The sequence below is a fragment of the Anomalospiza imberbis genome, chromosome 3 (assembly GCF_031753505.1).
Source record: "Anomalospiza imberbis isolate Cuckoo-Finch-1a 21T00152 chromosome 3, ASM3175350v1, whole genome shotgun sequence".
Taxonomy (NCBI): Eukaryota; Metazoa; Chordata; class Aves; order Passeriformes; family Viduidae; genus Anomalospiza; species Anomalospiza imberbis.
The window spans coordinates 49,698,470-49,972,145 of record NC_089683.1 but is presented as its reverse complement, the minus strand read 5'-3'; the positions used below and the strand labels follow the sequence as shown (position 1 = coordinate 49,972,145).

At 39.4% G+C, this 273,676-nt stretch overlaps 3 protein-coding genes and 3 long non-coding RNA genes across 11 annotated transcripts in view; 3 read left to right on the top strand and 3 right to left on the bottom strand.

The window, feature by feature from the left end:
* The first annotated feature begins 23,891 nt into the window (after nucleotides 1-23,891).
* Nucleotides 23,892-32,111, top strand: LOC137469904 (uncharacterized). The gene is made up of 4 exons (XR_010996775.1): nucleotides 23,892-24,051; nucleotides 27,500-27,578; nucleotides 29,336-29,399; nucleotides 32,020-32,111. It is a non-coding gene; the product is annotated as an uncharacterized lncRNA (long non-coding RNA).
* Nucleotides 32,112-35,753: 3,642 nt separating this feature from the next.
* Nucleotides 35,754-169,179, top strand: CEP85L (centrosomal protein 85 like). Of its 5 annotated transcripts, none has more exons than XM_068184350.1 (13): nucleotides 35,754-35,857; nucleotides 81,448-81,609; nucleotides 106,039-106,805; nucleotides 142,830-142,951; nucleotides 152,363-152,480; nucleotides 154,530-154,706; nucleotides 156,367-156,519; nucleotides 156,802-156,956; nucleotides 158,506-158,623; nucleotides 158,946-158,996; nucleotides 162,670-162,777; nucleotides 163,155-163,368; nucleotides 164,466-169,179. In XM_068184350.1, the coding sequence occupies exons 1-13, from the start codon at nucleotides 35,845-35,847 to the stop codon at nucleotides 164,627-164,629; spliced, it is 2,322 nt and encodes a 773-aa protein (XP_068040451.1). In that variant the 5' UTR covers nucleotides 35,754-35,844; the 3' UTR covers nucleotides 164,630-169,179. The 5 variants fall into 5 exon arrangements, with proteins under 5 accessions (XP_068040451.1, XP_068040453.1, XP_068040450.1 ...); XM_068184352.1 differs by lacking the exon at nucleotides 35,754-35,857 and adding an exon at nucleotides 39,973-40,097; XM_068184349.1 differs by lacking the exon at nucleotides 35,754-35,857 and adding an exon at nucleotides 50,996-51,041.
* Nucleotides 119,680-122,816, bottom strand: PLN (phospholamban). Its single transcript, XM_068184330.1, has 2 exons — nucleotides 122,687-122,816; nucleotides 119,680-120,149 (listed from the first exon to the last, which is right to left on the bottom strand). The coding sequence occupies exon 2, from the start codon at nucleotides 120,026-120,028 to the stop codon at nucleotides 119,870-119,872; it is 159 nt and encodes a 52-aa protein (XP_068040431.1). The 5' UTR covers nucleotides 120,029-120,149; nucleotides 122,687-122,816; the 3' UTR covers nucleotides 119,680-119,869.
* On the bottom strand, nucleotides 141,794-142,387 carry LOC137469903 (uncharacterized). The gene is made up of 2 exons (XR_010996774.1): nucleotides 142,121-142,387; nucleotides 141,794-141,889 (listed from the first exon to the last, which is right to left on the bottom strand). It is a non-coding gene; the product is annotated as an uncharacterized lncRNA (long non-coding RNA).
* A 12,893-nt stretch (nucleotides 169,180-182,072) lies between the features above and the next one.
* On the top strand, nucleotides 182,073-187,971 carry LOC137470725 (uncharacterized). The gene is made up of 2 exons (XR_010997221.1): nucleotides 182,073-182,932; nucleotides 187,541-187,971. It is a non-coding gene; the product is annotated as an uncharacterized lncRNA (long non-coding RNA).
* A 25,210-nt stretch (nucleotides 187,972-213,181) lies between these two features.
* Nucleotides 213,182-273,676, bottom strand: part of SLC35F1 (solute carrier family 35 member F1) — a 224,625-nt gene continuing 164,130 nt past the window's right edge. The window contains exons 3-8 of one of the 2 annotated variants that reach the window (XM_068184329.1): nucleotides 258,429-258,556; nucleotides 245,685-245,844; nucleotides 240,264-240,420; nucleotides 235,956-236,008; nucleotides 231,267-231,421; nucleotides 213,182-213,549 (exon numbers count right to left, since the gene is read on the bottom strand). In XM_068184329.1, the coding sequence (XP_068040430.1) occupies nucleotides 213,325-213,549; nucleotides 231,267-231,421; nucleotides 235,956-236,008; nucleotides 240,264-240,420; nucleotides 245,685-245,844; nucleotides 258,429-258,556 (878 nt within the window). In that variant the 3' untranslated portion in view covers nucleotides 213,182-213,324. Of the gene's footprint in view, nucleotides 213,550-220,944; nucleotides 221,305-231,266; nucleotides 231,422-235,955; nucleotides 236,009-240,263; nucleotides 240,421-245,684; nucleotides 245,845-258,428; nucleotides 258,557-273,676 lie in introns of those variants that run through there. The other variant, XM_068184328.1, reaches the window with a different exon arrangement.

Sequence of the window (273,676 nt, the reverse complement as noted above, 5' to 3'; positions counted from 1 at the left end):
CGAGTACATCAGAGTGGTACAGTGAAATTATGAGAACACTAAGGATGGTGTTGGATTACTATTCAGAGTTCAGGAAAATGACAGAAACTTTGCTGTCCAGACTGATTGTGTGGTAGTTCCTCCACTGGAAACATGTCGTTGACCAAAGCAGGTGGAATTTATCCACCTCCCTCCCAAAGCACAGCGCCACCCTATCATGTTCCTTCTCACACCTGTGCCTGTGTGAAGTTGATGTGCACCCATGACCTACTGCCCATGAAAATCAGACATACCCTCTGGGGTGATGTGTCTGCACTGAAAGAAGGGTCAAGAATTCTGGACCCATGAATATTTGTGATGGTCTTCCTACTTGCATTTTTTCCATCAGCTGCTTGCATGGTGGTCTCTTTTACGGACAGAAGTCCTCTTTCCTAGATTTTTGGTTTGGTGGATGTTACTGGCTGTCCAGTGCAAAGCCAGAGCATAGCTACTGTCTTGACTAGCCAAGCTTCCAACCCTCAAAATAATATGTTTGAGCACATTAGGATAAGTTTGATAATGCCCTGGAGACTTTACAGACTTCCTGGAAAGAGCATGGTTGGGTTGCTATCTGGCACTTAGATATGTATTAGGCAGCTAAATCCAAACACAGACTGTAGAATTTAGGTAGAGTGAATTTGTCTTTTTTGGTAGTGTCTTACTGGTGATTATTTTTTGTAGGATAATATGCTAGATAGTATATCAGTAAAAAATAAACTTTTCTGACTCCCCTGATTAGAAGTAGTCAGTGTACTACTTTATGAAATGGAACACTGATTCTTTACTGAGCAGAGGTTTTTGAGATTTCCCATTTAGAAGCAAAGAAAAGGAGGCACAGGGACATCAGGGGCATTCCACTGAGTCTGCAGAAAGGACCATCTTTTCTATACTATTGGAGGAAAAGTACTGATGTTTTCCCAACTGTCTGCAAACAGGTTCTACTCACCTAAGTGTGAGGGGTAAGTAACCAAAGAATAAATTTGGGAAAGTAGATACTGCTGAGATTGTTCTTTACCAGACCAGTTGAAATACTACTGTTGTGGTACTGCTTCTGATTCATAGCATGAATTCAGAGCATCCAAGATAAATGAGGAGCTCACAGTAATAAGAAAATGATACCTGCTGTTGATTCACTCTCTCCCTCACTGTTGTCATTGCTACAGAACCCATTTATCAGTGCTTTGGCAGGGAACATTGCTAACTTCTTTCCTTTACCTTTATAAACCAACTTCCCCCATAAGTAATCACAAGTTTTAATGGTTTTGAGTGCTACAATAGCCCAATGATTGGAGAATTTAAAACACTATGGCAGTGACAGTCTGGTGGGCTAACCTACAGGTGAATTTTCTTTTTGAGTACTTTGTGCAGTCGAGGGGCAGATGAGTCACTTCCTGTCAGCCTGTCTTCCTGGCCACCCACTGAGCCATTATCTGTTTTATCACTTGCCTTTCTGAGTCTATGGTCTATCAAATCAATTATTATTGAATACACTAGTATTTTACTAAGCTGTGTTCATGGAAGGTGAATATACATGCCTGGTCATGCAATGTCTGAGCAGTTCCCCTGGGAGGTATTGCCCATCCTATTTAAGGGACTTCTGGGGCAGAGACCTTGTTTTTAAGCCTGTAAAACAACCTAGAATAGGAATCACTTGCCATGTAAACATCTTGCAAAAACAGCCTTCAGTTCTTTGAGGCAGTGTGAAAATTCTAAACATGCCACAAAAAATGTGGCAGAAATTGAACTGAAAAGGGAGTGTGTGCCATGTGGCTGAGCTCCTCTGCTAACGTGTTCTTGTGCTGACCTCCAGTCCGTCTTATTCCCCTTCTTGTGCTGCTTTTCATTCTAAATAGCTGGCAAGCAGAAGAAAACCTTACATGGCTGAGTTTCCTTGTTATTTTTAAGTGGTCTGAATGTTGTGATTCTTGTTGGATGCATAGGTTAATGAGTTAAATATCATAATGTGATGTGCACCAGGATTACAAAACGAAGTGAGCTAAAGCCAAAGACAAGGCAAAGTCAAACCGAACTGAAACTTCTGATTAGTGGATTCCATGTGAAGAGATGTCCCAAGTGAGGATATATAATATCCCATTCTAGAGAGAATGTATTTATTGATGGGAAGATGAGGTAGATAGAGTATTAAGTGCTCTGTATTTCATGTGACTGAGGCAATAGCTTCATTAATAATGAATAATAATTACGTCATCTCCCTTAGGTATCTGGTGTGCCTTTGCTTATCAATACTTTTCTTCCTGTCAGACAGAAGAATATTAATAGTTCCAAGCAATAACATTGTCCTTTACTTAATAAGGAGCACAGCTATTTTAGAAAAGAGTAAAAATGTGGGTTTTGTCAAGTTTGACTTTTCTTAGCCAATATGTGTAATTACAATTGTGCACATAATATTTCTGTATGTATCATTGCATAACTACATCACAATAATATATACATAACAAAGGCATATTGTTTAAAAATGCAGATGTTATTGTACAAATAAGATGATTGTTGCAGTGCCATTTACAAAGAGATGTCCCTTGGAGCAGTGACTTTTCAATCAGTAACATTTCCTAACTTGAGCTCTATAGTCATGAGACAGTTACAAAATGTCAAGTCAAGGAAAGAAATATATGTCATCACAGTCCCCAGCAGAAAAGCTCATACAAGCAATACCTGCATGACCATGATCACTCACAAGGTGTCGGCACCGTCTGAATAGGAGGTACCAAGTTCCAAATCATCCTGTTACTGCTGACAACATTATTCTAGCTCTGTTCTCCCTGGCAACTGAAAGCAGGGGTGAAGAAGAGTGGGAGCTGCAAGTTCCCTAATGTAGTCATCTTCTGTGTTCAGCAGCATCCTTATGTTGCTTATCTTCATTGCCAAATCCTAGGTGAGTGTACCACATTTTTCCAGAAATGTTACTTGTCTTTCTCTGGAAGGGTTTTCTTTCTCCATTCAAGGCACCTACTCACCACAACCCACTGTTCATCTGTCAGAACAAAACATCACAAGGAAGAAAAGGAACACTTCTGTAGCTTCGACCTGAGAGAGGCAGTCAGCAACTTGAGCAGCTGCACCTGCAGCTCTTCTTCCAGTCCATCTCAATGGTCTGGAAACACAGCTCTACTTGAAGGAATCATGCTGCTTCACCAGCTTCACTCCCACTCAACACTACCAGGACAGCAGCTTTACTCCACTCACACTTTCATGGTGATGTGGAGGTGTAAAAATGTCTTTGAATGCAGAGGTCTCTGTGCTTTACAGCCATGAGCCATTTTTAAGAGGTTCTTTTGGATCACAGATTGACGTCAGAAACTTTTGTAGTCAGAGTTAGAATAAATTTCCCCTAAACTTTCCCCTGAATTTCCCTATGGCAAATTAACTTTTTTGGTAAAAATACTTTTTACAGTGTCTGGCTTATAGTTTCTGAATATTTATGTCTAATGTCTCTGCTATACTCTATAGCTAGTGATTAACAGCATCACTGAAAGATCTTTTCCTAGTTTAGATAAATAACAAAGACCCAAGCCAAAATTATTTTAAATACACCATAAAATGTTGGGAAGATTAAAAACTTTAAAGTCACCTGTGGGTTATTCCAGTTTTTGCCAGGATAAGAAGGAATATTTCCAGTGACCTTAGTGGGATAATTTTCCAATGAGCTTCACAAGATTCAGCTCAGCAGCACATACTTATGGGTCCATTATCCAGGTGTCAGTATTCAGAACTAAGTACCTTTCTAATCTTTTGAAAGAATCCTTTTCTTCAAGAAAACTAGAATTGAAAATATTCTATGTTCTCTCAATGAACATAGAGAAAATAGAAAGGGTTTTTTTCTTTATTAGCAATTAAAGAAATGTAAATTAAATTGTTAAAAAGTTGAAAGTTAAAGTTCCATCTCTAATCACCTCTCAGTGGTGTCACTGAAATGATTATATAATCTAATATAATCATTAGATTTGGAATTACCTTAGTCTGTTAAGTCCTATCTTGATTTAATCAGCCGTTCCTGTAATTGCATTATTGCTCTCCCATTAGTATTTTATCAGCCTTATTGAGAGCTGCATACTCCACTGGTAACATTTTTTTTGTAGGATACAGTTGCTGTGCAGAGCTCAGGTTGGTTGGAATTTATGGCAGTTTTACTGTGAAACCAGTGTGTTTTAGCTACAAGAAAACAGGAAGAAAAGTTGTGCAATCTATTTTCAGACACCATTCAGAAAATACTTGGATAGAATGAAATTTTACCTTTTAAAGTTAAGGACCCTGAGCTCTCTTTAAAGGTAATGAAGACAATGAAACCTGAGCAATACCTTGGACAAGCACTGTTCATGATGTCTTGGACAAGCACTGTTCATGATGTCTGTGTTCTCTCTGTTGTTTGGCTGATTTTTAAACAGGTGCACGTGAAATACCTATGTGATTGTATTGTGTGGCACAATGAGCCATCTTAGAACAGCAGACTCTCAGCTGAAACACTTTAGTGCCATTTACATACTTGACAGTAAAAAAAAAAAGTTTTGCATAAAAATAAGGGAAATTCTCGACCATGTAGCAGTTAAATAAGGTGTATAAAGGATGAGTTTGCGCTGTTCTGTGCAGCATTTTCATGAGTGCTGGCTTCCTGGTTTACCTCGTTTGTACCTAGTAAGGCAGACTCTAACATGTATAAAAGCAGTCACTTAACATGAATGCACACATATTAGGAATCTGTGGAAAAATGGTGATAGGGATATATGCTCCCACTAAATACTTGCATGCATTAGACTATGCATTTGCAAGTTCTGAAACGAGACATAAAAAAAGATACCTTTTCTCTCTTTGTTAGAAGAATGTCAGATTTTTCTCCAATATAACATCAGCTACCACAGACACGTGCTCCAACTTTTTTATTTTAATAAAACAATACCTGAAGTTAATTATTTAAATGATAACGAACAATCAGAGAGAAGGGAAAGAGATTACCTGAAGGTTGTCATAGAACCAGCAGAGGGAGCTCCAAAATTTCAATTATTTTTTTGTTGCGGGAAACGTCCTTGGAGCTGACTGTTGTGAAAAATACTCGTCGGTCACTGAACATGGTGGTTGTCTGCACTGCTTCTTCCCTGGTCCCAGGAACCACAACAGCAAAATAGTATCATGTTTCCTTGGGTAGGAATACTCTCCTGACGAGCTAAAAATGTAATTTAAAAGATCTCTGAATACCACTGTTTGTCAGAAGAAATAATCGCAGTATAATTGTAAGAATCTCAATTTATCAAAGGATATGCTAAACTCTTAATATATTGCATGTCAGCACTGCCCTTGTTACCTGAAACCATTGCACTTAACAGTAAGCCATGATGAAGACACAAACTTTGACCTTAAATACTCTTTTCCGAACTAAGACATGTGATATTTAAATAGAGTGCCCTGGCCTGGGTCACACTGAGTTTTCTTATTTTTAGAATTAGTTCCAATATTATGAGTGCACTGAAGGTACAGGGAGCATGGAGTCTGCTATGGAGTGCTTTTTTCATGCGCTGCATCAAGAGTGGCCAGCAGGTGGAGGGAGGTGATTCTCCCTTCTCTCTTCCACTCTGGCAAGACCCCACCTGCAGTGCTGCATCCAGCTCTGGGGGCCCAAGCTTATGAAGGTTCTGGACCTGTTTGGAGCAGGTCCAGAGGAGGCCACAAAGATGATCAGAGGACTGAAGCAGCTGTCAGGTTGAGAGAATTCAGGTTGTTCAGCCTAGAGAAGAGAGGGCTCTGGGCAGACCTTAGAGCACCTTCCAAGTACCTAAAGGGGACTGCAAGAGAGCTGGAGAGGGACTTGATACAAGGACAGTAGTGACAGGACAAAGGAGAATGCCTTCAAACTGAAAGAGGATAGGTTTAGATCAGGTATTAGGAAGAACTTCTTCACTGTGAGGGTGGTAAGCACAGATTGTCCAGAGAAGTTGTGGGTGCCCCTTCCAGGGAAGTGCCCAGGTCTCAGCTGGATGAAGCTTTAAGGAACTTGAACTAGTGAAAGAATTCCTGCCCATGGCAGGGGTTTGGAACTAGATGACATATAAGGTATCTCCCAATCCAAACCATTCTATGGTTCTACAATTGGGCCAAAAAATCTAATATACCTCAGCAGTTCTCCCTGGCATGGACTCACACAGACCTGGACATTTGGGCATTACACCTTCCTCAACTCCAAACAAGAAACTGTCCTGAACAAGGAGGAATGTTACTGGAAATTATTTTACTGTCAAAATCTCAGACTGAAAACCCATGTAGTTGCAGAATGAGCTGGTCAGGTGTTCTCCAGATCTCTTTGCTAATGCAGTTAGCAAATGGACTGCTTCTATCCTTAATTATTTCTTTCAGAAAAAGGAACTGGAGAGACAACAAATACACACTCAGCACAATGTATTATCACTGGCAGCTGCACAATTTAAAGCTCCTTGTCAGCAGTGTCCAAGACAAGGATGGCTTTGATACCTCTCATCCTTTTCTCAATAACATGCTTATGCATTACCATGAGCATTAAGCTGATTAGCATGAGCTTAATTGGTAGCAATCCAGGTTTGAGCTGAATGCTCTTGAAAACTCTTTCTCCTTGAATACTATAGTGGGAGACTTTTCTTCTCTCTGGGGAAAAAAAATATTCTTTTTTACTGATAGCATCCCACAAAAGTTTCTGAGTTATACTCAAAGAGCTTTGACCAGTACTATAATCCAAGACCTTTAGAGGGATATTGTCAACTTCTCTGTACCATATGTCTTTGCCAACTTCCTTCTTCCAAGTTAAGAAAATAGTAACATGCTTTCTGTACCTGTTTACGTTTGTATTTCTTTGCTCCTGGTTTCTGGTGAAGTAGCTACCACTCCCCAGCTTTTTTCCGGTGGGGAGTGAATGTTTTGGCAAGGAGACTGTTACTGAACCCTAATGCTTCCCTGCCTTTCAAGTGCTTGTTTGGTGGGTGATTAAAACTCCACAGAATTCAGCCAGTTTGCTCCCTACCACACTTATCTATCACACCCAGAAGTGATGACAGTTGGCTCATCAGCAAGGCTGGGCTGGGACCTCTGGGATCTGGGGACAGAATTATCAAGGCTTTTGCCTTGCACCAATATGAGGTGTAAATTGAAACTCCAGCATCTGGCTTGTATCTGTAATACAATCCTGGTTGCTTTTAACTCCAGTTTAAAAGTTTTCAACAGTTTCTTAATCAGTGGGCCTTCACTGCTTTGCTGGCAGTTCCTCCTAGCAGGCACCTCTACCCTGCTGGCTGAGACTGGCTCTCAGCTGTGCCTGCTGCTTTGGGCACTTTGTGGTCCAAGCTCCAAGGAGGAGCTTGCCTGTATCTGACACTTCAGCACAGGTTCCAGACATTCAGGGGAGGTTCAGGTTGGACATCAGGAAGAATTTCTTCACATAAAGGATGGTTAAGCACTGAAATGGGCTGCCCAGGGAAGTGGCAGTGACTACCACTGGAAGTGTTCAAGAAATGACTATGTGACAGTGCCATGGTCTAGTTGATGTGGTGGTATTCAGTCAAACGTTGGACTTGATGATCTTGGAGGTCCTTTCCAGCCTTTGTGGCTCTGTGATTCTGTGTCACATCCAGGTGCAAGCCTGAGGACACTGCAGATCTACCCACCAGCAGATCCCTGAGGAAAGCTTGTGCAGGTGCTTCCATCACAGAGTTCAGCCATCAGTGACTATAGAGAGGCTGTGGCAGTGTCAGCACTGAAGTTAAAGAAGCATAAGCCTGTCTTGGGAGAGAACAGTGCACCACTGGAGTCACTCCAGAGATTCCTTTCCTCTAATGGGGGAGAAAACACACTCACCACAGGTGCCTACATATACAGAGGTATTCCAGTACAGATAAACCTTTAGGTACTGTATCCCATTGTGCCGTGCACTTGCCAGCTGTGTGCCTTGTACAAAGACACACAAGTTGCAGATTTTAAACAGTTCATTATTCATTCACTGAACAATTCCTATTCTGAGTAAATGAACTCTGTTTATACTCAGTGTTCAGGACTCAAGATAGCATGGTTTCTTTTGAGAGTGTGAGTTAGTGTGCTTTATTTTAAAGATTTTCTTCATATATCCAAGTTAAAATTATGTTCCCAACAGGCTTTATTAGAAGTTCACGAGTGATGGATATGTTAACTTCAGATCACTAACTAATTTTAAGAGATTAATTATAGCAAGCACCTTATCTAATTTATTAAGAAATTTCAGGGATTTAATCTAAACATCACACACATGTTAAAAAATCCAGATATAATCTTTATTTTTAGTCTTAACCTGCTGAATTCATATCAGGGAATCTAAACTACATAAAAACAGTTTCTTCATGAACTCACAGTGTCCCTAGGTTGATATTGCTGATAGACTCTCGATCTAATTTAGTTTTACTTCTTCATCCAAACTGGTACTGTTGGAGCCTCTTAACTGTTCTATTTGAGATGTCTAAACCAGACAAACAATACAAGTAATATCTGGTTCCTATTACTGCCACAGAACCACCACCCTCCCTAAACTGAGAGTGTTTGTGATGCCAAAAAGCTTAATTGGGTCATGGTGTCAGTTTAAATTGTACAGGAGATGAGCATTACATGTTTATTAAATTTAACTGTCTGTTTCTGGATCTGGAATGTCTGTTTGCTAGGAGAGAGCAGAAGCACAGACACTGGGTTTTAAATTAATCAAAACCAGTATGCTGAAATTCATGCAGAAAATGAAGTGGCAGTCAGAATTACACTATTTATTTATTGTATTATCTCAGTTATAAGACCAAGCAGAAGATGAAGAAAGGGGTGGCTCTCCAAACAGATATTCTGCAAGTATATAGATGGCTTGTTTTGGCAGCAATTTGGAAAAACTGACTAGATAAATCACAAAAAAAGTCATGTGAAATTTTTGGGATGCATGCAACATGAAATTGCAGGTGTTCCTTAGGTACTTTCAGCTATGTTGAAATTATAGGACATGGAACATGTTCTATGTCCTGGATGCCCCAAAGGCATCCCATCTTAGTCCTGTTTAGATGTTAACATGTACCATACCTTTTCATTGGTCCATATGCTTGATTCCCTGGGAAAAATCTGGATTCACCCCTGGAAGGTAGCACTGCAAGCTTCTGTGAGGAACTCAGCTATGAAATCCCCTGAAACATAAGGGTTAGAGCACTCCCTCATAAAGTGAGATCTTGATTAATAATACTTCTTCTTAAGATTATTCTTATACAGTCCCTGGCAGTTCACCATGGAGGTAAATTTGACACTTAACAGTGCCAAACAGCCTTTCTGCCCCAATATGGCTGAAGTCTGATAAGAGAACTGAGGGGAAAGTGATTCCACTAGGAACCTTCCCATTCATAATATTGCAAGGGGAGGTCACAGGAAGTCTGTTTCCTTCACTGCAGCTCATAACACCTTGGGATGTGAAAACTTTATGCTTTCTCTGTTGCCTCAGGTTGCAGAATGTCCTGGTGATGAGGCTGGTGGTCTTCTGGGGAGAGAATAGAGGAGAACTTGTGAGAAATAGACTGGAAAGGAAGAATAATTTAAACTCAGCTAAGTTTAGTTTTAAAAGCTTGATGGAATCAATAAGAATAGCAGTTAACATGTTCTTCGTGCACTAAAGAGATTTATTTTCTGGTACTAAATATTGTGCATAGGCTTATTTTTAGACAGCGTTACGCAGTTTATGCTCACTCAGACAATAAGCTCTGGGGCATTGATGACAAAAATGACTGGAGTAAAAATAGCTGGTTCTCCTCTATATTCTTTCAGCTTCTTGGAACGGGATGTTTCTTAACTAACTGGTGTGAAAATAAACCTGCCAAAATGAAAAGGCCAGCAGACAGCATCTCTCTTTCATGTGAGCTGATAACTTGCCCAGTGTGGACTCTCCATTGTTTTCTTCCAAAGTATGTTCTACACGGTGTAGTCTTCCGAGACTTGTAATCAGACAGAAGCTGCTGATATATCAGCATCTGATACCAACTTCCTTAATGAATTCTTGTCACTTATTGTCACACATATTGTCACACTCTTTCTGTATAATCCTTATTTTTGTTAGTCAATATCTAGTATGCAAGTAGGTACCTTTTTCTTTTGGTGTCTGTGAAACAGAAAGGGAATTATTGACAAGAAATAAATCAAATTTAGCTGTTGCTGTGTAATATGACTACCAGGAATTTACCCTCTGGACATGACAACAACAGCAACAACAGCACCACCACCATCTACCATTGAACTGGCAATATCTGTTTACCTCTTCTGTGTTTTCAAAAATAACCAGTGAAGGCCTCAGTTGATCTGTTAGGAGTTTGCACAACTGTCATTCTCAGAAGAATTTGAAAATGAGGCACCCTCCCCATGCCATGCCCTCTCTGAAGAATATCCACAGTATTTTGGGGGCAGCAAAGTAGAATCTAGTCGCACATACATGAACCTGGATTCAAGATCAGGTTGGATGGGACTTTTAGCATCTTGGTCTAGTGGAAGGTGTTCCTTCCCATGGCAGGATGCTTGAAACTAGATGATCTTTAAAGTCCCTTTCAACCCAAAAAAATCCTATGATTCCATGGATTTAAAGGTCAATTCATCAATTAGCATTCAGGCTTTCTCAGGCAGATCAGTTTCCCGCAGATAAAACCCGCAGATTTTATTGATCAGGGCAAAATAACTCCCAAAGCCAGATGTAATGGAAAGGCCATGCAACAAAACATAACTCTCTGAGCCATACTTGTATGTTGGAAATAGAACATGGGGACAGGAGGTTAGGGAAAAGCACCTGTTTGGGAACAGCAGCCTTTTGTTCCGTGGGGCTTTCTGGTGGCCATGCTGTGGTGCTCCAAGCTGCAGTCTGCCCAAGCAGCTGCTGGCAGCTGCAGCCACCAGCTGTATCCAAGGGGATCCCAGGAATGGACCCAGCTCAGCAGCTGTGAAAATAGTACCCCGAAGACATGAAGCAATTGTTAGTCTGAATGCTAGGGAGAATCAGTACTGACTGAAGGGAAAAATGCACTCTTCTGACTCACTTTTTGTATCCTGTTTGAGTTCATTCTTCTCCTGTGATTAAGTGTCAAGGTGATAATTTTAATAGTTGTATATTTCTTTTGCATTTGACACTTAAAGAGAAAAGAAGGATAAAAGGATGAAACTCCTAGAATTAATGTATATTGACCCCTAAACTTAAGCAGTGGTATGACTCCTCTGAAAGTCTATCCTCTGTAAGTAACTGTATCCAAGAAATAAATATTAGTCTTTAACAGCTGTCCTGGAGATTACATCCCTACTATTACTCATCTTGAACAGAGTAAACTAAATAAAGTTAAATGAAATTATCAGACATGATCTTATAGTCAAAGAATCAGTGTCACTAAAATAATATAAATTCAGCAGTCTAATGTAATTAGACTTTAATAATTAAAGTTAAATGTGGTCTGTTTAGCAGCGTATTGATTTGAGCTACTCTCTCTTAATTTGTAGCAGCAGTGCCTCGGCTGGCAGTGGGTTAGACCTGTTGGTATCATTACATCTTGGACAGTATCTACAATATAGCAGGGAATAATGTTAACGACCAAAATTTATCACACAGACTTTTCAGATTTGCAGCAAACTATTTAAACCAACATTAAAAGGGAGGGCTTTACTTGTGGGAATAAATGAAAAGCAACAAGAAGCTGGAAAGCATAAGACACCTCTTTTTCTTGTCTAGAAAAGGAAAAAAGTGACTTCTCATGTTTTTTTCTGTGTAGGTTGATGCTGGGGGAGAGGAGGATGTTCTCAGAAAAGGGACTGTGAGATGTGGTGGCATTCTTCCTTTGTCCCTCCTTCCTGCCTTTGCTGTCCCACCTTTAATTCCTTCTCAGTGATCCCATTTGTCACTTTTCACATATTTTTTCGCCCTTTAGTGTTGCCCTCATAACCTCAATCTATGATTCTGTGCTTTTATGGCTCTTGTGTTTACATAGCTCTTTTCATCCTGGATCTGTCTCCTGACAGCATGTACCTGTGCACATCCTCAAGACTGCTCTTTCACTTCTGTCTCTTCCACCGTGGGTTTGTATCCATTCTACATAGAATGCACACACATATATATGTGTAAATGCTGGATCTCAGATGATGAACATACTGGGTCTTTTTAAAAATCCTCATGAAATTGAACATCCCCAGGCTTGCCAATGAGCTGTGCCAAGTGTGTCTGTCGCACACCAGCCTGGTTAGGCAGCCTCTGAGCTGAATGGTGATGCTTTCAGCAGAGCAGCTGAATACACTGGGTAGCTGAAGCCAGAGGCCTTGCCTGTCTGCAGACAAAAGGCTGGAAGAAAAAAGGACAAAGGTGATAAAAACTGACAACTTCCATTGAGGAAGGCATTTAAATGCATTTTGTGGTTGGTAAAGAAGAAATGTTCTTCTGCTGTGTGCTTCATCCCATTCTAAGATGGCTGTTTAAAACGGCACCCTGCCTGAGCTTACGCGCTTCCAACGTGCTCCAGGCTCTTCTCCCAAAATGTTAGTCTTGCAGGACACCCACATCTAAACAAGGCATTTGGGGCACTGCCCAATTACATTTACAGATACAATTTTAGGTGTGAACGTACCACAACTGTGTCAGCTCTGCTAAATGAGTGCCATGAGTTATTGCTCATGTGTAATAATAATAATTGTTACTCATGAGTTATTACTCATGTGTAATAATTACAGTGTTTGGCATGATATTTTTAAGGCTTGTTCCCGCAGCGATGTTATTGAGAATGCCCTTTTGTATTTTTAAACACTAATTGACTGATTCCCTGTTGATTTGGTAGAGAGAAAATAGAGGACCAGGGTTGTGGTGGGAGAAGCTTTGTAAATATGAATTCCTATGTTCAAAAAAGAGAGGAAAAACAGATAAAGAAATCCTACTGGTAGTACAGTCAATCTTTAAATCCTGTGGGTTTTTTTTTTTTTTTTCCCAGTTGTGGAGTGAACAGTACTGGTTTACGTGTCTTTGATCTTTTTGTGTAAAGAGGAAAGAAATCTCTTCTTCCTTGATATCACATGTAAAGTGAAACGTGCAGTTTATTGATGAAAAGGTGGTGGGTTTTTTTAAGTGTTCGTGGTAGGTGCACCGAGGGAAAGCCAAAGAAAAATAGATGCTTCCAGCAGAGGGAGCTCCAGAATCTGGGTTTTTTTTTGGTTTTTTTTTTGGTTTTTTTTTTTTTTTTTTTTTTTTTTTTTTTTTTTTTTTCTTTTCTTTTCCTTTTTGTGTATGAGGGTGACAGATGGTGCTTTTCTCTGAAATAGATGATCTTTGGTAGAATCCTATTTGTTAACATATAAATCCTTTGATGATTTTCATTCCCTTCTGCTAGGAATTCCTCTCTTTCTCTCTTAACAATCCTGAACACTGAAATGATATCAGAATTTGTCACTGCATAAGGATATTTTTTAGACTGTCCTAATATTCTAAAGCAATTTTAATATATTTAAGTTAATTTCAACTTAAATTTTAAAGCAGAAGTTGGCATGGTTTTTTTTTGTACCATTTATTTAATCTATTTCTGTTCAGCTTTTCTGGGAAAAAAATGAAAACACAAGAATTATTTTTGTGCATTTTCCTAAATTTCCATGTGAAACTTCTTCCAGCTCAGCAAATGAGCAAAGCTTATTCCATTATATGAATTCCATTTCATGTGTTTCATCTTCTAGTTAGTCAAGTCAGCTAGTCCCAGATGATGCAGATTATAGAAGTTTAAACTCTCTTCCTCATTGTTCAAATTCATTGAACAATGGCTGCAGATCTTGATGCCACTTTCTTGCTTCTGACACTGCTTAGCTACTCATCTAACAGGTATCCATTAATCTGGGCTGTGGAAGGTGCCATTCATATGCTATAGCCCTCACAAATGTCCTCGAGTAAATATGTTTTGTTTCAGTTAACGTGGAAAAAAAAAATTAGTACCTTCTTCACAGTGCTTAAACCTTTGTCTCTGTGGAGAAGCAGATCCCAGCCCTCACTGGCCCAGTGACAGAAATGCTGAGTAAGAGACGTGTGGACAGAAAACCACGCTTGGCTCTTCCTTTTGGCTTCATTTTAATTTTCTTAAATTTCCCAAGGCTTTTTGAACATCAGGAACTTGTAAAAAGCCATGTCTGGTGCCCTCAACTTTTATCACAATGAAAACAGAAGACATATGGCATTTTGCTTCTGGTCATGTCATACCACTAAAATATCCAGTCTGATGGGGATTCTTCTTTTTCTTGGGTGAGACAACGGGAGCAAGCTCCTGGCTCCTGGCTGTGCAGTCCTCCATCAGCTGCTCTCTGTGCACAAGGGGCCCGGACAGTTGTGGGGGCGATGAACATCCTGAAGCAGTGTGGCAGTGCCCTTGTTCTGCCAAAGAATTGACGTCCTCCTTGATGTACCTCCTTGTTCTGCCAAAGAATCAATGTCATGGTGCACTCCTTCAGGGCTCTGCCGTGCTGAGGCAGCCCCAGGTGCAGGAGAGGGTGTCAGCACTCGTTTTGCAGACAAGGAGACACTAAATGTTTGGTTTGCTGCTGGCTGCTCGATTGCTGCACACTCTGCTCTGTGAAAAGAAAAAGAGAGAGCTGGAAGCCATTTGCACAATTTGGAGCTTCCCATCACCAGCTCCTGATTGTGTGGTGACTGTGTTGGGCCCAAATAATCAGAAAGCAGGATCTGCCTCCAACAATCTGTTTTATTCCCTTCTTCCCCTACCCTTTTTGATTTGCTTCCAAGAGCTTCCTCTGGAGTCAGGATAATGCCTGGGCACCTTGGATATCTCAAAAGCAAGCCACTAATTTAGGTGTAAATTTAGTGCTTTAGGCTTATTTTTCAAGATGTTTACTGATGCCTGGGCATGCAAATATTGAAACATTATCTGTCACACTGCAAAGAATAATTACTAAACAGTTAGGATCTGATTTTTCGTGCATTTTAAATGTGTTAAAGTTGTGTCACAAACTATTTTTTTTTTAAATATGGTGCTTTCCAAAGTCAGCCTTTCTTACAGAGAATGGAGAAGCAAAACTTCCATCTGATACCTTCAGCTCAATGCCTGCTCAAGTCGCAGCTCCTCTCCCTCTGACGTGGTGCCAGAGAGAGCTGGGAGATCAGATTAATTCCTGGAAGTCCTTGTGCTCTCAAACCACAGCTGAATTCCCTCTTCAAGTGCTTTTCAACGGGGCTAATTTCAGGAATTGGTTGCTCAAGTTCACTCTTACTTATATCATGCCTGCCCAAAGGAATATTCTTTCTTAAAAATCAAGGTGTTCTCAAGATCATTTTGCTCTATAACTTTTCCTTCTCTCCTGCTTCTACCATCCCGTCAGTCCAAGATCAGTGTTACAATGTAAATGTTCACTTCATTAAGTATCTATTTTCTCTTCTTGCTCCTCCTTTTTATCAGCTTAGAGCTTTGTGCCTGGTTCTTACCTAATTTGCAGCTGTGTAACCTCCACTACTGTAATTTTCCAGCTCACTGTATCTGAAATACACACTTTAACAAGCCTGCCCTCTGAGCATGAGATTTCAGGGAGAAACACATAGAAGAGACCCTGCTTTGGATCTGGCTCCTCTTCTCTTACATTCCCACAGCCTGACCTGAGCCTGTGACAAATGTGGGCTCCGCACTCACCCCACACGGCACAGCTGGAATAGGATCCCTATAGGTGTCTCCAAATGCCATTGTGCCTCTGCAGGCAGCCCTGGCCTGCTCTCCAACCCCAAGCACCCCCATATGGAGTATTTTTTGATGGTTTGTTTTTTTTTAATTTCCATTTTTCTTTCCCCATGCATACCCTCTTACTCTGGAAATATGTAATTTAAAAGCTTTCAGCAACCCACAAACCATTGCACTAATGCACATCAGGCCTTTCAGTGGAGAAGCTCCTGCCCTTCCTGAGGGGATATGGGCTGTGCCTGTGGCATCAGCACTGGTATCATTGAATCCTAATGGAATTGTATGTTTCTTTCCCCAACAGAATTCAAAAGGTAGATTCAAAATGGAACTGACCCTTAATAAATGCAATTAGGCACATAGTTTTTCTCTTATTGTTCTCGCTAGTTTTAAGCACTAAGTCTAAGAAGCCCACAGATTCATAGATGTTGAGGTTTTCAAAATGAGCACATCAATAGTCAGGAAACTGAGGCCATTTTCTTGGTGTTAAAGTGCTTCTTAAATTCAGCAAGCTTTGAATCCAGTCAGCAATTTGTGTGTTAACAAGAACCCCAGGAGAATGAGAGAATTCTGTTTTATCCGTATTTATTTCTGGTCTAGAGAAATATGGCAAACTGAAAGTTCAGAAATATTTCAAGTCTTCTACTTGGTTTCTATATAACTTTTTAGAGATTATAGCAATATGCAAAATGGTGATAAAAAAAACCCCAAACCAACCACATGCACACCAACTTTGATGTGTTTTTCCAACAACATGGCTGGGTTTAGCAAAACCAGCTGGGGGTGCACATGTAATATCCCTAGAAGGAATGGGTGAATGGGGGGAAGTCTGCTGGAGCTCATCATTATGACAAATCTATGCTGTTACCGATATGTTAACCTCCCTACCCCAGGATGCAGTGGGGACTGTTCACCAAAATGATCCCATTTACTTCTTCCAGTTCCTTCTCATTTCCAAACCTCACACAGACTAGGCAGCCATGGTTATTAGTTCTTTTTCTAACACAGCTTCCTCTTTGGTCGTTTGACATGGTTGATGCGTGATACTCTAAGAATTGTTCATGGCTCGATGTTTTCAAGTGAAAGAAGCCCTTTATCTATTTATGAGTGAGATGTAAAGCACTGCTGTTTTCTCAGGCAAGATCTGAGGACCCATTGGTGTAAGCAACAAAAACTGATAAAGTATGGGAGAGCCCCAGAGAGCCTTTAAAAGGCTTTAAAAGGCCATATGATACCCATAGGCTATATCTCTATACTAGAAAGTAGAACAGGACCAGGGCACTGGTCTGCAATCATGTGTCTTGTTTAATTGTTACAATGCTCTGTGGCACAGATTTGGTCCATGCCAGCAAGAAATATTGCTGGAAACAAAAAGGATTGAATGCCTCAGACCTTTCCTAATGTGTGTTCAGATATGACCATCACGTCTGGAGGCAAAAGGGAATGGTGTAGATTTGTGTATGTGTGCCAGGCCATGCTGCATTGCTTCAGGTTATGGAAAAGTGTCTAGCCTTTTTATTTACTACTGGAGATGTAGCCTTAGAGTTTTACTCTTAGTGCTACCATTAATTTTACAGAATAGCATCAGTGTGGGGCTCTGAACACCTGTCATGCTGTTACTAGGCTGCTGGCAACTTTTAATGCTAGGTTAGACGCATTTGCAAAATATACAACCACAGCAATACCTGTGTTGTGGACTTAGCTTGCTGGTAATCTTCAAAAAGTCACATTACTTTTTTTTTTTTTCCTGCATTATCGTCTTTATTATAAACCTCCTTGTAACTGTAAATTCCTTGGCAGCACTCTGCTGTAATTCAGTCAGGCTGGTAAAGAGACTCCCCATGTAGGAACACAGCAAGTCTGCAGACAACAGAGCCACCTCTGCCATTTGTTCCAGACAGACCTGCCAGGAATCGGTCGGTTTGTTCTTGTTTGGTAGCTTTACCAAAAATCAGGGAAATCTGTTAAAGAGTTTATATTAGTAAAACAGTGGTAAAACATTGTTAACTACTTACTTATCTAGTAGTGAAGAAAAAATACCTCTACTAACTAAGGTGCTGCAGAGAGAAGATTACTCACATCAGAGGCTCCCTGGGTTACAATATGGAGATTTCAGGATTGTGAAACATGTGTTTGTGAAACGCTGTGTTAGCACTCAGCGCTATTTTCCCTTCAGGACCTTAAAGGGAAGGTTTTTAGAAACTGTTATAGCAAATAAAACGTTATTGTGACTAACATTTTATTTTATGCCTCAAGAGAGGCAAAGATGGTGGATTTTTGAAATATACAAGCAGGGCATGAATTGCTTAACCCCCGTGTCCTGGTGGTTCCTTCCCTGGGAGAGAGATGTGTGTGTATAGCTCTGGCAGAGCATTCCCCACCTCCTGCAATGGCCCTGCATTCAGGGCTGCCGGTCACATGGGTATGTCCCTTGTTGGAGCCCTCAGCAATGATAAAAGAGGTTTTAGAGGGAGGTTTTCAGCCTTGCCTGGCCATGCTTCTTGGCACACACCCCTTCCTCCTGGGGAAGGGCAGCCAACTGGATCCCCAACAAAGGCACCACTTCCAAAGTGGTTTATAGGAGTGCCAAAGAGAAGGACAGTTTTTCCCAGACATGCTGGGAGAGACTGAAGAAAAGAAAGGCCAAATTTTCTGTACTCCTTCTTTTCTTGTTGTAACTGCTTGCAGGTATGCAAGGACAGAATTAAGGGACCTGGAAGGGTCAGGGACAGACATGCATTAAAGCAGCAATGAAGGACCTGACCAAAGGCCTATATAGCCCAGGTTTTGTGTGTCAGTGAGCTGAACAAGGCCATTACAGAAGGAGTAGATGCTGCAGGAAAATGGAAAACTCTGAGAAGGTTGAAAGTTGCAACTCTGAAATAGTTGCAAGATGTCAACAAGATGTCCTGAGGTGGTAGCGAGAGGTCTCAGTGCAAGTGCTTGCCCCGACAGGCAGAGACAGAGGCTGACATGTTGTGGGAGGACCAGAATGGGGAGGACCCCAAAATGGATCTGCTTAGGCCAGGAGAGAGTCCTGCTGCAGCAGGAAGCAAATGAATTGGAAGTACTCCTCTGGAGAGAAGCAGATGAGAGGCTCAGATGTTCACAAACAATGGACTGGACATGGGCTCCACCAGATGCTGAATATATCCAAGACCAGCATAAAGAAAGGCCCATGGGGTGGGATAAGGACAGGGCAGATCACTCACCAGTTACCATCACAGGCAAAACAGAGAAGCTTTGGTGTACACCTGACACCCACACAGGGTCAACTCACCACAGAAGCTCTCGTGATTAAAATAAACTTCGCACCACAAATAAAAAACCTGATGTGCAGGAAAAAAAAATCTACCTCATACTTTTTGGTATTTGTTTGTTATGGTATAACAACCACCTGCTTCCCAGAAGCTGTAAAAAAGTTTTCTTTCTGGATGTATTTTTATTGCAACGAATGTCAATATGTTGTCTTCCGTGTTATCACGGCATTGGACTCTATTATCTATTACTACTGCAAACTGATTGGTTCCTAACAATAGAAAATAGGTCATAAATGAATGTCCTAATTTTTTTCTGAATTGAGGACCAAAAAAGTGGAGCAGATTTTAAAACGCTCTTGAGATTTATATCCCACAGGGAAAGATGGTGAGGAATTTTTTTTTGGGCCAAAGCTGTCTTAAAATGTTTGTGAGCATGTGAAGTTTTTCACTGCTACTAATAAATGGCTAAAAATCCATTTTCCCTTGTTTAAAGTAAAGAAATAAAGAGGTTTAGATTAAATATTAGAAAAAGGTTCTTCACCCAGAGGGTGGTTAAGCACTGGAAGAGGCTCCCTAGGGAAGTGGTAACAGCACCAAGCCTGACACAGTTCAAGAAGTGTTTAAAAGGCACATGGTATGATTCTTGGGGTGTCCTGTGCAGGGTCAGGAGTTGGACTTCAATGATCCTTATGGGTCCCTTCCAACTCATGTTCTGTGAGTCTATGATTGAAAAAGTCATCCAACTTTTAGGCTGGTTGTATGGTGGTAGACACCAGGCTGTGCACAAGGTTTTACTTGTTTAAGACATCAGGATCTAAATGTCACACAGCAAAGTAGAAACCTCTGAAGCCCAGTCAAATTGAAGTTTAATAGATGAAGAAACACTAAATTGTTTGAGATTTTACCTGTCCCTCACTACTGACTGAATTATGTGGAGCCCACTGCTCACCAAAGGTTTGTTGAACATTATTGTATTTTTTTAACAAAGTGGAAATTTACTCTTTAGAGAATCGATAATGGTAATTGTCAAGGGGAAAGAGAGTATTTGCAAGAGCATGTAGTAACAAGACAAGGGAGAATAGCTTCAGACTGAAAGAGGGCACGTTTAGATTAGATATTAGGATGAAAATCTTTGCTGTGAAGGCAGTGAGGCACTGAAACAGGTGGCTCAGAGGACCTGTGAATGCCCCATCCCTCAAGGCCAGGTTGAATAGGAGCTGTAAGCAAGGTGGGCTAGAGGAAGGTGCGCCTGCTCACAAAACGGGGGTTGGAACCTGGTGATCTTTGACATCCCTTCTAACCCAGCCCATTCTCTGATTCTGTGATTCTATGATTCTGTGATTCTATGATTCTAAGTGGCCTCCCCAGAATTTCAGGCTCTCCTTCTCCTGTGCTGATGCAGAGGCAAGGAAAGAACAGACAACATGCAGTACCTGGAGCTCAGTCAAGGTATTTGTATATGGAGAAGCATCACTGTTCAGTAAAACAAATGTTTGTTTACACCTTCCTTTAAAATCACGGAGCAGGGACAACATTGCTGTTCCTCTCAGTGCCTGCAGGCACAGAGTATGGTGGAGACGTCTGTGAAGAGCCAGGAGGCTGCTGGGCTGCAGTTCTGTGTTGAAGTTCAGTGCGAGGACCTTGCTGCTTTGGTACAGTCACTTTGAAAAGGAATCCTGGATGAATGGTGTCCTTTTCATGAGCCCCTTTTCCTGCCCATATTTCACAGGCAGGTTTGACTAACACAGCCATTTGTGTTAGTCTGAAGCTGTTTTCTGACTCTTTGGTTTCCTTCCAAGTATGATCTCTGAAAGCTCTTCACTAGCTCGCATTTGTAGGCTGTGAAATGCATGGCAGGTAGTGGGGAAAACAGGAAGTTTCAACGTAATTCCCAGAGGTGATGTGTGGGATTGAAACCAAAAACTGTTTTATGTTTATTTTGGCTGACGTAGCTGGAACCTTGTGATGCGGAGTTATTAATGTGCAGCAAAACATTCCAGTGGGTATGCACCCATGAACCTGCTGGCTTCTTGTTACTGTATTTAAAGAGATGCTGTAGAAAATAAAACCTAGTTTATCCAGTGAACTTTAACAGCACTGCATCTGTTCAGATGACGCAGTTTCTAAGAATATGCTTTTTTTAGAGCTCCTGTTACTTATCTGATCACTCCATGGGCCAGGACATAGAATCCTTCACACAAATACAGTTTCCTACATTCCCTGCTACTCATTTATCTGACAGGAGGAAAAGGGGGAGTAACAACTCTATGAATTCACCCTCTTCAGCACACTGAAAATTTTTCCCCATGGAGTCCTTCCTGGGGTTACTTCCTGCAGTACAGCACAGGCTGCACTCCAGAGTCGTGGAATTTTGTATATGCCCTTTCATCCATTTTGGGCCTCTCTTTGCAAATGCTTTTGTCTGCCTCACCTTCTATTGAATTATATTCTAATTTCTGGCTTTTTTTTAAGCCAGAAAACAGGAGTCAGTGTCATGCATGTGTTCACTGGTCAGCTCTGTGGCCAGCATAAGGAAAACAAGACTGGGGAAAAAAAGGGCATTAGCCAACATCCAAGGCAAAACTCACTGTGATCTGTAATGAAATAATCTCTAGAAGTTCCCTCCACCCCCAGAATTAGAGTCTGGGCTGTGTTCTGAAGCATGAGGAGGCAGAGATATAATCTTCAAGTTATTCTGATACTGCTGTGAACTAGGGTCTGCCTAGAACTGCACAGGGAATGTCAGCAGTTTGTTCCTGTTGGAGAGTAGCAATGTCTTGTGCCTGTCCAAAGGAATTTCTGTGGCTAAAACCTCAAACTGGATTTTGAACAATTTTTTTCAGCAATGATTGCATGAAACTGTACCCATTACATATAATAACTAGCACTCATTCTGCTACCCTCTCAAGCATTGAGAGATGGAAGCCCAACTTGAACTTGGCAGCCCAATTATGAATGATAGCACCATGGAAGAATGTATTTTCATCCTTCCTGTTCAAGAAACTACTGGATGTGGCACTTAGTGCTATGGTTTAGTTGATATGGTGGTGTTCTGTCAAAGCTTGGACTAGATGATCTTGGAGGTCTTTTTCAACCTTAATGATTCTGTGATTCATATTTTTTCCCCTCAGCTCTATACTAATGCCCTGGGAAGAGTGGGAGATAATTGAATTTTGGTAGAAGGTGGCTAGAAACTGGGGGAGGAGGGTGTTCTTTCATTTTCACTGCACACAGCACAGTTATAAATAGTAATTTGTATGAACAGTTCAAACAAACAAAAAAAAAGTCCTACCACAGCTTACCTTAAGGTTTTTACCTGCTAATTGAAGGTTATCTTTCACTTAACTGCCTTTCAAAGTCATTAGCATTGTTCAGCTGGGGAAATAGCTAAATTGTAACTGAGACTGGTGGACATAAGAGACAAGCATAAAAAGCAATCAGGTTCCTTTCAGTAACTGAATATCCCAGGCTTGCAGCAAAGTTTAAGTTATGTGCTGGGCTATCCAATGCTGGCTGATGAAAATGTCTGATATTGCACTGATTCCTGAGGTAAAGGACAGCAGGACTTACCATGTTCTGTGTAAACAAGCAGGATACTATCAAAAGGTGAATAAGCAGGAATAAGCAGGACTGTGACAAAACATGCTGTTATTGCAGTTGATGCAGGCATGCCAAAGCCATCTTAAAACTAACAGCTTGACAACTTTCTGAGCTTCTCAGGTAGATGTTGCAGCACACATTGGTTTCTGCACTTCCACAGCTGTCCTGCTAACATCATGCAAGTATCTAGTGTAAAACCAGGTCTATCACAGCCATGGGACTCAAACTTGGAGTACAAACAATACAGACAACTAAAATGACCCTTTAAACCTTCAAAACTAGCTTGGATGTCAGAGCAGAAAGAGATTCTAGTCCATACACACATATGTGGGCACTCTTCCTGCTACCACTGAAAGTGAGAGCTCCATACCAGATTGAGTAAGTCTTCCTTTCTTAGCATTGCTATGTGTTTTGAAGAAGGAAAGTCCCCATGATGTACCTTGCCAAAGTCACAGAACTTCACAGCCACCTCTAGACTGGTGGTATACAATGCTGGTATTTCATCCTTTCATCCTTTATTTCAACCATGACTCTAGACCTGGTTCAGAGGCCCCGTGTCAGTCACTCATGACAGTGAGACACCGCTTCCTTTGTGTAGATGCTCAGAGAATCCAGTCTGAGGGTGGCCCAGGCTGCAGCATTTCTGAGTATCTCCAGTGCCACTGTTTCTGCTCTTCCAGATCAGTGAGTCTGTTGTTGGGCCATGTGTCATTTCTAAAAGTCATAAAAACTTGTTCAGGGATGTGCAGGTTGCACATTTCTAGTTTCAGATAAGGATACCTACTTTTCAACTTTCTAATCCCCTAAACTGCTGCAGAGACTGTAGTTTGAGGACTTCAGTTTGCTTATAAAAAAGGAGAGTGGGGGCTGGTGGTGTAGAAGTTACTATTTTTGCTCCAGGACAGGAAACCAAGATTTTCTTGTAGTCTGATTCCATCCAGCTGACCTTGCTGCTGTCCTCATCTTATCACAGGCTTGTCTGAATGACCTCAATTCTTGTCCTGGTTGGAGAATTCCTCATAGTTCTGTCACCAGTTACAACTCAGGTCATAGCCACAGGGGAAACCACTGTGGAGACACTGCAGACAGCTGCTGGTCTGTGACAGACAGGACCATGTTCCAAGACCAGTTAGCCAGTGCTTCTGCCTCAGCTTCCCCCAACAGATGTGAATAGTAGCATTTATTTGCATCACTGGCATATGGCTTCTTGTGTTGGCTTGAGTACCCTCATCTCCTTTTTTCCCATTTGTTCATATTGTCCCTTCACTGTTCATGCTTTTTTGCTTGTTTCAGGTAAGCCAGTGCAGTAATGCTCTGCATAAAAAGAATTCTCAGACTGTGAGCACCCCAAATGTGACAGCTGTTAGTGATACATCCTCCTAAAAATCCATTCTTAAATCCATAAACCCTCAGATATTCAACTGAATGCTGGAAAGTTTTGCTTCAACATGGATGTTTCAGTGAGACCATCTGGGACTTCTCTAAATGTATGGTGTTTTAAAACACTTAGCTCAGTTTTATGCATTTTACCTGTAGGTCTTGAACAATTATAGCATCTTTTCTCTCCTCCAACACTTTTTTCCTATGCTTACAATGAAAACTGAGGGCAAACTGTGCTTGGCTAGAGAGTTGTGAGAGAGAATGAAAGAGCAGAATGGGAGTAATTTGGAGGGGTTCAGATTATCTGTGTGCACATGCCTTGAATAATCTGGGTTTATGGATGCTTCCAATGTACTCCTTCTTGCTCTGTCCCACTAAATTTAACATAATGCAGCTTCATAATATAATTACCAATATGTGGTTGAGGCATTAAAGGGGTAAAGCTGCAAGATACTTTGCATCATTTGCATATTTTCATCTGAGGAACAAACTCTAATTATTCAATCTCATTTATAAAATCTGCTCATCCCTACATAGGGAAAAAAAATGCCCCAAACCACTTTTCTGTGGATTACAATAAATAATACTCGAAAAGGAATTTTAAAACTGTACACCAAATTCAGCTCTCATGTAAATGTGCATTACTTCTTCCAAAGTACCAGAGCATGGATTTACCTACAAGTAAATCCTCTCCCTGTATGGCTGAATTTGGCCAGAGACTTCTGCAGCATCTCTTAGGTCATTAGTTCAGGTTATGCAGAGCCTTAGGAGACCACACCAGTGGAGTGTGAGCAGCAGCAACCAATTCTGTGCTCCAGTTTCACAGAGCCACATAAAGCAGCAGGGGAAGCAAAGATGACAAATCACACTTGCTGGCACTTCAGTGAAAAGATTAGTATTAATGGATTAGGAATCCAATTAGCCACTCCTCTTCTTTTAGCAAAAGCTGGCATGTCAAAGGTTGCTGTCTCTCACGAGAATAGTGGGGTGCAGATGGCTGAAAATCATGACATGCTTTGATGCAAAATAAAATTTTGGCCCCATCATTTTGTTTCCAACTTTGGACCTCCTACGGAAAGCAACCCTGTCACTGGCTGGCTGGGCTCCTCCACACAGCCACTTCCATCTGTAGCCATCTTTCCATGCTAATGGAACAGATTTCTTATCCAGATTGGTATCTGTTTGCCAGACAGTGTTACAGAGCTGTCAACAAATGGATTGCAAATCAGCTTTATATTTGTTTAAATGAAGTTTCTTCTCTTGTCTTTCACACGTCTTCAGTGAAGCTCAAGGTCAGCAGTTAGAGGATTTTTTAAAAAGAAAAAAAACCCATGTTTCTTTTCTACTTTCTTTCTGCTTGTAGAATTTTTTTTTTCAGATGGAATTTAATGCTGGACTATTTTCAATATTGTATTTATTACATAGCAGTATTTCCTATTCATCCTCTGAGAATTCCCTTGTACCCTTTAATGAGGAATTCAGAACACTTTGTATTTTGTTAAATACGTGCTAGACCAATAATGACCAGAAAATTTGCAGAATTCCTAGATATTAATCTGGTCTCTGCTGGGCTTTGCAGTCTTTGCAGAGGGATTTGTCAGAGAAAATTAGTGCTTAGTCTGTCACACAGAGCACCTCTGGCATCTTGACACTCCAGAAGACAATGGGCATTTCTTCCCCATTGTAGATCGAGTGTCATTCCACAGAATGCCCAGTTCATTGCTGATTTTTCTCCAGGTCTTAAGGGTGATCAGTAGTGATATATGATTGGTGGTGGGAGGCAAGAAGGTCGCTTTCTCCTTCCCTCTTTTTTTTTTCCTCTTACTTATATTTCCCAGATACTACAGAAGTCTTCATAGAAGACTGAAAACTGAATCTCCTGAATATCTCATTTGTTCTGATCTTTGTGTACTATTATCAGAGATTTATGAATTACTTGAGTCTGACTAGTGTGTTTCCTATACCTGATATTAATACTGACACTGACTTTTGTAGAACCAGATGCAGACTGCTGTTAATCTCCCTCAAAATACAATAATATAATGCCATTAAAAAGAGAGCTATTATTTTAATTAAAATGGGATCAATTTTCTAAACCAAGCATCCATGTACTCCACAAAGTTCTATGATCATGGAAGTGCTATGGAGCAGAATGGATCCATACAAGCTGTGCTGCCTAAACTTTCATAGGCTGCTCTTATCAGTATCCAGAGACTTAAGAATGCCTTTCTCCTGATGGTCATGACCAAAGACTATCAGATTTGTAAAATTGGTAGAAAAATAAATCTTCAATTGATGGTTGGGGTTAAACCATGACAGCAGTGCATCGAAACAGGCCTCCAAGGTAGTAGAAAATGAAAAGCAATAAACAAAATAATTTAGGATGAAAGATAATATTTTACATAATTTTTTGTTGTTTTGGTTAAATAATCTGTGCTGTAAATTGAAAAAATTCTGTATTGAACAGCCAGTATATCCTTATAGTCTCTAAAACTGATATAATTATATATTCTTGTAATTATAATTCAATGTCTGTTAGCTTGTTACACTGTCTTTGGACAACTCAGACAAGAATTAATAATGTCTATTTAAAACCTAATTTAATTTTCAGTGATTAAAAAATAATTAACACAAGTTCAGGCAATCTGCACATCACATTTCTTGCCATCACTTTAGTTTTCTTGGAACTGAGAAAAATAACAGCTTTTTAAATTAAATAAAACAAATGTTGCTTTGGTCTTTCCAGGCTGTTCATGGAAAATCCCGCTATCTTCATGTTTGTAATTAGTTGCAATAGTTTCAGCAAAATCCCTCACTTCATATTTAAGCACCACTGCCATCCCATCTGCAGTGGGGTTGTGAGCTCCTCCTGGGCAGAGCCCAGCAGCTGGAAGACATGGACACACGAGTTCAATTCTGCTGTTTTTGCCCTTTTTTACAAGCAGAGGATTTGGCTTCTGGTTTATCTTTTTGGTTGCTTTCTTGTCTGGCTCCAGTGTTTCCTATTTACAGATATATGTGTTATGTTGACCACTTTGATGTATATCTCCTTCCTTCTTTTCTCCTTCCACTCTCTCTCTTCCTTTCAGTTTTTCTGTTCAGGCTTTGTGTGACTGCAACCAATTTTGGTTACAGTGATTAGATTAAACCACGCCACTGCCCCACACATCAGCCCAATTTACTGCCAAAGCTAAATTTCAATTTGAAGCATGTCTTTGATTCCAGCAAGTTTAATGTGATTCTCATCTGCACGAGAGGAGAGAGCTGTGGCTATCCCAGCAGCCTCCCACCCTGGGACAGCAGACAATGTCCTGCAGAACGCTTTCACACTACAGAGTAACAACTCAGACCTTGAGAGCAGAACTGGGCCATTGCTACCAGAGCCTCTAAAGACAATTATCTTTTTCATTTTGTGCCCTACAGATGTAACTCTTTTCAGTAGCACAGAGTTGGTACATTTTAAGCAGCTGCTACATTTTCTAAATGAGTCAGCACTAATAATTGTTCTGCAAGCAAATAACTTTGGTAATAAATCTTTCCATCCATGTGCTCTAGGAAACAGAGAAGGAAAAGGACCAGAAGACCTGATTGCTGTCACAGTTGTTTTTATCACTGCCCTGCTAAATGATTTCTGGTAAGTTGTTTCATAGCCATTTTCTGATCATATTTTTGTCAGTGTAGAATAAGAATTCCCAAATGGCACAATTTTACTTATAATACTGCTAGTAAAATTGTTTACAGAGGAGGTCGTCAGACTCAGGGGATTCATTAAGCAATAAATGTGGCTTTTACAGCTGTTGGGTACAGGCTTTTTTGTCATCTGCCCATTAAACCAGATGACGAAAGGAGTTCACCAATGCCAGACTCTCTCCTTGGCCATACATAGAAATAATGGTCATTCATTACATACAAATGGGTATGTTTGAAACATCAAGTGAATATATTTGATGTGGTTTAACTCCCCCGCCACCAACTAAGCTCCACAAATCTCCAGGGGTACAGGAAAGAGAATCAGAGGAGTAAAAATGAGAACAACTTGCGGGTTGAGATAAAGCTTAATAGATAAAACAAAAGCTGTGCACACACAAGGAAAGCAAAACAAGGAATTCATTCACCACTTCCTATAGGCAGGAAGGTGTTCAGACATCCCCAGGAAAGCACAGCCCTGTCACGTGTAATGGCTACCTGGGAAGACAAATGCCATCACTCTGAATGAGTCCCCTGCCCCTTCTTTCTTCTTTCCCTTTTATTTATATGCTGGCCATGATGCCATGTTGGATGGAATAACCCTAAGGTCATTTGGGGTCAGCTGTCCCAGCTGTGTCCCCTCCCCACTGCTTGTCCACCCCCAGCCTACTCACTGGTGGAGACAAAGGCAGAAAGGTCTTTATTCTGTGTGAGCCCAGCTCAGCAAATAACAAAAACCTTCCTCCTATCATCAGTAGTGATTCCAGTAGAAATCCAAAACACAGCCTCATACTACATACTATGAAGAAAACTAACTCTACCCCAGCCAAAACCATTACATTCTCCAGCCCTTATTCCATACCATTTACATCGTGGTCAGATCCCACATTATCTAATGTATAGTCATTAACCACCACGCCCCTTCCCATCCTTTGGTGTAATACACAGGTATCATTCCTTTAGTTTATGGATAATCCCTGTAAAATATCCATAAAATGTCCACAATGTCCACTGAGTTAATTTAGTCCATGGCTTCAGGCTCTCTTGGTTATGATGATGACTCAGGGTGGGGGAAGTGTTGTGGGTTTGTTGTGTGAAGCCACTGAGCAAAAGTCAGCATGGGTTGGGGTCACTGCTGCACTTACACTGCTTCTTGTAAGGCTTCTCCTCCATTGTTCAGGTGGATTTGATACAGTAATTCCTATAACAACAATTTAAAGGTATATCCATTACAAGCTCCATTCCTGGTCCCCTTGCACCAGGGCTTAACATTGCAGTGAACACTGAGCAGTAAACCACAAAAGTAAATGTCCAGTAGTTAAAAGTAGTTAATTTTCCTGCCTTTCTTTGTATCTATAATTAGGCTCTGAGGACTTTATTGCCCTCGGGCAGAGTGCCTTTCTCTAGCAGTTGCACAAAGAATCACAGAACCGTTTAGGTTGGAAAGGACCTTTAAGAGCATCAACTCCAACCATTAACTGAGTCTGACTGACTCCAGCATGCACGTTCTTACTGTTACCACATCCTGCACTTCCTAGTTTCTTTTCATGGCCCATTGCTTAGCAATTGATTTTACTTCACACTGTGAATTCTCCATAAATAAAAGGTGGGCAATAACATTTTAACATAAACGGTCAGTTCTTGTGATTCTCTCTTTATTCACTCAATCAATAACTTAAAGTTGGTAAAAAAATTCATTGACAGGAAGTTCCTGCACTCCCAACCTGAATTGTTTCCCAGCAGTTGCAAAAAGACCCTACAGCCAAGAGTGAGCTGTAGGGGGAGTTACCAGTAATTGTCACAGCATCCTATCTATCTTTCTTTCTGAATCACTTCTACCTTGAAATATCAACTGACAGGCCCAGAATGAATTGGCCTGGATAGGTGTTCCTGTATTCATTTATACTGATACCACAGAAATCATGATCTCAAAAGTCAGCCTCTTACTTAGGCAGAACTACAGCAGCAGACAATGCTGGCATACCACATACTGGGGTGTTGGCAGAGAGAAGCTGCTTCAGGCTGCAGCAAGTCTGCTTTTTAAGTTAATTGCTTCATCTTTGCCACTGCAGGGTCATGCACAGCAATTTATGCCGTCATTTTGTGTTGGTTATTAGAACTAAAACCTTTTGTCACTTGAATAACTTTCACTTAATTTGAAGCATACACTATGAGCTTGAAATGCAAAGTATATCTAAAAAACAGAAATTACTGTCACTGGGAGTTAGTGAATGAAGGAAGCAAGCTAGTGATGCCAAAATTCCAACAATCTATGCTTTAAATCCTTGGTATGATCACTTGTTAATTAAAGTATCTCACTTTGAAGCAATATTGTCCAATACTAAGAATCTCAGGAAACAATGATAAAGAGAATGTGACTGAAAAATTGGATGATGATAACAAGAGAAACATCATAATATTTTATGAGCATATGACTTTGGGGAGGATATTTTTAACTGATAAAAAGGTATCTGAAGCCCTGATTCTGCAAAAGCCCCATAGTCCTTCAACAGAGAAGAGAAATACAGGATATGTCTGGATTTAGAAATGCAAAATGTATTTTTTAATGTTTGAAATAATATGTAATGTTGAGATTCTCTGTGCCTGTAAATATTTTTCCTATGTCTCTTCGGAGACCTAAGTTCTGACAAAAGTAGTGGGTTGAGAGAAAAAGTGGGTTTAATTGGAGCATAAGATTTTCACATTAAATTCACATTTCACATTAAGTTCTGCATTTCCTAGAAAGAAACTTTTGAATATATGGTAATAGATCCTACCTATATTTTTGCTGGATGTCCTACACCATAAAAAAATTCCAGGACCTAAATATATCCTATAGGTAACCTTTTGTCATCAGATGAAGTGGATATGCATGTTGAAACAAATTTGCTGTCCATGTGTGATGTTACCCCATCAATTCAATACCGCTTCTTATGTCCTTAGGAGATCCATGCATAAAAACCCCTCACATACATGAATAAAAGAGTGTTATTTAATATACATGTCTTCTCTGAATCATTACTCTACAATTTTAGGTTCTGTGGTTGCCTCCCACTAGAAGGGAGTTTGTTATACTGAAACAAATATTATAGGAAGAAACACAACTATGGGCTGCCAAAACATTTTGGTACCTGAATTTTCAATGAATTTTCATTAAGTGCCCATAACAATCAAATATGTCTTTCAAGTGAAGTCATAATCAAAAGAAACCTGGGGAATACTGTGAGTTGCACTGGTTTCTGTAAATTGCAAGTGAAAAGGACCAAATTAACATTTTTTTTCATCACAGACAAAGTGGGGTAGGATCAATGGTTTCTTCTCTCTCATGTGGTCTCCACAGGTCTCAAGAAATTTAGGAAAGCACAGAAACTTAAGTTGTCAGTGAAAACAATGTGATTAACAGCAAGTCTGTGAAGAGCAAAACCACAGAAGTGTGGCCCTTCCTGAAAACTTTCTGTATAAAGACATGTTTTAAAACAATGGAATTTGAACTTGTGCTTAGACTGAAAAAGGTCAAAATAAACAGATACATAACTAGCAAAGTGAAATAACAGAAACATAACAATCTGACATTCCACATTTTGTGTTCTTGCTGAGGTCAACAAAAGAAGTGGGATTTATTTTCTTTGTATTGTACATATTTTTGCATCACAATGTTAGTGTGGCCACATTTCTAAAAGTCACTGTAATTTTTTAACCATTCCTTTACAATTATCTGAATTATTCTAGTGAGACAAGCCTTTCTGCTTTTCTTTTTTTTTTCCCTGTAAGACGGACTATGGGGATTCCTGCTGAATGAGTGATTATTTCCAGCTGTGTTAATAAATTTTCTGAAAAGATGACAAGGAATTGTTTAGATATTGTGTTTTAACTGTACAAAAACCAATTTTAATTTTTTAAAAGAGGTGTCTATTATTGGTTGCAAAGAAGTAGCAATTATACTGTGGGAAACAAATCTTTATGAGGAATGGGAAGGAACAGCCCTGAAACATTTCTGTGATTCATATATTTTTCAGGAATCTTTCCTTAAGAAGGACACTTCATTTGAAGATCCTTCCCTTTTAAAAAAAGTGCAAGACTTTATGCCATGTTTGGTTTTAAACTTATCCTTGTCTCTTCCGCCACAGTGAAGCCACATGATTTGAATTAAAGAAACAAATTACAAGGCAATAACTGTATTTTTAAAATATTGCTCAGGAATGCATCCATTAATGAGAATAGCTAATGTAAAGAAAAAACTTCACATAACAAAAAGGCTGAACTCCAAAACAATTCCTTATCCATTCAAAAAGTAAACTTATATAAACACCTATTTACTATAGATAGTACTATCAGCTCCAGAGAACCAAGATTTTAATATGAAATCCTGTGCTTTGCTTTTGTTTCAGGCAGTGTTTATCAAAACAGACTGTTTCAGGTAATTATTTAGTCCACAGATCTTTGCATCCAGTGAACTTCTGGAGTCTCCACTTCCAGAGGTAAATGGAACCTGATCTAGAACTGAACTGCAGATCTGGTTCAGCTGATCTGATCATTCAGAGAACTGTTGGAATTTGTTCCAAATAAAAATTTGCTCCAAAGAATTTGTTCCATTTGTTCCAGTTGTATTTGCAGTAATCTTTATTAGGGTGAGGACAAGGTGTTTCACCAAGTGAAAGGAGATGTATAAATGCAGTGGAGGGATCCACAGGCAGGTAATGTCTTCACATTACCCAAATGCAATCAGTGGTAGCTAGATCAATATTTATCTTAACAGTAATTATCTGAACAATTGTCTGGATCTCAAGAGAAAGTGGCAGTGCATAAACCCCATTAATCCCATGAGGAGATATATCTCCTAGCAAGGAAACATGTTTCAGAGTTTCATTTAGCCTCAAGAGTATTGCATCAGAAAAACAAAGACTTGGGTATCAGAGTTAAAAATTTATATCTTCAAAACCCCTGCAGTACTTCTATGCAGCACAAAAGGGAGTTCCTCCATGCCAATTTTCCAGCAGTGAAGTTCCCTCAGGAGTTAAGTGTATGTTTTGTGTACAGTCTGTTGCTACCTAGTGCATGTAGCTAAGCTACACTGAGATCTCTATTTTAAGCAAATATCTACTGAACTCAGTGGTAAGACCAGGTACATTTGGTATTCAATGATTCTGGTTCAATGTACAAGATAATTTGCCCTTTAAACAATAATTGAAACACCTGTGTAAGTTCAAGTTCATTTTCTGGTCATGAGTTTTCGAACTTACAACTATTATGAATGCTTAAATTAGCTACATAATGCTACAGGATGTAGTTTTAACCTTTTAATTGCAATATGAAAGTAGTAATTTCTGTAGTAATTAGAGAAAGGCGATAACTTTAGGACTAGACCACTTGTCCAGATTGGGGAAAGGAAAAGAAGACTTAGGTTCTTCCATCTACTCTTGTGAATCATTAAATATCCAAACAATAAATGGGTTTCCCCAAGCCCAGGTGAATGCTTAAACATCAAGAGCGAGAAGAGACACACTGTAAATGTGTAAATATTCAATGCAAAGAGCAACAATTCCAACACAAGGAATTAAGAGAACCCCATCCCATGCTGAGGCCAAAGCTGGTACCTCTTCTGCAGCTGTGTTGGCATTTCTTCCCTGTGAACTGTACTGCTTCTAACAGTTCAGGTGCCTTTTCCTTTAGCTGTTGGGGGTTTCATGCAAGGATTAGGTCTCTGAAATTAAATAGAAAGCCAGTCATTTAAAAGCCAGGGTTATTGTGGGAAGCTGGTCCCTAGCATGTTGCAGCTGGATTTTCTTTCCCCTCTCACACTGCAGGTCAGCTACATTCCTGCAGTACAGCTCAAAATAACTGGTAATGCTTGGCCAGAGTGATGGGCTGAGAGAGAGGACAGGACAGCTGGATGAACTTCCACAGAGGGTCTGCAGTGTTAAACTGAAGAAAGAGAAATGTTGGTCATACCTGAAAAAGCTGGCAGACAAGGAGAGAGGGGAGAGAGCAATCACAAGGATTGCATTATACAGTCCATTCTGACGGGAAGAATATGGGAAGAAAGGGAAACAATCAAAATATATAAAAGCTTTTAATTTTTTAAAAATAATTGTATATTTACTTACTGGAAGCCTACTTAGTAAGAGGAGGTCATGCAGTCAAACTTTTTAACAGGGCCTGTAGCAATAGGACAAGGGACAATGGTTTTAAACTGGAAGAGGACAGATTTAGATTGTATCTAAGGAACAAATTTTTTATGGTGAAACACTGGCACAGATTGCTCAGAAGGTGGTGGATGCACCATCTCTGGAAATATTCACAGTCGGGTTGGACACAGCTCTGAGCAACCTGCTCACTTCAGGTGGTTTGGACTACATGACATTTAAAGGTGTATTCCAACCGAAACCATTGTGTGATTCTAGGAATAAGAGAGAAGTGAGGAAGCTGGAAACTGAAGAGTCACTTGAACAGGAAGGAGAGGGTTAAGGCAATAAGAAGAACCCAGACAGGAAATGAAAGATGAAACTCAAGGACAAAAGGACCTTTAATTCTGGATCAATTACAGAGGTGTCTGACTTGTCAGGGCCAGCCTCTTCACTTCAGTCAGTGAGTAATATCCACCATTCTTGTCAAATCATCTGCTACCGTTATGCTGATAAGATTGCACTAGAGGTGGGGGGAAATTGCTACTTTTTATTTGCATTTGCAGGCTCTTCAAAAAGTGGCAAAATCACCAAGGGTGTCAAATAACCCACACAGCAGGTGTGCTTGGTGTGGGCAGGGTGTCTGTGGAAGTTCAAACCATGTTTTTCCAGTCACTGCTGTTCAGACTATCTGCAGATGCAGCAAGAAAAGACTGTCTATATTGAATGGGAAAAATGCAAAGAAACCAGATCGATTTCACCTAAGCTAGGTAAAACTTCTCCTTCCATGCCTTTTGACTTGTGTTGTGCAAGATGGCATTGCGAACTTGCTGGCACAGATGTTTCCTTTTACATGTGTGTCTCCAGTGGTTTTTAGTCTGACGTGTAGCTGTGTAAGCAGGACCTCCTGGAGTCTGTGTCACAGAGCTGACTCAGCTTGCAAGCAAACACTTTTCCCTATTCACCAACCATGCAGAGTCAGATGGACTTCTTGGAAGAATTCTGCAAGTTTCTTGACCTGTGCCCAGAAACACAGGTTCTGTAGGCTAGATTTGCCCATCAGCAGTCCTGTACAACCGCTCTTGTCTGTAATTCTGACGTCTTTTGCAACCACAATATCTCTGCAAGATTTTTCAACTGTTCTTGGAGTAATAACTTAGTTGCCAACATTTCATCCACTTGCATGAACAGTTTGTTGCTCTGCTGCCAATCTTCACCTTATCTAACTATTCAGTGGGTACTAAACTGAGAGAGAAAAATGCAGAGCTGAACGTATAAACTCTGGTGAGGCAATCTAGTTATCAAAGAATGCCACATGCCTGCAGTATGTGATGCTATCAGAGCTTTTCTATGAGTTCCCAGTCTTATATGCGTATTTCTGTGAGGTGGATATCAGTGGCAGCTTTCTGCGTCTGTCAGATGCTAATTCAGAAACATGAAAAGAGATTGCAGTTCATGTCTAAAAGGCTGTGGGACACTGGCAAGGATTCAGGGAACTGTCTGCCCTACTATGCAACTCTGTTTAAGAAGGTAGAAGCAGGGTCCTTATGGACAACCTTCTGCCTCAGCAGAGAATGCAAGGGCATGTGGACCTATTCAACCCTTGAGCATGCACATCTCTACCACACTGCAGCAAAAGGCAGGGCAAGAGAGGTCCAAGTTCATCCCCATGTGACAAAGAGGAACTGAAGGTCAGTATTGCCTTTAATAAAGGCCACGAACACCTGTCTAGATAAAATCAGCATTAAACAGCAGCAGTCCTAGGATGCTTTTCATCTGTAGGTCTCAGAGCACTTCACAGAGGTAAGCACTGCAATTCTGAGCACAGAGCTCTGAGTAATAAAGGCTTTTCACAGACATATTTCTAGTAGATCTTTGTTAAAGTCACTTCTCTCCACATGGCGTCAGTTTAAGATTTACATGCAAAGTAGAAGAAGGAGGGGAGGCGGCTGCCTGTTGTTGTTACCAACCCAGTGCTGACTGCCTCTGCACTGTGCAGTGCGTGGTTTGAGCTGCAGCCGTGCAGCTCTCCCGTAACCACCACGATTTCCTGTTGCACTCATTTGAAAAGACAATGTTCCTGAGGAAGTTATGAAGACGGCAAGTAAGTTGCTGCCCTAATTTCTGTGTGTTTGGTTAAGAGTGCTTTCTTATTGATGCTGGTTAGAGCTTATTTACAGTGCTTCTCAAACATTTGGAGGGATAAGAAGCTTGTGCTTCCAGAGAACATATGGGCAAAACTGTGTATTCTGCAGTGCCCTCAGCATGTTGCTCAGAAACAGCTGCAGAAGATTCAAGGCAGCTCTTTTTTCACTAGTGCTGAAACTGTGAGGGAAGTGACTTAAATATTGAGTTGCAAGACACTGCTGCAGCTGTGATGTCAGATAAGAAAATGTAAATTAGGAAATCTGCTGTATGACTGTAATTGTTTCTTAAAGGCAGTAACTGGAAAAAGCAATTTCACATGTTTAAGCCAGCACTATTTCTTTAAAGTGTTTAATTATTTACACCTTCAGACGGACTCTCCCAACAGTTGTGAAGTGTGTGCTAGAGAGCTCCCTCGCAGTTCACAAAACAGGGTTCTCACTAGGAAGGATGTCTGTACCTTTTTGCTGACAGCCATGGCTTCCTGCCTTTGTTTGGGGAGATGATGCAGTGGAGGGAAGCAGCAAGTTTGCTGTCTGCCTGATGAGCAGATAACCTGCACTACTTGCAGCAGGGATCAGGGGACTGGTTTGACTTTGCCTGCCCTCTGTGTCACCACAGCAGTTGCTTTGCTTGTTACAGCTCCCATGTATACAGAGGGCTGGACACAGCTCTCAAGCAAGGGGAATATCCAGAGAGAATATTAGGTGCTATCCTTTTTTTTTCTGGGCACACAGGAAATGTTGTGGGAAAAACTGAGTTGCTAGGCAGTTGTTTTGCTGGTAATGCGGGAACGAAGCCAACACAGAGCAAGCCACAGAGGGGCCGTTCTTCTCAGGCTGCAGAAGAGCAGAGCCTCAGCGTGTTCTTTGCACTCCCACTTTTCCTCTGCGTCTAGATGGCTGGAAGCCCTGGATGCCATGTATCATCACCACTTTTAAAACTGATAAATAAATTGTGGCACTCTTCTTTCCACTCACACAGAAAGTTTTAATTTCTTTAACATGTGTCTGATCGGTTTTTACGTTTCAGTTTACTCAAGCAAAACTTCTGTTGTTGCTTCTAGAAAAAGTGAGATTTAGTAAAGGAGAGAAAGCCATTAACTTGAAAAGTGGCAAATGCAAAAAAAAAAAAAAAAAAAAAAAAAAAAAAAAGAGTAAAAATTATTATGTTCTAGTGCGTGAAATGAAAAACAGACAAAATAAATTCTTTAGCTGTATGCTCATCAGTGATATGTCAGGTTTTGTTGAAGCATCACTTTAAGGATTCATTCTGCTTAATGTTAAGTAAAGTAAAATACTCCCCTAAACACACTAATTTAAATGACATGTGAAGGTACAAGACGATCCCTGTAGTTTATGTGAAGAATTGCAAAATGCAGAGACTTATAATGGTGAGACTTACTAGCCTTAGTAATAGGCACTAATTTCTATTTCTGAGACCAAGTATAGAGACATGTACAGCCCTTGGGCATCCTACTCTATTTCAGTGAACTGTGAGAGTTAGGTACTTCAGCTGCAGAATTAGGAATACAATGCCAGACACTGGGAAGCCAGAAAGCTGTTCTTCAGGAGAGTCACAGACACTATATGGACACTCTGACTCTGATGTGAAGAAGAGAGAATGTGTTTTTCAATGCCACTATTCATCTTGCCTCCCCTGTCTCCTGTTAGTCTCTAAAAGGCTTCATGTAAGGGAAACTGCCGTTAGGTTTGGTCCTCATAGGCATCACCGCTGACAGCGCCAGCAGGGTCTCATGGTCAGACAAGTGTGGAGAACAGGATCTTGCACTCTGAGTCACCTTCCTGCTGCCTGGTGGCAATTTTTATTTTAAAGGATTATTGAAGCTTAGCATTGGTGGTGCCAGCCCAAATCTCGGTCAGTGCCAAGCCTGGCAGTGCTGTGAATGGTTTGCAATGAATGCTCAGGAGGAGGATGAGTTTCATGCAAAAGGAGGCTCTCATTCCTGCTGCCTTTAATGCACAAGCTCTTTGGTGGCCTGAGAAACCAGAAGCTGGGTGTCACCTTTCACCATTACTATATGCAACTTCCTTCATTTGCTTTGATGTGCTGCAGTCAATATCTCCCGAGCAGTGGCTAAGAACATTATGCCGTCTTTTCAGCTCATATTTGTTAGTTTCAATTTCTGCTGGCATAGCAGCTGAATATAAAACCTTATTTTCTTCACACAAGAATTCAATTTATTTCTTACTTCACTTCATAAATAAGTCAATGTATGGAATTGTATTACAGAAGCCCTACTAAATAATAAATAATGCATTTAGTCTGCCACATGATTCTGTGCTTGTCTCTTTGCCCAGTGCTCCTCTAATTCACAAAATAGGTTTTGTATCATAGTGCATGTAAGTTTAGGTTCTTTGCTGTACCTTTCATAAAACTCATGCCTGCTCTGAACTAGATTCTTATGCTAAGAGTTTATACAGAGCAGTATCATACAAAGCAAAAAATCTTTATTTATTTTACAAAGTCTCTCTGAAGTTTTAGTTATGTGATGTGGTTGTTTTTGTTTTTGTTTTTGTTTTTTTTTCTTTTCTTATGAGATAATGAAGTTTGGAGTTGGTAAGCCCACTGATTCTGTCATGTACAGATTCTGTTTTGAAAGAACTTCTGAAGGTGCTAGAGGAGCTCAGAGTTTAGCCGTTCTGTGTCTGTTGTGTGCCTCATCTATATGAAATCCATCCATATTATCTGTGTGCTTCAGGAGACCAAGTAGCTCTGCTGCAAGAGGTCTAGAAAGCCGTTTGAGAGAAATGTTTGTGTACCACCTGCTGTTTGAACTATCCAGGTGCTGAGAGCTTGCAGGGGTAGCTGCAGCCAAAACCTTCTGAGTGAATGATTGTTTCTTTCCAAAAACTTCTACTACATCATCTACATGTGCGTTATTATGCTCAACCTAAATAGAAAATTGGCCTAAAAAATCCATCTGGTATTGACAGTATCATGAGTGATTGTTCCCTAAACTCATTTGACTCTTGTTTATCTCAGTGACAAAGGTTCCAGCAAATCTCTGGGGCTTCATAGCAGCACAAGCAATCAGGGGAAATCAAGGCATTAGTAGAACATGCCAGAGATACCTATGACAAAACTGGACTGTGAGATGATGGTGAGCCACAAGCCTTTGGCACAAGGCCAGAACAAAATGCAGAGGAATATCTAGCAGTCCTTAAAAAGTTCTGTCTTGAATATGCCATGAAAGTGATTAATAGTAGAATATATCCTGGCCTGTGAAAAGGCAGAGGTGGGGAACATGGTGAAGGGGCATGCACACTATGAGTGGGAAAACCCCACAAACTTTGCAGAAAATGCAAGCAAGCAAATAAAGTGGAAATAAACCGTTTTTTGAGGAACTTTGAAATTGCAGAATTATCTGCAGATTTTCAGGGTGAGAGAGGTATTCAAAGTAGTAGGGACTAATAAGGAATAATAATATAATAATTATAATTATTAATAATAATAATAATAAGGTCGACTACATGGCCGACCCCAGAACACCAATGCTGAACATCTGGTGATCTCAGGAAATGACAGTCTAAAGACAAGATAATATTCAAAATATAGAAGCCTGCAAGCAGAGTGATGATGAGGAGGATTGTATTGTAGCAGAGAAAGTTAAGAGTGCCACCCAGAAACCAGTGAAAACAAAAGGTCCAAAGAGTGGGCAAAATGATCCAGGGGAAGAACAGTTGGTCTGTTCAGGAAGGTACATGGACTATATAATACACAGAAAGATAGAAAAAAAAAGATTCTTAAAGAATGAGAAAAGTAAATTCTGCTGTCAGCGCCTAAGAAAAGTGAACTGCTAAGCTGCACATGTCACCAGAGATGGCTGATCAGTGAAATTAGGTCCTTTTCAAACAGCTGTGAGCTGTTAGGTCTGCCTTAGTAAAGCACTTTGTGCTTCAAAAAGCACTACTGTGGAATCAGTGGAGGTAAGCTTGGGTCCCAAAAACTTCTCAGGTGTTGTAAGATCAGTAACAAACAACACAGGCCAAACAATTGGTTCAAGGTGATAACTAGCACTAGATGGGATGTTTGTTATCTCTTAGCACCTTCCTAGCCTTTTGGGAGGAACTTATTAATGGAGTTAAAATGGCAGAAGGGGTCACAGTAGGAAGATTTGTTTGGTGAACGCAGAGAATAGAGGTTTGAAGAGTAAAGGCAACAGCTTCTGCAGACTGGTGAGTTGAAGTACTGATTAGTATGTAGAAGCCTGGCAAAAACATTGGCAATGGGGAAATGAGAATTACATGGATAGTAACAAGGCAGTGCTGTGGCTGAGGTGGATCATCTTTTGTGCAAAGGCAGCTTGATCACAGAGGATAGAAATTGTTTAAGGAAACCATGAGGGATTGTACAAGGGAGGTGTTCTTTGCTTATGCAAGGTCTCCACAGAGGGAGAGATTATGAACTTTCAACCTGTGGTTTACAAATCCCTGGGAATGCATGAACTAATGGGCACTGGAACAGGGAAGTGGTCACAGCACTAGCCTGGCAGAATCCAAGAAACATTTGGACAGCACTCTCAGGCACATGGTGTAACTCTTGGGGTGTCTTGTTCAGGGCTAGGAGTTGGATTTGATGATCCTGTTGGGTCATTTCCAGCTCAGCTTATTCTATGGTTCTATGATTCTAAGTCCATGCAGCACCTGTAAAAAAGCAAGTGTCACTGACAGTGAATTTAGCACTTGTGAATGGTCTTGAGAAAGCAGAGAAGAGAATTAACAAAAAAAAAAGGATAGAAAGAGTGGCATGTGTTGCAATTTAGTTCCACCTATAAATGACTTAAGCAGATCTGTTAGATCTTGCAACTCTCCCCGGACCCTGTAACAAAAGTTGCTCTAATAATACAGACCTAGTGTTTGCCTTCAGTCAAAAATGTTGCTTTTAAAGAGAAGGTATTTTCCAATGGGTATCCTCAATACCTAAATTGGGGCTAGAATAAACAATGCTTTCATCATCCTCCAAGTCATTTCAGGCACTGGTCTTGCCTCCATCTCCTTCTCAACAGCCTGCCAGGAGGCAGAGGACCTTATCCAAAGACTTGCATCTACTGCTGACTCTTACAGAAATACAATAGCAATATCTTTAAAATACTGCTGACTTGTGTGGCAAGATAGCATTTGTTAAAATACTCCTCTGCCTTATTTAATTAACTTGTATCATTTAGTGTCATCATAGATTTAATTTTGCCATCTGCTGCCCTTAGATTTATGGGCAACAGTATGGTGTCCCTTCTGAAAGAATTCCTTGGAATAGTTAGTGTAGTGATGTCTTGTGAGGAACAAGAACATAGGGCACTGAAATCTTGTTAATCTTCACATAAGCTGAAGTGTCTTCTGAGAGGTTCTTAAAAGCAATGAAATGTCCATAAAGCAGATTGGTAGGAGGAGCACACACTGGATGAAATGCACGGAGGAGAAGATTGTGCAACAAAAACCTCAGTGAAGTGCTAAGAATTAAGTGGAAGTAGCTACCTTCCTTTTAAGCTTCTCACTTTTATAACTCCCTCTTCAAGCAGAGGCGTAGTTTTGCCCACTTTGTCCATCACCATCTACATCCAGAGCTGCTTGCTGGTTGTCTGTGCCACAGCATCCCTTTTAAATGCTGATGATGCGTTTCTGCTCTAATTTCCTCCTCTGCACACACATCTGTCACACACAAACACCCTATTCTGGTGAATCCTCCAAGATAAAAATAAAAATTCCTACCCTGGGGAAGGAATTAAGTAAAATGTCTCCAAGGATTGGAGCCTGAAGTTCCAAACTACACTAAGAATTTAAAAAGTGATGCTAAGGGAAGTAAAGACACTTTAGAAAATGAGAAACTAAGCCTTCATTTCTGACTGTGGTTTTCAAAGCAATAATGGTTTCCTTCCCTCACTCTTCCCAGCACATTAGCACATATTTCCCCCAAAATAGCAAATTATGATGACTAATGTACAGAGAGAGCCAAAGGATTTACTAACATATATTCTATGTGTACCAGTGGTGGTTATGTCATAGAGAAAAAATGCCTGGGATTTTTTTTCCCAGTTTTTATAGCAATAACCAACAGAGGTCAGGGCATTTCCTAAAGATGTAGTGACTGTTTGGAGTTAATATCCTTCACCTTACTTATGGATCACCATTTGCTCCCAACCAGTCATTAATTTGCTGGAAACACTCTGCACAACAGTCACCATTTCCTATGGAATAGCAGTATAAATCAGTAAAAATGGTGTTTGGACAGCTACCCTGCACGTAAAATGCACGTCATGTGCAAGAATAAAGGCAGGAAACAAAAGCCTCTTGGACACAGAACTGGCCTGATTTTTGTGGGACACAGCTCTGTCCTTCTGCTGGACATTCAGGGAAACAGGTTGACCTTTTCTAACCCCCTTTTACATAGCAGCCTCCTCAGTCAGTGTTTCAAAAAACAGAATTCAGTTTTGTTGTAATTTAAAGAACAGAACATTATAAATGGTTAAGCACAAAAACTCTTGTAAAAGCTCTGTTTTCAGGCCAAGAGGTGTCTTTATGCCTGCAGGAGCTTTGATGCTGTAAAAGTGTGCCTTTCTATCTTATGTAAACTGCCTGGCACCTTTCAAAATTATGCTGTCCACACTCATAATTCAGTTTTCCAAAGCTCCTGGGGCAGAGCTGGAGGAGAGCAGACACCCAAGCAAGGCAGATGGTGAGAAGGTGAAGGCATGACCCCAGAGAACATCCAAGTAGAATGAGGAGGAAGCTGCACAGAGATTGTGATTACCCACAGAGGGGCAAGGAATGGGGAAAAAACAGCCAGGCTTATGAGAAATGGAACAGAAAAAAATATAATGAAACTGTTAGCCTCAAAAAAACCCCATGAAATATGTGCCCAAATTATAGAACTTCTGTTATGTGCTTGAATATTTTGAGCAGTTATTTCTTACAGTTTTGAATAAATATTTCTAAAATCCAATTGTATGATTTTGCTATTATTATCTTATTATTTAAAAGGCTTTTGTTTAGTTCTTCTGGATAAAATCCAGGTAAGATTATTTATGTATATTTAAATCCTTTGTTTTGGAAATTATCTTACACATGTGAAAGATACACATCTCTGGTGAGCAGTATTGCTGGAGATGGCAAGGAAGAGAAACCCTGTGTTGGTATTCCTGCTGGCAGTACTCCACAGGCCCCAGCCAAGAGACTAAGATTATACAGACACGGGGTGTCAGAAAGAGTCTGCTTTGGAGAGGGGCTTTTATTCTCCTTTCATTCCCTGCTTTTAAGCCTGGGAAGCAGAGCAGATGCCATAAGAGCCACACTTCCTGCACCAGGACTCATGGCCTGGCACTGGCATCTGGAGAGGCACATATCCCAGGCTGGAGGCCAAGTGGTGTAACACCTCCATGGCATTCTGTGACTCAGTGGAGCACCCACCTCACCCTTCTTCCACAGGGCCAGGAACCAGTGAGATCCCATGGCTGTGGCTCGGGGAGATGGGGAAATAAATGCATATTATGAGTTAGAACATGGCAGGAAATAGTATTCTGAGAAGTTCAAGCAGTGTGCTGTAGCATGGCAATGTATTCTGGGACTGTCCTGGTTGGATGTTCTGTGTGTCCAGCCAGCACAAGTCAGACTCTCCTTGGGTTTAACTGATCATTTCCTGGAATTTCACGTCAGTTACATCAGGAGGAAAAAACTTTTGACAAGCATTAAATCAAATATAATTAAACCCTCTAAACTGGAAATTCTTGTATTTGTTTAGCTGTGATGATCATAGGGCAGTTCAGTGGAAAGTCAGGAGGCATGCAGGAAACAGGCTGGGGCTCTGCTGGGCCAGGCTGGGGCCATCACTGGGTTGCAGTAAGCCCTGAGGAAGCAGGGAAGTGAGTGGCCAAACCAGGGAACAGGCACAAGCTGAGCCATGGTGCGGGACACTGAGCTCTGGTGCAGGGGAGAGCAGAGGGCGAAGCTGGGTGGGAGAAGGACGGAGTGCTGGTGCTTGTGTGGATTACTGGAGTACAAGTCCCTCCTCTCCTGTTGCTACCTTAACCTGTTAGTGCTTCTGGTTTTATTTTTGCCGTGGCACAAAGGGAAACACGGGGTTCACCAGCTCATATGGTTTCTAATTTAGGTTGCACATTAATACACGGAACAAGTAAGTGGGTACTTAGCCAGGAGGTGAATGTACAGTTCATTAGCTACTTTGAATGATATTTTTTCTGGGTGTTCTTAGTATACAATATATATTACAGTAACTTATTCTGCTTTCCTAATGACTATGCAAAAGCCTTGTGCAGATGAGTTTGTGGGCTGCAAATTCACACTCTGGCTTACTGCACACTAGGTTACTCACTGCAGACAGACCTCAATTTACAGCATCAGCACTCCTTTGCATAGATTAAGTTAATTTCCTTGAGCTTGTAGTTCTGATATGATCAGGCATCACCTACAGTGGGTAGCTCTAAGTGGTTTCAAAATAGAAACAGAAAAATAACTAGTTGAAACTGAATCCATTTCTTTTGGTGGTCTTGGCAATGTTAGGTTTATGGTTATAGCTGATGATCTTAAAGGTCTTTTGAGTCCTAAATGACTCTGTGGTTTTCAATTGGTTGTGTCATTGTAGGTGTCCTGTCAGATGAATTTTGGCAGCTCGTAAGTGGAGACACACAAAGGCCAAGTTCCAAGTCTTTCTTAACTCACATTTAGAACACCTGTCACACGTGAGATACAATTCTTCCACCAATGTTCAAGCAGCATTCCGTGTTTTGGCTGGAGCCATCTGCCATTTATGTTTCCTAAGCCCTTCTTGCTTCTTGTGTGTCAGGGAACTTTTGGCTCACATTGTCAGGACTTGAAGAAGTAACTGTGAAGCTGAGAGAGGAGGCATCTTTCTTCAGCCTATTCTCTGTTTGGCCCAAGCTCCTGGATTTGGAGGACTTGCAGAGCTAGAGAGCAAGAAAGCTTCTGTAGAGACAACCAGTCCCCCTTTCCTCAGACTTATGGAGAGCCATTGCTTGGAGGCAGTGTTCAGGGGGAGGGTTTTAGTGAGATAAACAAGCACCCAAAGCAGTTCCCTGTATTGAACTTAGAAGGAAAATAAAGGTTAACTTGTTGGAATTAATCACAGTTATAAAGGCTGAGAAAATTAACTCTGTGTTTAATTTGAGATCATATCTGTGAAAAGGGAGGTTTCATGTGTTAATAGTTTCCTGCAGTGCATAAATGCTGAGACCAAATTAAATAGTGTGGTAAAAGTAAATGCTGAGGTGAAGGGGTAAAAACACACAGTATGTAATGGACATGGGCTTGTGGTAGCAGGAATTTATTTTGCCATGGAAAATGACTGAAAAGGCTTGGGATGGTGCTGTGCAGGGCTGGAGTGGGACTCAATGTTTTTTGAGGGTCCCTTCCAACACAGCTTATTCTGTGATTTTCAGGAGGCCAACTTGATCAGTAGTATGAATGGAAGTGTAACACAGGGATTAATTCATTTTCCATGTGGCCAAAATGACTTCTCAAGTTCAAAATATGTTCCATGCAGATTGAATGTTCCATGCAACCTTATGATGTTCAACCTCTGGTTGAATGCACCACACCAACACAATTACACTGATACTTCATAACTCCACGTCAGAACTGCTCCGGCTGTGAATGAGTTGTGCAGGTGTGGTGTCAAAAGCAAGCCAGGTTTTAGGGCCTGTCTATCCTATTAGGAGTGTTTGGTGGGTCTAACATCACCTGCTGAAGCTATGAGATGGATTCAGTTCTCCATGGAGAGTGCTTTCCAGAGGGAAAACATTTGGGGTAGTGCAAAGCAATCAAATTCCATAGGTAGTATTGAGTATTGTCTCAGGTAGATCTCAAGGGCTTGATCTTGGTTTAGGCTTTGGGCTTTGTCTTACTTCATTCCTACTTTTTTTACTACTAGGAGAAAGATACTGCCCTGGACTGGGCTGTTATTTCACAGTCCCCAGGTCACCATATTGAGATTCTGGATTCTGGAGTTGCTTGAGAAGTGCTAGAAGCTGTATTCTTCAGGACATTTGAGAGGATGCTGAAGACAATAATGTTAAATTTTAAGAAATCTTTTCTTTTTTTTTTTTAATTTTAATTTTTTTTAGGGGATTAACTATGTCACCAAGTAAGTTGCTTGTAGATGTACCTTTTGTGTTTCTTTGAGCCAGAGAACAGGATCATAAGTGAAAATAATACTATAGAGCTTTCAAAAAAAGATAACATTTTTTTCTAATTCCAGCAGTGCTAAAGAAGATTGAAGGAGAAACTAATTGTTGCCATCATTGTTTTTTAACTGAAGTCATCTGTATCTAGCAAGATGCTTATGTAACACACTAAAATGTCTTTGTACTCAGAAAAGGTCATAAGTGAATTACTTTAAAGCTTAATCAGTGGAAGTACAGGACAATTTCTGAATTTCATTATAAATCTAGTTTAAATGCAGTGAAGTCAGCAGAGTTACTTGGGATTCACAGTAGAGTAAGGGTGTGCAGAATATGGCTCCATGATTTTAAATACTTTATCCACTGTGCAGCTATTATACACTTGTTAGCAACTTGCACTGAATAATTGTAAAGAAGAGACTCAGCATGCAAACCCATACAATACTAGGGACAAGTACAAGTCTATAGGACAAAAAAGTAAAAACTTTCACATTGTTTAATATACAAATATGTTTTCTAGTGTTCCTACAACAGTGTATAAAACTAGTGAATGTTTTATGTAGGGATTACAGCAAATAGTTTTGTATGTAGGACACTTTAGAACAGGATATAACAGTACATACCCGTTCTCTTTATAGTTGTGGTTATCTTCTTGATCCATTATGTATTTTTGTGATCTGTAGAGAAAGATGTAAATCCTTTGGAGGAGGAGCAGCTCTCCACAGGAGCCTGGTTTAAGTTCCTTTTGAGCTATTTTAGATCCCTGGGTTTGCTGGCTTGGGTTTTTTTGGTAATCAGATAACAAAGCACTTTCACCACCTCAGATCATGCAGAAGAAAAGGCAGGGCCCTTTGCTTCAGGATATAAATGTGCCATCGATCATGCTGGGGAAGCAAAGGCAGCAGGAGGAGACTACTTTCAGCACAAGTGGTCTGTTCCTTTTCTGGAGCAGCTGAAAATGAAATTTCATTTGAGGTGTAAAAGAAATCTTGCACTTCTGTATAACTGCTTATGAGGAACAAAATAAAAGGTGAGAATTGAACAAAGAATAAAAATCATAGAAATCACATTTGGCTTCACAAGACTTATATGCAGGTCTGCGTCAAAACTTTCACAGGAGTCCCAAAATTTAGATACTATGCCTGTTTTTTTTTTCAGTACTAAGAGGAATGATGTAAAATGTAGAAGAGGGGAAAGAAACCAGAAAGCTATTGGTGCAATAGACATGTAGTCCATGTAAGACAACATCTCTTTCTTGGGATTACTGCGTGGCTTTCTCTAGATTGGATCTGTAGATTCTTACCACGGCTGAGCAAACTGCAGCTCCTGCCTCTCTGCGCTTCCTGTACTGTACACTGATTTGTGTACAAAAAATGCTCCAAACCTGGCCCTGGAGGTAAAAAATAAAATGACAGGAAGATTTTGTTCAGTACTCTTGTTTTGAGAGATGCTTTAGGCTGTGCAAAATTCAAAGGGGTGGTTTTTCCAGTTTATTTTCTAATGATGAACTTTACAGTGGGCAGATATGGGAGGTGCAAATGTATGAGGTAATTTTTCCTGCAGAAGCATCATGGAACAGGCAGATAAAACAACACAGGAGTATTTAGGAGTGTTATTTAAAGGTAAAGAGTTGAACAACACAAGTGACTGTTAAATTCATTGCCAAACACAACATCTTTTGTGCATGCTCCAGCTAAATAATCATAGAAGTGTTTTTGTGAAATCTCTTTTGTTTGTATGTTTTGCTATCTCACTACAAATGAACGAAAAATTCTCTTCCTCCTGGGAGAATTTAGTGTGACAATCACTTTTTAAGACAGACCAGCTTGGAAGACAAGGTGCAGCTGTGTACTCTAAGGAGGAAAGAACACTGTTCCCAGGCGTTTCCTGGCCCAGGAGCACTATGACTCCCATCAAATAGCCCTCTGCTCCAAGGGCAAAGCTTGTCCTCTTTTGGCTGGACACCTTTCTATGCCACAGTGGCTCTGCCAGGCAGCAGGAGCAGTGCTGGGGTGCTTCCTGGAAGGCCTCTCCAGCAGGAGAACGCTTGATGCACTGGCATCGAGGTTTCCCACAGCAAGATGTCCATTTTGCTTTCAAGTTCAGCAAATAAGCAAATGAGGAGGCAGCCTGGCTCAGAACTGACTTTACTCATGATGTGGCTCTCTGCCTGCTGGCTCAGTCTGCTGCCAGGCCACCCATGCTCCAGTGGGCATCCAGGCAGCACAGGGGGCAACTCTTCCCCTGGAAGATAAGTCTGGGAGGCACCTGTGGGGAAGCTTTGGGGCCAGAGACTTTGCCAGGAGCCAGACTCCCCAGGACCCTCTGCAGCTCAGGGGAACAGGTTATCTGTTAGGACACCCAGGGATCCACCTATCTCAACTGAGAACAAGGCCATATCCAAACTGATCCTGATTTATTTTCTTCAGGAAAAAAAAAACCCAACATAAAAAAGTGTTATCCCACTGATGCTAGGCATCAATAAGGGCAGTAATAATGCAAATCTAGGAATGGGGGGTTGAACATTTATCCCTCTCTTCTCTATGATTAGTCTAGTCCTCCTACGCATGCAACACTTTCCATCAGTTACTTGATAAGCCATCATTATGAATTACCCAGTGATTTGTTGATTTGGCATGTATGCAGTGATTCCTCTGGTAAAGCAAGCCAAGAGAATTAATTTCTGACAGGAAGTTTCTGAATAACTAGAGATTGAGTGCCACTAGAAATGTATTCAGATTATTTCCTTGTGAAATAGGCAGAAATATTTTAAAAAGTCTTTTTTTACTAGGTTTTATACTGTATTTTCAATGCTGACATAGCTTATGGAAATCAGTTTGAATTTTGTTAAAGGTCTGAGAGATTTGTTGATAGTGATTCTTTGTTTTAATTACCAGAACATCAATCTACATAAGTATATGAAATTACTGAAAACAAAACAAAGCATAAGAGTATCAGACACTTGGGTCTTGTCTGCATGTTCTGGTGGCAGGGCTGGGTATAGTGTGAAGAACATGGCCAGAGCAGCTGGTTTCTGTCAAATGGCACCATGATGGCATAAAGGATGGTGCACTGGGCCCTGCTGGCTCTATCATTCATGCTCTGCAGCTCAGCTGATGTAATTTTCTCTGATGGTTCTCTCTCCTCTCTGCAGTATCCTGGGGAGCTGCATGGCATTGCCCATTCATGCTGCACTTGATGGATAGCAAAGTGAACAGGAGTGCACCATCCAAAAAGGCAGCAGTGCTGCCTTCCCATTAATATTCCCATGTATCCTTTTGGGGAGTTCTAGGGGTAAAAATCACCAAGTCTGGAACTTGTTACCTACCAAGCCTGGAAATTGTTACTTTACAGATGAGGCAATGTTGATGTAAGGCCGTGTGGCTTTGCAAAGTAATGCCATCTGTCCACTGGAAATCAGGCTAAGATTAAACACACATCTCTCTTTATAGACCAGTCATTATGTGTAAAGGGCAGCATCTTTGTTCACTGACCTGTAACGTGATTTGTAAATGCATTTGTCTCCTTTTATGTTCATGTGTCTCCTTTGAAGGTTTTTCTAGTACACTAGTACCTAAATACACTTTGTGAAGCGAGCACCTTGACTAGATTTTGGCTTGTGCAAATATTTTATCCTAAATTACGTCTTCCAAATAGACACATTTTCTTGCTTGTCCAATACAAAAACTTGCCTCACATGCTGTTGCTCTGGTGCCAAATTACTACAGCTTTAACTCTCCCACAGAAACATTTGTGTACAGAATTGGTTTTGTGCATGTTTTAAAACTGCATCATGCAGTAAACGCACTGTTCAGTGAATACTAGAATTTATTTAGCAAAAAAATGTGAAAAAATATAAATGTTAAACAATTACATAGCATGTAAGAGCCAAAGTTATACCTCATCATGATTCACCAGAAAAATTTTATCTAACAAAAAGCCCATATGTAATGGTATACTGTAATAATGACATAAAGGAAAGACAGAAACTTTTATTCTTTCTTAACATAAATTAAAATAACAGTTTCTGAAAGTCAAATCCTTGATTGCTTCTCCTTAAGTTTAGTCTTCTTTAAGAACAGCAAAAAATTTTCACTAAATCCCTCCCTCTCCTTCCCATAGTTCTCGAAACTCTGAAGGAAGCAGAGATAGATAAGTAGTTAAATCATTTTTCCGTAGCCAAATTCTTTTGTTTAGAATCTGTAAACAAATGAAAATGGGTTCTTCTTTAATCTATGTTGCCAGCATGAAGTTAAATACAGCTGCTATAAGTGACATTTATAATGGATGGTACTGCAAAAAGAGCAACTTTGAGTGTCACCTTGACTGGCTGGATATATTCCCTATTTTTCAATATGAGTAAAATGAGAAAATACAGGGCATTAATGCTCAACAGATCTTTTAGACAGCAACTTTCAGTCTAATTGCATGAAGAATTATATGCAAAAGATCATTATACAACACATCAGTCAGAAGAGTGTCATCCTTATGGCATTGCTAAGGGCAGGGAGATTACAACAACCATCTCGTGCCTTGTCTAAGCTCTTTATTTTTATTTTGCTCTGGCTTGAAAGACATACAAATTCTAGATTAGAAATCAAGTGTACTACATGCTTTTGTGAGTAACCCAGGTTAGTTTTAAATTGCATGGGTTCTGTGGCTTGTTCTGTGCATCCTCAGATCGTCACCTACAAAGCCACTGCAAGGAATAAAGCTGTGGACCCCTGCGCATGTGTCAGCTCCAGAGCGAGTCTGTAGCAGGCAGAGCCTGGAGCTGGCTCCAGTCCCCTCGCGGTGCCAGCCTGTGCACACAACAGCCAGGCACACACACCGCATTTGGGATGTGACCCAGGCTGTGAATTCCTTTTTAAAAGGTTGCATGGTGGCAGTTGTCTTCAGCTGGGAAAGGGTTTGCTGTCTCAGCAGAGGACACTGATGCAGATGGACAGAAAAGCATACTCAGGTGAAATTGGTAAGTGATATAACCCTGGTGAAAGGGTAAGTGAATGCAAAGCCTTAGAGCCCTACCTGTACAAAGAGCTTGTGTTGTTTCCTGGGGGTGCAGTCAGACACAGACCATGGACACCATTCTCAAGGGAGGTTGTAAAAAATGGGGAACTTCTGGTTCAGATTACACTATACTTTCCAGCCTGTTGACTGTGTCTTCTTGCTGCAGGCTATAAAGCTGCATCTAAATACAAATTAGTCGGAGCAATTAGATTTTTCCATGCAACCTGAAAACAAGCATCCCAATTTACATTTCCATCTATGTGGAAAACTGCACATTTCCCAAATAAACCCCAGCTGGGTTGCTGGAACTCTGCTGTCAGGAAGGTTTTCATTGGTGTGCACTGAAAATCTGGATCCTGTTGTGGTCAGTGCCCATACTCTGTTTTATAGCAGGATTTTTCTTTCTTCAGGCAGAGCTGGGAACACTGACATTCACCCAGCGTGTTTCCTCTGTGCTGAATTCCTCTATGTTGAATGACTAACTAGAGACCAAGGAACACTCTGAAGATATCTTTTCATTGCTAATGCTCAGATTTTCCATTCATTGCCAAGACACAGCATCCATTTCCAGCAGTAAATGTCATGCACACAATAGCTCTGCTGTCGGTGTGAAAACCTAGCTTAACTAAAGGAGGAGGCATAAAAGATCAGAGCATATCCTCTGTGTGCAAAACTGTACAGTCCAAAGTACGTTTCAAACTCCCAATTTGAAATAGATGGATTAGACAGGGTTGTGTCCTAAGGCTTCATTATCTGCCTGCATCAAATATAACCTTTTTTTTTTTTTATTTGAATCATCTTTACATGTTGAGGCACTAAAATTGATTATGGTCCTTATTTGGCCAAAAGAAGGGAGCATTTGTAGAAAGGTCTGCAGACTAGAGACCTGACTGCACGGTCTTCACCTGGATGAACAGTGTTTGTGGGAATGTTAAAAGATACTGGAGATGCTTGCTCTTAGCTTGGAGAAGACAGCATCCCAGAGGCTGTGTTTAAGCAAGCAGGAGATATGAGGGATAGCAACAGAAGATGGTATAGGACAAAGGAAAGCAGAGCCAGCAAAGTCTCAGTGAAAAACAAATGCTGGGGAACACGTCTGAGATCAGTCACTGAACCAGAAGCAAGACCCAAATCAAAATCTGAATCTGCCTTGTAGATTGATCTTCAATGCATAGCCTGTAAATTGATTCCAAAGTGATATAATTCCTCAGTGCAGAAGTGTTCCATGTGTATGAGACTATTTCCCCAGCTTTATATAGTCAGAGACAGATAAAATCTGATTTGAAAATAATATAGCGTGCAGTGAATAAATTATATGCTCCGGCATTTGGTGGTGTTTGTGAGATATAATTCTATTTCTAGTGCAGTGTAGGCTTAAATAGCCAAATGGTGTTTACAGGAGATGGGCTGCTGCATTCCTTTTCAGTTTGCTAATATGCACTCGTCTGCTGAAGTAAACCAGCCCTGCACTGAATAAACACGTGGGACTGTCTTCTTCTGTGGTCTGATGTGAATAAACCATCATGTCTTCACTGGAGATCTATGCATCGTATCTTAAACTGTGAAAAAAATCAAACAATTTAAACTGACTATGCTAATTGGATGCACTTTCAGTCTGTATGCCTGAACTTACTGAGTTGAAACTTGAACTAAAAATAATCTATAGCTGGAAAATCGTTGTGATGGACACTGTAGAATTCCAGCAAGATGGTTGAGAAGTGCAGTTTGTTGTTGTAAAGGCTTTAGGATCTTTGTTTTAAGTGTGTTTAAACCACAAATGCTATTAAGTGTTTATTTTATTGCTGTTCAGCACTTTCAGGGTTGCATTGGGAAATGGAGACATGTTACTTTGACTTGATTACCATGGAAGACTTTATTTTGTACAGTCTTCCAGGCAGAGCACATAAACATGAGTTCTGTGCTGGTGAATATACTACAGAAGTGGGGCTACCATGCTGTGTAATGCCACCACCAAGCAGTAAAGAGGTAGGGAAAACATAATCTTTTATGACTGAACTGATGACAGTCACTGGAAAAAAAAAATAAAGCTAAAACAATGGAGCAAATGTTTATGGTTCTTCTCTTCAACGTAATATTCACTGCTACAAAGTGATTCTAAACACAAAGCACTTTAGGAATTGTGATAAAGATTTGCTCTCAGTTTTAGAGTGGTTCTCATTCGCTACAGTGACCCAAACAATCCCCCAAAACAGTGTCTGAACTTGTGTAGCTGCAGTTATTGCAGTTTTAGAAGGCATCAGGCTTTATTCAGAATCCTGCTTTCAGTCTCCAAAAATTCAAATTCTGTCTGGATAGGGAAGGTGCTGAGCCAAAGCCCTTGATCCTTTCTTCTCGGATCTTTCTAGGGTAGTAGCTCAGTGTAAAGCTTCAGCCAGTTCTGCTCAAGCAGCTCCCCCCTACCCTTTTACTGAGAATCATTTTAGCTGAGATTGTTGGTGTGATCAGCTAATTAAGCCAGACAGAAGCAGGCAGAAAGCCAAGGCATGATTTTTCACTTGCAGCATCTAGGTCTTGAGAAGGAAATTGTTAACATGTGGTTGCTATCTTGCCACTTGGAAATGAATAGTTGTGCTTGAATTCTGTTTCACTATGGAGGGGGACTCTGTAAATGGAATTGCAAGCCTTCCTAACAGGAACAAGGACAGATCACAAACAAGGTAGCCAAAGTAACTGCTTGACTGTTGATATTAATGCCCAGAAGGGAATATGTCAATTAGTTTTTTTCCATGGCTTTCTATTTTATCTTTCTCTCATTTAACAATGATCCACAATCAAGTAAGAGTAAGGACAATGCAAATTGAAGGACGGAAATAACTGTCCTTTTGCTTTTGGACTAGCTGGGATTGATCTTCATCTTAGAAATCCCGGTGCATAGACAGTGAGCAGGGTTGGCTGCTTGGTTTGAATTTCTCTTTGTTTACAGTGACAAAAAAGACCTCAGCTTGTAATCAAAGCCCTGAGCAAGGATGTGTCCTGAAGGACAGGAACAGCTGGGCCTTCTGGAAGCTCTGCTGGGTTGTGTGGTCTCCAGGCCAATTTTGCTTATAGTATGTGAATTATCTGCATATCCAATTTTATAAATTACTCCAAAGAGGAATTAGTATAATGTTACTCTCCAAACTTCCCTCCTACCCTCTCCAAGATGAAGCAAATCTGCAGGTTTTCAGAGTTTTCTTCTCACCCTTTTTCTGTTTCTCCTTTTCTCCTTTCTTTCTTTCTACTGACTGCCCAGACTTCATGAAAGCAGGCAAGAAAATACTTACCAAGCTACTTATTTTTCTGCCTAAAACTTTTACATCAAAGAAAGTTGGAATAATTTCTGAACTGAAGAGTTTTTGAAGAGAACATGAAAACTCCAAAACCTGATACTGTCACATTCCTACTACTTCATGCTACATATATATGTTTCTGTGTAGCATCCAGAACATTACATTTGACTGTTGCTATTTAGTGAGAACTGACAGCGCACTTCATGCTGTTCAAGAGGCAAATGAAAATCAGACCTCCTACCAGGAGCCTGTTCCTTATTTCTGAAAAACTAACTATGCCTTAATTTTAGTCTGGGAGTTAATGTTATTTCAGAATTGTTGTCTTAATTTCCATTATTCCTATTCTGCAGATGTGGAAAATCACCTTCTTTACTGTATCTCCCATGACTCTCTTCATTACCATCTTCTAAGGATCCAAAATCTGTTATGAACTTGCTGCTAATTTCAACCCCCCTTTTTTTTCTTTCAGGAAAAAAAAAAAACAAAACCAAACACCAAATCCCCCCTACCAAGACCCAAAAAACAACCCCAAAAAACAACCCAAACAAAAAACCAGTCCATCTGTATAGCTGCTGAACAACTTACCAGCAGTAAGAAAGAACAAGTTTCAGAGACCCAAGCCAATACTTCTGCTTAAGTCAGCCAAGAGGAATTGTCTTGGGTACATCCTATACCCATCTCTTCTTTCCAAGGGAAAACAGTTTTCACTAGGCAAGCTGATACTCTGCCAGCCAGAAAAACCTGTACTGTTTAAAATCTAAAGCTGTTTTAATAAAAATCTTCTGTCTAATATAACCATTCTTTCTCTCTTAGCCATCTGGGTAGTATTAAAGGGTTCAGACAATAGTATTTAATTGTATTAAGAAAACTGTAATTTTCTAAAAAGTGCATTATTTTTTAATTTTATCTGTTCTTTGATACTTTTTCTAACAGCCATGCACAGTGTAGAGGTATCTGAACTGCTTGGATTCCTCCTGTTTATTTTTAAAGGAATTGAAACTGGTTAATAATAGTGACAGCACTCTTACAACAAAATCAATTTTAATCAAAACATCAGTTCACCGAGCTATGAATAAACAGATCTATGGCTAGCAAGCACATTTAGCACTAACAGGAAAACATTAAAACTGGAGAGCCCTGGACTCCCTCCCTAACTCCATAGTGGGCTGCTGTGAGCTCAGTTTTCATCATCTTTGAAATGGCTACAGCAGGACTCACTCCCACGAGTTTGGAAGTGATGTCTGAAACTGCAAGGCAGAATAAGAGTGAAAGACTGGAAAGGCTGGAAAGAAGGAAAGGCTGTATACCATGAAGGCCTGAAGGAACAGATATTTTACACCGTCTCTTTGAAAGCCTCAACACACACCCACACACGGATTGTCATGAATAACTCTGATGATGCACTTGCCAGCTATTCTGCAGATACAAGCAAGCCAGTAAATGAGTTGCCTACTCATTTGCAGTGGTTGAGCAGGGCTAAAGCTGTTGGCAGTGACTGCATCAAAGCTGAAATATGATGGAAGGATTTGTGTTGTGTGTCCTGAACAGGGGCAGGCCTGCATCACGCTGATTTGCTGTCCAGCAAATTCTATTTCCTGACACTGTGACATGCTCGCAGGGGCAGGTTTCCCTCTTTGCTGTGCCGAGGAGTAAGTCCAGCCAAGTCTGCTGCTCTCCTGTTTAATCTGTAACTGTGTGACCAACTGTCAAATCGCAGGAGATTCTATGGAGCTAGCTTTGTATTTAAAAATAGAGCTGATAAGAGTGTGGGTGAGGGAAGAGCACATTCAGAAATCTGGCTTTTTGTTCTTCGTGAGAACTCTCTCTCTCTCTGACAGATTTTGCAAAGAGCTCACCATATGGGGGATGAAGGCTTGAGAAAACCTTACCCTGAATTATTTCAAAACTGTCCTCCGCTGGGGTAGCTAACTATATGATTTAAGCTGCACAACTGAGTGGATAATTTGTTCTGTGGTTCTAATGTGCTCATTCATCCTTCATACAATCATTGGAGTCATTACTGAGGTCCAGTCAGTCAAATTGATAGGGCAAAGGGTGATGACTTTAAACAGGCAGAGGGCAGCTTTAGATTAGATACTAGGAAGTGGTGGATGTCCCATCCCTGGCCAGTGTTTGAGGCCAGGTTGGACAGGGCATTGAGCAACCCAGTCTAGTGCAAGGTGGCAGAAGGGTTGGAACAAGGTGATCTTTAAGGCCCCTTCCAATCCAAACCATTCTGTGATTCTATGGTTCTATGAAATTACTTTTCAAGCCTTTGCAAGTAGTTTTGCAAACTTGCAAAGCTTCCCCACAGAGCAGTGCCACAGGACCTTGAGCCCTAGTCCTCTTCAACATGGAACTGGTAACTCTTCTATCTGCCCCTTTTTCTCTGGTAAATCCAACCACAGAACTTGGAAGTTCATATTGCACTGCTCTGTACGGAATCACCAGCGGGCAGGGAGGACCTGCAGTATGCAGCCTGAGGCCTGTGCTGTGGAAATGTTTGATGTGGCTGAGTTTCAGGGGCTGTAAAAGCCTATATTGCAGTACTACTTGGGACAGCAAAAAGAATTTCTGTGAGAAATCCTTGTAGCTGGAGATATGGTTGATCAGGACTCTACAAAAACCATCCATTTCAGTGACTGTTCACTTGTATTTTAAATAAATGAGTCTTTAGCAAAAAGTCTTTTACCATATGGTCCAGTTTGAGTACCTATATATACTTCGTGTAAAATTATATTTGAAAGTCCTATGAAAAATTATGCTAAAAAAACCCCAGGGAAAAGAAGGGACTCATTAGATATGGAAACACAATTCACAGCCTCTCAAATTAGATATCTGGATCTGCTTATCCAATTTGGCTCACTTGCCAGCTCCATGGAAGTTACTGTATTTACTAACTTATCTCCTCTTTTTAGAGATGGAACTAATCTTGCAAAATTTTATTTTCTTCTCTGTTCATACAAATTTGAACTCCCAACAGATTCTGTTTCATTCATGATGGTGAGCTCCAAGAGGGTTTCAGTATATGTTTTTTTCTTTGTATTTTTTACATGCACGGCGCACATACCTGATGGAAACAAAATGTTGATAATTCATCGGTATTTTAGAACTTTTTTGTGCTTCAGAACTGAGGCGTGCATTTTTCAAGGTGAAGTTTTATTCTGAACATTCAATGTGCTTCATAATAGCATTTTTCCTGGTGATTTTTTAATGCTTTTGTAGAGGCAGTTTCAGCAATCAAAGCACAGCACAGCAAATACTAAATATAGATTTGAGTGGAATGGTTGGTAGTTTTTGTTTTACACAGCTCGGTTTCCTTATCTCTGTGCAAGGGAGACTGGTTTACTTAAATTGGAATGTATAAGCTCAAATATATATAGCACTGAGTACATATGGTTATGTTATAGAGCCTTTAGAATTTGTAATGCACTTCTAGGCTTTAGATATTTCAGTTTACTCTAGAGGTCTGTTAGATCCAGCTTTCAGAGGTTATGTGTTCCTGCCTACCAGTAACATCTGAAAGCAGTAACATAAAAATGCAGCAAATGTATTCTGGAAATACTAATTCAATTTATCATTTTTTAAATTAGCTCCTGATTTCTACCTTAATATGATGCAACATGCATGGGGTTTTTTGTGTTTCTAATCCAAATTTTGAGAGTTTATCCTTGCTGCAACCATCTTGGTGAAAGACAAGGAGTATTTTAATGTTCAATATACTTCATATACTTCATTATAGCTATGTTCTTAATTCTTTCTTAATTTTCCTGTTCTATCTGTTAACTGCAGTGGCTGTGCTAAGTAAAGATCCTTGTCATGGTGACTGCTGGGGCTGTGTTCCAGCAGGGCCAACATCATGAAAGGCTCAGTTAACATATTGTCAGTGGTGTCATTGAGCAAGGACTTCCATGAATGAACTGACTTCATGGAGCATTTGCTGGGGTAGCATGCAGATGGGAGTCGTGTGTAAGACTGCCTCTTGCACTTCCTTAATGCATTTTTGTTGCTCTCCATTTTGGCTTCCTGACTGCTTGTCATCTCCTGTTTCAGTATCTTTTTTTTTTTTTTTTTTTTTTTTAATTTTCACATTGGAAGCTTGTGCATAACGTTGTTTTGGAAGGATGCAGCCAGATCCAGATTTTTAGTTAAGCCATTTATCTTTTCCTATTAATGCATTTTGTTTGGGTCTTTCAAGCTTCTTACCTTGTGAACAGATGGCAATTACTTTTCCTTCAGAAGCCCTGGAGACATTCTCATGTTCTGGGTTGACCTTCTGATGCTTGGCTCAGAAGATAGCAAGACCAAGAACTAAATGGTCAAAGTATAGAGCATATTTGTATCATACTGTCCCGCACTAACCAGAAAATTGCAACTATGATTCTTCAGTTTCATTTTAATTGATTTAACCAGATATTCTTACTCCCAATATTAGAATTGTACAGCAACGCACTACATGATGTGCAATTCTTGAACCATGGGATTCCTAAATGAGTGGGACTGTCCCCAACAATTCCAGCAGCAATACTTAAACTTCTATGCTTCTTTAACTCATATATATTGAAAGTTACATGCTCACTTAGGAGCTTGATTTCTTGTTGTTTTCTAAGTGACCAAAGATCAGGTTACATGTTTACTCCTCACAGATCAATTTGGTGACTCAAGTAATGTGTTAAAAGTAGAATGATCTTATAGCCAAGCCAGAGCTGCAAAGTTACTTTTAATAAGCACTCTTGTCTGTGTTAATTTTAAGTCAAAAGCAAAACAGTCTAAGGATACTGTGGTGGATTCATACACATGTCATATGTGATCACTCTGAGGTCCCATAAAACAAATCTGATAGGCACTGTTGGTCAGTGCAAACCAGTACAGCCCAAGTTGCGTGTTTCAGTCATTTTCTACCTTCTTGGGTAAAAAGGGTTTATCTAAAAATGTATGTTCTATATGTTTATTAGTTTACTGTGAGAAAGATACAAGGCACAACACACAAGCAAATTATGCTTTACAGAGCCAGGCATATCAAAACCAGAGTGTTTTCTAAGGCTGCCTGTCCTGCACACCAGGCAGTTCCCAGCAGTGCCATGGCTGATGGCTGCTGGTCCTTGCGTGTTGTACAGGAAACAGGCTGGTTCTGAGACATCTGTGACATCTTCTGAGACATCTGAGACATCTGGTTGGGTGATGGGTGGGTATAGAATTGCCCAATTAAACTGGATTTTATTCCACCAGCATAGAATACCTCGTCATTTTAGTTATGGAATTCTCACTGCTGAGAGAAAAAAAAAAAAAGTATTATAATAGTGATACATTATTGTACTATAGTGTACATTATTGTAGCATATAGTACGTAATTAATTATTCTAGAATCAATGTCAGTGATTTTTGTAGAATAAAAGTCAATGGAGAAAAATGGGGTAGGGAGCCTCATTAAGTCATAGTATTTATAGTTACAGCATGAAATAAATTTTTCCATCCGACTTTTACGTATGGGCATATGACAGTACTGAGCTGACTAAACTAAGCACTGGCATAACTCCATTGACTTTACTGAAATTTCATCCCTTAGCAGCAGCAATACTGGGTTTGGCTCAAACACAAGAGACCAGATAATTTTCTGACTGGTAATGCTCATAGCTTGTATTTCTGACTTGGAATAAACAAACAACATATTTCAGGCTATAAGCAGATAATGACGGCCACTTGGAAGAAATTTCCATTTTCAAGTATTCAAACAACACTGCATTGCTGGCTGGTTGTGCTGTAGAGTGTTTGGCCTTCCTGTAACAGTTACTTATAATTTAAAATTCTGATTTACTGCAAAGTTATATAATTCATCAGGGATGTTTGCTGCAAAAGGAAAACAGGACTTATTCCTTTGAACACTGAGGTGGAAAAAGGCCAGGAACTTGAACTACATGGTCTGATCCTTTGTTTCTGTGACTGCATACAAGGGGTTGCTTTTTGATTAACCTTTAAAGCAGGTAGGTTTAAACAGGTCAGGCTAAATGCTGGTTTTGTGCTTCTAATACAGCAGTTACTTCATATTTGAGATGATGTTTAATATACATATAGAAGCTTAAGAAACCCTGCAAGTTGTGTAGTGACATCATCCAGTTTTGGATGCGTCATCCTTCTGCACTCATTTGTCTGTGTGTAACATGGAGTAAAACAAGTCTGCTTTGAAGAAAAATGCCAGCTATAAAAATTTGAGCATTGTCAGTGGCAGTGGGATCAAAACCCTGAACTGCAGCACTGCTGGGGCTTCCTGGGCTTTAGCATAAGTTCTAGCACAGAGAAACAAATACAAAAAGTATTGGTGCTCCTAAAATCAGATAGTGTATTCACAGAAAGTGAGGGTGACTCAAGGGGGTTCAAGAACAAGAGAACTGGAGATTCTGTGAAAAAGTCATGCAGTAAAGAAACAATTTTTTAAATTTTTTTTTTTTGTGAAAGTATAATGTCTTGCAAGAAAGCTGGATATGTTAGTGAGTCCATGGGAAGGGGCTCCCTGGCTGCTCTGGTACAGGCACTTAAACTTTATAGGAACCAAACTTGGAAGCCTGGGAAAAGACCTGCCTCCGACCTGTTGGTTTTTACATATTCTCTCCATCTGCTCCCAAACCATTTATATTTCCTCTTCTTTTCTACTGTCTTTGGGAAGAAGGAAGGATGGAGGAAAGGGAAGATAGAAGCAGAACTCAAAAAATTTCCCCTTGAGAAAAATATACCTGGGAAAATTCTGTTTATCTTCATAAGTTACTGGTTACCCACTTCACTTGTTAGCCATCACTGGATGCCACTCCTGCATTTGTGCTTCCTGCACTATCTGAGTTGATAACACAATGTTGATTTAATCCTCTGTTATTTATTGTAAATTAATGTGATACACACACACAAAAAAAAAAAAAAGGTGAAAAATTCCTGACACCAAAGGGTCTTTTAGCAATGATGTAAATAATGTTTTAGGTGAAAGTCTGACTCTGAAAGCTGGTACATTAAGAAGAATCTGCAATTTCAGGATGTTGGTAATAAACCGTAGCTACGTTTATAGGTATGGTAACAGTGAACTGCTTGGTTTGACTCTCTCCCATGGTGTAAGCCTTTAGTAAAAGTGCAGTGCAAACCAGATTCAAACTAGTATCAACTTTTGCTCCTCTGTGAGACATGTGCACTTTCATTTGCTTTTAGAAAAGGCAAAAATAAGAACATTGTATACATAGTGTTATTTCACAATGTCTACTTTGCAGATATTAGATGATACAATTTATTGTTAATGCTGTGCAGTGCACTATGTACTTTGAACAAAACATTTCAGTCTTTTATAGGCCAGCATGCCCCTACCAGCAGGTGTGCAGTTCCTTAGGTAAGCTAATCTGTTCTTAATTATAGTCACTCCCACTACAGTTTAACATCTTGTTTTGTAACATACATAGTTTTTTTTTTTTTTTTTTTGGAAAACAGGAGGAATTGTTCTAAGGCTCCTTAAAGGCAGCTAAGACTTTGCTAGGACACAGTGTTCAACTGAAAAAGTTGTGGGTGGAGGGAAGGAATTGCTGTACTTAGTGAAGCAACTCAATAACTGAAAATTTGTGATTTTAATTTCAAAGTAATTTACAATGTAGATATGCTTGCAGAAATACCGCTGTTGTTTTTTGATAGAATGCACACATGCCTAATGTCTTAATTAGATAGGGGACATGGTCTGCATTCTCTTAGAAGATTGTTTAGGTATTTGCATTTGGGTTTTTTAATAATAATTTAATTTTATTAAATTTGAAAGCAAGTGTGTAGAAGAAACATTGAACTTATTTTTTGCTTTAATCAAAGGGAAATGCTGCTTTCACAGGTTATGCTTTAGCTTAATTCCACTTCAAGCATTATGTTTTTACTGAGGGGGGAAAAAAGGGATGTGATTTCTGAACCTGGATCCACAGACCATTGGATAAGACATGCTCCAGCTGACTTTAGGGAGACAGCATCTGCCTAGCACCAGTGCTTACGCTGTTACTTTCTATTGTCGTTTTCCTCTGTTCATTCTGCCAAGAAGGTGGAGTTTGTGTCAGAAAAAAAGAGGTGGGGAAAAGGCCACTGAGAAATTGAGTCCATTCACTGTCTGGAGCATCACATTTCACAATAATTACCTGGGGATGCAGGCTGTTTCCACTTACAGTTTTATTTATGTGTAAGGTTACATGAGTTTCGCCTCATACTGTGCTGCTGCTTTCCATGAGTATCAGGACCTTGATGGCCCTCTTGACTGAGGCAGCACTGGAACACACATTGTCACGCTCCTAATTCTTATCAACCCAAGAGAGGTAAGAGGTGACAAGCTTAGCAGTTGAACTGGATGATCTCAGGTCTTTTCCAACCTTAATGACTCCATGTTTCTACTCTCATGCAAGTCACCTTAGTGTAGGTATGCTCCCTTGGGACAGGGGGACAAAGGCACAGCAACTGGACCAGAGCCACTACATCCCACCCCTCTGCATGGTTGGGCCTTGCAGGCAGGACAGCAGACACTTGTTAAGAAGAGGGACTTGGGGTGTCCTCAGGGCTCACTGCATTGCCAAGCTGAGATCTACATGAAAATAGGCACAAGCTGGTGTTTTTTTTTTTTTTTTTTCCTTTTTTTTCTTTTTTTTTGTGGGAGGTCCAGACCAGTCATCATAATTTTCAAATACTGCTCTGGTTCTAGAACTGTATACAGAAGCAGATTGCAGCTGTAAAACATTGCTGGATAAAGAATAAAGCATTAACAAGCTGAAATTTATTTATAGAGTAAAACTACTGGCTTCAGTTTGGCCTGGTTTCCAGACAGATACACTGTGGTCATTTGTAGTGAAAAAGCTTTACTAATTACACTCAGTTTCTATAAAAATAACTTAAAATCCAATCATAACAATGGAAGTGTCTCAGGTTTTGCTATCTGACTGCTTATACTTAAGCACAGTTGGTTTTTTTCTTTCTGCTCTGAGCAGTAGCACTGTCAAAGCACAGATGTCCCAGTGGGGACACCTTGGAAGACACAGCCCCACGGTCAGAGGGGATTCAGCCAGGCTATCTGGCTGTGTTCTGCCACCCTCATCTTGGCCTTTTTATCTTTTTTTTTCTCATCTGTTGTATTGTTTATGGCTAGACAGGAGATACCTAAGAAACTGTAAAGCTTCCATGAATGGCAATACAAATTACATAAAACCACTGCAGTGACATTTATTAGAAGATAGAAAAACAGTTACTACACCTTTTCCACACACGTAGCTTCCTTGCAGTCATGATGTGCCTCTGGATTCTTGCAGCTGCATTTCAGGACAGTACCATAAACCCCAGAGCTTAGCAGTCATGAGGCAATTTTTCTTCTCACTTGCATCTAGATACCTTCCCCATCTTAAAATTCAGCTTCCTTACAGCTCACCATATCCTCCTGAAAATATGCTAAGTACTCAAGCTAATGCAACAAAATAGTATGCTACAAATGTTACACACAAGTCAAGTCCTTTAAAGAGGTCTTGAACTAAGCTGTTTATGTGTTTCTTTGTCTTCAAAGTTTTGCAACATACTGTAGCTTTTATAATTTCTTCTAATATTCATGTTTACCTACCATGCATCTCTCTCGCAAATACTCTTCAATATTGATGCTGGCTTCAGGGTTGAAGGCTAGACACTTTCACTGAGGTGGTATCAATGAAAATTTAGTTCCTGCTTTGGTGTTCTGCTGTAAACCAGTATTTGTGGCTTCTTGAAAATGCTTCTGACCTTTTACCATTCAAGGACTTCTAGCAAGAGTCTGAAGGTTTTGACAGGATCTCCTGCAGTTTTACTATTTGGGGTTTTTTATTCAGTATTTGGTAACATTTAAAGTCTGTGTTTCTACAACTCTGCCTACAGAACACCCACTGACACTCTGAACTTAAAACAAGCTGATGAGGAATGCGCATCATGTCAGGTCTTCCGTGAGTGTGCAAGGGCTTTATACAGGTAAGAAAGAGGATGAAATAACAACATGCAGCATTTCTACATGCTCATGCCAGTACTTCTGAGGCCAGTTTTACTCAGTACATTATGAATACCAAGCTAGACATAAATAAAACATGTCTTGTGCTTAAACAAAATATATAACTTTCCAAAGAGATAAAAGCTGTTCTGTGATCACCAGCTACTAATTAAAAATGCATTGGGTCAGCAGGAAATGTTTGAATACAATTTTATTTATTGATTGTGAATGTCTCCACACAAAAACAGAACCAATCCTATCTCACCTCACCTCCCTAAACTATCGTGTCCATCATAATCTACAATGCTGTATGAAGCATTGCTTTTCTTCTTTTGGTGGGTGTGCATTTAGCAATCTTGGTATGGCCATGCTGAAGTTAAAAGCTGTACAAGTGCTTTCTCCTTCTCTTTGCTTTTATCTGATAATGTGGATTGCTGATCGAGTCAGGGTCTTGTTCAGGAAGTAGTTTGCATGGGGACCACTGGGCTGCAGTTGCAAGCAACAGTAACAGAAAGGCTGCTATTGCAGAATTATCTTTTTAAGTATTTGGAGCAAACTCAAAGCAGCGTGGAGAGGGGATGCGCCTCTTACTGGGTTTTAGTTATTGCTGACGGGAGCATTCTGTTCCCAGCCCTGCGGTTTAAACTTTTTGATGTTACTGTGGATCTTTTGGTTGAACTGGTCATTCAAACGCATGTCATAATTCTTTCTTTATTTCCACATCGTTTTCTTACTAAAACAAACATAAGCAGGGGAAAACACTGATTTTACTAAGAACTCTAATTACTAAGGTCTGCGCATACTGGCCTTGGGTATTTCCAATGGCGCAATTCTGGAGTCAGGCATTTCACTTTCCTTTTCCGATTACCTTTACATCACGCTAAGTGCTGTCAGTTCAGTGCTTTCCCCGGGGACAGGCACACGCCGCTGCCCACCAGCCCCTTCCCCGAGCCCAGGGTGAGCGGGCAGCGAATACAAGTCCAAACGCGAGCCCAAAACCACCTCCGCGGCCGGGCGGGATGGGATGGGGCGGGATGGGATGGGATGGGCCGGGCCGGGCCGGGCCGGGCCGGGCCGGGCCGGGCCGGGCCGGGTGGCCGAGCGGACTCGCCCCCGCCGCAGCCCCTCGCTGCAGCTCGCCCCGTGGGCCGGGTTATGTAAGCGGTTCGGCCCCGAGCAGCAGCCGCCGCATCTGCGGCGCTCCCGCCCCTGTCCCCGCCCCGCTGCCAGCGCCGGAGAGGCAGGAGGCGGCGGCGGCGGCAGCGCAATAGAGCAAGTTTTGTCTCGGGCGAGGGGGCGGTGAGGTCCCACCGCGCTCGGCAGCGCCGGCAGCATGGCCGCGGCGCCCCTGGGGCGGGCAGCAGCCCCCGCCGCGGCAGCAGCGCCCCGCTGAGCTCTCCGGGCAGCGGCAGCGGGAGCGGCCGCCTCCGCCGCCCTTCCGGGCCGCCAGCCCGCCCGCCGGAGAGCGGCGGTCCCCCGGCCCGGCCCGGCCCGGCCCGGCGCGGCACCATGTGGGGCGGGCTGCACCCCCAGCCCGGCTTGCGCGGCTACAAGGCGGGTAAGGAGCGCTAAGGAAGGAAGGGGCTAGGGCGGAGGGGGGAGGCACAGGGGCCCGCGCCGCTTCCCATCCCCTCCCCCGGCTCGGCTCCCTCCCGGGTCCCCGCGGGAACGCCGGAGGAAGCGGCTCTGTCCCCACCGCGCGCGGGAGGCGAGCGGCCCTTCCCCGCGCCCGGCGCCCGGAGGGGGACGTGGCGCCCCGAGGGGGCGCGGGGGCCGGCCCGGTGCCGCTGGCGCCGAATCGGCCCCAGCCGGGGGCTCAGCGTTTCCTTCGCTGGACCTTGAAGCGGATGACAAAAGCTGAGCTTAACCTACATAATCCGTTTCCATGTTTTGAGCTTTCTCTTCCATCCCCGATTTATGTTAGTACACCCTTAAGCAGAGTCTGGAAGCGTGCTGTTCTTGGTGCTTTTTCGTTGTGAATTTAGACCGGAAAAAATGGGTCGAGTCCTGGTTTTTTGGTGGTTTTTTTTTTTTTTTTTCCCTTTTTTTTTTCTCCACCACTTTTTCTGTCTCTGGATTAATTAGAGCCTAGCTCCTGCAGGCTGGCAGGGATGCGTTGAAATGTTAATGCATGGAGTTAGATGGTTCCAGGGGAAACACCTCTGTGCAAGCGATGGGCTGACGTCCCCGTCACGGCTGTCAAACTGGCAGAGCAAACCCGGCGAATTGGCTGCAAAGCCGTGTGAGTGTTGCTTTTGGGCAGGTAAGGCAAAGTACCGGCTCCGTAGGATGCAATGCCTTTTTTAGGATTTGAAAATACTACCGACTGTATCACCTGTCTTACTCTGGCAGGGCTTCTGCAAATATTTTGTCATGTTTTGATTTATTGAAGCAATTGATCACAAGTGGAGGTCTGTGGTTTGGCTATGCCGTTGCAAGTGCAAAGTGGTGCTGTTGGAGTAATTTCTCTCTAGAAATTTGGATTTATATTTTAATTTTGAGCTCACAAAAGATGACTGTATAATGTGTATACAGTTAGCTGACATATTTAAATGGTGAGATTGTTTTGCTTACGACTGACAGGGTTTTTCTTGCAAATACAAGAGCTGCTAAGACATTCTCAGCAGCTGCCTGAATCTCTACAAGTAGGCTAATGTTCATCCGTATAAGGTGAAAGAAGGCATTGTTTTTTTTTTTCTGTACTGTGATTAAGTTATGAATTTCTATTTATAATATGTTTGCCTTGTTGAAGCATTTAAAAATTATTTAGTGCTTCCTGCAGAAGAATGGAGTTACATTAGCTTTGTACTACAGCTTGCAAAGATAGTGGGTATTCTGAACAATAGGTGTGGAGTTTTCAGTTAATGTGATGGAAACTGCAGGAATTTAGTGTGTTTCAGTTCTTGATTATTTGTGTTTGGGACAGGAATATTAAAAGGTTATATCATCACCATATAATCTGATACTAACTTCAGACCATTACAAAGGTTGTTGGTGTTAATTTTTCACTTGTTTCTGAAAACTTTTAGACTGTGATATTTGATACATTGTTTTCCCTTTTGTTTGGGGTCGAATAAAGTGTTTTAGTATTGCTTTGAATTTATCAGCAATTCTAGTGAATTATTGGATTAATGTTTTGCTTTGTTTGTTCGTCAGAATTGTCTGTAAGACTCGAGAACAAACTATGTGTATTGCTTCTAGTTCCTCCCCCATCCGTTCTTTTCTTTTGAACTTGTATTAACCCTGAGTGTTTAAATATATGTCTCTGTAACCAGTAGAAATGTAAGGTATCAAAATTGGTAGAAAAAAAGATCTAATTTGAGATAAGATAAACTAACAGAAAGTGGTGGTTAATTAGAAGGCAAGTAGGTGGAGGTTTAACCTTGAGGGATGATGTGTGCATTATGACTTCCAACTAGGGAGTGCCCTCCTTCATCTGTCCTACTGGGAAACAGTTGAGAAGCTGTTTTGTGTGTTTTGTAATCTGTCTGAAGATGTGCAAGTTAATTAGCTCCATGCAGGTGTTTTTACTAAAAGAATGACAGCTGTTAAGATCCTGTGCTAATGTTACTGCCATGTTAGGTTTTTTTTTTGTTTTTTTTGGTTTTTTTTTTGTAAGGAAGCTGTTCATGGGAAAAGTATTTTGTAGCAGAACACTAGTGTCCTACTAGGAAGCAGGAATTTAGGCACTTGCTTCTTAAGCTGAAGGAACCTTTCTTCTGCCAAGATGTGTTTAATACTTCAGTGGCAGCTACTTGACGTAGAGTCCAGTTGGTATGGGAGTTAATGACTTGATAATTCCTGGTAAACCATATTTTTATACTGAAAAGCCTTCTGTTTTGCTAGTTGTACTTTAGTTATCTATGCATATGGGTATTTAAAAGTCTTACTTTTGAAAATCACTGAAAATCATACAATTCCCTTACAAAGCTAGGTGCTTACTGAGCTATTCTATTTACACAGGGGAATTACAAGTTTTTTAGTAATAGATGCAAATTTATTCTGGTTATCTTAAAATATAACAGGCAAGGACACTTCTGGAGCATATTTAATTTGTGACCTTCAGTTTTCTTCTTTCTTCTCATTTCTACATGGTACTTGCTTTTTGGTTCAATCGGAGTGCCGTCTCTGAAAAAAAAAATTGCTATCTTGTTTGAATCCCACTAAGATTTTTTTTTAGATAGATGCTTCTTGTATAATCAGTGAGTTTAATGACAAAATTTGCTGCTCATGCAAAATAATTTCAGCTCCTTGCAGTCTCAGTGCCTGTCCAGAAAAATTAAATTGCTGAAAAATTAAATTTGAAATGTATATATTTGACTTAAGTCTTTCAGTCTTCTTGTACACATGACTATTTATGAAACCCTTGCAGCATAGTTTGTATCTCTGTAAAGACAGCAATTACTCATGTGCTGTAGGAATTTAACTGCAGTGAAGGGCATACAGCATTTTAATCCCTTTGCTTATTTATCTAGACAAGCCTTTGAAATGCACACTTGGTTAATAACTTTCAAGACTATTCAAGTGCTCATCTAGATGTGGTTGGGCCATGTGTGTCCAACAGATGCCTGTGGAAAGTGAAAGAAGCACTCTTTGAAATGAAGTAACACATATTTATTACTTTTAGTAAAGTGTGCCACCTCTAGTCAAGCTTCTTTCCATTGTCCCTTATTGCCTGTTGGTAATATTGGACATCAGAAGGATTTTATTAACACTCCCTAAAAATAGAGCTAATGACACTCTTTTTCATCCTTTGAGGTGGAGGAAGATATAAGTCCAGTGGTTTTGTTTTTGTAAAAAGTTTTCTTGCTCTGCTATTGAAGATGTGCAGCCAGGGATGGTACAGCTTTGGAAGTATCTTAAAAAGGCAGGTTTATCTTTACAGGCTAGGCAAGGCAATAAATGGTGAGTTAGTCCAAGCACAGATTTCAAATTGGTTACCAGTTATAAGTGTATAAATGTGTTCGTGTGTGGTGCAATATAAAGCTTTTACTTAAAAATGTAATGTTCCAGATGCAAGACTTGCTGCTAGAATGGTCTCTGCTGTCTTTCACAGATCACTATGGGGTGAAATGACATTCTGTGTTTGAGTGATGGTGAACAGGAGCTACTTACTTCCCTTCAAAAACAACGCCTTTATTTTTTCCTCCCTCCAGGCAACTTACCTTTATGGATTTAGCATCCACTCTTAATGTGTGCAGAACACTTTACTGCTTGGCAAGAATGATGGATGTAAGGGTGTATTATTGTGTTGGGTTTGGAGCTTAGCAGTTTGGAGGTTAGCAGTTATTCTCCTGTATGTTACACATCAACTATCTTGTGGTTGCAGTAATTCTTTGCTTTTAAATTTTTAATTAAAGGAAGTAGTTACTACTTTAATCATTTTGGGAAGAATGCATTTGTTTTAAGGAGTTTTACAGAATAAATATGTAGTAAAAAGTAGCCTAAGCCATCCTGTCTGCCCTAGTGGGAGGTGGGAAATAGGAAAATAGCACCTATAGATTCTTCAAATAATGTCTACAATTTATGTCAATCAAATATTGATTCTTAAAGTGCAAAAATATTTATGCTGAGATTTTAGTCAGACACTTAATACCTGTTAAAGAACCCATGTATTTCAAAATATGATGCATGGTGGTAAGAATAGCTGAAGGCCTCCTAAATTTCATGACTTGAGGTTGTAGCCAGAGGTAATAATCTACCGTTGTTAAAAGCAAAGCTTGTTTGTTGTAGACTAGTTAGTTAAGGAGACTAGTTAGTTATTCTTGTTCAATATCAACCGCTCTGTCTTCTGTACTCTTTGGATGCTTGTTTTTAACATGCAACTTGCCTGTGGTTTAATAGTTAGAGAGTTAAACTAATTTCCTGTGCTGATGGTTCTTTGGCTGAAAAAGTGCTGACTTGCTTGTAGTTGTCGGTAATCTCTTGGGTGGCCAAATGTGTCTTAGAATTGTACACTGACAATGAAACAGTCTTATTGTGGTTGTGATTAGCCTTAAAACACGTTCAGGCGTATTCACTGTGATTCAAAAAGTGGCTTTCTTACTGGCTTTTGCCATGGACTAGCCTTGGCTCACTACTCGGCTGCTTGCTGCTCCCAATCCTCAGTGAGATGGGAGAGAAAATAGGATGGAAAAGCTCGTGTTGAGATGAAGACAGAGAGACTGCTTGCCAGCCACTGTCACTGGCAGAACAGACTTGGCTGTGGTGTCAGTCCATGTCGACTTCTCTTTGCACTCCTTCCTCGTGCTGTTGCCCTGCTCCATCCTGGTCTCTCTAGGGCCTTGCAGGGGACGTCTGCTCAGAGCTCCTGCTCCTCCTGCTTTTGCCTCTGGGTTCGCAGGGCTGTTCCTCACACTCTTGTTCTCCCTCACTCATTGCTCATGGGGATTGTTGCTCTTTCTGAATAAATGCTTTCCCTGAGGCACTGCCATCATGGCATTGGGGCTCAGCTGGACCCTGCTGTGGCTGCATTGGAGCTGTCTGGAACCAGCTGTGTCCATTGCCTGGCAGCCCCAGACACTCCTCACGCAGGTCTCCCTGCACCCCACTCAGCATCTGGGCAGCTGTACTCCATAAAACTTCTTCAGGAGGAAGCCATTATATTTTGATATTTCTTTTCTGTAATAATACTAAATAGTGTCCTGAAGTTTATTCCTGCCAGCACTGAGGGAAGGTGTACTGAAGTATAATAAATTCTGGCTCCTGCCATGTAGGAGCCTACATGAAGTTTCCTGCTGTCTTGGGCAAGTCGAGGAGGCACTAAATGTGGGACACTGCAGGTCAGCTGCAGAGACCTAGAGGTGGATGGCTGAAGAAGAGGAGGAGAACTTGCAGCAGGGAATAACTCATGTAAATATGCTCACAAGTGTGTTATTCCTGACACATCATCCCTCATATTCCCAGAAACTGCTGAGCCCTGTGGAATTGCCCCTGAGGATGCTAGCTTTCCCTGGGCACTGGGCTCCACAGCATCTGGCTGGGTTGCCAGCGTGCGAACATCCTATTGATTGCACAGCCACGCTCAAGTGACCTATTTCTCTGCAGCCGGCTGTGCCGTAAATGACACTGCATCTTTCTGTTCCTCATTCCCCAGGGAGCTCTGCTGCGTTTTGAGATTCTAAAGACCCATCTGTAAAAGGAGTCAGTAACACAAAGAAAAGAAATTTCTTTGAGAAAATTTTGAGATGTTTTGAGAATTTTAAATTCTTTTTCTTTAAAGATGTAGTAGTCTCTGAAATATGGGAAGATATGTCAGGTAAACTCTTTTTGCCTGAAGCAGTGTATGCAGGTGGATTGCAGGGCATGATTTCATTTTGCAGCTAAAATAGTGGGTAGGTGCTTCCACCTTTCTGTGTACCTCCACTCATATGCCTCCCATGTACCCACTCTAGCACTTGCTCAACCTTACAGCAAGCTAATTTGGGAAACTGGACCAGGAAAATACTGAAGTTAAATACTGAATGAAGGATTTACAGTTGCCTGGTGTCAGGCACCTGATAGGAATCTGTCTGTTTCACTGCAGGAACCATCTATCCTGTTGTCTGGCAGGTGTGGGTTATTTAGAGTCAAATAGACTAGCTCTTCAATTAGCTGGTGGACAGTGGAAAAATCTCCCAGCACAGTCTTGGTTTGCTGCTGCAGATGACATCAGGAAGTATATAGTTAATCCCCAGACTTACCAGGAAGGTCAAGGAAGGTTAAGTGAGGATCAGGAAAAAGTGACATTAATTCCATTGGACAGTGTAACTTCCACCAATTAGTGGACTCACAGGTTTAAGCAAGTCCAGAATAATGGATAATGACTGAAGAGGTGCTAGGAGAGTCTCTCAGTCTGGCTAAGGAAGGGCAGTGCAAATAGTGTCAGGTAAAGGTCTTAACTGCCTCTTCATTTCTTAAAATACCTGAAATAGACCTAGCAATTAAAAAGGAAAAAGATGCTTTCAGCTTTCTGATACGTTAGAGACCAGTGGTGTGGTATTCAGACGAGAAACATTCTTGGATGATCCTGGAGTCAGATCTGAGCTTCCTTATAAGGTATCCTTATGTTTTTAATGTTTGCTTTACTCCTTTCCTAGCATAGTTTCCAGATGGTGTGGAAAGCTGCAACTTTTTTGAATGTTTCAAAACAAATCAACCTTTTTTTTTCCAAGCCTGTCTTTCTTGTGAGATGGTGTCTTCTCTCCCGAATGCCTTACCTTCAGCATTTAGACCTTTTGGCAATTCTCAGTGCCTCTAGAGGTATTCTTATAGTTGAAAATTAGTGCTTTGTATAAAAGTTCAGTGGCTAACACTGATCAAAGACCTGGTGCTTCTGTGGGTAATAAGAAAACAAAGTATGAAATGTAGTGACCTAATTAAAAGCACAAAGACATTGGAAATACTATTGCTCAAAACTTCATCATTTTTGTTACTTTGCAAAACCAAAGCTAACACCTGCAGTCTTAAATCCTTTCTGTTCTCTTCATCACCTAAAATTACCAAACTGATTGAGTAAAGGCTTTTGTGTGGTTGGTAGAATTATTGTAATGCAAAGCTTTACTTCGAAAGCGATTGGAGTTGTGAAGACAGAAACACAAGAAGTGCTGGTTTTGACTGAAGGTGTCCTGAATAGAGTTGATGGTGTATTGTGTGAAGGATTTTTTTTTAACTACTACTTTTCAGTTTCCAGGATATTGTCCTTCCTTATATTGAATAGGTGTGAGGGGAAGCTATAAAGGTAAGTGTGGGGAGAAGTTGTGCTCTGTGATATGGGCACTGGAAGTTTGTAAGGAAAATCTCCTCATGTCTTACATGAAGACAGAATTTCATCCTTTCCACTGAAATGTAAAAATGTGGGAACTCCCTTACATAGTTGTATTATTGTGTGCATACTTCTGTTAGCATGCACTAAACCTATAGCTGGAGGCTCAGTAGGTCCTGTTGTGTTTGTAATGCACATTAGACCTATTTAACAGTGTTAAGATTTTTTCCTTCATTTTTCATACTTGAGCAAAATATTTGAGTGAATTTTTTTTTGGGGGGAGTCTCTGTCTTCTCCATTTATTTTAGTGTCAAGGATATCTTTAGAACTGATATTTGACTACAAAGGGGAGAGAAATTATGCACTTTTCTACAGATTGTTAGACTCTTATTTGTTCCACTTTGCAAAGTGTGGGAGCTACTTAAAATAATTTAGTATTTTTTGACTCATTTTAGCAGTTAGGATTACTTCACTTTTCCCCATGCACAGAGGAGATTGAATTAAGCCTTTAAACACAGAGATAGAGGACAAAGGTAATTCTATAAGAAAAATGTTAGCATGACAAACAGCTTGGAGAACAACTTACCTGGTTTTGAATACCAGTAAAGCTAAACTGTAAGAAGGGGTGAAGCAGATGATAACCTATGAGCATTACTTTTTTTTTTTTTTTTTTTTTTTTTTTTTGATAGGAGGATTCAGCTGATCAACTACAAGTGCACAGCTTTTTTAACATACCCTGGGAACTGACTGCATGTCCTGAGGGCTTGCTGTTTAAAGTTTATATTAACTTTAATTATAACTTAATGTGTTTATTTTCTTAGGTGTTCCCCTCTTCAGTTGATAAACTTCCCAAGTTTAAAAGGAAGCCTTCTCCTCTGTAGTTGCTATATGGACGTGAATAGAAACTAGGAATATAATTTTGTGTTTCCATGGGGTGAATAGTGCATTGAGTCCAAAAACAAAGAGGCAAGCCAGCATAGCAGGCATGAGGTAATAGTTGTAGTCTGTGTGCCAAACATGAAATAAGAAACATCTGCAGTTAGTATTTTGAAGTTCTGTTTTATGCAAATGTTCTATCTGGAAACAGAAAACTCACAGGAGTGCCATCAACAATTGGATTGAGTTTTGCTTCTGTCAGTGATGAAATGAGAGCAAACCTCTTTCTTTCCTGTCAAGGTTGGAATATAATCATTAGTTTGATGCTAAATAACTACAGCTAAATGCTGTCTGTGTATGAATTAAAGTGTGTTATGAATTTGTGTTTGGTTTACATACTTTCTAGAGTAGAAGTCAGGGAAGGCAAAGCCCAGTATTACATACTTGTGTCAGTTTAAGGATTTTGCCACCTTTTTAGTTAACAGTTGAACATGGGGTGTTCCCCACAAGTCTCTGCTAGCTGAACAGATTTTGTCCTCCTCAGTGAAGGCAGCCAGAGATTTATGCGTATCTTGCTCCAGTTTAGAATCTGCCTCAATGTGCATTTTGGCAATAGGATAAGCCTGGTTGCTGCTGGGCATCAGACCTCTATGTTCCCACTCTCTCCCTGGCATTGCTTCTTGTCTGATCTCTGGCTGAGCAAGCTTATAAAGTCAAATTAGCAGATAACCTTTTCTGTGAGTGAGGACAGTTTGTTCCTGAACCACTTGCTGTAGGCTCTGGAGTGGCAGGACTTATGCTGGGGAAGCAGGATGAGTGTGTGTCTGGGCAGCGTGAGCAGCCTTTGCGTAGCAGCTGACCAGTAGGTCCAGTTAGCTCTGATGCCAAACAGTGTTCCCGCTTAGACCCATTTTAGCCAGTGGGATAAGCTGGCCAGCTGGACTCTGATGGAAAGACAGAGCTGTTCTCATCTTACTTTCTGTAGAAAGAAACCCCTCCGGTGAGGGATTATAGAGAGTGTGCTACCGGATTGTGCCTTTAAACTGCCATGGCAAGATTCTCAGAAGCTCATCTGTCCAATTGATTTATTTATTATTTTTCGTTGCCAGTATTACCTTAAGTATGCAATTTAAAGGAGCCCTTCATGGGATACCATAAGACTTGTTGTTGTACAGTCCTGTGCATGTTTTTAAAGTCATAAAAATCAGACCTTGTGACGGCTCACTTTGAAATACTGTTTTGTCTAGAAGACAAATGTTTTATAGTTGTAATTATCTGTGATGAGAGATTGTACATTTAACCACTTCTGTGGGGAAAAAAATCAAAGCTGTTTAACATTTATTAAGGAATTTGAGAGGCAAAATTAGTGACATAATCTACTTAAAATTTAGCTCTCAGGAGAGAGCTAAACTGAAGCACAAGTTTAAGTTCCTTAAAATATGACCATAGCCTTTTTTTTGTAAAGGCAGTTTTGATACTGCCAGTCAGATGTACTTTGAGGATTGTATTTTGAGTATTTTCTTTTTAAGGTTTCTTTCTTCTACTTTATTTTTTCCTCTAATATTTAATGTTTTTCTCTCTGTCTAGTAGGTGAATTTTTTCCACATTAGTAATACGGAGGACAGGTATAAGCCTTTGTATACCAGGTACTGTTATCAGCCTTTATAAGTAAAAATGTAGATAAAAAGGTCTCTCTCAATATTCTTCTGTTTAAACTCTCACATTCCTATTTTTCTTCCCCTGTTTCCCTCTATATCTGTACATTTTTATCTTTCTTCATGCTTAGAATTGTTCTAATCTGTTTGTAACTGGAAAGCTATGAGAACTTAGTTAAATAACTTGCAGGCTCTGTAAAGAAAGCACACTAATAAAGGATATGAGTCCTTAGGATGAATCATACTTCAGCTATCTGACACTGTAAAGTACTTTTGAGAAACTGAAATGTAAAAATTAAATAGTTCAGGCTGTCATTTCATCCCACTTTAACCTGCTTCTTAATGCACTTTGATTAAACTGCATCATCCACCTACTCTCAGCTGCATTCGTGTGAGAGGAGGGACTGGGACCTTCTGGTATCTTAGTTCATGGCCAGCTGGTAGAGCTGTGAGTTTCTGCCACCTCCAGAGCATTTGTAAAAAAAAGGATCCTGAAACTGTCATCTGGCCACCTTCCCTGAAAGCATTACAAACCTCGATTTCCAATGTTCTCCTCACCCTGGAAGAGAAAAGCCTGCATTGAATACCTGGAACTTGTTTTGGACATTTATATTAATAAAACTTGCAATTTGTTATGCAAAAGGACCATGGAGATGAAGTGCATCTAGGAAGTATGTATCTAGGAGGTTAGGGTTGGGATGCCATTTTTTAAACACTATTTTTGAAAGAATTTATTAAGTAGTTACTTACCAAAGTAATTTTTTTTGGCCTGTGTCTGGAAGGAGCACTGACATGCCAGAATCTTTTTATTTTGTCAGAATATCAGATTGAATGCCTGCACCTTATAATTCGTGTCACCTTAGACTGAAGGAGGCTGCTGTTGCACCATTCTGTTGCTAACTCTCAGCTTTTTAAAAAGCCCTATATAAATGTGTTAAAGTATGACATCTGCTCTTGTGTCTACTTTTGGAAAGGCTTTTTAGCATTTTGGGTTCCCCTGCCTCCATCGCCTTTTCTCACTGTCTTTCCAGCAGTTAAAAAAAAAAGAATATTATCCATGAAGGCTTATTGTGCATGAAGCACACTCCAGAGTTGAGATTTTCTTTAATCTTGTGGCAGTAATGATCTTGCAGGTATGATGAGTAAACAAATATTTCCAACCAAAGTAAGTTTTTTCCTACAATACAGCAACTGTGTCTTTGAGAGGCCATTTGTGGGTTTGTTTGTAGATATTTCCTTTTGAAGGATGTGTGGTTATGCAGCCCTATGTGACAGGAGAGAGAGCAAAAGAGAGGCTATGACACCTTAAAGAACTTATTGAGAAGGGAGGTGTGTGTAGAAGATGCAACTGGAGTGAGTTCAGTAATGTCAGGGGATTATATGAGTGGATGTGGGAGAACTGGGTTGAAGGTGGGGTTTTTAAAATTTAAAATATTTTAAAAAATTTAAAATACTGTCATATGATCTTTGTGCATAATTAGCAGTGTTTTGGGTAAATGTACAGATGGTGAGGGTAAACTAATTAACTGTGGCAGTGTCTTTGGGCTGAATGCTGACTCTCTTTCCTTGAAAGGGCTTTGGGCAGACTTCACTGCCATCCTGGTGTGAAATACGATTGTACAGCCTGGTCACATCCATGATGACCAGAATGAGCTTCGCATAGTTAGTTTTGATAGTACTGTAGAGAGATCTTCTTCAGAATCCTTTGACTGTATAAATTTGCACTGGATGTCATGGGTGATTCACTTCTGGTCACAATCCATGTCAGTCATAGTGTGGAACAGAAAAATCAGTTCAGTACGTATCTGCTGTGAAATCCAGTTAAGTGTTTTCCTGTTGCTTTCCATTCAGTGTCTAGGTAAAATAATAGTATCATAGCTGTCACTTAAAATAATAATCATTACATTCAAGCATGTTTAGGAACCAAGTGTAAAGAAAGTAATATTATTATTTTGTGTATGTACATCATAGGGGATCTGTGCATGCCACTGAAATTAGGCATGGTATTGATCCAGAATTAACTGTGAGTCTTTCTGTCAGCAATAGATGACAGCATTCTGTAACACACAGAAAAAGATACATGTTTTTGTGGAGTGAAATTTCAACAACTGTTCCTTTTTAATAAATAATCTACTTCCTGCCTTTTATATACTTAGTTGTATGGGGGTCAGTTTTAAATGCCTAGGCTGGAAACAGAGGACTATGTTGGTATATTTAACTGACCAAATTTAAGGAGGCATTCAACTGTTTGTATAAACAAGGCTTTTTTGAGATTTTTTTGTGATCTTATGTGTATTTTGTCATGTTTGTTGGTGTTGGTGGAAATTGCAGCCTGGTAGGATGACACTACTTTTTTCTCATAGTGAATCCTATGAAAGGTAGATTTTTCCAACCCAGTGAAGAATGACTATAGGCAGATGCTAATATACAATTCAGCAGCACAAATATGGATTAGAACTTTTTGCTTGCTTTTTTTACCCCACTCTGTACTTTGGGCAGATGGATGCTGGCTGTTGATTGGCAGGTTTGAGATCAGAGGAGCAGGGTGAGGCAGGTGTGCTGGCTGAGCAGTGTGGGGACTCCTGTGTATCTTCCCCTTTTACACTTGGTTCTTTTAGTGTAGGCTGTTTGCTGTGTGAAAGATCATGCATTTGCAGAGAGCTGTCCAAAAAGGAAATGGGGTGCATAGCAATTGGGGATTCCTCAGGACTTGGCTCAGAAGGTGAGTTTCAAATAAAAAAAGTAATATATTAATTTTTAAATAATGTCTTGGACTAATGAGGTCTATAAGGCCCTATTTTATGGGTTACTTACTGTTCAGGCTTGATATTTGGGTTTGTTTGTACTATCTTGGTGCTTGTGTTTGGCTTTATGATTTATGATACAGCTTTTCAAAGCTGATTGAACTCACTTTCTCATGCAGACACATGCATATTTATAATGGCCTTCTTTGAAATAGAATCTCCGTTAGATCTGCAAGGTAACACAATTGTGTGGATGTGCCGTGAAACATTAAAAACTGTAGACTCCTGGATTATGTCATTAGCTATCCTTTTTAGGAAAAAAAAAAAAAGGAGTATGCTTAATGTCAGGGGACAAAGAGAAAGCATTTCTTGAAGGACACACCTGGGGCTTGGTGTGGCCCCAGGCTGTCTGTGTGTAGGTGTAAAGCTGAGAATAGATTACAGCAGGGTCTTTTGTGGTGCCTTGTCTACTTAAAGTACCTGCAGAGATCCCAATGGGAATGACTGTCTTCCCCCTCTAATATGTTAAACCCTGTTTGTTAACTGAGTCTAGTTGCACTGGGTTGTTGCATCTTTTGGGGTATATTGCAACAATATATTTGGAACGTGAGAGACTCTCAAGATGTTAAGAAAATTTTCTTAGAGTGGAGGGTGGTAAAATGCAGAAGGAACCAGAGAGGTTGTGAAATCTGTGTCCTTGGAGGTGTTCAAGACTCAGCTGGATGTAGGCCTGAGTAGTCTGATCTAATTATCTTGCCTTCAGCTGAAGGTTAGAGTACGTGACTTCTGAAAGTCCTTTCTTAAGTTACTCTCATTTGGTGGTATTTTTAGCTTTTATTCCTCAAAGTTCCGCCAGAGTGAAAAGTAGCTCTCCCTTTTGGGTGTTTGTGTGTGGATGGTTGTAGTTTCACATGCTGAGCATTTCTCTAAGAGATATGAAGCGTTTGACACTTAATGCTGTCTTAATGCTACCACTACTCCATATTAAATTATCTGGTGCATTTCTTTTAACACCTGTTTAACACCATAATAGCTGAAATGTCACCAAAGAGTTGTATAGTGGAAAATGTCATAATAAAGGGTGAATCAATCTAAATTTCTCTTCTATAAATGTATTTTAAATGTCTTCTAAATCAGAACGGTCTCTGATTTAATTAGCTTGGCATTCCATAAGTCAGTTTTACTCTTGCTGGAATAGGTAGATGCAGCTTGAGAGGGATGAAGTGGAATTCTTCCTGAAAGTAGCCCTGTTCAGAGGGAGGTGTGGTAAAATTACTATTCCCAAAGCAGCAAGAATATTAGTAAAAAATGTGCTGGATGGTAAGAGAAGAAGAAATGTCCCAGTTTCCTACTAGCGGTATGCAAAACTGTCACACTTGAGTACATTAGATGATGACACAGAGAGGGTGATATGAAGGATGACACCTGGAGTGGTATTCCATTGGAATGTTGGCCGGGACCCCTTTACAGGGTGTGACTGGTGAGTCATGGGCAGGTGTGTTCATGTCTGGCTCCTCTGGTCTTCCCCCTCACCCTTGGACTTGAAAGATACTCACTGGAATAGTTAAAGAAACTTCTGGAGAGGCAAAACTAAGTTTAAGGAAGAGAAGAAAATATATTGCACAAGATATGGCTGAAGTAGAATGAAGGGGAAGGAGAATTGGGTGATTTTGAATTAGGGGGAGAAAAGGTAGGCAAATGTGCTAAAGGGAAGAAGAGGCAGTAATCTCAACGGAGAATGAAATTGAGGCAAATGAGATGGATGGGCATATTTAAGGCCTTCAACAACCTACCTGCAAAAAAGACTGTTTTAGATGTCATGTTACAGTTCAATAGCACATGCCATAAGGAACTTAGTGTGTAAGTATTTACTGTGCTCCTCAATTTTCAAGTGCCTTGGCAAGCAGCTGTCACCACTCTGGCTACTAGGTCTAGTGATTTGGCTGCTTTAGGATCCCTGTATGTATTCATGTGTGGAGGGGTGGGGTTATATATGTACCCACATATTTAATTTTTGCATTGTTTTTTGAACTATTTAATTTACTGGAAAACAAGCACAGCTGGAAATAGCAGATGTCCTTGCAGAGGCAAATTGCTCTTATGACTTCAGATGGACACTGTTGAAAGTGTTTAAATGATCTAAAAATAATTTCATATAGCATAAGAGACATTATATGTGAGCTGATACTTCTTCATGAATCATTTCCTGCTGAAAGTGCTATACAAAGCTAAGTGCTAGAGGGGGTGTATGTATGTGATTATGTATAAATGAAGAGCAGCTCTGCTTTTTTCCGTGGTTCTTTATGTGCCTGTGCTGTTTCAGAGTATGAATGTGGTGATCAGTATTCTGCTTTTAAACAATGCTCAGATTTAGATACTGGCTATTGGAAATTGTAATGGTCTTCTGGGATTGTACTCTGATAAATTTTCCCTTGAGGTTGGCTGTGAGAATATGTGGCCTACTTTAAAAACTCCTTGAACAGAGGAACTAGTTGCTGCTCTGAATTGTGTTTTAAGATGTAATATTTTAACATCATTTAAATTAAAAAAAAAAATCCAAAATGCAACAAATCACTAGATGGATACATGTCTCACAAAGGCAGCTTGTGTGCAGCTACATAAGGAATTACTTTAGATATAGTTTTGACAATTTCATTGCTTGCTTTATCACCTAGGTCATGTGGTTTATGCACAGTATAAAGGGACTGTATCTCCATGGCCATATCTTCCACTGTCTTAAAATTGCTTTGTATTTAAAGGCTTGCAAAGCAAAATTCTGCTGTGAATTGAGAGTCAGTTCTAGGATAGGAATCATATGATAAGTGTCTTGTTAAAGAGTGCAAGAAAAGTTTAAAATAGTAAAAATACATGTGTTGGAATTTTGGGGAAACTTTCATCTAGCAAAAGGATTTTACTTAACAAAAGCCCCAAAAACTTCCAAGACACATACACAGTCTGGCTCAAGTTTTGTCTATGAAAATAAGATTCAGTTTTCATCTTGACAGGTGTTTTGATGCTGACTTTTGTATTCTATCTCCAATGACAGACTTCTGGCTTTCTCTTCCATAGGCTCGGATTATTCCTCAGTGGGATGGTTACCTGGTACTGAATCCCTGTGGCAGTCCTCAACGATTTCATCAAGCAGTCAAAACAATCCTGTGAGAAGACACAGCATAGCTTCTGACAGTGGGGACACTGGGATTGGTACCTCCTGTTCTGACAGTGTGGAAGGTGAGTTGACACTGCTAAGTTTTGTATGTTTCTGAGAGAGAAACAATCCAAAGTGTTTTGTAGATGTTTTTCCCAAGCTAACCATACTTTTGCAAAGCTGCTGAGCGCATGCAGTTTTTTCCTTGCTGGAGCCAAGTAATTGTTTCGGTAAGGGTTGATTAATTTAGTTCTACATGAGTTGTGTGCATTAACTTGCGTCTCTGCCACAAAGGGAGTGCTTATGTTAGATGTTTTGATAATTACAGTTTCAAGAAGTGCCAGATTTATACAGAGGAGTGATGTCCTGTACTAGAGCACTTGATAAACAAGTGGGGAAAAAGCAGAAACTTTTGAGGGAGTTGATAAAAGGACAGTGCTTCTTGGTATTCATTGTGTGTGTCACATAGTGTGTGTCAGCAAAGAAAGTTTGCTCATCTTGCCATGAGGAAAGCATATTGTCTCTTCTCATCTCCACTTCTGGTGGGAAGGAATTCACATTTTATTGCATGGCATTTGACACATAGTTAACGATCTTTGAGAAGAATCAACAGTATCTAAAGTTTGTCAGAATGTAGCTTGGATTAAATCATGATTAGTCAAAGGTGATCTTATCAGGGAGTGGTACAGCCTCTACAGTGGCAGTGTTTCCATAACACTGTCACCCTCCCTATGCAACCTGTCACTGTAATTAAGGTGGAATGAGTGAGAACTAGACTGTAGTAAAACTTGAGGTTTCCTTCTTGCATTGACTTATTTCCCAGTAAGATTTTCAAGGCAGATAATGAATGACACCAGGACTGTGACATACTTTTCTCAAGCATCTTTCTATGCCTGATAAATTTTGCAAAACGGGTAGCTGCAGTAAGGAAGAACAGGAAGAATTAGTAGAAATGAAGTAAGGAATGCTGAATCGGTGTAAGACAGAAGGCTCTGTGGAGGGCTGAGCATTCCTGAGGAGAGGTCCAAATGCCACAGTTAAGTCTGTAAGGCCTCTTCTGCACATGAGAAAATCCTTTCCACCCTCTTTCTGTTGCATCTGTCAGCTCATAACTTGCTTTCTGCTTCCTTTCGTTTGTAAACAGTTGTTGGCTTTGGGAAAATAAAGGTTTTGCTCAGATATTCAAATTCTTGGATGTAAAACTGAAATAGTAAATGGTTATTAATGCAGAAGTTTTTTGGTATTTTTTTTCCCCAGAGATGTAGGGGGGGATAAAGCACTCTCAGTGTGTGTATTTATATATAGCTTTAATCACTCCCAGCCAAATGCTGCACAATAGTATTTTAAGATGCAGCATTTGAATTAAAACCATGCCTTCCCCTCCCCCCTTTTGAGGGCTTCCCCATTTGAGGGGTGGGATGAAGGAGAGGAAATGAAACAGCAGCTCCTCATCAGATGTTCTAGTCTGCTCTGTAGGCATGAGAATAATCTGTTCAGGGCTGGGTGGGGGGAGACTGTGCTGGCGGGGAGAGTAAAATAAAGAGGGGGAAGGTTGCAACAACAGATAGTTCATGAGGTTTGTCTTTGGCAGTGCTTTACAATGGTCAGTTCTACTGCATCCTTAATGTTACACATTTCCCACCACCTTGTTTGAAAAACTTTTAAGTAGCAGAAAAGCAAGTGTTAAAGAAAAAAATAGGAAAACCTAATGGTAAAATGAAGATTAATGGAGGAATCATATGACAGGCATGGAAATTGGTTGTATATGTATATTTTTAGTGGAAGGGGTTGTTGCCTATGATACCTATTGTCTGCGTCTCTCAAGCTGCCCCCTGCACATGTCCACGAAAAGAAAAGAGTATCATTGTCATCTGTGGAACTGTCAGGCCAGACTGGTAATTGCAGACTTGATGCTGGCCATCTGCTATCAATGTGATACTTGGGCAGAAGCTCCTGGGGCTTTTTCAGAGGGGAATTTTTTTCACAAATTGGCAGATTATTACACTTCTTAACAGTGCTCAGATAATGAATTGTAGCCTTGCTATTTCCTTTCTGTTATGCCCACTAAAAATAAAAAACTTAATTTGAGGATTAGTATTAACATCTCCTTTAATTCTGAAGGTTGCACCTGAGTTTGTTTGTACAGATATATAGTGGCTAATAAATACACTCATGCAGTGAATGGACTGCAGGTGCATTTAAAATAGATTTTTAATGGGATTTTTTCATAACATCTTAAGTGTTCTTTCAAATTAATCTTCTTACTCATACTTATTTTGGGAACATTAATTCTCTTTGAAAATGCAGGGTTAAAAAAAAAAAAGACAAGTACCTTTTGTGTTTGGCTCAAACCCGTGTGATCTGGAGGGGAGATGGGTTTTGACAAGGACAGGAGAAAGAAACCTTCAATGTTAAAATGTATTCAGTTGATTGTATACTATGTTGTGCAAAGATAGGAAAATTAGGAAGTGAAATAGGCAGTGGAACTGAAATTGCATGATGTTGATGTGCTCTGTGGGAGCTGAGGACAGAAATTTACAAACCTTAAATGTGGGGATGTTAGTTTGGGTAGATCTGACACACTTAACTCAGAGTGCTCTTAATTTAAAGATTAAAAGGCGTTTTATATCTGTTTAAACTACAGTTAATGTGTTTGGGGTTTTTTATTTGTTTTCTGTCAGTTTGTGTCCTGTTCTGGATTGACACGAGCTTTTGCACTTCATTTTTAACAATTGTTGTAATACCTGTGTATAACCATTCTTTCAGTAGCACTTACAGAAGAAATGTGAAGTTTGTATTTTAAGTGTTTTTGAGACTTTTTTAATTTGGGTTACCTAATTAGAGAATCAGGGACTTGGCAGAAATTAAATGGTCTCTAAACCCCAGCAGAGCTCGTTCCCATGTGCACATTCTGAGTTTTGCCTTTTGGAACAGGAGGGAATAAGAACTAGATATTAATGTGGTAAGATACAGGACCCATGATCCTTGCAGACCAGAACATTTTCCTTTATCAGATAAGCTTGTTGTGCTGTGGAAAGTCCCCAGTTCTTTCTCCCTTATTGTTACATGCAATTCATGATTTAATATTTCTGGTTGTGAACTAATAGTGTGAAAATTCATAGAATGTTGCTTTCCTGGAAGAAAGAGATTGCATGCAGAGAATCAGTTACTACTTTTTTAGGAGTTCATGTTATGCCAGTTTAACTTTAATAAACCCCCTTCTCTAACAACCCTCCAACAACTTCTCTGGAATGCTTGGCTGATAGAATAGGAACTTGTTTTAATGTTATGACACCCAGAGGAGTCTCTTGTCTATCATTTTGAAGGGAATATATTATCTTTTTAAGGAATTAAAAAACCCTAATGACTTCAATTGAATTATAGCATTTCTTTATATGCCAAGGAACATGGAAAACGAGAATCAAAGTTACTTGGGTTTGCTCTTTCAAGTACTCTTTCTTCCAGCAGGTCCCAAGCATGGTATTCTAGTGCTTTTTTTTTTTTTTTTTTTTTTTTTCATTAAGGAGAAAAAGAAAAGTTAATAACTATACTCAATATAGTGAAAGGCAGAACTGAATTTCAGGAGGCAAAATTTAATTATGAAGTATCTTGCGTAGGGTTTTCTTCTGCTGGTAGAGATAACGGGTTTGACAATGCGTAGGTCAAACATCTAGATTGTACTATTGGTTTGGGTATCACAAAAGTGCAGTAAAACTAAGATATTCATAACAAGGATCCTCGATCTTGACTGCTGACAGTGCTCACTGTCTACTGTGTTCTGTGATTTTGGAAGATGATGGATTTTCAGAGAAGTTCCTGATTTTAATTGAGTTGAGGTTAATCTCTATGCCCTTGGATCCTGGCAAGTACTGGCATATGTTTGGTGAAGTAGCTTGATTATTTGGAGGGTAGAAAATAATAATGTTTGAAGCATTTTTCCTTGTTTCCTTCCTTTCTGCTTGCCAAGTCTCATGTTATGAAGCGATGTCCAGCCCTCTGTGAGTCAGAGTTATTGTGTTACTTGGATATTATCTACCCTGACAATCAGAAATGTGCACTGCACTTAAGCCTGTATTAGTCTCTGGTCCTTGTAAGTGGTATTGCCATCGCTTGCTAGAATGAAGTGTCTGTATAGCTGATGGGAATATAAAGATTAATGCTCAGAATTTGGCTGTTTATTTTGGGGGGTTTTAGGATTAAAAAAAATAATAAGGGTTGTTTTAGATTCTAGTAGCCTATTCCCAGGATTTAATGAATAGGAAAAAAATTATGCTAATAATTTCCCACTAAAATAAGATGGAGAAATTGCTTCAAGCAACAGTGACATACTCATGTGAACTAGTGTACTCTGAATTTGAAACTGGCTTGAACTAAACTAAACTAGTTTCATACATGAATGTTCTGAGAGAGAAATAGCTGCTGCTTTAACTTCAAACTTTACCTTCTTTTGTGACAGTTTCTCTGTAGGAACAAGTTCTTACAGTATGCTCAGTTTTCCTCACATAAAAAGATACCAGCAGGACTTTTCTCTGACTAGTGGGAGTGTTCTGTGCAGTGAACTTGGTGCATTTTGCCTTTAGCTAACATCAGGAGTTGTTTCTGAGAAAAATTACTTCTGTTATTCTAATTGGAAATAACTCAGTGGGAATAAGTTCTCCTTACTTAGAATTTAGTGACATTCTCTTGGTTATTGTGCAAAAAGTCATTTCTCTCATATGATGTATTTTGGAGCTATGTCACTGAGTTGTACCAGAATGTTTAAATGGTGAGATTGGGGGGAAGATCAGAAGGGCAAAAAAACAAGAAAAAATTCCCAAACTTCTGAGTTGAGATAAATACAGTTTAATAATGAAAGAAAAAACGAGTGAACATTGTTATGTGAAAGCACCACTAGGAGACTGATGCCCAGCCAGTCTCTGAGCAAAAAATACTTTGGAAGAAACCTGCCCCTCAGTTTCATTGCTGAGCATGACACTATATAGTATGGAATGTCTTTGGTATTTCAGGTCAGCTGTCCCAGCTGTGTCCTCTCCCAGCCTCTTGTGCACCCCTCACTGGGGTGGCAGAGGCGGTGGTGCTGTGTAAGTGCTTCTCAGCAAAAGCAGAGACAGTGCTGTGTTACCAAAACAAGCACCATAGGGGCTGCTGTGAAGGAAATCACCTCTCTCACAGCTAAACACTACAATTTCTGCCTCTTACTCCATGTCATTTGCATCATGCTCAGGTGAAATATCAGGGAGATGTTTTTAATATCCTGTAATCTGTATTTTTGGAGCATGGTGGATATATGGCATTCTGATGAGAAAAACAAGGAGCATCATACAGTTCTCTCACCTGTACTTAGGTTAATATCATGACACCTGGGCATGCTAATCATTATGCATCTTTGCTAAGAGATTTCAGAGAGGACTTTTTACTTTTCCTTGTTACTATAATGTCAAAGAAGACTTTCTGGCCTGCGTTCAGCAGTTCTGTATCTCAGGATCTCACTAAGGGGAGGAGTGAGATCAGTTTCAGAAAAGCCACAGAGAGGAACAGTTGTAGCCTTAGACTGTTTTCCTGTGAGCACTGGAAACACTCTGTAGCTAGTCAGTATTTAATGTACATATTCAAGTAGCCTTTTCAGCCTTATCTGAAGAAATCACAGCACTCATTTTTAACACTTTCCATTATAGACAGAATAGTGCACTTAGTGAGAGACTGTAGGTATTTGGGATGTAGGACACAAGTTCCTTGTAGCCAGAAAAAAAAACCATTGCCACTGCTGCCTGGAATTCTAGCCTGAGGCTTGACAGGGCAGATTATTTGTATCCCCCGTAGAAAGGTTTGTCAATCTCTGGTTTTTAAAAGTTTAACAAGACTGTTTCCAGAGGGCTTATACTTTGCTCTTTCTTAGTTTTTATTCAGCACACCTGTTTCTACTATAATGTAAGCACAGATGAAACTTTTTTCGTAGTGTAAAGTCCAGTTAATGTATTTAATGTCATCCTTTATTTTAGCCATGATTTCAGTGTACTGATAAGTAATTTCTGTAAAAGTTCCCTTTGAAGTAGAACATAAAAGCTCATTGTTACAGAAAACCTTTTTCAGGGCCTTGCTTGTGTTCCTGTGATAAGTCAGATGGAATTTTTACATCAGTTTTGGCAGCATAAAAGCAGCAGTAAGGAAGAACAGTGTGCAGAGACCACTTGTGCATGAAGCATGGTTACTCCATCTCACTTCCTTAATCTCTGACTTTCTTCACATTGTGGGAATTAGGGGTCTGTGAGAGGAAGTGAGAAAAATGCAGCAAATGACAAGTCTGATCACTTATCCCAGGTTTGGGTTAGAATGAAACAGTTTGAATAGTGGGGACTGGTAATGGAGGGGGCAGGGGTAAAGCCTCAAGAATGCTTGCCTGTCTGCTCATGGGGCATTTGTTTGCTATAACCTCACTTGAGTGGTAGTTGTTAACAGCTGCCCTGTTTTTTTCAGGCAGAATATGTGCAAGTTTGTTGCTTTCGATATGTTAAATTCCTTTGAGAACTGTGATTGGTTTGTTTTTAAAGCAATTACTATTATTATAACAGTGTTGTTTTTTTTTTTCCTTTTTGCCATTTTAAATGCTTCTTTCCCTGTCAAATTTAGAAAGAAAACTGGTGTGGGTTTTCCCAATGCAAAACATGGTGAAAGAAATCTCTTGGGGTTTTTTTCTTCCTCTTAGAGGGCTGACAGATAAGATTTTGCTATGACAATGACTGTGTTTGTGTCAGCGGCAGTCATGAAAGTCAGCACTGTAGAAGTGTTGTCAGCTACACAGAGGTCACTTCTTTGCCCCGGAGCATGTTCTAGTATAGTTATCCTGTACATTAGGTTAAAAAGATTATGCCTTATTCGGCTTATAGAAGTAAATACAACTTAAGCAACAAATAGCTTTGTAGTGAATGCTCAAGCTTTGTCTGCAGAAAAATACTTCTGAGGCATCCCAAGTAGGAAATGTTGGTTGTATACATCTAAACAGTATTTTCTGTGTATTGTTTCTGTATTGTTTTTAAAATGTCTGTTAAATAGCAAGATCAGAAAAAAAACTAGAAAGCAACTTAGGTGTTTTTGTAGGAATAAAATGAAGTCTATCCTTAAAGGCAGAAAGACGATTGGCAGGAAAAAAGGCAGTGTTCTATTCCCTCTAATCCAGAAAAATGTCTCTGACACCAGCCGTCTTTGCAGCTTTTTCTAACTTTTTTGTAATAACAATGAAAACCGGAAAACATACTGCAGTAACCTTTCTAATTTTAAGTCAGTTTCTTCTTGGTTAGTTTCCAGAATTGCTGTGATGTTCAGGAGTTGCAGCCTCTTCTGTTCCTGTTATCTGTGCTACTGTTCTTCCCAGGGCTTAATCCTCGTATTAGAAAAAGCGGTGAAATGAAATGAAATATGTTTGGAAGGAATTAGTTACATTTATAAATGACATAAACATAAATTAGCGTCTTCCTCCATGTTAAGTGTTCTTTCATTACAATTTATGCCTTGTTCCTCAATATGACTGGATTTTTTTAAAACTCTTATGGCATTGAGTAGAAAGTTTATAAGGATGTCGCTAACAAACTGAATGAACTGCAGAGGTTCCTGGGTTATTTTTCCATGAGCTTAGTTTCCCAGAAGAAATGGCATTCCCGTTTTGAGATCACAACATAATGCCTTTGATAGTATGGCCCTGAAAAAGGGATAGAAGTGGAAAAAAATTTGCTTTCATCTTGCCAGATAATAATACAAGTATGACATGGCAGTCATCTCTTAAATAAATGACACACCTAGTCCTGAATGCCAGTGTCAAATTCTACCTGGATGTAGGTTGACTCCTTGGAACTCAACTGGTATTTGATAATTTAAATGCCACTGCTTACCCTCATGTGAAAATAGGAAGCAAATAGTTCAGTTCAGATATTTTTAATGCAAAATTAATAAGAATTTTAGCCTCCTGGGGAAAGAATTAGTGCTGCATATTTTTACACTATTGAATTGTAGAGATGTGGTTTGGAAAAGACTGCAGGAAGTTTCTGTTTCCAGCCCTATCCTCAGAGCAGGATCATCACCAAAATAGACCAGGTCAGCCCTGACTTTGTCTTTCTGATTCTTGAAAACCTTCTCAGGTACCTCAACATCTTTGAATAACCTTGTCCCAGTGCTATAAGATGTCCCTGTGAAGAATTTTTCCCTGACGTCCAGCCAGAACATACCAAGCCATAGTTTTTCTGTTGTTGGCCCTTATTTTGTCTGCTACTACCCGGAATAGTGTGTCAAATAAATGGATCTAATTCAACTATTTGACATTTATGTTTATGTTTGGTTTTTTTTTTTGGGGGGGTGTGGGGGTGGGGATAAGGTGTGAGAGTGGGTTGTTATTGTTTGTTGTTTTTTTTTTTCTGGACAAAACTGTATACCAGTTTGTCTCCTGTTGTTTTTAGCAAGTCTAAAGACTATAAACCAGAGTTTAAATACATGTATATATTTTTGATACATCTTGAATTGAATGTGTCTCTGTGTTTGGGCTGCTATTCTTAAGCATACAGAATGATTTTAGTCTTGATGTTGGTCTGTGAATCAGAAGACTGTATTATATGCATTTTTTTTCATTTACATAACTCATAAACTCTTAGTGGCACATCCTTTTATATCAGGGATTAGTCTATCCCTGTCAAAGGCTAAAATATTTTGTATTTTCAAAAATATAACTTTCTTGGTTGATTTCAACAACGCCATTTATTGTATGAACTGGCAGGAGGTTTTCAGTTTCCCTGTTTGTAAGTTTTGTTCTGTAGGAGTACCTAGAGATTCAGGACAGTATTATAGTTTATTGTTCTATCTTACATAAAAATTCTAAAGAAACAGACACTTTTTAACTGGGTGAGATGTGTTTCTGCAGTAAGCTTTTCTTTAGAGAGGTGATATGGTTAAAAGTACTTCTTTCTCTCTCATTTCATCAGCCATCTGTATGCAGTCATACTTTGCTGTTGAGAGTGATGGCAAGGTTTTAATTCTAATTGGCTCAGCTAGAAAACTGAACTAAAAATATGTTCAGAGTGCATAGAAAGGGAAATGGATTCAGTAGGGCATCCATAATGGGGTTGTGGTTCTCGTCACGTGTTAGAGAAATCTTTGTAGACAAAAGAAGTCTAGTTGAAAAAATTTTAGACTAATGAGAATTCAAATAAGATGTGCAGAAATTTTGTTTTTTTACAATTATGCCCCATTTAGACTAGGAGAAAAAATGTTCATGGTAAAAAAAAAAAAACCTCATGTGAAGAAAACACACTTCAGAGAGATTGGAACAAGATCATCTTTGAGGCTCTTTCAGAACAAGATATTCTCTGATTCTGTGAAAACAAGTGCAATTTTTTGTGGTGGTTGCTTGGATATCTGTTGTCTAATACAGCTTCTGAAGGACTTTGAGTGAAGTGATTCATGGCTCCTGTAAAACTGGAAGTGTGCTCTCCCTGGGACATGTCTGAAGAAGATCTTGGGTTGCTTTCTCACTCCTCAATTCATATCAATGTCCCCCAGTTTGGTATTCCTTTTCAGGTCTTGTTATTCCCCTATCTCCTCTCTCCTAGTGGAGTTCAGGAAGAAGAGGGAGAAAACAAATCTGACTTCAGGCAGCCCACAGGATAGATATGCTTTCCACGTTCAGGCCTTTACGTGACATCCTTCTCACCTTGATCAGGTATTCAGATGATCTTACTAGTTGACACTGAGGAGGCTATGACAGAGGACTTCAGTACAGTAGGCCCATATGGGTTTAGTTTTATGTACACAACTGCTCCAGTTTGTTGTTCTTCTATTTTTTCAGTGTCAGTCCCCCCCCCCCAAAAAAAAAAAAAAAAAAAAAAAGCAAAAAAGAAAAAAAAAATCAAAAAAGTTAAGTAATATAAGATTGTTCTGGCCAAATTCCTGTTTTAAAATCTGTAATTTCTGCTGTTCCAAATGGCTCAATTTTTGTAACACTTGGATCTTCACTTAAAAAGAACAGTATGTTACGTAAATAAAAGAAGGAACAGTCCATGATTTATACTGGTAGTATTTCAGCTTTTAGAATATCTTTATGAGATGGTGCAGTAGTACTTTCTTCCTTCTGTTCCTGCTGACTTTTTTTCCTTATTTTCCTTTGTGAAATAAGGTCTGGGATAGTTGCACTGTTTTTCTATGTATTAAGAATGATATCAGTAAGTGATGTAACCAAACCTTCTTGTGGAATATGAAGAAGTGGTCTGTATGTGGACATGATGAGTGAACAACAAAAATTGAAGGTTTTGTGTTTACCCATGAGTGGAATTTAATTTTTTTAATGGAAATTAACATCTATTTAGTCCTTAATGGAAATTGTAATGGATTATTTTGGAAGGAGGTGAGGAATGTGAAAAATTCATAGTCTCTTAATTATATACTTCTGAAGTTTTGGAATGAAATGGGAATTCAAAAGTAGGTGGGAATATTATGACTATATATGAGTATTTAGTTAGTTCTGGCAGGTAGCATAGTTAGTAGAATTAATAAAACATGTGATTTACCGCCAGAAGTTCGTGTTTGTGTGGTTCTGGGAGTACGGTACTCCCATAAGAGTAGTATACCCTTAATTTACTGTAAAAGTTAAAGAACATTAATTAGATGATGCTTACATGGGTCGGTTTTATTCCAGCTATTGAGACGTAAGTGTGGGACTTGATGGAGCAGGATATTCTTGTTGGAGTTCTGTATTTCAGAAGTCTGATACCAGACTTGAAGTAGTATGAATACTTTTTTTTTTTTTTTTTTTTTTTCCCCCCGGTATCTTCTGAGATACCTTACTGACTTGTAGGGCTGGTTAAATAAGTTTATTTTATTACATGTGCTTATATAAACAGATTTATTAATACGCTTTATACAAGAGTTTCTGTTTGCATATATATATATATCTATCTATCTACCTATATATATATATATATATATATATATACACATATATATACATAACAGTTACCATGCTTGTTTTTCCAACATCATTAATGCTTTTGACCTATAATTACTAAAGATATAAATGAAAATCTTAAAATAAAGTGTATTACTAAAAGACAGGGTAAATAAAGATATTTGGAGGTTCTGTTAAGAAGCTGTTCTTGCATTGAGTGTTTATAATCATGATTGATACAGTTATTTCTGCTACTTCATTATTTCAATATTGTAATGGTGTCTGATTTGCCTATAAGTGTTAGCCCAAGATGCAAAAGGGAATTAAGCATTGTGCAATTATAAAAATACTCTGTGCAAGGTGAAGCACGGTAGTTTTGATTATCAAAAATCATTTGTGTTGACCTCTCTTCTGAAGCTGAAGTGCATCGATAACCTTACACCACTTGAGCGGGGATTGAAGATCTGCGTGTAGCTTCTAAAATTGCTACCCTTTGCAGAGTTTCAGATTTCATCGTGGTAGCCGGGATGTGGGCTGAGTGCCATTACAGTTTGCTGTGTTAGGGATTTACTGGTGCTATTGGGTAGCTCTGATGAACACTGTGGGTACCGCATTGTGCAAAATTACTGTCTTGCGTTTCTCTGGGGTGAAAGATGACTTCAGTTATTAACATAATTAGACAGATTTAAATTTAATTTTTTTTAATTGAAATGCTTTCTGTAAGTATGCAATTCAGACTTTCTTAGCTAGTGGTTATGGAACTGACTTTATTTCAGAACCAGAGATCAGGTGTCATGTCTACCACACCAACTTTTATGACAGACTTTGGTCTCTGCTTGTTCTGATCAAAAAATAAGTTCTGCAATTGAGTCTGCCTTTTGAAAATAGTTCTATTTCTAATTTCTAAAATTTGCTGCCCAATAATACTTTAACTGAGGTGTTTCTTAATAGGCTGGAGAGGGGAGAAGAAACAGTTTTGTTTTGTTTTCTTTGTGGGGATCAGAGCACTGCTAATGTGATTGGATGCCATAGTGATAAGTACTATAAATATCCAAATGTATGAGCCAACAACTGGAAATAAATTTGTAAACACTGAATTCTTTCCATTATCAAAGGCAGCAATTGAAACATTTTCTGCTCTCCCACCTCTTGCTCTGTACTTTTAATTGTGCACATCACAGAAGACAAAAAGGGCATAAAAAACTCTGTCTTCAAGTATCCTGGGGAGCAGAGAGAAGTGATCACTAAACCCATTGGAGAAAAATATAATTCAGATTGTTTGTGTTCAAGCTTGTTAGTTGTCTGTAAACAGTGAACCACTCTTCTGCTTAAATAAAGTCTAAAACTGGGTAGCAGTACAGGTAGTAGCACTTAAAATATCTGCAGTTTTTATGTCATGTGATATGCATATGATAGCATGATGGGCTATGTTCAGTAGTGCTGGAGATTCCATGGGTACCCAGGGAGGCATGTTGGCAGTGAACCAGCATCCCTGTTCAGGTGCTAGGTAAATTTTGCTGTTGGGAATTGAGCTGCCAGATTTATTTCTAAAATTATAGCAATCAAATCCCAAACTGCGCCAAGAAAGGACAACTTCTTTTTTTGTCTGTGTGTGTATAGCATCTTCTTTTTGTTTTGAATGCTTTAGCTTGTTTTGTCTTAAATGACTACAGAAATCATCTCAAATATGCAAGTTGGAGTTGCGTTAGAGCTCTATTATCTACAATAGATCCAGTCTTTTAATCTGAGACTGCTGATATAATTTATAGCGAGTGTATTTTCATTCCAGGGAGGATGAATTCAGTGGACCAAATGGTCCCTGACATATATACGATTTGGCAGAGGAACTTCTGGTCTTTCAGGGTGAGAAACATTCTGTTAAAGCATTTTTCATAATTAATTACTTATTTTTTTTTACTTTTATGATTTAGTTGAATTTATTGCTTTCATTTAATTAGTGTGCTAATCATGAAATTTTCCAAGTCATTGTGATGTCAGGGCACTAAACTCTTTTGGCATAGGAAGTGGAGGAAGAAACAACTTCAGAAATTGATTGCCAGTGAAAGAATGGGGAAGTTCTAAGCTGCTGCTAATTTTACAAAGCTAAATCTCTTCAGTAGGAAAAGCTGTGATAAAAGACTCTACTGGTCATTATGTGTTTCTCTCCTGATTCACTATCAGTTTATTTAAGCATTGGTTATGGTTAAAATCAGATCTTTCAGCCAGTCTTGTCAAAGGGTACAAATGGCCTTTAATTTTCAGGATACTTCTAAAAAATGTGACATACAGATTCATTTTAATAGTATAGAACTGTCTTTATGTTACAGACAGACTAGCAGTGAAAACATGCTCTTAAGAATTAATGCATGCATGAAGTTTGAGGTTTTTTTCCTCCAGCCTTTAAAATTATCCTTCATGGCTTCTTTGTGGATGGACATATAAGGAAGTAATAGTTCCCTTCTGGAGTGGAGGCTTGTTTTTTACAGTACAGAAATCCTCCAAAGAGTGTGAGATTCGGTTCTAAATACACCCTCAGAATTAACGCTCCTAATTTCACCTTTGTAACATTTACCTTTGCTCAAACTGTCCTCTAAAAAACACCTAAAATTAAGTCCTCAGAGTGTGTCAAGATTGGGGGTCCTGGAGGAAAAGTTGTTTATGGGCAGTACAGAACTGTGAATCTCTCTCCTTTGTTTTCTGCTGTAAGTAAATTCTGTATTAGAACTGGAACAACTTCTGTTACTAGTAGTTATAGTACCATGGCTCCAGAGGCATGCCTGAAAAATAGGATGTTAAAACCTGAAGTCAAAAGAGTGAAAGCCAAATGGTGCACGAAAGCAAAGGGTTTTCCACATCTGTTTATTATATTGTTATCAATTTTGTGCAATGGAATATTTTCTTGTTGCCACTGTTGCTTTAAAAAATATTTCTGTTAGTAATAGGAATCTTGCTATAGGAAAATGCTGGGAGTTCCAGGTGGGTCTTGCACTCATTTCCCATAAGTTTATTACTACTTTGTTGTGCTTGAATTTGTGAAATTTAAAAATGTAACCAGGGTAGCCAGTACCGCTGAGTGTAAAGAGCAGTGGGAGGAAGCAGGTAAAGTTTAATTGTTGTCTAATTGTTGTAAGAGTTTGTCTCCTTCACTTGGAAAATAGAATAATGATACTTAATTTTTGAAGTATAAAATGTGACTTCTTCTGTAGGATATAGAGCTGTGCTAAAATCCAATTTAAAGTTAATCCTCTGTGACCTGATCTGAGTTCCAGATGGTGACCTACATGTGGAGTAGGCTGTTAATTTGTTATCAAAGCCCTGATGTGTCTAAGAAACTTTAAGGGAAGGTGAGATTAGTGTATGGTAAATGAAGGGTAGAGTAGCAAAGCTAGGAATATAAAGGTTAGGAAACAGAGTGCTAAAGCTGCTTCTCAACCATTGTATTTTACTTGTTTCTGTATTTACTTTACTGGGTTTTACTAACATTTTTTTAATTTTTCCCCTCCAGTTTCTTATTTAATTTTCCCCAATTTCTTGTTGGAGTTTTCCCCAAATCTTAGTAAGTAATTAAGTAGACTGCTAGGTCTGTGACAGACCTACTCCAGTTGAATATTAGCTACTGTTAACATATTACCATCTCTTTTACCATTTGGGGTTCAGCATCTGAAGGAGAGAGACTTCCCCAGTGAGTTAAGTTACTCTTGAGGTAACCGTTGAACTTTTAGGGTTGCTGGGGATGATTTCTGGCCCTTGGAAGGGATTACTGCTCGATACAGGCATTCCCAAAGTGTATTAAGTAAATTGCTTGTGGCCCATGAAGTGCTTCCAAGAGGTGCACAGCAGCAGCAGTGCTGCAGCAAGGCAGGCTGGCTGTGCTTGGCGACCTGGGCTGACCTTGGTCCGCAGCAGGAGGAAGGAGTCAGACAGGGACAGTCCTGCTATGAAGCAGTGAAGGCCAACAAGCAGTATCCTCCTGCTTCACTGAACCCATGGCAGCCTCGCTGCTGTAGCTGCCCACAACACCTGCTTCTGCCCGTTAAAGGACTTCTTTTTCCATCTGAGTGAAGTACATGTGTTCTAATTGTACAGAAGTCTGTGTGATACTTGGGAGAGTTGCCAATTAAAGGGCTGTCAGATACTGGAACAGGCTGCCCAGGGAAGTGGTTGAATTGCCATCCCTGGAGGTTTTCAAAAGATAACATGTAGATCTTGTGGTGCTTGAGGCCATGGCTTTAGTGTGGGACTTGGTGGTGCTCAGTTAATAGTTGGACTTAATGATCTTGAAGGTTTTTTCCAACCTACAGTATTCTCTTCTATGATTATGGGTTCAGGCTGGGGCTCCCAAAGTGAGAATACAGAGGTAAGCTAGGAGGATGGCTACTGTGCAAGGCTCAGCTGAGGGAGATCAGTGGAGGAAATGCAGCTGAAGTGTGAGATTGGGAGAAAGAATGAAGGTGTGTTCTCTCTTCCCCACTTGTGTGGCCTGGCATAAAACTGAAGGGTGTTGGTCCTGTTTAGAGCTATTCCTGGTGGGCTGTGAACCAAGAGACCCACTGCTCTGTGGTGAGGACAACAGGTACCAGTTGAATCTAAATATTTTGGTATTTAATTAATTTTAATTATTTCAATAGAAAGTCTTAGTAGAAAGAGGGATTAAACTGTCATTAGTGGCTAATTATCTTAAAAACATAAACAGAAACTCCAGTCTCATTGAAAGTGGGATTAAACCTTCTAAAGTTACTCAACATTAAATTGAGGACTCTGTTTCTACATGTAGTTATGAAGAAAATGTGAGGTATTGATACATACCTTGGTCAACCACAGAGTTTTAAATCTCTGGATTGATAGTGCTCTCTGGGACCCCTCAGGTTTTGCTCTGATCCTTGTGTTAGAGAGCATCTCTTAACACTCCTCATATGAGTTTGTCTTCACTTGCACATCCTTTGCCCTTGACATCTTAGGTGAGGTAGTTTTGCTGCTGAAAGGTATCAGCCTAGCTAATTTGGGAACGTTGTTGTAGGGGATGGTATCAGAGGCAAGTTAGAGAGTTGGGATAATACAAGTAAGTTGCTTGTGGAGACTGCGAAAGCACAACTTGCACCTGTCATGGTATAGGAAAGGGTAGGTATGTACCTGGTACTGGGTGTTCTCTTGCAGAGAACGAAAACACCTAGAATTATCCCTCTCTGGAGGGCAGGGGTGGATTTCTGTTCTGATGGGCTAAGTAACTCTAGTTTTTTTGAGTCATTCCTAGCTGGGGATGAAAAAATAATGCCAGCAAGAGGTGGTATCTAATGGCTGTTGAAGTAGATAGTATTTGTGGCATGGGTATCTTGCAGATACAGAAAAGAAGGAGAACAGATATGTTGTGGCATCCACAGTATTTTTTCCCCTTTAGCCATTACTTTTAAAGAAGGTCCTAGGGGGATATTTGATTTCTTCATGTCTTCACTGTTAAGTGCTTGTTGTTGGAAAATGCAATTGGAAGCTGTAAATGGCCTTCATGAAAGGGCAAATGCAAGTTAAGATCTAGACTTATAAAAAATGAGACAACTAACTACAAAAGATACTCCCTGTAGCAGTATAGATTTTCACTCATGCTTCTGTTTCAACGAAATCAAGTTGCCTGTTTACGTGACTGCTGTTCTGGAATATTGCTTTATCCTCTTATCTGGGGGGGTGAAAATAGAACCTGTTAATCTAAAAATTGTTCTACTTAGTTATATAACTGTTTCTTAAAAATAGCTCGTAGATGGTTGGAGAAGATAGATGCTGTGGGATTCAAATTTCGTTTGGTTTTTGCTCTTTTGCATAGAGCATGCATAATATTTTTTGCTATTTTGTAGTGGCAAGCTGCATGTAACTCACGTGTACTCACATGTGGTTTATTTAAAGTGTTGTCCCACTCAATGGCAGCCTGTGAACATCCTGTAGCACAGCTCTCTCTCTCTCTCAGGTGCTATACATGTATGGCAGCAAAATAGCACCAAAGCTGAAGCTGAATGTAGAGAGGCACAACAAGAGAACGTATTGAGGATGGGATGTTTCTTTGTGTGTGTTACTTACTGCTGGGAAAGTTTAACTTTTTGGAAATGGTTGTTCAGAGCATCCTTTATTCTGTTGTATTTCTAGAAATCGCTATTATATTTGACTGAGTTTGTGATATTCTTGGTTGAAGAGGCAAAGTGCATAAATCAAAAGGTTTATTGTACTCTGGTAAAACAAGTTAATTCTTTTAAGACAATTATATCTTAACATGCTCAGTTTTCTCATCTAAAGAGATTTTTATGTAAGTTAGATTAGCCTTTCTCTTTACAGATTAATTTAGCAGATGGCCATTGCAAGCTTGGACCAATAGCAGTCATAAGTAACTTGTTTTCAGTGACTGATATGGAGTAAAAATTTGCTCTTGGGCTTACCTGCTGTTTGCTTTAGACTGTCTGCTCAGATAAAATCTGTGAAATATTTTCTGCTTCAGTTAAATATCCCATGGTATTGTATTTGTCACTTGTTCTTTTGATTAATCTGTACTTTCACATTTCTGTACCATTGGCATCTGGAATAATTGAGTAGAGTAGGGAAAACAATAATAGAATCCTGCAGTAATTGACTTTGCTGTAATTTATTTTTCTCTGCTGAATAATCTTTTCCTGTAAAACAAATTTTGCCTGCTGCTTTTTGAAATGTGTGCCTGTTTATCAGATCTGCCCTTGTTGCACAGGACCAATGCCTCCCTTCATTTTGTAGTGGCAGTATCTCACCTCTGTACAACTGCTACTTTCCTTTACAGTCCCCTATTATATCATATTCTGAATCTGGGTTTCATTTAAGTGAACTAAGTTGACCCAGATCTGGCTCAAGAGTAGAAGTAACTAAATTTTTTCATAGATGCTTCTTTTTTGGAGTTGTGGATTCCCCATCTGAGTATTATTAGCCTAGATAATACTGGGTAAATTGGCACTTCACAGAAATATTAATAGGCAGTACTCTTTTTTGTGTCCTGAAATACCAGTTATGCTAGATCCCTTGGGCAGGACAGATATACCTGGTGTGTATCTGGTATGTTGGGGGCTTAGGGGTTTTCTTTTTACTCTCTGCATATATATACCTAATGAGTGTTAAGACCTCAGGTTTACTATACCACTCACATGCACTTGCCTTCTGTTTGTTTGTGGAGTTTTTATTTGCTCTCCCCTATCAAAAACTGTGGCACTGCCTTGGTGCAGTCTCTCTGAAGTCAGCTTTCACAAAACACAAACTGATGTTAGAAGTTTTTGTTAAGTTTCATTTGTTGAAATGAAAAATATAAAATTTTATTATTTAAGTCTTATAATTGGTACTGCCAAACAGCTAGCTTAAATAAGTTTATTTTAAAGCAGAATGTGGATCATTTTATCCAGTATTTTCCTGCACAAAAAAAATCGAAACCCAAACCAGCTATATAAGTCAGAGGAATGTGTATTAACTTTTAATGAGGAGTGTTTTGGATGACAGGTCATTCTATCAAATGTATTTTAATATCAGTTAGTACTGAGAACTTTGACCTCAAATCTGACTGCAGTGGCACATAGGAGTAAACTAACACTTTCTACAGAGCTTGTCTCCTGTGAAGTGTTTTTTTAACTGATCATGTAGGATCAGAAAAGTAAATGTTATATTGCTGTGTGCTTCATTTTGGTAGTGATTTTGTTTTGATCACCCCTGTGAAATTCTTTGGGAAGATGCTCAGATTGCCTCTTGTCATCTAAATTAAGTGATGGAATTAAGAACTTTGGCTCTTGAAATGGGATGTGGAATACAGAGATTGATTTGTAGTGCTAAAGTGAGATCATATGAAGGTGTGGCCCACTGTGTGACTTCATTGTCTGTTTTCGCTGCTGGAATATTAAGAACTTTGCTAATGCGGTTTTTGCCAGGTCTGCTATCTCAGGTGTGGTGGGAACCCAATGTTAAGGTACAGGGATGACCTCTCAAGCATGGGACAACACTCTTTAAATAAATCAAAGCTGGTGAGTGTTGGCTCTGCCCTGATGAGACTTCATCAGAGAGCGGATTTGTGAAAGAGTATTTCAGTACCAGAAATACTACAACTTAATACAGAGTAGTAGCTTCTATAAGGCACGTTCCTTGTCAGTACTGTTTTCTAGGCAAAATACTGTGTTTTCAGGTAAATCTAAGTGAAGCAAGGCAACCTTTTACATGGCAAGCTGAAAACAGGATGTGAATAATGCAAAAATAGGGAAATGCAAGTTATTTTCTTTGAGTAAATATTTTTCATTTGCTCAGTGAGGAAGTATAATTTTTTCTTGTTCAGTGACAGTTTTTGTTAAGCTTTAATAAATTTTAGAACATACTTGTTTCTCACTGCCCTTTTTTTGAATTATTTGCAAATTGAGACTGTTGTCCTCATTACTTACTCTGAGTATGATTGTTGCTACCCTATCACCTCTCTGTGAAATAAGGGAGAAGGTGTGTTTGCCTGAAGAGCGTGGAAAAGAATGAGAAGTCACAAGAGGGGGAAAAGCAAATTCATTAACCATAGAGGAGAAGAATAAGGAAGATGGATGCCAAATGGCCAGGTCTTAATAAATTAGATGGGATATATCTGTTCAAGTATGTTCATATGTACATAGCATTCCCTTTGTTTGTAAGGATGTCTAAGAAGCTATTTGCCATTTGCTGGAACTCAGTGTTACCTCTGCATTTCTTTCCTTGCATAAGTGTGGATGCCATCCTGGTACTTATGAGTGCAGCTTTTACTCTTTCCAGCATAGCTTTCTGCTCTACTTACTAAAAATCCTCTAAAATTGCCTTGTAGTATTTTCTGATATCTTTACATTGTAGGAGGCCTGTGAGGCTGTCATACCATTTATTCCTTCTTCCACCTGTCTGTAATAACATTGCTCAGGGATAGTAGCTTTACCAGTATTTCATCTGAAACAAAATCCTAAAAGCAACAAAATTGCTTCAGTTTTTGAAAATCCCATCTCACCTTCAACCTTCTAAGTTCACATTCATATTATTCAGCACTGTGCTGTTCAAATTATTTGTGAATTACATAGCTTTTAAATTCCTTCACCTTTTAAAACTAGCAAGTTTTTAGGTACAACTTGCATTCCGTTGGTATGAAACACAGTAGATTACAGAAAATCCCATACAATTAATGTGAAACAAAGTAGAACTGACTTGGAGTTTGCAACCCACATCTTATGTAAAAGAATTCTGATTGATACTGGCAGTACAGTGATGGTGATGGTGGAAGGCAGTGAACTTCCTTCTTTTTTCCAATTGACATTAATTGGACTTGCTTCTAAACACCACGTGACTGTTTCTGCTTTGAAGGCATAGATGTTTTACTGGCAGTAAGTATTTTAGCATTTAATATTATTTAAAATTAACTTTAGTTAATTTAGGGTTTTTTTTGTTAGTTATTCTTTTATATTAGTTCCTTGCTGTTCAAGCACAGAACTTTATAAACAGATAATGTTTAGGAATTCTTTCTCATACAAAACTTGTTAAGTGTCAGAACAGTTCCCTGCTTTGTCTGCAGTGCTTCCTTTTCTGCCTCAGCTTTCTGTGATGCATGTTCTTGTTTATTCTTTGGAAGAGAGTTATTTGCAGAGATTCCTTCCTTCATTCACCTCATATTTCGACATAGTAAACTTGAAGTAATATGAAAAAGGCTTGTAAAAAGAATGATGAAGAATTGTAGATAGTACAAAAAAAAACACCAAAACCCAACAAACCAACCAACCCCAAACCATTCCTCTGAGTGCTGCTGCGCCCTGGAAAGGCATGCTTTTGCTTCCAGAGGGTGATGAGTCAGTCTGCTTAGGACTTTTTACAAGAACTGGCCTCCTGCTTGGCCACTTTGAAATGTCTCATATGGCTCATCTGATTATCTCTGTTGCATTAAGGCATGTCCAGTTTGTGAGTAGGTAGCTGGGTAGGAATGCACGTGTAGTGTCAATACTACTGTCACGGCACATCATCCCAATGTCTTTGTCTTTCAGACAACTCCCAGGAGAGTTAGACACTTTTCTTGTTGAAAATAGCTATTTTGGAGATTATGGGAAGCACTCACGTGCTTGCATGGTAGATGGAAGACCCGTGGTTCCTTCAGTCCTATGCTGGATGTGGGATTTATTTGGAGCCTGTTGCTGAGGACCATGCAGTTAAGAGGTACAGAACAGTTCAGAGGAACTGAGGTCTTATAATGAATACCAGAGCTGTAGTTCACTAAACTGCAGCCAGAATCAAGACCTTCAATTTGTATAATGGAGGCTTGTCTTCCCCTGTTTATCTTCTGCTCAGTTAGTATAGAATAAGAATAATTCAGTTTATTTTCCTGGATTGGGGTAAACTATGTCAGTGTTTTGGGAGGTGGGTGGGAAGGGAGGACAGGAAGTGAAAGTCAGCTGTTTTTAGTAGTAGTGTTTTTCTCCATGATCAGGGCATTCTAATTATACCCTGGATAAAATACCAAAGTCCTTCACACAAGGAAGATTCACTGCTTTTCAGTGGCATTAGATACACATGCATCCCATAAACACCTGTATCAAATACATTTTGATTAATATTGAGTAACTGCATTAGTTGATTACTCTGCTATTGTTTGATAATATCTTATCTGGAATAGTGAAAAATTTGTCAGAGGTGTATCTTACATGGGAGTTCCCATAGCGCTGGTATCATTTTGCAGCTTAAGAAGTTGTTGAGGGTTACAGTGCACCTTCTCTGACTCGTGTGTTTTGACTGACTTTTGGGCAACAGATAAGGATTTTAAGTAGCTTCATGAGGGTGGTGTGTCTGGCCTGAGAAATTACTTCAGAGGTTTTTCTTCCAGTAATTAAAAAAGCATAGCACAGGAAAATGCAAATGAGTAGGAGGTGTTAATGAACTTTATATTGAAGAGTTTCTTTCTTCTACCCCTCTTTCAGAAGAAAGGGCCTGCTGTGCTCTCTCTTTGTGATTAATTTTTTATTAAGACCAAAATTGGTTCTGTTACATCATTTTCTATGCCAGATAAGCAGTAATTAAATATTTCAGAACTGTAACACAAGATGGCAAGAAAGCCATATGAAATGTTCATTTTTTTTTTATTCCATCTGCTGTTATTATGTGGTAGAAGTCTTGTAATGTGTTTTTAAAATAGCGTTCTTTCAATTCTCTTATTTATGTGGCTTTGGAAGTTCTGGATCAGATATTAAAATGTCATGCCTATTAGAAAAGTACTCCAGGGAGTTTTCTTATGGGACCAAGGAAAAGTTACTAGGATAATTGAGAAGAAAAAATTGTCATATAATCTTATTTCTGCTGAAAGGAAAACCGGTAGCAAGCATCTAGCTACTTTTTTATCCTCATGTCTCTTTTGGCTTTCATTAAAGAGAGCAGTTTTAAGCTTTGAAAGATTCTGGAGACACACAAGCCATGTTTGAGAGTGTTTGTAATCTTCAAATAAATACCAGATCCAAGAAGTAAACCCCAAGTAATCCCAAGGAGAGAGCACTTTCAGTTCTGAACTGGCATTTGCGTACCCCCACCTGTCTGCGAGGGAAAAACCTGCTGCTTGGATAACGTAGTCTTTGGCAGGATTTGGCCAGATGGAGCTTATTCCTGTGTCTACAGAAGAAATAATGTCTCTTAAGTTTCATGATGCTGTCTGTATTCTCTCCTATTTTCAATGAAATCTACGAATTTCCTGCTTTTTGTGTTGTGAGATGTTTCCAAAGGCAGACTGGTTCTCTTTCCAGCTGAGCCTGCAGGCAAGGCAGACTTGAGCAATATGCTCTAAGAAAAAGTGTGAATTTTCTCATATGTTTCAGTGAGCGTTAATGGGAAGACTAATTAGGACAACTTGAAGCCAAAACTGTGTTTCTCTTTGAGACAAATTATTGGAGACATCCATCAGCGGTACTTGGATATAAATGGCATTCCAAGTTCAAATCTGCCTGAAGAGTTTAGAATTGGAAGTGAAGCAAAGAAGTTTAAATCTTAACTCAAAATTAATTAATTTTAATTTAATTAAATTTAGAAGAAGGAAAAATAAACCACAGAATAATTTAGAAGAATTTAGTTAAATTAGAATAATTTAATTTAATTTAATTTAGAAGAAGGAAAAATAAATCACATATTAATAAGTCATTTAATCTAATAAATGAAGGTGATAATATATTTTTAATTATTATTGGTTTTAATTTTAGTTTGAAAACCATGTATGGGTAACATTAAGTCAGTATTTTATATGGAAGATGCTATATTAAATACTATTATATATTTTTTACTCTATTAAGTTTTACAGATAGGTGTATACAGGATTTATTTTACTTTTCTCTTGCAGATGTAACATTTCCACTTCTAGAAATCTACATAACCTAAAACATAGGTCAGTTATTTTTGAATCCTAATACACTCTTATTTTCTTTGGATATAAAAAGGCCTGGGACAGCGGCCTTTGCTGGACTGACTTTGTGCTGTGTCAGATTCAGCTTCTAGGTAAGGTTTAGTACAAAGGTTAGTTTTCTTGAATGTTACAAAGCCAGCAGCCTCAAGCTAAGGAGTTACCTGTACAAGAGGAGATGCATTTCTTTCTTCTGTGCATTTCCATCCCTGCTTTCCCTGAGAGTCTTTTCCTGAAGAAAAACACTGTGAGAAAAGTAACTAGAAATAAGTACCAAGAAAAGCTGCCAATGAAAACAATTGGTCACCACCAGCTGACTGTTGCCTCAGCAAGCAGCCCCCCGAACCAGTCTTCTTCCTAGTTTTATTGCTGAGCGTGGTGCCATAGGATACAGAATATCCATTTGGTCAGTTGTGGTCAGCTTTTCCAGCTGTGTCCCCTCCCAGCTCCTTGTGCACCACCAGCCTCTTCACTGGTGGGGTGAGAAGCAGGAAAGGCCTCGACTATGTGTAAGGACTGCTTAGCAGGCACTAAAATATCCCTACATCACCAACACAGTCTCCAGAACAAATCCAAAACGCAGCCCCATACCAGGTACTGTGGAAGAAATTAAATCTTTCCCAGCCAAACACAGCACAGGAAGCATACTTGGAAATTGGTGAGATCCAGAATGGATGAATAACTCTGTCCAAGTGACCATTATTAAACTGAATTGTCTACCGCACTGCCATTTTTACAAAGTGCAGTTATTGAATTGTTCTGCCTTCAAAAAAATGAGAAGAGGGGTGATGGAAGAGGAACCAGTCTTGGGGCTCCTGAGCACCTCTACTGTTTGTGGTAAAGAAGCTCCCTATTATATGTGGAGTGGGGAAGAAATCCATTCTGCCACCTTAAAGCTGGCAATGGTTTCTTTGGCTCACAGGCTGGGAATTTTATCTAAAGCTGCTGTTGCCAATGTTTAGTGCACTTTTCTTTTTGTAATCATGACACCTGAGTAAAATAAACTTGAAAATCTCCCACTTTAATTAGTTTCCATTCTCATGGTTTAGAGTGATCTAGAAGGCCCTATTTTGTCAAGAAACCTCTTTCCTTCTATTTTTGCATTTCACCTTGAATTTGATATTTTGTCCTATCTGAACTAATGTTAATGAGCTCTGCGTTACACTTATTTACGTGATAAATTTCTCTTCACAGATCATTCAACTTCAAGTGGTACATCATCATTTAAGCCCAGCCGATCACTGGTTTCTATTCCCACTGCCCATGTGATGCTGTCTAGTGGCAGCTCTTCACTTTCCAAACACAGAGAAGCTTTCAAGTCTGATGGCTCAAAATGGAGTACAAGCTTTGTACGGTCAGGAGGAGGCAGAAATCAGGGAGCCCTGGACAGCTCTCTTGACATGAAAGATGCAAGACCCGTAAGAAAATGGTCCTCCTTGTCTAAACTCAGCTCACCAAATAATTTCAGCCAAGATGGAAGTAGTCATTCAGTGGAATACAGGGCTGGTACAGACAAAGCTGTGCCACCTCAATTAAGGATAAATGGGCCAAGTTGTTTGTGTGACAGCATGGAGTTGCTAAAAATTGAGGACAAAGAAATGGGGAAAAAACGATCTTCTCTACTGGACTGCAAATACAAATTTGAAACGTGCAGCAAAGACGACTTTGTTTCAGATTCCCCAAGTAGGAGACATGCCTTAGACTTGACCTACAGTGCCTTACCTGAAAGCAAACCTACGGCGGGCGGCTGCGAAGCTTTTGGCCAGAGATACGCGACACTGGGACAGCAGGCTGTGAGCGGAGCTCCCATACAGCCGGCAGTGAGGACTCAGATGTGGCTCAAGGAGCAGCTACGGGCAAACCCCCTGGACTGCAGGCCTGCTGAGGAGCCCTGCAGTGTGCCTGCATGGCACATGCAGCAGCTTGAAGACTTTAGAGCAGCAGGTGACCAGCCTATGCAGGTAAGGCCAGAGCTTGGTGTTTGCTGCCATCATGTGGCATCCTGTGTTATACCTGAGGAATAACAGGCAGTTTTAAATGGAACAGGAAAGGGAGCAGGTCCTCCTAACCAGGTGATGGTTTTTTTAAGCTTTGGTTGGGGCTGTTGCTGCTTGTTTCTCAATATTAATTGTTTGTTGGGTTTTCTTTTATTTCTGCTGTCTGCTTACACTTTACTCTGATTCACTGTGCCTGCCTGCATGAACTAACATTTTCACGTGAAGCTGGGCACAGGAAGAGATTTACCAAATAGCCTTTTTAGTAGTTTTAGTGTAACTGTATAGTGGGGGAAATGTGAAAGTATTTTTATCTGAATGGGATTACAAAGAGGCTGCATTTATGCATTCAGCAAAATAAGAATGACTTTTGTGTAGTGCAAGGGTGAATGAATATTAAATCTCCTTATGCCTAGCACTTAAAAATGGAATTCAGTTTGATATTACTGCTTATTTTTTAACTAATAAAAATCAACTAACAGTGGTCAACAAATCTGGTTTATTTAAATAAGATGGTATGTGTGGTTGAGGCGTCATACTTGAAATATTTTTATATCGACGTTATCAAGCACATAGTGCTTAAGAGGTAGGTAACCCTTTCTAACATTGCAATTCACAGTCTTTGTTTCCAGCTCTTCCCCTAATGGGGAAATACAGTTTGTGAAGGATGGCAGTATTTAAAATCTACATGTTCACGTTTACAGGTGTAGTAAGTTTGGCTTGGCTTGACACAAAAATCCCAGTTTACAATATATAAATTTCTCTGAAAGGCATTTTAGGATTAGACGAGGATATTATCTCAGCAGAGATAATCTAGCAGTATGTTCAGATTTCCTGTTTTCTTCAGACTGAAGTACCTTAAGTAATTTACAAAGAATTATGCTCAAGTTTTGTTGTTCCTTCTGTTGTATATTGATGGAAAGAATGACAAGTTTAGAGATTCTTAACATCCAATTTTGCTCTTAATGGTGATCTGCTTTTGGTTTTTGGTGGTGTTTTGAGGTTTTGTTGTGTTGGGTTTTTATGGGGTTGTTTTTTTTTTTTTTTTAACTGAAGAAAATCGAAGCAAATTAATATGGTCAAATGAATAGTAATCTCTAAGGGTTTGTCTAAAAACCTGCCATTGTTGCAGGTAGCCACCTTTATTGCTGCAGAAGCCCTCATCTTTCCCTGAGCACTTCAAAGAGTCTGATGCTGATAAATTCCCCAGGTAGGGAGCTGAGGCTGATGAGATCCTCTCAGAACTGAACTGACAGAGATGGGCTCAGTGCTGAGGCTGGGTCCAGGGTACTGTCAGCTGGACTCTGGGCAGTTGGCACCTGCTGGTGGCATTGAGGAGCACATGAAGGGTTTGGGAAGCGACAGCAGGGTACCATCAGGGAGTTTGGTCTATCCATTCATTCAGGTCTTCCCAAACATTTGAGATATGTAGCTGGCTGCAGCCACCAGTGGTGCTGCCTGTGAGGTTTATGATCAGATTACTGTGCCTGGTTGTTCTCTTCTTGGATTTAAATGTACAGAATGACAGAATATTAAGGGTTGGAAGGGACCCTAAAGATAATCTAGTACAAACACCCTCTGCCATGGGCAGGGACACCTCCCAGTAGACCAGGTGGCTCAAAGCCTTATCCAGCCTGGCCTTGGACATTGCCAGGGTTGATGCATCCACAACTTTGCTGAGCAACCTGTTTCTGTGTCTTACCACTCTCACAGTAAAGAATTTCTTCCTAATATTCTGCCTTAAATTTCCCCTTTTTCAGTTTATACCCATTACTCCATATCCTATCACTACAGTTTCTGTGAAGGAACTCCAGTAGGCCCCCTTCAGATAGTGGATGATTGCTATGAGGTTTCCACTCAGCCTTCTCTTCTCCAGGCTGAAGAGCCCTGCCTTCCTCAGCCTGTTTTTGTAGGGGAAGTGCTTCAGTCCTCTTACCAATTTTGTGGCCTCCTTTGGACTTGCTCCAACAGTTCCACATTGTTCTTTATGCTGGGGATACCAGACCTGTATGCAGTACTCCAGATGGTGTCTCACAAGTTTTATTTACTTATTTACTTCATTTAGGCATAGGTCTCTTCATCATCTTATATGTGCCTTTAAAACACTTTGTTTAGGATAGGTGTTTTAGAAATTTATTTTTGTTTAGATCAAAAGAACTCCCAGCTTTTGTCCTTCATGTATCAGAAGTCCTTTCTCCCTCTGATCTTGTTCAAATGCAGTATGAAGGCAAATTTAAATGTTTGAAACAGATGAAGCCCTGTATGTGTTATTACAGTTACTCAAAAACTTTCATCCATGCAGGCATTGCTACTGAGCTGTGTTTGAGGGATAGAGCCAGCAGGGGGAACACAAGCATTATTTATCTTTGACTTTGATTTACAAGCAGTGCTGCACCTTTTAAGGTTTTTGAGATTTGACATTTTGTCTAAAACTGCCTTTTGTTTTGTTTAGGGATATTTGTTTGTTTGTTTGTTTGTTTTGTTTTTTTCCACCTTTAACTTTTACATCTTTTTGGAGGAAATTCCTGATGGCCTTAGCAAGCACTTCCATCAGCATGATCTGGAAACATATTGCTGGGCCTTGAAGTGGGATCTGTTTTAAAGCATGTGCAAGAGCAGTGAGCCTTTGGGCTCTTAGAGCCATCCCCTGCTGTCCCTCGCTGCCCTACTGTCTTTCTGACAGAGGTTACACCTGTAAGGAGGAGAGATGCCAGAAGCAATGAAGAAAAGAGAATGATTCTTCCTGTCTTGACACCTGTTTTTTAAAAGAAACCTCAGCATAGTTCTGGTGCGGCCTTTTTTCAGAGATCACATGTACCTGGGAACTGCTATTTTATTATTTCTGACAAACCAAGAAATCCCAAATGGAATATATATCTAAGAGACAGAGTAGAAGGCATAAGAGGAAGCTGATAATTTATAAAAAGGGCAAAACCCACAGCTCTATATAATTTTTTTATTATTCTTTTCCTTTTAGTGAGGATTACTTTTGCTTTTTTGCTTTTAATACATATATATCCTGATGGAAATGTAGTGGTTTTTCTAGGACTGAAAAAAATCAGTTTATTATTGTTTTTCCTTAAAACTACTATTGCCATGAACAGAGAATACAACAAACTTTGCTTTTAACTGTTAATCTCGAGCAGCTTTGTGCATCTTTAAGATAGCTGAACTCTGTAGCCTCCCCTTCTGCCAGCCTATCTCTAATGAAGTAAGAATAGACAGCAACAATTTCCTGAGTTGATTTTGAGGACTGATGGTTCAGGAACAGCTGTTGGACTTAATAATGCACACTACAAATAAGTTTCTATGTCCTCACAGACTAATATAGGCAGTTGACCATAGAAAACATGAATTCAGAGTTGATTTTTCAAGCTTTCTATTTGTTTATTCTAAAGACTAACAGAAAGTATAATGTAACACCCCTCAAAAGCTGTTCTAAGGTTAATTACTTTCAAGCTTAAGATTCTCTGCTTCCTTAGTAGTCTGAAGTTGACTGAACTCCGTGTTTTTTCTTAGAACTTTGCTCCCCAAATTGTAATGCCTATCATGTGGCTTTTCCATTCCAGTTGTAAACCATGGGTTGTAAATAAAATTTCCTGTGCATTGTAAGGGAAGCTCAGAGTGTTGGATAGAAGACCTACAGCTACACTGTGATTGTCCTTCGGGATGTGGTCAGTTTTGCAACTGCAGAAAATGTGCTGTGGAACAACAGAATGCCTCTTAGAGAAGGTGCATCCTTCAGCTGTGGGTGTGATGTTTGTACATTTCAGAAATAAATCTGCAAGGAGAATCTGGTCTTTGGTTATTGTGTAACATCATGGAGTTGCATCTGAAAATTCATTTCTTTAGCTAATGTGAGTTATTTAATGTGTGCTTTTTGAAAAAAAACATTCTCCTATGTATTTCCTAGGAACTGATTTTAGCAGTTCTTCAGTTTATGGAGTTCAGTTTATGCACTGAAACAAAGAAATATTGCTTTAATGAAAACAGTTTCCATGCAGAATTTATATTTTACTACGCACTTAATTTTTTAATTGTTTTCAATATACAGCTGATCTTTGAATAAGGAAATGTGTGATAAGGACTATATTAAGAGAAAAATACGCTTATAACACACCACAGCATTTCCCTTTTACTGAACTTGGAGGCCATAAAATCTAAATTAAAAGGCTCTATGTTTTCAAGCAATGGCATTTCTTAAGGTCTGATCCTATTATATATCCTATTTTCTGAATGCATGTAGGTACATGCTGTGTGCTAGTCCAAAAATTTGATTTAAAATGAAATAATGCATTTAAAATTGTTGGAGATCATATAATAATAAGGAAAGCTTCAGAAGATTGCATATCTACATATCAACTTTTTACAGTGTTATAAATATCACAGTGTACAGACCATATGTATGGTTTCTTCATGGTGTGCTAAATTGTGTCAGAATATTGCAGAGATAATAAGTGGAAATCACTTAAGTGCATATTTTCCCTTTAATGTACCAGGTTTAGTTGGTTTTTTTAAAAGAGGAAAACACTGGCTTGATCATACCATGTATATAAAAGTTGCTGGAAATTAAGTTTTAATGCAATGAGAAGTTTAGAGTTATTAGAACAATTTTCATTGCAAAGCAGAAAAGGAAGAAAGCAAACTGCATGCATATCTAAACATCGGTAAACAAAGCTGTAAAACTTTAATTGAAAGAAAAGCCATAACATTTGTCAGATGACATTGTTGCCACAGAAAATTTTATTCTTAAATGTCAATTCAAAGCTAGGGTTTTTTTACAATCCTGTCAGATCAGAAAATTAAAATTATTAATATCAACATTTTTCCTAGATCACATTTTGATGAAATGTTTCAGGAATAGAAAACTTCTTAACATGAGAGATTATCACTTTTAGCTAGCAGAGTGAACTCCTTTACTGTGAGCCATAACAAAGCTTTTATGGTCTGTTCCTTCTGCTGTGAAGTTGGTAGCCCAGCAAATGGGATTTCATTCATTATAAGGTGCTTGTAGGTTCAGTCTGGAGTGCTAGCAAATGATCGGAAACCAAACTTGGACTGTGCTTGATTGCAAAAAGAGCCTTGGCATTGGTTAGCTGCTAACTTTGCCAGCTTTATATGTCATCTCTGGAAAATGCATGTTTCAGTTTCAGCAGCGTATTTCAGCATTTGTTGAGGATTCTGTCATGTTCATTGCTGGCTGAGAGGAGGCTACTGGGATTGTTTCTGGGGATTGTTTCTCCACACTCTGACGGCAAAGTTTCTCACAGACTTCCTTGGTATGTAATTTTTGATCTGGAAATACATGCTTGTTGTTGGCAGCAGGCACATCTTCCTCAATTTATTAAAAAGGAATATGTGATTTTATTGTTTTGTCAGGGGCAACTGGTGCCACAGTAGTTTCCCTAAGATAGGGAAACTTCTGAATATAGAGAAGGTCATATAGACATTAAGCTTTGCATAGTCCCAAGCAGTATGTCAGTGAATGACCATTTTGTTGGGAAAACTGTTCTTATTCTGCTTTGTGCTAGAGTGGGTTTGCTGTTTGTTTTGGTGGTTTTGATGTGCTTTGAACCATCTATGTCAAGCATCAGCAGGAATTCTCCTAAGTAATATAAAACTATGTAGCCATTACCACATATATCTCTGGTATATAAATTTACAGATTTTTTTTTAAAGCAGAATATTTCAAGATTATAAAAATAAATGATGAATTGCTTATTGTGATATAGCTGTGCAAAGTTTTCTGCTTTAAATGCAAACAGGTTGGAATTCATACTACTGTAACCATCGACTTCAAAAACATATGGGTATGTAGTTTGCAGAAGCAATTTCAAATGGTAATTGCACGTATTTCAGAGCAAGTGAGAAAAAAGCTTTCCTTTTAACTACGTGTGCTGCTCTAGGCCATTGTGCTGGTTTGGCTGGGGCAGAGGCAATTTCCTTCGTAGTAGCTACACTTTTTACTTATACCAATCCATAGACCCATGCTAACTACTATACCACGAAGAAAATTCACTTTATTCCAGATAAACCAGTACACTAATGCTCTGTAAGCTGTGGAGCAGGTAGCATATAGTGGAATGTGGATACCTATTAATGGCAGGACTTGCTTAAGCTTTCAGGTTTGCTGGGCATACTGCCTTTTCCTGTGAAAATAGATCCAGTTTAGATTAGTCTCCTGCAGATAACTGAATAACAATAGTGATCATTTGGAAGTTCTGTGAACATAAATAGATCAGCTTTATAATACACTTAGCACTCAGCAGTATATGTGCTGAATCAGGGATGTGCTGTTGGCAATAGGAAGCTGGGGCTTCCCCCATCCATGAAACAAAATCTGCCTCTTTTGCATGTGAATGACCATTAATATGCTAATATTTTAATATGCATATCTGTGGCAATAAATTTACCGTATAATATATATATTTTTGGTGCACACTTGGTGGTTCCTGTGGTTGATTCCTGTGTTTCACTTGGGAAAGTGAGATGCTAAGAGAAAGTTATTTGGCTCCAGTGTAATGTATGAAAATCTGCTTCTGGTCTGCTCCTTTCCCAGCACTTCTCATGTTTTTAGCTCTACCTTCTGGAAAATCATTCTAACAGAAGTGTGCTCTTGTTGGTCAGTGTCCTTCCCAGGACCCTGTGGGAAAACTACATCACCCTGTAAAGAGCCACAAAAGAAGGTCCTGTAAGAAGTTTTTTCTGCATGCCGAGAGGCGAGGACAGGCTATGAACTGATGATTGCACTGGCAAGTAGCAAGTGGTCTGTCAAATATGGCTGGAGGGCTCCCATACTGCTCACTTGACCTGTGCATAAGTGGTAAATCCTCTTACTGAGGCTGTAATGCATCTTGGGTTTGTGCAACTGTGCCTACTGCTGGTGTATGTGCTGGTGCTAAGGGTTTCCTGGCCAGAGTTATGATAACCTTGGGTAATGGCCCTTTGTTTTTCAGTTGTTTTGACAGCTGCTGCTTTTGATATGATGGATAACAGAAGGCTTCTTGCTTTTATGATGTTGCAGTGAACCACAGATGGTCAAAAAAAGGTCTGAATAATAATAATGTTTTCATATTTGACCTTCACTTATCCTCATCTCTACTACTGCAAGCTGCTTTTCAGGGATATTTTTGTTTCCATTTACAGCATCTGTGCTTTTCTCTTCACAGGTAATTTGATGTGTGCTGTCAACTCAAAGCTGGCATTTTGGTTTGCCTTACTACTGTCATTTCACATAAAGTATATGTTCTACAGAAATCCCATTTTATAAATTTGATTTCTGCTGTCCCCTTTCTGCAGACATTATGTTCCTTGAATGCTGCAAATAATTTGTAGGTCTTTAAATAACAATCAGCTGTATCAATGAGAAACTACAGTAGCTGCCAATGCATTCTTGGGTTTCTTCATGTACTCAGCGTGGCTGTAGGTGCTTTCTTCACTCAGTTGCAGATGCACAGCTTGTGCACAGCTCATAGGACTGATTTCTGATAAATTTGGGGTGTGAACACCTTCTCTGTAACTGTTGGATATTTCAGCCTCTGCAGTCTTCACATACTTATATTCAGGTAGTCTGAAGTGTCTACATTATCACTGCAAAATCCACAGGGCAAAATCTGAGAAGGAAGCAGAGCCTTGCAGAGGTTCACATTAGCTTCACAAGGATAAATGCAAGCACTAGGACCAAGACAATGAGCAGAAAGTTAAGTAGCAGGTTGAGACCTCTGTTGTTGGCAAGATCCATAATGTGCATCAGTCTGCCCTCTTGTGCCTGCAGCAGACTCTTAATTGTAGCTTAGGCTTGCTCCTTCAGTACTAAGCCATGTAGGTTCACATAAATTGCATTGTGTCCACAGCTCTTTCCCTGGTTTTTAGTTTCTGCCACTTAAGAAAAAAAGTATGCTGTAAAATAGCTTGTTGTTTGGTTTTTTTCTGGAAAAGTATTCTGGATGCTCCTACAAGCCTTTTTTCTCAAATACCTTAAAAATAAAATGAAATAAAATAAAGGTTATCGATAACTTTCATTCCAGTACTGAAGAAATTCTGAAAAACTAATAGTTGGAGGAAGGACTTCAATTTTCTTATACAGTTTGGCACTTCATTGACTTTATTAGTGTGTATGGTACTTCTCAGGCCCATTGAATTTTCAAAAGAATGAATGTTCTCAAGACTTGGTCTCTTGCAGCAACAGACTGTTGAAAATTTACTTCTAAAATACCTCTATGGTTGAAACACCCCTCTGCCCCCAGCTTTCTTATCTGAGCAAAATGTCTGTCTGTTAATAGAAGCATTTCCTACCCTTCTAGGGTTTGGCATCATGCACTGCAGTCGTGTTTAGCTGGCAATGTGCTTTGTAAGGTCCACTGCAGTCTTGCAAATGCTTTACCAAGAATCTGGATTGAGCTGGCAGAGGATGTGTCCTTAGTGCTTTTAATAGCACATATGCAATTACTTATTTTAAGATAGCATTAATAACTTAATAATTGGGGTTTATTTATATAAATATATATACATAAGTGAAAGGAACATATAAACCCACTCAACCCCAGTACTGTCAACAGTTGCCAAAACTTGCTTTTAATAATCAGCTACATTTTTAGGGAAGATCACAAGAGGGCAGTGTTTTATAGTTTTACATTTTATACAAAGGTGTAACTTCTGGCATAATTTTGCCTTAAAAAAAAGCTCATAAAGAAATCAGTTAGAATTACTACAGTAAATATAGGGCCTGTATTAATTAATTTAAATTATCAGGGTTCTTATTGAGGGTAGCATCAGTTTTTAGAAGAATCCTTATAAATATGTTCTGGGTTTTGGTTTGTTTTTTTCTTCTTTTTTCCCCCACTTTTAATCACGGAGGTCAAAGCTAAAAGGATTACATTTGTTGTTAAATAAGACATCTCTGGATCTTGCAGGATTTCACCAAAAAAATTTCCAATTGTATTCTCCTAGGCACTGTTCATTAATAGCCATACAAATACAGATATCTGGTCTGTAATCAATAGTGTATTTATATGCTTCCAAATATAAATGGGAACGAACACTCTCTAAATGAATGTGTTCTATTACTCTGCCCTAATTTTGGCAGAGAGAATATAGTTAAAGTATGCTTCAGCATACATTAAAAAATGTGTGCATTTTTTATGATTATTGTTCTGTGTGTCTCCCAGAATGGATAAGGTTGGAGGGGTTTTCCATCTTCCTTCTCAAGCAGGGTCATCCTAGAGCACATGGCACAGGATTGCCTCCAGTTGGTGTCTGAACATCTCCCATGAGGGAGACTCCACAGCCTCTCTGGGCAACCTGTTCCAGTGCACAGTCACCTGCACAGTAAAGAAGTTCTTCCTCACATCCACATGGGACTTCCTGTGCATCAGTTTCTGCCCATTGCCTCTTGTCCTGTTGCTTGGCACCACCCAGCAGAGCCTGGCTCCATCCTCTTGGCACCACTTTCAGACAGACATTGATAAGGTCCCCTTTTTCAGTCACTTCTTCTGGAGGCTGAGCAGGCCCAGCTCCCTCAGACTTTCCTCTTAACAGAAGTACACCAGTGCCTTAATGATCTTTGTCATCCTCTGCTGTACCTGCTACAGGAGCTCCGTGTCTCCCTTGTACTGAGGAGCCCAGAACTGGACACAGGACTCCAGCCTCACTAGGGTGGAGTAGAGGGGCAGCATCATCTCCCTTGACCTGCTGGGAATGCTCTTCCTGAGGCATCCCAGGATACCACTGGCCTAGTTACAGCATTGGCCATTGGTGTAGTTGTAGCAAAACTTACGTAAAAATTTTTTTGTGGGGGGGGGGGGGGGGGGGGGTGGCAAACATTTTGTGCATGTCTTGTGAATAATTTTGTTTAAGGCTGTTTTACTCTTGTCTGTCCAATGAGTGGTTCAGGCCTGTCAGGAAGGGAAGTTGTTGCTAAATTGATGTAGAACAGTTATTAAAGAAATGCAAGTATCTGCTGCATTCTAAAACACCTTCTGACTAGTCTTGGTCAGAGCAAAGTTTCAGTTTTTAAATGGGTCATGTTTTCACATAGAGAATAATATCAGTTATTCAATTATTAAATCAACTGTTATGTCATTGTTTTGCTGAGGAGCTGGCTGAGAAAACACCTCTTTAAAACCAGCATATTATAGTTCCTCAGCTCCTTCCCAGTATAAAGTTGTCATGGAAATTGGTAATTTTTTTTTTTGGAGGAAGAGTAATACCAGATTGTTGCCTGTTTATCTGTCTTTATTCACTACTAGTGTATAAAATGACCTTAGGAAAAAGATTTAGGCTTGGGTGGAGTGGAGCAGAGAAGTAAAACCTTAATCCAAGCTATGTGCTGTATGTGTTTGCAATTTTTATTATGACTCATAGAAGTGGTAAACTTTTTGATTACATTTCCAGAAAATTAATTAGGAATAGTTACAAGCATTAGCTACTGAGTGGGAATCAGGTATATGTGAGTGACCTGGACATTGCAAAATAGTCAAGATTACTCTTGAAAACCAAAACAGAATAAGTAGAGATTTAGAGAATTAGAAAGCTGTGTGATGACTAGCTTCTTTTCACATAACTTTAATAAGTAATAGAATGAATGCTTCTTTCTAAACAATTGGATATATTTTATGCATTAATATTTTTCAAGCAGTCCTTTTATTAAATAAAAATACTGTAGATATTATTTTTAAAGCTTGTATAAGTCTACAAAGAAGATTGTATTATGTACAAAAGGGTTTTTTTTAAATTTCTGGGTTCAGTTGACAGTGATATAGAGGATAGTAACAGATTTTTTGATCAACAGAAGCCTAAGACACAAATGAACCATACAGTATATGCAATATTTCTGCATTGCTGTAAAATAGCAGTAAAGCTTTCAGTTTATTGATAACTTGGTTTTGTTCCTGTTTGGTTATTGTTTTAAAATAAGTTATGGGTTTTCAGGTACATAAGAGGAAGCTGGAGGGTTTGTTTTTATTGGGCTACATTTTTTAGCAATGCCTTACTCTGACTTCTTTATATTATTGGCTTGTGAAATCTGTAACCTAAACAGGTCCTCAGAATGTAGTGCTGATGCTTTACTCTTAACACTTCTTTCTTCAGCAAGTTTTCAGTGCTGTAAAACTGTGGTCTATTCCCAGTTGAAGTCTCTTGAAACACATCCAAAGCAAACTAAAGCTAGAAACTCTATCCATCACAAAAATACAGATTTGAAAGGAGAAGAAAAGTAAAGAAGGATTGAAAGGAAAAATAGGCTTGCTGAAATCTCATGTGTTTGTGAGAGAGGTCAGAATGCATGAAATGGAAATTGAGATTTACACTGACAGTTCAAATCAGTAATGCTCATATACTGTCTTGCAAGTGTGGGGGTGTGTTGCCAGTCTCACCAGTGCTTGCCCTAATCCTCATACAAGTAGCTATCTTAATTTCCTCTAGTGGGTAACCTTAATTCAGAGTCTGGTTTCAGCGTACCTAGTCACCAGATAGGAAATTCACCACTGGATTTGCTTGCATTCCATTGAATACAGAGTTTTTTCAAAGATTTCTTCCCTTCCTGCTCAGCTGTTCATTGTCAGCTTCTACTCATGAAATATTAAGTCTTAAAGGCAGAATACAAGATAAACTTGTTTTGGTTTTCTGTATTCATCAGTAAGAATATTTACATAGAATGGAATATAAGAATATCTCTTTAAAAAATGGATGTCTGTTTGACTTCTGTCTATTGATTCTTGAGCTATCTTTAAATTTGAAAAGTGTATCAAATTTCTAGGAATTTTGCTTAATATCAACAACATGTAATAGGGTTAGTAGGGTTGGAAGTCCTCTTGTTACTTACGATTTCTGGAGCAGAAGTGTTACATTTTAAGTCTATTATAGCCTGTGGTTTACATGTTGAAAAGATATTTCTGCAGTGCTTTCCCGTCCTGTGCATAATTGTTTACAATGAACTTTTTTATCTGTCATTTATTTTAGGAAAGTACTTGCATGTTCTCTAACAGGAATTGCAACTGAAGATAGGGATGTTACTTATATATGTATGGTGCACTTCAGTCACAACAGTAATGGTGATCAAGACTTTTCTCTTTGCCACATCAGGTGTAAGCCACCTCATGTGACATTGACAAGTTCGAAGTTTTTTGTAGTTTTAAACGAAGGAAATTATAACATAAATTAGAGCAGGCCTTAATTAAGTTGTCTAAAGGCAAACATTAAGAACTCTGAGAATTTGAGTTGTGCTAGTTGTCGTGTCAGTCAAATGACTATGGAAAACAAAATTTTGTTATTTCAGTTATGGTAGTGGCAGTCTTTTTCTGCAAAACATAATGAAAAATCTTTCCAGATGTGATGTGTATAAGATCCCTTAAATAGGGAGAAAAACATATGAACTAGTTTTTCCTTTTTGAGTTAGAAGAGATTTTTGGTTCATTCTCATTCCTTTGAAAAACACTAAAGCGATTTGAATGCTTTGAATTGATAATTCACAGAATTCACAGAGGTGCAGCCCTTGAACTAAGATGCAGCACCTTCAACTAAGCAGAGCTTAGTTGAATTTTTTTCCCAGGATGTGTTGAGGGCTGTGTACCTGTAAGCTGTTCTTTGGGTGGACATGGTCCAAATTTGGAACCATTCCAAGGGCTTGAAGATTTTCAGAGAAACCTAAAAACACTTAGGCCCCCAGAAAGTGATGGTGGTGTTTATACGACTAAAACTTTGAATTTACCAGCTGCTGGCAGTTACTGATCAGAGCAGATAATCTGATTTACTGATACTTTACTCCACGTAGTAAAGACGTATCTTGATTCAGACGGACAAATTGAGTCATGCACGACTTGGTAACTACAGGCTCTAAACACTGTTCTGCACAGAAAATGTGTTTTTAATACATGTAGTGGGCAGTAAGATAACAGAGCGCTGGTTGGCACACTCTCTAGTCCAAGTGCTAGCCCCTGTCACATGAGGATCCTTGCACTGGGAGCTGCATGTGTAGGTCTCTCTTCCCCCTGGAGTGACTTTCCTAGAGAACAGGGCAGAGGAGTGCTGGAACTTCAGAGAAGCATCACAATGATACAGATCAGCAAGAGGCAAATTAGAATCAGGCAGAAATTCACAAAGAGCTCTTGGAGCCTTTGGCGTGCTTGTGGGTTGACCTCAATAGTTGAGGCTCTCCTCAGAGCGGAGCGGGTCATGTGTTGGACCTTCTCCATGGCAACAAGAAAGCAGAGGGCACAAATCAGAGGTTTTAGGAGTGCAGGAAAGAAGAGCAGTGGTCAGGAACAGTGCAAAGTGCCCAATATCTTCTCTTTGTTTTAGACAGCCTTTGTGGAGCTGGAAAGCAGGAAAGCAGAGAATTAGAAGTGCAGAAGTGTTTTTGAGTGTAAATAGAGATTGTAAAAGCAATCTGTTTGTTTCAGACTTTTTAGAGCTTTAAAACAGTGTTTTTTAGGTTAAAACAGGATTTAAAATTTTTGGAGTTTAATTAAGTTTAGATTTGTGCTTTATTATGCTTCCCCTCCTGGAGTCTACTGAGCACCTGCTTCTTAGCAGTGTTGAGTAAGTGTACTATGGAACTTGTGGATATCTGGGTTTTGCCCAGATTATTGCTTTAGATCCTAAGCTCTCTATCTCACATAGTCTCTGAAAAGGCTGTGGCTGATTGCCTTTCCACACACACCTCTCTGCTTTATTTGTTCAAGCACTTGTGAAGGCTTGATGATAAGAGTAGGGTCACAGACCTTTCAGCCAGGAGATCTGGATAGTCCTGCTGGCTGGTACTGACAGGGCAGATAATCTGATTTACCAGTACCTTTTGCTGGAAGAGAGGAAAAAAATTCTTGTTGAATTATTTCCATTCCAAGAAAAAGTTCTTTATGGTGAGCAATTAAAACCTAATGCATCACTGCTGTAGGGAATTTTAGTAGCATAGTTCCCAACAGACAAGACAGAGTAAGGACTAAACCTTTTTTTATGCATGTAGGACAGACAGTGTGTTACAGACGTGGGTGCAAAGGCAGAGGACTGCTGTGAGGAACTTTGTCTTTTGAGTGTTACATTTAAAGTGTATTTTTCCTCCCATTTAGTGGCAGATGGAAGGAGAGGGTATCAGTTGTTTTAAACCTCCAAATAAGTAGTTGTAATGTAAAACCGTCCTGTACAAACCTTCCATGGCAAGAAGCTGGCTTTGGTATATGCTTGTTTAGCTCATGGTGAGTTGGATTCTGAATGTAGGTGCTGTCACAATGTGAAAACTTGGTTTTTAAAATAATGATGATAATGATGATCTGTTAAACTTTGTTCCTAAAGCTGCACTTAGCCCTAAACATTTTAATGAATTTATATTGTGTTCATATATTTCACAAAAGGCCTCTCCTCGTCACCACTTCATTTTTTTTTTGTCCTGGAAATAAGTGAAATTATATATGCCACATGGAGGAAAACAATTGCTTAGATGTCTGCTGCCCAAATTACATCTGATCCTGACTGAATCAGAGCTATTTGCCCATGAATTTGTCTTTATATGTGGCTAAAATGGAAAAACCTTAAAAGGAAACGAAAGGTCTTTCAGACTCTTTTTTTAATCCCTCCATGTTGGGCTGTAGAGTCAAATGTTACTGTCTGAACAGAATGCATGTGTTTTCAGTTGGTGTTTGAGAGACTTTCAAAAGCAATCAGATTGCACATGGTTATTTTAATACCCTTACATATCCTTAGAGGATTCCATGTGATGACATCTTCTTCTCAAACTGAACTTCAGATTTTGTTACGATTTTTTGAGCTTTAGTTGATCTTAACTTTATTGCGAAAAAAACATACACCAGAACATACTCTTGTAGTGACTACAATTTTTCATCTTTGTTTGAATTTTGCTGTACCTGTTTTCATCTCTTTAAGCAGTTAAAATGCTTGCCAAGTGTATTCTACCTAGCTCTTTGCTAGTCACGGTCTGTCTCAAGTGCAGAAAAAGCAAGACATGTACAGGAATTCTAAAGTCTGTTAGCTGAATGTACATTCATTCTCCCAGCCCAGTACAGGCTGGAGTGCATTAGATTGTTTATCTTCTTGCAGACAAGTCCCAGCAGATGAACCACAAATGGATTTACATGGATAGAGAGGAGTTTGTGTCACCAGCTTCTGTGACAGACACTGCCCAGAGAACAGCATTTCCTGTGGATGACTTCATAATGGCATTTTGTCATTTTTTCAGTGTCAGATGTGTGCAATTCTTGGTCTTTGTGCTGTGTGTGACTTGCTGCAGCAACATTTATCTTCATTTATCTTTTCTAATTGTGGTTTTTCTTTTCTTTGGGGCTCACAAAACATCCTCAATGTGTACCTGTGTACATGCAGAATAAATGTACATTCTGTTTCATTAGGAACTAATACAACCCTACTGCATTAGCTGTAACTGCACTCATGCTGGCACCTGCACTGCAGTATTGCTGCATATGTTTCACTTGCATGACTCAAGGGGCAAGGCCCTGAGGCTCTGAAGTGCTTCCATAAAAAGCAGTATTATCTGGTTGGGCATCACAGATGCAAGGCCAAAATAGATATTTGGACATACATAACCAGAAGAGGATACAAAAGGATCTTTAGAAGTGGAAGGTAGCTTATGTTAAAATCTCTATACATCATACAACTAGAAGACATTGTAGAGAAGGGATGAGGAGAGGACAAAATAGATTGAGTTTCCTGATTTAATAGTTGATGTGGTTTTGGAAGCTTTTGAAACATCTATGTGTTGTTTAACCTCCTGCTCCTGTCTGTGGGGTAAATTTTCTTGTAAGCAAAGGAAGCCAATTCTGTGTTTGTATTTCAATGAGTTTGTCTTTACAAGTGTTAGAGTTCAACTAATAAACACATACCTTGCTTGTTAATCCTCCATGGTGCTGTCACCTACCTAAAGTGTGCAGAAAGAGAAACAGATTCAGTAACACAGCTGCATACGGGCTATCAAGGTCAAAATGGACAACTTGGAAAATAATTACACAGAAACAAACATTGGTCATTGTCACAAATAGTAGGTGCTCTCTGCTGTTCAGTCCGTGTTTTAGGCCAATATAAAGAAGAATTGTGCATGCACACACCACTTCTTGAACAAAAGTGCAGCAAAAGAACAAATTATATTAGATATTTTTTAGAAGTCACAAAGTGTGACTCGTGTGACAAGACTGAGCATCACACAAGAGGAGCAGTTGGCTGCATTGCTGTGCAGCTTTGTTTTATTGGTGCTGTTAATGGATGTGCAAGACTTGTCTTAGGCACAGAGTGAATCTGCAGGAAGACATCTGGTGGCTGACCTTGTATGTTACTATGTAGGGAATCCCCTATACCCCATACTTCAGAATGAGTCACTGATCACAATTATTGCTTCCCACTTCACTGACATGTGACTGTTACCCTGATTTGTATTAGGTTATTTTTATCTTTGTTCCTGGGTGCCCTTCACAATGAGAGGGGGTATGTGACCAAAATGAAAACTGTGGGCCGTGCTCATTCCTGGTACAACTGCATTGACACCTTTGAAGTCACACGGGATAAATTTGGCTCCCTTGGAAATGCCACAGCCTGTTTCCTGTCATATGTTCACTAAATGCAGCAGTGATATCAGTGGAATAGAAAAAGTTTGACTTACTTGAATTCTTGCAGATCCACATGACCAAGTGAAGCCCTAAGGGGCTGTTAAGGTTATGTTGCATAAGTCTATTGCATAGATTTTTACAATGAGATGTCCCAAAACCCTAGTAATTCACTTCTGTCCATTAAAAAAAAAGTCTTACTAACAATGAACATTGTGATAGAAAAAGTACTATAAAGTTCTGTTGATTGGAGATTTAGGCACTGACTTGTGGCATATAATATCATTTTTCAGTCATAGGGAGACAACATTTCCTTGGAATGAGGGAAAGAAGCAACAATTCAGCTTGTAGTTTGAGAAGTGCTGGTAATAGGAAAAACAAACTCATCTTTCTCTTTACCTTTTGTTTGTTTTGTACTGATGTGTCATGTGTTTTTCAGAGAGCATAGGGGAAGACTCAAACTTCAGATTATATTTTTCCCTCCCTTACAAATTCATTGTTTCTACAATCTTCCTTCTGAGTAACTTTGATGTTTTTGGTGTTCTAAGACACAAGACCAAGATTAAGAGCCTCTAATTGTATTTCAAGTCCATGAGAATGTGAACGGTGTAAGTGACAAGAAATTACACTGATGAATAGATGAACATGCCAGTCATTTTGGGTTTTAAACTTTATCTTCATATCTTGTGGATAACGGGGACTTGTATGTGTGATGGTCCATTAGAGCAGCCTGTGAGCCAGTGCTTTGGGCTAGCTTTTAAGTTGGTTAAATTCCCTGCAGCTGCTGCAGGACCATGCAGTGGGATCTTGGGCAGATTCTTCAGTTTCCGTACGCATGGGTTCCCCTCATCAAAATAAGACATAAAATGACTGTATACCAGTTCCAGTCTGTTGATGTGATCTGCCTTTTACATAGTAAATTTCTTTTAGAAAATGAACTCCATCCTCTGCTGCGTTCAGTGATTACCTAACAAGTTTTTTCATGTTGAGTTTTAGCTGTGGTGGTCCATAAAGTCCTTTTAATAGGAAATAGTCTAAATGCAATTTGAATTAAATAAAAAAAAATTACATGTGTCTAGCATGTATAAAAGGTAGTAGTGGACAGGGGTGTTCCAAGTTTTGTTTTTAACCTTCTAACATGGCAGGAAACAATGTTATGGCATTGATTGAGAAGGATATAATAGATAAATTCAACTTGTGAGAAGTTACTCGCTACCAGGAAGGTCCTGTTTAGCCTTTTTTCAATGTCCAGAAAGCAAAAGCAATCTTCAGTTTTAAAGTGTCTTGTAGTTTTAGGGAACAGAGCTTTACTTCCCTGTGGGATTTTTTTTATTTCTCTAGCTGGGGTACTTTTCTATTCCTATATCAAATTATTCTTAAAGCAAACAAAAAGTTGCTGTTGTAGTTCTGTACATGTATCCTATACATTTTTGTTCGCTGATGGTCTGAAAAAGCAGTGAAAATCACCCTTATACCACCAGTTACAAACTGATGATTTTAGTGAGTTTCCTGTTATATGGAGGAACTAATTTACTCAGAGGATGAGAAATAAATGCAGCTTTTAAAAATAAATATGTGGTAATACATGAATATGAATCTCTATTAAATAACAATTACATTGTTGTCTTGACAAATGAGTAGCAAAAACAAAAGGCAGAAAATTGCCTGCTGTAAATTAAATGCCTAATTTCACATTGATTTGTAACACTTATCACCTGTCCTGTAGCACATGCCTCTGTCATGACTGTAGGTTGTTTCTCAGGGTTTGGATGTCTGTGACATGGGATGTTACAAGTGTGAAATTTTTAAATTTAATTTAACAGCTGAGCCACTCTCTCATCTACATTAAATTGCTGAACTCTAACTGGATAAAATTGAGATGATGGGGCAGCTAAACCCTGCTGTAGCTGTGGGATGCATTCCAGCTTCCAGTGGAGAGCTGCCTACAGCATTTAAGTGTCTGTGTATGTTCAGTCTATACCTGTGTTTTTAAAGGTCTGCATATGCAATATTTGTGGTAGAAGAGAAAGATTCTCTGGGTGCTAGAATAAACTTTTAACTCCTCTCTTCACTTGAAAATACATTTTATGTATATTTTGAGCCTTGAAAAAAATCTGTCTCGGAATCTTCTTGCTCTTTGTAGGCACTGGGCGGTCTGAAGTGCTGCTTCTGCCTACTGAAAACAGCTTCTAGAGAACTCTGTACCAGATTGTTTGCCTTAGAAGTAGCAGCATGTCCAGATATTTCTCTCACTTGAATATTCAAAACTGGCACAAGGCTGCCAAGCACAAAACCAAACACCTGGATGTATCTTTGCCTGATGCCTGCCAGCCACTAATAGGAAAAGGAATTAGGTGTATCGGTTCACTAACAGGGAAAACACACCTCACAAAATTACAAGTCTATATTAGGTTTGTCTCTTCTATAACCATATGTAGACATAAGTAGTAAGGTGTCAGTTGATGAAAGGGGGGAACAAGATTGTAAGGAGCATAAGTACGTTAGAGACATCCATATTCAAGAATTGTATTTATTTTTAAAATATTTGTATATGTAAATATTGAATGTTCTCTATGTGGCATGTTTCTCTGAGATGCATGTTATTTCAGTGACTTTAAAGCTGGGATTGTATTTCATTGTACAACATGTCTGTACTTCCCTTAGAAATGAATGGGTTCTTTTCTGCATTTGAAATTCAGTTCATGTTACAAATCCTAACTGAATTATTTCTCAGTTATTAGAAGCAATCTAGGACAAATGTGTTAGTTACAATGAACAACAGGAGAAAATAACATTTTAATGGATGTCAAAGCAAAAACACTACATGGATTCTGTAGCTTGAACTGCACTTAGAGTAACATGGTATAATTTCAGTTCTAGGAGTGCTATAAATCACTTAAATTTTTAAATTAAGGGTAATTTTTCATCATACAGCAAAAAGAGATTTGCTCTCTCAATGTGTTAGATCAGAAAAATGTTTTACAGAGTTAATGGTGAAAGAGTTCTTTACCCTTGCTGGTCTTTGAATAGGCAGCTTTAGGAAAAAGAATGTCTCTACAAAACATTAAGAGAATTATTCTCTTTGTAGATTTTGCATTAAAAACCAAGACCAACAGACAAAAGAAAAGAAAAAATACAAGCAAAAGGTATTAAATTTAAAAGGAAAGACAAAGGTGTGAGAAACATGATGAAACCTTCTCACCTTCTTGTGCAATACCACCTGTATAAATCATCTACCCAAGGACAGCTGGTGTCCTCTGAACATATATGAAATTATGTTGCCTTTACTGTTGCTGAAAGGCTCCCCGCGCAGCAGTATATCTTTGACTCAAAGCTATAATGCCTGTATTGCCATAGTTTTGATAAATAGTTAAAACCAGCTGCTAATTTGAGTAGAGAAGTTTTTTTATAGAAAAGTACAGCTACAGTGTGCCTTCCTGCAAGATTTAAAAGATTACACAGAAGAGAGGTTCCTTACCCCTGGTGTGACTTAGTGAAGCACAGAGGAGCTTGCTCCGGGCTGTGGGACGTGCCTGTAGATCTCCAGCAACTTTTCTGAGTCTGTGACCAAGTTGTGGAAACAACTGAAGTAGGCTGAGGGGAAAAAATAACAAAAGTTTCAGAGGCAGGACTCACAGTGTCACTCAGCAGCTCACAAGTTGATTGGTCCCATTTGCTTTCTGACACAGGCAGTGGCTCCTCTAAACTTGTTCCCAGCAGTAATGTATTAAACATGGGCAGCACCTTTCCTTTTGTGAAAGGAACTGTGTGCCAGGGAGACCACCTGCTCAATCACAGGATGAGGGAATCTGCTTCAGTGGGGTAGCAAAGGGAGATGCTCCCTGACATCCTGCCTTTTTTTAAACGGGAACTTAAATGGGAACTTACTCAGGGAGCTGCTTTGGATGTGTTAGTTTTGCTACAGCAATGTTTCTTCTTTATAGAAAAACCTAAATAGTGAGGGCTGGCACATTTCTTGTGGGAGCTTGACTTGGAACGCTTTTATTCTGTCCAAGGTATTTTTTAAACTACACTTTCAGTATATATGGTTTTGATAATTCTGTTGCATACCTGGTATTCAGTTTATAGTGTATGATGAATGATTCCCAAGATAATCTTTCTTCTCACAGTGCTTAAACTGAAATAACTTTTCTGTATTTAAAGTCTCTTCCAAACACTAATGGGTGGGTTAGAGGATTTTTTTTTCTAAATTTGACATATGTAAGTTCATCTCTGAAATTTATCATTACCATATATTTTGAAGTATTTATATTTCCTTTAAAACACACTTCCACATTTTTTCCCTTCCATTTTCTGTGGCTAGAAACTTTTTAAGTGAATTTTTTGAGAACCCTTTCTCTTGTTTGGATAGGAGTAGCAGCTTGATTCTACTTACAGGTTATCTTACATATACTTTCCTGTGTTGAGAAGTGACAACATAGTGCATACACAGAGCAGTTTTTGTGCATTGGGGAAGTGAAGGATTTACTGGATGCAAAAGGATTAAGCTGTCAAGTGAGAGCATCTAGCATCAGGCTTTCTGTGTGGATACCACTGACAGCATCTGCCTTTTCCTGATTTGGAAATTGCAGGCAAAAATACAGAAGCTCAGCCAAACTCTGAACACTTACAGATTCAGTTTTGACAATAATTGTTTAGCATAGATGAGTGCTTGGGTTTAAGCAGGAGCCCAGACAGGATGGATTTTTTGGTTTAGTTTGAGTTTTTTGTTCCCTGGAAGCCCTGCTGTGGTACATCGTTCAAACCAGAGACAGAAGGGCTTTCGGGATGATGTACAACCCTGTCTCAAATTGAGCCCTGTTTTTATTTTTGTAAATATGGTTTAACTCTTCTGCAAATTGGTTATATCACAGTTGAAGTTAACAACTTGGTTTTAGTATCATAAATCTGCCTGCTTTCAGTTGTCCTTTAGTATCAAACCCAGGAAGTCTGGGGTCACATATTTCAGTTGAAAGTTAATTGAATATCTTCACAGTGAGGAGTGATGATTCTTTACTGGTGCAAAGTGTGTCATAATTTACTTATAATGGCATTATTCATGTTATAAATCTCTCACAGTCAAGCAAACTGTATTTGGCTTTTTTTATGAGGGAAGTTTCATGTTTTTATTGTATGCTGTCATCCAAGAAAAGTGGATTGTCATTGTCATCCAAGAAAAGCATTGGATCATTTGCTTTTTTTATGAAACTTGTACTATTGAAATTCACCCTCTATATTTTGTTATGAAGTCCAATCCCAGCACTGCAACAGCTGCAGTACCATTTTTTTTAGCAAATCGATGAAAAGTTGTCATGTTATTTAGTTACACTACCCCAAATTCTTGACTCTTTTTGTTAATGAATTGGAGCTTTTTAGAAATGAGATGTCTTAAGAGAATTTGGTTTTGTTTGTGAGCTGCTGACACAGTCATAGCTTGGTCTCTATTTTAAAGAGTGATACTCAAATGTACAAATTAAGGCACTGAAAAAATGCTAGGATTTCATAAGAAATATAATGCACATCTTCTCTAAATGTCAACTCTGATAAGAATCTTAAGATGGAAAAGGTATTTGCTAAATAACAATAACATGTACAAGTTCAGACCACATGAGTGTTGTAGATCTTGTATTAATGTTGTGTCTTTAAAAACAAGCTTGTTTAGGAACATTCTCTTGAGAACATTCTTCTAGTTCAGGTTAGTTATATTCCCTCATGTAACTCATGGAGATTTTGGTAGGGTTCTGAGGCAGATGCCAAAGTACTGCCTTTGGAACACGTCAAGTCTGACAAGTACAGACACGATGTATGAGCACATCATTGTACTGTTTTCATTCAGTCCCGGGTGAGCAGGTCCAGACACCCGTGGATGTGAGAAAGGAAAAGCTTTAAAAAAGCTGTGTTGAAGGTTTTGGTCTGCTGCATTTTGTTCTGAGGAACAAAAATGTGCAGCTGTTGCCTGCTTGACCTTAAATGGAGATGATCTGGGCTTTCTCCAGGGGGATTAGGAATCTACCACTAGAACATGTTTCTTCTCAGAAGTTATTTAGAGATATGCTTGATGTTTGGGATCATGTCTAAAAAGAGACGTCTTGTACTTCAGCATACGAGCTCCTTTATTGAAATAATAATTGTAGGACTTCTATTCACATTGGTAATAATTTCCTGGATTATTTTAGCCTTTCTTGTGCTAGTTTTCAAAATTCCAGCTGTAGACACTGGCTACCTGTATAATCTGTAAAGAGTATGAGGTGTCACTGTCTGGCCCGCTGATAATCATGACTCTGTATAGAAATGGACTACGACCCAAGTCCAATTATTTATAATATACAGATAAGGAAATTCAGCAGCACGTCTGAATACTCCAGTTAGTGAGTTTTTTCATGCTGTTGCTGCAGTTTTCTCTCACACTGCAAAAGTGCCTCTGTGATCTCACATGGCAGAAGGTCTTGTGTTGGCACATTTGGTTTAACAGAAACAAAAAATACACAGAATGGAGAAGTGAATGCTCCCACAAATGTGCTTTAATTTGTGTGTATGTGGGACAGAGTAGCAGAGTTTGGTATTGAAGCTGAACTCTAAAATGAGATCTTTCCTTTTTGTAACCAGTAGTTTTCTGGCCTGATTCTGTGATGGATAATTGCTTGTAGCCATCCAGGTATTAGCAGATGTGGCTTACATGACCCTTCTTACCGTTCTCTAAAGAGAAAGGAGCCAGCTAATGTATCCTTCCGTTACATTTGTGCCACGAGCCTAATACACCCTAAAGCGAAACATGAGTTTCTCCCTCCTTCAAAAGTACAGAAAAATCAGTATTTTCTGTGCTGATGTGAATAGCATTCCGGAATCACACCAGATAGGGTGACAGCCTAATCAATTTTAAATGCATTTAAGGTTTTTTACTTCAGTTTGATAGACTTACGACCCATTTATTTGCTTATATGTTTTACCTGATGCCTCCTTTAATGACTATCTGACTTCAGTGAATCTCACTCACATCTGTAGTCTCAATATCTATCTTCTGGATTTATATGGAGGAAGTTGCCTTTCTAAGGCTGCAGATGTTCCTGCTTTTGTGTAGCGAGACTTACGGTCTTTGTTAGTGTTATAGGAAACAGCTCTGCTGAGAAATCTAGGCTTTGCAGCATGTTACTTTCCTCTGGGACAAGACGTATTTACTTTTCCTAACCATTGGACCGACATTAAATTAGTTTGAGCTTCACATTTTTTTATTCTTTACAGACAAGATGAAATTACTTTTTGAGGCAACAGCTTGTAAAGCATACTACTGCAAAGTGATTTTAAAAAAAGTACAAAATAAATTAATAGAAAATTTGGTCGAAAATACTTCTCTTTTTGGGAATGGTGAATGCTCTGGTAGTACTAGTCATCTGATTTGTTACTGACCAAAGACATCTTTTTAAGGTCATCTTGAATGTTTTCGTTTCAACTGCTGTTACTGGCACAAACCTTAAACTACTAAAGTAGATCGCAGAAGTGTGTCCCGCCTGTTTATTGTCTTTGGTGCTTTGACCCAGTGTTAGAAGAGAAGGGAAACAAGAAGTTTTGCCTGGCTCTTGCTCTGAAAATTGGCTGTGTCCTACCTCTTCCCAAAACCTATTAGGGGGAAGCACTTATTTCATGTGGAACAATACAATTAGCATAGACTTGACCTGTGTAGGTGGTTTATTTTGCAACAAAATATTGGCAGCACAAAAAGCTGTGTTCTTGTAAATACTTGGTGGCTTTCACAGCAATGAAGTTTACCTTTTTACCAGGTTAATGAAGGTCAAATGATTTACCTTAGCAATTATCTTCAGTGATGCCAAGTGTCTTTAAAATAGCAACATGAGATAGGATAGGAAATTCAATGGTCTTCATTACAGGGAAGGTTCTTTATTTCTATGGAATGCCTGGGAAAGCTGTATTTTAGTGCTTACTGGTGTCCTCAATTGATTAAGCTGAACAATGTGCTTTAGGTGGTGTGCCGAGATCCTTATACCTAAGAAACTGTGTTGAGTGTCTTTCAGATAAACTGTTCTGGGAAGCACAGAGATTAGTTGTGTTATTTGACATGTTGTGAGTGATAGATGAACAGCGGGACAAAGGCACATGAAGGAGAGATAAAGTTGGAAGACCACGTTTCAGTTGCCAAGTGGTGGTGCTGGATTATCTCCACTTGAAAGTGTAACTGCAGAATTGAGGAGAAATGATCAGGCTTTAGCTTTTGCTGCTACCTATCTTCAGCTGAACATTGTCCTTACAGAAATGCATAAAAATTGCCCAAATGATGAATGTTTTGGCATCATTTAGAAGTTGAAAGATCCTCTTGTGCAGATTATTGTAGTGATCACCCTTAGGTAGTGTGGAGGGGTAGCAGATAGACCTGTGGCCTCAATGAGGATCTCCCGTTACCATATCCATGGCAGGGATGGCATAAATCAGGCTTTTAAAGAGTTTTCAGGCTAATTTTCACGTGGCCCTGCTTTGAGAAGTGGGAGCCAGCAACACATTTCTTTCTCTTGCTTGGTGTTACAGAATCGTGTGTCTTTTCTTCACTTCTTCTGTCCATTGCTCTGAAGTTTGAGGCTTTTCTTCCCCTTCCCTCTATTGAGTGACTGTAAATAAGACTAATTCCTATGATGAGTGTCAGCTATCTATTGCTTTGTACCTTTGTTTCATGCAATTCATAGCTAAAATATGGGGAAAAGCATTCTGCAAAAAAACACCCCAAAAAAATAGGATCTTGAATTTCATTACCTGAGAATTTGAGGTACAAAACTTTATATTTTTCTTTATTCTGTTGCAGAATGTGCCAGATAAAAACATGACTCTACTCCTTGGTTCAGACCAGCTCTGAGTAGCAAGAAGAGATTTCCTGGTCTTGACAATATTTTCTGATTATATATTCTGTTTCAGGCAGCTGCTTGCTCATGGAAGTTCTGTTTTCAGTCACTGGAGCATGGAAGCTTTGTCAAGTGTAGTGTCACAGATTGTTTTGTCTGTAGCTTCCTTACCACTGAGGTGATGTGGAGAGCTTTTTTTCCTGCTTTTATGACTCCATTCTTATAGAAGAAACTATTTGCTTTTTTGTGGCCTTTATTGAAAATTAATTGGTTCTATGGTTTTGAAATACAGTCCTCTGTATCATTTATGTGAGTACTTAATGTAGCATTATTATTGCCATCTCTGTCAATTAGAAAATGAAAAAAAAGGTAGTTTGTTCTGAAATATGAATTTTCCCACCTTCTAAATGAGCCTCCTTCAATCAACACATATTTATTTTTCTTTAGGAAGAGATAGTCTCATTTGTGTCTGTTAAAACCAGTATTTTGCTTACAAAATGGTTTCCACATTAGAGAATCTGCTATGTTTTGGTGCTCTTTGAAGAGACCAATTGTCTTTGTTCTTGTTTTAGTTTCCTCTCTGTAGAATGAGAATAAGTCTAGTTTCTTTTTAAGAAACTTGGAGACCTACAAGTGACAAGTACTAATTGCTGATGGTGAAAGTGGTATTTATTTTTTAGTGTGAACTTCTACCTTTTCTGCCTATATAAAGAAGGTGCTAGGGCTCCCCTGAGTTTATCTTGTAAGGAAGGAAAACACCTTCACACACTGACACGGATGTTTGGATGCACCCTTACATCATACTGCTGCTTTTGCTAGAGACAAGTGTGTTTCAAGTACCCCTCATAAGCTCAAGTGGAAAAGGTTCAATCTGGATTGAAGCCAAACAGTTCAAATATCCGTCACTTACTCCACACACAAATTATGTGACTACCTTCCATGGTTGTGTGGTTGCTGCTTTCACACACAGTCCAGTATTAAATTAACAACATTTCTTCTGTTTATCAGTGATGCAGAAGCTTCAGGCTTGGATTTTCAAATGTCTGACTTCTGAGATTCCAGGATCTGATGTGCCAGAGGTGCAGAGCATCTGTAAATGCATCTAAAATTCAGAGAGTCATGCAAGTACATGATGTCTCCTTGTGAGTTAAAAATCATACATAGAAAATTCCCTTTTTTTTATTTTTCAAAATTCTGGGGCAAGTGACTGAAATGTCTACGTGATGATATATCGTATATGTGATGCTGTACAGGGATGGTGATAGAATCCCTACTTGAAGCAATTTAATCTTCACAGTAGGTCCATGTGCTGTTCTGCAGTTTGCTGGCTGAAACAGCTAGTTGTGTTTGGGAAGAATTCCTGGAGTTGAGACAAGAAAACATGAGTATGCCTCTAATTTTCCCATCCATGGAAGTTCTTCAAAGTAGTCACCAATAAATGTAAATGAATACTGTACTCACATTGTGTAGCGCTCTGGCCACAGATCTTATTAACTCTGCATGAGACTGTTTTAGTAAAGCACTCGGTTTGGTCTTCCAATCTCCACTAAAGCGGCTTTACTACATCCCCCACTTGCCACTGTTTATAGAGTATCCTTGTCTTTTTTTCCTTGTTTTTTAAATGTATATTTGTGGTAATAAGAGTTGGAGAAAGATGATGGTGTGGGTGAGGGGATGTCTTTGTTATTGCTAACAATTTTGGTTTATCAGCCTAAAGGGAAGTGGAAAAGAGTGTATTATCTAATTATTCCTTCCCCACCAGCTATAACGTGCAGAGGCTGCATGTGCAAAACTTGAAGTGCACGGGTTCCAGTAGTTTTACTCCATTCTTTCTGCAAGTGCTCATAGAGATCAGTTCTGGATTATTGTTTTTAAATAAAATGTACTTTCTTGAGTTTGTGGGAATACTTGGATTTGTTCTAATATAAATATTCTGAATGTTTCTGCTTTATTTTTGTGGAATTTTTTTTTGTTTATTTTAAACTTCAGTTAATTGTGCTAAGTATTACACATATGGCTCATGTTTCTTGTAAAGTCCTGAAAAGCTAAAACAAATGGAATGCAGGAAAGGAGAGGCTCAGTTTTCTGGTTTAGGGGCCAACACCCTTCACAGAATCTCTACAACTTCCATTTGAAAAATCAAGACCCTTGATAAAGAAATTGCAGAGCATCACTTTTCCCCAAATGTATGCTGAGACTTCACATTAAATTCACAGTGGCTTCCTTCTCTTTCACTATGTTTGCATGTTTCATTAATAGAATTTGGTGCTCTGTGCTTATAAGGTTTTTCTAAGTTTTCTTCTCCAATTACTGTGTAAGTATGGGTTGTTGGTTTTTCCTCTAATATTCACACAAGTTGCTCTCTCTTTTTGTTACCTTCTTGTTATGGGAAGACTCGTCTTAGTTTCTGTGCAAGATTGATGGCCAGCTGTGCTCATCCTTGCAAAGTTTGTGCAGGCTGGCAAGAAATAGATGCTTTTTTGATTGCTTTCTAGGTCACTTTTTACATCCACTTTAGCCATGAGCAGGCATAGTAAGTAATCAATGAGCAATTAAGACTGGCATTCAGTGAACTGGTATTTGTAGGTATTAGCAGTGTACATTTAACTTAAAGGTTATTATAAACAATCAGAACTTGGTTGAGGATGTCTATTTTACATGTCCTTCATGATTGATTTTTGCCAACTATTCCTTTTTTCTAAGCTTCTTCTGTCTTACTTGTACAGTTCATAAGTTTTTGTAGTGAATAACATGTGCTGTATTTATTGAGCACATAAAACAATGGTCTTTTTAAATACCTATGGTCACTATGCTTTCCAGGACAGAATAAGAAACAAAAAGAAATAATGAATTTAACAGTGAAACTTCAACTAAAAGTTAGAAAGAAAAAAAGAAAGAAAAAAAAAGTTGTTCTTGTAGAAGCTCCCTTTCATCTCCAGATGTTTTGATTTTTTTTTTTTTTTTGTAGTAAAGAACATTTGAATTTCAAATGAATTTCAAAGTGGGAAGATAAAATGAACGCTTAATAAAACAAGTGCTTCTATACTTAGGAAAGACTCCGTTGTTATCAGTGGAAAATTCCAGGCACTGTTGCTTTTAACGTCATATTAAGTGGCACCTAGAAGTGTTCTGTGTTCATAACATTTGCCAGAATATAAATGGAAAGGATTTATGACAAAAATAATATTGGTGTTGCATGGGGTATGAAGGAATGTTATAGCAACACATAAAAGCAAGCGAAGTGTGGTTGTTCAGGGGAAGATAAGCGGAGGAGGGTGCATCATTCCCGTGTGCAGCTCTGGGAGTGCCAGTTTCACCCTTCAGGAACGTAATAGCTTAGGGGACAGAGATGAGGAGTCAGGAAAGTCAGGGAGGAGTGTTGAGTGGCTGCAGCCTCTTCTAGGAGACTGCCCTTGTCTCTGCCCTAACAACGTGCATCCCTAGGGATCGTGCAAACTCTTTTCAGAGTTAATCTATTGACTTCTTTGTCATTGGAGGCTTTTGCACAGTACCATCAGGGATGCTAGAAGGAACCAAAACCTTGCAGAATTCCAGTTCCCTTCCCTTGCAAATCCCTTGCTATATTTCTCCTTTATTCAGGATCCCCTGCTGAATGCAGATTCTGAGCACATAAGGATCTTACACATACAGTCTCTGACTGTAGGCTAGGACTGTGCTGCTGGTCCTGTGTGTGCTGTCATAATTCATAGACCCAACACAGGGAGGATTATTTTGAAAATAAAGTGCAGGAGTCTTTTGGTTTTATTCCATTATGCCATCTTCATGTACAAGTTCCTTTTCTTGAACTGATTGCTTATCTAAACACCAGGTCTTGGCCAGTAACTTAACAATGTCAGAAGCTTAGAAAATACTCAGTCTATACACTGATACTTTGGAAGGGTTTGGCAGTGCCTGTAGTTGAGATAATTCAGCTTGTGGTCATGTTCATACTAATCCAGCACAAAGCTGTGCCACTGCAAAATGTGTTGTCTTGTACACTGCTTTCCCACTTAAGAGAGTGTGTGCCAGTGCTAGATTTCACATGGCCTTCAGTGCAATGAATCTGATAAGAGTCTGACCGAGATGCAAATAACCTTCATGTGTGTGGGATGGAGGGAAGAGTGTAGGACTGGGGCTGTTAGGAGGGAGCTGAAAGGTATGAATGTTTGAAGTGGTGAGAAGAGGCAGGAGAACAGGCCTCCTCCCTTTGATAGCAGTGTACATTTATGCCACATTTAAGTGACCACGCGGTTGCTATCAAAACCCTGTAACTATGCCATCAGTAAAACATCTCTGCTTGTTTTTTATTTATTTAAGATTTTTTTCCTCCATGGTGAATAGATACCTGACCTTAGCTCTTGTTTTCTCCCATCTCTTGTCATATCCTAGCAACCGTGTACTTGCAATGCTTTGCTCTTAATTAATTTGTAAGCTGTTGTGCGAAGGGATCTTGTCTTCCTCCCTTGTTGTGATTATCAGACCTGACCTTGATGAAGTTCAGAAGCCTCAGCTGCAGTATAAACAATGTTGGGGAAGAAGTAAATATTCGAATAACAGTAAATTGCAGGATCGTCAGATTCCTCCCAGGCTTATGAGAGTAAAATCTGTGAGGTCTGAATTAAGTGTGTTGCCCTGTGTGCAATGGGGATTTCATTTTTAAAGGAAGTTTGAACAAGTGTGTTAGTAAAAGTGTAATGACTAGAGGAAGTGCTGTCTTTAGGAGGCATGTGAATGCTATTGCTGTTTATTCTTCTCTATTTTGAAAGCTTTCCACTTTCTCAAAGTTTATGATGATAGTGGTGGTGTCTGTAAATAGCGTCAGCCTTTTTATTTTTTATTGGAAAAGCTTTAAAAAGTCATACAACAGTTATACACCACTTCATCCATGCAGTTCAGCTCTGGCTATATATCTTTGAGGTGATGCCTTTTAAAATGAATTTAGATACTTGAATTCTTGTTGTTGAGATTGGTGCCTAACTGTGATTATTCTGCTCATGGCATAGTGTAGTCAGTATGTCAGTGTGTAGTCAGTCACATGAATGCATTATTTAATCCTAACTCAAAGGAAGTCCTGATATGTCATCAAGTAATGACTGGCTTGCCCTTTAATTCCTAAACTTCATCCAGTGCAGATTCTAACATCTTAAAATTTGGATATTTTCTCAGTTGTTTGTGATATGCTTATGCTACTTTTCTCCATCTCATTAGTTGGTTTGATGGATTTTTTTGTTGTTGTTTGCTGGTTTTTGTTTGTTTGTTTTCTCCTGATACTCTTATCCCAGATTGCCATATCTCAATTTTCATTCCATCAACCTTAGTTTACATGGACTCTCAACCTAAGAAACAAGGTTTTTGCTGTCTGATTTAATGTCTCTTCAGCCTTTGTGATATTTAGCTCTTTATCATAAATCATTCTAAGCTTTTTAGCCATGAAAGTTTCTCTTCTTTGGACATGTTTGACTGTTCCAGTGACTTTCTGGTTCCTCGCATTGTAGTACCAGACATACTCTTGCAACTGGGTTTTGCCAGAGCTGTTTAAAGTCACTGCTTTATCCTTTCCCTTCACCCCTTTTTTCTGTAACCTGATGTCCCCATATACAGGCAATCCTGACTTGCATTAAGCTGATTTTCAGGCAGGTTAAATTGTCAACTCCTGTCAAGTGTATTTTCCCTGCTAGTTGTGGTGTCTCTTATATTAACTACTTTGCAGGCTGCATGTCTGTATAAAGTATGTGTTTGGGATTTTTTTCCGAACCTTATTGATTTTTATTTTGCTGTTGGCAGTGCTAACCTCTGTACAATACACCTGTATTTTTGAGTCCCTCACCATTTGATGGTGTTTCAGTGTTGATTTTAAAGATGTTTTCCACATTAAAGAAATTCCCCAAAGAACACCATATACCATGGCTGGAATAAAAGTGCAAGGGCATGATTAGATGTTCTTTCCCCCGTGACTGCTGGAAATTTGTGAAAGCATAGGCAAAATGTGATACAGCCTAGGTGTTGCTGCCAAGAATTGTAGTGATTATATCCTGCTGAGCAGAAACACTATCTTCCCTAAAAGGCAAAGATGGAGCAGAGTAGAGCAGTAGGTGGTGAGATACAGATAGCACAAATAATGAATTCTTGTCTGTAGTCTTTTTTTTTACCCAGCTCAGAATCTGTTACAGTGTGGAGGATTCAGCTTTGTAGCTGTATTTATAGTGCATTTCTGAAAGGGACAGAGTTTCTGTGCAAATCATTCCTTAAAATTAGGGGCTTATTCTATGGTTGCAGCCATCTGTAGCTTTTCCTGTGTGACAGCCACCATCCCTGTCATATTTCACCTGCAAAAGGATGAATTTCAGATTGTCTAAATTATGGGAGCTGTTCTGACCTGAAACTGATGTTAGGAAAAAATCTGCGTGGGGAGGAAGGAATGGGTGAATTGTTTTTCCTTACCCAGGGTGGGGAGCAGTTACAGAGCTCCTCAGTGACTGCTGCCCTGCCTGTGCAGATTTAAAGCTTTTCCCATCACAGGTGACCCATAGGCTGGAGGCATGTCCGTGACAAGAGTGCATTTGGGCTTGCTGCTGCCATATCTACCTCTTCTTTCTCCCACATTATCCATCCAGTGATGTCCCTGAGGCACAGCCTGAGTGGTCACCCATATTTGTTTCCTCAACTGTCAGTCAAAAAAGGAATCCTTAGCTCCTGCTAACATTGCTTGTGTTGATTCTTTACCTTGGATTAGCTGTGGATGCAAGGAATTCTCCTTCTGTTGAGTAAAGCCTGTTAAATGCAGCAAGAGAAGAATGATCCCTATGGACAGGAGTTTATGACAGTGTAGGGCAGTGTAAGCAGTTGTCCAGAAGGACTCACTCACCAAGCATAGTACTTGGTGCTCTGCTAGTTGTTAGTAATGGACTGTGAAAATTTGCAGTTGTAGTATGGACAGCACTAAATTATTTAAGCTGCAGCCTTAGTGAAAAAAGAACCCTTTTAAATTGATTGGGTTTTTGGTGGGGGTTGTTTGGTTTTTGGGGTTGTTTTTGAGATTAAGTATTATATTGACATTTTCATACTTCACCTTTACTTTGTAATGTAGTAAATGACATCATTTGACATGATACAGCATGTTACACATGGAATGCAGGGCTACTCTGTGTGCTGAGACCCTGATCTGCTTCAGGCAGAAACTATGGGCATGTTCGAGAAGATAATTTTAATTAGCACAATTAAAAACCCAGCCATATTTGACCTAAGTTGTCTAAATGTTGTTACACTCTGTCCGCAGAAAAATTGTTTTACCACTGACAAAAAGCTTGAAACTATCAGTCAGCAATGTCTGTTCCAGCAGTAAGTATCTAGGTTAGTACAGCAAAGATTTCTTACTTTATTTTTTTCCCCAGCAGCTGACTTTGCCTCAACAGTGACTTGAAGGTTTGCCAAGCCTCTGTCACAAAACAAGCTAGTGAGGACCTTTGGATGTCACTGTACAAAGGATACTGTTCTAACTGAACACATGTTCTCAGGACAAGGCTGATACTCTCAGAAGAGGTGCCAGGTGACAAAAATAGTTTTATTTTGTAGGACAGATAGAAAAGAATGCTGTGTCTTTCCAGATGGTATTTTGTTTTGTAGTTGTGAACGATTCAAGTTAAGGGCTTGAAGTTGTGGATGGCTTTCTAAAAATGACTCCTGGAAGTGTATCTGGTCTCACTATTTGGTTTGATATCCTTAGGAGACAAGATACTCAAACGTAAGGGGACTGCCTGTGTGTTACCACACAATTCAAAGCAGCTAGAAAGCTGTTTGTAGTAGTCAACACCATGTGCTCATAAATGAGTGAAGTGTCTTGTTATTTTGGGAAGTGCTAAGAAGTATTTTTAGTATATTCTTTTTCTTTTTAATTGGATGAAACATGATATCAGAATCAAACATTTTTGTTTCTGTTTTCATTTGTTCCAAGTGAAAAATTGAAGCACACAATCTTAATACAAAGTAGTATTTTATTTGTTGTTACATATGTGTATGCAACATGTATATACTCCATAGGATTGGGTATATTCCAAAGTTAAAGCATCTCAGTGAGTAATCTGTGGAGGCCTTATGTTTTAGATTTAATAAAACTCCCAAACTAACACACTGTTGTTGGCATATAATTTACAAAATATCTGTTCTTAACTTTGCAAAACTCATTGCATTGCTTTTCAGCAGCTGAAGTATTTCACTTGTATAATTATTTACTGTACCAAATTTGAAGGGTTTTTTTCCAACCTCATTGCAAATTAATGTTTGCAGAGGTGCTGGATTGAAATAAGGGGTATGCATTGAAGAATTTTCCTAAAGAAACCACCAGTGACTTCCAGAATGTCTTCATTCTTAAGATAGGTTTGTATTTAAATTGCTGTCTTTAATCTCTTCATTTTTATAGTTGAGTTTTAAAGACAAAATTAATCATGGTCAATAAATTGATTTGGCTTTATAAAGCCATATATTTCCTAGTCGTCATGTCAAATGCTTCTGAGTTTTCTGTTGAGTAGAGAAAGAAGTTCTGACTCTGAAAAGTAAAGATCAAATCCCAGCTGCAATAAGGACTTGTTTCTTTCTTCTCTTTAGACTGTAGTGCAATGGTGTTGAGGTGGATGTAAGAAAGCATTCATCAGCAATATAGTGGGAAAAGCCAAGGAAAAAAATGCATAACATGAAGTCCAGTGATAGTTCCTGATGTTGTCACTTTGTACTGCATGATATGACATGGATCACTAAGAGAGACTTTCACTGGAATAGGTTTGTGCTGGTGACTCTCAATTCAGCCAGTCATATGTATAACTAATACAGAACAGTATGTGAGAATCCCAAGGTATTCTGTACGTACCAATGATGGCTTTGAAGTGATGTGGTCAGGATGGAGCAAACCAGGCAAAATAAACTTCAGATTTCCTAAGCCATAAAGACTTCCTGTGTTACTTACAGGAAGAATCATGACTAGGTGTCTTTCCTGAGTTTATTAAATCAGTGTCCAAACAAAAAAAAAAAAAAAAAAACAAAAAACAAAAAAAAAAAAATCTTAAATCATCAGTTTAGATTTTGTTTTTAATTGGCATGCAGTATTTAATGCGTAGAACAGTTGATGGTTTTTGTGGTTGGTTTTTGTTTGTTTGTTTTTTTAATCATTCATAACTCATCTTACTATTGAATCTATCCAGTTTGTTAAGCAAAAGAAATATTCCCTGAAGCAGATAGATTGGACTTGGGGGGATGGAGGGTGAGGTGGGAGTCTTTCAGTCTTGAAAGATTTTTAGAAATGGCAAGTCTTGTCATCTTATCTGGTTTTAGGTTATAAATTAAAAGAGAATAAATGTGCAGAAACACATCAGTGGGCAAGCTGGGGATTGAACTGAACCAGACTGAATGGGAAGAAATACTTTTTAAAGTTACAGAAGAGATTACATTTGGAAGGAATTGGCTTCTGACTTTAGTACCTCATGGTATTGGGGTTTAAGGGTGAATTCTTTCCATTCAGTGTTATAATTCACAGTAAAACTTTGACAAGAAGCATGGAGTGCTTGAAAATTTTTTAACTTACTTTAATTGTTGATCATATGTCTTGGTCTTAATATAGTTTGTTGTAATTTCAGATGAAATTTAAAACATTGTGGAGCTATAAAAGAAAAAATAGCCTAAAGCTGTTTTTTTTAATAGCTGTGTTTTCACTTTTTTTCCTTCTGCTCTTTTTCGAAAACATAGCATTGTCCAGGATGCCTCTCAGATAATAAGTTTTCTTTTGTCAGTGATTCAAAAAACTGGTGAAAGATTAAATGATACCTCATAGCAGCTGATGCTGGGATCTCTCAGTTTGATCTCAGAAGCTTTAGTTTTAACCTTTCCTTACATGAATTCCTGATGCAAATACTTACAATAAATTTATAATAAATGCTTTCTTGATTAAATGTCCCAGTTTTTTTACCTCTCTTCCAAACCATGACGTTGGTTCATATTTAGTTCAGTAGTTATCCTCAGTTTGTTGCAAGCCATGAAGCCTGGCTTTTGTGAAAATTAATAGAAAGCCTGAAACCTGTTACTTGTGAGAGTTTTGTTCTCTTACAATTTAGCCAGAATTACGTTCCCATATTCTGTGTTTTAAGCGCACACATATCAAGGGAAATTCTCTTTCTCTGTAAATCGGCGTTACAAGTGGGAGTTGAATGGGGCAGTGGCAACTGTTACCTGCCATTACCAGCTGGTCTGAAGTTACCCAGCCCTGTTACTTGAAGTGCCACAAGGATTGCAGCAGGATATGAACGCTCTGTGGTCTTCCTCTTGATGATGTAGTTAATTCTAAATGAGATTTTCATTCCAAACTGCTTTCAGAGCTATGAATTGTTCAGTAGAGAAATTATAAAATCAGTGACACTCAGCTGAAGTTTGTTTCCAGAAATTTGCTTATAAATCCAGTTGTTTTATACAAAGCAAATCTGAATTAAACTGAAAAACAGTTCTTAGGTTTCTGTAAGAGCAAGCTATTTTGTAAATGCCGTTATATGTAGGACATTATTTACTTTCACTATTTTGGGGCCTAATCCTACAATTATTTTATGCAGGTTTCACCTGGAACATCTCGTTCAAGTTACCCAGCTACCAGCTATCAGGACTCCAGCAACTGGGAATCTCTCATGAAAATCAAAGAAGGGCTGCTAAGACAGAAAGAGTTTGTGATTGATAGGTAAGTGCCCAGCTCCTGCTGCATTAATTAGATTAGATGAAGCTAAAGCTACAGTGTAAAAGCTGGCTTTCAGGAGAGCTACTTCTTTAGTTAAGTTGTTGGGTTTCAGTCCAGTCACTATTTATGCACAAGTATGTAGGAGTTAATCCTGCTGGGAGAGAAGACTGGCAGCTGGCCTAAAGTCTTACACAAAGTTGGAAATGTATTTAGGAGGTTTAATGCCTCTGGAGTGGAAAAGGAACAGTGAGTCAAACAGCCACTTCTGCTGTCAGGTTCCCCTCTTAGCTTCTTACCAGGCTACAGGTGTGTATAGGATATCTTTCTGTTTGTAAGGTCTTGGAAGTGACTTCCAAGATGAAAACTGGTCAGCTGCATTGTACCAATTTTCTTTTCCATCACAAGTATAGAAATGCAATATATTAGAAGCCAGTTGATACAGCTTTGAGAAACAGACCTTTGTAGTAATACTCAGCAGTAAAATCCTATTCAAGTCCTCATACAAATCGTTCTGATAAAAAAAAAAAAATTAAATCATTAAATCCAGAATCTTTATGTCAATAAATATATAACCTCGTATTAAAATTCCTGTCAATCTGAATGGGCCTTAATAGCAACTCACTACCCAAACTCACAGTTTCTAGTACCAGGAGGATTATTCTTGTGCAAGATCTGTTCATTCCTCTATTGCAACAGAATGAGGAATTGCAGTGGTTTAAGGTGTTTCTGCCCCCTAGCACTCTGGCCAGTACCTGTGGTGGTTTTTCAGCGATGGAAGTTGGCATTGGGTTCCCAGTTGGATGTAGGATGTTAATGTGTGTGTTTACCTGCTGCTGCAGCAAAGGTGGGACAATTAGGAACTGAGGCATGAGCTCACCATCCCTCTCCACCAGCTCTCCTGCGGAGGTGGTGATCTCCCAGGGGGGTAAGAAGTTAAAATGGAAACATCTTTAGCTGTTGTTTATATCTCCTCTGTCAGAGCCTTTTGATCAGCTGCTTAAAGGCCATCTAAATTACAATGGGTTTTTTTCAGGCTTGCTAAGTCAGTAGTAATGCTGCAGTAGCAAACCTGCAGCCCACCTCCTGGGGCCCAGGCTGTCAGCAGTGTTTGTGAGTACATTGCTCATGATGGCTGGGGTGGTCTTCAGTGCCTGTGCTGGGCTTATCATCCTGTGCACTCTGCATGAAGGCTTGTTACACACTGGCAGCTAAAAATGCAGTTGGTGTTGTTGTTCTCACACTGAAAGTGTGTTTACAGTCACGGGAGAATTTTCTGAAGCAACTGTTTGCAAGTCGGGCTGCTTGCTAATGTTACCTTAGACTTTCCATGTGGAGGAAGAAAAGCCATTTCTTGATACCCAGTGACAGTGTGCTGGTTCTTTTTTCATACAAGTAATTTCTTTTGTCTGACTTCCTGATAATGAATACAGTTCTTTCACGATTTCTTACCAGAAGTCCATTTAGATAATTTCATTCAGTCAAAAAGGCAAAACACAGTTTGGAAGCTATTGAAATGGAACAGACCATTTAGTGATACATATTCAAGTAGATACTTGGTGTTAAATATTGTAATTTGTAATAATGCAGTGTAACAGTGCATCACAGAACAGGCTCCTCTTTGAATATTAAATTTCAATTTGAGCAAAATATTTGCCTGAAAATGAAATAGAAACATCAGTGGCTTTGTATTTTCAAGATTAGTATAAATCGATGTTGCATATTTTCAAAGTTTTAACAACAGATTGTTTATTTTCAAATTTTTTTTAAGAAGAGGTAGTGCTTTCTGTGATCAATAAAAATATTTTGGTTTCACTCATGAATAAAATGGTATGTATCTGCTATGCAAAAACCTTGAAATAGAACTCCATTAAAAAGCACTAGTGTTACATTTCTTATTAGATGGGGTGTTAATGAGGCTTAAGTGTGAAAACTACATTTCTTCAAGGCACAAAGCAGCACTAATTGAAAATGTGGTATTACCTGTATTTAGCACATGGGAACAAAGGGTCTTCTTGCACTGAGCTTCAGAATGGTGTTTTGTTTGGGAGTAAACATACGTATTCCAGCTCTTGGTCTTCCTGAGCTTAATTTAAACTTCTTTTCAGAGTTTGAATTTCTTTGGAAACAGTGACCTAGAATTAAAAACATAAAGTTTGCTAAAGTGTAGTTAATTCAACATTGTGGTAGTTAAATTACAGTATTTTTGCTTTGGGGAAAGAGAGAAGAAAGTAATTTGTTGAGTGAGGTTAGGTAGGAGGTTGCTAAGAGGGCCCTTTGGACGTGTGGTTTTCATGGAGTTTTAAAAGGTGTAGTCTCCTTAAGTCATATGCTGAATTTACAAACTGGTAGGTAGGGGGACAGAAGCTCAGGAGAGATGGGTTAGCCTCCTGCTGCCTGGTAGCCAGAGGAGTGGGACAGCAGCTAGCATGGTGCCCCAGACCCAGCTGTTTGCTGCTGGCAAGTACAAGGAGCAGCTGGATGGAAAGAGGTACACAGAAACACCTCCCTCTTGCCAGTGTCACCAGCCTCCCTTTCATCCACAGGGTCATTAACCTTTTTTTTTAAGGTTAAACACTCTTTTGCTGGGAATTGTACTAGTGTCCCACTTCTTGAGGAAGTGGAGGAGATTAACATCACACACCTTATTCTTCATAGCAGTGCTTAAATCTGTTGATAAGTAGGAAGTGGATGCTCTCTACAGGGTAGTATCTTTAGGCTGTTGTACTTTTGTTAAAAAAGGGAGGAAGAGCAGAAGGAAAGTGAAACATGCTGCCTGCTTTTCTACAACTTTTCTACAAAAAGATAAAAGGCAAAAAAAAAAAAAAAATCAGCCCTTTCAGATTAGATTATTAAATTTACTTCTTTTGCATTGGAAATCTACCAGATAGGAATAGTAGCAAGTAAGTTTCCAATAGTTACAGAAACAATTCAAGGAGTAATGCTTAACAGTGTGAATTGGGATACTTTGGTGTATCACTGGAAATGCAAGCATTTTTAAGTTTTTTAAATCCCAAAGAACCACTTGAACCTGAGAATAGAACAAGTCCCTTGATTTTGATCTGTATGCTGTGTTGAACAGCAGATTTAGTAATAGATAAATTAAAATGATGTATTTTGTGTAGTCTGTTCAGCATTTATTTCAGTAGTACACACCATAAATGAATAGGTTTAAAAGTGGTTTTGGTTTGCTTTTTAAAACTACTCTAGGAGTCCCTGCTAATTTAATAAGTAGAAACCAGAAATGCTTTTTAAGTCTACTCTTAAGAAAATGAGGGGAAAATTCTACTTTCAGGAAGTGAAAACATAGTGCAAGAAAGCGAGCCTGCTCTGTGTGTGTGTACCAGAACACAGTGGCACTTCTTTAAGGTGTGTCTCATGTTTTTTCCACATAAGAACTGTTGCACAGGCCATGAATGAGGACTTAAGGATGTAGTCTGTAAGAGGAAATTTCCTGCTGCAACACTTATTACTGTAATGTCTGTCACCTGCTGTACTAAATAATTGGATTATATCATTGCCTTATTTCTCTGGCAGCCTAATATGTAACACTGCATTATATTTAGCGCCAGAGGGAGCCAGCAGTGTTTGCATTGGTTTAGAAAATCAGTGTCACATTTTAATTCTTCACATTGTTCCTCTGTTCAGTACATTAACACCACTGAAATTGCAAGTGAATGCACTGAAAATGCATTGAAAGTGTTTGGTGCAATGCTGAATGTCTCTTGAGGCTGACCTGCCACTGTAGATGTCTCTAGTGTGGTCCTGGAAGAGTTTGTGTAGCGGGGGCTGCATGCGGTAGGTACGTGAATAAATGGCAAATATCTGGACATATGATACAAGCTGCTGAGAATAACACTTGTGCATGCAGTGTTCTCTTGCAGACAGCATAAGAGCATTTGAACAGCTTTTTAAGGAAAGGTAGATTTGGAAGTACAATTTTAGTGCATAACTGTTATCCCTCAGAGTGTAACAACATGTACATTCTAAAAGCACTTGCTAAATCATTAACTTTTAAATCCATATCTGAATTAGGATTAGATGCTTTCACTGAGACAAGAAGAGTAGATTTTCTTCGCCTTGTATCAAATTGTCCTGATTTCAGTAGATGACATGAAGCTGTATATGCTCTGAAAGTGCTCATTTTAATGCTAATATAAAGCTGTAGCTCTTTTAATTTCGACTGGATTGTTAAGATCTGCAGCATTAGCATATCCACCTGAGTGATAACTTGATGCCATTTTTGAGGAACCTGAAGCTTTATACTGCCCATGTGGTGAGTGCATGTGTGTATAACAGGGAGCCCTGTGCAGGGAGTGGAGCTGCAAGGAAGCTCCTCAGACAGCTTTGCTGTGTAAAATACACTTTGTTTCCAATAAAAGCATGAAAAGGGTACCTTTATATTTTTCCAATATCACTGATCACCCAGGTAACTTGTGGATGAGACTTCTGTATGTCTTGAGCTGGTAAACATTCTGGAAGGTTTTGTTACAGAGTAATTATTTTAGCTGTTTTAAAAGGTCACTCTTCCAGATGTGAATGCTAGTTACATTGATGAAATTAGTTTTCATCTAATAGCCTAAATCTTGGCAATAATGAGAGGATGTAGGGCTAGAAAAGACCTATTTAAGCCAACTGCCAGGCCCTAGGGAAGGCAAGCAGTAGTCTGTCACTAGATGCTTGCACTATTGGTTATGTGCGATACCAGCTATTCTACAGCCTTTCTGGGTTGGGCAGTTTGGTGATTAATTAGCTCAAATGTTAGAAAATTTTTCCTTATATGACTTAGTCTTTCCTCCTAGGTAACGTTTTTTAGTAATCAAGTAGTTTTTGTTATTCTTTGAGATCTCTCCAGCTGATGAGCACATCTTCCCTGAAGTGTCCAGACTGGCCACTGAGGCCTCCCTCAGGCTGAGCGCTTGTCTCTCACTGGCTGTGGTTGTGTGGTGTGGAACTAGTGCTAAACGATTTAATACTCCAAGGATTTAAATATTTGTAGGAAGTTCTAGTATTTGGCAGAGAACTACAGGGGAGGTGCAAGAGTTTCTCTGTGTTTGTCCTGGCAGGAGACTACAGAAGTTGAAGAGCTCCCACCATGGGAGGGAGAGTGCAGTCCTCTCTCCAAAGTGACATTTGTGTCTGTGTCCCTCTCATTCCTCACCCCCGTTTCAAACTTTATGCAATTCAGAAAAGTCATTCAAAAATGCCATGAAAAACCAATCCATACAGATCTGAAATCATGTCTTGACTCCCAAAGGTAGTATTCCCCTCCTTCCTTCAAGTTCTGCTTTGATTGGAAGAAAGGTTCACTTACAACAATTTCACAAAAAAAGAAGACTTTATTGCATAGGAAATTTGAGATCCTTTCTCATAAGCTTTGCTGATGTTGGTGTTCTTTGGCATTATCTTCCAAATTCCGGAAAACGTATTCACATTGTTTTTAGGACTTTGTGTACTAAGGATCTCTTTCCCTATCAGTACTCTGCACGTTTGGACTTCTGGTCCCAAGAGATCATGCCTCTAAAACAAAGGGGCATAAAAATTTGCATCCAACTTCTTAAGCAACAAAACAAAGCAGCGTACCTCCAGCTGCAGTATGGAATAAATTTAATACCTGTAATTCAGAGGGATCCAGGTTGTATTTTACCTTGTATCCTGATTCTGAAGAAATCTGCTCAGACATTTTCACCTAAAGCAGCAAATTCTTGTTAACTTGTGACTTTTGACGGTAAGCATCAATTGTCATTTGGTTTCTTAAGTTACTAGTGTCCCCTCTGTGGTGGAGGAAGCTGTATTCTAAGGTCCCTGAATTGTTTAAAGATACTGATCTTACCTTGACTTGGAGTGTGGAACTTAGGTTTATGCTAATTTAAAAATTAAAGTTAAAAAGAATAACTTAGAATTTGGGGGGACGAAGTGCTTCTCTGGTAGATGTGGGTTTCTAAAGGCTCTTTCGTGTTAAAGTAAGGGGTACGATGGGCTTATGGAGAATGGGCGAGCTGGTTCCAGATTTGAGAAATACAGTTTATTTCCAGATAAATGCATATGTGAGTATCTGTATAAGCATGTATACACACTTGTCCTGTGTGAATGTGAGAAAATTACGTGAATGTCAGTTATGTCATACAAATATTTTTGAGACTTCAGGAGACACAGTTTGTATATTAAGCAGTTTGTTAATGCTGGTCTTTGAAGACAGTCAAGACTTGTGCACATTGAGCTAAGTGCTGTTCTCTGCTATCACATCCTCTGTGCTGACTTGAATTTTCAAAGGGGATTGTTTGAGCTAAAGGACAGAACTGCAATTGAATCAAAATAGAGACCTCCCTCTCTTTCCATTGATGCTTCATGGTTATGGTTCCAACTTTCTTTTTGCTTAATCAATAGATTAAGTTGGGGTCAAGTAGCAGTAGAAGTTTTCCTCTGAATTCTGGACTGCTTTGTAAGTAGATTCTCAGGATGGGGGGATTACAAATGGAAGTATCTGTAGCAGGCAGAAAGACAGGTAAGGAATACTACTGTACTTAAATGTCAAGGAAATAGTTACACAGATTCAGCATCTTTGATAGCCTAATCTCTAGTGTTAGGAGTTCATGTAGGGGTGCTAGTTGGTAATTCTGGGAGAGGCGAGAGAATGGTACAATCTGCCATGACAGGTTTTTAACTTTTCCTTCCTAACAAAATATCATTGATTTGAAATAGTGAAACATGACTGAAGCCTTGAAATTTTATTTACAAAAATAAAAAAAGTTGAAGGTAATGGAAGAAAAGGGAGCAAAATACATGTTTATAAGACCTGGAAATAAGCCAAAGTCATTACTTTGTGAAAATGATACGGTTATCTGTAAATAATCTCTCTAGAATAGCTAACACATGGGAAATGGGATATAAAAGCTGGTTCAGGAGACCAGAGAGCAGCACATAGCCACCACTTTAGTCTTGTATGTTGGATAACCTGTCACTTCTGTGGAGTAAGCAGGTAGCTTCTGAAGTAAAAAAAAAAACAACCCTTAAATCATTATACCTGAAGAAAAAGACAAGATGTCCTCAGTGCAGAACTCTTCTGTGGGTAACTGTGACAGTCTTCTGTGCACCAGACAGTCTTTTCCTACCTTGAGATGAGTTTAGATTCTCTTTTTATCTGTTTGTTTCTGCACTACCACCCCCAGGTTCTGGAAATAATATTACACCTTGAGAGACAGCTGGAAAGATTTGTGTCAGAAGTGTTTGTGGAAACAATGTTATTAGTCTCATGTTTGTATTAATTGATTGGACAGAATATTTACAGTTTATGCATCTTTTAATGCCATTTCCTTCTGGAAGATCAGTTTAAGTAAGGAACACTAAAATGTCCCTTCCAAAAGGATCGTTTTTATTCCTGCCTTTTCTAATTTCTTTTCATTTTTTAACTTTTATTTATTTTCTTTTTAAACAAAATTCTCACCTCTGAGTCCCTTTGGTTGATTGATGACTTTGGATCAGGGTCTTGCCTCCTGTTCTCCTCTACCCTAGTCTAAGGAGAAGGGATGTGTTAAGACAGACACTTTAGGTAGTGATTTTTGCATTTGGACAAAAGGGCTAAATGAAACCATGTGAAAAGTGCCATGACACTGACATAGTAACTCTTCCTTTGCTGTCAGCATAAAATTGCAACGCTCACTTATGGGGAAAAAAATAAGGACGTTGTGAAGGAAAGCAGTTTCCATGGTGCCTAAGTACAGTATTTTCACTGAACCCAGATGTGTGAGGTTGGGGTCTGGTTTCTGTGCACTGAAGTCTGAAGGCTGGATTCCTGTCAGATTCCCCCATGCCCAGAGCTCAGGCCACAGGCTGTGCCCACTCGTACTCAGATGGCTTCTGGAAGCACTAAAGGTTGAGGAGCTTGACAGAAACTTGGAGGCACCTAAATGCTAAAGGATGCTTGTATTTTGGTTTTGTTTTTTAAAGTGCTGGGCTGCTAGATTGCTAATAGGGAGGCTTCTGGGGACAGTGTTCCCACTGTAATAGGCAACCTGTGTTTTTGAGAGCAACTGAACTTTCTAAATTCCCTTTAAATAAAGCTCAGTCTCTGCTTATGCAACAAAATGTTTGTTTCTGGGTGCCATGAGGTTAATGTTGTTTTCATAGAGGCAGTTAGTTATGTGAAGAAGTTGTGGGGTCTACACATCTTTAAAACATTTCTAGATTGTATTTTGTTGGCGAGATTATATAATGATGGAGAGTTTCATGCTTTGCAGAGTGAAAAGAAGCAAGCTAGTGAAACTCTATATTTTGTCTCATCTTGTCGCATAACTTGTCGCACCTTTTGTGCAATAGGAATTTGGTAGGGTAGGGAAAGGATTTTGAAAATAAATATGGTAATGTAGTTCAAACTACACTGGGTAGTTCAAAAATATTTTAAAACATATTCTCTAGGCTGTAGTATTCAGCCTCTTGAAATCCTGCCTGGGAAGGAAGGCACTGGTGAATTACAATCAGCCATAAACAGAAAATCATATAGTGCTTTCAAGGAGTATGTGACAAGTGGATAAATAATTTTGAAACACATAAATAATTTTAAAACAATGACCAACAGAGTGCACAGAATTGGTTTTAAGTTTATTGAGAAGGTCTCTGTATGTTTCTGGTGGGTGCTGACTGCTCCACTCTGGGGTCAGGTTTTGAGGTGCCTATTGCTCCATGGAGAGTTACTGCACAGCTCATGGGGCTGTGACTTGTGCTGGGGCGGAGACCTGGCAGGTGTTTGCCCTGCAGTCCTACCTAGTTCAAATGCAGTCATGATTTAAGCAGTGATAGGATTTGTGTTATAATTAAATAATGATACAATGCTGATACTGTTCCTGCTGTGCACTGGCCAAGCAGTTGGTGCGTGGTACTTGTGCTAGCACACAGTACTTTACCCTAGGGGAGGGTACATCTTATGTAAAGCAGTTGATTGAGAAAGTCTTAAGGAAAGCAAAAAGCAAGACCTTGTAGGGAAGCTGTGCTGACTATCTTATATTTTCTTCCTAAGTTTTTTCTGTTCCCCTTGATTTGTAAATCTCTTCAACTTTTGTCAGTAGTCAGCTCTGGTAAAGAGAGGGGCCAAGCAGAAGTCCAAGTGAAATGAAGGTGCCATTTTTGTTTTGTTTTGTTCTGCTTTCTGTATGCTTTTCCCTGCTTATACTTCCAACCCTAGCAGCAGATGGCAACAGAAGCCTTCCTCAACCCACACAAAATTGTTAAGAGTTTTTAAATTGTATTTCTACAGTTGCAGTCTGGTTGCAGTGGGAAGAAGCCCACAGCTAGTGTAGATCCTGGATAGTTGAACACCATTGTTAATGTATTCTTCAGTATAAGTCTTAAGATCTCTGTTTTTCTAATCTCTGTTCCATTCCTTTTTTTGTTTTTTCCTGAATTTAAATTTGTGTATTGCAGGCAGAATCAGCAAATTAACAGTTTACATCAGAAGATAAGGGAGAATGAAATACGAGCTCAACATGCAAGACTGAGCCATCTTGTGAACTGCGAAGAACCATACCTGACTAACTTACAGGTAGGATGAATACATTTTTTTCAGCAAAGCTTTCCACTGCCCCAGTACCTGGCACCTAAAAGCATGTTCACATTTTTCTGCAGGCCAGAGTGTAGAGCTTTTGTGATTATTGATGGCTGTGTAATTGCATAGCTGCAAATTGTGTAGAGAAAACCTCCTCTAAGTGTTGTAATTTACCTTATATTTGTAGAAATTTAAGTTTTGTTAAAATCCTGTACATACTTGAAGTCTGATAAAAATAAGATAGCAATGAAGAATTGTGACACTATACGAGTAAGAGTTTAACAGCATGCATGTATGGTAGACCTACAGGGAGATAAAAATAGTTTGATAGGAGAGTATCTGAAAATAACTAATGAGAGGTTTGCTGAAGAGGAGGAGGTACTGCCCTCCTGGTTAGATGGTTAGATTTTATGGATAGAATTGATGGAGGAGATATGAGAAGGCAGACTGGTGGAATACCTTTTGACAAGAACCTGAAAAGGATATGGGCTAGTACGCCTAGGGAGCACTTAGTCTGAAAGGGAATGTCTGGTGGTATTTTGAGAAATACGTTTCATCTACCTAGCACAAGTATCAAGTAGCATAAGGATGAGATAGCAAAGGTTCACCAAGAAATGCAGATCAGTGTGAGAACTGTGGCTGCTTATAGCACACAAATTTCATCTCCAGGCCTTGGCATATCTAAAAGGCAATGCAGCAAAGGATTGTTAAAGGCAGATATGCAGAGAAATAGCTTTTCTCTCCCTCTTTTATTATGTTATCTTCTTCTGTCACAAACACTGCACTAGGATCTCAGCTAGCATACTTCAGCATGACATTATTTGTGTACTTGGAATAACACAGCTGTCCATCAGGTGAGACTGTGGTTTGTGTGATAGCAGAGAAATTCAAGTGGAGCCTCAGTTGGAGTTAGGTATACAGAGACTTTTTGAAACATCTAGGAATGTCTAGGCTTTTGTTGCTTCCAGATCTTCTTTTACAAAATATTTTGAAATTTAAGGTTTTAACCTAATTTAATCTTAACCTAATTTGTTAAGAATTTTTTTTTTTTGGGGGGGGTGGGAAGGGAGGAAGAGAAGATGCAAACAAAAAAACCCAGACAAACAAAGGAAGTGAAGAAACTGAAATTTTAGTGCACATATCTTAGTATGTTATGCTTCAAATAAAGCAGCAAGTGCATTTGTCTTTCATAATTTAAAGAAGTTTGAAAGTTTATAATGTATTTGGGTTTCTGCTTGTTTTTTATTTGATTTTCTGCTTGCCTTCTATAAGACAAATTTATAAAAGCAAATCTAGTTTAATGAAGGTTTTAATCTTTTAATACTTTGCTGAAGGAATGTCACTAGTTAAAGAAATTATACAGACAGTATTTCTAAAGATAACCAATTTATTTTATTAAAAGAATTTTGAAATTGAAAGCCTAATGGGATGCATTTCCTTTTTGATCCCACATGCAGCCAACTTCCATTTTGTGCTTGTCTGTCTCTGAGCAGTAGAGATGGAAGTTCTGATACAGAGAACAGAAAATAGGAGACCTGCCTTCTGACTGTAGCTCTAGTCTCAGGCTTGTTCCTGCACCCAGGAGTGATAGCCCTAAGCTTTGACTAATACTGATGTTCTTCTTTAGGAGCTTCTTGAGATTGAAGTTTCTCTTACTTCAGTAAATTTATAGCAATTTAAAAGTGTTTTTCTTCCCAGGAGATGATATGATAAAGCAGTGGTAGTGATTTGTTTTGAAAATGCTTTTTATCGGCATTTATAGGGATTTATTTTGGGATCACACATCTTCCATAAATATGAGGGGGAAAGTAGCCACCCAGTGTTCTTGTGCATTTATTATGAGTGCAAAGTTGTCTAGCTTCTTTGTCTTTTTGCTTAAGATTCCTGAAACTCATGCTGTTGCCATTTATTTCAATGTTTGAAAAATCAAACCCCACCCTTCCTGACAGATAAAAAAAAAAAGGAAGGACTGTTTTCTACTCTGCAGTTCAAATGTACAGTGGTGTGTGTGTTCATTTGTGTGATTATTTTATTTCTTTTCACAAGCAACCACTGTATGACAGCACACCACTGCAACCTCACATTTCAGAAAGATCAGCATCCCACCTCGAGGAGCTTGAGCGAAAGATTGCAGCAGCTGAGAATAAGGAATTGCAACTCAGTGAAATTGTGAAACAACTTTCAAACAAATCTAGTGAGGAGAAAAAGAAGATGGAGGAGAAAGTAAGTGTCTTTCCTGTTCCAAAATTCTTTTTGTCACTGTTGCAGCAGCATATACTTGCTAGAAAGCAACTCAGTGTATGGGTGTATGAATTATTTTCAAAAGATCACTAAACTATCCATGATAGAAAAAGATTAATGATTTCAGGTGTTGGTAATGGATAAATCTGGACTTGCAGAGAATATATCCTAGAAAGTGATACTAGGTAAAATGGTAATCATGGCAACAGTTTTAATCAGGTATTGGTTAAGCTTTAGAAAAAAAAAGCTGTTCATTCTTGTAGCTTGTAGTGTTTATTATGTAAATAAAATATAATTTAAAAACATATATTGTGAAAACTAAATCCTTATTTTTAGTGTGGTTTGTAAATGTGGCCCTCAAGCTTTGAGATGCACTTACCAGCCTGTATGTGCCTATTTTGTAGGAATTATTCTCTTGTAGCTTTCTTAGAATGTGCAGAGTGGACTTTAGACTGAGACAAAGATAGCTGTGTTCTTGGAACTGTTTTGAGAAAGGGTTTCTTTGCAGGCATAAGGAATTCCCAGGGGTAGTTCTGAATGTATTCACAGCCTTCCTTTATTGCAAGCAGGAATGTGCCATTGACCAAGGGGTTCCTAATTAATTTTTAGGGATACATTGCCACTGTTACCTCATCTTCTTTAATTACTGGGCTTAATTTATATTAAATCAGATTCAAGGGATACAAGCAGTGTGATACAGTGAAGTGTCAGGTGGGAAGACAAAGAAGAATGCATAATTCATCTCGAAATTCTGCCTTACTTTTTCCTTTGAACCCTCACTATGCTTTTCACTGAGGCAGGAAGAGCAGAAATTGGATACTGCTGCTTCCTCCTTTGTGAGCTTTTCCTGCCTGGATTACTCACTGTGTAGGAACTGGCAAGCAGTGGTGAGGACCTGTGCAGCAGTGCTTGTGTTAGCAGCATGGTCTGTAGCTTGGACCTTGGTTTACTGCACAGTCCTGATTTGCCCCTTAACACCCATCCATTCTGTGCACTGAACAAAAAACTCTCGAGGAGAGAGAGGGCAGGGAGGGACAGTGGAAAATACTCCTTTTCCCTGCCTTTCTTTCCACTTTTTTGATCTAGGTAATAAAGCAAAAGAAGTACCAGGAATACAAACAAATGTAATATCATACAAAAAGTATTTTCCAGGCTTATAGAAAATTAAGTTGCTACAGAAAAGGTATTTAAGAAAGCAGCTTTTCTGATCTGATATCCTCTGATGTGATTGTCAGACTGCATCAAAATCAGGGTTTTGGCTTCCATTTTTGGTAGGTTAAGTTCTTGGTCCTCATGTTTTAAGTTGTTTTCCTCGTCCAGAGGAACTAAAATGTATCCTGATTATTTGTTGCATATGAACATTTCAGTGGGTGAAAGAATTAACAGTATTTTAAGTTTTGAACGTTGTGTTTTCTGTTCATAAGGCACATGGATTGTTCTGGGTAGAGGTGAAGCAGCTGTGGTTTGAGGACACATGTGGGCCTGTAACTTGAAGCTGTTGGGATTAATAGTTTTTGGTTTTGTTTCCTTCTCTTAGCCAACGCATGCAGCTGAGAATACAATTTTTGAAGAGTTAGCAGCCTCTGCTTCCAAACTTATTTTTTACTGTTATCATAAAGCATGTACTCTTTCTTTCTTCTAGCTTAAAACCAGAGACCGATATATTAATAGCCTGAAAAAGAAATGCCAGAAAGAGTCTGAGCAAAACAAAGAAAAACAAAGACGAATTGAAACTTTAGAAAAATACCTGGCTGACCTTCCAACACTGGATGATATAGAAGGGCAGACTAAACAGGTAAGGTAAAGGGAGGTTTGTTTTACATTTAAAAGATATAAGTAAGCTCCCTAATACCTGTTCTCAAATCTTTTACTGTTTCAAAATCTCTTTTTTTTCACCCTTATGTTTAGGAAGAGAAGTAATTCAATCTTTTAGAAAGCACTGTAGGTATTAAGATTTTCTTACAGTCACATAAGCGACACTGGTGTGAAGCTATGCAGCAGGTCACTGCAAGGCTGTGTTCTGACACAAGGCCTTCTGCTGGTGTGACAGTGTCTGACTAATGTAACCTTGTGTTAGCTGCAAATTCTAGAAGAGAAGAACAAGCAACTTCAAGAAACCATGGCTGATTTGGAAAAGAAGCTTGGAGAGACCCGGTCACAGTGCAGAGAGAGAGAATTACAGCTGGCGTCTCAGAAGAAAAAAGAAAAAGAGCTGGTCACAACAGTGCAGAGGTATGAGCAGCTGCTCAGGCTGTGCCCTGCCATGGGTGTGCTTCCCCACCTGATGTCAGGACCTAATGCTATTTGCAGTCTTAATCTATTACAATGCTAATGACTTTTTATGGTAAGAGTTTTACAACTTGCTTTATGGCAAGTTGTAATTAATACCACAGAGAAGTGTGAGCCTAGGGCGTTCTTTGCTGTCTGTCTTTAAGGGTGTGGGACACTCCAGCACTGATATCGTAGCCTGTTGGCAGATAGAGGATGGATCAAAACTGTGTGTCAAAGGGGCATTGTATAGAAGCTGTCAGTAGGGCTATGTAATAACTGATCCTGTCATGAGCTGTGGAAAAACTGGATATTGGCTGATGGGTATATCAGGGAAGGGTCAAAGATTTCAAGAAATTCCAGTTATTTCTTACCTTTTCATCAAGGGTGCAGGTATTTACAAGAAAACTTAGCTGTAGCTAATATGTTGCCATTGAGCTTGCCTAAGTATGAAAAAACAAATCGGATAGGTATCCAAGAATATCCAGGTAAGACATGGAGACTTTGTTACTATGTTCTATTTTAGATTGGGGGACCTACTTAAACAATTTTTGTTTTTATTAAAGGGAAGAGGGTAGCAGGGGAGAATCACTTTTAAGTATCTGTGGATGTTCCTGCAGTTTGTTGTCCCTCCCTTGGGTAAAGGTGCATGCCACAGGGGTCTGAAAGGTCTCCATGATGAGAGATGGGACGCCTTGCCAGCCAAATTGTTGACACATTGTTTCCATCTTACCAATGGAAGGCCCTCGTGCTCACCTAATCTAGAGGGGGATCATTCTGTCTTTTCTGAAAGCCTCCAAATAGCTGGGGTGACCTCTGGTTTCTAAATTAGACAGCAAGATTAGCACTAATAAAGTGCATTTCCTTTCTGAGAGAAGGTGAGCAGACAGAGGCTGTAGCTACACATATGGGTTGAGTTGAGCAATGGAGGGTCTGAAGGCCATGCCCTTGTGTGGGAGCATTCCAGGCAGGAATGGCCTTGTGCTCCCCATTACAAGTCACAGAGGATGTGATGGATGGGGCACCAGCACTGGGCACAGCGTCTGATTCTGGACTCCACTTGGAGTTGTATATGCCCCAGTGAGACAATCTGATTTAAAAGCTCCCAAAGCTGTGATGGTTCACAGATGCCTCTGATTTATGCTTTGCCTCCCCCTGTAGCACAGAGCAACTGTGAGCACTGCAAAGCTTTGCTTCGCTCCTCTCTGCCCTCTCTTCCTCCATGGTACTGCTGGAGCTGTGCCTGTTGGGAGACAGCACAGAGTATGGCACATAAAACTTGCATTCATCTGCATGAATCTGGCCTTGTCAGTGTCATGGCAACCCGAATAGTTTAGAATTTTTGCATCATTCATGCACTCTTGGTGCATGAATTACATAAGGCTTGATTCTTCTAGGTACAGTTTTACAGTTCTGGTTGGGAAGATTGTGCTAGTTTCTAATTTTTTCCTGGAACACACAACCCTCTGGTTTCTATTAGCCCACTTAATCTTTCTTTCATATTGAATGGCAGTTTACAACAGAAAGTAGAAAAATGCCTGGAAGATGGTATTCGGCTTCCTATGTTGGACACAAAACAGCTTCAGAGTGAGAACGAAAGTCTCAAGGAGAAGAATGAGAAAGCCAGTAAGGTTAGTCTGCAAATAATCTGCTGGTGGCATCTTTACCCTTAAGTCCTGCACTTTTTTTTTTTTTTCCTAATTTAGAAATAAGTATCTCGCTAAAGAATTACATATTTGTTGCTAATTCAGATGACTTTTCAAGACCTGCCTGTCTCTGTTCAGAATATGGATTTTGCATTAATTTTGTGTTCTGTCAGAGTTGAACTGTCTTGTCATTTGTTTTTTTTTAAAGATGCTATTTAGAATCTATGTCTACACATCTGTAGGCTGATTTTTAGACAATGATCTGAAGAGATTCAAGCCTTCTAAATTGCTCCATTTTATATTCTAGATTATAGACAATCAACAAAATCAGATAACTGGACTGATTTTGGACATGCAGGTAAGGAAGAGTTTATATTCCATTGTTTACTGTGTGTATTCTAGCTCACAAGAATGACATAGCTAGAGTTGAATTTTATTATTTTATCTTTCTGAATAGGAGTCAAAGGGAGAAATGCTAAAAACTTAATCTTACAGATGGACTGTAGTCAACCCATGTTCTCTTGCAGGTTCATGGTGTAGTCATTATGAATCTGTGGTTTAGCACTTCACTGGTACTCATAAAAAAGTGAAAAACTGTTGCTATGTCGCATCCTTATCCTGCTGGTCTAGCAGATCATCCAAAGTACAAAAGCAATGTTGCTTAGGAGCTTCATTTGAACAGTTTGTTAGAAGAGACAGGTGCCTTTCTAAATTATTTCACTTCACCCTGTTCAACTGGTTTCTGGCACTTAGATACCTTAACTGTCCTGCTGGATGTTGGGCACCCAGCTTCCAGCCAGAGATTTTTCTAGACAGCAGAGGTTGTCAGCTAGGAGTCAGGTGCAGCTCTATAAATCTGATCAACAGAGTGTTGAAAGTTACTCAGTGACTACTGTTTGTTGTGGAGAAAAAGAAACATTATACAGCTTTTAGAGAGGAAGGTATTTCTTGCCATAGAAATAGCTGAGGATTTAAAAAAACCCAAACATCTGTTTTCAGAAAATATCGAAGCCAAACTCTAGTTTCCACATTCCTCCTCTAGAATGTCATTTGTCTCTTAAAAGTTGTCTCCCTCTGCCATGGTAAATAGGAGGCCTGATTCCTATCAACAACCATATATTTGATTAGATTGCAGTGTATGAAATAGATCTATAGTAGGATATAGTATATATAGTAGGAGAATTTGAGTTGCAGCATGAAGTACGTATGTTAACTGAAAAGGAAATTGACTTATTTAGCTTCTCAAGGTTTGAAGAAGATTGATTTTATCAAACTGAGATGTTTGCATGGAGCAGACTGGTATGTGCAAAAATTGTAATACAGGCAAATGTTGTTTTAGGTGTTACATAATTAAAAAGAAGTTCAGCTTTAACTTCATAACCTTTTTGAGGTTCTCTGTCCCTTTTTGTAGTTAAGATTATTTACATATGTAATTCATATATATGTTGTGCTTATCAGAGATACACATAATTTGCTAGGTGTATTATCATCAACCTAAATATGTCCATGTTTCCTAAACTTTCTGGTCTTTTTCTCACCATTGTTTCCTAAACTTTCTGGTCTTTTTCTCACCATCACCTTTATCTTGGAACTAGTGATCTTCAGTGTTTCGTGTGCTTAGCCTGACATGACTTTAGGGAGCTGGACTGGGAAATGCTGAATAGTTGTGACTGTCTGTGAACAGGGTACTGTTCTGTTCTCCAGGACTTTCTCTTACTTTTCCTCTTGAGGTATTTTATATGAGGACAGAAAATAAGATTTGAAAATGGTTTCTGCCCTCAAATTACTTGTAGACTATAGCAGCTTCTTTGTATCCTTGATCTCCCTGGCTTTCCATACTTGTGACCTGAGAATCATTGAAAATTAGCTCATTAGAAATTGAAATCCCTTATCAGCACAGAGATGCAATTTATCTTCTGCTAAGATGATCTCATTTTATTCCCTGTCTTCTGCTACATTGTAAACGTATGCTTGAGAATGTATTTCGGTTCACTGGTTTTAGCTTGCAAGCTGAAAACAAATTCTCTTTCAGACAGCAATTGTATAAAGCAGTATTAGTTTCTGTTTGCTCATAATTGTGGTGAAATTATTTTGATTTTCCTTGTATGGTTTTACTTATTGATTGATTTGTTGTTCTGAGTGAGAGGAATTAAAATTTTTGTTGGTCTTGGCAAAATGCTGTGCTGCATATATAGTGCATCTTTAGAAAGAGAAAAATTGTAGATGACAGTGGTGTTCTAAAAAGAAATTAATATTTACATGATTCATTTAGATGTCACAAAACAGTTTTGGTACAAAAAAAGAGAGTAGAAGTAAGTCAGATTGTACAATGCCTATGTTACCCAAGGTATGTCTGTCAATCTTGTCAGTCACAATAAACCCCAACTGTGCTAGGCTGGGAATATTGCCACCAGATTGTAACTTTGGAAAGCATATGGAAAAATTAAGGGTGAAGTATGAGGAATTCATAGCACCATGAGGAACATGGAAATCTTAGCACTATAGGTTCAGTCAAGCTGTTAAGCATGTGTTCTTTTTCTGAGGTTTAAGATGAGGGTAACAGAGAATGATAGATCTTAGGTGTGTCTTTTAAAAATTACCACTGATTTCTACTTCTAGTATTTCCCATTACATGGAGCAATTCTTGAGTTAAACATGTGCACATTGTGTGGAATATTCTAAAAGTTGTTTTTTGCTTAGTTTGCAGAGTCATGTAAGTTTAGTGGCAGATGTAGTTCTGAAAATACAATGGGGAAGGTTAATATTTCTCACCCTGTCTTCCCTACCACCTCCCCCCTTCCAGAAGGTTGCACAGTCAAACCTTTTTTGTCTGTTGTTGACATGAACATGAAACATGTCAGTGGTAATCCTAATGCATCTATCATAGCTGGAGCACTGGGTGTCCCTGAACTTGGTCTTCATCAATGACTGTTAAAATTGGAAGTTATTTGGAAGCTGGGAGGGTGTTTTTGGCACTGTATTGCCCTGTTCACGTCATGCTTCTTAAGTATGACATCTGTATGCCACAGACGGAGCTTGAAGGACCTTCAGTCCAAATTGTAATGGCAATTTTTCGCAGTAGATAATGTTTATAAAAAACTAAAGGCAATGATTTAACATCACTGCAGGTTCTGCTCATCTGCAAGCACGCAAAGGAAATGCCTGAAGCAGTTATTTCCTGCCCTCTCCTGGCCTAGGGTGTTTCCTTTACCTCCTTCCTCCCACTGGTTTGTGGCGCTGTGCTTTCTCAAAGAGCTTATCTTTAGGATACACGTTACTTCAGCACTTCCTTTTGAGGGGCATGCTGTGGGTTAAAAGAGCAGCAGGTCAAGTGTACGAAAATGGTTTTAAAAACAAGTAATCATATCTGGTTCTACCTGCTCATTCTTACTGCTGACATGAAAATAAAGTGTTGGGGTTTTTTTAGTCCACATTGTCTGTAAATGTTAGCACCATTGTTTTCCAGTTTTGCAAAGAGTATGACAGAGTACTGACTCCCCACTGCTTATGTGGTGTCGAGCTGAATGTGCAGGGAAATTTTGTCAATGCTGCAACACCTCCTGTGACCGGCCAGGCCTTTAAAAACTTCATGTAGTGTTGGACCTGCCTTGCCTCTCATTACTCCCTGCCTTCTCATCAGTACTGATAAATCTTACAGGTGGCAAGTCACAGCTGAAGAGATCTCTCTGTTTGAAAGCACCAGGAGTTTATATAATCTTTATTCATTGTTAGTATTTAGATAAAATGGCTTGAATATTCATCTTTCTGAATTTTGCCAGATGACCTGAAAAGACATACCTACAGATTTAAAAGACAGGTAGTGGAATAAATATGAGTACTTTCAAGAGTAAAGGCACCTGTGCTCATGCTGAATTCACCCTGAAAATTCCACTTTAGGAGTATCTCATGATTTCTCAGTTTGAACTCTGTGGTTGAAAACTGGGGAATTGACAACAGGTGATTCCATATTGCAGCAGGTTTTTTATTTGCTATTCTTTAAGATTGTTAACTTGTGTTTTCATTCATTTCAGTCTATGCAAGAGAAGCTTTCACAAGAAAAGCTGATAATTCAAAAGATGACAAATGAGCTTGAGGAAAAAGAAAGACATATAGAGCAGCTGAATAAAACTCTCTCTGAAGTAAGTAAAATAGCACCAGTAACCCAACCCCTCACCACACCAGAGCCAGGAAGAGCCTTATAGAATGATTATAAGATCCCTTGGTGGGGCTTTATGAGCTTAATTACATACTTAAATATCCTGGCTTCCATGCACATATATAATGCATACCACTCCTGTCTAAAGAAGTGAGAGCTTAAAGGGTGAAGATGGCTAAGTAATGATTACATGAAATAGCCATATAAAAGCTGTCTGTATGCTGTTCTTTGGAGGGCTACAGAAGTATTGATTATATGTTTGGAAATTACTTGAATGGTACTATTTGTGGCTTGAAACTTTCTGCTACAGTGAATGCTGCAGACTAACTTTCCCCTTTTCTCCATTTGCTTTTCGCAAAGAACCAAAGACTGATGGAAGAAAATGCCTGCCTGAAGGAGCAGATGAGGCTAGTGGAGCAGTCCAGGCAGCCAGTATCTGAAAAGATGCCTGTAGCAGACCAGTTGTTCAAGGAAATGTCCCACTGCTTGTTTGACTTGAAAGCACTGTGCAGTATTCTTACCCAGAGAGCTCAGGGCAAGGAGCCTAACCTTTCCTTACTGCTGGGAATCAGATGTAAGTGATGTTGACTTTCCAGAGTTTAATAAATGTTTTGACACAAAGGAAGAACAGTTTAGCTAATGTGGCGCTTGAACCTGCCAGCTGGACAAGCTTGTGTTCCCTTGCTTTGCAGATGGAGCAGTGGTATATGAACTCATGGAGCTCTCTGGAAAGGCTGGACTCTTAGTGCCTCTTGGCCACTAAATGCATGTGACTGCATAGGTCCTTGCCAAGTCAGGAGAGCAGATAGCTGGCTCTTAATATGGACTCAGTCATGGATATGTTCACTGCTCTAGAAAAGAAAGGTGTGTAGCCAGGTGTCTGTCCCTCCTGAGACACACTGCAGTCACTATGAGGGTTAACAGATGCTAAACACATCTTGTGCTTTTGTTTTAAAGCCTTTGGGGTCAAGTGATAGGAATATCCATCTACTGCTTGAATATGTATAGGTCTGTTTTGGGAGTGGGGATGTCCAGGTGTTTTAAATAAGCCTTTTGCCTGGTAACTTCATCTCTTGTGCTGTTCATCTAGTCTTTAGCATTTACTAAGCTTTTAAATTTAACCAAGAAATGGGAAGCATGCCCTAAAACCAGTCAGACAAAGTTTATGTCAAGTCTTTCCTTCTAACAAGCTGGTTGTGTTGACCTGAATGTATCATAATCAGATGTTTTCTGAATGTTAATTAGAATTCATCAGGTAGACAGGTTGCTGAACTGAACCATCAGCAAGGTAGAAAGGTAGAGTACAGTGTTTGTGCAGCAAGAGCTGCTACACACCTGCTAGCCCTCTTTTGTGACTGACTAGAGAAACCCCCGAAATCTCTAGAGATGCTCTATTCATTTTTTTCCACTGCTGTTCTGATTCATCAGACTTGAGGAAGTCTAGATCTTGGTGCAGACAGACAAGCATGTCTTTCAGAGAAGCACTGATGGGTTCTGGATTGAGTTTAAGTTCACGTGGTACCTTGTTTTGTTGACTTTTCATCACACCAAAGCATGATTTGTCCTGATGTAATTAAAGTGACCTGCCTCTTATTTCCAAGGAGGTGACTAGTTGCAGTATTCACAGGACACAGCTGCTGAAGCTTTAACCTTGGGTGTTGTTTTTTGTAGCACTGAGCTGCTCATCTGAAGAGAGTGAAAATTACCACAGCACAGAGACCCTTTCGAAGAAGCTCTCGGACGTTTGTCAGCTGCGGAAGGATATTGATGAGTTAAGGACTATCATGTCAGACCGTTATGCTCAGGACATGGGGGACAACTGCATCACTCAGTGACAACTCTCCATCCTGTAGCAAACGACTTACTAGGTCCTGCTGTGTCACAGGTCTTTGCATTTCCATTGAGGAGCCATATGGGAAGGCTGCAGGTAGCACCAGACACACATCTCCGAGGGCTGTGTGTAACTGGTATCGGGAGTCTGGTGTGCAGGGGGCAGTCATCGTGTGAACAGTGGTACAAACTGCAAGAAATCTTTTCTCCAAACTACTGAATGTAGGAACAAGCTGTGAAGAATGATTCAGTTGGACACTCTGTTTCCTTCATTTGGGCTCATTTCGTTACTTTGCCTAGTTTTTGGAACCAGAGCTTCGCAACAGCCATGCTGCTACAACTCTCAGCCCTGTCCTTCATCAAGGGTTTGTGTGGCATTATCTGAGTTCAGATCTTAGGGGAGAGGGTCGAAGAGCCTATGCATGTGTATGTCTGGCTGTACATGATGAAGCCAGAGGCTTCTGCCACTGCACTTCACGCTAAGAATTGCAATTAGAACAATCTTGGAACAATCAAAAAGTAATTGCTCTCCAAGTTGTCAGAAATTAGGATATAAGAAAGTTGTTTTTAGTAATGGATGTCTACCTTGTTTGTCCAGTAGCAGAAAAACCCCGGGTTTAACTCCTTTATGCAAACAAGTCCATAAAATATAGCTGTATCAGATTGTTTGAAGCACTCTCATGTTGCTGTAAGAAGTTTCAATAATTCAAAGTCTGTGACAAACCAGAGAAGCTGTAAGACATAAAACTGCAGCATATTCCGCGGCTATAAAAGAAAAACCCCAAAACATCCAACAACTGTATTTTAGTGTTTGTACTTATTTTTCCCCTTAGGTCCTTTCCATTTCAAAATGTTGCTGTATTTTGTTCCTGAAGGCCTCTGAAAGGTTCTGCACCACTTCAGCCATTTTTACCACAACTACAGAAAGGGTGTTTGACTCTTGGCAAAATTAAGGCTCAAAACAGAATGTTTCCAGTTAGCATTATAAAGTACTTGGTTATCTGAGGACTGAAAAATTTTCCACATTGTTTGGGAAATCTTGAGTTGTCCATTTTTGTAGGAAGCAATTACATAAAATGTAAGCTCACGTTCCATAGTTAATCAGTGAGTGTCACTTGGCAGTGCTCTTTAACTCCCATGGGACAGGTGACATTTCCAGGAACATCTGCAAGTTAGTTGCACAGTTATGCATGGTGGAAAATAGTATTTAACTGAAAGAAACAAAAAAGTGCAAAGAGTAAAACCGCTTTTAAATCACACTGTTAAGAAAAATATGTGCATTGCTTACTTGTATGGTATTTCAAGAAGGTTTCAGATGCCTTAAGGTGCAAGTCAGTCAACTGATCTGGAGTGGGGATAACAGCAGAAATCTCTTGGAAAGCTTAGCAATTCAAACCAAGTTAATTCTAGGGTAACATTTTTATGGCAAAAGTGAGTATCTTCAGTTTTCTGATTTAGTGATGTGTTGCTTTCTGTTCATTGTTTAACAGTTACTGTTAATGTTGTTTTTATAATTTAGTGGTTTAATTGTTTTTAGCTGTATAGATTTATTTATTTGACAGTTTTCTCTATCCTGAAAGTAGACTTGGACTAATTTGTGAAAAGTAGTGTTGCTATTTATATTACTGCTACATGGTGTTATCAGATAGATTAATCTGACTGGTTCAGCTCCTGTGAGCACTAAAACAGTGTCTAGATAAAATCGCAAGTGAAGTTATCTAGAGTCTACTTCAAGAAAAAAAAATGAGGCCATTTTATTTTAAATTTCTGTGCTCTTTCTGTAGGCACACTTCAGTCTCTCCATCAAGGCATAAATTGCTCCATTCTTTCTTGTCCTTCTCAGTGGTGTGATGCAGGTGGAGTTGGAAGTATAATTGAGCTCTTGTCATTGATATGATGAGTTCTGCTATGAGTGGGGAAAAGATGTTCTGAACTAATCTGCATTCTTAGACTGCAAACTGATCAATGGTTGTTATCTAAAAGAATGTTTTACTCTGGTAGCTCATTAACAGTGTTAATTCCACATTAATACACACCTGCATCAGAAGTGTACTTTTATACTAGTGCAAAACTGAAAACAAGGATCTTTGTACCAATGGGCTTGCACAGTTTGCTGTGCCTCTGACAGTGCTGGCTTTTGTGACTAAGGCTTCAGCTCATTCCTCTGGTGTGGTTGGTTGGGTTAGTCCCTGCAGTGAAGTAGTCTTTAGTTTATGGCATCTGTCTCCTATCAGAATTCAACAATAGCATTTCAGGTAATAAATAAGAAATATTAGAGAGAGAGGAAACACACAATTTACACATTGCTTCCTTAGATGGCAATGTTGTATCTATTAAAAAAAATCACCAAAACCCACATTACTCTACATTTGATAAAATAACAAGGAGTTTAATAGAGCAATTACAGGAGAGCAGGAGATCTTTTAAGTCACGTTGAACTATTAAGCTTGTCACTTGGCTGGTATTTCTCCACTGTCCCTCCTGCTAAATGGTGAAACTATACTGCAAAGTTGAGATGACTAGTTTATATTTGCCAAGCACTTCAAAGCTTTTATCCTCTTCAGGTATTAGTTGAAAGTCCCTCTGAGAGGAGATCCCATTTTATTCATAATACTTTTGATTGCAGTGCTATAATCTTGTGTTCTAATGTTTTGTTACAGAAACTGTAATATTTATGTTGACTTGAAAGCACTTGATTTAAAACCCCCTGAATTTATCTGCCTCCATCAAATTAAAGTAGGGAGGTAAATGATGGATGTGTGAGCCAAAGAAGCAGACTACCAATTGATTATTTACAGCAATACAGTACTTTGCTTTGATTTCTTAAAATTTGACCTGTTGTAGTGGTAGCAATTACTATATATGCATCAATTTACAGATGCCTCTAAATGGAATAAGCTTTGTCTAAGATATGCATGACTATTTAATTGGTTAAAATGTAGTGTGTGTGGTCTCATTCAGCATATTTAATACAGAGGTGATTAACGAATGTTAACATTGGAATTGCTTTGATTTAGTCATGACAACTTTTTGCTGTAGCTATTAGACAATCCCAAGGGCTGAAAACAGCTGCAGATGACTGGATACTGTACTGTTCTGGCTGTCAGCAAACTGTACAGTAACATTTTGTACAGTTTCAGGTAAAATTTATATGATCCTCTAGAAGATACTTACAGTAACTACTGTATTTAAGAATGTATTTTGAAAAAGATATGAAAAGTAACCGTCTTCCGGCAAGCTATAGATGATGTATTCACTATATAGAAGTATTTACTATATAGAAGTAACGCAGCTCAGTCATGTAAATGTGATTTAGGTTGCTGAACTCCACTGTGCAGCTTTGTGGTATGACAGGTGTGTGAAACTGTGGAGATTTGCTGTAACCGCCACTCAGGCTCCAGCATTTGACACTGACAGTGGTCATGAAGTCATTCAAGAGCTGAAATTCCGTCCTTTCCATTTCAAAAGGTTTCCTTCTTTCCTTTGCTCTTGCTTGCCTGTCTTTTGTTTTATACATTTTGTTTTTTCTTGGAAAGGTTAAGAGCACATGGAAAGGAAGACAGCAAACCCCTTCCTCCATGACCTGCTGCCATAGCACGGGCGGTGACAGTAAGCTGCAGTCTCTCCATCAGGGCATGGTTTGCTCCAGTGTTCCTTGCCCTTCTCAGTGGTGTGATGCAGGTGCAGTTGGAAGTATAATTGTGCTCTTCTCATTGGTATGTCAAGTTCTACCGTGAGTGGAGAAAAGAGCTGAAGTAATCCGCATTCTTCGACTGCAAACAGATCAGTGGTTGTTATCCTAAAGGGATGATTTATTCCAGTAGCTCATTAGCAATATTAATTCCACAGCTGCATACCTTTGTGCCTTTTTAGCCTGAAGTAAATGTATGTCCCCCTGGAACGTCAGATAAGTTGTTAGCGTGCTGATGACTGCACCTTGTTTTCTTCTCACCTGCCATTACTTTGTTAATAAGCTTTTGTACTAAGAACTCTTGCATAATGTCTAGAAACAGAAATACTGAAACTAGGTACTAGGTGTACACTTTGAATGTTAGGCTGGTTGTTGTATGCAGCTTCTTTGAATACAGTGTGTGAGCAGGAAACACAAATCATAATGTGTTTTTTCTGTGTATATTAATCACAGTATATCATTAGTTCAGTGGGGAGGAGTGTCTGGAGCTCTCTTTTAAAAGCACAGCTGACATATGTACTGGATCAGTCCCTGAAGACTGGTAGTTTTGTAAATTGGGTTCAATTTTTGAACTGCTCAGAATACCTCATATGTAAATAGAGTTGTCATGACTTAATCACGTGTTCATTGTAAAAAGTAACGGAGCCACTGGCTGGCTCAGCTTTAGGCTTGTTGTTCTTGCCTCTTTTTGTAATTTTTTTAAAGTAGGGTTTACAGCTAGAATTTTGAATGCCAAAGTTCTATTTATTAAAAAATAATAAAAGTTTTCATTGTTAATGACTGGTATTTTTCCACTGGAATTTGTTTGTTGATGTTTGGGATTTTTATCCACAGAGCAGAAATAAATTTTGTTACAAAAGTGAATTTTTCACGGTTCTCATTTGTCCAGTATCTAGCATGTGACAGAAGTGATCAAAGCTGGAGGCAAGAAAGGAATCATGAAACATCTTCCCAGCACCCACCCCAGCTTCCCTTCAGTGGTCTGTTCTGCTGAAATACCACCTTACCAAGCGCTCTCTTCCTGGCCATATGTTTGGTTGTTGTTTTTTTTTTTTTTTTTTTTTTTTTTTTTAATGGGTTTTTTTTTTTGTTTTTTTTTTTTTTAATCAAGGCCTTGATATAAAAAGCATTATTTCTAAATGATAAAAGGATCTTAGAGCAGCATTCCCTGATGCTTTTTTAGACAGATGCTCCTGTTGGCCATCTTGGATGCTGATTGGAAAGAGCACGGGTAGGTCTGTTTAAAAGACTAAGCACAAAATTTTAGGCAGGAGTCAGTACTCCCTGCTGCAGGAAATACTGCAGGTCACTACGGCCCAACACAACCAAGCAGCGCTGACTTCTGTGTCAAGTTACTCTGAGGAAGAGTCAGGTTAAGGATTTTAGTCAATCTGACAGGAGTCTTCAAGTGTAGAGGGAAGTGGGGTCACCCAAAAGGGGTTTTTTCACAGTTCCTTTTGATAAATCTTGGAACCTGTTTGGTGCATCAGGTGCTGAATGAGCTTTGCATGTAGCGTGGTCTTCTCCCCTCCTCACACTCCATCGTGCAGAGCTGGCACTAGCTTTTCTTTTCAAAGACCCTGAGAAATGCACTCCAATTAGGTAATGCATTATACATGGCAGACATCACTCCTTTTCTCCAGCATTGTGACTGAAGGTTGCATGATGGGCTTCTAACTCAATTAAAAACATTCTGTGCCTTGTGTAAATACTTGTAACAGGCTACACAGATGCCAGCTTTTCCTAGATTGCTGAGGGAAGCCTTTTGTGAGCTGCTGAAAGTCAGGATTTGTTTCAAAGTACAACGAATAACAGTACACTGCTAACAACAGTAGTGGTAGAAAATGTTCTATTGCCTTTTATTCCACAAACAAAATACACCCCCACATGTGGGTAAAAATGAAGCCTTAGACAATAACTCTGCAAATAACACCGCAGCATCTTGAATGCGTACAATTTGCAAAAGGTAAATCTTGTAGATTGCCTTCCTTATGTAAATTAAGTCTGGGTCGTTTGTTTGTAAATGAATGGGTTCCGTATCATTGGAAAATTTCCAAGTGGCAGGGGAAGTGGGGAGTATGAACGATGTTTTTTTAATTACATTTTAGTATGTGCATATTTCTTTTCTGGCTTTGTGTCAGTTACTCCCCCTTTGGGGGCAGCTGCTGCTTTCCTCCTCCTTTTCGTGGTATCACAGGTCTGAATTTCATAGAGATAAAGGCATGCTTCAAGTCATGGACTTGGAGCCTGACTCTGGGAAACCTCATAGGTTCAGCTAATGTTTTGTGGTCCTTTGATGAGCAGTTTGGCAGCTCCCCTGAAGAACGCAACCTTGTAGGTATTAATAGACCAGAAAATGGATTTAATGGCCTGTGTGCCTGCAAAAGCATTTGCCTGAAGGAAGGCAAAAGGAAACCATTGTATAGTTCTGGTTGGGAAAAATGGTGTCTCCTGCTGAGAGACTGAATTGTGACGCTAAAGGTGGTTGTAAGAGAGTTTTCTGGCTGAAAATCCCTTCTTGTGTGGGACCTGAATTGAATTCAGTATCACAAAAGCTTGTCTCCCCTACATTAAAACGTGAGAATACAGGTAGCCCCTGACTGCTGCCAGGGAGCTGCCAAACCCCCTCCCAGACGGACTGGGTTGTACTGAGCTTTGATGTGGCCCCATGTACCAAAGGAGGCTGTTTCTGAGCCCCGCTGCTGTCCGCCTGTGTTGGGCTGGGGGCCCAGCCGTATCCTGCCCCAGTGCTGGACCAGCTCGCTGCCAGCCCGGCTGCCAGGGCCAAGCTCTCCCCTGGGGAGCATCAGGAGCCACTCCTGGCCCCAGAGCCGGTCACAGTGCTTCAGTGGATGCTGGGCCAGAAGCCAGATTTTCCTGATGTCTCAAGAAGCTGCCTCACCCTTGGCAGTCCTGCTGAGATGCATTCACAGGAGCCAGGAAATGGGGACAATAATGGACCGATGCATTTTTTAACCTTCTGCTATTTTTGATCTCATAATGGTTAAATGAGATGATGCCTAATTTATTGTGAGTTAATTGGGGGCAATCCAGCAACAGGGAGGGAGAGAGCTCTAATCAGAGTGAGTGATGACACAAACTTTAAGATGATCCATCTTCCATGAACACAGAGACACTTGAGCTGTTCAAAAAGTTCTATTTTTAGGTGGCCTGAAAGTGATGCTGGTTCCTGGGGCAAGTCCAGACCTGCAGGGCAGCCTGCAGAGGACCTCTGTCCTGCTGCAAACACATCCTGGCTGTGAGATGGGCCCTGGAGTCTGACACACCCCACAGTGGTCCTTGAAAGCTTTGAGCACACCCACCCAAGTCTGCATTCAGCTGAGCTACTTGAAAACTCCCATGGGATTTTAAAACTGAGCTTTCTCCTCAGGAAGCTCAGGTGTGGCACAGCAAGTTGATGGCTGTCACCCTCCTGTTAATCTGGACAGCACCTGGTTATCCTCTACATCAGAGCTGGGGGGGCAGGACCCAGTTTCTGGAGCCTCCTTTGCTCAGTAACTTTTTCAATAAATGGTTTACTGGCAAGTTAAAGCCACAAAGCAGCCATCTCACAGAAAAGCCATCCCTGAAACATTATAACCCTGTGCAGAAGATCATCAGCAGTTTTCATCCCAGCTTCTGTATGCCTTGTGGGAGCTCCTCACTTTGGGGAGAGACAATAAAGGTCACAGTGGGGAGGGAGCTGGCACAGGCATACACTGCCCTGCTGAGAGCTCTGCTGTAGGAGGGAATGCTGTAAAGGGCATTGATTGATGGCATAATCCCATCAGCCCCCACACACATCTCATTATACAAGCCAGTGACAATTAGATCATTAGTTACATTATCACCCACTGCCTTGGCACATAGGAAGTAGTGAAGATAAGTAATGGGACATTTTTAGTTTAAACTGTGGTTTGAACATTTTAATTAAAAGCCTATTATAATCAATCTGTTTCTAACATCCTTTCCCTCACCCTCATTCATAAAAATTAATTATCACTGTGGAAGGCCAGCAAGTGCATATATCCTGCTCCTGCCCAGTGGCAGCTTCAGAGCCTGGATTTCCACTGCCTGGGTGGCTATGTGCACTGAGCCAACCCAAGCTGTGTGCAGTCACCAGGGCAGTTCACCAGCCCAGTGCTGGCCCAGTATGGAGGCTGTTGCTAGGCTCTTAAGCAAAAGCGATGATCTACTCAGACCTGGCTCTCTCAGACATCCATTTATATCTTGGAGGTGAGAGCTGAAAACACATAGACTTTTAAAAAGAAAATTGTCTTCTCAAAGTGTTTTTAAAAATGTCCCAAATCTTCCCCGAAGTTCTGATGCAGTGGCGATAAAGGTCAGCACAAAAAATGACCCCCCTCAAATGGCTGAGAGAGCAGTTAAGAACATGGGGGTACCGGGCAGCTTAACACTATGTATTTGCAGTGTCCCTCCAAAACACATTGAGAGTATGAGTACAAAATTTATCATTAAAAAAAAAAAAAAACCACAAAAACCCCACAAAAAAAAAAAACTTGATCAGACTTTGCCTTGACCTTCTCAAGCTCATCACTGATCCCAGCCTTTATAAAAAAAAGTAGACTTAGGCCTTTAGACACCTCATTTGGGCATTGAACTTTTTCCAGCAGCTCTGGAGTTCAAAGCAGAAATGCTTCCCCTGCCAAAGAAAAATCAACAATTTTAACTGAGGACTTTTCTTAATTGTTAAATATATATATATATATATATATATATATATATATATATATACATATATATATAACAAGTGTAATTCTAGTATTATTATTCCTGGGAAATCCACACAGTGTGGTGTATCTATGAGCAGGGTTCATACACTTACAAATGGTACAGTTTTCTGAAGTCCCAGTAGATTGGTTTGTGCGATGTGGAGTTGGCAACAAACTATTTCCACAAAATAAATAAAATCAGATTGTTTGTAACATACATTGCAAGTGGTAACTTTACAAAGCAAAAGAGTAAGTCAAAGACCTCGATCACATGAAGTAAGAACATCTAGTTTGGTAAAGAAATACAGTCTCTTCTCCAATAAGAAAACAACTCCACTGTTACAGGCTTCCAGATAAATTAACCGACAGCTGCAATAGGATCCATAATTCATCAGTTTGTGTGTGAGGATGTTACAGGAGACAGTGCTGGAAGGCTTCCTAAGCTCAAGGTGATATCAGCCACTGCTCTCCCCTTCTCCACCAAGCAAATAACTTTGTTATAGAAGTCTATCATGCCAGTCACACATGGTTTCCCCTTCATAAATCCATGCTGATTACTCCAAATCACTGGTCTTAATGTGTTCAGAAACAGTTTTCAGCATTACTTGTTCCATCCCTTTCCTGGGGATCAAGGTGAGACTGACCAGCCTGCAGTTCCCTGCAACCCTCTTTCTTGTCCTCCTTGAAGATGCCAATTGACATTTGTTTTCTTCCAGTCTTCAGGATCCTCAGTGTACAAAGATTATCCAGAGTGGCCTTTTAATGACATCAGGCAGCTCCCTCAGCACTCATGGGTACTTCCCATTGGACCCAAAGGTTTGTGCATGCCCAGTTAGTTTAAACACTTAACCTGCGCCTCCTCCACAGTGGGTGAATCTTCAATGCTCCATCATTCCTTGTCTGGGAAATGAACTAATCTCTGCTGGTTACACCTTTCATTTACTCACATGTAAGAGTCTTTCCTCGACTCCTGAGGATGGCAGACGCTGCTCACTCAGTTAAGGGAGTTAAAACTTCAATGCATTTAGCAAGTGATGATGCTAACCTGATTTTTTCCATCTTTCAAACAACCTGACCCCCAAAAGTGAAGTACAACACTCTGAAAGTTCACTGTTACTCTGAGCTGAAACATACGTCAAGCAAAAAAACATACTAATTTCAAAGAGCTCTGGAGGCTGGGTGTGCCATTTCTGCACCTACTCACTTCTCCCTCCCCATTTTGCCGCTGCCTGTTTACCCCTCTGTTCACTGCTCAGCGCTGGAGCAAAGTCTATCTGAACCTTTGAAGGAAGCACACTGTGGTGTGGGGCACTCCTGACATGATTTTAAACAACTGTGTTTCTCCAAGGAACTTTTCTTCCTTCTTTTAAGGGATGGGAGCTGTGCTTATGAAGCAACATGAAGACAAAACCAAACCCCAGTGTCACCTTCCACTGCTGGGTGCTCACAGCAGGCAGCCCAGCCTGCTAGGTTGGATATACAGGAAAAAGGTAAATTGCTGCTTCTCTCCCCCAGCCTGGGGTGGAGTGATTAAGGAAGCAGTGAATCAAATGCTCCAAGCACATTTGATTGCTTGTCATGACCTTGTTACACAGGTCCTTTTGGAACATCACTTGGTGGCTAGAAGTCACACACACAGAGCCTGCTTTGCAGCTGGGTTCCCTACAGTACTCGCATTATTTGCATTTTGTTGGTGCTTAAGCTAACATTTCTCTGTGTTGAAGAACATTTCCCCATCTCTCATCTATGGCAGGCTGAGAGAAGTTCCCTCATACTGTGTGGAAGGGAACAGGAGGCTTGAATGGATGCTGAAACACAGAGCCAGGGGAGAACGGAGGATCTAGCAGGGTCCTTACCCAAGGAGAAAATGGACAGGAAGAAGCCTTCACCCATGATAGATGGGTTCCATGAGAAGAGCGTGGCAAGAAGTCAAAACTGAGCCCTGCCTTGGATATTTGGAATCAAACTATTTATGTGGCAAGTCAGTCTCAAATGATTAAAATGGGGATAAAAGGAGCTCTCATGGAAAAGAAGTGTGAGGCAGCAGTAGTGACATTTTCTGTGTCCTAGGTCTAGGGTTTCAGACAGATGTCCAGAAAGAATATCTAAAAATATCACACCACCATAGTACAATTATTTATGTGCACATTAATACAGAACACAACATGGTCTCTGTCTAATTAAAGCAAAAAAATCTATTACATAAGCTGACCTTCAAATAAAAAGAAATTTGTTAGCTCTACACTTACATATTCTAAATCTAACTTTGGAATGCTTTGAATTGTTTCAGTGTACACAGTGAAGAATTTGTTTCTTCTTGACACAAACTAACCAACCTTGCATCTGTGGCATGCCTGGAATGTATTTCAGAGGCACCATGTCCTGGAAAATAGGCACAAAATGTGCAAATGCAGTTCTGGCTGTTCTGTTTGGGCTGAGCTGGACGGTTTTGGGCAAGTAGCTCCTCAGTGTATGTGTATGTCAAGTGACAATTACACAGGCTCCCCTGGAAAGCACCTTGACAGCCCTGGATGAAAACTTCCACGGGAGCTAGACAGCATCTCCACTAATGAGCATTCACACACTAGTCTGTGTAAGTGAAATGCTAAAAAATTAGATGCTAAAAAAATTAGTGGTTTTCAATCTGACCACAAAACTGAGATACTCCATCTCCTGTCTTGAGTCCCCTACCACCCCACTTTAGTAATCCAGGAAAACTGTCCCACTTCCAGAAATGAGATCACTGGAGCTGCACAAAACTAAATCCATTCCTCATAACATGAACAGGGGGGAAAAAACCTCAGGCTTTAAAAACATTCCTGACAAGTACCCAAAAAAAAAAAAAAAAAAAGTTACCATTTCATTTACATAGAGCATGATTTTCCTGAATCCACGGGTTCTTTTGCAAGAAAACCTGGGATTTTTTTTTCTCCTGCTGTAGAGCTAGCAAAATACTCAAGTTTTCTTTCATCAACTACCAGCCTGTTAGTGATTCAAATCTCCGCTGGATTCCCCACATTAGGGTCTGCATAGCCGTGGTTCGGAGATTGTCACCCTGTGCTTGTGCTCCATGGTGGAGTGTTGCTGCCTCATGTGCCTGCAGAGCAATGGCCAAGGGAGTGGAAAAGACTCGTGCCTTGCTCAGGCACCTGGCTTTTTTTGGGGGCTGGCCCGCTGGGAAGGGAGCGCTGAGGGAGGGACGCACTCAGCATCGCGGGGCTGCGCGGCAGGGACTCGCCTCCCGCCCACCGCAGGCAGCTGACACTGCCTTGCCCGCCCTCCCTTTCTCTCCGTCCGCCCCTGAATTTACAGAGCAGCAGCTCCCAGCACCCCTTCCCAGCTGGACCACCGCGGTGCTTTTGCTCCCCATCCTGTGATGCTTCAGCTCTCAGTGCCAGTGGTCACCGAGGCAGGGACAGAGCAGGGAGCTGCACCGCAGCCTCGGCTGCTGCTGCTCGCTGGTGTTGTCTGTGATTTAATTCTCCTGACTGAAAGGCCCCTGCTCACGTGTTCCGTGGTCTGCCAGTGCTCCAGACTGTGTATGTGTAAATGGAAAATGAACTATAAGATATTATGAACAACTTCAAAAGCTCAGGCACAGCTGTTTGATCCCTGACAAAGAGTGGACAGATTATACTCTTTCATTCCCAACCAGGAGAAGAAACATCAGGATTGCAGAAATACAGTAGTTTCACAAGGAAGAGTCCTAGCCAAGCACAGAGATCTGCAGCACTGATGGGAAAAGAACAAAATGTCCAGGATTAGTTTAAGTGGATAGATCTTGGATTGTGACAATCACGGGCGTTTTATTTGCCGTTCTATTTATTTCCTTCCAATAAAAAAAGAAAAAGGCAGTTGACCTTGTCCCTTTGTTTCACACCTGAGCTCCAGCAGCTTGGGATATTATCCCACTCCATGAGTGCAAAAGATCTTGCAGGAGGTCCTTCTACCTGTGTCTCTTACTCTATTTTAGGGTCCAGTCTTTAGTTGTGGCAGATGAAGAATTCTATCCCTATTATAAGCTAGACCTCCTGCACTCCCCATCTAAATGGTGTCTGATGCACCTCAGCAGCAGAGGCTCCCATGCCTCAGTGATTCCTCACGGTGCAGGAGCATCATGAAGACAAGGGTTCGGTGCAGGCAGGTGACACTCATCTTAGTCCAACAGCCACAGTGAAAATATTCCTCAGCCATGACCCAAAGATTTTTATTACTACATAGTAATGCTCCTCCTAAGAATTGCACCCTTCCTCTGACTCCGTGCTCTTGCAATACAACTGAGCACAGCCAAGCCTGAGTGCACATCCCATGTCTCACTGCTGCCATCCTTCTGAGTGCCTGCCAGGCCCTGGGGGTGCACACCAGTGTGTCCATTGCCTCTGCTGTACCCACTACAGGAGCTATGGGGAGAGGGGAAGGAACACTTGACTCGATCTGGCTTGAGCCAAGGAGTGGAAAGGAGCTGTGTGAGCCCTCAGTGCCCATACTTGGCACAGACAAACTTAAAGCAAGAGTTGAAACCAATCCTGACTTAAATCCCTGTGCATTTTGCTCTCATGCACCTTTTTCTTGTCCTATCAATCACTCTTCCCATCACTTGACATTTTGCTAGCTAATGAAAAATATGTCTGGCCTTCTCCCAAGGCAGACTCAACAGCACAACCCTTTCCATTTACCATGTGCAGAGGGAAAAGGTGACACTCATTTTAGAAACATCCAAGTGTCTCTGGCTGAAGTGTCCCTTCACAGAGGGGTAGCCTTGAGAAGAACACCTTTTATTGGCCAATCTAGCCATGAACTGCATCTTCAAAATGGAGACTTTAATTTTTGAATGCTTTCAGTTCAGCATTCAGCATGGCACTCTTTACTGTGCTGCCCAGCAAGGAGTCTGTCCTCACCGCAGACCACACTTCTACCACTGCTTGTTAAAATGGTGTCAATACTGACCAGGAAGAAGAAAATTTCCTTGGTAAGTGAACTATCAAGTTATTGCAAAACAGAACCTGGAGAAATGACTATGAAGTCTAGAAGACTCATGTCAATTTGTTAGCATGTAAGCATCTGTAACTAACAAGATCTTTATAAGCTGGTGATACTGCTCTTTCAATCACTAATACAAAGTTTCTTTAAAGCAAAGCAAACAAAATTAGACTGGAGAAAAATGTTCAACAGTACTACTAGTAAAATACTGGATTGGATTCAAGAGGAAATAAATCAAATTCACCTGAGGAATAAAGTCCAGTCATGCCAAGACAATCCTGTGCAGTACAGATTCCTCATTCAAGATGCAGGCAGTACATTTCTAACGAGCAGATTCTATTCTTTCACCAAAGGGAGAATGGAGAAGCCTACAGACATTTCAACAAACACATCACCAACACCATCACAGATGTTGCTGGTTCAGTGCATGTCAGAATTGCTCATGCCTGGGTGCCTCAGTATGGCTCGCGGAGAGCTTTGAAGCGCAAGGGACCTTCTTGAGATGTTGTTCAGGGAGTTATCACCTGCAAATGAGCACACTTCAGGACATGAAGGGAGATTAAACAAAGGGAAGAAAACCCCAAAACACCCAATTTCAAGAAGCAACTTGAAAATTAAAAACCTGGATATTATAAGTCTGATGTTTGAAAAACCCCAGACTAAGGCTGAATGTGTATATGTAGCTTCCTTTCTGCCTGGCAATTTTCTCTGAGTACCCAGTAAAACTGTTCAGAGGCCTGGACTTTGCAGTAAGAAAAAGAGGGACTGGATCATCCCAGTGGCTTTTATTGTTTTCACTTAGTCTTGGTTTTCTCTTTTTTGTTTTTAGAATTTCATTTCTTCTATTAGTTCTCCCATCTCCTTTCTTACCTGATTTTGGAATTTTAGTGGGAAAAAAATTGGCAAATTTCGCTCCTTTTCACTGCATCTCATTTATCTTAGTACATTTGGTGATTTTTCAATTGAATTTTATTTGATCATATCTCCTTGCCAAAGAGTTTGTTCCACTTTGTTGTTACTTTGTCCAATTTGGAAGAATTTCCTTTCAGGAAAGGGAATGAAATCTTGCCTTTGCAATGAGGATCAGTTGGGATCACCTTTTATCTTGGGTGAGAATTTCTTTTTATTAGGGATTTATCACCAGTAACTGTTTAATCACCAACAACATTTACCTTACCAATGGGCACATCAGTTACTTCATTAATTTGGGAAGAAATTTGGTTCCCCCCCCATTCTGTTTCTCTTGCAAAGACAATAAAAAAAGTGTTTAAACCTAGTCTTTTGTCTTTATTTATCTCCATAACAACAGCTGGAAACTTATTTATCCTGGCAGCAGAGGGGGGTGCAGCTGGCCAGGCTGGTGTGCTCTGTGCAGCTCCCAGGCCCTGCTTGTGTCTGGTGAAAAGAGGGGATACACAACTAAAGCTTTTTCATGGTGACAGCAAATCAGCACTTCAGGCTGGGAATTTCTCTTGGTTGAAGATGGGCAACACAAAAAGTTAACATATTTCACTAAATCATATATAGGAGAATGGTCCCATCTCAGTTCTCAGCTTCTAGAGATGTTTGGCACCAACCACCATCCATTCCCACCACACCCACCACAACCTGTTTTCTGCAAGCATGTTCAGGGACTGCTATTCTTTAGCAGTACTGTAAAAAAAAAAAAAATCCACATTTAATTGCAGCAGGCTATTTATAAACCTGTACTTTCAAAGTCAGGTGTGCAGCAAAACAAGTGATGGTGGTCACTGCTTCTTCCTGGGAGGGTTCAATCTCTCCTACATTACACTTCTGCAGACAAATATTTGGAAAGAAAGCCACACCAGCCTCGGGAGACCTTGGAGAGGGCAAGAGCTGAACATCCCACCTATGGCTTGTGCAGCTTCTCCTCATGCTGCCCTATTCCCCAGTGTCCCAGCCATCCTGCCCATCCCTGGGCTGAAGGGCAGCGCCCAAGTCCCCATCACTCCACCCACACCACCACTGGGCTCTAGGAGACACCATACCTGGCTTTGGCAACAACCTGCCTTTTGTTTTTTGTCAGGAGGGAGTGGAAGAAGGGAGGAGAAGCAGCTTGTGAGGAGTGGGCACAGCTCATACACATTAGTATAGTGAACAGCGTTTCTCCCTCACTCAATTTTTGTACCCTCTGATGAGGCAGGGGATGAAGAAGGATGATGAAGGACAGAAAGTTGTTCCTTCCATGGGGGCAAACACAGTGCCTTCTCTAAAAAAAAAAAAAAAAAAAAAGAAGAAAATAAATTCAACATTTGTGCAGGATGACCCAAATTTCTCTATTAAAATATGCATGAAGCTTTAATCCTGTTCTTTCCCCTGAATATCATTTAAATTCAGAGCAATGAAGGTGTCTATATCCTGGCAGACACTCAGCCCATTTCATTTCAGGTATTCATAAAATATTTCACACCCTACGCATGGCTGACACTACAAAGAGCAATTCCTGCATAACTGTAAAAGGTATTATGATAGCATTGACATTTGTATATTATTTGGCAATATTTTTTTTTTTTTTTTACTGCCAGGGCAGAAGATGATAAAAGGAAAAAAAAAATACTATCAAACACGAATACAAACAAGTTCACGTGAAGTGCCTAAGCCTTCACCCTGTCAGCTACTGACAAAATATTATCTGTTTGCTCTACACATTCATGACTGACATTTCTCTGGGGTTGCAGTAGCCCACGCTGGCTGTCTCAAAGCACCGCCAAAGCCACAGAAAGAACTTGCCATAAGATAAACCACAGCAAGACCATGAGATAAGCACAGAAGGGAGGAATTTGCAAGAGGAAGGTGCTGATTCCAGGCCTGATGGTGAGATCTGAGATGAGAACATGAGGCTCTCCATCACTCCTCATAGCTTTCAGGAACTCTTGAATTTTTCCACGTACTACACACATTACCTGGGCAGCATCCACATTTTTAAAGCAGAGGAGAGAGGAGCTCTGAACTGGTAAGGCAGTCTTGACAGGTCTAAGTCCAGTCCGTCTAGCCCCCATAACCATGATCAAAAAGACATCTGAAATCCATTAATTTAAAATCTGCTCTTGCCTCAGTGTCATTGAAATGCAAACCTCCGCAAAACATGGAGGCTAATCTGATGATTTCCCCTCTCAATCACACAATGATGCCATTCTTAGAGAGTCATTTGTTTGACACAAAGCACCCAGGCTCTGGAGACCTCAAAATCTACCAGTGCTTAAGCTTATGAATGTTAAAATTGTCACATCAAAACATGAGAAATTAATTGCTACTAACTGCAGGACTTGTCTGATGCACTCAATTTAAATATCACGAATTGCTCATTTAACAAGAGTTTTACATGGGCCAACATTGATGGCAAATATTCTTAAGAGCTTCAGTAAAAAACACACCACTGCTGAAATAATGTTTGGGACAGCACAGAATTCGTGAGATGGGATAATCTTAAACATAATTTCCAGTCCAAACAGAACCAGAAATAGCCAACTATTTCCTTTTTCAATGCGTGACACCAAAAAACTGAAATGTCTGAATCGCTAAATATCAGCATTTCAAAAAGTCCACTGCAAATAAGAATAAAAAATCTGGCATAGATAATACATTTACAATTGTAATATATTATGTACAAATATGTAACCTAAGTTACTTAGGTAACTACTTATATATGTGCACATGTATATGTGCACATATATAAGTAATTATGTAGGCATAAAAATGTCTAATTAAAAAAAAAAAAAAAACAACAAACCAACAAACCAACCACTTGGGACATGATTTAGAGATTCCTGGCAAAAAATATAAAGATGCTTGAGTACCTGTACAAAAAGCACATTCCAATTTGATCTTTGATCATTCTGTATTTGTTATCCATATGCTTATATCTAATAGGCTTTTTCTTATTTTAAGGACAGGATTTATAAATTTCTTGAGTTTCTCCAATGCAAGTTCTTTGCACTTTATTTTATAGAGGACTGAACCACATGAATCGAAAATCTGAGAACAAGGGCCCTAACACAGTGTGCTTCTTATCAGTTTGGGCCTTGGAGTTTCAATAAGCTATTCAAGTGTTAGGAAGCACCACAATGTATCCTACAAGCAGGTTGTCTGCTTGACCTAATGCTCACAGTCACTTTTTGTGAGGACAGGGATGAAGCAAACAGATATCAGTAATTCCAACCTTCCAGAAAAAACCTGCCACAGCAACAGAGAGCTTCTGGGTGGAACTCTGACCGTGCTAAAGAAATACAGAACAAGACCAGTGAAAAGTTGCCATAGAGTTCCCAGCCAACACCACCTCTGTTCCAAGAAAAATAGGACAGCTGTCAATCTCTGACTGATGACATCTCAAATCAGAAGCACAGTGTAATTCTTTAAATTCTGCTTCAAAACTTCTGGGACTTTTTTTGACTTCTGAAAAGCAGAAAGTAGATCAGGGCAAATTCACCTGTGGAGTAAGCCTATTTCTTTCACTCAATTTAGATTAGATATGAAATTGGTTCCTACCAGGATTTTAAATTATGATTAGATTTGAAATGTCACTATCAGGCTTCAGAAAAGCGAGCAGAAAGGAAGGGGTGCTGAGCCACCTGGACAGCAGCCATCTATCTTCCTGAAAGAAAATCATTAAATTCTTCGACCAGAAACCTATCAAGGTAGAAGACTTCTAACAGAAGGACTTCTAAACTTCTGGGTGTCATACTTTCTCTCCCTGAGAGTGGCGGGACCTGCCAAATTTCATTCTGGCCAGGATACAAAAGTTGGACCGTGTGTCCAAAGATCTGTGGCATCGGTACAAGACCTGTAACAGCCACTGCTTGGAGGAGGGCAGTAATTTCTCTCTTCAGTGCTGCAGCTGGCTGAAAAGTTTGTGACACCATTCCAGCTGTTCAGCAGCTCTCCAGGTAGTATAAAATGTGAAGAGGTTCTTGTGGCTTGAACAACTAAAGCCCTGACACCAACCTTTGTCCAGTCTCATCCAGGTAGCTCTCACCACTTCAGTGGTGCTCATCAGTGGCACCGGTGGGAAGGAAATGCAGTTTTGACTTATTTAGAGAGTTGCTCAGCATGATCTAGACTGAAGCATGCTTCTTTGCATTGTAAATGAATCATTGTTGGGGGAGGAAAATATTAAGACCTAGTGACTGTCTCCCTGAACCTTATCTGGAAACATGTTCTACTTTAACAGCAAACAAAACCAATGATAAATCTTTAAAAATGTGATAAAACTCCTACCTTTAAAGCCCTATGAAACCACTACACACCCTAAGCTTTTCTGACAGGCAGTATTGGTAACTTGGTTTCAGCAACTCCTTTGACAAAAATCAAAATTAATTGCCTTTCTTGTGCCAGCAGACTGTTACATTTCCCTCCCACACTGACGAAGATTAGAGGTGCTTTGGTGTGAACACCTTTCCCCCAGGTGATGTCATTGTGGATTTGTTCTAAGCTCCATGTTTCATTACCAGTGCCCAGCCTCACTCGCAGCGCTAAATACCCAAGTGCCCAGCCGTGATCCACCTTCCCTTTGCCACAAAAGGGCAGCGTGTGCTGCACAGCAGGTTAATGAACTGTGGATTCAGATCTAAGCTTACTCACAGCTGGCTTGTGAGCAACACCAGAGATGTTTTTCTTGCCTGAATTCTATTTTAACCTTGCAGAGTGCTGTTCGGTGGGTGCATCTTCTCCTAGTGCTGTGTGGATGGTAACAAAACGATTTGGAGTCACAACTGCCCCAGAAGGCCCCCAGTGCAAAATGGATTGTCTGGGAAAGAGTGCACAGTGGGCATGTGGGGATGCTGGGAGAATGGCAGTAAAAGGGGAAACACTGTTACATCAAAGTTTGAGTGAGTAAGTTTTCAAAACATATTTAGGGACTGACAAATTACAGGATCAATATTTGGGCCAGAGGTTTTTGAAAATTACTTCAAAGTTTTTCCAATTTGGCCCTCATAAAAATGAAAGCTTTCCCATAACGCATGATACAAGAAAATTTTGAGCTTAGTGCTTAGATCTCTTTTGAAACAGCTTAGTGGTGTTTTGAAACAGTCCAGCAACGATATCTAGTACACTGAGACAGTATTATCACACTCTCTCAAAGAGAATTATGAGGTAGGTAAAAGCAGGGATAAATTAATATCTGTAGTCATATGCAGCTTTCCAGGGTGGCAAGGAGAGCAGTGGAAAAGTTAAGTCCAATCCACAGACAAAAAACAATACTGGTCTACCTCATTACACTTAAATTTAAAGGATTGGAATAAAAATACTCACCCAAAGAGTCAATCTTGTCAGTAAAATACAGTAAAATAAAAAACCTTATCGTCTCCTCTAGGCATCTGCTTCTAAAAGCAGGAAACCTGACTATATGTGTCTTTGTTCTTTCTGGCCAAGAAAAGAATCTCTGATTAGTCTAGCAAACAGGAAGACAAATACAGACCTGTCCTAAGAGGAAAATTAGAATATTCTAGGTCAAGTTAAAGAAATCTTTTATCCAAGTGCAAGACAGAAGTTCCTATTGCACCTGGGTATGAAACACCATGTAGGCAGTTTCTGTTTGCTTTTAATCTGATGCATTTTCATCTTTCACTTTGGAGTCTCAAACCCATTACTAAATTTCAGACAGAGTGCTAATCACTGGAAGCAGGCACCTGTGAGCTTTTTTTCCCAAAAGAGATCAGAAACAAGCACAGAGAAGGCTAGAAGTTGAGATGTATTAATTAGTCTTTCCAGTGGCAGCCTTATCCAGAAGATGTCACCAAAGCACAAGTAGTGCTCATAGTCCCTAGAATAATGAACATAAATGGACGGACTTTGGACTTGTACAAAAACCACTAAAAAATCAAGAAGGATGTTGAGAGAACACCTCAAAATGTGTGATAGCTGACCCCAAGCCACAGCAAAAACCAGGTGGTTGGGCAAGGTGAAACCAGTGCGTGGAACAAAGGCTCTCAGTGCTTTAGAGAGCTTGGTCTAGACTGGCAGCAATGTGGACACTGCTGCAACCTCAAGCAGATCAGCAATTACCAGATGATAGCTGAGAGGTTTAATATCATTCCACTTCTTTGTGACAGCTGAGTGCAGGTTTGAGCCAGCGTGACTCATCCTGATTAATGCACCATGGCTCAAAGCAGATCCTATTGCGGGAAAAAGTTCAACATAAAGAACAGAGACCAGGACATCAGCCAGCAGGAATTGTCCTAAGTCTTCAGCCTCATGTGTAAGGGTTTTCTTGACCCTCTCTGATGCAGATGAGCTGTATTCCATCACTTTTATCCTTCTCTAAGAAGAAACCAAAATAAATCCACCTGATAATGGTAAAATCCACAGGTGCTCTAGGACTGACAGTGTTGGAGTGCATCACCACCTGAGTACCTCTCTCCACAGACCTCCCTGACAAACGTGTTCTAGGAGCAATTAGAGCATGAATAACCCAGCTTTTATACTCAACAAACCTCTATTCAGATCTTGTTTATGACTGCCCAATTTATACCATTTTGAGTGGAGGGTTAAAAATGAGAATTGCTTCAGTTGTATTTGCGCTATTATGGGAAAAGATTCTGTAAGAGCTACTCCTAGGAAATTGTGCATAATAGTTACATAATATGAGACATCACATTTTCATATCATTTGGCAGGTTTAGCCTTATTTCTAGGAAACAGGCTAATGGAAATAGTGTCCTTTCAGATTCTGTATTAATCAAAACAATGTAATGAGACCAGGTCTACACAAAAAAGTAATCAGAAGGTATATCTATATGGATTTCCAGTGTTCTGAAGCAAACTGTAGTCTAAATAAATTTTGTTATATGCATCTATATTATATACATACACACACACTATTAGCAACAATCCATATTCATAACTAGATTTTCAATCTACCCCATGCTGTAAGGAAGTCTTCCATAAAAATTAATGCTACTTTAAAGTCTGTACATCTAGCCCCTGCATCAAAAGCATTTTTCAGTTTCTAAAATTTACAAAAAATAAATCAACAAGGAATGGGGCAAAAAGAGAACTTCTTTAAAACCAGAAATAATTTGGTTTTCAAAAAATGAATAGCATGCTTCTTGGCTAACGGAATTCAAATTACAGACAGGGATCTTAAAAAAAATCAATTTGTGGCATCTAGCCTTGCTGCTCATGTCTGAACAATCAAGCCACTGCTTCGTTTCAGATAAAAAGAAACAGTTTCCTTAGCAATCTCAGAAAGCTAAAAAACACAGCAACAGAAGAAGAGGTTTAGTTGGATGCACATGCTTAAAGTAGTAACAAAACCCCTGTTCTACTACCGTATCAGATCCCAAGTCATGGCAAACTGACAAAATCAGCATCTTGGATACCATATAGTCTTGAAGTGCCCTACAGGGATTAGTCTCAACAAGGTAAGAGGGTCAGGGAGTTAAAGCACTCCTGGGAGAAGTCAGCTGTCTGGTAATTCTCCAGACTTGTGGTAAGGACCTGCCTGCTTCAGAGAATCCTTTCCAGAAAGATCCTCTGATTTGCGTCTCTCTGTAGAAAAGGGATTTGCTTTTTATTTCTCTAAGTAAGAATAAGCAGAAATGGAAGGAGTGGAGCAAGTTGATTTTTTTTAGCATAAGCTAAAACTGGACATCAGGTCCAGTTATGAACAAAGATCCTTCTCTTTGTCACACATTAAGAAGGTCATAAAGCTTTGCATAAGGGTAAATTGACATCAAAAGCTAATGCCTGATTAGGCATAATTTGGCAGATTAGGCAATGTAAAGAGGCATCCAGCCTTTCTGTGTAGAGCAAAATCAGAATTTCAGCCTCTGGGAATCTCTGTCTGCAGGTCTACCAGGCAATAAATCACTGGAAATGCACAGACTTTTTTACAACAATCCTCCTCCATTACATAAACTCATTTCTTGCTCTCTTTGTTATAAACTAAAAGAGGATGCTTGACAATAAACACTCACAATTCTCATTAATTTTCTGCTGTTTGTGCAAAACCTCCCTGGTTACACATAGACCTGGGCAACCAGGATGATTAAGAAGTAAGATGGTATTAACCAGGCAGAATCAGCATGATTCAACTAGGTAACTGAGGAGATATTTACAGTTTTCAATTTGAATAAGATTTCATTGTATACTTCTGTGAGCAAAGATATTACAGAAAAATTAAAACAAGTCAAGTGATACTGAAATCCACTTTTCCCTCTTTTGGTAATTTGCAAGTAGACGTCACAGATGGTAGACCCCAAGACTAACTTTTTTTTTTTAAGTACTTCCAAATGCAGCTGGGAGCTATGAAACTATGTGCAACTGCAAAGTCCCATTTTATTTCACATGCTGATCAATTACTCTACTGCATTTTCAACCTTGCTTAGCAGAGTTTGCAGGTTATCATACATATAGCAATTAAAAAGAAGTCCTAATTAAGAGAAAATTATTAGTTCTTTACAGGCAGTTTTATATTCTGTTCTATGCTATTGTCTATATTCCTGAGGATATGACATTACATACTCCTCCTTTATAATGTTTTATCATACATAGCTGCCTGTTCAGATTTCTCATACTCTAAGGAGTTACAGTCTTGGAGTTTCTGTAGCTGGTGTACCCACAGGACAGACTGCTTAAAAATTTAATGGAAAATATAAGTAAATAAGTGTACCTTTGATTTAACTCAGAGCCCTCCTTCTTGAGGAGGATACATTAGAGCTGAACTCAGTTTCTTTTCTGAGTGCAATTGAAATCTCATTGCAGGCAACAAAAGAGACACTTTAGTTCAGAAGCCACACTATCATGGTGATGGTGATCTACTGCCAAATTTGGCACCGGTGCCAGGAACAGAGATTTGAGCTGACACTAAGTCACAATGCCTTTTAAATTAATTTGGCATCAAACATCAGGAAGATTTGTCATCACTTTTACAAGTATAGCAGTCTGACAGACACAGTAAAGGCTGCGGCATTTTTCTCTGTCAACTTGGCTTCTCAGTGTTCATTTTTCCAAACATACATCCATTATCTATGTTGCTCTGTTGAAGCTCTTGGAGGGTGTAGAGACAATTTCTACTCAAAACACTGTAGGTATGAGACTGGGTGAGCTCTGCCTCCTGGTCCTGGCTGTACAGTGTGCTCCCTTAACTGAGACATCATAGCAGTGATCAGAAATAGCAGAATTGAGGGTGATATGAGAAGAATCTGTCTTTCGCTGGTGAAGAACATTGGCTATGTCTCTGATGAGATGTGGCTCTGACAATTGTCACCCCAGCAGCAGCACCCCACCCCAGCAGTACTTCTTACTCCAGCCTTTTGTCCCTAAATCAGGAATTTCTTGGGGACAGGTAGGTATTTTCTCTCAAAGTGCAGCAAGGAAAAATAATTCTAAGCAGCACCATAACTAATTAGAGACTACTATTAGGAAAAAATGGAAAAGAAGGTTAACTGAGTTCCTGTGACCATTCAGGTGCTTAAAGAGTGGTAATTAGGATAGGCTGTGGATAACTCACAGGCTTAACCTGAAGTATATAGTTAAGTACACGACTGCATGGAAGCCTGTATTGTCAGCCACTGAGACACTGGAGCATTTTGGTATTTAAAACATTTTGTGGTACAGAATCCTGTCTATTAAAAACGGGAGTTTTTATGGGTCTGAACACATAATTTATAAGCAAATCAATGAAGAAAATTTAGATTTCCATAATTTTATCTTAGCATGAGTGTAGGATGGTTTGAAATAAATCACGGTAAGCAGGAACATATTAGACAACCTATAGACTTTGACATCTCAACTTACACATCTGTCTTTAAAAAAACCCAAACAACGAAGCAGAAATATGCATGATTGTTACTTTTTTAGTTGGTAAATGACAGCATCGTTTCATATAAAATAGATAAAGAACCATGCTGATCAGCCACCCACACACTTTCCTTAAAGCTCTCATGAATTGGATCAACATTTAGAAAGCACAGCAAGTACTGGCATTTAAGTGATATTATAAAAACAGTCAAGCTGTGATAGTGAATGCATATCCAGCCTTTGTACATTAGCTTCCCTATGCACACACAATGTTATGAAACAGTGCTCAGAAATACAGGAATATTATTTTCATGGGAATTTCACAATTAGAAATCACCTCTTCCTTTACATACATAAGCAAGACATTTACGCTCCCCCTCTCCCCAGCACCAGCTATTCATGGAGCTGCTCCCTCATCCTGTCTTTGATTACACAGTTGTGCTCCAAGCCCAGCATCTGCATCTTCCAACGCAAAAGGCTGGCCCCAAACTCCTGTGCACAGTCTGCTTGGTCCTCTCACACCTGAATTTAAACTGAATTCAATCCTGACATAACTTGGGAATAGCTACAGCTGTTACCATGCTGTATCCCTGCCTCTACCAAGGTTCATTTCTTTTCAGGTGATATCCTCTGCTTACAGAAAATGACAAATAAAATACTATAAATGCTTTGCAGGATTTTCTCAACACCAAAACATAGAGTTGCCATTTCATTCTTTTTCATATAAAAGGCAACTGCATGAAAACAAGCTTGTATTGGTTTTGTATTCCAGGTATCTCCAGAGCCACTGTTGGTTTCTCATTCTGCTGATCTGGCTCTAGTTTAAAATTTGTGTGGTGTTTACATTCTTCTACACTGATTTTTAATGTAGTTTTATCTTGAAACACATACATACACACAAACTCAGCTTTTAGGCTAGTTGAGATGCATTGTTATCCTTTGCAAGAACCTCAAGTGTTTAATGTTTGCCCTTTTTATTGCCAATTACTCTTTAGCACCAGTCTGAACTTCTCCATTCGATGGGATGTTGTGGAAGTGAAGGGGAGGAGGTTTTGCCTTGAATTTTCAATGGAGATTAAATTTAGGAAGTCACTGTGATATCGTTACTGGTCCAGCTGGACCTCTCCGAACCAGTGTGTGTAACCCCTGTGAGATGCATTGCCCAGGAGTGTGAGCTGGCTTGCCTGCTTCTGAAGCACCCCAAGGAGGGCACAATCTTCCCAAGAAGCCACTTCATGCCTGGCCCAAAACCTGAGCAGGAAAGCTTAACACACACACCAGCATTAGCATATGCAATCAACTTGAGCCTTCAGCTCCCTCATATTTCAAAGCTGGGATACTCACCCTAAAAAATGGACCTACTGCAATTGTTTGGGTGGTCAGCTTCCCACTGACATCCTTGTGCTCCGCTCTGGAACACACTGGCTCCTAATGCAAGGTAACTGCCAGGCTTTTCAGTGAAATCAACCTTACTTTCAGTTTGCATCCCAGTGCCATTAGCATCAGAGCTGTTGTTGAGCTGTAGTTCTGATTTCTTTGATTTGTATTGTTTGCCTGCATAATCAAGAGACAGGCAAACACATTCTTGGTGAATGAGCAATTGCAACATATGACTTTTTTTTATTCCTTCAGGAAATGCCTTGGCATGAAGCAAGTTCTTTGTAGCCCCTTATGCCTCCAGGATGTGGGAATAGCACACCCTTGGCTGGCTGAGGAAGGAAGATGAACCCACCTGATGCTGAGGCTGGGAGGAGAATGCCCAGGACTGCAAGGCTTCCCAGGGGACAGAAGGAACCCCCTCTCCACACTCCCCAAGGGTGGTCAGTGGGTCTGAGCAAGAACATTTTTCCTCCCTACCACACAAAGAGGTGCACAAAGGCTTACATGTCTTATAAAGCATATCTCATGGGAGTTAGGGAATGGCTGTGGCCATGGCACATTCCCTCTTTAAACAGAAGTGGTGATGCCTTCAGTGGGACACCAGCTCCTATCATCTGCACTCAGGGCAACATCCATCCACTCATTAGGTGACCCAATAGGTTTGATCTACTTGAGCTAAGCAGGGACCATGCAATTACTTTTGCTCAGAAGCAGAATTTAAAGCAGAGTTTAAAATTGCAGACCCAGAAAATTGATCTTAAAAAACCACTCAGCTCTGTGAAGAGCTCATAAACCTAAAATTAAAGCTTTAAAAGAAATGCAAAAGCCATCATCTACCGCATTATGTTTCTCAGTTATATCAATTTAAAATTTTCACACCGAGATAATCCAAGTAGCCCAATTCCATGTTGGTAATATCACCTACACTAACACCCTGCAAGCACAGCAGCAAACTCTCCCAGGCAGGAGGCCAGGTGCCAGCACCAGCCACTGAACTTGAAATCAATTTTGTTTCTCAAGTGTAACTTTATTCTTGTACTCTATGAATATATCACTGTGTTCAGGGACAGCTATACACACGTTTCCAGAGATAAGTAAGATGAAACCACTGACTTAATAAATTCATTTTTTATAGACATACCATACTTCTGTGCAGCTGTGTAATGTGGAGCGAGACTGAAGCAAAGTACTGCAAAGCAGGAAGAAAGAAAAGATGAGGAGATCTTTAAGATCTTTTAGAGTTTCTTTCTCTGAAAAGGAAATCTCATTTCTGTCATGTGAGCTTTATTATCTCATTGAGGGGTTGCTTTGAGGGTTTTAACCAGTGCTGCCTGAAGGGTGTGGCTACAGGCTTAATTTCTCATCTGGCCCCTTTGCAGGCAAACCATTATTTGCATCCCTGTTTCTTCCATGTCAAAGAAGTTTAGATTTACCTTCTTCAAAGTGTCCCAAGATAAGCTGAACTTGGAATAAATACTTTTTGCAGCTCCCACAAATAGGGAAAATGACATTATCCTCCTCTGAGTTAATAGATGTAAATAATTGTTTCTAATATTGAACAACGGCATATAAATTCACTCAAATATTTACGTGGAATTTTAAAAGAAGACGATAAGGAATTAAAACAATTTTCAGAATAAGGATAGCTGACTGCAGAAGCCAGAAGGTACTACTCAGGAAGCAGGCTGAGGTAACTGCATTTATTCTATAAACTAGCAAAATGGGAACTACAAGTTTAACATAGCACTGAAGTAGTATAGAATGCCCTCTTACAGTCTTCTGTTTACAGTCACACTGTTAATAATCTGAACACCTCTTTTTTCACCCATATTAGACATTTTCTAATTCTCCACGAGAGTTGGTGAATGGCTCCCTCTAACCCTGGGGTCACACATCTCATCTCGAGATCATGCTTTCAGCAGAGGCATCCCTCACACGAGGCAGATCCTTCAGCATTTGCTGTGACCATTTGATGTTTTTAGAGCAAGCAGAGGCATTGTTCAGGCAGAGGTGATGTGGCCATCCTGCTCTAATGGCACTGTTATCTGGCACCGTGCCTGGCATCTTTTGATGCCTCGTTATCTTGTGAAAGCAGAGCAGCCGCACACGTGGTGCAGTTTTTCCAATGAACAAGTCACAAGACTTCCAGAGGTACAACTGGTGAAAGGCTGTTGAAATGCTCTTAGAATTATAATGACAACTTATCAATGCTTGGAACAAAATCATCCTTTTACTGATTAATTTGCAGGCTCCAGGAAGAGTGTTTGCTTGTAAAATCTCTTCTGTTTTTTAGTGTAATTTTTTTTTCTTTATTTTCTTCTGGTGGTCTCTAAAAGAGGGATCTTAATAACAGCAGAGTGCAGACTCTTCTCAATTTAGCTTGTTATCAGATAGCTTTCTTGGGAGACTAACAGATAGGAGCAAAGCATGACTTTTCTCACCAAATAACAACTGCTTTGACGTGCACAGTTTGAGAGATAAACTGCCTGTGCATGTCATCATCTGCAGACCTGTGATCTGCCCAGCGGGCAGCCAAGTCTAAAACGTGGGCATCTGCCCCGCTGTGACCATGCAGAAAAGGAAGCTCTTTACGTATCTTCAGCTGAGTAGAGATTCCCTCATGTGAGAGCTGGTAAGAGCTGGTAATAAAGGAGAGCTCCAGATAAAACTGCACCCAGCTTTTATCTGCAAGGAAAAGGGAGAGTGTGTATTTCAACCAGTAGCCATCAATTAGAGATCCCTTACTCAGTGCACTCAACCTCAGGAATAAAATAAGGTCTGACTTGTGCTGCTTGTTAGCAAGATGCTCAGCTGATGGACTACCACCTCTAAAAATCACATTCTAAACAAAAAGACATGATAAGCAGAGAACACTCAATATTAGATAAATTTACACAAGAAAAAGAACTTTTCTGACGGGCCTGAGTCACACTGTCTGAGGACAAGCAACTCCACATCTTTTCCAAATAAGCTGCAACACAGCTTGCTTCAAGCAGAGGAATGACACAGAGAGTGCCACTGTCACCACGTCTGGCTGTGAGTCCTTCAGAAGTCACAGTGATACCCTCCCTGGCTTTGAACTCTGGATGTTGAAAGCCAGAGTGAACTTCACACCTCAGGGTGCTGGACAGCAGGTGATTTTCATATGCATTTAACCCAAGAAGTACAACAACAGGATTTATATATGGTAATTAAAAGGTCCTCTATGGTAAACCATAAAATGCCCAGAAACCACTCCTCTCTGTTCAAAACCCAGGATAGGGAGTTGTTGCAGAATAACTCCCTTGTTAGAAAAATCCTGTGTGCTGAGACCTGGCCAGTGCCCAGGCTTGTTCTGTTTGCAAACAAATCATTGACAGAAGGAAAGAACACAATGACATGTTTCTTGGAAGTCAGATTAGAGGCTAGGAGCACTGAACCAACATTTGCCTTGGCTGGAAGAGGAGGTATGCCCTAAAGACAAGTTGCCAAGTTTTATCTGTGGCACTTGTGTCCTGCTAGGGGAAGACCCTCAGGCCCACGCTTTATGACAACACCATGGTGGCCACGAGGTTATCAGAAGTTTCTTGTTTTCAGGAGTGCTTTTCTCTCCAGGTCTGGCTACAAGACAGGGTGAGGGCTGGCAAGAGATCACAGCATCCAGAGGAACTCACCTCTTTGAGGAAAGAAGCCCAGTACACAGTTTGACAGCCTTTTGAAAATATATTTCTAGAGCGGGACAGAAAGCACTTTGCACTGTCTCCCCAGGACAGGGATGAGCATTTCTCAGTGTTGAAACCTTTGGATCACTCACTGCTCTGGTTACAGCTTTCCACCTTTTACCGTATCTGAATCTGAAATCATCTCTCATCTTCACTTGTCCTTCCAGTTACAAATATTGAACTTCATGTTTTGGTTTCTTTGCAGAATATCCTTTGCTTACTGACCATTATTTATCAATGGTGAATTGTCTGCAGATGCCCAATATGTGATTATGAAAGATTAAGCAGTATGGGCACAGCTTGCAGAATCCCAAATACCAGTGCTGATGATGCACACAGTCATGGGTTTGTTTAATCATTGAAGAGGGCACATCAATAATGCAGGTGGTACTACTCAAAAATTCTCTGGTAATTAACAAATCCTGGAAATATCTTGGAAGTTTTGGAAAAAAAAAAACTCTCTAAAGATCTTTCTTGATGATACCATTCCCTAAATTTAAAGGTTTCTTTAATTTCTAAATTCCCACTAATCTTAAGTAAAGTCAGTGTCTTTCTCAAAATCTAAACCATGTCCCTAAAACTCGAATAACACTCTCAAAAAAAAAAAAATTCCACTCATATATAAAAATAAGCAAGCAAACAGCTCTCACATCTCTAGGATGAAGGACAGGAGTTTCTCCCTAACTGGTTTGATCACTATCTTTCCTGGCAGCCATGCAGCATGGGAAGCACAACCAGTGCTGCTTTGTGCTGAGTTCTGCAGCAGGTGTGTTTTGACCCCCTGCTTACCTTCCACTGGTTTCTTTGACATTTTGGCCAAGTGGATTTTATGGAGTTGTCTGCATGTCTGCAGCTCTTTTGTTTATTTTGGTTTCTTTGGTTTTTTTTTTTTTTGGTTTTTTTTTTGTTTGTTTTTTTTTGTTTGTTTGTTTTTTTTTTGCTTCCCTCCTCCTTAACCTTCCTTATGCAGCCTTTGAAAAGGCTATGATAGAATGATGCCATACTGGTAACAACTATTCTGTGGTTGTTAGCTGTAGTGAGCTCTTTCATCTCAAACCTGTTTCAAAGAACTGAGGTATATATTGATTAAGAACATAAATTGTACACTCTCATTTGAACACTGACTGTGCAGTTGAGAAGACAAAGGATGTACTTTATATAGTGAAGATTGATTTTGTTCGCTCACACTGCAAAATATTTTACTCAAAAGGATGCCTCGCCAGAACCAGTAGGATACTTAGGCTTTTAGTCCCATTAGATCAGGCACTGGCTTCTTTCTAAAGAGAGAGTTTTGTAAGAGTCCAGAATGAAAGGACTCAGGTGTGTAGTTCCAGAAGCAGCTCCACACGTTGGACAGAAGCCTTTTTTTCTTTTTAGCAATAATTGACCTCAATTAACTGCAAGAGTTTTCCAACTTGGTAAAACCCAGAAAGAGTGAAGTGGCATTAGTAATACAGGAAGGCAAATATTACACTAGGATATGAAACACAGTAAGCACCATACACATAATCTGAAAATCACAGCTCAGTGCTGACTTCTAATGAGATTTTGCAATTGTGCCAGAAGAGGCTTCCCCAACAAGGGAGTAAAAACCTGAGCTGTTTATCATTTACTAATGTATTCTACAACTGTTAGAGACAGCTTCTTCAAAATCTAATATTGCCATATCTATTTTGACAGCTGTAATCTTAGGTAAACAACACTGAACATAATGTGATTAGCAGTTATAATTTCTGTTTGATGTGAATGTAATAACCCTAATTCAAATCTAAACCAGAAAACGAGGAACTGTGAAATTTTCACCCTGACAGCCCTGGAAATAAAGAGACAACCCATCTCCATGGTGGGAACTGTCTAGACTCTTGAGACTGGATCACTTGAACCTCAAGAAATACCACTTCCAATAAAGCCAATATAAACATTTAATGGAAATTTGACAAAGGGCACATGTGTTAACACAATAATGAATTTTTTACACCGCATTAATTAGCATAGGAAGAACTGTATTTCCCGAGTAACAAATGTGTTATTATTGCCAAGCACCACTCTTGGAAATCAGAAACAACAGGTAGGTTATTGACAGTGTGGTCTAATCAAAAATATTTTCTTATTCTTTCTTTTATTCCAATTTCTATTTTTGATGGTTTTTCTTGTGTTGCTTTAAACAACCTACCTAAATAATGCAGCTTCTTCATCGTGTTTCAGGAAACCCTTCTAATTTGATAGGTAATAATTACAAATTTACCTGAAGGCTAATTTTTTTTGCAAATTAGTGTACTGCTGCTGTTTTCAGAATCTCTCCCCTATTTGACAGTCAAGCCTTTCAGACACAGTTATGGGCAGATAATGTTATATTACCTACTTGTATATAGACTTTTTTTTTTTTTTTCACAGAACCAATCTTTCCACATTTCAAACATTCCTGACAATCCCTCAGAACTTCTTACCCTTCCTGCAATTACACAAATTTTCCAGAATCAGTTCTTTTTAAGTCAGAGATCAGAGCCCAATCTTAGTGCAGTAGTAAGCAAACCAGCCCTGGCTGAACTCTTCCTAATCACAGAAGGCAGCACACATCTGAGGAAGACAAAAACCTTTTCAGAGATTTTTTTGTTAGTATTCTTTTTTCAAAGTGAATAACATTTTTCCTCTCCCTGTTTTTTCGAACAATCTGAAATTAAAGAGCAAACTTTACTCTCTGAAAGATGTAGTTGCTGTTGGAGAGTGAAATAAAATGAGCTCCAAAACTGAAGGGTGTGTACTGGAAAAGAAGATAAAAGGTATGTGCAGAGGTTTTCCAGTGGTCTTTGATTCATTATGCATGTAATATAAGATTGCAGATGGAAGTTCAACCCTCAGTTTCAAAGGTCCTGTGAGAGCATCAGCAAAAGATAACACCTCCATGTTCTGAATATGCACTGTGGGAAAGTGACAGTAATGGCTATGACAAATTGTTATCTGAGGAGACTGTAAAAAAACCTGACTCAGGACGAAAGCCCTACACAACCCTGCAACATACTCTGCACATATAGAATAAATTAGTCTTAATTTAATAAAGTCAAGCAGACAGCTCCACTAACACCTCATTCCTATGTGTCAGTCATAGACCTTTGCAGCAAGCTACAAGCATAGTTAATTAAAAGAAAAAGAGCAGCATAAAAATTTAGGAAGAATTCCACTGAGCAGCTCAGGTAGCAGATGTGATGTTCTAGCTCCTGCCACTGTTCCCAGAGCAGACATCAGGTATCTCTTGCTAACTGTGGTGTGCATGTGCCTACAAATTCTGCATTGCACATTATGTCCAGTTCCTTCTCTTGCTTGTAGGGGCTCATTGTACTGTGTTTTGCGTATCCCATTCCTTGTGACTCAGGAGCACTTGGACTATGATATTTGGAAACCACAGCCAGAAAAGACTGGTGCATCCCACATCTTACATTGGTGTGCAGTTGATGTGTAGGAAGGGCATAAGTGCAGCCAAAGCCCTTCTGACTCCCAGGTCAGAGGTAGCCTCTATATCTTTCACAGCTTCTTCCCTTCCATCTCTTTTTCCACAGCATGCATCCCTTCTCTCCTCCTGTTGTTGTTCCTGCCCCTTCATGAACAGCTATGTGGCGTTTAAAGTGTCCATGTTGAGCATGTGGGCTGCCACACATCCTTGCATGACTGCAGTGAAAGAAGGGAGATCCAGATACACACACTCTTTTGTATAAAGAATATACTTGTCTTATCTTATAAGAACCAGGTTAAAAGCTGGACAAGAGACCTTGCATCACATTAAATGCAAGAGGCTACATTTTCAAGAGGAGCTGTGTAGGTCTCAGGTTTTCATACATACGTAACATTTAAAGTCAGTAGGAAAAACTTTTCTTTTGGCACTTATCAAATGTCAGTTGTCAGAAAGGCTCTAGCCAGAAATGATTCTGCATCTCAGTATTTCAGTTTTCTGTTGCATTTCTATTAAACCCAAGTCGTGTCTATAGGGCACGAAGGCACTCGTTCATGAACTTCTTAAGGAACAAATCCTCTGTTTGAATAATTGCAAATGAAAAGTTAAATCCTGAAATTCAATTGCAATCTGAGTTTTCACTGCAGGCCACAATGTCCTAATAACCTAAACATTAGAAAAATGGAAAATCTACATAGCAATATAATCCTCCATGGAGAAAGAAAACTCCAGATTCAGAACAAGTGCTTTTCTCTTAATATTGAGCACATGAGCACATCTTATTGGAATTTGTAATCCCCCATCGTAACCCTATGTTAACTATTTTGACAGAGTGAATAGTGTTTTCAAGCCATATAATTTTGACATTAAAACAAAACTATTCAACAACTACAACAAATAGAAAGCAGATGAAAAGCCACCATTTGATTTCATAGTGAAGAATGGTGGACTCTCAGCTGCTGTGAGGTAAACAATTAGAAGTGAACAGACATAAATGCACATTTAACCCTCGCTTGTCTGCCTTTAATCACAGGCAATGTGAAAATGCTTCAGACGGAACAGCTGATGGACAGAAGATTGCTGAATGCTTCCATTAACCCACAACGATGTCCTCAAATTACATGCTTTCCCAAAGTGAGGTAAGGAAATTAATAGATATTACAGTAAGGGAACTGAAAGCTATTGTTTTGTAGCAGAAGCAAAAAAAATGTTTTGGATGGAGTAACTGCAAGAAATTTAAAAACTCAGTGTTGCTGTACAAAATAGCTAAAGAGTAACTGCACAGTAATAGCCCCACACATTATGGCAATTTCTCCCTTTTTGTTTAGTTTAGTTTAGTTTTGTTTTGTTTTGTGAGGGGTTTTGTTTGTTTGTTTTAGTGGGTTTTGTTTGTTTGTTTGTTTGTTTTTTAACCCCCAAGCAGTTAGTTCAGGTAGAAATAGAGAGTTCTGGGATGAGAGGTAAGCATGAAGAAATTTCCTGTATTAATGACTTTTGTTTTTTAACTGTTGGAGTCTAAAATTAAGATGTTTTATTGCTGTTGGGACTGGAATCCAATTCTTTCAACTGTTTCAAAACAAATGCAGATAGTTGTAAGTTTGTTTGTTTGTTTAAATATGTAACCCCCAAATCAGTCTAGTAGAAAGAGGCAGAGGGTACTCTAAATTGATAAGGTGAAGGTGTAAAGGACTTGTGATGCAAGGGACATTAAATGCTTATGCTTTTAGTATTTCACTTATTTTTTGCTGTTGTGTTAATAGCTGGAACTTCACCAAAGGTTTGCACTTCAGTACAAGGTAAGGGTAAAAATAATCAGGTCTTAAGACTCATGCAAACACAATTTTTCTAAGTCTTGGAACATTTAGAACTAAGGCACACAGGAATGAGGGCTTTAAATGATATCTCAATCACTATGCTTTTCATATCTTGAAATTCATATTGATATGTATTGATATATAATGTAGATTGATTGATCTTTCAATCAATATGCTTTTCATATCTAAAGAGCAATATTAGAAGTTTTGGGTCTGGGAGGAAGACTGTACTGTCCTTGCAGAAGGACAGCTTAAGGAAGTCAAGCTGGAGAGAGACCCAGAATATATAGAATATATAGAAAAGCAGCAATCAAATGATTTTTTTATTGTGGAAAATAATGTCAGAACCAGACTTTGTTAGAGGCAATGGGGGAGTAACCCCACACAGGAGAGGTCACTGGGTAAGGAACATCCTCTTTGCCACACGTGAACGAATGCCTGTGATACACAGTTCTCTTTTTTTGGTGGCAGTTACTTCATCTATTTGAAACAATACAGCAAAAAACTTCACCTATTTGAAACAAAACAGTCAAAAAAGGCCGTTCCTTGGGGACCCATCCTCTGCTCAGCACTAAGAGTATGGTCCTCTTCTCCAGGCAGACTCAGTGTTGTGCATCTCTGCATACAATTGCAGCTGATCTGCTCTCAAGAGAATACCAAGCACTTCATTTCCAAACTAGCTATCTACATAAATGCCTCTCTGCTTTTATGTTTCAGGAAAGGAAAAAAAAATAGTTGTATTGGAAAATTATAAAACAAATGTTATAATTAATTCTACTCAATAAATAACTTCCAGCATTTCAAGTTTCTTGGCTGTGGTGATTTTTTTCATGTTCATGTTTCCATCTTCAAATTTTTTATAGGTCTTTGCAACAGGGGAAGTATAATCCAGTCATGTAAAAACCCAAACAGAACTGAAACTCTGTACATCTGGTTTATGTCCTACGGTTTAAATATTCAAAGACCAGCAAAAGGCTAAATGACCAAAATAAATTACCATAATTGCAAAATTCAGCTCTATTTCTCCATTCAGACTTTAGGTACAGAAATATTTGTAGCAGAAATACCAAGACTTTTCTGAACGTGTCGGCCCACATGAGGGCACCAGAAGAAAATGAAGAGTTAAAACAATAGGACACAGCACTCAACAACCAAGTACACAGAGACACACAGAGCAGTCAGTCTTGTAAACACAGAGAAATGTGTTGCTGTCGGGATACAGGTCTTCTCATCTAAGTATAAACAAGATCATGGCAACAAGACTGCACCACATGTGCTATTCTCACCCCTCTCACACAACCAGAAATCAAGTTACAGCCAGAAAGACAATCAAAATGAGGAAATAAAGGCAATGGGTAGCAACAGTGCCTAAGAATAATAGAAGACAAGATAAACAAGGTTCAGAGGCAAAAGCTGATCCCATAGTCATTGTTGAGTTCTCAGAGGCACATCAAGGCTATCCAGAAATGAGTTTTCTTTCCTGAGAGATCTGTTGAGGAAACTGAAATCCTAGTTTTTGGTGTTGTTCTGTTATGATTGGGGGTAGCTTGTGAACATCAGGGTGTGGATAAGAGCAGCCCATGAGACAGTGAGTGAGACTGGTGACTGTTTTTATTTAAGGTATTTCCTTCCCTTTCTGTACAGTCTTACACAGACTTCTCTTCCATTAATTTACTACAGGATTTTAGGTAATAGAGGATTGCTCAATTTGAAAGGAAATAAATTACTAGCTTCCTTTAAAAAGAACCCCAAAACAACATCTATTTGTCTGATGCCAGTTGAATACACAACATTTTAGTGATACACAGTGAGGAGCCTCTGCTGCTGGAGACATTTGTGCTAATTACTTTCCCCTTCTTATCTGCAGTGGAAGTGAAAAAAAAGTGGAATTGATCTCTTAAGTGCTGTGCCCAAAGAACAACCTTTAAGGAGAAACTACCTTAATTAAAACAAGATGAGCAGCAGCACTTCAGGACAAAACTGCACAGCCATCAAACAGTGGCTTCAGGACAGCAGAGTTCGCAGTAATTAAGAACAGAGATGAGCAGCTCCAGTGGGAAAAGCCTGAGCAAGGCTTAAGTCACATTGTCACCCACAAATGATGTTAGTGAGACACACAGACAGTTTAGTCTGGACAAACAAAGCTGATCAGCACTTGAGAGAAAGGATTGGTAGTATTAACTTGGCAGACAGTATATGAACAATTTTACTCATGGATAAGATGCAGAAGAAAGAGAGAAAGTGACCAAGAATTTAAATTCCCCCAGATTTAGAGGAGAGCTGAAGGAAGCACAGTTAAGAGCATTCAGAGGATAAGTTGCGAAGCTGAGAAGGGTCAAACCAGAAAGACAGATCTCTAGATCTCAGGGGAGCATACAACTGCCAGGCTGATAGATTTTCAAGGTGTGTGCCAGTTAAATCAGAGATGTGTTCACAAAGATCTTCCCAAGGGATGAGCAGGAGCCATCCTGAAGCTTCAGCAACATCTGGCAGCTGGGAAGAAGGCAAGGGGATTTGCTACTGCCCAGCAAACATTTGTACACCATACCTCCAGAAAAGGTCAGCATTTGAAGCTGTTACCGAGTAGTTTCCTGTAGAAGTTTTTCCAGGTGTACAGATGCCTGAAGGCATCGTCCATCAGGGGACTGGAATGGGATGGAGGCATCCAAAATGAGAGAGCTCATTTAAAGAGAAATGTTATTTGACAGCTCAAGAGAGCAATGCATTTCAAGAATAATTTGTCTGTGCATATTTGCCACAATTCTCTTTTATGCTTAAATGCAGAATCTATCAGGTTGCTCCTATTTTTAAATACAATACACAGAACAGCATACATTCATTGGAGAAACGGGTATAAATGTGGAAATGTCAGTAAGAGCAATACAGTACTCTTAGCATTAGTTAGTACCTCAACAGCATGTTTAAATTTTAAAGCCCATGTCATTTAAAATAAGGAAAAGGACAAACATATTTCAAATACTTACTCCCTTTGACATTTTCAGTTGTGTCCTTTAGGGGCTTTTAAAAGTGTAGGACTTTTAAATCTCAAGTATATTCCAAGCAGAGATGTAAATATACAGAGAAAAAAAAAGGTTGTTAAATCATGGCAGGTTAAATTATTAAATAATCTCAGTGACAAGACCCAGAAACGAGACTTGGCCCTGCCATCACCCAGAATTAAAACTGATCACTTGCATCAGCAAAAAGATGAATGAAGGCCAAATAGGGACACTACAAATGCCACCCAAAAGATACATGGAGCAGCACTTTATATACAGCTCTGCAAGCATAATAGAAGCATTCAGATCTAGTTATGTGTTTCTCCATGTGAAAATTCAAAGTCTTAGCCTTTATAAGAAACAAAGAAAATATTCTCTCTCTTGAAGCCCTGCTGGAAAGCCCAAACATCTGCAGAATGCAAATGAGCACCACCTGCTGCAGCCTCAACAGGCTGAGAAAAATTCTGCTTGCCTCTAGATACTATAAATACAAATAGTTGTATGTTAAACTGCTAAAGTGAAAATCACTTTTGCATATAGAAAAGCCAGGTTCAGGTCACCAGCTGTAAGCAAGAGCCCTACAGAAAGATTTGTTCTGTGGGGCTGTGAATAAATGCCATTGCCTCAGAACTGCAGCAGATCCCAAGGAAGATGTGTTATCCCAGCAGGTGCTATTGCAACCTGAGGACAGTTCTGCATAAACATCTTCCCTTTGGTGATTACACCTTCTGCCCTCTTCAGTGGATGAGAAATCATCTGGGTCATTTTCTGTGCACCACACCTTTCATTTTAATGGAAATCAGAATGCCCAAGCATTTCAGCTGCATTATTTTTTCAAAAAGCATTAGTGACATTGCTGATTGGAGTAGTACTTGGTTAATGGCTAAAAGCTTTTGTTCAGTGTGCTCTAATATGTTCTCCTTCACTCTTTTTTCTTTATTTGCGTTATCAAATATGAGCATCCTTAGGCTCTGATGTTAAACACTCTGTTGCATCACTAGGCAAATAGAGAGGAAGAGATCAGAGCAACTGAGGCTTTACTGCTTTATGAACTCACAATTATAGAGGCTAAGCCATCACACAAGACGCCCACAGAGCCCCAACAGTTTTTTTTTCCCTTTTTTTCTCTCCCCCCATCTTTTCTCCATCCTGATAAATGAGCAGTGAAAGAAGTGACATGTTTATTTCCTAGCTCTGATGCAAGCCAAGTATGAGGCAAGCAGGGGAGAAAACTCTGAGCATAAGATCTAGGAGTTGTTTTTGTCCAGAAATGTTGATGTAACAGGACTGATTTATTTTATAAGTCTTAAAATTCTTCCAAAAAAAACTTTTTAAAATAACAAACAGAAGGTCCCTGGCATTTCTCATTAGATTAAAGTGTCAGTGTAAAACTCCAGACACTGCTCTTACAGTACCTCAAACACACTTACCAATTGCCATTCAGCTTGTGCAAAGAACTGTCAGAACACAGCCAGTATCAACACTGGGAAATACAGAAAAAAAAACCAAACTAGGATGGGTTATTTTCTCTCTGCTCAGAAAAATTAACCATCTTTCATGTTCAGAGATTGCAAACTCCCCATGCAGCATTAATGTTCCCTCATACATTGACAGACATTTTAAAAGTCAGTGTGGGGTAGGTGGTGGCTATTTGGGGGGAAAAAAACCCTAAAAAGCAAGACAACAGCAATATCTTGTTTGACAACAAAAATGAAGCCATTTTTCACACTATCATTCTTGCTTGAGGAGTTTTTCTTCCATCTTGAATATCTGGGCATGGTTGATCATTAATGGGCTTCAGCAGTGTCTGCTTTAGGTTCACACACATCCAACAGGAGCACCCCAAAGTGCAGCTCCTAAGGAGAAGCCACCTATTCTATTTTCACTGTGCTGTCAGAGCACGTCTCCCTTGCAGACCCTGCTGATCAGGAGGAGAGCTAAAGCCTTGGACTTGGCAGTGTTTTGGCTGCAGATGAGGTGATGAACCCCTCTCCCACCCACCTCTAACCTCTTAAATAACCCTGGGTCCAGGCCATGGTCCCCCTATCCCAGCCTTTCTTTCCTTCACAACCCATGCTCCTTGTCCATCCCAAAAGACTTCTCTCTGTTTCTCTCCCTCTGTCCAAAATCACCACTTTCCTCTCTTTCCCATTGCCACATCTTTATCTTTCACAACTGTGAGTCTTCTCCCTTACCATCACAGGGGGATATAGGAGACTAGACCTGGCCTTGCAGACACCTTCTTGCTTAGGATACTTCCATGTGAGCAGGGTATAAGGTGAATTTTATGTGACTGAAAATCTCTTGGGCTGCCAAAGCCTTTTTTTGGCTTTTCTGTATCTGCATTTTGCTCCAAGTCTCAAATGCTAATGTGGAAAAAGTGTCCTGGCACCATGTAAGAGCAAAAAGAATGGAAAACTCACAAGGAAAATGCACAAGTTAAAATGGGAGTGCTATGGTATTTTTTAATGAATGTGTAACTGCTCCCTGGTATTTCATGGTGCACACTCAGAGTGAAATCCATCAGTATTCCCTTGCCATAATTAAACACATGTGCTATAGCTGACAGGGGTGTTTACCCCTCTACAGCAGCAGAGAGAAGCCTTTGCTAGTGCAGCTGCTGCAATTACTTTCTTCAGATCAGCAGCTTACCACAGTAACTCCAATTAAAATAAACCTGTGAGAGGTGCCAGGCTGCTGGCTCTGCAGAGCACGGCCCTGTATCTAGCAACTAAATCTGAAGTAGCTGTAGCAGGACAAGCTTTCTCGTGCTGTCTTGAGCACACATCTTTCCTCCTACACCCAGGGGAAATAAAAGGAGCTCATCTGGATCTCTCCTTCGTCTCACAGAAATGAAAGGCTGTGGTAGAAGTGAAGATTGAGGTTTGGGGCTAAGGACTCACAGTCCTCCTCCCAGCCTGTGAAGACAAATGGCCAGTTCAACCACAGTTCATGTTTGCACCAAATGTAGTTCAAAGGAGGCATTTGTACAAGGAGAAAGAGAAGCAGTTATACTTTGGATAAACACTTCCCTTTATTTTTCTCTCTTTTCTTATATTTTTAGTGGAATTAAGCATTTCCTTGTTCAGACCAGATGCAGAGAAGCCGGAGAGGAAAACATAAGCTGCAGGAGAAGAAGCCAATCTCTATATATGTAAATGGATCATCAATGCCATCTCTATTAATAATTTAAATAATTACAAGCTAGAGAGACATTTTGCTTTTTATGTTTGTCTTTTCCATAAGGACAGAATGATGTGGATTACCTTCCCTTCCTCAATCCAAATAATACAACTGCTTTTGTTGCTGACTTGTTAGAGCCAGTGACCTGAAGGGTACCTGTAGCTCATCCTCCACCAGCCACTCTTCTTTCATCTTCACTGTAAATCAAATGACAGGCAAATGCACATAGCTTTTTGAATCTCCTATGATTGTTTTCATACCATACTGGTATGCCATTGCCTGAATATCATATACTAGAAGAACAGGCATTTTATTTTAATTTTTTTTTAAATATGTCCAGTTGCAATGGAGTGGGGCTGGAATCTGACATTTGTACAGAAACTGAAAGAAACTCCTGTCCAAATATTCTGTGACCAGTAGCCTCCGTGTTGAGGCCAGGAGCCCCTTTGGCTGGACTACACCAGCAATAAAGCTGCAAGATATCTGTATGCAAGGTCAGTGAGTAAGCAGAGGACTCATACTATGGGCCAGACTGGGAGGGAGAGACAGGATAGCTAAGGACCTCGAAGCTGTGAATGAATTGAGTGTGAGTAACTTAGACCAAAAAGGTGGAGATGAGCTTAGTAGTTGTTTTGGCCACATGGAGATTGGTGGATGGTGACCTGGGGAAAAAGACTGTCAGACAAACTGGATAACGGAGAAGTAGGAAGTGCTATCCTCCTCTTTTAATATATACCTATTTCACTTTAAATCCCTGTTTACTTTTGTTGTATGCTGTATTAAAGCTCAAGGCTAAAATAAAGACTCAAATTTTGCATTTTCTAAATGCTTTGCTGGCTGGCGTAGCAGTACACATTATCCAAAGAGGTGGTGTCACCTGAGGATTCAAGGTCAAAGCAGGTCCTGCAGCACCAATATTCCTAATCAACTTAGTTACTAAATCAATCCTGCTGCAACAGTTTTAAATGAACAAAATTGTGGGTACAGTTTTGTGGGTACTCTCTGTTTAATTACAGTGTAGGCTCACAGACAGTGTATGAGGACATAAAGACTCATAAAATATGTGGCTGCATATGTGTGTGACCTATTTAGCATCTAGAAATCTCTTTAATGCCAAGAACTACATTAGATAGTTCAAGCCACTGCTCACAGTGAGTCACATAATGAGGTTCTTCAGATTATTGTTGTCATTAGCCCATTCCCTTCCCCCTTCTCACTTAGGAAGTTCATTTAGGCAAGCAGTCATTTTGAGAACATGCAAATGCTGATTGCTGATTTCTACAGATCTGGCAAGCAGCCAGGCTTCTGTGATGCTGGGTACTATAGGCAGTGGGAAGTTAAATATGCATGACCTCACATAACGTTGATCCATGGGCTGGCAGGCATTCTGCACCTGTAAAAATCCCAGCTATTCTGCATGCAAAGTGTCTCTGGTGTTTCACTGAATCACTTTGTGCTTCAGTGCTCAGTGATCAGGTAAACTCAGCACATGATCATTATCTTTCTCTGCTTTGGTAAGGCCTAGAATAAAAAAAGTCATCATTTGATCATGGGAAATCCAATATTTTACTCCTGACAAGCATGTACATATTGCACATGGGAAGGAGGAGCTGAATTTATATTGACAACTTTGCAGTTATGTTAAAATCTGATGAGTTTGCTGCTATCAAGATGCAGGGAATAAAATGCAATAGTTAATATACATAATGTATTTAGCAGTAAGGAAGTAATAATGCATTATTAAGATCAGCACTAGGAAAGCACTAGGAAATTGCCTGAGGACATCGTACACAATAAGGAGTCACAAAAAAAGTCAACTATAGCTCAAGGTTATAAATCAGAATCTAAGTAGAATACAATTTATAAATCTAATAAAATCAGCTTCACCTAGTCTCAACGTAAAAATATTTGTACAGCATGTAGGACTGACAATATCCGTATTCTTAAAGAGATTCCAGACATTAGACTATTAATAAAGGGCCAAATTTTTACCTCATGAATACCAGAGGAACTTGGGGCATAATTTCCAATTAAAAGTTGAACTTCTAGGATAAGGAAAAAAAAAAAAACAAAAAACAAATAATAGCAAATGTATGGTTTCACAGCAGAAAGGACTGCTGACTTTTCTCTTCAGACCTCAAGATTTGCTTTGAGCCAGTTTCTTTCCTCCACCTGGTTGCTGTACCATAGCAGTGGTAGCAGTGGCTCTTCCTCGTGGAGGGAAATGCCTCTGTGAGAGGCAGCACAATGGTAGTGGTTCCTCCCTGCACCCAGCCAAGTGACTTCACTGGGATCATGGAGCACCTGTGATGTTTTCTAAGGCTGTGGAAGATGCACTGAGCATCAGAGTGATGTGGCCTGAAGAAACACTGTGGGCCTTTTAGTGAAACTGAAATACCAGCAGTGCAATTTATCTAAGGGTTACCACTGGCTTTTAGTGGCCAATTTGTAGGGTTTTGTCTCCTGCTGGTGTCTCACAGCCAGTCCGTGACTGATCACTGATTAGCGATCCCAGCCCTGTAGAATTAATATCTTCCATATAGCAGGATTTCTAATAATAAATACCACAGTGCATGAGCCCATGCTTCAAACAGGAGGAGGATGACAAGGACAATGCTCTACTCCAATATTGTCATTATTGCTACAGTGCTGGCATTTGGTATCCACTTTGCAATTGCTGAGGGAACAGGTCAATGGCTGCACAAGCAGAGGTGTTCCCTTTCACAACCGTTTGGCTTAGTTATTGTTTATTTGACAATTATTGTGTCTATAATTGCAGAGCAGGCATAACAAAGCAACTTTTCTAACTGTAAAAGCGCTGCTTCCTTGTTTGTATGCCACAACATATTGCTGCTAAGCATTCAGCTTTGGGTTTGTAATGTTTTGGAGAACTAGTTCTAAATAAACAAAAACAAAGGGAGACTGGCAGATTTAAGCTGATTGAGTGTCCTTCAGCGTTAAAACGTGTTTTATTTAAGAACAGAAAGATTCATTAATGTCTATTTATGATCTATTTTTAGGGTAATTCCATGCAATTACTATTCATATGACTCAAGCACCCAGGCTGAATTCTAGCCAGGCAATAAAAAGATAATTTTGTAATGCCAGAGAGTCTCTTGAGAAGATATGGAGGAAAATGCAAATCAGCTGTTAGTATGATAAAGCTATGCACACTAACTCAGTTTCTGGAGCTCTGTATAACTTAGGAGACATTCACAGTGGAATATCAGACATCAACCAGCACATGGGTGCAGCACTACTGGCTTTGTAACATCTGGGCTCTGTGCAGTTGCAGTGCAGGAAGTGGCTGGAAATGAGCTCATCACTCTTCATTCCCTTTTATACTCCCAGCAGTGAAGTATGTGAGAAATACTGACACAAAGTTTCCCAGGGAGACATCAGGCGAAGAGGGGTGGAGAGGTGTACCTGCTGGCAAACACTCTTAGAAGTGAATGAATACATGTTTATAAAATGCCTTGCCCTCACACACTAAGGATTTTCCTTTCCTGTCCATGTGAACTTTCAATGAGTCAAAGCCTTACTTTCATTCTTATCCTAATTCTGCTCCTCCTGACACTCCTTTTCCCCCAATGTCTAAACTTTGTCTCTATCCTTTCTTTTCAGGACTCAGCTGGGTGTAGTGTTGCAGTGTAGGGCAGCCTGAGAGGGAGGGCTGGGAAAGGCAGCTGCAGGCACTCTGTAACTTCTGCCAGTGAAGCCCTTCGATATCATGCACTTATCAGATTAATTCTACACTGGTTAATTTCACCAGATTAATTCTAGACTAATTAATAATTTCTGGAAGGCAGTGGAGAGAGTGGTTTTGTCTCCAAATGAGGGCAGTGGCTATCAGGATACCAGAGCTAGCCCTAGGGAAATGGCAGGTTAAGACAGAGGGTATGCAGGACTACTCTTATCCTTCTGGACAAGTGCTCTGGGGCCAGGCAAGATATTTGAGGATGCCTGATGGCATCGATTCTTAGACACCTTGGAAAGAGCTCTGGGTTAACACCTCACAAGGGGAAGAAGCCCTGAGCACAGCGAAAAGCTATTCCCTACAATTCAAGATTTACACTTCTGAAAAATCCTTTTAGGGTAAGATAGCAGAAAGGAACAGTCAAGAAACACTAACCCTGCTTTCATAAAGCATTTATTTTTTTTTTATTTGAAAACATTATACAGGCATTACATTGCCACAGCCAGTCCATATAGGTGCATGCAAATATCAAAATGGAGAAAGATTTATTCAGCTTCTCAATGCAGGATTTGGGGTTGGGATTTTGTTTGCCTGGTTTTGGTTTTGGTTCATATTTCCATCTGTGGTGTCAAGATTAGTGTGCTTTATTATGGCATTTAACAATAAAATCCTACCCATGGGGTAAAATTTATATTTGTAGCTAGCTCAGGAATAGTAATTGGTTTTCAAAAAAAAAAAAAAAAAAAAAAAAGGAAAGGAAACGATACTACACGCTTGTCAAAATGTTAATAGCACAAGTTAGCAATCTCTAGACTATACATGGAAACTTCTTCTTATGACACAGTGGTGCAAAATTTTCAATTGCTTGGTCTATCGTTGTGTGTTTTGAAACTTTATAGCTGGAACAAAGACCAGGTTTGTCTCCCAGTGAAGGTTTTCATCCAGTATCAGAAAATTACATCAGTCTTGCTAAGGGCTGCCCAGGGCCAGCAGTATCAGAGAGTTTCAGTTTGTTCAGGCAAGGAGCTATGCAGAGCTAGAGACGTCCTGCGCAACACGGAGAGTAGCTGCCGTTAGATAGCTGAGCCTTTGCTGGTGCGCACTGAGGGCTCCAACTGCAGAACACAAGCAGGCAGAAGGAATTATTTCCTCCACTGAACCTCAGTTTTTCAGTCAACACAGTTATTTGTAAAGCTATACTACTGTTTTCCTTGGAGATCCATCCAGGACTAGCGCACTGGCATTATTCCGAGCATCCACCTTGTTTATGGGGAAACACAGACAACGAAGCAGCCCTGCTTTGTACATCCAACTCCTCCTGCTTGAGAAGCACAGGGGATGGTGGCTGGTCACAGAGCACTCACTGAAACATTCATAACTTATTCCTGTACAACAGAGCCTTCTAGAATAACCTGGTGGCGCCTCTCAGCTACCCATAGACTGCAACCCCTTGTAAGGAGAAACTCCCAGCCCCGTGACTTCGCCGGGAGCTGTCTCCTGCCCAGCTGTTTCGCAGAAGACTCTAACAAACATCTACAAGTTAGTGTCAGAAAAATGAGGAGGGGGAGGCCGAAGGACTACAAACATTTGGCTTAAAAATAAATACTAATAAGTAAATTAATCAAAACAGTTATGCAAAAGGAAGGAACTGTAAACATGAAACACACACGCACACGATCCTCAAGGTTTTCAGACCAACACGGGGACTAATGTTCAGAGAAAGGTATTTAATTGGTACAAAAGGTAGCAAAAAAGACTGAGATAACACATGCCCACCAGTGTGCCTCTGGGTACCTGAGGGAGCCATGATTGTAATCAGACCCCTTCTCCTGGGGAATGTATGAAATTCACCTTAAGTCAAAGCTCTCACAGGCCTTGACCCAAGGATCTTACCCTGAAGTGTCAGGTACTCTTTCTTGTGTGTTTTTTATTTTTTTGACTTAGACTTTTCATCAATATCCCCAGAATAAAGACTGGTTTTCTGCAGGAATCTAATGGGGTTTCTTTTGTGGTTTTTTAATCCTCAATAGTTAAAAAAAAAAAAAATAGTTCAGGAACATGAGTGATAAAAAGATTAAAAAACCAGAAGGGAAAAAAAAAAACAGCAGGGAAAAAATCATACATTTGTTAGTTTAGTACCAAGGCATCTTAACCAAAACTTTTGGGCTAGTTTTGGGCATGATTTGGCAATACTGCAGAACCTTCCCTTAGGTGCAGTAAGGGTTGTGGCAGACAGCTTAAACACAGTGGGAAAGAAATCACCTCTTCTCCACAGTAAGAATAAGATACAGCATACTTCTGCTGTTCAAGAGCATTCTGACATTTGCCACTTCATGTCTGTTATGCATATATAAACTTCTCTCAGTCTGCTTCAGGTAAGTTCCTTCTGTATTAAAGCAGAACGGGACTATAAAAAATGAATGTTACCTCAGCAGAAATTCATCCTGCTTGGTTGAACTGTGTGACCTTTCTAATCTCCAATGTATAGATTGACTTTTTTCTTCTTTTTCATATAGAAATAGGTAGGTTGTATTTTTCAAACATGAAGGCCTACATTTTTGCTTGAAACAGTCTTTTTCAGAAGAATAACATTCAAATCAAATTCATCTTCTATGTCCACAAGCAAAATATTCATCAACCATGCCGTAAACTCCATTTTCAAATATGATGAATGTATACACACTTTTACAGCACTGTTATGTGATTCTTAAACTCCTTCTTTCTGAAGATCCTGAAGCGTTTTAAAATAACTTGGTCCCTTAGCACCTCTGTGAGGTAGGTAAAATGTCATTATTTCCATATATACTGATTGGAAAACTCAGCCACACAGAAGGTAAGTTATGCTCAAGGATTCATGCAAAGATGTGGCATGATTGGTGAATAAAACCAAGATCTCTCCTAGATTCCTCACCTACTGTTAGACACAGGAACACCTCGTCTTCCTTAATTTTAAATTACAATAAGATAAAGGATATTGAAATAATGATTTCTTTGTACTGGGCTCTCAGAAGAGCAAACATACAGGCAAAGATGGATTTTTCATGGTGGCGACTAAGATTTTCCCCATTCTGGTAAGGCTCCTGAGGCAGAAGTACAGTTGTATACAGAAGTGTGGAGCACACCCTTACTCACCCTTACTATTTTCACACGTCCCCAGGAATGCAAGAAAACTGCTGAATTCTTCTGCTTGCTTCACAGTTAATGAAAAATAATTGGCTGCACCCTGCCAGTAAAATGCCTTTGTGCTACTGCGGCAACACCAGCAGATGGTCCAGTCTTTCTGCTTGTGAAAATCTCCCTTAATCTTCCTGATTTTTACAGTCTGTGGGTTTTGGTGAAAAACTGACACATTTCTAAATAGCTATTGTTAGAATAATGAACCACAGGAGACTAAGCAAACTGGAAGAGCAGAAGGCACCCTCAATGCACTGAGTATCTAAAATAAGTGCCCTGATCCACATGATATGTCATCTTTCCATGGAGAGGTACAATACATAGGAAACTAGAAAATGTATTTTTCTTTCTACAGGTTAAAATTTTAAAAGTAAGAAATCTGTGTTGAGTCACGACTACAGAGAAATTGACTCCCTGTCACCTGATGCAGAACCTTGGCCACTAGGAAATCTGCCATGGATCATAGAGAGGTCAATGCTTGAGTACTTCACTTCTGCAAATATAGAAAGGCTAAAATGCTCACCTTATACCTATTCCTAGAATAGAGACAGATATTGTAAGTTGTCCCTTCTCTGGATTCATGGATCAGATTACCTAGAAAGGGTAACTAGACAGATAGCACAGAAGAACTCATTGTATTTCCCTCACCAAATCCAAGGTGCTAGCAAAAATGTGTCAGGGTGTTGTTACCATGACTAACCCATCTGTTTTGCGCAAACAAATTTTAGAGAGAAATTAACAGTGACTGCACAAAGTGTATTTGCTGTAAAAAGTCATTTTTACCACAACTGGTGTGGCTTAGGCATAATATCATTCTATGTGTGTAAAACACCCTTCTATGAATTTCTTTTTTTAGAATTTCATCTTACGTATTGAATATCTTTCACAGGTAATGTGACATTAACTGATTCCTACACAGCAGTTTGTATTGCAAACATGCTGCTCGTTTCATAAACGAGGGACTGGCAACTCCTTGCAAGGAACACCCTGGAACAATTAATTTGTGTTTGTATGAGCTTTCCTTATTTGCTACCTTGCAGCTCACCAGTGTAACTGCACCTGGTAAATACCTTTCTCTATGTACGATACAGAGATAATGGATATACGAGCTCCACTGTCAATAGGTGATCAACAGCCCTGGGTTTAGGCAACCCTAACGTGAGGCTCCTCTTCTGTCTCCTGCCCCAGGCTGGTGTATGTCACCGAAGGCTCCATCTGGCTGGTGGCTGGGAGGTCTACAACAGGTCCAGAGGGGTTTCGGAACTGCTTGTACACCCGAGGATCCTGGGCTACGTAGGTGGATGTGGAGGAGTAGAGCATCAGCCCAACAAGGATCGTGAAGAATGACAACAAGTAAAGTCCTGAAAACTGAGCAGAAATAACAGCAGAGTCATTAGACACAGCACCAATTACCCTGAGTTCATGAAGATCCAAAGACGGGGTTAGGCACAGATCCTTGTTTTCGCATGCACTGCACAGAACAAACTCCCAGTCATTTGGATGTTGAATTTTTATGGGAATGGCTCTTTGAAAGCTGGTTTACTCCCACCAATTCCCCTGTCATCTGTAACCAAGAGCTAACTAGTGCCTTCCCCTTGGCCAGGCATGTTAAGTATTGACTATCCAGGATTGGGAAAGATGAGTTTTGGTCACAGATCCAAAGCTGATTTTTTCATCCTTTTAGACAAGCCAGCTATTCCTCCAAGTCCAAGTTTCTCCAGCTCCAGTGTGAGGCACCATCATCTACACTTATCAGACAGGTAGTGGACAAATCTGAAGTTAATTGCAGCTAAACCACATGTCTGTGAAGTTAACATGGTGATGGAAATATAAAAATATAATTAAATAATAATTTCAATAATAATTAAAATATATTTTATATATATACACTTAAAATCTATTTTAATAAAGGCACTTAAAAACTGTCTGCAGTATCTCTTGCTTGTGAACAGAAAGCAGGTGCTAGAAGATCTAATGTGAGTTTGGACAGGATAAACTTCACCTGTGAAATGTGCTCTGGGTCAACATCATGAGGTTTGAAAGTACACACAGAGGGCAGTTAACTGAAAGCTCAAGTACACATGTTTTGGCACACAGGCTCATTAGATCAGAGGTCAACCTGAATTTTTTGACATATACAGACTTGTGTCTGAACTAAAAATACAACACAAAGGACATTTCTGGCAACGTGTTAGCCCTTGCAGATAAAGCTAAAGGCAAGGACAGGGTTTCAAAAGCACAGACCTTTGGGTACTAGCTTTAGATACTGGATTCTGGCTACAGGGGACACAAAAATGGCTTTAAGACCATAGGACTTGTTTGCTGATCCTAGACTACAAGTTATTTCTTCATGCATGCTGTATGTGAGAAACTGTGAAGGACAAATTGCATAGCCACCTTGTTGAGAATATAAATGATTTGTATTCAGTGGAACTTCCAGAAGTGCCTGTGTTCTGCAGCTGTCAGGAATCTGTACCTGAACACCATCAACTACTTGCAACCTGCTATTATCTGCTCCATGAGGTACTTCAGGACTTTATGTAAAGGTGTCTGCAAGTCTGTTAATCCTGACTGACTCTATTTTGATGGATGCTCCATTTGTTTCCTCTGGATCACCTTAGCACAGCACAAAATAGACAGAATGGACTACATTATCTTGGAAATTTTTGAGCAGTTCTGCTTTTTATGTTCAAAGAAGTGATCATTGTGGAGAAGATACATTTTACTTAGGCTAAATTTGTAGTGATGTTAGTTTGTTACTGCTTCATAAACCTCCAAAACCTCCATCCAACCTCCTGCCTGAGGAAGCATTTGGACTTTTTACAGAACCCCCAGTATCTCTGAAAGCTTTGGTCATATAACCCATGGTGATATGTCTGTGTGTGTGCATCCAGTATGCATGTTTGACAGGGAAAATAGCATAATGGGGAAAGTTTTTAAAGCATGTCAGAAGGATTAGACGGTAGGAAGAGTTTTGCTTTTCATCAGCTTTTAACTGTTTTTAACATGTATGTCACCAGGCCATCATGTGTCGTCTGGCAGCACAATTTGATGAAACCACCCAGCTGTCCCAGAGTCACAGAGACACTGCTGAGCCTCACCCAGCATCTGCTGTAAGATTCCTTCCATTTGACACAGCTCTGATAGGACTGTTTAAGCTTAGATCTCCCCCATGTGGCAATCAAACACAAGTCAATAATTTCAAACTTCTGATTGATTTCCCCCCCCCAATTTTCAGTACAATTTTGTTCTCAGCACTTTCTTCCCCTCTTTCACTTTGTATTTGAACTTGAGCATCACTTGGCAGCAGTGAAGCTGACTAAGCTCAAGAAAATCTCGGGAGCCAAATGCATCTAGTTCCCCATCCTTAGTTTCCCACTGTCCCTCATTCCCACCTTATGCTTGAATTTCTCACCCCAGCTAGCCAATTGGCTTGGCCCTGCATAGCCAGAGTGTCAGCCAGATCTGTGATTGCCTTGTGTCCTGCTGTGAGGAATCTGTGGGGCTTCCAGAAGCTAAATGTGCTTTTTTTCTTGTTCTAGGAGCTGCCCAGACAAAATCAACTCATTTTTTGCTTTGGCTAATGGCTCCAGCTCTACCATATCCCCTTTCTCCTGGCCATACCTCTCATTCATCTATCAGGGGATTCCTGTCAGTTCTTTCAGCTGACAATATTCTTTCCATGGTAGTGTCCTCCCTCGTGGCAGCTCTCCAGTCTGGGAGAAAGGGTTTGAGCATAGCTTGGGGAAATCTAAGCAAAGGTCCATGAAACATTTGTCTTTGGTATCTGTGCACAGCTAGTTCAAAGAGACCTGGACTCTGACGGTCCTATGACAATTCCTTCCTTTTTACCTTCCTTAGAAACAAGGTTCAGGCTGAATTCATTCGTGCAGCAGCTCTCTGCAACACTGAAGTAAAAGGGTAGTTAGTGAGGTTAATATAGGAATATATACTGAAGTACATGGCAAATCTCTGCTTTTTGCCAATACCCTGTCAGACTGATCCAAACCCCTTTGAAATATATGGGTATTTTCCTCCAATTAAAACAGCAGTGAATCCATCAGTGCAATGGGAAGATGCAGACTTAGTTCCCCAAATACAAAATTTGCTGTTCACTGTACTAGGCTACTCAGACTCCAGCTGAAACCTGCATTTTATGGAAGATAAGATTTCCAGGCACACTCTACTGCTATGTAGTTTTTGGAGGTTTTTTAAATCTTCATCTGCAAACCTCATCTACTGAGATTTGCTATTAATAAATAGGAAAAAAAAAAACCAAAAACACCACATTCAAAACCAGAAGATAGAACCATTCCTAAGAAATGAAGCGAGGGAGGATCACTTTTCATTGCCACTCTCTGTGCAACTGCAGTACCAAAATGTAGGTTCTTGGGAAGCGTGTAATTCCTCTCTCTGCCTAAAAAGCTACTTGAGAATGATATTGTGCTTCATTTTACTGAATTATCTCTCTCTACAGAAACATATTTCCTCTAAGAAATAATATTTTTTAAATATACAGATTTGTATGCCTCTCCAAATCCTTCCGTCCATGCTGAGCAGGATAACTGTAAGTTGTTCAAAGAGTAACATGGTGAAGAGAAACTGGTTAGCTCAAATTAGCTAATGAGTGTCACACACCCTAAACAGACTAAAAGTCAACTCATGTTTCTGTATCATTAAACAGTTTTGCTATGGATTTCGTATCTACATTTATAGGTACATATGTATTACATATGTAAACTTGCTCATCCATGAAGCTTATTGAGAGACCAGATGACTTTGTTGTGAGGTCAATGATCTAACAGTCTTGAGTCCCTGGATTTGATTTTCAACCTGTGAATTTATTTTGTGAATCACAATGATTTTAGATGATCCTCAGTTTCTTACCCATTTAAAAGAGATAATAACACTTGGTTACTGAATAAAGATGAGTTTACAGAATAAAAATGGGGAATAGGGATCCTCTGAGGAGAAGGCAGAGAGCTCCTTTTCAGGGAAAGTGCCTTACTTCCAACATTTCAGATTTCATCACTGACATGCAAAGCATCTGCCAAAGCTTTTTTGCCAGTCAAATCAAATAGTTAAATCAACAGTGATCTGATAATGTCTGCTCTGCTCTGACATCTGTGTGTCTATAAATGCTTCCCCAATCAATAGTATTCAATATGGATCACACAATGATAATCGTAAATGTTAAAAAATTATGAAAACACAAAAAAAAAAAAAAACCCTTCTCTAGACACCATTTAGTGCCTGTGGTAAAAATAGCCTACATTAAACTAACATTTCAGCATGTAAAAGGTGCCTGTCTTTGGTGCCTGTCAATTTGAAGATAAACACACAAAGCAAAACCTAGACAAATATAACAAGATAATATGCTTAACAAGATTTAGTCAGCCTATCAAAACAAGCACAGATTCTGGTGCGTGGACATTTCTTGTATTTATCTGAGTTGTTCATTAGGAACCCAGAACTTGAATGGATCCGCTCAGTCAGGTTCAGCAGATGAGCTTATGGAAGCTGGTGGCTTGGCTGCAGGAATAGGGGCCTCACTCCAGAATGTGCAACTGCAGAACCCCACCAGGAAAACCACTGCAGCAGCAAGGTCCACCTGATCACAGCAAATGTAAGGTGAAATTACTCTTTCTGTTATCTATGCACAAAGTCCACGACGTTAAAAAAGAAAAGAACCCAAACATATCTGCAGTGCTACATACAAGTGTAGATGAAGTTCACAAAACAAAATTTAGCTTATATATATATAGCATTTTTATTGCAAGCAAATCAAAATTTTGAGTAAGTCAAGCATCACAAGGTTCCTAAAATAAAGAAGATGAATATAAAGTCACCTGGAAATTTAGTATTTTTAAAAGTCCAGAATAAACTATTAAAGCTTTCAAAATTTACTCCCTACCAGTTTTTATCCTCTACTTTTTACTGTCTGTCCATGTGAAACTTGTCTTTCATATATCTTGAAATCACTGTGGGTAAAACGCTTCTACTGTTTCCTCTCGAGACTCTTACGCTTTAAAGTAATCCACTTGGAAAGGTGGGAGAAAAGGAAGCTTCTTAATGGGGAAAGGAGTGCATCTGATTTCATTGTCTTGAACAGCGATTAGACAGTAACAGGAGAAGAAAAAAAAAGAAAGAAAAGCCATTTAGAAGGTATTAGATTCATGCCTTGGTCTGGAGAGAATGAGCTGTTCTTCAGTACACAAGTCATGAATTTAGAAGGGAAAACCCAAAGAAACATGCACGGAAAAATCACATGGAAAAATCACCATGGAAAAATCTCCTCTAGGAAAGGCTGTGCTGACTGACTCCTGCCGAGGGAATCTGCAGACAAGTAGTTCTGGCTGCCACAGATATCCATGTCCCTGTTACCACTGACACCACGGCAAAACAGCATCCAGAGTGACAAAATGAGACAGATGTGAGTCTGCAGAAAAGCCCACACACACAAAAAAATTCAACTATTTGCTAATTTTGGGTTTTTGCTCAGCCATCATGATAATGATCTTGAACATTATTGCAATGGTTATGAAAATGCTAATTCTGTTTTACTCAGTCCATTGAACTGGAAATAGTTGCAGGAGCAGACTATTTGAGCTGCAGCACTCCAGCACTCCATTTGTGTTTCAAAACAGCAACCACACACTGAATCTCTTGGTAGGTAGTATGAACCGCAGCTCCTAGCCCATAGCAACTCAACTGTGCTTTTCAAGTCCTTAAAAAGGTTTTTTTTGTTTTTTTTGTTTGGAAATTTATAATTGTCATGTTTCACATATTCAGTGATAAAGTATGAAATGGAATAATTACCCTTTTCTCTACCTCATCTGGCAGTTCTTCACATTTTGGCATAAATTAATACAGAAATCAGGTCCATTAATTCAAGTTTTAGATCTCATAGAAAAGTAAGCTCAGAATCATACTGTTGAAGAGAGGTAAAAATGTACATATCAGGTGGAATTCATCTAGCTCCATATTTCTGCTGGCACAATCCATGCTCTCCAGACAGGGAGCTCTCCTTCCCATCAGTGGGTCTGTGCAGTGCAGTGAACTCTGCTTTCCAGACTAATTCAGTTTGCAGCATACGCTGCACAGCCCATCAAAGCTAGGGCCAATAGGTGTTCTTTCACTGACTTATGGCTTTTTCCCCTGAGTAATTTCACACATGAATACCTGAGCACGCTGAGTGAAGGGAGTTAAAACCAAATTTCTCTCATTATCTTTTATATAGCAAGCAGACATTTCCACTCTGTTTGATAAATTGATAGAGAGGCTGAGCTTCTTTCCACAATTTTCTATTTTCGCTTCCAACATAACAAATGAAGCTCACTGTGACCAAGTGCAGAAGTTGCACTGTGGGATGCACACACTCTCCAGCCAGCAGCAGTACCAGAAGGCTGAAGGCTCTGAGAGCTAGGAATTCACACGGTGCTTTCACTTGCATGGCTGGATGCTACAGCCATATTACTTTATTAATAGTAACAGGAGCCAGCATCCTAGTCATAGCTCACAGTGCTCTTTGGTGATGGCCTTGGATCACATCCACCAGGATCTGACTGAGTCTGTCTTGTTTCATCACTGTGACTTAAATTACTGCTGACTATTTTCATCCCAGCCTACGAGGAAGATACCTCTTTGGGATTCAGAGCTTGATCTGCTCATCAACAGAAACTGAAGCAACCCCCAAGAGTGAAACATCAAATTTTGTAACCCCAAATGGCACCACACACCAGAAGGGTTGCATGAGTTTTCCAGACTGCATTGAAACAGAAAAAAAAATCCACCTGAACCTTTATGTGTCCTGCCAGATCACCCAGTTTTTAAGAAATCTCCAAAGGGACCCAAACCACTGAGGTATGGTTTAGAGTGCCTTCCCTGCTCACCAACTGCAGAAGATGGAATGTCTGAGCAGAAATGTTGGTTCTCTTGCTGAGAAGGGCACCAAGGGGCACTGGACAGCTTTCAGTAGTGATGATAACTTCTGGACAGCAAGTCTGTCCACTACCAGCATGATTGCATTATCTTTACACTTTAATGACCTTCAGCTATTTCTTAGGCAAACCATGAGGATAAAGTCTTAAGTGATGACTTAAAGCCCTATCTTGCCCTCTGAACACAGCTGGGATGAAGAGTGAAGTGTGTAGCTAGTTACTCCACATCTTTGATCATCATCGAATGAAGGTTTGTCTCAACACATCACTCATGCCAGCAGAACCCAAAGCAAGAAGTTTCTGGTTTGCCTAAGCAACAGTGAAAATCTGACACTGCCCTTGTTGCCATTTGGTGAAAACAAAGAAGCCAAAGGATGTTTTTCCTGTCATTTCATGCATGGCAGGAAGGCCATATTTCTCAATTCCTGATGCTTGCTTGCACCCTCAATATGACCTAACCAAGACGAAATGCTGTCCATTACTATGGCTTATGCTGAATTGCAAATGTTGCATAGAAACCATGATGACAAGGAACCACATGACACATTTTCTGTATTTTCCAGTTGATTCTGTTCTTCTGTTTGCATGTTTTACTCATGTAAAACATACTGATCTATTCTTTCTGTCATACAGCAGCACCCTCTTTTTCAGTCCTTGAATGATATTTGCTGGTGGGCACAGTTTAACTGAGAAGACAGTGGTCAGTGGGAAACACCTAAGCTTTCTTACCTTTTAGATGCTGAGGTTATGTACAAGGGAAAAAATGAGGAGGGTTTACTGGAAAACTGTCACCATGAATTCTGTTAAAATTTAGGAAACTTAATAGATTTCCTGGAATTCATTGGTGGAATGAAACAAACTTATGGAGAAAACTAATAGCATTTTGGGAAAAATCTCTGAGCTTGACATAGGAGCTGTAAAGCAAATACTGATTTTGCACAAAGCTGCCTGGTTTCATGCTTCTCAAACGGCATCCTTGGAAAAAAATTAATAATAGCCTGTCCTTTCTAAATACATGCCTGATAGGGCAAAATGTTTGTGTGAAATGGCTTATCTTCTTTTCCTGAGTGCCAGGAGAGATGGGAACGCTGCTTTCTCTTCTCTTTCCCTTTGTTGCCTCTGACATCAGATGTAGAGAAAAAAGGAGCCTGTGTTCAGTACCCCTGCGGTACCAGCAGTCTGTCTAATTAAAAAGTGCAAGGTAGAGTGAGTCCTGCAATCTGTTTTAATCTTATCTATGTAGGAAAGAGATTTTTATGTGTAGTTAAAGCGCTTCTATTACATTTCTCTAATTTCCTCTGAGCATCCTTACTATGGCATAAGGGGGCTTCATTTCTGGTTATTTTATATCAATTACTTGGCAAGAAAGTGGTAAAGGACCTATCCTTTCAGATGTTCTTAATACAAAAAGAAGGACCACAACAGAAAAGCTTATAAAATCAATTTTCCCTCACCACTTTTACCTTTCATTATTCTTTGTTGGTTTGCTCTATCAGCTGCCAGTTGCCATGTGTCTTTTTGGGTTTGTGTGCAAGTATTTAATATAACAGCAGCTGTCTGCTGTAACAGATTCTCTATTACTGTACATGAGGCTAATTGTGCTCAGTGAGTCAAAACCACAGTTACAATAACTGATTCATCTTGGATTCTTTGTTTATATTTTTCTGCTGAATCTAACAATACATTCCAGTAGAAATTCCTTCCCAAATTGTGTTCTTTTCTCCTGGCAATGCAAATAGAGAGTACTCCTACCCTGAGAAACAAGGACTATGCAGCTGCAGTTACTCTTACCATGAGTGACCACACCAGCTGTCTGGAGGGAGTGTGACACGGCTGTTTCATGTCAGGGTTCTCTGTAGTGTGACACATTTGCTACTGGCAATGAGAGGCCAAACTTCAGGAGCTTCAAGAGGTCTCAAATGAGTTGACTCTCAAGGCAGATGCCTTGAGGGAATCAGAAAGGAGAGCATGTTCTAAGCTGTCAAATTCAACGCCTCATTGCTGCTTACAATCAGATGACATATTCCATGTCAAATCCCCCTCATGCAAGCATTATTAGAGATTTTTTTCACTTAGCACTAACCTATTTGAAATTATCCTGGAAACTCTCTGCTATGATAGCCAAAAAATGCCCCTAATTTCTATACATTCTCAGTTTCCACTCATATATTCTTGTATCATTAAATCAAATAATTCTCATTTTCTCCCTGTGCATTTATAGATTAAGTCATATATGTTAAGGTTCCATAGTCCCTCCCAACCCACCAAAGCCATGTTACATACAATAAAGATTTTTTTAAGGGTCTGCATATTCAGTACATTGTTAGGGGCCATATGGTTACTCTGTCAAGGCTTTGGAGCACTTAAGAGAAAAGCTCTGTTTGGTGCTCTTGAGCTGACAGAAAAAAACCCTATAGCTACAGCTAGAAAAGTACTGTCCCTGAGATGGTAAGTTGTCCTGTCCTATGGCATTAGCACTTCTCCATCAATACCCGAAATACCTAGACAGACTCGTTTGGAAACAGCTTTGTCACAACCGTGCTCAAATTCTTCCCATCTGTTGCCACAGACACTGCCTCGCACTTTGTGCTTCACAGCATTTCTCAATGTCAGCCAGTTCTAGTTGCCTGATCATTCTAATTCTTCTTCCTACTGAGGGTGCCAAATCTATTACTACGGTCACTACACAAGACTGGTCTTCAGACCAACTCTTTGGGACCTCCATCACTGAGTTCCTTCGAGCATGCTGTTTTCTCTCAGCACATTGCCTTGTCCTTTATCCTCATTAGCCAGTTTCTCACCTGGCTTCCAATCTTTACATCACTAATCCTGTTCTTTAGCTTAACTAAACATTAGCTTAACACATTTTGTGTGCTGCACTGTACAAAAGCCTTGCACATTAGATCTACTGTTTGCCTTTTCCCTATAAAAATCTGTTAAATTATCGGACAGACATCAGATTTAGACAGGATTATCTGTCTTGTGTGAACAAGCTTGCATTGCATCCAATTTTCCATTTATCTCCATGTTCCTAACTATGTCTACTTCCAATTTTATTGCCTACTCCATATCAAATTTGAAGTATTCAGATTACTGTGTTCTGTTTCTACTTCTGACATATTAATTTCGATTTCTATTAAAGATGGTGAATTGTCTTCACATTAACTCTCATCCTTACTGAATATGACAGAAGGTTCCAATTTTGTTTTGGTGCCAAGTGAACGGTTGTTTAATTTTTGCTTCCACTGTCCTTGCACAGCAAAACTATTTCTTCTCTTAATAATACAAGAACTTTTTGGTGCTCGTTTCACTTTCTTCTTCATTGCCAAGCTTGGTTTATCTTTTACAGTAATTAGACTTCACTCCTTCTTTATTTTACCTGCACAGTATTAGCTGCTTTTTTGTTTGTTTGTTTGTTTGTTTTGCGATTCCTTGTTTTCTGTTTATTTCTAACAATTTTTTAAACAGATGGTTTGTCCAGTTGCATCTGGAGTACTCCCCTACAAGTCGTCCTCTTGTCCTTAAGGCTTAAGGTATAAAATTCAGATTTCTAAAAGTTAAAGCTATTAAAAATCTCCTTCAGATTCATTATGAGCCTTTTTAACAGTATTCTTTGCTAAACTTAACTCATGTAGGTGGTGGGAATAATTCCAGAAGTTTAGTCCAGCTAATAAAATTGCACATCAGGAGTGCTGATGTCAAGCATCTATCCCACATCATGGGTTTGAAAGCTTCCAGTTTAGTGGGAAGGGGGAGTTTAGACAAAAAGAAGATGTTTTTGTAGATGTTATAGAAGCTAATAAAATACTCCACTGCTTAGATTGAAAGCATGTAAAAGTTATGTTTTCTAACTGATGTTTTGTTTGAGTGTTGATCCATTCCTGCATTCTGGTAAGAAAGAGAAGCTGATGTGGATGTTTTAACCCGGTATGTCAGTAGCATTCACTGATTTGGCTGTTAGGAGGCACAACTGGAATAAGCACTTCAATCCATTTGTATAACAAAACAGATTTTATGTATGTTCCTTTCTGGCAGCTCATAGACCATGGCATGATGTGTAGACCACACATAATTCTCTACACACTTCCTAAATATTCTACCTTCTTTTCTGGTCACTTCTTGAAATAAAGTTTACTCAGTTTTGTAACAGATCTCCAAATTTATAATGAAATTATTGCATTTAACCCTTAGCATTTTCTTTCAACGATGATTCTGTCTACATCTCTGAGGAACTTCTAGTCTTTGTTCCCCTATGCAAAGGTGAAAATAGCATTCAATTTAAAAAATCATAATTTCAAAATCTTGTAGATTTTCAGTAGCTGAACCTTGTTTAAGTTTTTGAATGCAACTGCTGCCTTGCTAATTCATAACTTTTTTTTTTGTCTTTCTCTCCTGGGTTGCAAATTATTGCTGAGATATGTAACTCAACACATTAATTGTACTCCCTTGTCTTCAAAAATATGCTTGTCTTGGGAAATGCTGAGGTTTTTATTTATGCTGTTTTTTTTTTTTCCACAAGTAATTATGAAACTTAGCCTCTTGGTCTTTGCTTTCATGTTCATTGAGCATCATTTAGAAAAAGTATGTTGTCAGTAAGATCCATCTCTTTAGATAAGATGACTTCATTATGCCTTTTCCATCTGCACTTTTTCTTGTGACAAAGAAAAAGATTGTTATTTGCTACAATATTTTTTGCTCTCTGCAGTTTGCAATCCATTTGCTGGTTCTTTGATATTATGCATCTTTATTGCTGTGATCTCCCACCTTTCCTTTTCCAGCACCTTTAAAATCAATATGGCTTTGTTGAAGATTTATCATTCAAGAGTTAATTCCAGTACCAGGAAGAGTTCCCCTAATATGTTTGAGCTCTCATACTGGGTAGAAATTAAAAGCTATTTACTTCCTTCAGATTGTGAAAGATACACTTCACAATGTACTCTTCTGGTATATTTAAGAGATCCCTGAACAATTCCCTAATAATTTCTTCACTAATTCCTTAAATTTTACATTTTAACACTTGAGGTATGCAGGAAGGTGTGACACTAAGAGATAGAAAGATGTGATTCAGAAGCTACCCACAATAAAAAGGCGTGGTGCTTGCTTTGGAGTATTCCAAGATCAAGATGTATTCTTAGCATTTCTGTTTTGATAATTAGGCATTTTCAACAAAAATGTATTTTCCTAGAGAGCTTCAAATCAGTTCTGTTGTGTGCAGTCTTTTAACATGAGACCAAATGAAAAAAATCCCAAGATAAAAGCATTGAAAACAAGCTAAAAAAACTTTACATTTATGATGAGCTGGTGTCTGAAAAATATATTTGAAATAAAAGCTTTTATCATAACTTCTGCAATATGAATGCCACATCATTTAGACCTTTCTTGATGCCTTCCAAAGAGTGAGTATCCATGTTTCACTATTCATGCTTTGGAACTAATAGATCTATTGCAAGATAGCACTGTGAAAGGAAGGCATCCTTTTACAAATGCAGTATTTTGAAAAAGCTTCCATATCCATACTGTGTTGTTAAAAATCTGTCAGACTGTGCAACATCTTGGTGGGAGGCACTTTGTTTTCCAGCTTCTAATCTCTTCTGTCATTTTACTTCATAGGTTTTTTATTGTATGCCATCCTGCACCATCACAAAAAGGGTGAGTGGATGGGGCCCTTTCTGTTACAGGAATTCATGTGACCAAAGACACACTTAACTCTTTTCCACCTCAAGGCAGCTCTTTAAAGATAGATACCTAATTATTTTCTAATTGACTAGAATTTGGAGGAGGAAATTCAAATAGCTAACCAATGAAATAAATAAATTTAAAGAAATTCGAAAACTATTCTGCTTAGATGAAAGGCATGTAGAAAGTACAGCTTCATGGGAGCAGAGCTATTGAGAGGGACTCCCACTGTAAGAAATTTAGTACTTTGGAAAAGAAAAGGAAACATGAACAGAGTTGTTTTTTTTTTTTTGCACATTACCAATGACATAAAGAATTAACTAGTAATATGACTTACCCTCATTATTATCATAGGCTTAGAAGCATTCACAAGGATAAAAGCCCTGTGCGATTAAATTCCATTAAAACAGAAAGTTTATGGATCAAGCAGCTTGCATACCCAATTTCATCAGGAAAATGTCTTTAAGTATATGACTGAGAAAGCGATAGTGTAGAAAACAGCTTTTTAGCCTGCACTGCCTGCTTCCCTAGAAATAATGATGCACCACTGACAGCACCACTGACAACACCACTGCCAAAGTTTAAAATAGGTGGGTGTTAGCTCCCTAACAAGTGCAAGCAAAGAATAGGATCTTAGTGACTTCAGCTTATACTTTCAGGGAAGTTAAAAAAAAAAGGTGAGAATATAAACTGAAGTATTTTCTCAGTTAGGTCAGAGGTCTCAGAAAAGTCTCTCAGATGTTTATGAATGGCTGCCAAATAAAAATCAAAGTAATAAACAATCCTCCCCCAAACCAAACCAATTTTGTTTAACTCCTGCTGTCAAACCACAGACTTTTTATCCATCATGCCCCAAGAAAATCCAGGCCTGCCTGAAGCATATAGAGTCAAGGTCAAAAAGAAAGGTTCCATCTGCATAATCATGAAACTCTGATTTTTTTTAAAGATTATTCCTTGAGTGGCAGGCTTTCCTAATTTAGGAAAATGAAATGTAGCACACCAAGGACAGCAGAAAAATTCACACTGGCTTCAATACATATTTTTAGCAAGGGTGAAATTTTCACTAGAGTGAAGACTATGTAAATCCCAAATTCACAGGCATTGCTCAGGATCTATGCTAGCCAAAAAAAATCAGGAACACCCTTCCCCCAGCCTTCACCCTCTCTTCTCCACCTGGAAAAACCCCAGTCTTCATGGCTTGTTTCTTGATGTAATGGGAAGATTGTCTTCCCATTGGATGGATACTGCTAGAATTACCATTGAAAAGTGATTTTTAGAAACATCACTTAGTATCAGCAAATGAGGTTTCAACTAGTATAATTTCAGATTTCTGGTCCTGGAAGGTTTTGAGTATCATGTTTATCTGTCTATCCAAGTCCTTTGTCACAGATACTCTCTGAGATTCTAAATCAAGATACATGACTTCCCTGATTCACTATGAAATATATGCATTTTCTTCATTTGGGAATTGCTACTATATCCAGAAATTCTGAATTTTTATAGCTGTATCTTGGATAAAGTCATGAATGAATTTGCCATGGCATAATGTAATTGATTGTGCTTGGCTTGCTAGGTAATGATATAATATAGTGTGACTCAACCTGCTGGTCTAGAACACAATCAGTATTCATGCTCTAGCTGCTGGAAAATATAAAATAAACTGCTTAGATTATTTAGTGAGAACCTAATTTGCTTAGAATGACTAAAGACAACATAGAGCTTGCAAAGGAAAAGTAACAAGTCTAAAAGTTCATATAACAAAAGAGCTAAGGCTGAGACTGAAATGTAAAATAATACTCCTACGAAAAAATGCCCCCATATTCATATAAAAATTCTAACTCTGTGCACCCAGAGAGGTGGCCCTGAATTTTTTAGCACCACTCATTTCCATGTATCCATAACAAAGAATGGCCAAGGACAGTCCCGTTACTTGTGCTAAAAAAGAAGGTAAAATGAGAACAGACCAGCTAGGAAGGTTTTGAACACAAAAATTGCATAACACATCTCAATATGGTGAGAATTAAAAAAAAAAAAAAAAAAAAAGAAGATATGATGTTGTATACTTAAATGCTATGGCAATGGTGGATATTCTGCTACCAAAGAGTGCTACCAAAGAGGCCAGACACATTTCTCCATCCGCTGGAATATTTGAAATCAATTTTTGATTACAGAAGAACTAAAAAGACATCTTTTATTTGAGGGATGCAAGAACTTTTAAGAATGATGCATTACAATCTAGTAATCTATCTCCAATTGAAAGAGATATATTTTTACATTTTAATACAATAAAATATTGGAAAATTAACATCTTGAATTACACATATATCGTTAGATTTGTGTCAAGTTGACAGGCTGAATTTCCAGCTTCCATGGGACTGGGAAGTGTTCAGTGTGCTAAGAAGAAGCCTGCATGTGGGGTAAGACTGGAGATGCAGCTGTTTATAAACTCACTCATGTCCTGCATGCAATGATGTTGCAAGGCTGTATTATATAAAAATGAAATGCTAATGAATCAAAACACTTCAAAGACAATCTTCTCTTCAGTTTGGTTTCAAAAGCTCTAAATTTCAAAAGCTCAGTTAAACTAATTTCCTGCATTTTCCATGGATTTTCATAGATCTACTGCTATAGGTGCAATAAACCTATCTGGTGACAAAAGTAGCAGCATAGGGAAAAATCACAACTGTTTTTTGAAAGCCTCATAAAATGGTATTCTGCAAGGGACTCTAAATCACTCAGTTGATCCTACCTGAGCATAAACCCATTTGCTTGCTAGTGACGTGGGGCTGTGCCCATTGCTCAGTGCAGAAAAAAAGCAGAAGGAGCTGCAGGAGATGTACAGCTGGGCTAGGAACAAAACAGCTCTTTAAAAGCTAGGAAACAAGCAAGTGTGCACAGTCCTAGGAAGGGAATTAATTCAGATCATTTCATGCCAACATATTAGACTTCATTATTGAATGCAAGTCACACATTTCACAGTTCCGCTTCCTCAGATAAAATGATACCTGATAGCAAACCATAAAGAAAAGGAGGAGTTAATCTGAGCACAACCAAAAACATGGTAACTAAAGAAGAAACCAAATAAGTAAGTGGACTTTTAAATCTACATGATTTTTGCATATAGTCTCTCTCTTCAAATTTCATCTGCAATGTAAGTTTGAAGTGTGTGAAAGGAGACACTGACAGCTTGAGAAATTGATGCTGCATTTCAGGTAAAAGACCTTTCAAAAAGCCCTTACAAAGGTCTTCTCCTTTTCAACACTTCAGCTGGGAAGAAGAAAGGAGAGACACGTGAGTTGTATGGAGTGCAGGATGAATATAAATTACAAAAGAAATGCAGTGATGAAAAAGGCCAGTGCTGGTTTGCTATCTATGGGGTAACTGGCTTCCTGGAGAAACAGAGTAAAAAGCATTGTACCAAGTGCTGGAGGAACCAGGACCTCGAGCTGAAGGGGCTGGCCCAGGGAGGATGAAATCCAGCCAGGTGAGGTGCAGAGAACAGCTTGCTCTGATTAGTGAACTAAGGGCTGAGAGACAATATGATTCCTCTCTACTGATGTACCAATGGAGTAAAATGCCATGGAGATGGGCATTCTTGCTGCTAATGGATACTCTTGGTAGAAAGATTAATGGGCCAAAACCAGGCACAAGTAAATTTATGCTGGAAATAAGGAGATTTGTAACTGTTGGAGATGTAATGTTCTGAAAGTCTTCCAAGGACAGCAGTGGAGGTAAAAAACCTGGATAGGTTTAAGTAATTGTCTGGTAAATGCTTATGAAAGCAACAGCATGATACATACATTAACCATAGGAGGATGAGACTTTCAGTTTTCTAATAATTAGAGCAAGGGGCAGAGGGGACCATCAGTTACTTCAGATGTGGAACTCAACCAGTTTACCAGGACACAGATGGATGGTTTCAACCAGAAAACCTTTCCGTTCTGAGCCCTCTACTCTTGAGCACTTTTTCCATACAGTTCTTGGAGGGACACCAACATGCCATTATGGATGGGAGCTGACATGCACTTACTTTAGAAAGATGGGGGTCAGTAAAGCTGAAAATTCTGCCTTCCTGGCTCTGCTAATGTATCCAACAATTCGATACAGGGAAGAAATTAAACCTTTAACTTACCTTTTGCCTTTCAAGCGTCTGAACTTTAAAGTTTGTGTTTGCAAAATTGCCTTTTTTGTTAGGTTTGAGCAATGCTGAGCACAGAGCTGTTCACCCGCTGCTTCCTTTTGAGTCTTTCCCTCTACAGGAGTTTCATTTTGCTAGTACACCACCTCCACTGTTTTCAGAATAACATTTGTCTTTCACTGTGTAATTGAGTAATTTTTCTTAGAAACAGTGGACTAACACCACTAATTGTATTTGTCTGTGTGTATCAAATAATATAATTTACAGGAGATAGTTTTCAAATAACACCTAATGTCAAACACTTTGGGTTTGAAGTGTGAGGCAGAAAGAAGGAGACATGGTATCACCATGAGACAGACCTGCAAAGCAGCAGGCAAGCCCTAAATTGTGTTTGCAGTCAAATTTGTGTTTCTAGTCTTGGTTTTCTTGTGCCTGCAAAATTCTCAAAGCCACAAAACCAAAACAAAAGACAGTAGTGACAAACAACTTTGTGTTGAACTCTGAAGATTTGAACTTTCACTGTCACATTCAGATTCATGCAGGTACTATTACTATAACAAAATCCTATTTAAGTTGATTAGACATTTAGAATTTTAAGGCTTTCTTTTGCCTAACCCTTCTAACACAATTTAGCTATCAAGTAACCTCCCTCCTATGAATAAATGATGATAGAAAGCAATTGCTTCCAGCACTGCAATGTTACTTTCACAGGATGAACAGTGGCAGGGCATACTTGTGGATAATGAAGTGCCATTCCTCATAACTGGAGGTCAAATGTGGTCCTGTACCACATGGTGTTTTAAATATTAGGGGACCTAGGAGGTCAAAGTTTAACTTCAACACAAATATGCTGCACATTTTGGCATTTACAATAAGAGGCAAGCCACTGGTATGGCCAAGAGAAAGGTGCAATTTATGAACAATTTAATTATGAATTCAGAATCAGTATGAATGAAACAACCTTGTTCCCAGGGAAAAAATGTCTGTGGGAATTTTGGAAGACTCCTTCCCTTATGCTGCCACCTTAGGTCTGTTCACAGCGGTTGAAAGCAACCTTTGATAAGTAAGATGAAATTAATGATACAGTGGCTGATGAACAGGTACTCAGATCTTAAAGCTTGTAACAAAAAGACCAAATAAGCTCTCTTAGAAAACACGAAATCATAAAATAAAATTGGTTTTAGTGTAGGAAGCCTGAAGTAAAAAATCAGCTTGCACTTTTACCGTTTAGATCTAGCAAAGCTTGGCGGCTTCTTTTGTTTCCTCATTCTTAGCTGACGTTTCTTGAGGCATACTGCTATTACCCAAACACATCTCTTATTTCCACATACCTTGTAGTGGAAGAGGAATAATCCACAGAAGAGGCTGTACAGGTCAGCCGTGAGCAGGGAGAGGTTGACGGCAGTAGCACTGGTTTTCTTTATGACCACTGGCATGAAGCTGTAGAGGCCAAACATACAGGCACTAAAGCCAACGTACAGCAAGCCTGCACAAGAGAAACAAGAAGCAAAGCGACCTTACAGCCTGCAAAAATGACTTCGTTGAGAGGAGGAAGGTTGTGTTTTTAGGAAAAGAAAGAATAATGCTTTTTCAAAGAAAAATTGAAATTAATAATATACACATATGTAGACAGTGAAAACCATATCAACACTGGGCATGAGGTCCTTTGGGATCTTCATAATAGCAGAGTGGTTTCAAATTGGTGTCTTATACTACCAGTGACTACCTCATGTCCAACATAGATTTGGACATAATGATGCATTTGAACATATCAAATCTAGCTCTGCAGGAGCTGAATGTCCCCAGCACCAAGTGAGTTCAGCTGAGTGGGATGGACACGGTATTTTCTGGGAATGGACCCAAAATATGAATGCAAAATTATTTGCAGAGGAGTTAATGAGCAAATGGATGAATGCATGAGGACAGCACTGAAGTGTCAGAGGTCTTAGTCTTATTTTGCCACTAAAACTGACAAATCACTTCACAGTTTTGCACCTCTGTTCCTCTACTCCTTTTTTCTGCCTTCCTCAATAAAACTTTTGTGAGCTGAAACTCTTTCCTGCTACATATTTACAAAGTGCCTCACACAAATTAGATTGTTAGACACTAATAGAATATAAATACATTACAGTAAAAATCTAAATTAATTTAAAAACCTAAATAACTTATTGGAAAAAAATTCATTGCTTCAGTTATTACTTGATAAATCCCAAGGCAAATTAATCAATATGAAGTTAAAAAAAACAGCAAACACTTTAATCATCTATTCTCATGCAAATTATATTTCCTAGGCTACCGTATGCTGCAGAATTCCCAGCTGATATGTGCATAAGCCTAAATTTAGACTCATGCCAGCTCTTCAGAACATGTTATTGACTAAAAGCTTTAGAAAATCTGATTGCCAAAGTCCTGAAAGGGATTATAAAGGATAAAAAAAAAAGGCATAAAATGGCCATATATCTGCATGTGGATCCATTTAGTTAAACATTCTTTAGAAAAGCTATCTAAAGGACAAAACCAGCTGTGATAGATAGATTGGGTCCTTTGGAAGCATACAAACTGAAGTGTACATTCAACTGAAACAAATGCAGCAGACACAAACTATCAGCGTCCATACTTGTTATGGCATGATAAAGAATTTGAATTTATATCCAGAATATGGAAAATCATGCTAAAAATTGCTTTTACCCATAGGTAGCAAATTTATAAGGTGTACATTGTATACTGGTAACTGAATTAAGTTTTAGGCAGTGCTTGAAAGCTGCTTTATTTAAACTCTGTGACTCTTCTGTAGCGGGCAAATGATTGCACCATATGGAGTGTAGTTTTGGTCAGTGGGAAATTGTTTTGCATACAGGAGCATTAATCCAGCTTTTCTTTCAGGCTTAAGAAGAATAGGTCAGGCACTAAAGCCATTCTGGATCAGAAGTCAGCATTGTCCAAGTACAGTCTGCAAATCACCAGCTGGTCCACCAAGCTTCTGGTTGTCTGGATTTAACACAACTTCGCTGGTTTATGCACTTGACTTACAGTATAATTTTATGGTACTGCCTTGGTGTTCACGTTATTTGACAGCCAGCTTCACAGGTTGCTTTTCCAAAGGGCATTTCAGTTCCAGTGGAAAATTGCTTAAACTGCAGCTGTCCTAGCAGAGGTGAATATAAAGTGGCATTTCATTTACAGCTTCAAAATATATGTAATATCCACCAGCTGGGTGGCATTTAGTGGTGACAATAAACAAGTGAAATTAACATCATATGATTTTCAGATATTGCTTCTTAGAGGGCCAATTTTGAGACTGAAAATATATTTAAGTCAACAGCTTGGAGCCTCAGCCTCCTCAGGTACCCATGCAGTGCAAATAGCAGCCTTGGGAATCACCTCTAGTGCTGCAGTCCCAGCAGACTCCAGAACCTCTCTGGGCAACCTGCTCTGATGCCTGCCTGCCCTCAGTATTAAGAAGATTTTCCTTGTATCCAGTCTGAATCTGTCATTTGATCTTCTGTCTGTTGTCTCTCATTCTCCTGCCATGCACCTCTGTGAAGACCTCGACTCTGTCCTTTTGATAACCTCCTTGTAGGTAACTTCTTTTCCACAGGGTGAACAAACCCCAGTCCCTCAGTATTTCTCCTTTTCTCTTTACACTTGGTGTCTTCACACAAATGGGCAGGATCTGTCCCTAGGGACCACTCCAATACAGCCCAAGTAGGACAGAGACGAACATGACTTAAAAATTTCTGGTTGTGTTCCTGAACAAGCTGGTGGAATGTTGCATGGTGCAATGATGCACGAATGTTGCCTTTGTGCTTTTACTCCAAAAGCAAATGTTTAATTGTCATGAAATGGAATCAGTTATGATCTTCCATACTGCCTTGGAACAAAGACCATTCAGAAATATTCAAACCCCCAGTAACAAAGGACACTTCCTTGGAGCCACAAACTGGCTTTTCTCTTAAATAAAACTGATGTGAGTTTATTTGTTAGTATTTCATCTATCGCTATAAAACTTGTCATGGTCTCTTATGAAACCACTCTCTCAAAACTTAAAATCATCCTCCTTTCAGTCTGGTTGTCAGCAAGTATTAATACTTAAACCTTCAAGGATACAAACAGAGCTACGTAGTGATTCACACTAAGTGTAAAGATGATGATATGTATCAGGGCAATTTCCCAAATTAACACCAGGAGGGCCACAGCCTGTTTTAAACATGATAGACATAACAGATTGGCTTTAGATCTTTATATTCAAAAATCATTTGCATCAGTTAAAAGGTAGCTCGTTTGATCTTAAAAGCACAGTTATGGCAGATGGCAACAGGCCACCTTGATTTATTTATTAGGTTGCCTGCTGTGACTTTATCACCACCATTTGGAAGGCTGATGATTTAACTCTGCTGGACTGCAGGCTTGAGTTTGTCAACAGTGGATAACTACTCAGGACAAGGCTGTGAACTCCCTGATACAGATTTGTCAATCACAATCACTTTTTGACAATCTTGTATCACTGCCAATGCAATGGAAAGTACACCAGGTACAGTGGAGGCCAGGGAAGAACTACAGAACTGTCACCATTTAATCCATGCTCAACTACACCACATTTCCAATTATTGCTCTAACAAAACAAGTACATATCTATGATGCTTTTGCTAAGATGATCTCAGCCTTGTGAAGCTTAAGGACTCCTCAGAATTAGTAATCAACTTTCAGGGACATTTTGGCAGCATCAGATGAAGTAAGACCTTATTTTAATAGCACATTTCACTGATACTGAGTTTGAACAGAAATCTCATGGAAGTATATATGACATTTACATGGACAGTAGATTAATTCACTATGACCACTGGTATCATCAGTACCAGATTAATTATGTCCCTAAGCTCTTTGTCATGAAATATAAACAAACACTGATGCAATTATGCTAATTATCTCAGATTAAAGAAGGCCAATACACTTATAGTACACAGTTGAGTGTGTTTCTCCATGGATACTATAAATTGATTTGTCACTTAGTTTTACAGCTCAACCATCAAATTTCCAAGATTTCTAGGTGCAATGTTTTGTGAAAAATGTGCTGTATTTATCAAGGTTTAAGATGATGAAAGGAAATTGCAAACCAAGTTTAAAGAAACCAGCTGTATTCCACAGTTTGTATCCCCTCCCCTCAGGGATTCCCCACATAATCAGTTGTTTTTGCACACTTCTGAGCTGTCATTTTGATGTTGAGTCTGAAACTAGGTAAAGAGCTATTGTCAATGGATTGCCAAAGCTTGAATCCTCTGCAATCAATCAGTTCTATGCTACTAGTATTCTTTTATTTCTTCTATTGTCATAAATGGTGAAGGAGTGATTATAGGGACTCCCCTAAGTATCAGTTTGATTTTAAACCAAATAATTCATTGGACTAGTTAGAAGGGAGACATAAACTCAGCTTCCAAATTGAGATGGGAAAATGCAATCCCCTGCTTGGCAGAACACCATAACTGCTTCATTGGGCACGATGCTCCCAAAACCTGTCTAAAGGACACATCTGCTTTATTCCACCAAGTCTATTTGGAAAGCAATTAAAACACTTCCACACAGAAATGTTCCTCCTGGAAGTGAATTTATGAGGCTATAATATGCACTGCGAGTCCTTTTTTTAGGTTATTTTGTTAGGTTCCATTTTCTTTCTTTGGCTTTCATTGAAAAGGTTTGGCTCTTAATGACTGCCTCATTTATTGCCCCAGTGTTGCACTGAATCTTAGAACTGGGACCCCATTATTGTTTTACTTCATGGCTGTCTGAATGGTTCTCTTACAGCATTCATACGCTTAACCTAATCGTGCAAGGAAGGCACAAGACAGCAGTGGAGGACAGATCATTTAAGAACAGTTATGAGGCATGTAGCTCAACCTTTGGTAGCAACCAGTGGAAAAGTCACAAACATTGGCTCCCCTGAAACTCTCTGCCCGCCTCCCCAAACACTGGCTGTCTCCACGCCTCCTTCAGCAACTATCTTCCATGAGGTAGTGTGTTCTTACCTATTTGCCAATCCCAGGGGACTTTCAACAGCTCTTTATGTTCCATGATTGCACTAGAAGAGAAGAGAAGGTAAAATTTGATGGAAGAGAACACAAATTACTTCCACTCATTGAATTCAAATGCTGGACAAAACAACATAAATAACCCTATAACAAAAAATCTCTGTAGGAACCAAACGCAAGCAAGAGTTTGCTAATCTACTCTGGCATTATCCCTGTGCTGTGTATTTGAAAGATCTTCAGGACAATAATCAGATGTGATAGCATACAATTTTCCCTGGTTTATTTCCAGCTCTCTATATACCTGCTCTACATGCCCATTCCCCTAAATGTTCAATCCTCTTGTATTTTTCTGACTTAATATTCTGAAAGCTTTTGAATGCTAATTATTAATAAGGTATCTATTTGAGTTATTCACACTTCAGAGTAGCTCTGCAGTGTAAAATAAATAGATATCACAGGCTGGTTTGAGAAGCATACACTGATTTGTTACACACTGAGAGAAACCAAATAGTCACAGCAGTGAAAGTCAGGATAATAAGCAAAGGATGGGCAAACTGCAAAAATCTCAGTATCTTGTAAATCTTGCACTGTACATTAACATCAAAGTCACAGATCCATAAAATTCTAAGGTGGCAACAAGTCAGCTCTTCCCAATCCAGGTCAAATAGACCCTTGGAGATAAGATATCTCCCAAGCTAGGTCTTTGCTCAGATAACTGCTTTCCCTGTCTGTGTGATTTCCAGATAAATCTGGCTGTGCAGAACTCAGCATGCTGGTCTGGACACTGTTTTAAACAAGTATAAAACATGGAATTATATAGATTGAAAAACAAAGTATCTAGTATCAAAGGTGGCATGTGGAAGACCAAATCTAATAGTAAAACTACAGGAGCTCAGCACTTTCCAGATTAATCTAGTCTAAAGACTTGCATCCTGGAAATTCTAATTTTCTTGCTGCTGATGTGAGGCAAATCTAATACTGTGTACAGAATAATAAGACTATAATCTCTGCAAAATAACTAAATTATAGGTGTCTTTGCATGCATAAGGTATATGTTTCTTCTATCAGTAATTCCTGAAGAATATAATGAAAACAAACAGACCAAAGCTCTTGGTCTGGAAAAAAAATTTTCACATAACTTAAACGTAGGAACATTGCATTCATATTATTGCTTAGCCAGTACAAAAGATGCATAAAACAGTATGCTATGGCTTGCGATTCCTTATGATCTGTGAAAAGAGAGGGGTGAGAGAAGTGGCCAGAAGTGGCCATTTAGTGATGCCAGGGACACTAAAGAATTGGAATCACAATGATTTTGAAAGGTTGTGGTAGTTGGAAGAGGTCTGTGATGACTGAAAAGAGACAAGTGCAACATTCTTTTTAACACAGACCAAAAAGTATAGCCTGGCCAGCCAGGTTATGCTAACCTTTGGGAAGATTATGGAACAAATCTACTCGGAAGCCATTCACAGGAAATGAAGAAGATGATGCCACTGGGAACAGCCAGCACAGTGCTCTCAAGAGCAAACCTGACCCAAATGACTTCCTTCTATGATGAGGTGACTGGATCAGTGAATAAAGGAGAAGGAATGGATGACAGGATGTGGTGGAATCTACTGTTACTTTAGTAAGGTTTCCAAGATGATTTCCTTAAAGATCTTCAGAGACTCAAGAGGTATGGACTAGATGGGTGGACAATGTACAATGATGTCTAAAGAAAAGGGCGAGAAGAAACCTCATGAAATTCAAGAAAAGCAAGTATTAACTCCTGCACCTGGGGTGGAGTGATGCTGTGAAACAGTACAGGCTGGGAGCTGACTGGATAGAAAGTTGTTTTCCAGCAATAAACCTTGTCCACCCTGGTGGACATCATCCTGGACACAAGTCAGCAATGTGTCCCTGAAGCAGAGGAGGACAACACCATCCTCAGCTGTATCAGTAAACATCTGGCCAGAAAGCTGAAGGATGTGGTTTGTGAGACAGCAGCTAGAGTCCTATATCCAATTATGGGCTGTCCAGAACAAGACAGACAATAACAAATTGAAGAGACTACAGTGGAATTCCATCACAATGGTCAGGCAGGTAGAAGACAGGATGCAAGAGGAAATGCTGAAACAGCAGGGTTTGCTTAGCATGAAGAAAAGAAGGCTAAGCTGGGGGAAAGGAGGACACAACAATAAATTTTCCATCTTAACTATGCAATGGGTAGTTACAGACAAGATAGTCATACTTTTCTTGGAGGTGCACAACAAAAGGATGAATGACAATGGACACAGCTGCAATGTGGAAAACTGATTAAATATCAAGGGAAAAAAAAAGTCAAACACTGGAACAGGTTGCCCAGCATGACTGGCAGTTCCATTCTTGGAGATACCAAGAAATCAACTGAATGAGTTCCTAAGCAACCTGATGCAACTTTGAAGTTAGCTTTGAGTAGGAGCTTGAACCACATGACCTTCAGGGGGCCACTAGAAAATAGGCCATGTTATGATTATGTGATTCCATCAGATAACCTTATCTCCATTTGCTACATAATTGTGACATCCCCAGCTCTTGTAAACTAATCTCTTATTCTTCCTCCCTGCTTTAATCATACTCAACATATTAAACTTGTCTTTCCACCATGTCTGGGTAATCAGCCAACTCATTAATTCACTGTTTCCCCTGACACCTTAGCTATTCCTCCTTTGCTCCACAACAGGCATTATGTGTGTTTATGTTACAGTCTTAGACTCCTTCAGTTTAGAGGAGCTAAAGGTCGTATATTGCACCACAGTGGCCAGTAGTTTTTCAAAGAAAGAGCCTGCAAATTTAACATGAGTAATTGGCTTCTCTTCAAAGTAAGTGTTGTATTTAGTTAGATTAAATCTCTGTGAACACATAACTGTGACTTCTGCTATTCATTACAGGTAAAGATAAGAAAAAGGCACACGTATGAACTAAGTATGTGTGGGTCTCCAGAAGGTGCCTAAAAAGCATCATTGGCAAAAAGCTGCAGTGGCTGGTGGAGGAAAAACCTGTTGAAGTGAACTTATGAGCCAAAGGTTGAATAACCTTAGGTTGAAAAACCTTAGGGCTTTCAGCAAAGAAATGGTTTCTTATTGTTTTTTCCAGTTGTGTCTTCTTCATACAAGGATGCCTTATTCCCAAACCAGATTCTCACCAGTGGAACAGCTCACAGAACCTGAATTGTGACTAACTGCTTGGGTCAAGACGGAGCAATGGCACCACGATTGAATTCTGGAATATGAGACATTTACATGACAATTTACACACACAGAGCAAGACAAGGGCACTGCTTTGATGTCCTCAGAATGTTAGTATCTACTTAATCACAAACATATAAAAATGCTTTAGCCAAATATACTAGGCACATTTCTATGCTCTTAAATTCCCTATTATTAAAAGGGAACTTCTTTTATGGCAGCTAGTTAATATAAATAAATTTAAGACACTTGTTCAGATCCCAAAGAAATATATTAAGCATTCTAGCTAAAAATAATAGAACTATTGAAGTAGGAATTGATGGGCTGTGGTTTTTTGATCAGTGTCACTTCTTAGAAGCAGTTTAGATCTGTAGAGAAGCAACTTGTTTTGGACTAATAATCAAAAGTCATTCTGTGTTACAAGCACCAGTGACAGACCTGCACAAAATGCAGCAATCTTGCAGAGCTACTTTTACATCAGTCACAGTACTGCAACACTGGAAACCACCTTTCAACTATTAGGCTTGCTGTTGAGATGCTCATTAGGTACATGTGGATAGACCAGACTCTGTAGATCCTGAAATCCATGTAACAATCTCCTATGTGCTAAATATTTTTGAAGTGAAAAGGCTATTTTCTTAAAGGCTTTTTCATTATTTCTGCCATATTATAATGCAGTTACACAGAACAAAGTGAACCAGTAAAACACCTTCTGGCTGGATGTGCTTTCTACCTCTTTAGAAATCAAAGCAACTTTTTAAAGTATAAGACAGAAGTAGAAGCTGTAGATTTTGTTATCCACAGTTCAGACTAACACATGGAGCATATACTTGTCCTCCAGCAGCAAGATGCTGCAAGATGTCTTCTTCTTCATGTGACTAATCAAGGACACTGGTCCTTGAATTAGAGTACTTGGGGAAAAATTGTGTTATTACTTAAATCATCAATTTGAAATATGAAAACCAATGCAAATTCCAAGATTGGAGGACATCGACTCTCCACAGGAAAGGGCTAATTTTGAAGGAGTGGTTGGTGTATCTCAATGGAGCCCACAGATGCCCTTATTTGAGCCTTAGTGGTCTCAAACCTGCCCACTTACAGCTGAATTCCACTGAAGAAGGAGCCAAAGAGTCCAATCATGCCCAGGAATTCCACTCGACTCAGATTTCGGACGATGTACTCCTCACAGACGTTTGAGATGCCATACAGTGTTGCTCCACCAAGTACTAAGAGGTCCCCTATCAGTTTATTTTCACCTAGGGATAAATAGAAAAAAATCAGAATGCCTCAAAACAACCACCTTTTGTCCAAAACCATTGCATGTTCTTCCCTACAGATTCATTCATCAGTCACTACGTAGCCCTTATCTGGGTTAATAAACTGAATGCAAATATTCTGTCATTCGAAGAGTTTTCATTCAATACACCAGCCTCAGACAGACAGAGGGAGTGCATATTCATTGCTGTAGAAAAAAAGGACCCAAAAAATTCTAAAAAACTTGTAAAAAAAAGTATAGAATCCAAGTGGAACTCTTCAGAGACTGATCCTTTTTACTTTATTATTACTACTTTTTTTTTTCTTTGCAGAGAGAATGTGACTCAGCTCTATAGAGCAGTTTGCATCTCATCTTGAAATTTAACCAGTCTAAAACATGTTCAGTACTTAGATCTGAGGACAACTGAAAAATTCTGTGTACCTGTGAAATGAGTGAAGAAATCATTACAACCTAATATTGACCTCATTCTCACATGGAGCTGTTTGACAAGAAAAAGAGGAGGAAGGATGGGGCGTAGACAGGGTGATGATAAGGACAGATATTTAAAAGAGGTTCAATTAACTTAGCAGTGCCTAATGCATGCAAAGATGTATTTTCAATACCTTTAGGTATACAGAATTACTAAAACACTTTTGTTATCAAAGACTGCTTGAAATCTTTTTAAGTCTTGGAAGATTTTATTTTTGAGTGTTGGGGAGAGCTGAAGCGACATTTGATCAAGATCAAGTTCCAGCTTGAAAACTGAGGCCCTAGTTTTGCAAACTGGTGTATGCAATTCCCTCTGCACATATGGCTTGTTAAATTATTTCTACAAGAGCTACAGCTTCACAAAGCTGTCAGATATTGCTGCAGAACCATATTCTGAAATGCTGGGTTATAATGGATTTTTTTTTTAAAGTTTCAGCAGAAATGCTGAAGTACTACAAAGTATTTTTTAAAAAAGGAATCCCATTTTCTTTTAAAATGCCATGGTTTAAATTTTATGTCCCTGTCTTTTAAAGTTTTATTTCAATTGATTTGTAAAATATACACTGCAGTAAATAAAGATGGAAACCAAATATTCTAATTGGTTCAAAATTATCTTTTCAATATTTTTCTTTATGGTATTCTTTTAAGCCTTCAGTTATTATTCCAAACTGTAGTGCTGAAGTTTCTATGGAGAAGAAATTTATGATAATAAAAACGGTCATAAGAGGACAGACCAAGGGTTTATTAATCCTATCTCCAACACTGGCTATAAGCACCAGAAAAGTATAAGTTGTTTAAAGATAATAGGAACGGAGTAAAGTGTAAAATATTCCCAGTAATACTCTCTTAGTTTCCAACATTTTTCAGCTCAGATAAGATGTGGCTTCTGTGTATTTAGCCAATACTACTAGATTTGTTTTTCACATACTCATCCAGCCTTTCCCTGAATTTCTGTTTTGAATGTTCCTTGACTGGCAAATGTTTATATTTGACCATTTGTCTTTTTATGATTTGGTTGTTTTGTTGTTGTTGTTTTTTTTTTTTTTTTTTCTTATTTTAGTCTTCTTTTGCAATCAGTAATGGAAGATGTTCTTAATTTAAAATAACCATCACGACTTAACAAAACTTCTTCATACCCCTGATGCATTTCATATTTCACAGTGGCACCATTGATTCCTCACTGAGTTCACTTTTTTGGTATTTATTGCAGCTACTCATTGACACTTCAGGGAAGGATTGCTGAAAAAACTTTTGACCTTAGAGCTTCTGCTGGGACAAAAATATCATCCTTTTGCATCTGTGAAACAAAAGGAGCTCAGAGGCTGAGCATTTTCACACAGATGGGATGGCCTCAAGCATCACACCCTGATAGTTCTTCCCAAAGTGCTCTCATGCTGAGCGTGAGCCTCAACCTTCAGGGCCTTCCCAGAAGAGGGAGCCGAAATCTGTTCAGAGCACCAGACTGACACTGGATCCTCCTCTGGTACTCAGCAACACAGGGTGGCTGAGGAGAGCATAAACAAATAGGGAAGTGCAGAGGGACTTCTATCAGCCAGTTCTCAGTAGATTGGGTGTTTTCTGAGATGGAAGTTGCATTAGGCCATCAAATTTAATAAACCTTGAGGGATTCTTCATCAATTTGTGTAAAGTCCGTATAATTTTGGCCTACAATTAAGAAGTACTTCATGCTGTTAACTTTTACCCTAAATACTTCAAAATCATATTAGTCATCCCATAATTTTCAGAGAAATATTTAAAAATCACTGTGTATTGACCATCTCCATATCACTGAAGAGTTCATACCCCTTTACAGTATTGGTCTCTTTCTTGCCTTTTCTGAGAGATGGAATGTCCCAGTCTGGCTACAGTCTCTTCATCTGAATCCATTGTATGCCCTTGAACAGCTTTCTCACATTTCTCCATAGCTTATACAGGCTTATTTTCTGGTGACTTCTTTTTGAGATGCAGTGACTAGAGTAATACATGGTACCCAAGGAGTTAGTGCACCAAAACTTTACATACTGATGTAAAAATGTTGTGAAATATGTTTTTGCTTTGTTTCTTAGAAATTACTTTTCTGGTTGTCAAATGCCGTATCTTTGCTTTCTCGAGAGGTTAAGACTTTGTAACTTTCCCCAAAGACTGACATATCCTTATAGACTTCTTTCCATGGATGTTATATCCACATGCATCTACTGGTTTCGCTGCTAAGGAACATGTGTCAACTAACTAGAGGCATTCTAAAGACTTTTAGGATAACAAAGTTGTATTTCACCAGTGTAATAGTGTAGGTCATTCTTCAGAAGGCACACAAGGCATAGCCTGGCAGAACAAGCTTTACATTAATGATTGTTACCACATTTAATATTCTGTGGAGAAGTCATACAGTCCAGAGCGGAGTTAGTGTTTTGGAACTAGTTATAGCATTATAGTGTAACACAAATCTTTTAAATGTGAATTGTGTTCTGACACAGTTTCTTTTCACACTCCCAATAGGCCTCTTTGTCACATTTTTGCCCTAGCTCCTGCCATTAAGAGGTGTTTCTCTTTGCTTTTGGTTGTAGTTACTGATGAACATGAGACCTAAAAATCACTCTCCATGTGTTGTATTTTAAATTGAACACTGATATATGTATTAGCAGGAGTGATGTGACTGGTTTTCAGAGACTGTTGTAAGTTAAAGCAATGAAGTGCTTTGAAAAACCTGGTTGAAACACCTAGACCTGTGTGTCATAGACCTCTGTGTATGGCAGGAGCAGAAGTATGAAAGTAACTCATGGGTGTTAGTTCAGAATAATGCTATTTTCAGGTATACATGGCATGTAACATGATAGAGCTCTAAATACTTAATAGTAATTTTTTTTCCCATTGAGTAATGTGCAAAACATCAGTGAGGATACAATTGAAAACTGAAAGCATGTGTGCACATTATACCTAATTCCTGCAGACAGTTTGGAAAATACCTATTAATCTCTCAGTGATACATTTTAAATTCATGTTCACTTACTGTAAGAATTGGCAGGTTAAATTGTCTTATGCTGTGGGTATCTAGCAGAGCCTTATGGCTCTTCTAATACAGTAAGCAGTGTGATCAACAGGGGCACACAGGTATCAACAGTTCTTGTCCCCTAAAATATAAGTTAAACAGACACATTTACTGAGGACTAATGAAGCATTATTGCTTTTGGTGTCTTCCTTATTTTAGTTTGTTCAGTCCTAGGAAACATCCTATAAATGGTGTACAACCTCTTAGTGAAGAGTTTCAATAATTTTATTCTTTTCTTCCTGCCATTAATTATTTTTATTTGTACATTCTAATGTGTAGTTTTAGCCCGCAAAGAAATTAAACTAGATGATCTATTTTATGCTGTTAAAGACAGCATCATTAATAACATCATTATGCCACTAAAAAAGTTAAAAAGCTGCAGTCTCTCTGCATAGCAATAAGCACGGACACAGTTTTTCATGTGTAGGTCCAAATGAAAAGGCAATAATGCATGTTAACAGATTTTTCTGGACAAATTTACTTAACAGCTATACCCATGCTTCAATAATGAACATGGCAAATAACATCTAATTACTGCAAAGTGTCAGTGCTCTTCAATCTGTTCCTTGTCTGCTTCCACTGCCCCACATGCTCCTGCTGATCCACAGCTCACCTGCTCAAGCATGTTACTCTCTAGACTGCTGGGACAGAGGATGTTTCTTCTGGAACCCTAGTTTGGAATCTCAATCCCTCTGAAATCAGCCATTCCCAACACAGCCTTGGCTGGCTGGTTACATAGTACAGAGTATATTATTTAATTTTTAGCTGGGCCAAGGCTACTTCTGGAGGAGGCCGGTAACTAGAAGACTCCTTTCAGGGTTTAGGACAGAGATAAAAGGGGGCAGGGAGATATGGTGAGTGCTGTCATAAACTCCATTGGCTTATTTAGCAGCGTTCTGGAAAATGCAGTTTTTACAGCACTTGCATTTGTATTCAGAAAGCTGAGTCAAGAATTTTAAATCCCAGTGCATTATGCTCTGCTCACAATTCAGTGCTTTTAATTAAGAATGAAAACTGTGCCTAATTGACAATCTTTGAAAAGAATTTCCAGCCTTCCCACATCATTTGGCTTGGCACTAGAGAAATCAATGTGACAGGGGAAGTTGATCGATGAAATCTAACTCTGTCTAGTCTGCATTAATAGATACACATTATTCATAGGATGCCACACATAAAAAAAGAACATTTTACACACAAGCAGGCTCTTTTCAAAAATGTTACAGTCAAGTCTCAAAGCTTTAGGACGAGACAGGGTGCAAAACCCAACCAGTAGTATACAGATTTGATGTCTTTTAGCACCTACCAAGTGACCCTACCTCTGTAGAAAAACAAGAAAAGCTGAGGAGAAGTAAGAGCACAGAGTGGGTATGAGAGGTGCTTACAACTTATAAATGTATCCAATTTGGAAAGGAAGCTATTGAGGTTTTCAGTCCAACAGGTAAGCCAAAAGAGAACAAAACTACAAATATTTAGCTTCTCCCCCTAGTTTGCAGAGGGTTGTAAGACATAGGGCCCAAGAAATCTGTTTGCAGCACTGCTAACTTGTAAGTGGTGACCCCTTTTTGCCCTCCTCACAAAGAGACAACTCTGAATAGTGCAGCGCTTTGGATCCACGAAGGTACAGAGTTTCTTGCCAAATTTCCCCCTTTTTTTGGCCCCAGTCTGACAAACACTAGTCAATGGCTTCTCTGAACAGAGCTTGGCCACACAACCCATTCATTCTTACTTACCTGCTCCTTGCTGTCTCCCAACAAGGACATCTGCTCCTGCCATGCAGCCCATGCCCAGAATGCAGACCACAATCCCAATGAAATGAACTGCCTTGTATCGTACCAGTAAGAAGAACCAGGAGAGGAGTATCACCACTGGGATGACAAAACAGTCTAGGAGCTGTCAAAAAAGAGAAGAAAAAACAAGAACATATCAACCTGCAAGTACTTTGCCCTGAAGTACTAGGACAGATGCCAGCTGAGGGAAGCAGGGTTATTTAGTTTGTGATAGCACTTTCTACCAAGAGAAAGTGTATTCAAGTGGCTCTTCATACATCAGACACAGGGTAAGACTTCCATGACAATTCCAGAATTCAGGAGAGCTGTTGCTCTATGGTAACACTCAAACACACTGCTCTTGGATTCAGACGCATATTTCAGAGTCATGGAAACAAAACCTGTGCCAAAAGAGAGTCACACCACTCCATCTGGTCCTCACCCCCAGCAATTAATAGACAAGAACTGAAAGTAGTTTTCCTGCAGTCTAGACATACGCTTTAATTCAGTAATTTCTGGTTGAGATATTAGGAACGTTCATAACACACAAGTTGACCATATTTATGAAACCTCTCTATATAAATCAGAGGTTTTATGCATGCAGAATGCTTGCGAAAAATCTGGCCCCTGTGGCCACTGTTCTCTCTGTGAAAATAGAGTCCCATATGCCTTTGAAGGGGAAAAAAATCCCAAAACCCCATCATGCGTGCAGTGCAAGAAACTCAGACTTTTTCCAATACACCCTTGGAAAGAACTTTCTCAAATAAATGCTATGAAGCACAATTTTTAATTGTTTGGTTTTTTTCAGAGACATCAAGCAACAGACCCAGAGAAGATGTGATTAAAAAAGAAATGCACCAAATGTTTGTGAGACGATCTTCAGATTTTCAAATTAAAATATATTTTAGAAACTAAACTGCATGTCACTAGGAAACAAAAATCCTGTGTAAGAAACACCCAAAGAGACTTGATTTTAATCCCACTTCCTAAAAGGATACAGGTAATGAATTCTGTGGACTAATGATGGGATTTAACAAATTGTGCAGGATACACTACTGTTCAATACCTATTGATATAGCATGAACCAAAGCTATATGACATGCATCTTCTTCCTAACGAAAATGTCTGGGACAACCAAAGAAGGAGAACCGTGAACTGTGTCCATAGTTCTGGAAAAACTACTCCAGATATTGTTACCTGTATTTATGTTGTTTCATTTTTCCTCCCTTTGAACCCATCACATGTTATCTGCTTTCTCAGTGTGATTTAGCACTAAGGACACTTATCAAATAAAGATCAAACACCTTTTAACTAAAGTTAAAGTTTTAACATCTTTGTCCTTCCATGTGTTATTTGAAGAAAGAAAGATTTTTGGATAATTCCAAGAATTGCTTAGAAAACTGCTTAGAAAACTATTTTTTGCATGTGGGATACATATGTAACATTGTATTTGTGGGATCAGCAAAAATATAAAAACCAATTTTTGGACTGAGAATAATTTCCCTGAAGCTTCCTTTGAAAAACAGGAGTGAAAACCCATCCATTTCAAAAATTTCCCAGACAGTGAGAGGCAAAAAGCTTCAGAGGAAAACCAGTGTATCAGTGGGACCATGCTGCTCTTGGCAGGCTTAAACAGAGCTGCAGAACAGATGAGGGAAATTACAAATGGGAACAGTTGATGTTAAAAGCAGGTTCTGCATTTAAAGTGAGAGCTAATAATCTAAAAGTCATGGTCAGGCCTCTTTACAGTGAAAACTTTCTGCAACAGTCCTCAAAACACCATCCTTCACTGATAGAACAAAAAAAGGGACAAAGTCTGAAAGAACTGGAACAGGCTTCTTTGCCTGCATGGAGCCTCTGCTCTGCCCCCATAGCACACCCAGCACGTACCCAGCTCACACTCAGCAGCTGGGCTAGGCAGAGACACGCACGTGCAACACTCCACATCCACAGGAACAGCTCCAGAAGCCGTGCTGCTGGGAGCAGCCATCTCCTGGGGCAGAGAGGGCTGCTGGCAGGAGTACCGAGCACACACATTAAATCCTGAACATCTGAGGGAAGGGCACCCTTCGGTGTAACCTATGGGGTGTGGGCACAGCTCAACAGCTCCTGTCTCACTCCACACTCATTCATTGTGCCTGTCCTTCTGCAGCTGCACTGGCACTGCACACTACACCCATCTCCTCTGCCAAAGGTGGTACCAAACAGCAAGGAGGCAGGCACTTCTCACCCTGCTCACAGCTATCCCTGAAGGTTTGAAGGCCTCTGCCACATTCCGTCCCAGTGCAGCATTGGACAGGTGAATTTAACGTACCATTTTATGACCTCACCACAGTTTTCCATCACTTAATGTGTGGCTACAAAGAAGACGGAAGCTCTTTCTTTAACAGAAATCACATGGAGAAACACAGAATCATAAAATTATAGAAGGATTTGGATTAGAAGGGACCTTGAAGATGACCTGGTTCCAAGTCCCCTGCCATGGGCAGAAACAGCTTCCACTAGATCAGGTTGTTCAAAGTTCCATCCAACCTAGCATGGAACACTTCCAGGGATGGAGCATCCGTAGCTTCTCTGAGCAACCTGCCTTGCCACTCTCACAGGGAAGAATTTCTCCCTGCTGTCTGATCTAATCCTGCACTCCTCCAGTTTAAAACCCTTACCCCTTGTCCTGTCACTACATGCCCCTATGAAAAGTTCCTCTCCAGCTCTCCTGTAGACCTCTTTAGGCACTGAAATGCTGCTACAAGGTCAACCCAGAGCTTTCTCTTCTCCATTCTGAGCAATCCCAATTTTATCAGCCTTTCTTCAGAGGAGAGGTGTTTCATCCCTCTAATCATCTTTGTGGCCTCCTCTGAACTTGCTTCAACAATTCTATGGACTTCCTGTGATGGGGGCCTCAGAGCTGGATTCAGTATTCCAGGTGGTGTCTCATCAGAGGGGAGTAGAGGGAAGACAAGGGGCAAGGAACACAAGTTACACTGGGAAAGGTTTCATCTCAATAAAGAAAGAATTTTTTTACAGTGGGAACAAACTCCATAGGGACATGGTAGGGTCACCAGAGATTTTCAGGGTGTGTCTGGGTGCTAAATAATCTCATCTAGGCTCCCTTTCCTGCAAAATGCTGGACCAGTATGGAGGGCTCTCCTAAGCAGGGCTGTTCTATGAGTCCAAATTGTTCTATGAATTTCAAAATTGCTTATACCTGCTGCATGTGTACTTCAACAGGCAAATTCCCACTTAACAGTCTTCTAGAGGAAGATTTAAAAAATTCCTCTCATTCCATAAATATTTAAACATACCTATGCTTTCAAGTATGTGAATGAGTGTCTTTTAAGCAGTAACACGAAAGGATGTGTGAACAGAACCTTTCACAAATAAACAATGCTGATAAGAGCTAAAAAACACCTCCTTGGGCTGGCAGTCCAAAGTCTAATTCACAAATTGTTATTTGGAATGCTGCAGTATCAATAGATACAAACATGAAATGTAGGTAATGTTCACTGACATTATGTAGTTCTTAAATTGTGCTTAGTTTATACCTTTAATTAAAGAATCAGGTAGACAGAAATAAATTAGGTTACTACAATGTAAGCAATAAGATAACCTAACTTATTAACTCTTTTCCAGCGATTGCTTTGAATTTCACTTCTCCAGGACTAAATTCACCCTGCCTTTCTTTTTTTCCTCAGACAAATCTGTCTAGTAGAAGAAAAAATGCCCATGTATTCCACAGACAAAAGATGTGAGATTGAGAATTACCTCATCTGCAACAGGGCTTTTTTATTGATGGGGGTTTTTCGCCTTTTTTCTTTCTTTGTTTGTTATTAATTATTACAGCTATTAAGAAAAAATATGATACCAAATTGTAATTTTTCTGTCTGTTACAGTAACAAAGACAGATTATGATTAGCTGAATTTCATTTATAGTACATAAAGGTCAGTTGTTTATTAATATTTCTCAAATAATTATCTCCAATATTTTCCTTCCTTTTAGTTGTTTATTTAAAGGATATTACCTATACCCTGTCATTAAGGCAAATTAATGAGTGGTCTGATTTTAATCAGCATTCCTGTTAATCACAGAAGTTATTATATCTCACTAACCTAAAAGAAAACATATTTCCTATGTTGCCATGGGGTGGTGCAGACCATGTTCTTTGACATTGCTGTGTTTGTCTGTGGTTTTCTTCAGTCACAGCTCTGAATGGGGCTGCTTTAGAAGGCAGGATACAAAAATATGTAATCAACCTATTGATATACTGTCCTACAGAAACTTCTTTTTACTATAAGAATGTTATGTTGTTGTAGAAATTGGAGATTATTATTTGACTCTAAAAGATACCACACACTGCATCTGTCTGTTGATGAAATATACTGTTGAAATATATTTCCTGTGATTACTTGTTTGTTAAATTATTATGCTTGTGAATCAAAGACAAATACTCTCTTGCTAACAGTAAAAATCCAGTCTCTGTTCTCATGAATTCAGCATGTCTCTGCATATCTACAGTAAGAATGTTCTGTTAAATCATTGGAAGGGAGAGCTGGCAAGCTTTAGAAGAAAGATCTGTAATACAGAGTGTGAACTGCTGATCTGCAGTGATATCAAAAAGAAAAAAGCTGGTCAGCAAACTCCCTATGGGAACAACTGAGCTGAATCTTCCTTTTTAAACATTCACTGGATTTTTTTTCCCCCATTTAAAAGCCCTTTTTTTTTTCCACATTAGGGGTTTCTCATTAGCGCTGCCCTCCAGCAAATCATGCGGAGAATCAGCTGCAGTCTCCACTTCCCCTGCTCTCCAGAGCAGGGGGATCAGTAAAACCAGTGTCACATCCGTCAAACATTGTATGGTCAAGCACACATGATGGCCACAAAATTTCAGCATGTGACCTGGAAATTTTAATACAACAGCAAGTGCTATAGCCAGTGAGAGACACAGCTTCTGTTATTTATTTTGGTTTTTTTCAAAGGAAAAAAGGGTTTGCTGCACGTTCAAGGGCTTTTTCTTCTCCAGTTTTCAGACCACCTTCACACTTGGTTCAACAGAAGCAGATGAGATGTGAACCCTCACAGAGCTGGATGCCAGCTGCCGGGGAACTGCATTGTAATTATGCTGCCCTGCAACCAAAATCTTCTGCAGGAAAGGTGTGGATGCTGGAGGTTATTTCAAACAATTCAAATAAAAAAGGAGGACCATTTTTATCTTTCATAATTCTATTTGCAACCTCATCACAACTTTACCACTTTCTTGCATGGTTTTTATTTAATCACAGAATTAATGTGAAACCATTAACTTTTTATTCACTCAAAATGTACAGTACTTCAGGTATGGAGATTGGTGAAAGAACCAGTGATGTAATTTGTTTTCAAAAAATGTAAAAACGTGTATTTCCATGATGTGGAAAAAACAAAAAAACAGAAGGCTTCTCTCAGTCTTCTCCACTTTGCCCACAAGATCTCCAACTCTTTTCTCAATGCTTCTAGAACTGTTCATATCAGTTTCTTTAATCTTAAATTCTTTAATCTGTTCTCAGTGTTTTCTTTTTCCGTGGACACAGAAACTCACTTAAAACTTTGACTAATGAAAGAACCTTCACCTCTATTTGACTTGTATGTATCAAAACCTGAGATGAAGAATCTCACAGCTTCAGCTTTCAGTGCACAAAGGAGTTTAGTGGCTTCTTGAAGTTATGTTAAATGAAAGGTGGTGATCACATCCAACCCACAGTTCCTCTGCTCTAAACTCTCTACACAAGGACATGCTTTACTACCAACATGAATAATCAAATCTTGACTCCTTTAAAAAAATACCTCTTCACGATTCCATGCCTGAACTCGAGCTGTGCTTATACAAATCTGCACAGATACCAGGAAAACTTACCAACAAATTGACCATGGAAATGGTCTTTCCTTCAATTGACTTCTTCCTCTGATTCCACATACCATTGTCAGAAAAAGATCATTGTAAGACAGCTCTGCCAGCAGGCATGTGTTTCTGAAGAATCACCCCCCACCCCAATTTTCTGCTTAGTTTCTCTCAAAGTAAGCTGACTGGATAAGAGCTTGGCAGATAATTTTCTCAAGGTTACTCATTAGAAACTTATGTCACCACCTGCTTTATGTATGCGGGGGATGAGATCCTGGTCTAAGAAAATTCATGGATCTCTCCTACAGGAAAACCTCTGCTTTTGCATGGCACCTGCCAGAATATGCAAAATGGGCACAGCTCCACTGAATTTAATGAGATTTTGCATATTTATGTTAGTAAAAATTTTGGCTCTGGGTGAATTTTGCCAGTAGAGGCAGGAGATCTGGATACTGAGAGCTCTGTTGATTTCAAACCCACACACAGAGACTGTGGATACTATAGGACCTGGTTTGCACACCACAGATATGTCATAAGTTAAAAGACAGAACAGTAACTCAAAGTCTGATAATAAATCAAATACAAGATAGCCTGTCACAGTATAAATGTACAGTATGCAACACTTCTGCAAAATGCTGATCTGCAAACTTTATTAACGTTGCACTATTTCCTCACTGCCCTGAAGCAGAACAAGAAAGTATGGTCAATCTTACATTCATAGGATGGGAGGAGGAAGGGAAGGAGTGGAATTTATCTCTGCTTTTGGGATAATTCACATTAGCAGCCACCAGAAAAAGTAGATCAACAACTTCAACATTACACATCCCCTGCTCCCTGCCTCCCGGATTTGCTTCAAAACCATCTCAAACTTTTTGCCTCAATGTACTTTGAGTCCACAGGGACCAAGAACAAAGTAAAGACTATTACCATCCAGCTCTCCTATAATAAGCACTTACTGCTGACTCCTTTCCTTTTCTGGTGGCTGTTGTTGAGATATGAAAACTGCCAGAGGTAATTGGAAGCGTGATGTACTGCTGAGCCTCACAGTGATCTAAGAGTAGTTGAGAACATCAGCATCATAGCTTTATAGCCTGTCTCCCGGTGTCTATAAATCCCAGCTTTTACTACCTTTGTTTTCATCATGCCAATCAAAGGCTTGATTGCCCAAGGAATAAATTACCAGATAAATTGCTATTTGGAAACATCTCTCTCTCCTTGACACTGCCTCTCTTCTTGTGACATCGCGTGTATACTCTGCAGTAACATTATGCAAGGTGTTGCAGAAATAATCCAGATTTCTGTGTGATGTCATAATATGAAAAAGGATAACCTCTAGAAAGTGCAACATGAGTGTAATATGGAGATGGATAGAACAATGTATTGGAGTAAGGAGAGCTAATTAATTTTTGGAGAAACATGAGGGCAATCTGCCTCATAAGACAGCTTGATATGATGAGAAAGCAAGTACTGTCAGAAAAGGTTACAATTGTTAATACATAACAGACTTAGTGGAAGACATTGTGGACTTGGGAGGATGTGTGTGTGTGGTACACTGTGAATGCAGTACAGGCAAGTTGAAGTTAAAACATAGTTTCAAGGAAATTTAATATCTAGATCTAAGTAACTGCAATAACTTCAAAATCTTTTAATTCCCTCTGGGCAACACAATTTTATCTGCTGTGTAAAACTGTCTCTAACAGTATTTAAAACATCCTTCTTGAATAGTTATTAAACCTTCCACAGGCCTACACCAGGGTTGTTTTAAAACCCATTAGGATACATATGACATGTATTACCACATTAACAATCCTGAAAGTTAAGTACATAGCTTTTTAAACAAGTCCAGGGGACCAGGTGCTAGCATATAAGGGAGTGCTTAATCTACGTTCTGTATCTGGTGTAGCTGTCATGCAAGAAGGCTGCAAAATGTACTGCAAGCCAGAGTAAGACAACAAACAGAAACTAAAGATCATTTCACAAGTTTGGGCCATCTGGGAATCAGTACATGTATGTCTGATAACATTAAGTGTGACCGATCTCTGGTACTTCTTGAAATAGGTGGGTTTGAATATCAAATTGATCCACATATAAACTCTCGTGTCTTTTACTTGACTCAGTTTTTTAAGAGTACCCTCTAGGGAACAGTTTTCGTGTACTAGCCTGAGCATTTTCATAGCCATAGAAAGCTTGAGTTGCCATGCCTTCAGCTGAGATGGAGCTAAGTCAAGCCGTTTCTGTGGGCCACTGCTTTAAAAGCTATGACTTAATGAAAAAAGGTGGCTCTACACTTAAAATTTGGAAAGCAATGGAGGCTTTCTGCAAGCACTTGGGGCTTGCTAAGATCATATCTAACAAATTGATTTCATTGGGGTACTTTGATGTAGGAATACTTAGCTTTTGAGTTTTTTAGTGGAGGCAGGTATTTAGGCATCTATCTGCATCAATACTGAATCACTCTGGGCATGCAAAGAACCAGAGCTTAAAGTTACCAAAGGAGAAGCAAAGAAGCAACCCGATAGGCTAAAACATGTTTTCATGCCCCAAGATCGTGCTCTGAGCAGCAAGGGAAGGGATAATAGATGCCCATGACATTTTAGATTTGTAGACAGTTAGATGTGAGTTTCTTGCATTGTTCCATTGAACTGAGCTGTCTTTGGATTGCACTGCTGGTGCTGAAAAGGGGTAACTTGGACTTTATCCTTAGCAAATGACCTACACTGAAATGACTGAAACATAAATAGTGCATTGATTTTCAATCTAAATTTTATGTCACCTAATTTGTAAGGGAGGTGTTTTAGTTGTTTGTTGGGTTTTTTTTAAAGAGGAAAATTATGTGTTTCTGGGCTTCACAGTACTTTGGTTTCATCTTATAATGAAACTGACTGCTACATTCTCTGATAGTAATTATAGAGTACATGAGGATTTGAAATAATCAGAAGCATGTCCAAATGTAAAGGTTAGGTACCACATTCATTTCTGATTTGTGCCTACGTGTTCTCATTCACTGTGATTCTAAAGGCATTTGGAGAAAGATATGTAGGAAGTATATGAGAAAATCCTGTTTTCCCAGATCAAAGCCAAAAAGAGAGTCTTAAAATATAGGAAAATTTGGGTGTGAAACTCGGAGCAAAAGTAGAGCACCATTTTCAGTCCATTCGTGGAAGCATGATGAAATAATACTGAATATTAAGAAACAAAAGGATGGATCAAAAACTAGAAACTCTGACAGTCCTAAGAGTTTAAAGATACTTGGCTAACAAAGCTGTTGAATGCTAAGAGTTTTTTGGTGAAGCTGAAATCAAAGAATTTGCAATAAAGGTGTATTTTTACTGTTAAGCTTTGGCTTTCTGCTGAGACCAGTGTAATGAGGTTTTGTCCAAAAGCACCACAAGCACTGCACACTTGCATGTTAGTTTTGCATGACGAAGCAGAGATGTCAGGTGGAAAAAAGGATATGCTGTAACACTGACATCCTACCAAAATGGTCCATGTACCACCACTATAAAAATACTGCAAAATTTTTCATTTACTCAAGTGACAATTTCAAAAACTCTTACATTTTCTCTATCAAAAAAGCCTTGATATACATCCTGCTGAGCATAAAATCCCCCAGAATTGACTTGAAGGGCTCAATTCTCAGACCAATGTGTACACAGGCATAGCTCCCACAGCCTTCAGTCAAAGCCATGCTGATTTATGGCATGTAACAATAGCTTCTTGGTCTCAGTTCTGAAAGGATTTGAACATTTTTTGCTATGTGCCAGCAAGCATTTATGGCCTCACAGGTAGAGCTCCTGCAGGATCAGGAGAGTTCCTTTCTCTTGAGAGTCGTTTCCTCCTTCAAAAATCAGATTCTAGGAAAAGTTTTCTTCATCTTCTATTTTCCACTTTTTCAGTCTTCATTTCATACAACGACTCACTTAGACCAATGCTGAATAATTCCCTGAGCTGCTTCTGTTTCATCTTTAAATGAAATAGGGTGTTTGGCTACATTTCAGAAAATGTGTCATTTGATTCAACATCTTAATGCATTACCTCATATTTGTCCCATTCTCATCGTGTCTTTGGGCTTGTCTCTCAGAAGCTCATTCATATTAGGGCATGAAATTAATTTAAAATGCAGCAGGTATTCCCAGTTACTCCACATGTATCCCAGCAAACAAGGACAACTATGGGAAAAGGTGACCCTGTGGCTCCCTGCCTTGAAAAAAATCTTGACAACGTTTGAGTTCCTACCTGTTCCTTCTTTCAAGTTACATGGGAAAGAAACCTAAGCTCTGTTGTAATTTTGATGTAGAAGAGATCTAAAAATGGACATGACATTGTCTGTGCCCTCTGACAGCTCTCCTGATCCACCACTCCCCTCTCTCCCCCATCAGTTTAAAAGGAGAACATGGATGATTTCAGCTAACAAATTCCCTGTCAAGGCACAGGCAATGCCCTTGAACTCTCCTGCCTGCTTCCCTATCACACTGTAACTTTTCATCTCTTGACATAATACACTAAAGGCCATGCTCATTGCATTGCTTGCTCGAGGATCTGCGTCTTCTGGAAGTGGAGGGTGTCACAGGTCTGGCCAGAAGAACCTTTAATATGTGCTTGTTGGTGGCTTTGGGAGATGGAATTTAATGATCCGAATCATCCTGCTCAGTCCACTATTTATACTTGCTGCTAGTGAATCACACCAAAGAAGCAATTCAGTTTGCTTTTCTCTTTGAGGCTTTTAGTGGCTGTAAAATCAGAGAATATGAGGTTTATGTGGATTTAAGCTTTATTCTATACTAAGTAATCAGATTTGGAAAAGTGTTAAAAACAATATTACATTGTCTGGGCATGATTCAAAGAATCCTCAAACCCGGATTCTGATGCCAGAGGCACTTGTGAATATTTAGCATAAAACTCACATTCAGATTCCTTGAATTCATAATTTTCTTCTATTTTCACTTCTTATTCAGCTAAAGAAGCTCAGGATTTTCCAATACTATTTTTCAGCTATGGAAGAAATATACTCTTAACTAGCTTTGATTCTGCAAAACATTAACTGGTGCTCCTTTTTTTTATTAACTCTAATGCAAACTTCAGGCAAGTAAGGCGTAAAATACATTAAATGCTACCTAGCATTGTTCAGTTATTTAAAAATAATGTAAAGAGGACCTCGGCTTGTTTTAGAACAAGTAGTAATTAAGTATTCAAGGATTTCCCAAGACAGACAATTTCCAGTAACTTAAAAATGTTTCTGTTATTCATTTTTCCACTTACATTGGAAGGAACCTGATTGTGTTTATATATATTTGTGTTTTATATATAAAATATCCAGATTGTATCTTTGAAGAAATCGATACCCTAGCTTTTGTCCACTGCACAGATAATTTTTTAGCAGGGACTATACTTTTCAATAGCTGCAGCTAAGCTGTTATATAACACATCTAATAGCTTGCATTGAAGTTGGACTTCTTCATAAAAACTCCATTCATTTTACTTAATGACAACTTTTGCACTCTGTTCTAATTATGAGATCCTAAACATCGTCTATTTGGTTTGCTTGGCAAGGCTGTGACAGCAGTGGGGGCTACAGGGGTGGCTTCTCTGAGAAGCAGCTAGAAGTTGACAGAGCCAATGCCAGTTGTCTCCAAGATGGACCTGCTGCTAGCCAAGGCTGAGCCCATCAATGACAGTGGTAGCACCTCTGGGATAACAGAGGTGCTACAGGTAAGCAGGGAGAAAAAAAGCAACCCTGTGCAAGAGACTGCAGCTGGAGAGAGGAGTGAGAACAGGAAGAGCAGTGCAGAAGGAAAGGAAGGAGGTGCTTCATGTGCCAGAGCAGAGACTCCCTTGCAGCCCATGGTGCACACCATGATGAGACAGAATATCCCTCTGCAGCCCATGGAGGTTCACAGTGGAGCAGAGATTCACTTGCAGGCTGTGCAGAACCCCATGCTGGAGCCCTGCCCAAAGGAGGCTGTGATCCCATGGAAACCCTGTGTTAGAGCAGGCTCCTGGCAGAACCTGTGGACCCATGGAAAAAGAATCCCATGCTGGAGCAGGTTTGCTGGCACAACTTGTAACCCCAGAGGGGACCCACACTGAAGCTGCCTATTCCTGAAGGACTGCACCCCAGGAAAGGGACCTGTGTTGGGGCAGTCTGTGAAGAACCACAGTCTGTAGAAAGGACTTACAGTGGAGAAGTTGATGGAGAAGTGTCTCCTGTGGGAGGGATCCCACAGGAGTGGGGAAGAATGTGAGTGATTCGACTGGCAATAAATTAAACTAATTTGCCCGAGTTGAGTCTGTTTTGCTTGTGATGGTGACTGGTAGTGATCTGTCCCTGTCCTTATCTTGACCGACAAAAGTTCCCTTATATTCCCTCTCCCCTTGTCCAGCTGTGGAGGAGAATAATAGAGTGACTTTGGTGGACACCTGGTGTCCAGACAGAGTCAGCCCATCCTTGACTTTAGAAACTCAGATCTAATTAAGAAATCCTAAAAAAAGTGCTTGACTTTTCTTGAAATACAACACAAAGCGAGAAAATATTTCAGCCAATCTGAAAATATTTCCTAAAAGGACTAAATTACGTAGATAATGACAAAAATGTGGTTATGAATGGTTTAGCACAGAGAAATAAAATGAAGGTCAGAATGTTTTTGTACAGTTTGGAAAATATTGAGCAATAAAAATAGTCTAATATGAAAAAATGTGTCTTACGAGTCAGCATTAAAAAGTACACAGAAGTCAGAGGCAGCAATTAGCTATTGGTTCACTAAAGCCAGTGGATACTACACCACTGTCCCCACTGGACCTATTATCTTGCCTCAAAAGAGGAGATCCTTTGAGTCCTTACCTGTACACTGGTAAGAGTTGTGTATTGATAAGCTTTGACTACCAGGTAGTTGGCTTCTATATCTATTATCCCCAGGATCATGTACTTCCACCATCTCCTCTTCAAAATTGCCAGCAAGTTTTCTTCTCCTGTGGTAGCAAACAAGAACATTTATGTCAGAGTTAGGTTTACATGCCCCAAATACCTGCCTGTCCAGAAAAATTATCTAGATCCCTCACATTTACACTAAGTAGTTGAAAGCCACCATATACAGAGGCACTGCAAGGAAGTGAAAACTAACACACCCTATTTGTCTAGCAGATATTAAAAGAGCCAGCCTGGCAAAGTAATATGTGAGGGTCAGACTGACACTTCACTTAAGATGTAAACACCAGCAAGAAAAACAAGTGCAGCTTGAGCACAACCAGGTATGTGTTCTTACCTTTAGTTTTATATATTCACATAAATGTGCACATATAAACTGCAAAAGAATAGATCAGTTTATACATTTATACTTCCCATACACACTGATAAAATGTTGTATGCTGCATATATGATGCAACAGGTTTCTGCCAGGGTGGGAGGTTATCAGTATTTTTAAATATGTTGGAATATTGAGCAGGAATATGGCTGAAATATTGAATATGATAGAATAATGAGCAGGAGAGTAACAGCATCACACTGGAGCATATGACAGATCCTGTTCCAAGGATGATTATTTTGATCCTAGAGGTTCAAAGTATCAGCCTTGTTTTGAGAAAGGCTGCACTGACACATATTTTGGGTGGCAGTTGCTCTGCTCCCAGAATGTTTTTTCTAAAGCAGGCAGGTTTGCTGCCTTCTATGGGAACCCTGTCAATCACCCAGTATTTAATCTTCAGCACTTGAAAACTGACACTACAATACAGTCTGTAGATCAAACCCACAACTTTGAAAAGGTCAAAGCATTCCTCATGGTAGACTAGGGATTATTGTTCTCCATTCAAAAGCAAACAGCTCATTAATGAGGGTGGGCAAACCTGTGACTTATTTGCATTACAGTAAGTTCCACACATGATGAGACTTCACTGTGAAAGGGGCAGACTGTGACTGAACACTGTACAACTGGAGGACTTTCAGAATCTGTAGCCTAAAAAGGAATCTAAGCAGTGCCAAAGAACTATAAATGGTATTTGAACTGTCTTGAAACTTTCAAAGCACACCCCAGTATTCTGAGACTTTTTCATATTGCTGTAGCTTTTCCAAGTGCCTGTGATCATCAAAATGGGTAATGGAAAACACAGAAGAAAAAGATCATTATTGTCCATTGCCACCAAAACTTGCTCAGGCTTCCCAATTCTCCTTCATCATTTTCCTTCATCACAAGTGTATGATTTGTACAAGAGTATGAACTCTCTGGTTCAAATGGACCTGGTGACATATGGGCTGCTACACCACGGCAGAAACAGCAGGCTCTCTATAGCACAGGCATCTCAATCTTATAAGACTCAAACACAGAAAAACAGATGATTACTTCAAATGTTAACTCAAAAATCATAGCTGTTAAATCTTGGCACTGATGAGTGACTTGAATGGGTATTTACCTGAATGAAGCATCTGAATAATTTCATGTTTGTTCATTAACAGGTGCTCACACATATCCTCTTTCAGTGGAATGTTATTAGGCAACAGCCTAATTATTTGTTATAGTGATAATGACATCGAGTGCAAAACTGTAAATGCCTAAAATCTTCTTTCCCTTTCCTTCCTCCTTCCCCTCCTTCCTTGTCTCCCTCTTTTCTCCTCTTTCCCTTTCTTTCAATAAGCATCAGAAAAATAGGAGAAACAAGATGGTGAATAGAGTAATACTTAAGACAATGAATAATAAGTACATTTCATCATACCACACTTCCCTGGTGCACTTACTAAATCCCATCCTTCAGACATAATTATGACTACATCTATGTACTTTTATGATTATTTGAGCATGTAGAATTATTTCCATTATTTAAAAAATTTATTTGGGGATTGATTTTAAAAGGGAATTTGAGATTAGGTGTCCTAATTTCTACTGAAATCAGTGTAAACCACACAGATAAATCCTTTACAGATATTGAAACTGTATCTCGAGTTTTTATGCTGCCCAGACAGTGCTTTTAAAGCATCAACTGGAAAACAACAATGGAAAGATGTGGTTAACATTGCAGAGTGATTTTTCATTTTAATTGTAGAGATAAAGCTCAAAAATCGAAGATATCAAACTGCAGTCTCTGTTCCAACAGTGGAAATCCCACCTTATAGTAATTGTGGTGTCTGACCGGTGGGAATGATGATGTGTAGAACTCTATGATTTTAGAAGGTTAATTAATTATATTATTATATTATATTAAAACTATAATATATTATATTATTAAGAACTATTATTAATTAATTAGAAAATTTGTGATTTTTTTTGGTTGAGAGTTTTGATATAGTTGTGATTTAATTGGTTAATTAATTAAAATGCTATTACTGGTATTTAATTAAGAAGTCACCTTGGGTAAACAATCTCTAGAACCCATTCCACATGTGCACAAACACAGGAGGAGTAAATGAGATAAGAATTGTTTTGATTCTCTTTTTTCTGCTTCTCTCACAGCTTCTCTCAGGAGAAATCCTGAGAAAGTTAAGTGTCTCTCTATTCAAAGGACATGTGAATACCACACCACCTGAATCCCTTTTTGTTATGATAGGACCTTGATGGTACCTACCAAAGGAGAGAGAAGCAGCAGGCTCAAGAACTGAACTGGTGATAGGTTACCTGAGCCAGGGCTATGGGCACAACTTAAGGCCTCTTGGTGCCTTTGGTTTGCCTGTGCTTTCTTCAATTTCCAGCCACAGATCACTGTATGGCTCAGATGTGGCCAACCAAGTTAGCTTTAAAAATAAATGTATGCCTACGACTTCTGGCTAATGGGCAAAGTTAGAGTTTCCAGTGACGGGAATTAAATCTTCTACAATTTAAACTGGCACACACAGTTCTCTCTTTTTGCTTTCTTGATTCTTTCTTTGCTCTTGATGAAAATAAAAATACTTGATACATGGTAGCTTATTTTTGATTTAGATCTCTGAGATATTCCAAACTGCAAAAGAGCAGCTTCTGCTGTGAATGATGGGCAGAGCAAAAAGCTCAGGAATCACTTCCAAAGGGGGAGACCTTCTGAGGAGATGGGCAGTAGGAAGATGATCATCTGCAGTGACTGTCAGTCCAACACTATGGACAAATCTAGGCAGAGGCGCTGGAGTCCTGGTTTTGACAGGTGGCTGAAATGAAGTCACCATACTCAAATGTCCCAGTTTAGCGAAAAATACCCAATAAAAGGCAACAGTGGAAGATAACCTCGAGAAGGTGTGGGGCTGCCAGTAGGACAGGACCTCTGAATAGCAACCCCAGATTGCATCCTCAGTGAATTCAGAAAACAAAGAGAATGGAAAGGGGAGTTAAAGACAGAAGTGGGAAACCTTGACTTGTGAAGATTAAAAGGAGAAGCAGAGACAAACAAGAGCTTTATTCTAAGATTCACATCCTGAATAGAAATAAACATTGCCTTTGAGTAAAAACAATGATGGGAACAAAACCATCACACTTCATTAAAAACAAAGCAAAAAAAAAGACAATCTGAGGTTTTTTAAAATTTATTTCCCTTGATGACAACTCAAAGCAAACTAATTATTCATGACTTTTGAGTTGTAAGCATAGTAGACCAGAAGGACCAAATGTAGATGCCAACATCTGAACCAACAGGTAAAGCATTTTAAAGCATTTTTTTCAGCTTTTTCTTAACATGATTTGATTAGAATGAGATACAGTAGGAAGAGACATTATTTCAGATCATGTCTTTTTGTTATTACTGCAATACGTCTGTGACTAGGAGTTTCAGCCAGTCATATAAACAAATATTAAACCATAAAGTGTGCAGGTTAGCTTAAGGGCAACATTTCCTGGGACACAAAGCACATATTGATGCCAGTGAACATGCATTTATGTAAGTGCACACAGTAATGCCATCTTCAGACACTGCCTTCTTTTGATGGAGGTCCTCCTTCAAAAAACAATCCCCCAACTTCTTTCAGCACTTGAGCTTCTGAAAATGTAAGTCTTCATATTCAGTCTAATCCAAATGTAATGCAGATTTAAAAGTAAGTTGCCTGTTAAAAATGTTTCAAGATTCAGAAGTCTAGCATAGTCTTATTGCAGAGAAATAAAAACCTTCTCTTCTTGCTTTTTCTAGAATGATATTTTAAGTTTTAATTTTTTAACTAATTTTGCAGTGAGACACACTTGACAGCTATATATACAAAGGAGGTCTCAGTGTTTAGAAAAAAGCTACAGCTTCGCATCTGCTGGCTTGAATTAAAAATCAACAAATAAGCTCCTTTGTAGAAGAGATGGTTTTACATCTTGTAATAAGGATTTACCTCTGGGGGGGTTACAAAATTAAAAATAAATTAGAGAGAAAATTGAAAGAGGCTTTAGCTGTGCAGTGTCTACCAAATATACAAATATACATGTACAAAACCCTTTTTACATTCACCCACACAGCCACAGAGGTACAATAAAAAAACCCAACAACCATTAAGACAGCAAATTCCCAATTATTTGTATATGGTCTTGGGATACAGGTAGAATAACAGCACTGTTAGACCAGAAAATCAGCATATTGCTTCTCTCATCCACTGCAGTCTCTCTTTTTTACTTTAGATGACAACTTTCTTTTTAGATCAAGATCATCAAAGGAGCTGTGCTCTCCTTCTTCCTTACAGAGTTTAGCAGAGAGATCTAAATAAGTGCAGGGCAGACTGGGGGGGGGGGGGCTGCCAGGCACTCTGGTCCTCCCCTGCCTCTCACAAGAGTGCCAGAGTCAAGTGCTGCATGGTAAAGCAGCAAAAGTCTTAGAAAGGATGAAGATTATACCAGGATTTACTTATTACCTTGCTGCTTGAAAAAGAATCTCAACTGCAAATCAAAATTATAGGATAATTGTTTCTTTTTAATTTTTGCCCATTATAGTCAGTCTTGCAGACACAGAGCTTCACCATAGAAATGTTGTTTCTCTACAGACGTTGTAGACATCCAGCCCCGCCCATGACCGGGGGAAGGAGGCAGTCAAATGGGGTTACACTGTGTAGGGGTAACACAGATTTTTTTTACAAAGCCAAAAGTCTCCTGTGCATTAGCAATAAAACTTTGCTTGTCTTCTGCTTGGTCAAGTAGCTGGTTCAGGAGACTGAAGGACTGCTGTAGGAGACTTTCATCTCTGTACAAAAGCTCAAAAGAACTGTTCTTCTTCTGTGTGACTTTATATCCTCTGACCCAAAAAGGTTTTTTATTTCCTCATATCCACTTGTATTACTGATGACTACTTTATGGGAATACTGAGGCCTAAAGACAAAACACCAACACTGCTAAATTATCTACACAGCAGAGAAAATGCACTCTTACAGGAATACTTCACTAGTCTGGCTTCCCAAAACACCTGAAAATACTCTGTTCCCCTCACAGATGACTGCTTGCAGGCTGCACTGCTTTTGTCCTGTACCACGTTTTCAGCAAGCCTTTGGGAGACTAGATGGCATCATTTCCTTTTGCCTCCTCAGAACATCTGATCTTATCCATCCTGCTCTTATTCACAGCTCCCTCCTGCTTCCTCTCTCACAGTGGGGAAACTGCGTTGGTGTAACAGCCCTGAGCTGCTGCAACTGGCTCTCACATGTTCCTGTTCCTTGCCTCGCACCAGCTGGTGCTTGTGGGGCTGCACAGTGAGCCAGGGCAAAGACCTGCCTAAAATAAAAGATTTGGGATTTTCTGATTAATTTTTAGACTGTGTCCTGAGCAGCCTGTGACCAAATTCATATTACTCTGTGGGAAACGAGCACCAAGTAAGCAGATCCAGGCAAGGGACAAGTTTCTACTTCTCTGACACAGGGCAGGCTTAGCCTATTAACATGACACAACACAGCATTCCCTTTACTAAATTACGAGCTCATCTGAAGTGTTTTGACTTGTTATTTCCTTTTAGAGATTTTGCAGAACAGTCTGTTTTGACCGTGGATGAAGATCATAATAGTTGAAGTCAGATCTAGGAATTTGAACATGCATTTTCATAAAACATGAAAGGATCAATTTTTGGTGCCTTGATTTTGATCCAGCCTAAACTCTGGTTTTAGGTCTTCTAAACTTCAGGTGTCTTATTTAATGAGATTACTGGTCATCACTTCAAGGGGTAAATTACAATTTAAGCTACACAAATAAAGTAGCTGATCATGCCTCAATTTCTCTCCTCCTGCCCACCAACTAGACTACACATGGTTTTCCCTTTGGTGGCAGACACAATGCTTGGTGTCACTACCACAGATTACTGCAAAGAACAGTCCATGTCCAGAACCATGTAAGACCTGAAGAAAGCTTGGAAAAGTACACTGTTTCAAAAAACAAACTGCTAAACTCCCAGCCTTTTAATGTGTCAAGATAAAAACCACTGTGCTATTTCAAATACAAATTTTTTTTTATTCAAGTTGGTTTATCTCTTAGCCTAAACTTAGGTATGCACTTTCCCTTAAATGGCAGAGTGTGTCTCACTCTGTAATGCCAAGGGACATGAGCACACTGAGAAGCTGAAGCCTTCCCTCAAATCTGAGAGTTGATTATATCTTTCTGCATGAAATCTCCAAAATTCATTTCTGATCTACAATACTCTCAGTCTTAGGTTACCTCTGAGCTAACACTTTAGTCTGTCAGCTTTTGGCTCACTCTCACACAGAACTACTTCAAAACAGGCTGCTGGACAGATGACCATTGTAGATCCCTCCCAACTTTAATACCTTCCCTTCCCTTCCCTTCCCTTCCCTTCCCTTCCCTTCCCTTCCCTTCCCTTCCCTTCCCTTCCCTTCCCTTCCCTTCCCTTCCCTTCCCTTCCCTTCCCTTCCCTTCCCTTCCCTTCCCTTCCCTTCCCTTCCCTTCCCTTCCCTTCCCTTCCCTTCCCTTCCCTTCCCTTCCCTTCCCTTCCCTTCCCTTCCCTTCCCTTCCCTTCCCTTCCCTTCCCTTCCCTTCCCTTCCCTTCCCTTCCCTTCCCTCCCCTCCCCTCCCCTCCCCTCCCCTCCCCTCCCCTCCCCTCCTCTCCCCTCCCCTCTCAGAAATCTGTATATATATCTCTGTATATAATTTATAAATGTGTATTTTGCATTAATAATTTATCCTTCTGGATAAACTTGGGCATCCTAATCATATTCACAAGATGAATTAAAGTCAAATAATCTTAGAAGAAATAATATTCATTGTTGAAGGCTGAAGAATCAGTTAGAATGAATGAGTTTTCTTTTTTCCCCACCTTTCACAGACTCATTACAAAATGTTGGTCCAGCCACCTACCCACTCTATGACATTTTTTCCCAGCAGACAGATATGAATAATGAATTACCTACTTGTTATTCGTGATTCCTACAAATTTTATTTCCCAAAGCATGAGATTTGACTGAGATAGTAAAAAAAAAACCCAATGCGAATTGTCATTACTATTAACCATTCATAGATCAAGCAGACCCAACTGAAATTGAATATGTAGCCTTTCTTTAAAAGACAGTAAGAAAAGAATAAGGAAGTCAAGGAGTGTATCTTTCTCCATTCTCCACTGGTAATGTCTGAACACACTGATCCAATTTAAATCTAATCTGACAGAGAGTGCAAATATATTACTTCCTATAGATTTTATAGCTTACTGAGTAGAAGAAAGGAAACCTACCTTTGCCACCACTATGTACAGGCTTGGAGGTATTCATACTACTTACTAGGCACCAAAGTTGGGACTCTGCATCTTTTTACACACCAGTGCATTCCACACCAGCCACAAATCCCTAAGAGATCAGGCAATGCCCATTCTGTGGATTACCAAAATGCTACCTAACAGCAGGCACTGGCATGAAATATGAGCAAGGGCTCTATCCAGGATATGGCACACATGAAGGAGAACCAGGTTTTTTTACAGGCTATGAAACCTAGAGATATCTACTAAAAAAGAAACCTCTCTGCTGATGACTATCAAGAGGCCTGTACTATTAAGAAGATTACTATTAATAAGGCTATTTGTTGTTTTTTCTTGTGGTACATACACACTCCAACCCTGAAAATTCTTTTTAGTTTTGCAACAAATTAATTGACATTTAAAGGAGCATTTTCAAGTAGAATAGGATGGGAAGATGATAATAAAGAAGCAATGCTGGCAGAATTAAAACTTCATCTGGAGTAAATAATTTTAACCAAAAATATGTTAAATCCTAATAGCCAGCACTATTTGATGTTATTACCCAGGGCCAAGGGGAGAACTGAAGAGTTCAGAATACATTATGGCTGTAGACATACATGGTTTTACAGATGCACCATGATCAATAGAGGTATTCCAGCATTCTTCTGCATCGGAAGTCTGCAAACAGACACTCTCCTCTTGGAATATTTATTTGTGGTACAGCATCTAGGAGAATTATCTCCCTTCTGGAACTTTCCTGACACCACTGTTGGTAAACTGGAATAAAGTTTGCTAAACTTCCAAACTACATATTAAATATTATCCTTGGAGGAATATAGAAGCTTTGGGAACTTCTCATCACCATGGGTAAACCCCTCACTTTAGAACAACCACAGATTATACAAAAAATGCCACTAATTACATACAAAGCAGAAAATGTAGGAGCTGCCACTAGTTAAAGCAATTGTGAGGCCAGTCCAGGTCTCCAAGGTGACCAGCAGCAGAGGCCCAAGAGAAGCATGCAAGACACACCAATCCATCGTGGCTCCTTCATTGCTGGCCACAGCATGAGCATCTTGTTTTATGCATGGCAGTAATTCCAAAAGGCTTATTCAAAATGAGTAAACCCAGTTAAGTAGAGAAAATGCAGGCATAAGCATAAAGAAATATGTGAAACACAATGGCTTCAAACAACAGTGAGAGCTGGTGCATTTATTTGCCTGTGCCATGATACTTCCAGGAGTCATACACACCAGAAATCTCAATGTTCCATCTGTAATGATCAAAACTACTAAAACCCCCCATTGTTTATATCCTTTGCAGCATGACTAGTGAAGTATGATACCAAAAGCATAAAACATCACTGAACCATGCTAATGAATTGGCATAAAGCATCAGATTGCCACCATGACAACTGGACATCTATAGGCAATTCTGCTGAAGAAACTTGCTATTCTTTATCACTAAATCCTGAATGAGTTCTCAGAATGACCATTAAGATTAGATAAGAAGCCAGATAGATAACATGTTGATTGGAGCAGGTGATATTTTGTTGCATACCTGCTGTGTACCTAAATCAACAGGGCCTTGAAGATTTAGCAGTATTAGTATCAGATAAACAAATCAGAATTATACATCCATATGTCTACATAAAGGAGAAAGAGAGGGGAGGCAAGAGGAACCATGGAGAGCAGCCCTCCATCCTGCACTTGCCTCCTGAGCTGCAGAACCGAACTAGAAAAACTTTACAATGGGGTCGTGACTGAAACATTTCTCACAAGAAAAATATAAATTTTCCACAATTCAAATTCTATAAAAAGACAGCTTAGTAGGTTTACAAAGTTGAAAGGTAAGAGGTGCATAATCAGAGTAGTCAAGTTTTGTGCATTTTTGCTATCTTTCACAAGTATGGTGGTCATGACCAGCATGTAAGTGCAATCATAGCCAGAAGGTGGTGAAAGTTGATGCAATACAGTTCAGGCATTGTTTTGCTCTAGCTAGAACATTAAATGTTAATTGAATGACCAGTGTGTACCAGTTTACCTTCAGTAAATTGGTCAAAGCAGCTTTGTATCGGGATCAAAACTCACCTGGTCCTGGTCTTGCATAAAACAATGGCTGGAATACAAAGCAAAACCCAAATCTACAGACAAAAGAAGTGTTGTGTCCCTGCCTAGTGCAGTCTTGAAGTTTGAAAAATACAAAATCTAATCACTGTAGCTGTACTACTGAAACAATTAAGAGTTTGAGACTGTTAAGATGATGCACTAGCAAGCTGGAGATCTACAGTCCTCTAAAGTCTGACAAAAGAGTACCTGCAGTGTGATGTGCAAACTGAGAGATATTCCATCAGTGCTATTATAAAGTGAACTTTACATCTGATAGTGCTACTGATAACTGAACATTGTGCTCATGCTTAAGGTATCAAAACAGTAATTAACTGAAGATAACATGCATTATCCTTCCGTGGAAGAAAGTGATAGCAAATAAAAGTCTGATGGAGAAATCCAGGATGTCATAACATATGTACCATAAAGTTTAGATCCAAGTATCATAGTTGGGGAGCTAATGTCACTCTGCTGCTGCCTTATCAGCAAAAGACTAGTATTGTATTTGGTACTTGTTACCCTACTGCAATAAGAGAAACTCCACTAATTCATCCAGAAACTGAGCTGTGCATCTTGGAAAAGCCAAGCATGGTTTTAGGAAGAGCTGGTTCTAGGGGCAGAATCTGGAGCCAGCACATAAGCTGGTACTTCCCAGAATGGTGGTCTAGTGCCCACTGGGGCTCCGATCCTAGGAAAACTAGCAGTTCTGGGAGGGCAAAAAGAGATGAGTGTGGGAGGCTGCTACTGCAAGATGCTGACCATACCCCCATTTTGGTTTCAGAATAAATGCAAGTAGATCACCATGGTATTAAGAACATTCTGAAATAATCAGCTCTTGGTGTCTGTCATCCCTGGAAATCACAGTCACTTTCTGCACACACTTCTGTAATGTGTGTTACTGAATCATGCAGTGCTCAGCATGGTGCACTGAAAATTAAACATCTCCCACTCCTCCTCACCAAGAATTCAAGAGAATGTGCATCTGAAAACACTGCTGAGAAGTATAGAAACTTGACATAGCAGCTGTGAGGAGTGATTGCGCCTCTTGATTCCAGCTGATTGCCACAAAGCTCAAAAAATCTTCAGTAATAAAAAAGTGGTGATACTTATAATAAAGAAACTGTTTCCTTTACCTGAATCCTGATTTATAAGCAATTTGCTGAACGTCTCACTGGCATTTATCCTGTCTTGCCCGTGTTTTACAGGTATTGACCCTGTAGCCATTCCACATTAATGAGAAGTAACACCTAACTAGAAATATGTCCAATTCATTTATAGGAGAGGAAATATTAATGTTCTAGGAAGATATTCTGGCTGATAAGAGCAACATGAAAGTCTATAATGTGAAACTCAAGGTTAAAATAAAAGGAACTTGCATCCTGTGCAATTAACATCCAAGCAGAAATTCATCAACTGATTGGGTAGCCAGCCATTAATTTGTGAATTATGGCTAGGTATCACAAGTAAGGTATGCCCCCTTACACTTCTAGCTGGTTACTTACACACCAACAGAATGTTTACCATCTTGTCATCTATCATTTTATTCCGGAGCACATCTTTCTGTGCTTACAAGCATGCGTATCTGACTCAGACGCATATCCTTTGACATTAATCCAGTTGTGCAAGAGTCATGAGTTTTCTTCCTTTCTCCATTCCACAGTCGAAGCCCAGTGGCAGTTCCGTCACACACAATTGTTCAGCACATGAAAGAAGGGAGTCAATGCCCCTTCCTTGCACAAGCTGCTAATAAAAGTTACGGAGCATTAGCTCAGTTGGTTAGAGCTTGGTGCCAATACTTCCAAGATTCTGGGTTAGATCCCTGTATGAATCATTCACTTAAGAGCTGGACTCAATAATCCTTCTAGCTTGGAATATTCTGTGATTCTGTGTCTGACTTTTTATATTCTGTATATGAGAGTGATGCATCCAATGCTCAGAAATGCATAAGCAAAATGATTCAAGAGAAGGAAACCATTCCAGATGTAGCGGTCACCTTAGCAATCCCATCTCTCAGAAAACCCATCAGCACAGGCAGAATGAAGGTATATCACACAAGATCAGGCAGCCAGAAAAGGTGAACAGGCTGTCTGACCCTCTCAGAGAAAAGATGTGTCAGTGTGGAAGACTCAAACTTCATCATAAAGGCCATGACAGGTAAGTATGAAATCTCATTTGTCAGCAACAGTAAAACATCATCTGTGAGAAAAGTAGAATAATAACCTTTCAGGAAATGCAGTTAATAAAATAATTCCCATAAAACACTGGGTGGTATGTAGCATCAAGAAAAGCTTCTTGTAAAAACAATGAATGGACTTTTTTATGGAAGAATATTTAAAACTGAGAGTTCTGTAACCCATCAAACAGGAGTGAAGATGCCATTAAACATTCCATAACTATGCCCATTCCTTGATACTCAAATATGCATTCACTTTTTTTTTTTTTAAATCATGGCCCTTATTTTCTGCAGCCTAGCGTCCAGGGAGCGTAATATGAGTGAGGATGAGTTACACCTGCTTTGTTCAGTGTGGCAATGGCTCCACAAAGTGCACAACAGCAGGGTCGGGGCTTTCTGTGATGTGGCAGCAGCACTGGGTGTCCACAGTTTACATCTTCTACACTGAAATGTATTCCTATGTGAAGGCTCAGCCCTTTCAGCCAACTTTACCACTGACAGTAAGACAAGACATACACATAAAATGTGAGCAGGGGTTTCAGGTGAAATGTGTGCAGGGCAGCCCAGGTGAATTAGATAATTTGAGTTTTCACATATTTGTGTGTATTGCAACTAGAAAGTTGCAAACACCAGGCTGAGCTCATGTGAAACTCTGAAGAAGCAATTAATGTTTGAAGGCATAAAATTCAAGATGCCAGCAATATGGCAAAGGAAGAGGGAGAGAATGAAGGTAGCATGTGGACATAACTGTGCTGCTTGGACATATGCCTTCACCTCTTAAAACTATACATTCAGTACCTGCATAGGAATGGTTGCTTATCTACTTTGCTAGAGCTGATATTAGGCTTATGGAAGTAAAAACATCTCCAAAAGATCTGGGAGCCACCACAATTTACTGGCTGGTCATGGGATCTCTACCGATCTCCCAGCAAGTACTGTTGCCAACTAGAACCACAAGGGCACCTGTAGGAATTTGAAAAGCCCTTCTTTTTATTTTGTTTTCCTGCTCTCTGTTTCTCTCTCTCTCCCTCTTAAGATTTTCATGGGAAACCACAGTCAGCCTTTCCATGGTCTGATGGAATGCCTCAATTTATTATCCTGCTCTTTACTGTATTCCATGCATGTGTAGTAACACTCACATATTCTCAATAATTTTGTCCTGGTAATATTCAGCTTTTGCATAGAAGATCTTTGCTACTCCTAAGTGAGCTAGAAGACAACTTAGGTTGTTTATGGGGTTAATAACAATTTGGCTTGGTTTTAGGCATATAGATTTAAATTTGTTTTCTAGATAGGGAAAAGGAACAAGCCATTTTTAGTTCAAAAAACAGAAACCATCAATGCTATCTTGTGTTCTGACAGCAAAAGACTACAGAGTTCTCCTGACAACCTCTCTGTTTTTTGGTCTCTTCTTATGCCTTGCTCTATTTAATGTTGCTGAAGAGGAATGCATAATATCTGGTCATAAAAATACAACATTTCCCCTTTAGGAGAAAGAATGGGCTAATATAGTTCATCTGTATGATACATACGTCATACTTACAATTGTATCCAAGACAGATAACATCCAGGAAAAATAGCTTTAAATAAACAAAGAAACAGACAAAATCCTTCAATATGTAGGTCGAGGAAAGCATATGCTTTAGCATATGTGTAGTCAAGATATTAAACTACATAGGCTCATTTACTGCCAAATTTTGAGTTTCTTAAATGCACAAGATCCATAATAACTATTCAGGTCTGCCATGATCTGTCTTATGCATCTCCTCTAAAAAAATTCCCGCTTCAAAATAAATGACTGCATTTATAACTGCTTTCTTGTTTACATAATTTGCAAATAGGAAAGGCTAAAAAAATCTTCCTGGGATTCAGACTTCTGCATCAATTTCACCAGTAAAAAAGCAATAAAATTTGCTTAGACAAAATGAACATATTTTTATGAAAATTGATTACTATTGCCAGTGACAAGAATGTGTAAACATTTTTGCATTAGAATTCTGAATTGTTTTACAAGCTTGAGGTTTCATTTTGATTTTTAGCTGATTGATTGTGTATGGTTTTATTTTATTTATATACATTTTAATAATTTCAGAGAAGGTCAGAAGAAGCAATGTAAACTGATGGACTCCTGGTCTGATATTTGTAACATAAAACCTGTCAATAGAACAGTTGAAATACTTAGTATTTTTATCATATTATTTTAATAAAACATATAATAAATAGAGATTCTTTGATTTCAAAAAGAAGGTAAGATGTATCAAAATCAAATAAATAATATTGCAACTAATCACTAGTCACAATATATACAGAATATAGCCTGAGATGTGGCTTCATGTTCTCAGTTTTTGCTTCAAAGCTTCTGCCTTCCAGCATGCAGTCCTTTGTCAGAGAAGAGGGCTAAGGCAGATGGATGGCTTCACCCAGGCAGGAAGGATATAATTCAATGCACATTCTTTATCATCTTATAGATATCATATCCATATTTACCTGTTGCAAGTACAGTGTTACTTAGAGAATTTAGAATAAATATTGGAATGGAGTCTCTTTTGAAGGAGAGTTTGATACCCACAGGCCTTTAATAGCTCTTGCAATGAGTATTTTGTGAGCTGGAAACACATGCAGATGCTTCCAGGTGTTGGTTTGATCTGCGATCTGAAAAATTCCAGCATTCAAATGCAAAATACTCCCCAAAATAATTACAGTCTCTCCTTCTTTTTCCAGTTCACCTTGCATATTACTCCCCCATTTGTACTTTTTTCCCTACACGCCCACTGCAGCTTTACCTTTGCTTTTTCAAACTATTTTGCTACATTCAAATATGAATATATCCCACATTCACATGCCTACCCTTGTAGTTAGCCTGCAGCAACTGAGGCTTACACCTTCCACCACATCACCGTTTGACTGTTTGGCAAGTGGCATCAGCCTTGAGCCTACTATTTCACCTTTTGTGTCAGGAGCTGGCACATGCCTTCATGGTCATGCTCACCAACCTTCCCCCAATAGAAAAGAGCTGTGCCCACCTTCTACATGAGAGCAGCAAATCCCCTCTCCTCTGACATTTTAATTGCCAAGCATCTAGGACCCTTTCCAACAATTATATAAAAATAAAGTTTTCCAGCCAGCAGAAGTTATGTGGGCATGTCTCTGAGCAACTTGATCTAGCTGAAGATGTCCCTGATCATTACAGGGGGGCTGGACTAGATGGACCTTTAAGGTCCCTTCCAACCT

Coding starts and splice junctions, on each gene's coding strand:
- CEP85L (XM_068184347.1), top strand. CDS start 66,482: ATGTTAATGCATGGAGTTAGATGGTTCCAGGGGAAACACCTCTGTGCA. Junction 154,707..156,366: donor AAAAGAAGATGGAGGAGAAA/GTAAGTGTCTTT, acceptor TCTTTCTTCTAG/CTTAAAACCAGAGACCGATA. Junction 162,778..163,154: donor TGAATAAAACTCTCTCTGAA/GTAAGTAAAATA, acceptor CTTTTCGCAAAG/AACCAAAGACTGATGGAAGA.
- PLN (XM_068184330.1), bottom strand. CDS start 120,028: ATGGAGAAGGTCCAACACATGACCCGCTCCGCTCTGAGGAGAGCCTCA.